General features: G+C 43.4%; 1 protein-coding gene and 1 long non-coding RNA gene across 3 annotated transcripts; one reads left to right on the forward strand and one right to left on the reverse strand.

Annotated features, from left to right (window-relative positions):
• Positions 1-350: 350 nt before the first annotated feature.
• ADAMTS9 (ADAM metallopeptidase with thrombospondin type 1 motif 9) lies at positions 351-199,740 on the reverse strand. The gene is made up of 40 exons (XM_049862795.1): positions 199,619-199,740; positions 198,631-199,025; positions 193,585-193,747; positions 163,553-163,842; positions 161,514-161,597; positions 161,299-161,414; positions 160,099-160,139; positions 159,878-159,983; positions 154,561-154,707; positions 152,801-152,942; positions 150,369-150,473; positions 143,672-143,817; positions 135,872-136,053; positions 135,645-135,781; positions 134,106-134,223; positions 133,761-133,856; positions 121,915-122,081; positions 121,695-121,824; positions 120,986-121,112; positions 114,536-114,746; positions 113,174-113,338; positions 111,380-111,544; positions 103,973-104,092; positions 101,171-101,275; positions 100,863-101,030; positions 98,604-98,873; positions 93,107-93,268; positions 90,174-90,350; positions 60,211-60,378; positions 52,903-53,076; positions 33,932-34,102; positions 29,548-29,742; positions 27,833-27,965; positions 27,526-27,620; positions 27,328-27,422; positions 27,103-27,236; positions 24,082-24,173; positions 17,756-17,860; positions 4,884-4,978; positions 351-1,944 (listed from the first exon to the last, which is right to left on the reverse strand). Exons 1-39 carry the CDS (start codon positions 199,731-199,733, stop codon positions 4,889-4,891), a joined length of 5,802 nt encoding a protein of 1,933 aa, XP_049718752.1. The 5' UTR covers positions 199,734-199,740; the 3' UTR covers positions 351-1,944; positions 4,884-4,888.
• LOC126064125 (uncharacterized) lies at positions 37,400-70,615 on the forward strand. 2 transcript variants are annotated; one of them, XR_007514448.1, is made up of 3 exons: positions 37,400-37,757; positions 67,250-67,434; positions 70,206-70,615. It is a non-coding gene; the product is annotated as an uncharacterized LOC126064125 (long non-coding RNA). The 2 variants fall into 2 exon arrangements; XR_007514449.1 differs by having other exon boundaries at positions 70,267-70,615.
• Positions 199,741-233,223: the final 33,483 nt, after the last annotated feature.

The raw sequence follows: 233,223 nt of genomic DNA on the forward strand, positions 1-233,223 counted from the left end.
CTTACTTCCAGGACACATCAGGCCACAGGGCAGAAAAAACACTGTCCATAAAATCAACAATTAAGCACAAGACTTCACTTACAAAACTTCCCTGTTTTGTTTGCTCATTTGTTTCCCATCACACAGACAAGAGGCTTATGTCTCCTATTCAGAAGAACCACTTCAACGGATGTGGGTGATGGAAAGCCAGGCCTTGGGGACGGTCCCCACGCCCTATCCACCTCTACGGCAACTGATGTCTACGAGATTAAGGACATTTCCATTTCCTCTCAAACTGGTAATTTTAAAAAACTAGAGACATTCTCATTCCACCTCAAATCAAGAGTCCAGAAACCATGTGAAATACAGGTGTTTTGATGTGGTCATGGTATTTATTCATAATATATTTCACAACGTATTAATATGGAAAATAACATTTACTCATACACTGTGTATCTTTTCCTGGAGCACTCTGGAGTTTATCTGTGGTTGGAGAATACTGCCAGGTTTTTCCTAATTCTTTGGTTTTTGGAAGTGGGCAGGGTTTCTCAAACCAAGCGTCTTCCACGGGCCACTGATGATGACTTCCCTTCAGTCAGGCTGGGAGGGCAGAGAGACACCACAGTTTTGGCACTTCCCTTGTGGAGAGAAGTAACAAAGAGTGCATTCATGGAAGATGAGAGCGATTTAGGCATCTTGTACTCCAAACGGCAATTACGACAGCAGCGGTGGACACGGGTGGGGTCTTAGGCTTGTAGCCAGAAGAGAAGTCACATCACAGGCCGTTGCAAAAATGCAAAAGGCAATTCTGATGACTGGGAACTGGTCTGAACTTCTCCAGGTGTGCTGTGCATCCTCTGTCTTGCTCCTGGTAAGCTGGGATGCCATTTTGGAGCATATGGGCAAACGGTGTGAGGACATCACTTTCCCAGTGTCACTCCGTAATGAAGCTGGTTGCAGGACCCTTAACTCACCCACAGGGAGACCAAGGCACCGTGGACTGGAGTGGAGTATTAGTAACAACAATAACCAAGTTCAACTCCCTTCCAAAAAAGGCATGTCCAAAAATAAGGGTAAACAGCTGGTCCTTTTTCATCCAAGTGATTCTGTCCATTGGGAATTGTCCTTCCATTCCTTGTTTTTATTAAAAGTGTTTACATTTCTAAGTCTGAAGATCACTTAAATACATACAATATTAGCACCAGGGCAGCGATTTTTCCCAGAGATCACATGAAACTAAATAGAGTCATAACATAGTTAATAGTGGGTGCAATCTGTGATATCACTAAATTACTTATCGGCTAATGATACTGTCCTAGAAATGACAAAAATACCCTTAAATGGCTCTCTTAGCACCTTGATGGCAGCTAGGTTGTTTTACAGAACAAATTACAATAAAAAAAAAAGTAACAATGAAACATTTACAGATAGAAAGTAAACAATAATGTACCGTGGTAACGAAGGATCACTTCTGTCGTATCACGACATATAACGTAGAGTACATAAAATGCAGGGGTCTGACTGCGAGGGGTAGAACGATGCGAAGGCAGTCACAAAAGAGTCATTTTACGTACAAAAATATTACATCACAATAAATAATTTCAAAACATAAATATTAAGCTTTACACCATTAGGATATTCCACATACACACACATATACAGTTGATATATGTGTGTGTGCATATGTATATATACACATATTTACACATATGAACATGCACACACACACACATACAGTTGATATATATGCGTTGTGTGTACATATGTATATATATGCGTATTTACACATATGAACATGCACACACACAGTTGATATATATGCGTTGTGTGTACACATGTATATATACGCATATTTACACATATGAGCACACACACACACACAAGCACACATGCACCCACATTTACGGTGGAGGTATTGCATTACTATCCTTCATCCATCCCATAATGGCTTCCTCTTCAGAGCACCTGAAATAAAAACAAACCAACCAGGAAATGTAAATCTTCTGCCTCAAATGCCTTAAGTCAAGAATAGATAGATCATACATTTTTACATATAAAACCAAACCCAGACCCACTGCCGTGGAGTCAACTCCGACTCATGGTGACCCCACAGGACAGAGTAGAACTGCCCCATAGAGTTTCCAAGGAGTGGCTAGTGGATTTGAACTGCCGAGCTTTTGATTAGCAGCCGTAGCTCTTAACTGCTACACCATCAGGGTTTCCTTTTACATACAGAATTTAGAAATAATATTTTATTATTTCGTCTAGACTGTAAGAGTAATGCTTGTTTGCTGAATGAAATTTGCAAATTTCAGGAGAGTACAAAGAATAAAAAAACACTAAATAAAAATTAATTATGGTGTATGTTTTGATGTGTATATTCTCAGCAACACAACAAAATAAAAAAAGTTGAGGGAAAAAAATCAGAAAACAACAGGTGTTGCCAAAGTTGTGGAGAAACTGGAAGCCTCATCCACTGCCAGTGGGAATGTAAAATGGTTCAGCCACTGTGGGAAACAGTTAGGTGGCTTCTCAAAAAACTGAATATAAAACTACCGTATGACTCAGCAATCCCAGCCCCAGGAGTACACCCAGAAGACGTGAAGGCAGAAACCTGCACACCAGTGTTCACGGCAGCCCTCTTCACACTAGGCAGAGGCAGAGACAACCAACGTGTCCATCCACAGGTGAGTGAATAAACCAAGCATGGTACAGACATGCCACATGGAAAGAGAAATGCAGTTCTGAGACATGCCACGACACGGACGAACTTTGCCAATATGGGAGTGGAGCAGGTCAGTGACAAAAGGACAAATACAAATACTGTTTGACCTCACTTGTATGAAATAACCAAAGATTATTAACAGTGTGGGAAGGAGGGGGGAAGGGAGTTTTGATGGGGGGGCAGTGAGTTTATGTTAACAGCAGTGGAGTATTTTAGAAAAGAATAGTGATAATGGTGGCAGAACATGAAAAACATAATCAGTGTTACTGAACTGTAAATGTGGAAGTTGTTGTATTGGCCAGGGTTCTGGTATGTATATTTTCACCACATACACACACACACACACAAAAAGATACATTGGGAAAAAAAAGTTAAAATAAAAATGTAAAAAAAAAAACAAAACCATCTGAGATAACTGTTCTCCAATTATTGGTATATTTCCGTCTGGTGACCGAGAGCCCTGGTTTTGGTGTAGGACACTCCTGGGTTCTGCCAAAGGAATTTACTGTCACCTTGGCTACCTAACTCTTCTGGGCCTCAGCTTCCTTATCTGTAAAACGAGGATGATAGAAGGCTCAACCTGTGGTTTTGTTGTGAAGAGTCAATGAAATCTGCCCATGAAGTGCTTAGCTTGGTGTCTGACATACAGTGTAAAAAAGGAAAAAAAAAAAAGCCCAGTTACCCTCCAGTCATCTCTGACTGATGGCAACCTATGTGTGTTAGAATAGAATTGTGTTCCATAGGGTTTTCAATGGCTGATTTTTCAGAAGCAGATCACCAGCCTTTCTTCTGAGGTGCCTCTGGTTGGACTCGAACCTGCAATCTTTGATTAGTGGCAAAGCCAGTTAACCGTTTGCACCACCCAGGGACTCTGACACAGTAAGGGCTCGGAAAATGCCATTACCATTATCATTACTGTAGTATTCCTGCCATTACTGTTATTGTTACTGTGATACTCCTGCCATCACTATTATCGTTACTACGACACTCCTGTCATCACTATACTCATTACTGCAATACTCCTGCCATCACTATTATCATTACTATGATATTCCTGCCATCACTATAATCATTACTACCATACTCCTGCCACCACTATTATCGTTACAACACTCCTGCCATCACTATTATCATTACTACGATACTCCTGCCACCACTATTATCGTTACTACGACACTCCTGCCATCACTATTGTCATTACTACGACGCTCCTGCCATCACTATTATCATTACTATGACACTCCTGCCATCACTATACTCATTACTGCAATACCCCTGCCATCACCATTATCATTACTGTGACACTCCTGCCATCACTATTATCATTACTAGGATACTCCTGCCACCACTATTACCATTAGTACGACACTCCTGCCATCACCATTATCATTACTACGACACTCCTGCCATCACTATTATCATTACTGTGATACCCGCCATCAGTATAATCATTACTACGACACTCCTGCCATCACCATTATCATTACTATGACACTCCTGCCATCACTATTATCATTACGACACTCCTGCCATCACTATTATCATTACTATGACACTCCTGCCATCACTATTATCATTACTACGACACTTCTGCCATCACTATTATCGTTACTGTGATACTCCTGCCATCACTATTATCGTTACTGTGATACTCCTGCCATCACTATTATTGTTACTGTGATACTCCTGCCATCACTATACTCATTACTGCAATACTCCTGCCATCACCGTTACCATCACTATGATACTCCTGCCATCACCATTATCATTACTGTGATACTCCTGCGATCACTATTACCGTTACTATGACACTCCTGGGCAGTATTTTTCCAAGGGTGCTCTCTGAGTCACCTGCCTCAGAACTCCCTGGGGGGTTGTTAAGAACATGGATCCCCGGGCCCACTACAGACCTAATGGAGTGGGTTCTCCAAGGGTGGAGCCCAGTGAGTGGTGCCGTTAGTCATCCCCAGTGCAGCAGGCCTAGGACCTCACCTCCACAGCCAGGGTGGAGACAGAGAACTTCAGTCCTGTGAGGATGGATGAGCGGGAGAGGAAAAGGCAGGACAGGACTGGGTCCCCTTCCAGATGCTTCACAGTCACCATGACTTGGGGCAGCTGACTCAGCCCCGCTAGCCTAATCATTAGGAGAGAGAAACAGACGGACAGAGGACTGACTCACCTGAGTTACAGAACCTGCACCTCCAGGCCAGTGCCAGAGGACGGGGTACATTTTCCGCAGTAACCACCGCATCTCCCTATGACTCGGGTACCGTCCTGCAAGGAGAAGCATGGTCTTAGTCCACCTGCTTGGCTAATGCTTTCAGGAATCTTTCTCACATGCACAAAAAGTACTTTGTGGAAAATATCTGAAACTATCAGGCATTATTGAACCAGTGGTGTCGGTACAATGGGCTCAAGCATAAAAAGGATTTCGAGGCTGCTGCGGGCCCAGGCAGTGTTCCTTCTGCTGTGTACAAGGTTGCCACGAGTCAGAACCAACTCAGCAGCACCTACAACAACAGTGTCAGCGATGAGCTTCATTTACTATCATGCACGTAACCGTCATCCGTTTTAGGACTTTTTTTAGAGTTAGAAACAGAAGCCCAACACCCTGAGTTGTCCTCTCCTAAGTCAGGATGGCTTAGCAGTGGGAAAGTTTTCCTGAGACTTTAGACCTCAGGGTTGAGATGGAAATTTTTATGAACAAGATCTGTTCTCAATCGCTATAATCGACCATTTAATGCCTTTGGATATTAGCTTTTGCTACTGACTTGATGTTTCTTAATGAATTCAACCTAAAATTAAAAAAACAAAAACAAAACTGCACTTACATACAAGTCATTTCAATGGCAACTGGCATTGTCTGAACCACAAGTGATGTTAAGCTGCTTTACACATTTCCCATATTGTCCAAAATCAAAACAAGAAGCTACATTGCCATTCCACACAAATTTACAGAAGGCATATTTTCCAAGTTTAACCATAGTTCCAGCAATGTTTTTTGGACTTTGATACAAGTGCACAGTAAATTTTCATATTTCAAAATCCATTTAACTGTACAGTTGAGGAGCTTCCATATTTCCTTTCACTGGAATTGATTAACCAGTAATGTAATGACATGCTAAAAGGAAAATATTAAAAGAAAAATCAAAAAAAAAATGTAAATGCCTATCAAATGATGAATATGGTCAGATAAAATTACATGGCTGTAGACTGGACTGATATTGGTGTTTGGCAGCACCCTCAAAAAAAAAAAAATTTTTTTTTTTTAATCTACCTATATTGTGGAGCCCTGGTGGTTAAGAGCTTGGCTGCTAACCAAAGGTCGGCAGTTTGAATCCACAAGCTGTTCCTTGGAAATCCCGTGGGATGGTTCTACTCCGTCTTATAGTGTTGCTAGGAGTCAGAACTGACTCCATGGCAATGGGTTTGGGTTTTTTTTTTAAATCTATCTGTATAGAAAGCCATTTTCAAAGATGAAATACATAAAATCTTATTTCAGATCAGCATTAACTCATAAATATTTGCAGTTTTAATAAAAAAAAAAGTTTTAATAAAGAGTACACTAATTAAGCAAAACGTTATCTTCCCCCAATATGACATTCTTCTCATCAATAGACCTGTATTACAAAATAATTGTACTCAATTATTATTATATTTTGAATCTCATCAATAAAAGTTTGTGCAAATCTGTTTTCTCTTGTCATTTAAGCACATATGTAATATCACTGATCCTGCCTCTGGCCTCAAAGCCTAAGACGTTCACTATCTGGCCCTTTCCAGAAAAGTCTGCACACTCTGTTCTAAAGCCCTGAGGTCTGTCCTGCCCGCCTCTCCAGGTTCATCCTGACCACTCTCTCACCCACCTCTGGCTGTCTTGGGTCATTCTGCTGACATGCCCCTTACAACAAGAGGCTTTGCACTTGTTGTTCCCTCTGACTGGAAGTCTCTTCCCTCTGCCTCTCTTGTGCACAGTACCACCAAATGTTTGCCCAGAAAATTCCCCAGAGCCCAGCTCAAAGGCCACTCTTCTGAGAAGCCTTCCTGACCGTGTTTCCTGGGCAAAGCATCCTGTACTTGAGTGATTACTTTTTAAATGTCTGACTTCATGCAGAAATGTAAGATTCAAGATGACAGGGCCAAAATTCTGTTAAAATTCTCCAGTAGGCTGCTAACCAAAACGTCAGCAGTTCGAATCCACCAGCTGCCCCTTGGAAATCCTACTGGGCAGTTCTATTCTATAGGGTTGCTATGAGTCAGAATCTACTCAACGGGAACAGGTTTGGGTTTTTGGTATTGGTTCTGGAGCTGAACCATGCCCCCACCAGCTGGATTTGGTGAACACATGGTCTTCTAGCCAGGAGCCTTCTCACTAGACTAAAGTATAGCGCTGGCGGCCTTAGGATGCCAACATCTGAGGAATGTCTTCTGTTTCATCAAAAATTTATGCTCCACTCAAACCCACTCCTGACCCAGCACAGGAGATATCCCGAGACAGACTACCCAGGCCTTGTGTTTGATCAGTTACTTTCAAGCAGATTCGGACTCATGGCGACCCCACGTGTGTCAGAGTAGAACTGTGTTCCACAGGGTTTTCAGTGGCTGGTTTTCCAGAAGTGGAATGCCAAGCCTTTCTTCTGAGGACTTGAACCTACAACCTTTGGGTTAGCAACTGAGCGCATTAACCCTCTGCACCACTCAGGGACTCCGGGGCTTGTATTACAGCTTTAAATAACCTTCTCAAGCCTCTGTTTCCTCATGTGACTGTAGAATGGGGATAAAAATAGTTTCCACTCATAGTTTTGCTGCAAATGAAGGTGCTTAGCATAGGATTTGGCCTAACCCTGGTGGCACAGTGGTTAAGAGCTACGGCTGCTAACCAAAAGGTCAGCAGTTCGAGTACACCAGATGCTCCTTAGAAACTCCATGGGCCAGTTCTACTCTGTCCTATAGGGTCGCTACGAGTCAAAATCGACTCAACGGCAACGGGTTTGGGCTTTTTTGGTGCTCGCTCGATAAACATTAGCCATTATTATTGTAGAGGCATCTTTTTTTTTTTTTTTTTAATGAGGGCCTCTCCATTATAGGCGAGGAACAGTCTGGGTAGTTACGAAGTTGCTGACACCGGCTTCACAAGGCTCTTGCTGTCTCATCAACTGGGGCTCTCTTAACTGGATTCTCACATAAAGGCTGAGCTAAAACTTACCATTTTCACTACAGGATACAAAACACGACTGTCATGGAAACAATGTCTATTTCAGAGAAAAAGGTACATTATCTAGCACTTTAGAAGTACCCACTCACGTTCAATGAGACGTTAATTGTAAATCATTTTTAGTTCTTTAAAGCAGGCCTTCTAAGAATCTTTTTTTCAGTGAGTATTTTGCTAACCTCGTTTGAGCTATTACATATAATTTAAACGAATGAATCTCTGTCCCATTAAGGATAGTTTATATTTCATATTTTTCACTAATTCTGATGTCTTTCTCAGTCAGTATGACTAAGAGAGTCTGACTCCTATGATTCGGGAAGGTCAGTACCTCTTCTGATTGAAATTATTTATGTTTCTTTGAAGTGAGCTGATGGTGGAAGGGAGCTGGCCTGCAGGGGGCTGGGGGGTGTGGAATTTTACTAAGAACATCTATACAGAGAGTAATAAATGGAGAAGTGATTTTAGGTTCTAAAATCCCAAGTGAAAATCATGTGTGGTAAAATGTACCCCTGAGTGTCCCTGAAATTGCCCGTAAAACGTAGTACCTGTATCTGTTTCTGAGTATAGCCCTGGAAGGTTATATATATATGAATAGATGCACCCTTGCTGTGTTGTTACTTGCTATCTACCTGTATCTGTTTCTGAGTATAGCCCTGGACGGTTATATATATATGAATAGATGCACCCTTGCTGTGTTGTTACTTGCTATCTACCTGTACCTGTTTCTGAGTATAGCCCTGGACAGTTATATATATATGAATAGGTGCATCCTTGCTGTGTTGTTACTTGCTATCTACCTGTACCTGTTTCTGAGTATAGCCCTGGACAGTTATATATATATGAATAGGTGCATCCTTGCTGTGTTGTTACTTGCTATCTACCTATACCTGTTTCTGAGTATAGCCCTGGACGGTTACATATATGTGAATAGGTGCATCCTTGCTGTGTTGTTACTTGCTATCTACCTGTATCTGTTTCTGAGTATAGCCCTGGACAGTTATATATATATGAATAGGTGCATCCTTGCTGTGTTGTTACTTGCTATCTACCTGTACCTGTTTCTGAGTATAGCCCTGGACGGTTATATATATATGAATAGGTGCATCCTTGCTGTGTTGTTACTTGCTATCTACCTGTACCTGTTTCTGAGTATAGCCCTGGACGGTTATATATATATGAATAGGTGCATCCTTGCTGTGTTGTTACTTGCTATCTACCTGTACCTGTTTCTGAGTATAGCCCTGGACGGTTATATATATATGAATAGGTGCATCCTTGCTGTGTTGTTACTTGCTATCTACCTGTACCTGTTTCTGAGTATAGCCCTGGACGGTTATATATATATGAATAGGTGCATCCTTGCTGTGTTGTTACTTGCTATCTACCTGTACCTGTTTCTGAGTATAGCCCTGGACGGTTATATATATGTGAATAGGTGCATCCTTGCTGTGTTGTTACTTGCTATCTACCTGTACCTGTTTCTGAGTATAGCCCTGGACGGTTATATATATATGAATAGGTGCATCCTTGCTGTGTTGTTACTTGCTATCTACCTGTACCTGTTTCTGAGTATAGCCCTGGACGGTTATATATATATGTGAATAGGTGCATCCTTGCTGTGTTGTTACTTGCTATCTACCTGTATCTGTTTCTGAGTATAGCCCTGGACGGTTATATATATGTGAATAGGTGCATCCTTGCTGTGTTGTTACTTGCTATCTACCTGTACCTGTTTCTGAGTATAGCCCTGGACGGTTATATATATGTGAATAGGTGCATCCTTGCTGTGTTGTTACTTGCTATCTACCTGTACCTGTTTCTGAGTATAGCCCTGGACGGTTATATATATATGAATAGGTGCATCCTTGCTGTGTTGTTACTTGCTGTCTACCTGTACCTGTTTCTGAGTATAGCCCTGGACGGTTATATATATATGAATAGGTGCATCCTTGCTGTGTTGTTACTTGCTATCGGGTCAGCTCAGATTCATGACAACCTTGGGTATAACAGAAGGAAACGCTGCCCGGTCCTGTGCCATCCTCACGACTGGTGGAAGGTTTGAGTCCACGGTTGTGATCACTGTGTCAGTCCATCTCATTGAGGGCTTCCCTCGTTTTCACCGACCCCCTGCTTTACCAAACAGGATCTCTTTTCCTAGCAGTTAGTCTTTCCTGAGGACATGTCCAAAGTAAGCGATGTGAAGTCTCGCCATCTCCGCTTCCAAGGAGCCTCGTGGTTGTGGTAAGGCTGACTGGCCGGCTCTTTCGGTAGTCCACGGTGTAGTCAACATTCCCTGCCAATGCCATAGTTTGAATGCATCCATTCTTCTCTGTTTCCTTTTTCATTATCCAACTTCCACAGGCATAAAACCAAAAAAACCAAACCCAGTGCCATCAAGTTGATTCCAACTCAAAGCGACCCTATAGGACAGAGTAGAACTGCCCCATAGGGTTTCTGAGGAGCGCTGGGCAGATTTGAACTGCCAACCCTCTGCTTAGCAGCCGTAGCACTTAACCACTACACCACCAGGGTTTCCTTCGCAGGCATAGGAGGAGATTAAAAAGACCACGGCTTTGGTCAGATGCATCCAATGTACGCATTCCAGTCCCAGCGGCTGTCGAGTTGACTCTGAGTCACGGCAGCCCCATGTGTCGGAGCAGGGCTGTGCTCCACGGGGTTCTCAATGGTGGATTTTTCAGAAGTAGATCAGCAGGCCTTTCTTCCAGGTCCCCTCTGGGTGGACTTGAACTTCCAACTTTTTGGTTAGCAGCTAAGCACATGAACTGTTTGCACCACCCAGGGACTCCCAATATACGTCTATAAACTGTTTTTTATTGTCGAGGCGATTCCGGCTCATGGCACCCCCATGTGTTACAGAGTAGAACTGCTCCACGGAGTTTTCTTCGTTGTAATCTTTATGGAAGTACAGCGCCAGGCTTTTCTTCTGCGGAGCTGCTGGGTGGATTTGAACTGCCAACCTTTAAGTTGAGCACAAACTGTGCCACCCAGGACCTTAACATATGCATAAACCTGTCTAATTTCTAGAAGAATGTACAGAATAAAGACCACACATACATAAATGTCATTTTGCAGGATTTTACTCTTCTAGTCTGAGGCGTGATTATCGAACTAGGTGGACAGTTAAAGTTTCCTAAGTTAACTGCAGGTCAGGAGGCGGCTCCTTGGTGGATAATGAGCATTGTCTGCACCTTCCCCTTGCCCCCCCGGGTATGTTTTTAGTTCAGGTTGCCTCCACTTCACTGGCTGTAAATGAACTGGAGGACAGGAACCAAGTCTCCTCTATGATAAGGCATCTTTCATTAATTTTTAATTTCAAAGCAATTCTTTGATTCACAGCATTTTCCCCAGCACAAGGGATGTTCGTTAGGCCCTAGGGCCTTTGGCCTTACAAAGACAGGCCCTTAATTCCTCCTGACTGCACAAAACCCCTAGGCGCCCAAGGAAGGCGAGAAGACCCGTCAGCCTGGTTCAGGCCCATTCAGAACCTCCTCCCAGGACTGACGGGCAGAGGGACAACTCTGAGAACGGGCTTGTGGGGCTGGGGAAGACTCTGAATGGGGCTGAAGGGCGTTTGCATATCCAGGGGCATATGTGAGTGGAGGGTACACTTTTTTCAACTTCTTCTCTCAGGTCTCACACCTGGGCCTCGTCTCCTTTTTGCCTGCCTCTCACAGAGAGGGCGAAGCAGAGTAGAAACTCATTAGTCCCTGCACCTGGCAGGTGTAGCCAAAGCATTTGCCTGGAAGTCCAGCCCTGGACCAAGGGAGTGTCCCCCACGACTTATCCCTGAGCTGGTCGGGTGGGGACCCATGTGGACAAGCTCCACACGATGCCATGTGGCCCAGGGCAGATGCAGGCCAGCCTCCGCTAAGCATAGTCTGCTGTCTTCCATTCGTCATTGCAAACAAGCTCGCTTTCTCGGTCACCTAGGCCAACTTCTGAAACCTATGGCAGGCCTCAGGGCTGTGAAAAGGTTGTAACATTAATAACCAGTTTCCAGTTGCCACCGAGCTGACTCTCACTCACGGCAACCCCACGTGTGTCAGAGTAGAACTGTGCTCCATAGGGTTTTCAATGGCTGATTTTTTGGAAATAGCCCACCAGGTATTTCTCCAAGGGTGCCTCTGAGTGGACATGAACCTCCAACCTTTCAGTTAGCAACTGAGTATGTTAACTCTTTGCAGCACCCAGGGACTCCAGGGATCATATTACAACTGCAACATTGATAACTGTGACGGTTAAGGTTGTGTGTCAAATTGGTTGGGCCATGATTCTCGGTAGTTTGGCAGTTATGTAATGATGTAGTTATCCTCCATTTTGTGATATAATGTAATCACCTCCATGACGTGATCTGATGTGATCAGCAATCAGTTGTAAGGAAGTTCCTTGGAGGTGTGGCCTGCATCCAATATAGAAGAATGTTCTGACAAAGCTCGCTGGCTTTTCCTGGCTCTGGATCCTGGATTGGACTTATCATCAAATGACCTCTGGTTCTTGGGACTTGAGCCAGCAACTTGCTGTATTGCCTACTCATCTTGGGACTCATCCACCTTTGCAGCCTGTGAGCCAGCGGCCTGCTGTGTCACCTGCTGATCTTGGGTTCGTCAGCCCCTGCTGCTACATGAGTCAGGAGAAGCTTCCAGTCTGATGCCGGACCGACGGGTTCGTCAGCCCCTGCTGCTACATGTGAGTCAGGAGAAGCCCCCAGTCTGATGCCGGACCGATGGACTTGGGACTTGCCAGCCTCTACAACTGTGTGAGCCATTTTCCTGAAATAATCTCTCTCTCTTTTTTTGTGTATATAAGCTTCACTGGTTTTATTTCTCTAGAGAACCCAGCCTAAGACATTAATACTCAGTATGCGTCTGCCATTTGCCATGCAAACAGCTTTATATCATCATCTCACATAAACTTCACAAGAACCCAGTGAGATAAGCCCCAACACAATCTCCATTTTACAGATGAGGAAACTGTGGCCCTGGCAGAGTTAAATAACTCCCAAGATGACAGAGCTAGTAAGTGGCAGACTCAGTCAGTCTGTACTCTGCAGTCACACAAGGGGGAAGACAGCATGCGACGACCCATCTACAAGCCAGAAGCTGAAAGAGATAAGGAAGGATCTTCCCCCAGGGCTTACAGAGAGAGAACACGCCCTGCCAGCACCATCAATTTGGAATTCCAGTCGCCAGAACTATGAGAAAACAAATTTCTGTTCTTTAAATAATTTTATTTAAATTACTTAATATTTTTAATCTTTAAATAATACTATTCTTCAAATAATACCACAAAACTAAGATACCTTTCAGGATTTTTACTTCATTCTCACTCTGCTGCCCAAATCCCCTGGTACTGGGAGAGCTGGGAGGGACAGAAAAATTCAATGCGTGTAAATTGTCCAATAAACAGTAGCTGTTTTAATTATGGAGCCCTGGTGGTATAGTGGTTAAGCATTTGGCTGTTAACCAAAAGGTCAGCAGTTTGAATCCACCAGGCTCTCCTTGGAAAAACTATGGGGCAGTTCTACTCTGTCCTATAGGGTCGTTATTAGTAGGAATTAACTTGATGGCAATGGAGGCTGTTTTTTGTTTTTTTTTTTTTGGTATTATAATTATGGTGAAGAGGTTAAGAGCTCAGGCTGCCAATCAAAAGGTTGGCAGTTGAAATTCACCAATCACTCCTTGAAAACCCTATGGGACAGTTCTACACTGTCTCCTAAGGTCGCTAAGAGTCAGAATCAACTTGACAGCAATGGGTTTGGTTTGGTTTTATTATAATTACGGAGTCCCTGTGTGGTGCCAATAGTTAAGTGCTCAACTACCAGCTGAAAGGTTGGCGGTTTGAACTCACCCAGAAGTGCCTCAGAGGACAGGCCCGGCAATTGGCTTCCAAAAGGTCGCAGCCTTGAAAACCCCATGGAGCAGTTCTACTCTGCGCACATGGGGCCGCCACGAGTTGGAATCGACTGTACGGCAACGGACAGCATTGTAATTACTGTAACAGTAATTTTTATTATTGTCGTAAATGACTGCACACCGGGGGCCAAGAGGGAACTCAGCGCCGAGACCTACTGCCATCAGTCTCGCAGGGTAGTGAGCCAGCACCCCTCTCCTCCACGTGGCACCGGATTCAGCCTTCCCTCGGAAGACTAGAGTTTTCCTTGGGAAAAAACATTGTATTGCCAAGCAGGTTTGGAAAATTGAAGCTTTCACTGTTTTCCCTCTGTCCCTCACAGCAGAAAAATGAAAAGAAGAAAAAAAAAAAAAAAAGAGGAACGATGACTTGAGGCCTGATCAAAGCACGGCTGTTTCGAAAGGAGAACACTGTAACTGACCGGCTCTGGGCGGCTCACAGGAGACTGGGTCTCACCCCCCAGGGCCAAGACGGTGGCAGGCGATGAGTGGAGAACATTGTGAAATTTTCCAAAGTGTGTTCCCCGTTATAAGGAGAAATTCAAAGGTAGAATTTTGAAAAGAAGGTTCTGTGGTTGGTTTAACTTAGGTCCACCAAACCGAACCACACCTACCACCGTCGAGTGGATTCTGATGCACAGCAACCGTACAGGGCGGAGCAGAGCTCCCCCACAGGGTTTCTTTATGGGAGCAGACTGTCACATCTTTCTCCTGAAGAGCCACTGGTGGTTTCGAACCGCCCACCTTTTAGTTGTCAGTCCATGCTTTAACCTAACCACTGCACCACCAGGGCTCCTTAAATTTAGGTCACTGGTTCTCAAAATGGAGTCCTAGTGGCACAGTGGTTTAAGCATTCAGCTGCTAACCAAAAGGTTGGCAGTTCAAATCCACCAGCTGCTCCTTAGAAACCCTATGGGGCAGTTCTACTCTGTCCTATAGGGTCGCTATGAGTCAGAATTGGCAACGGGTTTTTTTTTTTTTTTTTGGTTTGGTTCTCAAAATGTGGTTCCAGACCAGGGGGGTGAGCATCACCTGTGAAGTTGCTAGAAATGTAAACTTTCAGGCCACTCCCCCGACTGCCTGGTTTGACAAGCTCTCTAGGTGATGCTAATGCATGCTCCAGTTTGAGACCCACTGGTGTAGGGGGATGTGGGTTTAAATAAAGTCACACAGGCTTCTTTACTGTACAGTGTACCCCAGCTTGTCACAGGCTAACGTTTCCCATGACTCCTCAGGCAGGAAATAAAACATGCAATGTTTCCCAGGTGTGTTTGCAGAAGAGGCCTGTTTTCCTGGAGCATCTTCAGGGAGGCTGCCCTGTGGACCACCCTGTGGTCAGACACAGGAGCAAAGCTCCAGGCTGCTGTCAGCGGGAGACTGCTCAGTCCTGGCTCCGAGGTATTTCCTAAGATGCTCAGCACCCCTTGAGTTTAATTTTGAGCTTAGGCTCTCTGAGCTTTCATGGAACACTGGGATTGAAAAAATAATAATAACGACAGACAATTGTCAGCCAGCCGGCTCCAGCACAGGCCACATCCTCCTGGGAGGCAGACAGACCAGCCTGGCGGGGTAGTGACAATTCTCTCCACAAGGTGGTGCAGGCTCTCTGGATGAGAGCCGCAGTATTGACTCTGGCTGAACAAAGAGAATCGCAGCAACTTTTACAGTTTACCTAGACGGTTTGTCACCTAACCTGCCGTCCAGCCACATTTTGAACAGTTAGTTGTTTTGTTCCTCTGGGTTGCTGAAACATAACATAAGGGCCTGGAGGGACGGTAGGGCATTGTAACTCCCGGGGGCGGTCTCAAGTACATCTTCTAAAGCGCATGTGCTCTCTCAGCTGTCTTTACTCTCTTCTTGCAAGGAAAAATATTTAGTAATTTATGAGCAATCAATATAGTCATTTAATCAGATTTGAGGTTTGTTTTTAGATGCCTCTCGAGTTGTTTTTGACTCATGGTGACCCCACGTGACAGCGCACAACTGCCCCATAGGGTTTCCTTGGCTGTAGTCCTTACAGGAGCAGACTGCCAGGTCTTTCTCCCGCAGAGCTGCTGGGTGGATTCAAACTGCCGACCTTTTGTTAGCAGCCGAGTCTTTAACCATTTGCACCACCAGGGCTCCTTATATTTGACGTAGTTGATGGGTTTAGATGGAGAAAAGGGGGAGTGAGTTTTTTCTCAAATTTAACATTTCTGAATTTTTTTTTATTATGTCTCAAACATTTCATGTGACATGCTTATACTAAAAAAGTATTTGCTATTTATCTGAAATTCAAATTTAACTGGATGTCCTATATTTTTCATTGATAAATATGGCAACCCTATAAAAATATTTCCACCTAATCTCCTTTTTCCTCCCTTTATGGTTTGAATTGTGTCCCCCAAAATATGTGTTAGAATCTTAACTCCTAATAACCTGCGGCTGTGATCCCATTTGAGACTAGGGTTTCCTTTGTTATGTTACTGGGCCCTATCTGTGTAGGGTGTGCCCTAAATCTAATCACTTCTGAGGTACAAGGGGCAGCACAGCAGAGACACAGCAGTTGCAACAAAGGGCTAAAGTGCAGCAGCGACTGTGAGGACAGGGCAGGACAGGGTAGTGTTTTGTTCTGTTGTACATAGAGTTGCTGTGAGTTGGAACTGACTCTATGTCACCTAACAACAACAACAATAGGTGTACACAGAGGCAAGCAAGCAGAAACCAGGAAAGGGCAGGGCGTGGGGTGGAGGAGATAGCAGCCACATGAAGACGGTCAAGGAATCCAGGAACGCTGGGGCTCCAGAAGCTGAGACAAGGACATTCCCCCAGAGCTGAGAGAGCCTCCCCTACAGCCAGGGCTCTGAATTTGAACTGTAGCCCCCTAAACTGTGAGAAAATAAAGTTCTGTTCTTTAAAGCCACCCACCCACTTGCGGTATTTCTGTTACCACAGCACGAGGTAATGGAGACTCTCCCCCTACCCACATCTCTGAGGAGATCCCGTGGCAGGGGTCATGCTGAGGAGGGGCTGCGAAGGCAGTCAGTTCCCTCTTTGTCTACAAGTCCTGCCCCACATTCTCAGAACTTCTGTGAAAGGCTGTGAGGGGAATAGTTTCTGCCCTGGCTGCATATCAGATCACCTGAGGAGTTTTAAATTCCAACCAGTCCAAGTCCTACCCCTCTGATATTCTCATCAATTCCACTGGGTGAGGCCTGGGGACCGCATTTTAAAGTTCTCCAGGTGACTCTAACGTACAATACAGCCAGGTTGAGAAAGCACACACACCAGGGCTTCTCAAGCTGTACTATGCCTGTGAATCACCTGAGGACCTCGTTAAACTGCACATCCTGGCTGACAGCAGCTCTGGGGCCGCAGACCCTGCACTTCCAACAAACTCCCACGGGATGCCTATGGTCTGGGTGGACCACACTTTGACGAGCAAGACTTTAGAGCATGAAAAACTGATTATTGTAGAACCTGTATTTCTATAGCTCTCTGGAAATTTCACCTGATAAGTTGTTCCCTTTATTTCCAGCCCCATTTGTATTTCAGTTTTTCTGAAAACAGAAGACTTTATTTTCTCTAAGTTCATACAAGAAAATCGCATGCTGGCTAATTGCAAGGTGACTGAGCCATGGACTCAGACGTCTGTAGCTGGTTTTGGCTTCTGGGTTAGGCAGTTCTCCTAACTTCTGGGATGGCTCACATGTTCACATCCTGAGGAAGAATTCACCAGAAGTGGGGCACGTTTCGTGGGCCGGCTTTTCCCATGGCACTCACAGATACACACTTCAGCCTTTAATTTATTTCCTATGTTTCCTTCCTAACGCCTCGCAAAATGGTTTGAAGTGATGAAGATCCACACCAATTCCTTTTATACCATCACATAGTCACTAAAGCCCAATCCCAACCCAGCTGTGACCTTACCGGCGACTTCTTAATGTCGGAGACGGCATAGTTCCCTTGCGATATCCACCTGGCAGATTCCGTTAAAGACAGGCCGGTTCCGTAAAGGTTAATGCTAAAACGACCCTGGAATAAATGGTCAACGAAAAAGATTTTTAGTTCACGTGACATCCCAAGCAAAGAAAAGGCGAAGGAGTGAAAGAGACTTCAGAAAGGAGGATATTAATTATAACAATAGCCACTGATCATTGAGTCCCCCCCTTCCAGCCAGACTTTACATGGATCATCTCATTCATCCTGGCAAGAGGTCTACGATGGGGCACTCTTTACAGATGGGGAAACCAAGGCCCAGCGCAGGTGATTAACTTCAGACTCCAGCTCACAACTGCCTGACTTCAAAGTCACTGCTCCCAACCACGGCTGTTCCACCTCCCGAAAGCAGCAATCCTGACGCTGCTCACAATTATCAGATTCCTTCAGGAACAAAATGCCACAGTGTAATTTTTCTAACAAGATCTTGGTGCCAAAGCTTCCTGGCCTCCAGCTCCCCGCGGGGATCGTCAGCACACGGCTTACTAAGCACAGCAGGGTGGGACTTCAAAGGGGCGCTTTCTCCATACTGACCAGCAGAGGGCACGCTTGGCCTGCTCACGGCCGCCTTGGGACGGGGCAGCGTCTCCCAGGCCAATGGCAACAAGGTCTCCCAAAGGGCTCAAGAATTCCTTTCAAAGCCTGGCCTCTGGGGTTTAGATGGTCATTTCTGAGAGGGCCCAGCAGAGGGATCCTCTCTTTTTCTCCGTCTTTGTTTCTTTCACTCTGAAGTCGTTTCTTCTTGAAGCTTCCCAACCCCACACGCCCTGTTTATAGTGGGGGCACCTCTGACCCCTGAGCATCCTAACTATTTGAAGTGAGCTCTTTGGAAGTTAGGAAGGTTCTGTGTGACTGCGTCCTCTCTGGACCTTACAGTCTTTGGCAGGACAGACTTTTACAGCTTGAGGAGGAGCACGGTGAGGCAGAAGGCTGTGACTCCAACCCCACCACCCGCGATCTGATCCTGGGCAGCTTTTTTAGCCTCTCAGAACATCAGTTTGCCCCTCTGTAAAATGGAAGCTAATAAAAGCACCTCCCTCAGGGTACTGAGTGAGGATGAAACGAAATTACCATGTGAATTACCTAGCTATGGCTGGTACTTAGCAGATTCTCAGAAATGCTGATATCCGTCCTGTATTTTCTAATTGTAGAAGTCAGTTTTCTCTCTCCGATGTAACAGTAACCTTCTTGATGGTTTTGCTTTCTTGGGAAACCCTGGTAGCATAGTGGTTAAGAGCTACGGCTGCTAACCAAAAGGTCAGCAGTTCGAATCCAGCAGGCGCTCCTTGGAAACCGTATGGGGCAGTTCTACTCTGTCCTATAGGGTCGCTATGAGTCGGAATCAACTCAACGGCAACGGGTTTGGTTTTTTGGTTTTTGCTTTCTTGTATCAACTAGAGTTTATAACACGTGACTAGACACTCAGTAGGTTCCTAATAAGTATTCTATCCCACCTCCTCTTTTAGGGCTTCCAGATGCAGTGAGTGTAACTTGGGGGCTCCCCTTGTCAGTTCCAAAAGCATTTACTGACTGTGTTCATAAACCCTGAGACCCTTAGATTCCACATCTGCCGTCGAATCTGCAAAGTGGGAACACAGAGAATCCCTACTCAGAGAAGGAACAGGAGGAGGTAAGTCAGTGGTTCTCAGCAGGGGGTGATCTTGCCCCCCAGGTGACATTTGGCAATGTCCGGAAACGTTCTGGTTGTCACAACCTGGTGGGGGGGGTGCTACTGGCATCTAGTGGGAAGAGGCTGGGGAGGCTGCCAAACATCCTACAGCACACAGGGCAGTTCCCACAATGTCAGTGGAGACATGGCTGAGAAACCCCTGGCATGGAGGATGGATTTATGCCAGAATTTCACCTCCCGCCCCTGCTTACTTTTACTGTGACCTCAGGCAAGGTGCTTGGCCTTTCTGAGCCCACCAGCAGAACGGCTTCATAATATACCTAACCTGTGAACAGGAGGGCATTAGATAGACCCACAATGTTTCCAACTCACTACCTGTCAAAATATGCAATATTTTTATTATATTTTGAAAACTATTCTTGTGACAGTGCTGTACAGACGTAAGCGGTTGTTATGTTTAACGGCCTAAATACCCAGGTGTTTTGTGACTGGCCTGACCGAGTCCCCAAGGCTCAAAACCTCCTTGCTCGGCCTCCTCAGACACTGGGTTCTATATGCCCCATGACCCTACCTGGCCTTTTTCTTCTATCGTTCCTGCCTCGAGCTGGTCCACATACCCCGGCCCTCACTGCTGTGACCAACGAGCCCTCTCTTCTCACCATCATGCTTCCCCTTGACTGCCTGCCTCCTACACTTCAGGAGAAGTCAGGCTGGATTGTCCAGCACTGGGTTCTTAGAAGGTCCAGACCACTGACCTGACTTCTCTCCTGAGACGCCTTCTTGGCTCTGGGCGCCATGGCCTAAGCCAGCTCAGTAACCATGTCCAGCAGGGCTGCCCTCCCAGGGGTGGCTACACCTGAAGAGAACAGGGGTCTTCCTCCTTGCCCTCTTTCTCCCTTTTCAGTTCAGGGATCTGTGTTTTCAGCATGGGCTCTGCTGATCATGAGGCAGAGAAGTAAAGTCCTGGTGCCCTTTCTGGCTCTAGTCTGGGACATCATCGCCCCAAAAGGCCTCTCTGAGGTCTAAAGGGCAACAGAGTTCTATTTTCACAAGGAGGTACTGCCTCCTGTTGTTAATTCAAAACAGTAAAAGTAACTAAGACTACTGCATACAGTAGGTGCTCCAAAAAGGTTTACAAAAGATGCGCCTCAGACCAAAGAGGGATCTTGCTCTCTGGACAGAGTAAATGCTGCATAAATGTCCCCTGAAAACAGGACAGAAAGACATGCCTGCTGTCAGGGATTTGGTTTCTAACACTCTGAGACCAAGTCTACTCTTGGCTGAGCGCCAGCTGTGTGGGCTTGGGTAAGTTACCCGACCTGCCTGCATCTCAGTTCCTTCATCTGTCCTGGGGCACTCTCCTGGTGGGACTGTAAAGATGGGGCAGCCGTTTTTCATACTGTGGAATACAGTAGAGAGGTTCCTCAAAGAGTTAAAAGTACAATCACCACAGGACCTAGAAATTCCACTCCTGGGCATATATGCAAAAGAATTGAAAACAGGAACGCAGATACACTTGTACATTGCATATGGCAGCTTGGTTTACAACAGCCAAAAGGTGGAGACAACCCAAACGTCCATTTACAGATGAATGGACAAGCGAAATGTGCTCCGTACATACAATGGGATATTGCTCAGCCATAAAGAGAAACAAAGTCCTGATACATGCTACATGGACGAGCGGAATAAGTCAGACAAAAAGGATAAATATTGTATGATCTCACTTATATGGAATATCTATAATAGGCAAATGCATAAAGATCAAAGGTTTTAGTGTTTACTAAGGGTGGTGGGAAATGCTGGTGGTATAGTGGTCAAGAGCTGCAACGGCTAACCAGAAGTCTGGCAGTTCAAATCCACAGCTGCTCCTTGGAAACTCCATGGGGCAGTTCTACTCTGTCCTATAGGGTGAGTTGGAATCAACTCCACGGCGAAGGGTTTGGTTTTGGTTTGGACAGGTCGGGGGGAGGAGGAAGTGGGAAGTTATCTGTTAAGAACACTGAATTTCTTCTGTTAAGGGTGATGCCAAAAATTGAAAATGAACCGTAATTAATTTCACCGAATTGTACATAAAAATGGATGAAATAGCAAACGTTTTGTGACATATAATTCACCACGATGAAAAAATAAAGAGGGACAATCAATCTATGTCCTTGGAAACTGTGGGGATTAATGTGATACGGATTTAGAAAAGCTGAGCCTCGTGCCGAAAGCACCAAGTAAATGCTCAGTAAATGCAACTATTAATAACAACATCAATAATAATAACAACGTTGCATTTACTGCGATCAGGATAAAAAAAAAACACCGTGGCTATCTCTTGAGGTGAGGGGTGTCAGGGAACCCACACTTAGCAGTAAATAAATTCTACAAACACCAGAAACGGGTGAGGAGGAAGAGGAGGTCCTCACAGAAGGTGCCCTTCTGCTTAGATTTCTGTCCCCCCAAAGCAGTCCGCACAGTGGCACTCTCTACAACCTTTTCCTGGAAAACGGACCTTTCAGCAATACAGCTGGCGCTCAACAAATGTCTAAGGAATTGAATTCTAAAAGTACCTGATATGGTTTCAGGAATGGGCTGGGAAAAAAATACAAATCAGGCTCTCGCTGGCTTTGGGTTTCCTCTCTTAGCAATTCCTTCTGCGTCAGGATTTAGCAAATCAATCAGTTCATTTGTCTCTGAATTATTAAAATAAATGAATGCAAATTACCGCGCATTTACTTAAGCTTCGCATAGGATGCATGCATAGAAACGAGAAAATCCTGAGACAACTGAAAAAGGCAGGACAGGGCCAATCTATCAGCCATTAAAATGCAACCGACACCAATGGGGTGTTTGAAGTCATGGCGTGCTCTAAAGAAGGCACGCTTGAAAAGGTCTCCATCCCTGGGTGATGGAGGAAAGGCCCTTTTCCCATTATGTCCTCTGTTTATTTTCCTTCTCCCCCGAGAGCTTCCTTTTCACGTCTCCAAAATGTTTAGCAATGCCATCCTAAAGCTGGGGGCTGAGAAAACACTTCCCCAAAAGAAAATTCAGATGTGTTTGTCTTGGGCCACCTCTGGCTGGGGCTAAACCCACCCAGGGGGGACAGCGCCTGGGATTCCGCAAGCCTCACCTGTCCCAATCCCAGCACTTCTGAAGGCTCACAGGCCAGGTGGGAAATTTCACGGGTGCAGAGTTTAACGGTGGCTTTGTGGAGACCTCACAGAAACCCCAGACAAAAGCCAGGTTCTCATGTCCAGAATCATCTAACTCCTTCTGTTTTTTCCTGTCTTCTAATTGCGAAACCTCTCGCAAAGACTGGTGTCTGCTTTGCAAAGTTAGCCCTTCCCGGCTGCACTGAGCTTCTGTGGATGGTGGTGGGCTGAACCGGCAAAGGATAGTGGTGACGTTCTCCCAACACGATGATGGAAACCACATCACAGAATTTCACAGGTAGAAGTTGTTGACTGGCCAAGTGACTGTTATATGTATTTTTACCACAATAATAATAATAAAGAACCAAGAAAAAAATTAACTCATGCCGACAATTACAGCATGTTTTAAGAGGCAAGTCAAAACCGGCCCCACCTCTGAGGAGGCAAGAAAGTGTGGAATTGCAGAGTGGGCAGAAAGTTGGCTGTTGGGCTGCCCTGCTGCAGAGTGACCCAGCAGAAGGTGATACACGGGCAGCTGTTGCTTCGGACACTGAGCAGATTTTTAAAGACCTGAAGTAGGGCTAACAGCTTTAGTCCATCTCGTCTGCACAGCCTCTCCCATATGGCTCCATGCCTTGGTCCTAGGTGACTTCCAGAACCTATTATATCCTGGCTACTTGTTTACCTGGCTCTGTCCTCAGTAGGCTATACACTCCTCAAGGATTGGATGTTTGTGAGTCTCCAGGAATGAGGATGGTGCCCGGCAAAAACTGAGCACTCAAGGAATGTCAGCTGACTTGTTAAGACTATTCTAGAGGCATTTCTGGCTGCCATTAAGAGGTCAAGAGAAGCCCATGGAGGTCTTACAAATTTTGGATTCTCCTGGTCTGAGGTATACTTCTTAAAAAAAAAGAAAAAAGTCTCATGTTTGGAAAAATTTAGAAAACATAGGAAATGGAAAAATAAAATATACATAAAAATAAAACTTCCCAATCCATCTTATTGACATATTGGGGTTTTTCCTTCCAGGCCTTTCTGTACTTATACATTAAAATAAACAAAAAGCAAACCTGATGGGACCACACTGCACACACTTTTTGCATCTTCTTTTCTCTACTTAATCCCACGGGCAGTTTTCTATTCCGGGCAATATTCAGAATTTTCCGTGGCTGCTGGCGGTGTGTGGGGGTGGACCTGGGCTGGGTTTGGGCAGCTAATCGTGGGCATCTCTCTCCAGATCTTCATTCAGTGACGTCATGCGAACTTGAAGCTGGTCACGCGGTGAGTATTCACAGCATGGAAATCAGCGGATGCCATAAAGCAGGACGTTTTTGTTTTTTTTCAGAGAGCCAGCCGGTAGACATTTACCAGCACTCCACCGACAGCTCAATATTCACTGAGGGTGCCCTGCTCGGGAGGAGGTGGGAGGTGGATCCTCCATAAGGGGGAGGCTCTGGGGATACACTTGGGGGTACCTGGCCAGCTCATACCTGTGGGCACTTGACAGCACTGTAGCAGTCCCCAGCCGTGGCAAAAGGGACAGGGTGTCCCTCACTGGTCCTCGCAAACTGCAAGTCAGTGGCTGCAGAGTGGGGAAAGGGTAAAAAGGGGAAGAAGGTAAGAATGGGAGAGAGAGTGGGGAAGGGACAGAGGATATTAACAAGGGACAGAAAGAAGAATAATTGCGGAAAAAACAACGGGATGAGGAGAAAGAAACAATCCCAAGTATGATTAGTAGACAAATGGATCCAGATGCTCACTTGTCTCTTCCTCGTTGCATGTGTGCTTCCCAAAGCCTCATTCCTGCGTTTTATCAGCACTGACTGTCTCCGCAGAGTATGGAAGCCAAACAGGGGGTTTAAAAGACTTTGGAACAGATTCCCACACAAATAAATATGTGAAATCCCTCGCTTAAATGCAGGGTGATCGAATGGGCCGGGAACCTCCCGTAACGCGGCAGCAGAGGCTGAAGGACAGGGGGCACAAGCCAGAGAAGCATTTCCAGCTACTTAGGGCCTTTCCCCTGAGGTTCCATCTGTCCTTCCATGGCCGAGGCGCTATTATTACCAAAGTGTGGAGCAACTGGAACTCACATCTTGAAATTATTAATGGCAGTTTCTCAAGTTTGAGGCTAGCTTACAGCTTGTTAAAAAATGCAATAACAACAATACCACCCAGGGCTCTTGTTTTTAACCCTATTGCAGTTCCCGAGACCTCGATCAGGAGGAGTCAAATTGAGAATCCTGTGAAAGATGTCTGCTGGTAGGACTAGGGTCTGGAGTTTGGTTTTTACCTTTCTGCCTTGTCATTTATTGGGGTCGGGGGGGGGCGGGTGTGTGCTCTGTAATGTCAAAAGCAAGCAAGGAAAGATATGCTTCTGTGGGAGCACATTTACCCTGGCCAAATCCTAGTTACTCTTTAGAACCCTTCTCAAATATCACCTCCTCTAGGAAACCTTCCAAGGATTCTCCTTGTACAGTTTTTTTTTTTTTTAATTGCTTCTATCAGGCTTTGTCTTTAACCTCATCAGGGCTGTGATGACTCTTTGCTTGTCTGACTGGCAGGTCAGACTAGGAGCCCCTCGAGGGCAGGGGTCATGGGAAGTGGTCAAGGGGGACATTGTGTAGTTACTATTTATCTTCACATCCCCCATACCTGGGCATAATGTACACGTTTGTTCAGGAAAGTGGTAAATAATAAAAGGATAGCTAACTCATGCGGAGTGCCAACGGCAGTCCCAGGCTTTTGAAAAGCAGTTTTTAACCCCCTCTACCATAATGGTGACAGTGTTTGCTGAGGGGTCCAAGTGGCCAGATGCTGTTTCAGGTGCTTCCCCTTCAACAGCTCACTGACCATCCTAGTTCCTCAAAAGGGGTCCCTAGTGGCTCAAACAGGCCCTTGGTTACTAACTGAAAGGTTAGCAGTTCGAATCCACCCAGAGGACTCTTGGGAGAAAACTTGGCGATCTACTTCTGAAAGGTCACAGCCCTTGAAAATCTTAGAGAGCAGCTCTACTCTGACACACGTGGGGTCACCAGGATCCTGGGGAGCAGCTCTACTCTGACACACGTGCAGTCACCAGGATCCTGGGGAGCAGCTCTACTCTGACACACGTGGGGTCACCAGGATTCTAGGGAGCAGCTCTACTCTGACACACGTGGGGTCACCAGGATCCTGGGGAGCAGTTCTACTCTGACACACATGGGGTCACCAGGATCCTAGGGCGCAGCTCTACTCTGACACACTTGGGGTCACCAGGATCCTAGGGAGCAGCTCTACTCTGACACACGTGGGGTTACCAGGATCCTAGGGAGCAGCTCTATTCTGACACACGTGTGGTCACCAGGATCCTAGGGAGCAGCTCTACTCTGACACACGTGGGGTCACCAGGATTCTAGGGAGCAGCTCTACTCTGACACACGTGGGGTCACAAGGAGTCAGAACAGACTCAACCGTCTGGTCTGACGACCTCAAAAACAATCCACTGTTAGTATTGGGGCCCAGAGTTTGGTTTTACCTTTCCGCCTTGTCTTTCTGGAAAGTAGAAGGCCTTAATCTTCTGCAGAAAACCACACTTTGGGGGAAGGGAAATCAGAATCCCCCGATTCTGCAAGAAAGGGGCCCTTGCCTATTCAAGCAAGCAGAACCCCTGGGTCTTGCTGGGGTGTTTCTCTAAGTGGAGACACTGCAGACCCTCATCCTGAGACCTAATCAGTCTAGCTGAAGGCAATTAAAAATATCTTGGTACAAATCAAGTTTAATCTCCTCAGGAGGAAAGTCATGTGATATGATGGGTTCAGTGTTAATGAGGAAAAATTAATTATTCATTATCCTGTTTTTCCTCTCGTCAAGGGAACGCGTTCGGGTATTTCTGCCGTCTTTACCCATTCCTATGACTGATGGCCCTCACCAAAGCACAGTGCTGGCCAGAGTAGGAAATCGGCGCATGTGCAGGCTAGTTTGCAACAGGTAATTGTTCTTCCCCTGTAGATGGACAGCTGCGTCAGTTAGCTTTCTGCCTGTGTGTGACATACACTCTGCTGGTGGCAGCCGGCTGAGTGAATGCTGCCAAATGAATCTCTTAGCTGTGGGGTTTTCTATCTGCTGCTGCTGTTTCTTCTACCTTAAACCCCCCTGGTACTATGCTTCCTTTTCTATACTGATGCCTGGTCACTAATCCCTAATTCTTACTGACCTGGGGTCTCCCCTGAGATATCACGTTTTCCAGGACGCTGCCCTGGCTCTCCAGACCTCTGGAGTGCTTCCCTCCCCTCCACTCATTCACTCCACACGTAGGGCAGAGCACCTACCCTCGGTTGGGCCCTTTCCGGGTATGGAGATAGAGCGGGAGGAAGAGAACAAAAACTGCCCCGAAGCCTGTGATCAGTGGACTACCAGCTCGTCCACCTTCGTATCCTCAGCACTCGCCTCAGCCAGAGTGCGGCATGTGTTTGCTGACCAAATGGAGAGAAGGCTGAGTGTCCCCCCAGGGGACACCAAACCAAACTCACTGATTATCTGCATGGTGGCCAGGTCTACTCTGATCTTCTGGAAGGTGGAAAAGCCAGCTGCTGTGTAATCCTTCCGGCACTGGCAGTCATCTCGTCGGCTCCCGTTGTAAGGACATTCTGTTGGGTTGTGCAACCTAAATAGAGAGAGAAGGTTCTGGTAAGGATGGGAAGGTACTTCCAGAGATGGTCAGGCATCTGGACTCTTCTGCACCTGGGGTCTCATACCTGTGCCCATAAACCTCGGAGAAATTCTCGGAGTCGCCATGGACCAGTGTCACATATTCTTTGGGGCGGTCAGACTGCATCCCTGCACAGAATATCTGAAAGAGAGACCAGATGGCCCATGAAGAGTGTGTGCAGCAATGGGATGTGAGACCAACAACCATGCACAAAAAACGCTCTAGAATGGTGCCTAACGCCCACCTTCAGGAGCTTCCCTCTAATAATCAGGAGATATTCACCATCCTCGCTGGCACCTTGGAGTCTTCTCACCTCCTTGCAGTTCTGGGGTAACTCACCTAGAAAACACAACACAAAACGGAGTGTGATGCCCAGGACATGCACCATCGGCTTGTGACATGGGTTACACTGTGCACACTGAAGTTTTTCAGCAAAAGGGGTAATTTCTTTAAAAATTCCTATACTTCTAAAAACAGCAGGCAAACAACTAAACAAACAAACAAAACCCTCTGTTCTCCATGTTAAAGATGGCTTCAGCTGGCCAACTTACAGTTGTACACGTTGTGGCAGGTCTTTCTTTCTTCTGGCTTCAGGTCAGCGGGGCACAGCTGGCTGGGCTGGTCCTCATTGGTTAAGCACTGCACAGACCTGTGCATCACCCCAATGCCACAAGACACCGAGCACTGCAAGGCAAGCCAGGCGACCATGGGGTTAGCCAGCCTGTGGCTTGGGCTTCAAGTGGTGCAGAGCCCGAGCCTCCATTTCACATACGCGCTGTGATTTTGGACCTTATGCCGCCGAAAACAAATAGGTGACATTTACTGAGCACTTAGCATGTACCAGTCTCCGTGCTAGGCTTTACATATACATATTTAAACATACACAGAACCCTGGTAGCACAGTGGTTGACAGCTACAGCTGCTAACCAAAAGGCCAGCAGTTCGAATCCACCAGACGCTCCTTGGAAACCCTATGGGGCAGTTCTACTCTGTCCTATAGGGTCACTATGAGTCAGAATCAACTCAATGGCAACGGGTTTGGATTGACACAGTGGTTGCAATAATGGGCTCAAGCATAAGAATGATTGCGAAAATGGTGTAGGACTGGGCAGTGTTTCATTCTGTTGTACATACGGTTGCTCTGAGTTGGAACCGACTGGACCGCACCTAATGACAACATGCATGCATATATACACGTATAGTGCATGTAAGCTTCATAATAACTCTATGAGATAGCACCAACATTATCCCATTATCGCAGTTGAGATATTGGGGCTCAGGTGTTAAATAATTTGTTCAAGGCCATGATGGAGCCAGGATTCAAACCGGAACCCCTTTCAGCTGGTCATATGCTTTGTCTGATCCCTTCTCAGGACTGACAGCATTGTTAGTCCTGAGCCAGGGCTGAGGCAGTTTTCCAGGAAACACCCTGCCTTGTTGTGCCCTAAAGCAGTGGTGTGTTCCCGATACAGAAGGACTAGGACATACAGACTTCCCAGCAACCCTATAACGTGGTGGTATGTTCCCGATACAGAAGGACTAGGATGTACAGACTTCCCAGCAGCCCTAATGCGGTGGTGTGTTCCCGATACAGAAGGACTAGGATGTACAGACTTCCCAGCAGCCCTAATGTGGTGGTGTGTTCCCGATACAGAAGGGCTAGGACGTACAGACTTCTCAACAGCAGCAGCAGCAGCTAAGAATTCTGTAACTCTTGTTTGCCAGACAGAGTTCTCTGTACTTTTTATGCAGTAAAACCTGCAAAAGCCAGAACCTGTGCTCAGTGGAAACCTGTCAGGGAAGGAAAATGCCAATATTTCCACTAATAGGGAGCAATAGAAAAGTGGTCAGACCGCACCCTGTCAAAAGCAAAAAACTTGTGAGACCCAGATAAACAAGGCAGTCTAGCTGTTACAGGTCTCACTGTATTATTAACCCATTTAAGCTTTACAACCACGCATTTTGCTAACTGAGCCACAAAAGTTTTGCAGCTTATGCAAAGCCGTTTAGCTGGGAAGCGGCAGAGCCAGAATCCAGAGTCAGGCTGTGTGGCTTCAGGGTCCTTGCTCTGAGCACCAACCCACCCTGCCAGACAGGAAGAGACCCCTCCTTCTCCTCTCAGCCTATCTCAAAGAACTGGCTCCTGTTTCTCGCCCGAGTCTCTTGCAGAAGCAGAGTCACTGAAGACAGCAGGTCAGCAGGATGTGTTTGGATGCGGTTTGGGGTCCAGGGGCTTTCCCATTTGAGGCCTTGATGATCTACTTACGCTCCCCCAGTTGCCAACTCTCCAGGTAGCTGAGACAGGGCACTCCCTCAGGTAGCAGGGGTGGACGCTGGAGGGCTGCGTGCCTGGGCAGTTGACTGTGGCTTGGTAGCTGTACTCATAATTTTCCTTGCCGGTGTAAATCTCGCTGCACGAGACCAGCCTTTGTTTGTAGCCCTTTCCACAGGTCACTGAGCACTGAGGGGAGAGAAGTTGGGAGGAGAGATTCAAGAGGCCCCTGGGGTAGCCCACAATGGGCCCTGACCTCCACACTGAAAGCTGACCCCATGACAATGCTGCAGAAAGCTCTCACTTTATGAGTTTATTTATTCATTTCAAATGACAGGCCCTGAGCACACAGGGGACACGCAGCCCTATATGACACCTTCTGGGATCCAGTGCTTCCACTCTACCTTCTCGGCCCCCACAGGGGCTGGGGGTGCTGCAAGCCCCTTCTAGGGATTTCCAGGCTGGGAGAAGGGGGCACCCCAGCTGTCAGTGGTTCAGTTTGCAGCCACACCACAATCACATGAGTGGGTACAGCATGCTCTCCCGGCCCCGCAGTGACAAGTGGCCATGTGGGGAAGGCAAGGGGAGCCAGGAGCCAACCGCTGAGTCGGCATTTTCAGTGAGAAACCCAAACACGCAGCCAAGGGGACTCGGGACAGCTTTCCTTCCCTACTTGATGCTTTCTGCTTCCCGTCTGTTCTCCCTTCTTTCTTCTCTCTCCCAAGCTATGTATCTCGACAGAAACGTTACCTTCTTTACTATCTCTCTGTCTGGAGTCCCTGAGTGGTGCAAATGGTTCACACACTGGGCTGCTAACTGAAAGGTTGGAGATTCCAGTCCACCCAGAGGTGACTTGGAAGAAAGGCCTGGTGATCTACTTCCAAAAAATCAGCCATTTAAAACTCTTTGGAGCAGTTCTGCTCTGACACACACAGGTCACCATGAGCTGGAGTCGACTGGAGGGCAAGTGGTGGTAGTAGAGACCTCTACCCAGTGATGTCACGTAGTCGTTAACTCTTGGAATAATTAAACAGCATTCTCAATAACTCAGAGCAGAAGGAGAAGGGACAACAGCTTACTGTTGTTTCCTGTTCCTTCTGCAATGAGACACCTAAGGAGTTACTTATACGATTTTATATGTTCACCCTCCAGAGCTAAGTACTTTACATAATTTGTTTGTTTTAAAAAACTTAAAACTGTGCTTCCCCTCCCTCCCCTGATCCCGGCAACAGCTACAGTTTTGCTGTTTCCAGAATGTCATGGGGTTTGGCTGTGCAGCAGACACGTCAAGGGCAGGGGCTACTGTCTATGATACTGTAGTGGCGGCACATGGCTTATGCATTTCTGAAACCCACAGGGCTTAGGGCACATGGAGTGAACCCTGATGTAAACTGTGGACTTCATTAGTGACAGCGTGTCAATATTGGCTCATCATCTGTAGCAAACACAGCGCACTAATGCAGGTCACTAATACCCCAAGGACCTGTGAGGGCAGGGTACAGAATCTCTGCACTTGTGTACGATCTTTCTCTAAACCTAAAACTGCTCTAAAAAATAAAGCGTAGAAAGAAAAAATGAATTACAATTCATTTAGCTTTGATGATTTTTTAGGCAAAGGGCTGGCCAACATCTGCAAAGGTGTTACCTAAAATTAGGGTGGCTTATCGGACTCCCTGGAAACCCTGGTAGCATAATGGTTAAGTGCTATGGCTGCAAACCAAAGGGTCAGGAGTTCGAATCCACCAGGCTCTCCTTGGAAACTCTATGGAGCAGTTCTACTCTGTCCCATAGGATCGCTATCAGTCGGAATTGACTTGATGGCAACAAGTTTGGTTTTGGTTTTTATTGGAGTCCCTGAGTAATGAAAATGGTTAAGTGCTTGGTTGTTCACCAGAAGGTTGGGGCTTTGAATCCATCCGGGGATGCCTTAGAAGAAAGCCCTGATGATCTACAGCCATCAAAAACCCTACAGAGCACAGTTCTGCCCTGACACATATGGGGTTGCCATGAGTCGGAATTGACTTGAAAAGAGTGATTTGGTCTTGGTTTTATCAGTATTCTTGAGACCAAGGATTCCTTGGGGAGGGAGACCCGTGAAACAGGATGCAGCACGTGGTGGAGGCTTTTTCTGGCTTGAGAAGCCACAGCTCCCGTTACTTCTCAAGGGTGGTTAAGAACTGCTGCTTCCTATTTCCTGCTGTCTTCTGGGCTCTTGCCGTAGGTCACGTGGTTTTCCTCTCTCCTACCCTTTCAGGGAGAAGGCTCCCACTGGAGAGAACCTGGAGGCAGGAGGGAAGAGGCCCTGCCAAGGCAGGGAGGCCCTGAGCCTTCCCTTCCAGCTGGCAGGAGACCTGGGCATGTTCTGTGAATATTTCTTCCTTCTTTGGCTGCCATTGTTCAAATGTTCCGAAATCCACTTGACGGCAGGCCAGGGGAGCACAAGGCTAGCCAGGGGTGCTGCCTGCCTGGACAGACGGCCAATAAACGCTCTGTCTGTCCAAGCTGTGGGTATCCTGAAGGTGTCTAACCTGGGGCTTGCATATAATAACTTTGGTCTGTATGAAGTTAGCAAACGAGGCTGTACGTTTGAGAAGGCAAAAACTGGGACTGTCGCTCCTACAAAGTAGGAGTAAAAGCAGCCCAGTGATTGCTCATGTAGGGGGAGCAGTGGGGGAGAGGTGCTTTCTAATGAGACTGAGCCCCAAATATGGTCAGGCTGGTGTTCAGAGACCCAGAGCTCTGAAAAGAAGCTGCAAAGACCAGGCGCCCATTAGCAGCCTTGTGAAAACACTGACTGCCTCGGGTTTCCACAAACCATTTCAGACCAGAGCTTTGAAGCATGACTGGCTGAACCAGGAGTGAGGGACTACGTCACGGAGGACCTGGGGGGGTGAATTCACCGAACATCCTCTCTCACTCCCAGCCCCCTTGGGGTCTGAAGGGGTTGGAAACCCATAGTAAAGGCTATTTCGAATGCTTGTCCAGGTTCCGCATGTTCCTGGCTGGCCAGTAGTAATCCACATGGTGGACCATGTCTTCCCTCCAGCCTTTGAGGATCTATAGTACCACCCAGGGCATGTCAAGAACATGCATGGCTCTCAATCTTGGCACCACTGACATTCTGGGATGAATACTTTGTTGTGGGGGCTGTGCTGTGCACTGTAGGATGTTTAGCAACATCGCTGGTCTCCACCCACTAGATGCCAGTGGCACATCCTGCCCCAAGTTGTGACAACCAAAAACGTGTCCACACACTGCCAAAGCCCCTGGAGGGGCAAAACCCCTAGGGTAGAGTGGAGGGTAGGGAGATGCAGTTAGAGAAGAGTTGAGGGCCAGCTTTAGTGAGGAAATAATCCAGCGCCCAAGATACACATCACCTCAGTGCAAATATTCATCCCTTTAAAATGTGAGAATGCTGCCCTGCCACACTCTAATGTGACCCTGGTTATAGCAAGCCATCAGCTAGGAATCTCTGGCCCCTTTGCTACGAGCTCAGGTGCTTCCCTTACACACCTCTAGTTTTTTTTTTTGGGGGGGGGGCAAAAGGGCAACTTGTTTTGATGCTATAGGTCTTTTAATGTTGGGAAGATTATAACCCAGGAAGGTCTTTTAGTGTTTGGGAAGATTATGAAGTTTGGAAATAATATAATCATGGTATTATTACTATTGGTTTATTAATGATAAAAAGTGTGTAGGTAGGCGTTGTGTGCAAGAGGAGGTAAGGAAGAAAAAAAGGCACTTCAGAGTGTTTGGACCTTATAAAAAATCATTTTGCCCCTCTGGATCAGGGCTTGTAACTAGGCAATCCAGATCTGGTTCGTGTAAGTGTTTAGCTTGCCCACACAATATTTTAAACCAAAAAATTGAGCTCACATTTTGAAATCTGGAGATTTCACATAGAAGTCCAGACTTTTGGCTTCTCTTGAAGCATTGGATTTGCTAACACTGGGCCCTCGTTTCTGCATGGCCTCCCACGGTGTGGAGGAGAGCCTGCTCCCTTTACACAGCATGCACCTATTTGCCACAGTCCCCACCTCTCCCTGATGTCTCCCTGACCCTAACATATTTTCTTCTACTTAGCTTTCTTCAGGTACCTCCAGACATCCTGAGAATTTGCAGTTCCTGCACTAAATCCTTCTTGATCTTACCAACAGAGCATCAAAGTGAACCACAGAATGGAAGGTATGGATTGAAGGGAGCATAGAGTCCATCTCAGACTTTGCTCCCAATTTGCATACATGGGAACTCTGGCCCAGTAAGGCCCACAGCCACTCAGGGCAGAACTGGCAGGCAGCCGAGTCCCGCATCCTGCCTGCATCACCTGCTGGTCTCAGGCCGTGACTGACCTGATGGTGGTTGCGGGGTCCCCAGGACATACCTCCGACCATTCTCCTGTGATCCAGACGTACTCGCAGGGCTGTAAACTGCAGCTCTCGCGGTTGGCAGGCTGCTGGCTCACGTCACAGTGCTCACTGGCGACCTCGTCCTTGTCCTCCTGCACACATACCACCTTGCGGTACCTGGAGCCTTCGCCACAAGTTCTGGTGCACTGCTCGAGACAGACAAGGTGGGTTTTGACGAGGAAGGCTAAGGGATGACTATATGATACTGTATCACTGTTGTCACAGTGGATTCTCCTTGTTCCCAGTAGTTGTCCTAAAAGTCCCTGCAAACACTGAATCAGTGAGTACTGAACCAGCCTGCTCCACCTCAGCTGGGAACGTGCACGCTGCTCTGTACTTGTCTGCGAACGACCTCAAAAACGCCACAGGTATTGACTTTGGGGTTACAAATAAATTTTAGCAAGTAGGTAAATTCACAATATGAAATCTTTAAATAATGAGGATTGAAGAGTTTATCGTTGTACCAGGGACAGTGTTGTTAGGTAACTGGGATAAAAAGTGAGTTCTCCGATAATCTCTGCCCTCAGGGATCTCACGGGCCCAACGGGAATGCAGATAAGGAAACAAATGTGGCTGATCCTGCACTGGTTTGAGGTGATTTGCTCCTCCCTACCTCACCCTAAAAAAAACCTGTTGCTGTCGAGTCAATTCTGACTCACAGCGACCCTATATAGTGCTCGTAATTCATAGCTGTACCCCAGATCCATCTTTTGACTATTGTGAGTACTGCTGCTATGTACATGCATATACATGTTTGAACACTCGATTTCAGTATTTTTTACTTAGGAGTGGAATTGCTGGGTCATATGGTATGCCCCGTGTCTTTTGGAGAGCCACTTTGTTCTTTGAGGATACAGATAAACCCTTTATTACCTGCAAACTTAGCTCAAGATTTCTGCTGCTTGAAAGCAAACTTCAATATCTATGATGTAGTTATCTGTAATTTTTCTGGGGTACAAATATGAATTGCAGGTACTGTGAGGTGGGAATGGAGAAGCAAATCACTTCAAGTTAGTGCAAGAGGCTGGCTAAGCCCAGTTCCCTAGCTCAGTGTGGCCTTGGGGTTTCTGTTCCCCTGGAGTGTGCCGGGAACTGCTGTGAAATGATAACATTTTTGTTATCATCATAAAAAACAAAACCAAACAAATGATCTAGAGAGCCACTGAATGTTTAAAAAAAAAAAAACAAACCAAAAACCAGTTAATCTGGGATGTGTAGACATGTGCAGAAGAAATACTTAACTCCCTATAGAAGAGTAATTCCTTAGAAAACCTGAGGTTGGGTGGCTCAGAGAAGATCATGATTATTGAGCAGCCAAACCTGAATCACACCCTCCAATGTCTCTCTTGCTTTCACTAACCCACAGGGCTTCACTCAATAAGTAACAGTTTAGAGCAGAGTAACAATGATCCCTAGATACTTTATGCTTGTTAAGCTTTTCTCCCTTGGTCTTGACGAATGGTTAACTACTCTGTAAGATATTTTCCCAATGCTGTAAAAGGGATCTGGGAAGAGACAGAGTTCTGCCAATGGAGAAAAGGAAGTTGGGAAGCCTTACCTTGAATACAATTTTTAGAAAAATTAACCTGAGTAAATAAGTGACTTACCCAGAGCTTTGGAATTAGTCAACAGCAGCTCTGCAAATCACGTAGTAAGGATTTTCTCCTGGAGTCCTGAACCCTAACTAAGGCACAGGGGCTGTATGATCAGGAAAATCCAGCCCGTGCTATTGGGCTTATCAGCTTTCGGTATACTTTCCCACTGTCCTATGGTTAATGACTCTCTCATCTGCCCTGGAATACGATCCAGAATACTCTGACAAGCACCTGGAAAGTTCGACTAGATTCATTCTAATTTCCAAAAGTTTTTCTCAAATTTCATTTTTGGCTTTTAGAAAAAAGTCTACCAAGTACTTAAGTAATACCACCAACCAAACCAAACCTGTTGCCATCAAGTCGATTCCTCGATTATAACTCATGGCGACCCTACAGGACAGAGCAGAACTCTGCCCCATAAGATTTCCAAGGATCAGCTAGCGGATCTGAACTGCCAACACTTTGGTTAGCAGCTGAGCTCTTAACCACTGCAATGATGCAATGAGTAGAAACTGCCTTTCCTTGAAGACTGTAATCAAGTTGCTTAAAACTTTCAAATAAATCTTTGGTGAGATTCCCTAACCACAGGAGGAAGAAAATTCCTTCATATTCCTTCATCTTGTCATTTCTAGGGCCAGATTAACTCTATGGGGCATTGCTGGAGAGTGTGTGGACAGGAAAGTCTCAGAAACCAAAAGGGAAATTAGACAGCACAGTATTCTTTGTGCATTGTATTGAGTTCTAATATGATGAAAACAAACAAACAAAAACCCAAACCCACTACTACTGCTGAGTTGATTCTGACCCTATAGGACAGAGCAGAACTGCTCCGTAGGGTTTCCAAGATGCGGCTGGTGGATTCCAACTGCTGACCTTTTATTTTAGTTAGCAGTGGACTGCTTACCTATTACCCCTATAACGTGATAAGGAACTACAATTACAAGTCAATTCATCTAACACTGCTTTATATCAGGGTTTTGAATCAGTTCATCCCAGTTAGAACTTCTGCTGAGAATTTGCATGTCCACTTCAGATATACTGAATCAGAATCTACATTTTAACAAGATTCCCAGGTGACCTATAAGAAGGTTCCAACTGAAATGAACCAGTTCAAAGCCCTGCTTTAAATTAAAAAACAAACAAACAAAAACACACAACAGTCCTCAAATTATCAGTGGGTTCTATTCCCAAAACTCATTTTCTTAAAGTCAGGTATTTAGAGTTTGGATAATTTTGCCCCAAAGCAGTATTTGCAAAGGAAAAAGGAGGCAGAAATATAGAGATATTTCATAACTTTAAAGCCTTTCCTTCACTCAACACGTATTTACAGTGGGCCAAGTCCTGTGCAGGCTCTGGGGATCCAGCTGATGTCTTCTTATTTGCCTTCTCTCTCTATGACATCGGGGAGGCTGTTACTGCCAGCTTAGGGTCTCATGTCTCAGGTCATCTGCAAAACTGGTGACCACTGGGGTTTAACACCTGGGCCACCTTGTATGATTATGTGAGCAGACCTGGTTCATAACAGGCCTCTCTGTTACTGTTGGTTAGGTGCCATCAAGTCAGTTCTGATTCATAGTGACCCTATGTACAACAGAATGAAACACTGCCCTGTCCTGCACTGTGATGGTTAAGATTGTGGGCCAACTTGGCTGGGCTATGATTCTCAGTGTTTTGGCAGTTGTATAATGTTGTGATCACTTCTTTGTGAAATCTGATATGTGATCACCCCCATTATGGAATCTGCTGAGTGGTAGTGACGGGGGTGGGGCCTGTGGCAGCTCACCATCCCCTCAGCCTTCATCTCTCCGCCTTCTGCCACTTTCTTCCTTCCTGCTCGCCTGGCAAATGTTGTTGGCCTGTTCTGGATCCAGCAGCTGTTTCTTGTCTGACCTCTGGTTCTTGGGACTTGAGCTAGCAGCTTACCTGACCATCTTGGGATTCCCTGATCTTCACAGCCTGTGAGCAAGAGTCCTGCTCTCTGACCTGCCTATCTTGGGTTTGCCAGCTCCTGCGGCTACGTGACTCGGGAGAAACCTTGCGGTCTTGCCTGTCAACCTTGTGGATTCCTTGTCCGTCACAACCTGTGAGCAGGATCCCTACTCTCCAACCTACTCATCTTGGGTTCACCAGCTTCTGTGGCTCTGTGAATTGGGAAAGGACTGTATCCTGATCCAAGGACTTGGGATATTCCAACCCCTACAATTGCGTGAGCTATTTCCTTAATATAAATCTGTCTCTCTATATTTATATGCATTATTGGTTTTGCTTCTCTAGAGAACCCAGCCTAAGACATGCACCATCCTCACAACCATTGTCATGCTTTAGCCCATTGTTCTAGCCACTGTGTCAATCCATCTCATTGAAGATCCTTCTCTCTTTTGCTGACCCTCTACTTTACGAAGCATGATGTCCTTCTCCAGAGACTTGTTCCTCCTGATAACATGTCCAAAGTATGTGAGACAAAGTCTCTGAGGAGCATTCTGGCTGTACTTCTTCCAAGACAGATTTGTTCATTCCTCTGGCAGTCCATAGAATATTCAGTATTCTTTGCCAACACCATAATTCAAAGGCATTGATTCTTCTTTGGTCTTCCTTATTCATTGTCCAGCTGGACAGCTTCTCTAGGTGGTGCAAATAGTTAAATGCTCAGCTGGTAACCAAAAGCTTGGCGATTCGTGTCCATTCAGAGGTGCCTCCGAACAAAGGCCTGAAGATGTACTTCTGAAGAACCAGCCGCTGAGAACCCTGTGGAGTCTGGTTCTACTCTGACACATGTAGCGTTGCCATGAGCTGGAGTAGACTCGATGGCAGCTGTTATTTTTTTTCTGTTCATATTCAAAAAAAAAAATTGCTGTCGAGTTGAGTAGATTCCAACTCACAGCGACCCTATATGACCGAGTAGAACTGCCCCAAAGGGTTTCTAAGGAGCACCTGGTAGATTCGAACTGCTGACCTTTTGGTTAGCAGCTGTAGCCCTTAACCACTATACCACCAGGGTTTCCCTGTTCATATTAGAGAGGGTAATTGAGTTAGAAAACATCAGCGCCTTCTGCAAATGTGGCGGAAATGAGAGAAGGGGAAGAAGGGGTGGAAATTTCCAGAGTCCAAGCAGCTGAATGGGGTGCTTAGGTAGTGACAAGGGAGGTGGACAAGTGAAGGGGATGAGCAGTTAGGGAGAAGGGGAGAAGCCATTCTCAGGGGGGACTCAGCCTGGATTGATGCACAGAGGTGAGAAATGTCAGGGGTGGGAGACAAAGGTCTGGGATGTGGGGAGAAGGGAGTGAAGTCCCTGGGTGCTGCAAATGGTTAACGCACATGGTTGTTAACTGAAAGGTTGGAGGTTCAAATCCACACAGAAGCCCCTTGTTAGAAAGGCCTGGCGATCTATTCCAAAATATCAGTCCCTACTCTGGTACATACAGGGGTCGCCATGAGTTGGAACTGACTTGATGACAACCTTTTTTTTTTTTAGTCTGAGGTTATTAGAACATACAATTTGAGACAGGGATTTGTGAGAAGAGGGTGGGCAGAGGCCAGGTCATGAAGGGGCTTGTAAACCTCTCGCTCTGCTTAGGAGCAAATCCAACCCCTTGCCAAGGCCTACAGGACACAGCACAGCCCAGCTGCTCCTGCAGCTCCAACCACTTTTCACCCACTTGTTCCCTCGCTCACTCTGTCCTTACCATACTGCACTTCAGTTCACACACATGAGGGGCCTGTTCTCCCTCAGGGCCAATGCAAAGCCCTTCCTTCCACCTACGTCTTCCCTTGCTCTTCACTCCCTGACCGCCAAGAGAAGGTGGCACTGCCTGCCATTCAGCACCTTGTTTTTTCCTCGGCAGCACTTCTGACAGGTGGGATTTCAGGTGCACAAGGCATGCTGTTTGCTTGTTTTTCGTCTGTCTCCCCCACTAGACTCTGAACCCCACAAAGCAATTCCATTTTCTCTGTTGCATGCCAGCTGCCCCGTGCCTGGCACTCTGCAGGCACCTGATAAATATCTGTTAAATAAATAAATGAGGGAATGAATAATAAACAGTTAATATCCAGCCCTGTACACACATCAAAATCTGATCACTCTCTCTTGTAAACTTCAAGAAAATCTTTGTAACAAATGACCAAGGTCCTGCTCATGTTTAACTTTTCTGGGCTAAGAAAATGGACTTGGGAAACACCCTACAGCTGATCTCACCAAAGTCCTTAGACTCCAAATATGTACTAGAGCTGCCCAAGCCTGTCCTGGGCCAAAGAGAAATGGGGTCAGCAGTTCTGCAAAGGCTAGATGCAGCTGAGCACAGCTTGTCCATGGCATCATGACAAGAAAATAAACAGCTGTTCTTACAGGAAAAAGAGTTTGCTTGAATATGCTAAGAGACATTTTAGAATGTCTTTAAAGAGCTAAAGAAGAAAGGTCATGAATTTGCAGGTATTTCTCTTTTTCTTTTTCTCCCTCCCTCTCTCTTTCTTTTCCTCCTTTTCTCCCTATTTCCCACCTTCCATTCATCGATCCCTTTTGTCCCCCCATTCCTTCATAGATTCATTCATTCAACATGTGTCTTCTATGCTCTCTAGGTACCAAGCTAAATGCTGGGAAAACTCTGGTGAGCAAGACCCCTGACCTCAAATAGCTGATAAAATTTAAGAGGAAAAAACAAAAACAAAAGCTAACCCATTGCTGTCGAGTCGATTCCGACTCCTAGCGACCCTATAGGACAGAATAGAACTGCCTCATAGGGTTTTCCAAGGAGCGCCTGGTAGATTTGAACTGCCGACCTTTTGGTTAGCAGCCATAGCTCTCAACCACTATGCCACCAGGGTAAGAGGAAAACGGACAACACTTCCCGGTGTTAAGAGCTGGAGAGGAGTAATTTCAGATTATTATTAGAGCCGAAAAGAGGGGCACTGACTCAGTACTAGTGAGATGTGATCAGAAACGGTTTCTGGCAGGAAGTGACATCTTGGTTGTGCCCTAAAAGATAAGCAAGGGTCACTGAGATGAGGGAAGGAGCAGGGCAGCTACTTTGTGATGCAGAAGTACTAGAGAGGGAAGAGAATGCTCTAGGTAAAGAAAAACACTTGCAAGACCTGGGAGATGTATTCCTTACTACTAAGAGATGTCTAACCCATATACCAACGATTCAAATTTGCTCAAAAGAATCTTCACAGTTACAAATGAATTTATGTATCAGATTATAATATTATTAATACTATTAATAAGCAAATCCTTTATGATAGTAAATGTCAAAAGGATTAAAAGATCTTTTAAATTTATTTTCAAACAATCTCATGAACATTTTAATTCTAAAATGGGCAAAACTGAGCAATAAGAGGACAAATAACTCACTCAAGGTTGGCACGTGACATTAAAAGCCCACTGCTGTGATGTGCAGGCTAAATTGAATTGCTGGTCATTACCTCCACTCTCGATCAGGAGGCCACTGTAGCTTTGCTGGAAGCCTGAAATGTGCTAGGCAGTACACCGGCTCCTCACTCAACCTTACCTAAGCCTCACTATGACCCTTCAGCAACGTCCAGCACCGGATTCCCACTTTGCAAATGGGCTAACCAGAGCATAGAGATTTGAAGTCAGTGCTCAGAGCTGCAGAGTCAGCTCTAACCAACACTGAATGGAAGCTCTCTTAATTACAACGTGTTGCTTCCAGGGCATACACAGAATGAGATATGGATGCCTGGATAGAGCTCTTTGCCCTTCCCCAATTATTCTGCCCTACATCCACAAGTCCAGACCCTCCTTCACGGTATGATGAAGGCACTGGGGCCTCTTCCCCTTCAGCGCCAGCAGGCCTCACAATGAACAGAGGCAGCCCCCTGAGGCGGCCAGCATCATCAAGACTCGCTTAGTGACATGGCTTAAGGTCTGATGGTCAACCAACTGGATCAAGGAGGTGGGGCTGGAAAACCAGTAAAGAGAAAACCCTTTGATTCCAACTCCACAGGAAGAGGCATGACAAGCCAGCAAAAGGGAAATAAAATAATTGACTGTAGGGGTATGTTGACACGGGAGGCCATGGAACACGAAGGTTTAGGGCATGTGGTAAACAGATCAGGCTGCTGGCTTCAAATTCCAGCCTCATCACTTACTAAATGCACAGCCTTGGATGAATTCACCTAGCTAAGCCCCAAGTTTGCTCATCTTTAAGTGGCGATAAAATATAATTACCACATCTGTGAGTTAAGGAAATGGTTAAAACATGTACTCCATGTAAAAACACTCGACACAGTGCCTGGTCCATAAAAAAAAAAAAAAAAATTTTTTTTTTTTTGTTTGGTCCATAGCTTAATAAGTAATGTGCTCTGTTGCTCTGTGACTTTTAATGTCATCAGCACTAGGGTTACTGCACCGTTCAACTCTAGGGGCTGCTTTTCCCATTGTAGCCCTATGGGAATGGCACTCCCTGGAGCTGTGCAGTGTACAACCTGTGTAGCTGCACAAAACATCCCTGATGATCACGCTACTACAGCTATGGAGAACTATGTTATAGGGTAGAACTGCTCTGTAGGGTTTCCTTAACTGTAATCTTTATGGATGCAGACTGTCAGGGCTTTCTTCTGCAGCGCCACTGGGGGTAGGGGTTCAAATCACCAACCTTCAGGTTAATAGTTGAGCACAAACCATTTGTTTCACCCAGGGACACTGGGGGAACTGGAAGGAGACTGTATTTTCAACTGATCACCACTTACTGTTTAACTAGGGCACTTTGGATTGGGAAAGTAGGAGCAATTAATAACTATACCAGGACCACTGACATAAACCAGAACTGCCCCAGGGAAGCAGGACATGTGGTCACCATCTTCATGACTTGGTCTATTAAGGTGCCTGCCCAACTGCAATCAACATTCACTCTACAGCTTGTTGCTGTGGGAAATCCTGAGAGGGCCGCTAGCATGCCTTGTACATGGGGAACATAAAAACTTTTGATGGGGCCTCTCCCTTGTCCAGCTGCCCTGAGCCTCGATCTGCCAGTACAGCGTCATGCAACAGTCTCCCACATTGCTCTCTTCGCCCTCCACCCACCTTCTCCACACTCTCCATTTGGGCTCCGGCAAATGAGAAGAACATCTACAGGAGGACAACAATGGGAATCTGCTTCTCCATTGTTTAGAGTCTTCCAGTGTGAATGGTTAACCTCCAGCAAATTTCCTAAACATAGGGACAAGTCAGGCTATCTCCTTACGTCTTCTGCTCTGATACCGAGTTTGATAGAAGTATTTGAGGAAGGATTTAAAAAGGTTCATCTGCACAGCATACGCAAAGACATAAATTTCTACGCATATTTTGCACGATCAGAGAAGAGGAATTTCCTCAGTGCATGTGTGGCAAGGTTTTTCCATTCTTTGGAATTAAGCAATTGCAAATGGAGCTTGGCTTTTTGTGACTGGCTCTAACATTTTCAAAAGCTGGCTAAAGCGTGAGCTATGAGCTCAGATTCCTTTTTAAACACTCTCTTACTTTCCGCTCCTTGGAGCTGTTACACTGGGTTGAGTTCGGCATGAGATGGAGAGGGAGAGGGAGAAAGCAGGCAATGGAAGGTCTGAAACAAGAATTACAGAGAGAATCAAGAGGGAACAAGGGCTGAAGGAGAAAGAGGAGGATTCTCTTCCTCCTTCTATACCTGACACTGGCAATGCCTCCCAGCCACAAAAAAAAAAAAAAAAGGGGTAGCCAAACCCTGACTTTTCAGGCCTTCCAATTATAGCCACCTTCAGCTGTTCCTGGAGCTGGGGCACAGGGGTAGCCTGGATGGCTGAAATGCACATGGTATTTGCAAACCTCACCTTTGCCTGTGTTGCATTTTCAACCTCTTCCCCTACTAAGTATCCAATTAGAATTGCTGACCATGATGGAGGCCATAAAAACAACTCTCTTCCTCGCTAGCTCTATTTATATCAGGACAACTCTGCATAGTGATGATCAGACCTGTTCTACAGATGGCAAGCCCGGAGCAGTGAAGGATCCTTGTTCGAAGTCACATGGCTAATAAGGGGCAGTGCTGGGATAGGAACCTGGTCTGCAGAATTCTGAAGTCTTTGGGGGATCCCAATACCTTGAAGGGCTCAAGGGCAATTAGCTGGAAATCTAACTGTTTTATCCATTACCCCCTGCCACTGCCTAGTAGAAGTAAAATAACCAAAAGGACCAAGTAGCCAGAGGGGGAAAATTCCTAAAGAAAGAGATGACTGGAAAGAATGGACATACTCCACCAGGAGGGGGAGGGAGAGGGGAGAACAAGAGCCGAGAGCACAGTCCTAGGTCATAATGGTCTAAGAGAACCAATTTAGGATCAAGTCTTGCTTCTTCCACTTGCTAGGTATGTGACACTTGGTAAGTGCTAACAACTCTCAGAAACACAGTCTCCTGGGAGCTTCAGACTTCCAGCCACCATGGCGCCATAGACAAAAGCACCAGGCTGACCCTCTACAGCAAAGACCCCCAAAACTAAAACAGAGACAAACATCATTCCTGGAACCTGAAGCGTCAAATGAAGAGATAAAGAACTCAGCCAAGCACCGAATGGCATAAGAAACTGACAGAGGACAGAGAGGGAGCAGAGACACCTGTGGAGGGCCACCATCTTGGACTCCAGTCGGGGATCAACAGACAGGGGGCACGAGAAAGCAGCTTTGCCCAACTCCCAGCAGGAGACAGCACCCAGTAACCAGCCGTACACACTTTCCCACCCCCTATCCTCTGCCCGCTGCTCTACCTCTGAGCTTCCCGGCTGGCTGCAGTGGCTCCACCGGCCAGGGAGTGCGGCCCCTGTGCGGCTTGGATTCGCCCCACCCACGTCGGAGATCCGAGGACAGGGAGTGTGGGAAAGCAGCTTCATGAAGTTTCCAGCAGGGGGCAGAGCACCTGGTAACCAGCTACACAAGCTTTCCTAGCCCCTCACCCCCACCTCCTCTGCTTCCTGCCAGCCACAGTCTCTTGGCAGGGAGGCAACTGCTTTGGCCTCAGGCTGCTTAGATTCACCCTGCCCACACTGGCTGGGCCCCTGAGCTGGTGTTCGTTCTTTCTGTCTCTTTTGGTTTCTTCTATGCCTCCTACCACCTCCCCCTCCTTTCTCTGGAACACCTGGCTCTGTGTGCCATCTTTCTTTGATCTTGAAAGGCTGTGAAGCCATGCTGGACTGGGGAACCACTCCCCTGGCCTGTAACACCATGCTGGTGGGATAACTGCAGCTTCTTTTGCCTTGTTTTGTTCGTTTGTTTGTTTTGTTTCTTTTTTTTTTTTTTTTTTTTATTAGAGGTTGGGAGCTCCTTTTAGCCAGGCTGCACTGCATGGCTTAGGAGCTACTCTCCCAATCTGTGCAGCCAAGTAGATGGGATCCCTGGGGGCATTTCTTTTTTTTTTTTTTTTAATTTTCTCTCTCTTTTTCCTTTTCTGTCTTTTCCTCATTTCTCAGTTCTCATCTCTCTACACTTATCTTCTTTTCCTGTCTTCTGAATACCTGATGCTGTGTGACATCTATACCCCACTCTAGCCAGGCTATACCCTGCAGGCTGGGAGCCATTTCCCCAGTCTTAGCAGCCCCACCAGTGTGACTCCAGGACTCCTGGGGGCTTTTCTTTTCCAAATTTTTATCTAGTTATTTCTTTTCTTTCTTTTTCCCTTTTCTCCATTTCTTGCTTTCTGTTCTCTCCATACCAATGGCAAGATCCCTTAGCACTCTTTTTTCTTTCTTTCTTTGCTTGTTTGTTTTTAGCCCCTGTTTCTCTTTCTTATCTTTCCTCTTCCCTATACCCCTATTAGCTCCACACATCACAACCTCCTCCCTCTTTCCTGACTACCTGCACTGTGTGCTGAACATCACATGCCCGAGCAGCACAGACAGAGCCTACTGGAACCTGCCCTGCACTGATTCCTGGCCTGCCCTGTTGGCCATAGTACATGCCACAACCAACCCATCCCAGCCCCTCCCCTTCAGCTGGACCTGCCCTGCTGCACCATAACTGATTGATTGGCCCTGCCCACTGGACAAGGAGGTGAAAAGTATTGTGACTACAGACAAGCAAACGACAAAGAATGCACAGCCCGCCTGCTCAGACGTAACCAAATAAAACAAAAAAACAGGATGAAACAAACAAACCTACAATCAAGAAATGAAGAAAATAACTACTGAATGCCCCGAAGACAGCAGAAAATATCAAAACATAAAAAAACAGGACAGGATGGTTCCAGTAGGCATCCAAAATAAAACACTAGATGAGTTTCCAGTAGAAGAAAAGGCACTAGCGCTACCTGCCAGGGGATACAAATCTCTAATATTCAGAGCAATCCAAGAGTGGAAGCAAAAAGAAGACAAAAATGAGGAAAAAATAAACAAATTTCTGGAAAAGGCAGATAAATTCATGGAAAATACAGACCCCAAAATGGAACAATTCATGAAAGTAATACAGGAACAAAATGCCAAAATAAACTCACAACTAGAAATCATACAAAAAAAAAAAATTATAAATCCAAAATATAAACAACAAGATTTCAGAAATGGACAGTGTCATAGAAGGGCTGAGGAGCAGGTTTGAAACGATGGAAGACAGAATCAGCGAAATTGAAGACAAACACTTGGATACAACTCTGTTTGAGGAAAAATCAGAAAAAAGAATGAAGAAAAATGAAGAAACCCTTAGAATTATGTGGGATACAATTAAAAGCAAAAATTTTTGAGTGATTGGAGTTCTAGAACAGGGAGAGAAAACAGAAAACACAGAGAAGATCATTGAAGAACTGCTGACAGAAAACTTTCCTAATATCATGGATGATGAAAAGCTGACCATCCAAGAAGCTCAACGAACCCCATATAGGATAGATCCCAAAAGAAAAACACCAAGGCATATCCTAATCAAACTCACTAAAACCAAACACAAAGAAAAAATCCTGCGAGCAGCTCAAGAAAAACAAAAAGTCATATACAGAGGCGAAACAAGACTAAGCTCTGATTATTCAGCAGAAATCATGCAGGCAAGAGGCAACAGGATGACATATATAAAACCTTGAAAGAAAAAAAAAACTGCCAACCAAGAATAATATATCCTACAAAACTTTCATTCAAATATGATGGTGAAATTAGGACATTTCCAGATAAACAGAAATTAAGGGAATATGTAAAAACCAAGCCAGACTTACAGGAATTATTAAAGGGAGTCCTTCGGTCTGAGAACAAACAACATCAGACCACTGCCTGAATCTAGGATGCAAGATCATACCAGGCAGATACCAAAGTAGGAAATGAGCTCTCAAGGACTATCCAAAATGAAAAAAATTGCAACAGGGAACCAGAGAGGCTAACCTGTTAATGACAACAACGTCAGAACAATAAAAGAGGGAATAAACGGTATAGGTATAGAACTTTCTAATGGAGAGGAAGGCAAGGTGATGCGAAGTAATAATAGACTGGTTCAAACCGAGGAAGATAAAGGTAAATTTCAAGGAAACCACAAAGAAAGTTAACAAACCTACTCATCAAAATAAAAAAAATAATTTTTTTTTTAGAGAAGAAAAACTTAAAGTCTCAATAAAAGAAAATCTACAAAAATGAAAGAAATGAAAAAGAAATCCACAAACAATAGGAACTCAGGACAGAAGAGTAAGAGGAACCAAGAAAATGTTAGCACCACAAAAAATAGCACTACAAAATGACAGTAACGAACTCACACCTATCAATAATTACACTGAATGTAAATGGCCTAAATGCACCCATAAAGAGACATAGAGTGACAGAATGGATTAAAAAACAGGATCCATCAATATGCTCTCTACAATAGACACACCTTAGAAACAAAGACATAAGTATATTAAAAACCAAAGGATGGAAAAAAATATATCAAGCAAATAACTACCAAAAAAGAGCAGGAGTGGCAATACTAATCTCAGACAAGATAGACTTTAAAACAAAATCCACCATAAAAGACGAAGAAGAGCACTATATAATGATTAAAGGGACGATCCATCATGAAGACTTAACCATAATAAACATCTACACACCCAATGACAAGGCTCCAAAATACATAAAACAAACTCTAACATCACCGAAAACAGAAATTGACAGTTTCACAATAATAGTAGGAGACTTCAACACACCATTCTCAGTAAAAGACAGAACATCTAGAAAGAAACTCAAAGAAGATACAGAAAAGCTGAAGGGCACAATCAGCCAACTTGACCTCATAGACATATACAGAACACTCCACCCAACAGCTGCAAAGTACACATTCTTTTCCAAAGCACATGGAACGTTTTCCAGAATAGACACATCTTAGGCCACAGAGCAACCCTCAACAAAATCCAAAACACTGAGATAATACAAAGTATCTTCTCTGAACACAATGCCATCAAAGTAGAAATTAACAACAGGAAGAGCAAGGAAAAAAATCAATTACATGGAAACTGAATAACACCCTACTTACAAACCACCGAGTAATTGAAGAAATCAAAGATGGAATCGAAAAGTTCCTAGAATAAAATGAGAATGAAAACACATCATACCAAAACCTTTGGAACACAGCAAAGGCAGTCTTCAGAGGTCAATTTATAGCACTAGATGCACACATAAAGGGAAAAAAAATCAAAACAGTAGTTACAGAACTAGAACAAATAAAAAGAGAACAGCAAAAGAAGCCCACAGCCACCAGAAGAAAGTAAATAATAAAAATCAGAGGAGAATGAAATGAAATAGAGAATAGAAAAACAATAGAAAGGATCAACAAAACCAAAAGTTGGTTCTTTGAAAGGATCAACAAAATCGACAAACCACTGGCCAAACTGACAAAAGAAAAACAGGAGAGAATGCAAATAACCCAAATAAGAAGTGAAATGGGGGACATTACAACAGACCCAACTGAAACAAAAAGGATCATAATGGAGTATTATGAAAAGCTATACTCCAACAAATTTGAAAACCTAGAGGAAATGGACAAATTTCTAGAGACACACTACCTACCCAAACTAACACAAAATGATATTGAAAATCTGAATAGACCCATAACAAGAGAAGAGACTTAAAAGGTAGTAAAAAAAAAAAAAAAAAAAAAAAAGCTCCCAACCAAAAAAAGCCCTGGCCCAGATGGCTTCACTGAAGAATTCTACCACACGTTCAGAGAAAAGCCTACACCAGTACTATTCAAACTATTTCAGAATACAGAAAAGGAAGCAATACTTCTGAATTTTCTATGAAGCCAGCATAACCCTGATACCAAAACAAGGCAAAGACACCACAAAAAATGAAAATTACATACCAATATCTCTCATGACTATAGATGCAAAAATTCTCAACAAAATTCTAGCCAATAGAATTCAGCATCATCTCAAAAAAAAAAAAAATAATACACTATGACCAAGTAGGATTCGTATCAGGTATGCAAGGATGGTGCAACATTAGAAAATCAATCAACGTAATCCACCACATAAATAAAAGGAAAGAAAAGAATCACATGATCATTTCAATTGATGCAGAAAAGGCATTCCACAAAGTCCAACACCCATTCCTAATAAAAACTCTCAATAAAATAGGTATAGGAGGGAAATTTCTAAACATAATAAAGGGCATCTTTGCAAAACCAACGGCCAACATCACTCTCAATGAAGAGAGGCACAAAACATTCCCCTTGAGAACAGGAACAAGATAAGGATGTCCTTTATCGCCACTCCTATTTAACATTGTGTTGGAAGCCTTAGCTATGGCAATAAGACAAGAAACAGAAATAAAGGGCATCCAAATTGATAATGGAGAAGTTAAACTCTATTTGTGGATGATATGATACTATATTTAGAAAATCCAAAAGACTCCACCAGAAAACTACTGGAACTAATAAAATGATTCAGCAGAGTAGGAGGATACAAGATCAACATACAAAAATCAGTTGGATTCCTATCAGGAAAACGATACAATTTATAATAGCCCATGAAAAAATAAAATACTTCGGAATAAATCTAACCAGGGAGGTAAAGGACCTATACAAAGAAAACTACAAAACACTACTGCAAGAAACCAGAAGAGATCTACATAAATGGAAAAACATACCATGCTCATGGATAGGTAGACTCAGCATTGTGAAAATGACAATTCTACCTGAAGCGATTTACAAATACAATGCAATACCAATCCAAATACCAACAACATTCTTTAAAGAGATGGAAAAACTTATCATTAACTTTATATGGAAAGGGAAGAGGCCCTGGATAAGTAAAGCACCACTAAAGAAGAAGAATAAAGTAGGAGCACTTGCACTACCTGACCTTAGAACCTACTATTCAGCGATGGTAGTCAAAATAGCCTGGTACTGGTACGACAACAGATATGTTGACCAATGGAACAGAATTGAGAACCCAGATGTAAATCCATCCACCTACGGTCACCTGATCTTCAACAAGAGCCCGAAGTCCATCAAATGGGGGAAAAGACAGTCTTTTTAACAAATGGTACTGGCAAAACTGGATATCCAACTGCAAAAAAATGAAACAGGGCCCATACCTCACACCATATATAAAAACTAACTCGAAATGGATCAAAGACCTAAATATAAAGCCAAAAACTATGAAGTTCATAGAAGAAAAATAGGATCAATGCTAGGGGCCCTAATACACAGCATTAACAGGATACAAATCACAAGCAACAACATGCAAGCTCTAGAGGATAATAAGCTAGGGAACGGGGATCTAAAAATTAAACACTTATGCTCATCAAAAGACTTCACCAAAAGAGTCAAAAGAGAACATGCAGACTGGGAAAAAAATTTTGGCTATTACAATTCAGACAAAGGTCTAATCTCTAAAATCTACAAGAAAATTAAACACCTCTACAACAAAAAGACAAATAATCTAATTAAAAAATGGGCAAAGGATATGAACAGACACTTCATCAAAGAAGACATTTAAGTGGCCAACAGACACATGAGGAAGTGCTCACAATCTCTAGCCATCAGAGAAATGCAAATCAAAACCACAATGAGATACTATCTCACCCCGCCATTACTGTCACCGATCAATAAAACAGAAAACAACAAATGCTGGAGAGGATGTGGAGAGCTTGGAATTCTTATCTGAGGGTGGGAATGCAAAATGTCTTGGAAAATGACATGGTGCTTCCTTAGAAAGCTAGAAATAGAAATGCCATATGATCCAGCAATCCCACTCTTAGGAATATATCCTAGAGAAATAAGAGTCATCACGTGAATAGATATACGTACACCCCTGTTCATTGCAGCACTGTTCACAGAAGCAAAAAAATGGGAACAACCTAGCTAGATGCCCATCAACAGATGAATGGATAAACTGTGGTACATACACACAATGGAGTGTTACACAACGCTAAAGAACAAGAAGAATCTGTGAAGCATCTCCTAACATGGATGCATCTGGAGGACATTATGCTGAGTGAAATAAGTCAATCACAAAAGGACTGAGACCACTACTGTAAAAACTCATGACAGGGTTTACATACAAAAAAAAAATCTTTGATGATTGGGAGGGCGGGGTGGGGTGGGGATGGAAAAGCATTTAATAGACAATAGATAAGTGGAAACTTTGGTGAAGGGTAAGACTGTACACAACACTGGGGAAGCCAGCACAACCTGTACAAGGCAAGGTCATGGAAGCTCCATAGACACATCCAAACTCCCCGAGGGACCAAATTGCTGGACTGGGGGCTGTGGAGACCACGATCTCAGGGGTATCTAGCCCAATTGGCATAACATAGTTTATAAAGAAAACGTTCTACATTCTGTTTTGGTGAGTAGCATTTGGGGTCTTGAAAGCCTGTGAGAAGCCATCTAGGACAATTCACTAGTCTCATCCCTTTGGGAGCAAGGAAGAATGAAGAAAACTAGACACAAGGGAAAAATTAGTCTAAAGGACTAAAGGACCACATCTACCACGGCCTCCACCAGACTGAGTCCAGTACAACGAGATGGTGCCCGTCTACCGCCACTGACTGCTCTGACAGGGATCACAATAGAGGGTCCCGGACAGAGCTGGAGAAAAATGTAAAACAAAATTCTAGCTCAAAAAGAAAGACCAGACTTGCAGGCCTGACATAGACTGGGGAAACGCAGAGTATGGACCCCGGACACCGTTTCAGCTCAGTAATGAGGCCACTCCTGAGGTTCACCTTTCAGAGAAAGATTGAACAGGCCCAGGGAACAAAACAAGACTAAAGGGGCACAGCTGCCCTGGGGCGGGGACTGAAAAGTAGGAGGGAACAGGAAAGCCTGTAATAGGGAACCCAGGGTGGAGAAGGGAGAGTGCTGACATGCCATGGGGTTGTTAACCAATGTCATATAACAATGTGTGTACTAACTGTTTGATGAGAAACTAGTTTGTTCTGTAAACCTTCATCTAAAGTTCAATTAAAAAAAAAGAAAAGGAAAGAAAACAAAACAAAAAAAGAAACACTCTCCTTGCCTGAAAAACAGGGTCAACAATAATGCCCCCTTCACAAGGCAGCTGTAAAACTTAGTGAGGTGACAGAGTACTCAGCGGGGGGCCAGGTACAGCACAGCTGCTCCAAAATCGGTGCCCTCCCTCCTGCTCTGCAAGCCTTCCTGGGGTGGGGCTGCCGGGTATGTCGGGTGGGGGGAGATTCCCGTCTTATTATTCACATCTCTGCCCCTTCAACAGCATGCACCACCCATTTCACTCCAAGGTCTGTGGAAATGGCTCTGCTTTCCAATTCTCTTTCTCTTCCCCTTTCTACAATCTAATCTCTGTTCTGGAAACAAAGGTTACCTCCTACTAAGGTCTAACCTTCTTAGCCAGGCTTTTCCCCCAGGGACACTCAGTCTTTTGTTTTTCTTAACCAAACATTAACTTGAAGAGGGGGGAAAACAAGCCTGGTCTACTTCTGCATGGGCTGAGCAGTTCTTCAGATTACCTCGTTTTTTTTAATTTAAATGTTGGAAATTCTTTGCTGGGGTTTCACGTGAGTGCCTAGCCATCTTCCACCTGACAGCTGAAGTCATGGAAAGAGAAAAAACACAGAGTCTTACCTAACGTCTGCTTTGTGGCTGGACACACATGTTTAAAATTCTCCCTTCCATTTCTCCGTCTTGTGACAGTTATCTGTAGGCATTTGGCCCAAGGCCTATTAAAATTTTCTTGGAGGCAGCCGGGCTTGGAACATTCAAAAACACAGGTGCAGGAAGTATATGAAAATGAGGTGCTTTTCCACCCTTTCTGAGTACGCTCACCACCTGACAGCAAACCGTTGGGAAAGAGCCAGCACCGTCACCATGCTCGGTGGCGTCACGGCTTCCTAGGAGGACATGTGCGATGACCTGAGGGGGCGGGGGCAGCAAATGCCTGGCAGGGGCCTTGACCACTTCGTGCCTCTACTTACTTCTTGCCACTCCTCTGCCCTCCACACGTAGCGAGGGCACGGCAGGGCTTGGCAGGCGCGCTCCGACTCTGGTCTGGTGTAGGGGTTGCACTCGGGCTCTCTGGCTACTTTGTGAGTTCCGATCTGACAGCCCACATTCCTCTGTTGCACGCCTTGGCCGCAGGACACGGAGCACTAAGGAGACAGGGCATGTAAGTGGAGCCTTCGGTCATTTGGGGGCAGGTGAGGGTGGAGGGGGTGACAGAGGGGGTCTGCACTCCTAATCCGATAATTTTCATAGCCCCCCAACTACTTCTAATTCCCAGTGAAAGAGACCCAAGAGGATGTCTTAAATCTGGACCCTCACTGCTCATCAGTGCTGGGGAGTGAGGAAAGACTGGAGTTTGGGGGAACCGCAAAAGGCAACCAAACTCCTGGAGGACTGAACAGGGTGGAAAAAGTCATTGGGAAACATTTAGCACAGCCTAGAAATGTCACTGCCATGTGAAATGAAAACCCAAAATGATTTCTATCCGGGAGGATCTGAGGTTCTTGAAAACTGGAGATACAGTATTGCCCAAGGGGAATTTCTTGGCAGATTGAAACTGTAAGCCACTGAAGACTGTGGAGCCTTCTAACTAGAATTACTTCTGCAGTCTCTGCTTTTCCTTGGTCCTATTATTCCTGGAGTTGGGGGGATTATTTTTTTAACCATGGAGCACACTGAAGTATTCGTCTATTTACAACCTCAGATGGATATATGAAGAGTAAAAGCTGACGAAAAACAAAACAAAACCAAAATTTCCTAGGGATTGATGTTTTCAGCTCTTGAAAAATACTTCTAATCATGCTGAAACATTTTGTTGACCATCTTGCAGAACACCGTATTAAATCTGCAATTAACTTTCCTCCAAATTAATTTTTTAGTGGTTTCCTCTTTGCTGGGATTCATAATCTCATGAAGACCAAGGATTGTTGTCTTTATTAAGGTTTTGACTGTCAGAAACTGAAAGCAACATCTGACTGGAAAGACCAGCAGATTACTGCACTTAGCTATTAAAAATTATTACCAAATTTTTGTGAGAGCTCAGCCTCCATTAATTTGTCTGGTGCGGAGAAAACGAGCTGAACGTACGTTAAAGCCACACTCCTCAGAGGAAGTCTCAAAGAGCAGAATCATGCTCTTTTAACTTAGAAAGAAATTCTTGGTCAATTTTTTTTTTTTTAACCTGCAGCAGGCTTACTGTGAATTCACTGTCTGTTGAGGCTCGTGGGAATTTACTCTCAGGAAGCACCCAAACGCAATTCGGCTGAATATTCACTTCAGATTTCAAGAAAACAGGTGATACCATTTAGAAGGAAGCTCAGGAAATTCTATTGTTTCCAATGAGCCAGTGCCAGGGAGGAAACTCAAATATTCACAAAAAAGCTGGTTGAAGTGAAGAAAATATTTTGGATCATATTTTGGTTACTATTGTTTGGGTTTAAAGGTATTAATTGTATTGAATGAGTTTCTGACCCTCAAGAAACTAGACTTTTAAAGTCAATATGTCCAGGGTGTAACGGGAGAGGTCTCCTGAGTACGACTGAAGGCCGTGTCTGCAGAGAACAGCCACTGAATGCTCACGTTTGTCTGAGATCAGGAAGAGTGAACTGTGGCATACCCTACTGCGAGACTAACAGAAATGCCCCAACATCATCAGCAACAAACAACAACACGATAACCACCACCAAAAAGCCATTGGGCCATTTGAATTTGGGGTCTTAAATTTCAAAGGGTACACTTCTGGAACAAATGCACCCAAATAGAAATACAAATAAAGAATGACAGAGGTTTAGTAAACAAATTTGAGTTTGGCATAGGGTTAATATATATTCAAAATCTCATAATGCTTTAATAAGATAAAGAAAAACAGAAAAAAAAGTAACAGGCTTGTAGAGTTATAACACTGTTCAGGCTAGCAAGTCAACAAAACCTCTTTTTTGATGCTATTGTTACTGAGTAAATTATAAATGGTTTAAGGGAGGCAAGGTATTAAGAGCCATAAGCATTGGACATAAAGAAAATTACTTCCTGCAACGTTCAGTAATTTTCACAAGAATAATTAAGACATGGCAAGGCCCAACTACATAACGTGTCGTTCTGGCTTCTGATTTTCATACTATCAAAGCCAGCCCTGAAATAACGCCTTCGAAAGAGTCAACCTGACTTAAATACACAGCAAAGGACACGCCTTGCCTTTCTGAACAATGCATCCACGGAAATCTTTGTTTGAAATGAGGTGCGAGGTGCACTGAGTCAGCGTCAGTTTTCTTCCTCTGTCTTGAAGGAGGTGAGAATTTGCACATGGAGCCGGCCAGGCTTGCTTGGCAAATTCTGAGCGATTTGTGCAGACACCCCATGAATAAAGCCACATCATGCAGACCTCGGCCTGACCCTGGAGGTGGTGGTGGGGCTGTGCTGCCTTTAATGTTTCTCGTTCTGTCCAGAACACCTTCTGGTTAGTTTGCAGAAGGAAACATTTTGGCAGTGCCCCCCACGGCCACCGTCCTCACATGGCAGCCTGTTTGTACAGGTTGGGAAGCAGGTGTTTTTAGGTCTGAACCTCTGAGCTGAGAGCCAGCTCGTCTCCGGGCACTCCCTGCTGTGCCATGCTAGTGTGCAGGACTCACGAACTTAAAGGGAACGTGACGCCGATTTCCACAGATGCCTCTATGGGGCTTCTGCTGTTTGTGGAGTCATGGCACACACTTGAAAACTGGAAAGAATTTTACATAATTCCTTCCAGTATTACTCTGAAATTATGGTGGGGACGTTATTTTAAAGGAGGGACTAGCCTGACAATTTACTATAAAAACCAATTTTTATAAATAATAATACCAATAATAATACTAAGCACTTACTATATGCCAGGCTCTATGCCAAGGTTTCTCAACCAGACAGTTCTTTGTTGTGGGGCTGCCCTGTGCACTGTAGTACTTAGCAGCACCCCTGGACTCTACCTACTAGATGTCAGTAGCACCCCTCCTTAGGCTGTGACAACCAAAAATGTCTCCAAACTCAAAAAACCAAACCCATGGCCATCAAGTCAATACCGACTCATAACAACCCTACAGGACAGAGTAGAACTGCCCAATAGGGTTTCCAAGGAGCAGCTAGTGGATTAGAACTGCCAACCTTTTGGTTAGCAGCCTGAACTCTTAACCACTGTGTCACCAGGGCTCCAAAATGTCTCCAGACATTGCCAAATGTCCTAAGGGGAGCAAAATCGCTCCCCTCCAAAGCCCCATTGAGAACCACTGTTCTACGCTAAGTGTTTTACATAAAATATCTTTATACTTCCCAAGAAAACTTTTAGGCAGATACACTACATATAACTAAAGCAAAGAACAAAAATAATCATACCAACTCAAGAAAAAACGGTCAAGAAAAACTCTACCCTGGACAATGTATCATAACTACTGTAGATAAGAGCTTGGCTTCCAGTTCTAAATATGGTCCTAATATGCTGCAGTCTCTTATCCTATGTCAGCAGGAGTGTATTCAAACAATTCAACATCAGTGCTCCCAGTTCTAACACAAATAAACAAATGGAGAGTACGAATCAGTACCTGTTCTCGTCACTGACCACCTGCTCATTGTTCCTCAGTCCCTCAAAGGGCACAAGCTGCTCATATGTCGTGGCCTCCCCACTCAAGGCTTAAAGAACACTGCAGACTCGGACCCCACAACTATGCTCCATAATGACAGCAAAGAGCCCTAGCCGAAAATGACTGATAGATTCTCATTGCAATCTGCCAGCTTCCATCTGGGCATCAGTACTGAAAGTGTTTACAAAACTGATGATCTTATTTCATTGAATCTAAAACCTCACTGATTGTATTATTTTTTGTATCACTAAGAAAGAAAGCAGGGCTGCTGTTCAAACCAGGGCACCCCACTGGTTGCAAGGCCTGTCCTGACCACAGATATTAAAGTGCTCAGCGCTGATGAAGTGGTACCACCGTGTTATTCTAATACGGTCATCTATCCTGTTTCTTTCTGGTTGTCGCCAAAAAAAGCCTTTATGCAGGAATAGGGTAAGTTAAAGCCTTTCCTCTGGAACGCTTTATAACACGGGAATACAGAGCCTTCGCGTCTGTCCAACTGAATCAACAATTTGATGCTGATTTTTGCTTTAAAATTTCATGGAAACTCCCTAGTTCTTGATCAAAATCATCTAACCAAATTGAACGTGAGCTTTTGAAAAAGGTTTTTAAGATTTTAATGGGGATGTTTTCTAATAAAAAGCTAATTTAGTTCACAAATTCAAGATTTTCAAAAGATTTAGAAATGAAACATTCCACTTTAAACCTCAAAAAGCCAGTTTTGGGGCCAAGCCTATGAAGCTAAGTGTGGCAATAGCCATCTCCTATCTCAATATTCTATGTCTTAGTATCACCAGACACTCTGACGTGGTGAGAAATTGTGCTGATTACTCCGCCTAATTTGAAGACAAGATGACAAGAATACAGCTGCAGCAGAAAACAGAAGGACCAGATAGAAAATATCCTAAATATCGGTGCAAACGGACGACCATTCCTCTTGCTATTGCTGCCTTAGGGATGCTCCTGTTTACCAATGGGTCATTTATTGTTGTGCCATCGAGTAGAACTGCCCCATAGGGTTTCCAGGGAGCAACTGGTGGATTCTAACTGCTGACTTTTTTGGTTAGCAGCCTGACCTCTTAACCACTTCGCCACCAGGGCTCTGCAATGGGTCATTAGTAAGCCAGTATCCTTTGATCACACAGACGGCCTTCCCCATCAATCACTGCATCTGATTATTTTCAGGTATATTTTGTAAATTGTACAAATCAACACCTTCTCTCCCCGGCTTTTATAATCCATTACTGCCAATCAAAGCAGGGCGTTGTAAAGCTGGTGCAGACCGTTACATAACTGTGTTTACTTGCATTTTCTACTAAGGTGTCTTGTGTCTTCTAAGCAAGCATTTTGAACTGGTGCAGTCTTTTCCAAGGAGGCATTCTGGTAATCCTATTATCTTATGTTCATAAAAACCCCCTGGGTTTAAGCCCAGTCATCACAGCTTTGTAAGCAATTTTGAGCTTCCCATCAAGATCACAGGATTCTGGAGTAAAACTCACCCTGGGTTTACCAATAAAGCACCAAAGATTCTCTTAATAGTCTCTTTATTGAATAAATTGGCTTTTAAAATGAGCATCATTTACATGTTCTGAACTTAATATTCAGGGCAAGATGCAAATAGATAAGGAGAGGCTGAGGACCATAAAGAAAAGTAACAGAGCATGAAATTCCACAAGAAGACAAGGTAATTAGTGCGGTCTCTTAAATGATGCTAGCTGCAGGCTTTTAAATGAATCGAATAGCTGGCATAAAAAAGCTGGAAGTTAACAGATGACAGTGGTTACTTAGACAAGCCACTAAGAAGGATGACCAGTATGAAATGCAGCCCTGAAATCTGATCTCTATGGAAGCCAGAGGAGGAGTTAACTCTGGCTAGGCATAGATTCTTTGATTAAAAAATTATTGATGGTGCAAATGGTTAAGGAATCAACTGCTAATAAAAGGCTGGTGGTTCGAATCCCCCCAGCAGTGCCTCCGAAGAAAGACCTGGTGGTCTCCTTCCCAAAGGTCACAGCCTTGCCAACCCTGTGGAGTGCAGTTCGGCCCTGCACACACGGGGTCGCCGTGAGGTGGGAGGGGCTTGACAGCGATTTGGTACGATGAAGCCCTCGAGAGGGATGAAGGTTACTCTGCTGGGGTCTGACACAGGCCATGGTTTACATTTCCGTGAAGCAGAACATAGCACAGAAAGGGGCAGAAAGAGGGGTCAGTGATGGCAGCTCAGGAGACAACCCCAAAACTCACTGCCCTTGAGTCTGTTCTGACTTGTAGTGACTACACAGGACAGGGAAGAACTGTCCCATAAGGTTTCCAAAGCTGTAATCTTTACGCAAACAGAACGTCACATCTTTCTCCCGTGGAGCAGCTGGTAGGTTCAAACCACCAACTTTTCGGTTAGCAGATGAGCGCTTAACCACTGTGCCACCAGAGCTCAGGAGCATTTAAGAAAAATTCAGGTTTCTGGAGGAATTTTCCACTAGTCATGTTAAAATTAAGGGTTCTCGACTCTTTCTCGTGTTAATATAGCTGCGTCCACAGCTTCTCTGGCCCTTAGGAGTCAAGACGACTCAGGCTCTGAAAAAATCAATTCTAGAGGCTGCCAACCTCGAACCTAGTTTTCCTTGATCCTCAGGAGTAATTTCTGATTCTCCACTGCATAGGAGAACCAGAAATACAGTAAAACCTCATTGAACCAGATTCATGGGGAGAAGGATCGGCATTAAAATCAGCATATTTTAAAAGAAATTGAGCCATTTTTCTTTTAAGTAAGCACCTTCAACCAAGCTGAGAAATAGTACAAGTGCGGAATTACAAGAGCTATTTAAGGACCAGTTTAGAGTGACTTTAGTTCACGTGTCAGTTATTTATAGGGAAATAGAAGCCTCTAAAGGTCCTTCTTAAAGTTCACCCAAGAAGCTCACACACAATTCCCCACCAGATTACCAAAGTTTAGAATTAAAGGAGTCTAACTGAATGGCTTCTTGGGTACTTAACATCCCCCTTCCCCATCCACTACACACAACACACTTATCCAATCAAACAAAATCTTCCTCTTGAGGGTCTATTTGACTCAACACCCCTGAGTGAAGCGCTTGGCATTCATTATTGTATTAAATCCTCGTAAGAACAATATGAAGGAGATGTTATTATCCGAGGGTCAGGAAGATTAAAGAAGTCACCCAAGATCACTTAGCTAGAAATTGAAACAGAGAACCTCCCCTCCTACCCCTCACCTCTGTTATAACCAAGTAAATACTTAATATCAGAAGTCCTCTGTTCAAGGACCTCAAAGGTAAATTGAGACTCCGCTCCTGCTGGGTGACCACGTGCAACTTTAGTGTGATCTGAATTAGTGGTTTTCTAAGTGGTGAATAATTTTTAAAAAGTGCCACCAGGGAAGCATTGAGGGGCTGTTCTGTGCTACGAGTCTGACATCTGTGACCACCTGGAGTTAATCCTCATCACCAACCACCCTATAGTAGCGTGTTATGCAAAGCACCAAGGGTCGAAGCCTCTTGCCCAAGGCCACACAGCTCCAAGTCTCCTAAACATAAAGATCTTCCCTCCCTGTCCCCAGCTCCCTCTGAGAACCAAAACCGGGCAGAGAAACACAGGTCAGCACACGGAGCCAGCCATGCGGCAGAAGGCAAGGAAGCAGTCGTAGGGAGAAGCATCGCTCACCTGACTCCAGGCTCCAGCCTTCCATTTGGGGCATCTTCCTCCACGGCACTTTCTGTGCCCATTTGGCTTAGCAAGGTGTTTACAGTAATCACTTTCTAAATGGGTTCCATCTTTGGCCATGCAGTAAACATTTCGTTGTTTATGCCCTCGACCACAAGAGACAGAACACTGCAATATAAAGCAATGGCAGGTTGTTGTTTTGTTAAATCGCATCGTGAGATGTTAAGACCATGCCTAACAAAAGTCACTGTTCCCACTTTCTCAGCGCCATTTTGGATGACCTCGCAAAGCCCAACCGGGAAGGAAGGTGGCGTTGGGGAAAAATGTGCCTTACGTTACCGTAGCGCTCCTGGATGGTATTTGGGTCACTCAAGAGTGTGGGCAAGTTCTGATACTTAAGGCCAAAAATAAAGCCTATGAACCTGACATCACCACGGAATTCTGATTTAAAGAAGTCCTATTACAATGAAATGTCAAGGATTCCTTTTGCATATCTCCATGCAATCTCCAGTCAAGGAATTTCTTCAACAAAATGTGATTCACAGATTGGCAACAGGTCCATTTCCAGATTACAACTGTGTCCAATTTGCTAAATAAATGATTTAAGGAAATTTTTCAACCATTTTCCAGAAGATAAACACTCCTTTTTCCAGTCTATGGGGAAGAAGGTGAAAAAGGCATGTTAGAAACTGGAAGGTAAGCTAGCAGGTAAGCTTGTGCCAATTTCAGGAGGGAGGTGGTAGCTTCCAACTTTGATCTGCAGGTTCACTGAACTGTTTTAAATGTGACCTTGTCTGACCACATCTAAGAAACTTGACTTTGATTTCAGATTAGGTTTCTCAAAAAGATTTAGGAATCAAAGTGCCCATGGAGTCAGGACAAAAATTTCATATGACAGCTTGTAGAAGAGGCAAGAGGCTGGCCCAAATGAACACACTGAGACATTCAGCATTCATTGCCTCGTTAGCGGTTACAGGGGTCATTACCACTTGAATCAGAAGCCTGCTGGCTCAGGTTTTCAAGACACATTATTTCTCAATATAATGTTCTTGCTTTTCGGAGGGAAGTGAGTTTAAGAATGAAGAACAAAATGTGAAAATGCAATGAAAATAGGTTTCAAGTGTCATTTCCTTCTATTCAATATTTCTTATTTCCCTCACTAACTTTGTGATTTTGTTAACTTAAATTACTAAAGTGCCCTTTTATGCCTAATAGATAAATAGCACCATGTAAAACATGCAGCCTAATATTAATTTAACACTAGTACCAAGCATGCTCAAAGTCATACCATTCATAAAGGCATCAGCCATGTTTTTCTAGTAAACACAAACCATTATGAAACTTTCAATAGCAGCTGATAGAGAATTTTAAAATATGTGTATCAATAGCTTTGGCATTGACATTTTACTTTAAAAAGGTGAGAACATTACTGTTTTCATCTGAGCTCTCATTTTATGAGTATTATGATTTGGAGTAAGAGCCCTGGTGGTGCAGTGGTTAAGAGCTCAGCTGCTAACCAAAGGTCAACAGTTTAAGCCCACCAGCTGCTCCTTAGAAACCCTACGGGGCAGTTCTACTCTTATAGGGTTGCTATGAGTCGGAATCGACTCGATGGCAACAGGTTTGGGTTTTTTTGGCTTTTATGATTTGGAGTAGTCAGCCCAGAAATGTTAACAGAATATACAATGTGCAAGGAAGGAACCAATTTGATTATCTACACAAAAATAAAAATAACCATTGTCCAGCCTAAAGCATTTTGATGTATATAAAGACTTCAGAGTCTAGAAGGGTGCTAGAAAGACATTCCTGTTAACCTTCAGAGTAGTCTATGACGTGCTCTCAGGCACACAGGTGACCCCTACTATTGGTGATGGGTTTTAATACTTAAAAATGTTGCTTCACCAAGAAAATACCAGAAGGGCACAATTAGCATCTGGGTTGAGTTCATTTGTTTCTTCAACAAACTTTTACCGAGCACCTCCTATGTTCCAGGCTTTATGTGCAGAACTGTGAATACATTGAGGACAAAACCAACACAGTCCACGGCTCATGGGGCTCATAGACCAGTGAGGGAGACCAACAGCAATCAAGTGATGACAAAAACACATATATAGCGACAAATTGAGATGAGCTTTATGAAGGAAACAGGCTACAGAGGTTGGATCATGCAGGCTGAGGCTGGATCACACAGAGCTCACAGGCCATGAGGATACATTAAGATTTCATTCTGCACACGATACGAACCCACTGAAGAGTTTTTAGTCATGGAGACGAGGTCTGGTTTATGTTTCAATAATTCTACTTTGGCTTCTGAGTAGAGAATGGATGGAAACGCAGCATGAGTGGGAACAAGAAAACTGCTCAGGAAGCTATGGCATTCGTCCAGGCAAGAGCGGATGGTAGTTGGATTAGGGCAGAGAGTGTTGGGGTTGGGGAATTAGGAGGATTTAAGTGATGCATTTTTTTTGAGATTAAAACGGGATTACATTTCTAGGATGGATCAGCTGCAAGGTAGAAGGGAGAGGGCATTGTCAGGGACGACCCCCAGGTCTCCGTCTTGGGCAACTGGACAGGTAGTGAAGACATTTCCTGAGATGGGGAAAACTGGGAAAAACTGTGCCTGGAGTCAAGGATATGTTTATTTATAGAAAACAGGCTGGACTTAAAGGATATGGAGTCATGGGTGGTAACATCTGTTTGATTAGGGTGAAGAAACAGGCACAGTTGTCTTATAGCAATCATGGGTAAACCATGGTTAGCCAGGAACGTGGGTGAACATAAAACAAGGGTTTCCGGTCTGCCTTTGTGGTGATTGTTGTTAGTTGCTATTGAGTCGATTCGACTCAATGGCAGCCCTATGTGTGCAGAGTAGAAATGCTTAATAAGGTTTTTAAGGCTGTGTGCCCTTTTGGAAGCAGATTGCCAGGCCTGTCTTCTGAGGTACCGCTGGGTGGGTTTGAACCCCCAACCTTTCAGCTAGTAGTTGAGCACTTAATCCTTTGCACCTCTGAGAGACCTTCATTTCTGTCTTAGGAATGGTCATTTCAGTACACAAATAGTCCAAACGAGCTATCCCTTCATGTGGAGGGGGAAAAAAGAACTGATGGAAGTATTAATTTAATAATCTGCTGTGGGAATGGAAGAGACTCATAAGGTTTTCACTGGCCAGTTTTTTCAGAAGTAGACTGCCAAGTCCTTCTTCCTACTCTGTTTTAGCCCGGAAGCTCTGTTGAAACCTGTGCATTGTGGGTGACCCTGCTGGTATTTGAAATACCAGTGGTATAACTTCCAACATCACAGCAACAGGCAAGCCACCAAAGTAAGACAAACTGAGAGATGTGTGGGTAACATTGCAAAGAATGGGACTTCCAGAAAATTTAATCGTGCTCATGCAGAGCCTGTACATAAACTAAGAGGCAGCCGTTCGAACAGAACAAGGGGATATGGCAGGGTTTAATATCGGGAAACATGTGCGTCGGGATTGTATCCTTTCACCATACTTATTCTATCTGTATACTGAACAAATAATCTGAGAAGCTGGACTATATGAAGAAGAATGCAGCATCAGGACTGCAGGAAGACTCATTAACAACCTGTGTTATGCAGATGACATAACCTTGCTTGCTGAAAGTGAAGAGGACTTGAAGCACTTACTGATGAAGATCAAAGATCGCAGCCTTCAGTATGGATAACACCCCAACATAAAGAAAACAAAAATCCTCACAACTGGAGCAATAAGCAACATCATGCTAAATGGTGAAAATATTGACGTTGTCAAGGACTTCATTTTACTTGGGTCCACAATCAACACCCATGGAAGCAGCAGTCAAGAAATGAAACGACATATTGCGCTGGGCAAATTTGCTACAAAATACCTCTTTAAAGTGTTGAAAAGCAAAGGTGTCACTTTGAGGACTAAGGTGCGCCTGACCCAAGCAATGATATTTTCAACTGCCTCATATGCATGTGAAAGCTGGACGATGAATAAAGAAGACTGAAGAAGACTTGACGCCTTTGAATTACAGTGTTGGTGAAGAATATTGAATATACCGTGGACTGCCAGAAGAACAAACAAATCTGTCTTGGAAGAAGTATAGCCAGAATGCTCATTAGACACAAGGATGGCAAGACTTTATCTCACATACTTTGGACATGTTGTCAGGAGGGACCAGTCCCTGGAGAGGGACACCATGTTTGGTAAAGTATAGGGTCAGCGAAAGAGAGGAAGACGCTTGACGATATGGATTGACACAGTGGCTGCAACAATGGGCTCAAACATAGAAATGATTGTGAGAATGGTGCAGGATTGAGCAATGTTTCATTCTGCTGCACAAAGGGTCGCTATATGGAGTCAGAACCTACTCAACAGCACCTAACGACACTAGAAGAGACCACCTAAAAGTAGGCAGTGGTCTAGCAGAGGCAGAGTTAGAAGAGGTACAGCTTTCTCTCTTTACATTTGTAATGTCTTTTGAATAGTCGTTATGTTCCAGGTACTGCAGTTAGACTTTATGTACTTATCTCATTTAATAATCCCACTAACCAGACCGATAGGTACTATTATTGGAGACAGTTGGTGTTTTCCACACAATTGTTTCAAGACAATCAGTGACTCCAATATAAGCAGACATATGTCTGTCAAAAAAAATAATAGCACAATGAAAATAATTGAATTATTAACAACGTCACTGATAATTCATTTGAGGTGCCTCACTGGAGCAATTGGTATCCGTTGCTAGTGGAATGAAGATGGATAAATAATTTCTAAATATGATGCTTTAAAAGTCTTTCAATATTTGGATTGGCTGCATCGTGCCATTTCTATGTGTGTTTTGGGGAGCTTGAATGAAACTCACTTGGAAAAAAGAATACAATACTTCAGCGTGATTCACTGCATAGATTCTTTGCCTAAAATTGTTAAGATCTAAAAACAATTAGAAAATTCTTAAGATACCTAATCTAATAGCAAATGTCTTTCACTTAATGCTTTCTAACTTACCAATGAAGAAAGGCGGCTGCGTTTGGAGATTTCCATAACTTTGGTTTTGATTTCATAAAGCAGCTGTCATTTAATAATCAGATAAACACCTTGTATGTTCCACTCTCACATAGTCTGAGGAACGTTTCCATCTGATCCCTTCCAGCCCTCTCCTAGGCACTGACTTTTGCACTGATGTGCCTCACTGAGAAGCAACAGAGGCGTTTAGAGCATCCCCTGGTACATGTTATTTATTGGCCACATAACTGAGGCTTCTTGCTCTTGGGAACATTTAATTCCTTAAATTTGAAGTCAAAATAGCCTCTTGTTTGCCAATAAGACACTAACTTCTTTTCTCTCGGGAAACAATGCAACCTGTTTAAGAGAATGATTTTTTACACAAATTTGAGCAAGGCACCTGAAAAAAGTGATCTCTGCCTCGTTACTTAGAAAAACAAAGATCAGTATTCCAAATGCCTGGATTTTCAGGCTTTTGTTTATTGAGGCAGTTCAAAGGAGATGGCAGGATTTGGAGCTTTCTTCAAATGTTGCAGTTACATTTCCACTAACTAAGGTCTAAGTGTTTAAAATCCTTGCATTTCAACTCCTCTGGTGGAAATGAAACTCAAGATGTATGCAGTCTGTCCTTAACCTCAACCGAGGCCTTCCTTTCTTGAGTAGGTAGCTTCAGGTATGGTGCATATTTGGGACCAGAATGCTTTCTGTGACCTTAGGGATGCCTTGCATTGGTCTTTTCATTTATACTAAGGGGCATGTTATCTCGGTCACTGAGAAGTGATAGAACCCCAGTGTATCTGCCTGGATAAGAAGAGCTGAAGACTTAAGAAGAACAAAATCCTTCAGGTTGCCAAGGATGTTGAGGGCCTAGACATATGAATGAAGATGGAGTACTAGATAGAGTTGGTAAGGAGAGCCTGAGCAACCAAGAAGGAATAAGAAAGGGAGGGTGGAGGTCACGGTTATACACAGAATCTGGTCAGAAGGGTGGGTTGGAAGATGCTGGGACTTAGAGGAAGCCAGGGCTTTGAACTGGTTCTTTCTGGTTCAGTCATGGCTGAGTAAGTGAAGCTGGAACAGACCTGAATTTTTAGAATTTGAGCAAACAGGAATGGTAACTGGTAACTGGAATGGTAAAAATTATGGGTCGAAGCCCTGCTAGAAACTTAATCTTACTCTTAGAAAACAAGGGTAGCATACGTGGATTTTGCACAGAGTGAGAAACGGTGGTGCCCTGCTCAAAGATGGTGTCTAACAGCACCACTTTGAAAGTACGTAGCTCTCCACAGACCTGGCAATAATCCAATGTCACAGATCAGCTCCTGAAAGGGTCACATGTCTCTTCCAAGTCTCCCATTCCAGGGCTTCAATCTATAATTTTTCCTGTTCTGGTTACTGTTCTGGATCACCCAAATTGTAAAAATTTGAGTTTGTTCCAGTTTCATTTCATCGGCCGTGAAAGAACCAGTTTGAACTAGTTCGAAGCCCTGGAGGAAGCATTGAAGGGGTTGAGGTGTGACCCAGGACTACCTCAACTATGGTAGGTACATGATAAATAGGTGCTAATGGATCGTCCAGGAGGGCAGCCCTAGCAGAGCGTCTGGGCAAACCAGTTCTACACTTCTAGGTCATTCTCATCAAGTGATCCGGATACATGAGATTCTGTATACATGAAATGTATTATGGGGGGTGCTGATGAACTGGTGCATATTTCTAGCCACAGGATTGGTTGACTGCAGGTTAGAAGTAAGGAAGAACTGAAAGGCCTTATAAATGTCATATGTTAAAACCCACTACTAAGTCAAGCCAAGTCTCTCCTGGCTTGATAATCTCCTGGCTAACCACCACTCTGAGACAGGTGAGCAGAGTTCCCTCTTGGGACAGGAGACTCTACTAACTATTATTCAAGGCCTTTCTTTTGTGATTCTGTGAAATAAGAAAATAACATCTAGATTACGTCATTTAAAAAAATGTTCAGCTGGATTTTTTCATAACAACCACAAGCTCTTTTGATTCTATTCTCATTCTGACTTTATTTAACAGAACATAAAGTTAAACCTCATCTGGAGAGTATGTGATCAGAGAGAATACAATGCTTGTACCGGAGGCTCAGGACAGCCCATGCCAATCACAGCAAGGAATGAAACGAGTATTGCATGAGCGTCATACCACTGGGAAACACAAAAGGAAATCAGCCTCTAGACCTACGGTCCACCGAAAAAAGCCTGGTAAGTACAAGACTACAGCTTTAGGGATCAGAAGTGTCAAACAATGCTCAATGAGAGGCCTAGAAAACCACGTGGGCTTGACACATAAAGTAGATGGTAGCGGCAACTCACACAAGTTCTTTTACTGCCTTCTGCATGACAGGCAGTCAGCAAATATTTATGGAAATGAATGAACGTGTGAAAGCTATAGCCATCATAGAAGAGGTATACTAGAAACTAAATGACATCTTTTTCTAAAGGTCTGAAAGAAAAAACCACCTAGAATCTGACTCACACTGTTACTGCTGAACTAATTTTACACAAGTTATTCAGATTCAAAAAGACCATCCCAAGAGCACTCTCTGAGCGGAACTATTGAAAATACATCACACAGCAAGGAAGGAGTAGATACAGGCTTTAGACTATGAGTCCTTGTCCCTATCATAGATACCATTTGGTGGCAATTGTGCTGGGGAATTTGTGGCTAGTTTCTGGTGTTCTGCATGTTGCTTGGAATCACAGCAAACCAGTACCCCGGTGACTTCCATGCCCCTCACACAGAGCTAGCCTGATGGGCTAGCCAAGCAGGTATAGATCCTGCACCTCTGGCTTTGAGGGATTTCTGAAACCAATATGTACAAGAGGGAGTGTAATGGCTCCTTGTTCCAAAGTGCCAGTTAAGAAAAAAGTTCCAGGGGTGTCTGTGCACAGGGCCCACACAGGAAACGAAAGCTTGCCACAGGGACTACTTTCTTCATTTTGCTCTAAAATACAGCACTTCAAGGCACAGGTTTTGGAGACACACCTGGCCTAGAATCCTATCTCCGCCATCTCCCCATGGTGCCATTTGGGCTAAGTTATTTAACCTCTCTCAACTCAGATTTCTTCTCCGTAAAATAGGGATAATAGTAGTATCTACACTCAGTGGGGTTGTTGTTATGATTGAATGAGACAATGCAAATAAAGCTTTTAATATTTTGCTCAATATATGTTCACTATCCCGGCTACTACCACTTCTATCCTGTAGAGTCTTTTAGACTATCTCATAACATGCAGGAAAAAAAAAGATTTTTTTTTGATATATGTTAGCTAATGGAGTCTAAGATAAGTACTCGCTACTAATCGAGAGGTCAGCAGTTTGAACCCACCAGCTGCTCTGTGAGAGAAAAGACCTGGTGATCTGCTCTATAAAGATTACAGCCTAGGAAACCCTATGGGGCAGTTCTGATCTGTCACATGGAGTCACTATGAGTCAGAATCGACTCAACAGCAAACAACAACAACAATGGAGTCTTAGATGAACACTGCAACACAGGTGTTGCTGGGTGGAAGGGGGACTTCCTTTGGCAAAATCTCACCCATGAATGGGTGAAATGCTTTCCTCTCTAGAGAAAGGAGAAACCCACAGAGCAGACGTAAATGTTGACAATTTCTCCTGTCGTGCCCCTTGCACTCTTACAGACCATTTCTTGTATGTGGTCTCTTATAACCGAGGTAAGAAAAGGAAAGACACCACATCTGATGCCACACCTCTTCTCTACTCTGTTATGTCTTGCTCCTACTTATCATCTCAAGAACTACTTAAATTTCTCATTTGTTTTTTGTTACGTGATTTTTTTTTAATGTTCTGAGACCCAGAATCAGCACCAGGGGTAACTACCACCGAAGGCATATTCACTCACTCCTGAGCAGCTCGGCTGTAGGACTGGCAACCGCCCCGCACTGGCTGACGTGAGTGCGTTTAAGGGAGTTTTTTGGAGGGCTTCTCACAACACAAGAGTGGCTCTGGACAGGGGCATCAGAGAACCAGAATAAGTGAGGAGGAAGGGAGAGACGGCTTCGCCAGGAAACAAGGGCTGTGACTTGAGGGCGTAAAGCCAGTGCTGACAGCCCTGCCTGACCGCTGTTTGTGTCCAGGACCACCCTGGCACTTATTACCATGAGAAGAGGCTGAGAAGTATGAGATTGACAGGGAACACCATGTACGAAAGCGGATGTGGGAGTCATAGTCCTCCCGGTCGGATGGGGCATTAGGCCGTCTTCCCATTGCCAATGCCCCCCAACACCCCGAGCCTTTGCATTGCTACAAAGGTTTCAAACAGCAATGGGGAGAAAAGAAACTAAGATTCACATGTCAGCTTGTGGTGCACATTGAAGGCTGCCACCAACACTACGGCCACGTAGGTGGCCCAGCATATGCCCAGCAAGGGGGGTGGTGGAGGCAGGCAAATAGGGAGAGCTGCTTATGCCCTCCACCTTCCATTACCCCCCAAACTAGGGGGCACAGAGCTCCCCAGCTGCCCCGTCTCGCATTACAGGCAAAAAGTAAATTTTAGCATTAAACACAGCATAAAAAAAAAACTACCCGCTGCTGTCGAGTCGATTCCAATTCATAGCAATCCTAGAGGACAGAGTAGAACTGCCCCATAGAGCTTCCAAGGAGCAGCTGGTGGATTTGAACTGCCGAGCTTTTGGTTAGCAGCCTAGCTCTTAACCACTGTGCCAAATATAGCAGTATATGAAAGTAGCCACGCAAGCTGTGAACTAAAGATCAGGGTTCTTTTTGTTCTGCAGAAGTGTAAATACTAAAGATTTTCTCGCCATCAAGACAGAAGCCAGATACCAAAAAAATGTGCCAATGCAGCCTGGGGTAAATTCTATCATGGCACACCCAGGGGGGCCCCAGTCATCAAGGCATATTACATAACCAGGCCCAATTACCCTCACGCGCCCTCCAAATCCCCATTCCACGCACACTGCCCGTGTTTGCAGGACTCCTTTTCCCTTTCCAGGTGAGGCTGATATTCGTTTGTACCCTGACTCCAGCAGGACAATGATGTTGGCGTTTTTCAGGAAAGAGGCAAAGGTGGCACAAGGACCCACTCTGTGGCTGCCCTGGGATTATGCATGAAGGCAGTGTGGAAGACGGAAAGGGTAGTGGGTGAGATATTTGTTCCAGGACCCTTATCCTCAGTTGCTCCAAAGGTGAGTGAAGAGGTTTCTGAGTAAGTAACTGATGGGAAGGCTGTGGCTGGTGGGAGCAGGGACCAAAGCTTCTTGGCACTCTATAGGTAGACTGTGATCAAAGGCCTGCCTGGAGGTTCAAGGCCAGCTGGAGATGTCACTCTGCTAGAAGGTGACCGTGCTTTGGCAGACCCACTTGACATGACTTATGCTAATATCACAGGCAGTTGGGAACAGTCCTGGGAAGCATGAGCCACCCTCAGGAATTCTACAGTAAAAAAGCAATCCATGTAGGTTGTCTTTAGACTTCCACACTTCTAACCAAAGTTGGCAGTTTGAATCTACCCAGAGGAACCTTGGAAGAAAGGCCTGGTGATTTACCTCCAAAAGATTACAGCCACTGAATACCCTCTGGAGCACAACTGCACTCTGACACCCGTGAGGGGCCACGAGCCAGAGCTGACACACTGACTAACGTCTACCCCTTGAACTCTTTCCTCCTCTCAAAGAGCTAGTCTATTTGTCAACCTGTCACATAAAAGGCTTCAGGATGGAGTTCATTTAATTGCCTCATCTGGTCACGCTTTCTCTGCGTGCCTGGCCCTTCCTCTGCTTGGTGTGAAAGGAACATTTTTACAGGCCAGCATGTCAAATATCTAATCCTGAAAAATCACAACTTTTTTTGGAAGCAGTTTATATAATGAATTTGCTGTGGGGTGGATGATAACGCCACCCCAGAACCGAGGTACGCATACATATCTGAGGCTGTATCTCAACAGGGAGGGAAAAAGGTCATCTTGATAATTACTGAAATTAGATGCTCATCTTCCAGCTTTGCGTTGCTTTTCGGGGAGTTTAGACAGCCTCTCTCCACACACACTGTTCAAGCCCTCAGGGTCTCCTCCTCCTGCTCTACCTTCTGTAAAGAAATGGCTCAAAAGTACCACTACGAAAGAGCGAGAGGAGAAGAAATTCCAGCCCGCTAAAGCGTAAATGGCTCGTAACATGGAAGGCTTGGTGCACGAGTGGCTAAAGTTATGTTTGATGATTTTCTGTAAACTTAAATCATTCCTACACTATGTGGAGATTTATTCAAACAGAAATCCAGTGATTGAGATGAAGAGTGTGGCCGTTTCTGTGGGTCAGTCACATCTGGCTTGATCCCAGCACTACCTGGTCCTTGACGATCATCCACGTGCTGCTCAACCGCTCCAAGCCTCTCTTCCCAATTCCCTTCAGTTGAGAATTCCTCTCACCCCACGCCTCCATTCCAGGCACACTCCCCTCCTGGCTGTTTCCAAAGTACACCCGGAATATGCCTGCATCTGGGTCTGCCTGGAATACCTTCCCCTGAAATGCCCGCATGGCTCCCTTGTTTTTGTCCTACGTCTTTGCTCAAATGTCACCTTCTTATTAGAGACTTTCTGGCCTCCTTAAATTAGTTCCCGCCTCTTCTTTCCTGTCCCCCCTCCCTACTTTATATTTATTTATGACACTTATAGCCTTCTTATCGGAGCCCTGGTGGTGCAGTGTTTAAGAGCTCGGCTGCTAACCAAAAGGCCGGCAGTTTGAATCCACCAGCCGCTCCTTGGAAAACCTATGGGGCAGCTCTACTCTGTCCTGTAGCATCATGATGAGTTGGAATCAACTCAGCGGCAAAGGGTTTGGGTTTTTTTTTTTTTGGTATCGCTTTTTCATATAATACATATTTTACTCTTTTATTGCTTATCTCCCCGTCCCCACCCTGTGAGAATTTTTGTCAGTTTTGTTCACTACTGTATCCCCAGTGCCTAGAACAGAGTCTGGTTTACGGGAAACACTCAAATACTTATGGAATCCATGAACACATGAATGAATGGTATCTAACAGATCCTAGAGCCACTTATCTCACCGGATTACTTAAGGATTAAATGAACATTCTCCACAACGCTCAGTCCACTGTAAGGACTCTCCAGTCTCCTGTGTCCATTCAGTCTACAACTGGCTGAGCACTCTTTTGGCTTAATATTTAATTCATAGCAACAGAACTAAATACTACACAGGGGGCATCCAAGAGGAAGGCTACTTGAGAATGACATGAAAGGCAAAAAGACCACAAGGCAGCAGCTAGAAACTCAGAAAATGACACTGCCCTGCAGACGCCAGGCCAGCACTGAAGGTTCATAATTTTGGTTCTCCTCCCCAGGGTCTCTGCCTTAGAATGATACTTTGCCAGATGGAAAAATGTAGATACACAGAGTGAAAACAGGATACAAAAACAAAACAAACAAAAAAATGTAACAGACAAGAACGGGTTCCCTCTAGGCCAGATATTTTCTCTGTCCCTTCTGGCTGGAAACATCTAACAGTAAAAAGCTGAAGACACACTTCAGACCCAAATCAGTGCATCTCAGTTTAACCCCGATCTCCTTTTTCAAAACTGCTCTTTCATTTAGTGAAAGGCTTTCAAAGTACAGGGTAATCAGCCCCAAGATCTTGTAATCATAAAGCGAATGCTATAAAATTAAATCATTGGCATTAGAGCTCCTCTCTACAGTCCAGCCACTACCAGCCCCTCCATGAAGTGGGAGAGTTGTTACCTAAATGTTAGGATTAGGAGATGCCTAGAATGAAGTCCCTGGATGACACAAATGGCTAACATGCTAGGCTGCTAACCAGGAGGCTAGAAGTTCGAGTCTACCCATAGGAGCCTTGGAAGAAAGGCCTGGTGATCTACTTCGAAAAAGGCAATCACCGAAAACCCTATGGCGCACAATTCTACTCTGATACACATAGGGTAACCATGAGTTGGAGTCAATTCACGGCAACAGGTATATCATGAACTAGTTTTCTTAGTCCAGTGGGTCCTTCCCTTCCTTCCCATTGCCATCGAGTTGATTTTGACTCATTGCAACCCCATAGGACAGAGTAGAACTGCCCCATAGGGTTTCCAAGGAGCGCCTGGTGGATCCAAACTGCTGATCTCTTGGTTAGCAGCCATAGCTCTTGGCCACTGCACCACCAGGGTTTCCGTCCTTCCCTTAAAACCAAACCAAAAACCCAGTGGTGTGGAGTCGATTCCAACTCACAGTGACCCTACAGGACAGTAGAACTGCCCCATAGAGTTTTCAAGGAGCTCCTGGTGGATTCGAACTGCTGACCCTTTGGTTAGCAGCCCTAGCACTTAACCACTACGCCACCAGGTTTCCGTCCTTCCCTTAGGGGCTGTCATTCTTTGCTGCTGTAAATAACACAGGAGGAGAACCTCATCTCAGAGCCTCTGATCTGAGAATGCAGGCGACCAGCCCAATTTCTGACTTCCTTTGAAGGACATTCAGAACTAGGTGAAGTGAAAAGGGCCTATTCTAAAACGCAGATATTCAGCTTCTACTTGAGATAAAGTTAAACAAACAAAACCAGGAACCTGGCTGAAAACCCTTGGGACACACTCAGACCCCCAAAACTTAGCTTCGGTGACTTTTAAAAAGCAGAGGAGGGCCAAACCAATATCCACTCAGGCAAAGGCTTTTTTATTTTATGCATCACAAATCAAAACCAGTATTTCCAGTAGTTTTGAAAGCCCTACAGGAGAGGCAGTGGGAAAGTGTGGGTGTGGGCGTCAGTCAGGTCTGGATTCATGAATTAGTGACTGTGTCACGTCAGGAAGGAGTTGCTAGGGGGTACAGTTTACGTGATTGGCTGGTGACCAAAGGCTGGAGGTTTCTGAGTCCGCTCAGCGGCGTCTTGGAAGGAAAGCCTGGTGATCTACTCCTGAAAAATCTGCCGCTAACAGCCCCGTGGAGCACAGTCCCTCACCCCATAGAGTAGCTGCCGCTAACAGCCCCGTGGAGCACAGTCCTTCACCTCACAGAGTATCTGCCGCTAACCGCCCCGTGGAGCACAGTCCCTCACCTCATAGAGTATCTGCTAACAGCCCCGTGGAGCACAGTCCTTCACCTCATAGAGTAGCTGCTAACAGCCCCGTGGAGCACAGTCCCTCACCTCATAGAGTAGCTGCCGCTAACCGCCCCGTGGAGCACAGTCCTTCACCTCATAGAGTATCTGCCGCTAACCGCCCCGTGGAGCACAGTCCCTCACCTCATAGACTATCTGCTAACAGCCCCGTGGAGCACAGTCCCTCACCTCATAGAGTATCTGCTAACAGCCCCGTGGAGCACAGTCCCTCACCTCATAGAGTATCTGCTAACAGCCCCGTGGAGCACAGTCCCTCACCTCATAGAGTATCTGCTAACAGCCCCGTGGAGCACAGTCCCTCACCTCATAGACTATCTGCTAACAGCCCCGTGGAGCACAGTCCCTCACCTCATAGAGTATCTGCTAACAGCCCCGTGGAGCACAGTCCCTCACCTCATAGAGTATCTGCTAACAGCCCCGTGGAGCACAGTCCTTCACCTCATAGAGTAGCTGCTAACAGCCCCGTGGAGCACAGTCCCTCACCTCATAGAGTATCTGCTAACAGCCCCGTGGAGCACAGTCCTTCACCTCATAGAGTAGCTGCTAACAGCCCCGTGGAGCACAGTCCCTCACCTCATAGAGTATCTGCTAACAGCCCCGTGGAGCACAGTCCTTCACCTCATAGAGTAGCTGCTAACAGCCCCGTGGAGCACAGTCCCTCACCTCATAGAGTAGCTGCCGCTAACCGCCCCGTGGAGCACAGTCCCTCACCTCATAGACTAGCTGCCGCTAACCGCCCCGTGGAGCACAGTCCCTCACCTCATAGAGTAGCTGCCGCTAACCGCCCCGTGGAGCACAGTCCCTCACCTCATAGAGTAGCTGCTAACAGCCCCGTGGAGCACAGTCCTTCACCTCATAGAGTAGCTGCTAACAGCCCCGTGGAGCACAGTCCCTCACCTCATAGAGTAGCTGCCGCTAACCGCCCCGTGGAGCACAGTCCCTCACCTCATAGAGTAGCTGCCGCTAACCGCCCCGTGGAGCACAGTCCCTCACCTCATAGAGTAGCTGCCGCTAACAGCCCCGTGGAGCACAGTCCTTCACCTCATAGAGTAGCTGCTAACCGCCCCGTGGAGCACAGTCCTTCACCTCATAGAGTATCTGCCGCTAACCGCCCCGTGGAGCACAGTCCCTCACCTCATACAGTATCTGCTAACAGCCCCGTGGAGCACAGTCCCTCACCTCATAGAGTAGCTGCCGCTAACCGCCCCGTGGAGCACAGTCCCTCACCTCATAGAGTATCTGCTAACAGCCCCGTGGAGCACAGTCCCTCACCTCATAGAGTATCTGCTAACAGCCCCGTGGAGCACAGTCCCTCACCTCATAGAGTATCTGCTAACAGCCCCGTGGAGCACAGTCCCTCACCTCATAGAGTATCTGCTAACAGCCCCGTGGAGCACAGTCCCTCACCTCATAGACTATCTGCTAACAGCCCCGTGGAGCACAGTCCCTCACCTCATAGAGTATCTGCTAACAGCCCCGTGGAGCACAGTCCTTCACCTCATAGAGTAGCTGCTAACAGCCCCGTGGAGCACAGTCCCTCACCTCATAGAGTAGCTGCCGCTAACAGCTCTGTGGAGCACAGTCCTTCACCTCATAGAGTAGCTGCTAACAGCCCCGTGGAGCACAGTCCCTCACCTCATAGAGTATCTGCTAACAGCCCCGTGGAGCACAGTCCTTCACCTCATAGAGTAGCTGCTAACAGCCCCGTGGAGCACAGTCCCTCACCTCATAGAGTAGCTGCCGCTAACAGCTCTGTGGAGCACAGTCCTTCACCTCATAGAGTAGCTGCTAACAGCCCCGTGGAGCACAGTCCTTCACCTCATAGAGTATCTGCCGCTAACAGCCCCGTGGAGCACAGTCCTTCACCTCATAGAGTAGCTGCCGCTAACAGCCCCGTGGAGCACAGTCCTTCACCTCATAGAGTATCTGCCGCTAACAGCCCCGTGGAGCACAGTCCTTCACCTCATAGAGTAGCTGCCGCTAACAGCCCCGTGGAGCACAGTCCCTCACCTCATAGAGTAGCTGCTAACAGCCCCGTGGAGCACAGTCCCTCACCTCATAGAGTAGCTGCTAACAGCCCCGTGGAGCACAGTCCCTCACCTCATAGAGTAGCTGCCGCTAACCGCCCCGTGGAGCACAGTCCCTCAGCTCATAGAGTAGCTGCCGCTAACAGCCCCGTGGAGCACAGTCCTTCACCTCATAGAGTAGCTGCTAACAGCCCCGTGGAGCACAGTCCCTCACCTCATAGAGTATCTGCTAACAGCCCCGTGGAGCACAGTCCCTCAGCTCATAGAGTAGCTGCTAACAGCCCCGTGGAGCACAGTCCCTCACCTCATAGAGTAGCTGCCGCTAACCGCCCCGTGGAGCACAGTCCCTCACCTCATAGAGTAGCTGCTAACAGCCCCGTGGAGCACAGTCCTTCACCTCATAGAGTATCTGCCGCTAACAGCCCCGTGGAGCACAGTCCTTCACCTCATAGAGTAGCTGCCGCTAACAGCCCCGTGGAGCACAGTCCCTCACCTCATAGAGTAGCTGCTAACAGCCCCGTGGAGCACAGTCCCTCACCTCATAGAGTAGCTGCTAACAGCCCCGTGGAGCACAGTCCCTCACCTCATAGAGTAGCTGCCGCTAACCGCCCCGTGGAGCACAGTCCCTCAGCTCATAGAGTAGCTGCCGCTAACAGCCCCGTGGAGCACAGTCCTTCACCTCATAGAGTAGCTGCTAACAGCCCCGTGGAGCACAGTCCCTCACCTCATAGAGTATCTGCTAACAGCCCCGTGGAGCACAGTCCCTCAGCTCATAGAGTAGCTGCTAACAGCCCCGTGGAGCACAGTCCCTCACCTCATAGAGTAGCTGCCGCTAACCGCCCCGTGGAGCACAGTCCCTCACCTCATAGAGTAGCTGCTAACAGCCCCGTGGAGCACAGTCCTTCACCTCATAGAGTAGCTGCTAACAGCCCCGTGGAGCACAGTCCCTCACCTCATAGAGTAGCTGCCACTAACAGCCCCGTGGAGCACAGTCCCTCACCTCATAGAGTATCTGCCACTAACAGCCCCGTGGAGCACAGTCCTTCACCTCATAGAGTTGCTATGAGTTGGAGTCGACTTGACAGCAATGGTCGATATGATGCTGAGAAACTTGCTTACCCTCCCTGTGACTCAGTTTTACCTCCTGTGCAATGGAGATAATAAGATCCATTCTGCAAGGGTTATATGGCAGTTATCAGTGATGACTGACTGCAAAGCACCTGGCCAGGGTTTGGCACACAGCACATGCGTGGTAAATGGGCCTCCTTACTATTTCCCCACACCCATCCACATCTACGTGGCCAGTTACGGCTAGGCACTTCCTGTGCCACATCAGGAAATGTAGGGCTACCAGCTGGTCATCCGTTGGTGAGGGTGACGTGGAGAAACCCATTCAGAGAGGCTAGCTCTTCCACAGCGCCTGAGTCTCCGGTTTCTCCAGCTTATAGCCTCAAGTCACTGGTGAGATTACACAGTGAGACCTGAACTCCATGCAACTGCCTCGTTTTTCCGGGTTTCCCAAGTTTTCCACCTTTGATGGGTGCAGTCTTACCACTTTTCTATCACTCTGTGTCAGTGGAAAATATTTGAGTTTTCCTTCTCTGACAGGTTTCCACCATACACAGGTTCTGGTTTTCCCAGGTTTTACTGTAAGTCTAAACCAACATTCAATTGCTAACTTTAAAGGGCTTTTGACATAGTTAGTCCATTGGCAATTTACGGTTCAAATTATTTCTGGAAAGTGGCACCCACTTGCCTGATTGGACACCAAGAGCTCTCTCTTCACATTGGGTGCCAATGTGTACGCCTTCTTTATATAAAAATTTCTGTGGCCTCCCATCAAATAAAGTTTAAACATTGTGGAAAAATCCAGTATTTCATTAGATCTGAGGTCTCATCATAAAACTTCTGAGGCTGAAGAGAGTGTCTTGGATTCATATTGCTTGTCCTTTTGCTATCAACAGATTTCTTCTCCAGGCTCAAAGCTACAGCATCACTGCTAGTGCCTAGGGGTGTTGCTAGTGACCTTTTTCCAGGAGAAGGACTGAGACTGAGATGCACCATCTAAAATGTTCTCTGATCCTCTGATCCCAGAGTCTCCCCTGCCATTCCGAGTGCATATAAGTGTGCCTGTGGGGTGTGCATGTTGTGGTTGGTAAATATATTGCATATACCATATACCATCTGCCAAAACAGGGATATTTGCAAAGTGGAAACAGGGGGTTCTAGAGAGAGAAAACTTCAGAGGCCTTCTTCCCCAGAAGTTCACGGACTGCAAAGCCAAGATAAAGCCACACATCTGGAAAAGCTGATCACCAATATATAGCTTCCACTGATGGGTTAAAACAACAAATGGTGGTAAGTCACTGGTTGTGAAGACTTGGTGCTGTCTACAACATGAAGCCAGACTATTCATCTTCCCTGAGAGGAGGAAGGGACAATTTTAAACAGCCCCCAAGAATCTTCTCACTTATAACAAGGGGAGCTACCATCAAACCTATTTGGGAAATGCTACAGACTATACTGGCCTAACGTCCATAATATGGAGAGCTCTGTTGTAGAGAAGTCCATAATCTACTGGGGGTTATTTTGCACCCAGGGGACATTTGGTAAAGTCTAGAGACAGTTTTGGAAAGATAACCAATGAGAAGGAAATGATGAGATATCTTAGTAAGAGGCAAACAGCAATGCAGGAGTAGGTGAGCTGGCTGGGCAAGGCCTTTTTTAAGCTCAGAAAAAACAAACAGCATGCATTTTTGATGAAAGTCTTCAGTTTTCAAAGGAATCTGGGCTTTGACTGGGTAGCAATGAATAAAAAGAGGGAGTCTGCGTACAGCCAAATATTTACTGGAATTTACTGGCAAGACTTGCAGTAAAGTCTGGGTTTCCCTGGGGAAGAGGAAACCAAAATCACATGATTCTCAGAGGCCCTGCATCTTAGCTGCGTGGTGGGAGGGGTGGAGGAAGAAAGGGAGGAGACAGGAGAGGAGAAATCACGGGAAAAAGCCAACGGGAACCTAGGAAGGATGCTGTTTCCTGAGCGCTCTGGGCGAGCACCAGCTGACTGCATTACGAGGCTACAGGGCAAATCTGAGAATAAAAGCAGCTTCCTAAAATGTGTCAAAATTTTTTAAGTCCTGAGATAAATCCGGAGCTATTCTTTGCACCCTGGGTAGTAAAATACACACCCTGAACGTATTTTTGTTTCCTTAAATTTTTTATAATAAATTTTTTGAAAAAATTTCCAACTTATAGAGAAATGTCAAGAACATCACAAAGAACCCTTTATCTCCCTTATCCATACTCCCCAACTGTCAACAACAACCCGCCACATTTGCTCACCCCTTCTATCTATATGGAATCTCTGGCTGGCACAAATGGTTAACATGCTCGGCTGCTAACCCAAAGTTTGACAGTTTGAGTCCACCCAGGGGTGCCTCAGAAGAAAGGCCTGGCAATCTACTTCCAAAAAATCAGCCATTGAAAACTCTATGGGGCACAGTTCTACTCGGACCTACATGGGGTTGGCATGAGTCAGAATCAACTGGATAGTAACTGGTTGGTTGGTGGCTCTTTCTTCGTATGTACACACTGTTACTTTGTCTGTTCCTGAACCATTTGCAAACAATTGTAGATCTGATGTCTCATCGCCTCCAAAACTCTAGTTTGCTCAAATCGAGGACTGTCTCCTACATAAATACCACACAATTCTCCAAGTCAGGTAATCATTATTGGTATAATACCTCTACTCAATCCTATGCATTTCTTCTTAATGATTTCTTCTGTCAAAGGTGACTATTTATTTCTAGATTTCTAGGCGACACAATAAGGAGTTCAGCTCCTGAGTAGCTGGGCTCATTCACTCATTTATTAATTTACGATACACCACCAGGCCTGAACTGTGGGTCTTGTCACCCAGAAGAAAATTAAGGTGTGGAGCAATTAAACAATTGATTTGGGAAGTAGGTTTTTTTTTCTTTTTTGCTTGAAATGTGGTGGCTATGTCTACATTTTTTCCTCTGTCCAGATAAGAAAAAGGAAGCAGACCCATTCTGTTTTCCCTCTCCATGTCCTGTCATTCATCGCCTACATGGACCAGGTAGTACAGCAGACACTGAGAAAAAGTGAGGTGAGAAAAGGGAGAGAACTTAAGGGCAGACCTCCATAGGGTTGGCTGTCCCACCAACGAGGACGAGTAAGTCTCAGCCTTGCCAAAAGACGAGCACAATTCCTACAACTTAGTTTGAGCTCAAGAAATAGTCTGGAAGACATTTCAATGCATTTAATGTACTTCCTTTCAACCAAAGAATTATTAGTGTGGGATCACTTTTAATAAATTTTGATTTCATCATTTTTCAAAATTCACTTATAGTGCTACAGCATGTTACGTCCTATAACACATCCTATTGCCAGAAAACTCTGCAAGCTGCTGAGTAAAGCTGGCTCTGATAAAATGGGACTTATCGTCCTGATTATCTACACAACCACAGAGTAAAGAAAACTCTTAGATTTATTACCTCACGTTATTCCTTTCTCTTTGTATATATTAAAATGCCAGAAACGTCATCCAATGCGTCCTTAATAAATATGGGAAGTTCTTTTTTTTTTTTCCTCTCAGTATGTCCTAAAAGGCTCAAATTTTGCTCTTTATTTGGCTTAAAGTTAAGGGAAACAATTTTGTCATATTCATATCCCCCTTAGAGCTCTGAGAAATTATACAAATGCTCAATAATCTCAGAATGTTTCAAATAGTTATAACCCGCAAGAACAGAAAATATTGCCAACAGCCTTTTTCCACAGAGGTTGCATTTCACCATTTCACCAACTAAACGGTAATATGAGGGGATTTTATCTTCGTTAAAACCCAAAGCTTGGAAGTCAGGAAGTCCTGGGTTCAAATCCTGACTCAGCCACTTCCCAGCAATGTGACCTAGTATCAACTAGTTGACGTCTCAGATGGTACTTACTGACTTCATCAAATTGAGAGGACTGAATTAGATATTGTGGGTAAACTCTTAGCATAATTCCAGCACAGAGTAAATGCTCTAAAAAATAAGCCATCTCTATTAAAAAAAATCAAATTCATCCTATTTGTGGGAGGAAACATACTGCACAAAATCAACGTGGTGGGGGCAGCTCTTTTGTGGGTAACTAAAGCTGTTCATTCGTACACTCCTGAGTTGTTTCCGGAGAAAGTAATTTAGGAAGACTTATTTCCTATTTTAGTGCAACCGAGGAGTGTGAACATAATAAATTAATAAATGCTTCTAGACAATAGGCCACCTGAATGGTTGATAGTTTAATTCAGGATGTCACCCTAAAGAAAAAAAAAAATCTATCGGGATTTAGACAGACCACTGGAAAAGACAACTGACGGCATTATTAGTAATTAGCAGGCAATGTTGACACACGTATTTTGATTTCTGGGCTCTTCCATGTGTGAATGGATCCGTAAGGGTTTTCTCAACACTGCAGAGGCTAAATTTTGCAAAGATAAGTGGTGAGCATCCCCCTGATAGAGGAGATGTCCTCTCAACTCTGATTCTTCTGTGTCTTTGAAACAGGGCCTGCAAAACTAATCTGCTTGACCTCCGCCTGCTGGACTCAGAGAATGTGGACATCTGCTTTCCTGAAAATTTTCCTCCAAAGAGAAAGGATCTCGGAACTCAGTCGTCTATAAGGTGGCTGCCAGGGTCTTCCAGTTTGCCTTCTCCCCAAAAGCATCAGTCAAATCTTGCCCTGGCACCCCACCCGAGCACACAAACATACTTTCTCCTTAACTACATGCACTTGCCGCCCGATGAACTTGAACTCTGAGACGCCCAAGAGGGGAGTCTGTTTTAACAGCTGCTTTTACCTTGAGGGCCTGGAGTCACAACTTTCAAGACAGCTGGTTCTGACAGCCTCTCCTTTCACTGTCCTCTCCTGTTTTTTTCTAAAGCTCAGCTGTCAAGAAATACCCACTGAAGTTTTCCAAAATCACAGCACAGGGCAGAAGGAGGGCGAGAGATAGCTCATCATAAGATGCCAGGACACCCTACACGGACACCTTATATGCTTTTACACATTTATCGATTTCTTGGCTGGTTTATTATTAATTGCTGATGATGTCCTTTTCCTAATACTGCCCTCTCCAATATGGCAGCCACTGGCCACAGGTGGCTGTTCAAGTTTAGATTAATTAAAATGAAAAAATTAAAAAAATCATTTCCTAGGTGCAACTAGCCACATTTCAAGTGCACAGCAGCCACCTGTGGCCAGTGGCTTCCATATTGGAGAGCGAAGGCAGAGAGCATTTCCATCATTGGGGAAGGTTCTATTGAACTGTTTTGGCGAGGGCACAAGCACTTTCTAATAGGACGGGGATGTGTGTCTGGCTGGGTAGGAGGGTTAAGCCTGTGTATTGGTTATCTTCCACACGACTCCCTTGACACTCTCTTCTCAGTTGCCACTTTTCTCTTTCATAAATTTCTGGAAAGGGCAGTTGTGGTCATGAAAACTCTCCAAGGCAACGATCCCACTTTAGAGGAAGAAACAGCGACTACACCAAAAGCGGTAGTGGCAATCCACATATCCCAGGTCTTTTTATTGGAACCAGTTACGGAACAAAGGAGACAGATCCCACAGGCCACAACTTCCCACCTGTGTGGAGACTGAGGACCCTCCCCAGGAGGGAGAAGGCAGGAAACAGGGTCCTCCACTTCTCCTGGCTTCCAGACCACTGAACTCTGGGTTCTGGTGTAAAAGAAATTAGAAGCATATGCTACTGTCAGGGCCTTTTAAAGGTTCTGTACCACTGAAAATGGTTGGACAATTGCATATCTCAAAGGAAAGACGGGATCGCTAATTTATATTTATTGAGCAAACATTATCAGTGGCCATGAAGATAAATGCCCTAATACCAATTTCTATTTTTATGATAGTGATGTGGTGGTGGTGGCGGGTCACTTCCTTAATTAACCAAAAAACCAGAACCAAACCCATTGCTGTGGAGTCGATCCTGACTCATACTGACCTTATAAGACAGAGTAGAGCTGCCTCATAGGGTTTCCAGGGAGTGGCTTGTGGATTCGAACTGGTGACCTTTGGGTTAGCAGCCAAGCTTTTAACCACCGCGCCACCGGGGCTCCTACTTCTTTAATTACGTGTTTATTAGTTTCGTTAGTTTAACACCATATTTTCTACTTTTCCACTAGAATAAATTGTCTGACTTGTTCGTTGTTATGCTCGTAGAACCAGGACAGTACCTGGTCCACAGTAGATGCTTAAAAGGTATTTGATGGAAAATGAACAACAATTTTTTTTTAAGGAATGACCCAGACTGTTTTACCCCCCTTTCTCTCTCCTTAAAATAAACCTTTCTCAGCTGCCTTCGGTAATCTCCAGGATTCTCCCCCAGCCAATTAGGCCTGGGCTTTACCTCTGCCCTCCACATTCCAAAGTTCCCTTTCCTTTTGACTCCAGGACAACTCCTGACGTGAGTCAGGGACGGGACCTCCACTCCTCCTCACAGTCTAATAGCCCTCCCGTCCCTGTGCCCCACTTTGGGACATTTTAAAACCATAAAAATAAAAATCTGTCAAGCCACCATGAAATATTAACTGTCAGAACGCAGGAACGAAGGCTCTGACAGGCACAGGATCGCTGTAATTACTGCAGAATAAAAATAAGCTAGCTAATTTTGTTTCCGATGAACTAGACACAGGTGAGTGTGCCGTCTGTTCTGAACACTTTTGAGGCAAGAGGGATTTACAGAGTCTTATCTACTCTGAATTCAGGTAAATTTTGTAATTTCATATGTCATAATTTTTTTATCAAAAAATAATTATCGTATTTTTTATACCTCACAATGGTAGAGTCAAATAATGGCTTTTTTTTTTTTTTTTTTTTTAAGTCATTAGCAGTATGTTTAAGATGTGTCTTGGTTTGAGTAGTGGAGCTCTGGTGGCACAGTGGTTAAGCATTCAGTTGTTAACGAAAAGGTTGTCGGTTTGAATCCACCAGCTGCTCCTTGGAAACCCTATGGGGCAGTTCTACCCTGTCCTATATGGTTGCTATGAGTCGTTGGAATCAACTTGATTGGTATTTTTTTTAGTAAAACATATTTCCAAAAAAAAGTGCATATGTATTTCATATGATAATCCTTATGGCCAAAATCTTTATTTCCACTTAAAAGGGAGAAATTCTGTTTGCCATTCCCTAAACGTCAACTGATTCTGGGGATGGCGCAGGACTGGGCAGTGTTTCGTTCTGTTGTGCGTGGGGTCTCTGTGAGTCAGAAGCTGACTTGACAGCAGCCAACAATAACAATGACAAATGTGCTCATAACTATTGGTCTGAAGTAACTGGTAAACGGGAATTTACCGAAAGCAGTAATGCAAATTTGGACTGTCTGTTGCTGTTGTAATCAAATGGACAATGTTAAAATTAGCTAAATAATATTGAGGTTAGATGATGGAGTTTGTGTTTTAGGCACATCCTTTATTGTACAAAAACAGGAGGCTTAAAAAATTTAGAACATGGGCTGTTTCTGTCTATGAAAACAGCAGGATTAATATGGTCAGTACGAAGACATAGAGATCTTATCACTAAAGTTGATTGTCACAGAGTCGGATGGTTCCTAACAGACTCGCCCTCATGGGTAACAGAGAGTTAATGTGATGTGCATTGGCTTAGCTTGGCCAGGCACATGGCAAAGGTTCAAAAATGTTAGCTATTATTATCATCATTTGCTTTGAAGAAGTTATCTTATTTAGCTCCTTATTAAAAAAAAAAAAAACTCACATGTCAAAAAAACCAAATCGCTGCTGTTGAGTCAATTCAGACTCCTAACAACCCAACAGCGCAGAGGAGAACTGCCCCATAGGGTTTCCAAGGCTGTAATCTTTATGGAAGCAGATTGCCACATCTTTCTCCCATGGAGTGGCTGGCGGGTTCAACCTGCTGACTTTTTGGTTGGCAGCTAAGCGCTGCGCCACCGGGGCTCTTCCTAACTCACACAGGGACACCTTAATCCTGGTCCTTCCATCCTCAGCTACCATAATAAACTATAGTACAAAACCCAAGCTCAACAGAGGAATGCGGTACCCACAGGCCTACGGGGTCATTTGTATGATTTATGTATTTTTTTGAAAAGGGTAAGCTCCCCTGAAACATCCAACTTTATCATTACAGTATTTTTAAAAAATTTTCTTTAGTAACAAATGCTTTCTGAAACGTAGCACAATTGAACACATAACAAAATTGACGATATGTTGTAAGCCTCTGGCAGTTATCTAAACATGAACAATAAGGTCTAATAAAATAAACACATATTACATTAGCTTTTTCCTGTACGTATCCAGAGGCGTAGCAAGAGGGGGATACAGGGGGCATTTGCCCCCAGACCCAAGTACAACAGGGTGCCAGACAAGATTGGCCGGGCAGCGAATCACACCTCCCCCTTGTCCACGAGGTGGAGGGGTGCAAACTTAGAGATGGCCCCTGGGTGCTCGTTACCCTCGCTACCCCTCTATCTCCTGTCTGTTCACAGCCACATCTTCTAATCGCCCTTTTTGTCTCCTGGCTATGTTTTATCATTATCTACAAATTCAGTGAATGGAACATTCATATTTCATGGTTGATATTCAATGAATCAGGACAACAGTGTTAGAAAACAACAAAATGTTAAGCCTCATATATTTTTAGTTATAACACTAAGTATCATTTTCAATTCAGAAGTGATTTTAAAAATATCCCTTTAAAATATACATTTTGGACTACCCAGTTATACAAAGATTGCTACTTGGCTATTCAGATTTTTGGGGTAGGGGTGGGGGGTGGTACAGGGTGAAGGTTTACAAAATTAACGTGTATTTAAAAAAAAACCAAAAGAAACATATATGTGCATTTCTGATTCCAGCAGCCTACTTGCCTTTACAGTCTGCTGATAAACACTGATTTTTAAACACTGTATATAAAATTAAATAACATGAAAAAATAAATACGCTTTATTACATAAACAGAAAACTGTACTGCTCAAAATATTCCAATAGTACTAGGCTTGGCTGCTGACAATGCTGCTCAGGAAATACGGTAGCGATATTTACAGTCTTTATTTTTTTCTGGAGACAGACGCAGTTAGATGATAAAGTACTGATGTCACATGTTTTCTCTTTCTACCTACAGAAGCTGCAAGCTTGAACATGAAAATGAGGTAGACACAAATCCATAAGTTGGCCAGGCAGAAACAAAAGCAGAGTTCCTGGATGAGCCCATAAATTCTCATTACTCAGGTTGACAAGCATGATTCCAGAGCACCTAAATCGAGGCTCAGAGAAGACTGTCAGGTTTGTCATGAAAAACTCAAACAAGCCATTTCTCCTAAGGAGAATTCCAGCCTCGAAGCTGATTAGCAAGCAGATACACGGGGGTAACAGGCAAAGGAAGGCTGCAGACCATCTTGGATCTATGACATCACCCAGCAGAACGTTTTTCCTTAGTTACCTAGATGCATTAGCTCACCCTTCCCAATGTACCACTCTGGTCTGTACCTGACATGGGCTGCAGGTGTTGAATGAAAGGCACGTCGGTTTAAGAACCTTGTTTCAAAAGTAAATACCCCCTGAAGTCTTCTTAAAACCAGACAATAGTTGAGCTTAACTAGCAAAAAATGTCTGCCTTGAGCACTGTGCCCTTTTAAGAACTATTTATATGGGACCAAATTGACAACAGCAACTCTAAAGATTAGATAGGAACCTGGCTAGGCGGCAGTGAGTTTAAGTTAACGGGCGAGGAATAACTCGAAAAGGAGGCTGAGAATGGTTGCACGAGCTCGAAGAATGTAATCAATGTTGCTGAACTGTACATTTGCTGTGTATATTCTCAAGAACAACAACAAAATAAATAAAATGTTAAAAAAGTAAAACATTACCAAAAGGACACGTTAAAAAGAAGGCAGGAGAGGATGAACAGGAAGATGATTTTCACAATTTTCACAATCGTGATTCAAAATCTGCAATGACTTGAGCCAGAATTAAGGGTCTAGAACAGGGACTTGGACCCTAAGCTCACAGAAGCTTCACTTTAGAGACTCAGGAAGCCATATTTCACAGCTAGTTTGAGTTTCTTTTCCAGATACTGCTCTTCGGTAGCAGGTGTTGGACTAGGCTATCTGCATCTTGACCTTGGAGAAGGCCTGCTCGACACCCTAGCTGCTTCTGCAGGCTGTCTACAGAGTGGGAGTGCCTGGGAGGAAAAGCACTAAGTGCTACCCTTGGTCTCTTAATAAATCTATTTTGCTTTCTGTTGGCAGCAACATATTAGCACCTCACATACAATCCTTGTTGTTGTTGTTGTTCATTTCACTGTCGGTTAAAAGGACGAAGCACCACAGAAGTGATTTTATGGCTGTTAATTCACTGAGGTACGCTCACACTCAGACTTACCAGGAGGTTGTACTACAACCCACGGAAATCAACATAAAATTAAAGTCAAAATCCTACAATATATCTAGGATATGTAGATATTAAAAATGTATCTATTTAAATAAGATACTTTTGATTTAGATTTTTAAAAACATCAGAATTTAAAAACATTGCAGAAGTGGCCTTGCTCCTGCACTACAGAGGCATTTAAATCTAGACTCAAATAAGATCACTTTACAAAAGAAACATGTGTTTGCTTCATGTGGATTTTTAAATATTTTTGTTTCCTATGCGATTTTAGCAGAACACTCCAATTTTACTCTCTGGTGTTTCAGAAAACTGTGTGCCAGCCCCAAGAGGAACAATTAAATAAACTGAAAGTCTTCAGTTAAAATAAGAGGTGGGTCACATTTTTAAATTTAAGCATTTAACTGAAACTAACCCATTGCCCTGGAGTCAATTCTGACTCAGCAACCCTACAGGACAGAGTACAACTGCCCCGTAGGGTTTCCGAGGCTGTAATCTTTATGGAAGCAGACTGGCACATCTTTCTCCTGTGGTGCGGCTGGTGGGTTCGAACCGCTGACCTTTTGGTTAGTAGCCAAGCGTTCAACCACTGCACCACCAGGGCTCCTTTTAACTGAAACTACTCTTCTTAAGGTATCTGTGGGGAAGGCAGTGATCTTGTGTAACAAATCGGAGCTGTATTTAAAAGTGTCCTAGAAGAGAATGCTGCAGAGACATATATACCCACCCCCGAGTACTACATTTTATAATTCTTAAGACTATGTTTTCTCAAAGAACCCTTCCAGGAGAGAACAATATGGAATGATCAATGGAATTAGAGTCTGGAAAAGGGAAATATGGGTTTTCTTTTCTTCACCAAACTAAAGGAGTTTGCAATGACGAGCCTTGTCTCTGAGGCTTAAGAGGTGTGTCTTGGTCAAAATTAAAGAAATGCTACTTTTTAGAAGGCTTGTAGAGTTTTTGAAACTCATAACTCTGGTGTTGGGGGTGGTGTTGGCTGAGTGGACAGGGTGAAAATATAATGAGCTCAAGAGGGAAATTTTCATGAAAAATAATGTATAATAGGTGAGTCAGGGAATTTAGGAAAGTCAGAGGATATTCCTAACATTCTAAGGTTATTTCTGATCTTCAAAATGTTCTTTTTTTCTTGGGGTCGGGGAGCAGTTGCCAGTATTGCAGACAAAATATTCCTGGTGAATTATCCATCTGATTCAAAGTGGCATTTCTTAAGCTCTGGAATGAAATCCTTACAGCCCAGCTAAATAGTACCAGTTGAGATAATACTCTAAATTAGTCTAGATTTCTACTTAACACAAAGTACAGAGGTTGTACAGCCAGTGTTATCCCTGCAGAAACAATCTCAGACATGAAAGCCTTGACTCTTAGGAGCTACAACAACTATCAGCCATGTCCCATCGGTGAATATGCTCTGAAGTGGTTACAGCTTTCCCCCAGAAACATATTGACTAGAAAGGGTTTCTGGGTATGACAATGTAATGCTAAATTCGGGTTCAGTGCAATTAATATATTTACGTGAATGTTTATTCCTTTTACCTGCAATGGCTCTGGTGGCACCAAGCTTATGACACAACTTAGCCAAATACTGTTCTGACCCAGCCAGTCCTTGTGTTTGCCAAGAGCTACCCCAGGAGTTTTTACCCCAGGAGTTTGCATAGTACTTGCAGTGGCAAACCTGTCTTACAACATCAACTCCTAACGAAGCAGAGAGCAAAGGAAGCCAAGGACCAAGGTGAAAAATAATCTCCGAAGGACTTCCTGTCTTGGTAAAGAACAAAGAACATTTCAGACACCCTGAAGGGCACCAGGTCTGTGATTCCACCGTTGGCCATTTTCACACTCATTTCGACCTTTGTGATGATTGTGTTGAGAGCTGCACCCAAGTGGCACAGAGCCAAGTCCTAAAGTCCCTGACAGGAAAACCACTTTGGCCTCAATATGAGCAGGTATCTTCCCCCCAAAAGTCAAAACCACTACAGGTTAGAAAAGGAAGGAAGGTCTGCTATTGAGTTGTCTGCTGAAATCACTTTGAAGGTTAATAACTACACAAAGTTGTTATTTGTGTCTTAAATATATATACGTATAAGTTTCCCCTACCCCCAGCGTTCTAGGTAAGGAAGCTACTTCTTGGCACCAGGCCCTGTATGAGGTACACTTATTCTGAAAATCACTCTGGGCAAAATTATAAAAATTAATTCTGTTGTGCGTCAATATGGAGAAAACAATAGATGGTTTCCAGCACGGTTTCAGGGAGGCTCTTGTGAGAAGGATAACTATCTGTTGTAGAGGAGTGTCCCAGAATACCTTGGGATTGGTATGCTAGTTAGATGGTTAGGTCAGCAATGATTAACAGTTAGGGCCGTACCGAGCTCCAAGGGCCAGTGCTCCAGGCGGCATCTTGAGGACAAGCTTGTGTGTTACATTGCTCGCGATCTGGAGGTTTGTCAAGAATTTCACAGCTCAAATCTGGGAACTGTTCACCGCTGGGCCGCTGACAGACCACCAGTCTTGTTCGTATTCCTCCACCACACAGCTTAGTACACTAGAAGAAGGAAAATGGAGATGGCAATTATTTTGTCCGAGCAGTCAATGACAAATTTTCTTTTCCCATAAGAAAAATTTCCTAGCCAAACTCCATGATGGCACTGTGCAAGGTAAATCTTTGGTGGAAATCACCAAGCTAAATTATATATATAATTTAATGTATAAATTAAAACAACAACAATAAAAAACTAATGTGGTCAAACTGATTTGGGCTCACGGAGATTCCGAGTGAGCAGAGTAGAAATGTGCTCCCATATGGTTTTCATGGCTGTGACCTTTTTGCAGCAGAGTGATTTACCATCTGCGCCACCCAGGGAGTCCAAGGGAACATATACTACAGACACTCTCCAACTTTAATAGTGGGTACTGTTCATTGAGTGCTTCACTTCATCTATGCCAAGTGCTTTTATATGGATTATCTTATCAAGAGGAAGGTGTAATTATTGCCCCCATTTTAGACATATGCGGCAACTGAGGTTAAGAGAGATTAATTAACTTGATCAAGATCAATTAATAGTAAGTGGCTAGGATAAGATTAAGGAGCGCAGGTGGTGCGGTGGTTAAACTGCTCAGACACTCCATGGGAGAAAATGTGGCAGACCTGGCGATCTGCTTCCATAAAGATAACAGCCTTGGAAACCAGGGCAGCTGTACTTTGTCCTACAGGGTCGCTCTGAGTCAGAATCGACTTGATGGCAATGAATTTGGTTTTTGGTTTTAGGATAAGATAGTTGTTGTTTGGTGCCCTCAAGTTGATTTTTGGCTCGTAGTTAGCCCTGGTGGTCCAATGGTTAAGCACTCGGTTGCTAATCAAAAAGTTGGCAGTTCAAATTCACCCAGCAGCTCCGTGGGAGAAAGACCTAGTGATCTGCTTCTATAAAGATCACAGCCTAGGAACCATATGTACTCTGTCTTATAGGGTTGCTAGGAGTGGGAACTGACTTCTTAGTGCCTAACAATAAGGATAAGATTATAACCTTTATTTACTTATTTTGAGGTATACAAAACAAAACAAAAAACTACTGAGTACCAAATAAAGGATATAATGACTTAGCTGGTTTTATTTTCTGGCAACTTCTAAGAAGTGGTCGCCAAGCTTTGGCTATCTTTGGTTCCAATCCCCATAGACCTTTCTGACGCTAAAATCTTTTACACTATCTCCATGTCTTAGGACAACTGTGACTTTCCACTAGGATGAATAAACAACTTGGTGGGAACGCTGGATAAAAATTCTGACTCTTGACTAGACCCAAACTTCCAAAGCAGGAACAAGTTGTATTTTTTGGACGGCACCACAGTGCTCACATCCAGGAACAGTGAAATCTGGTTTCCCTGATATGTCAAGGCCAGGTCTCCCACAGAATTTGGAATGCTCTGGTCTGTACTGACGGCAAGCATCCCAGCAAATGTGAGTACTTTCCTGGCATGGGTCCAATTACAGAAGCTTAATCACGGCCCCACGGGACAGAATTTTTCAGAACAGTTTTGGAAAACCCACAATACATGAGTCTCAAAGCCTGACCAGTCCCCCTTCCTCCTCTTCAGCAGAGCCTTCCAAAATGACGCAACTGTTAACGTAAATGAACAGAATTCTCTGTTCTTACTGCCTATGACTACTAGGTTACGTGCATGAGATTGTGAAATTGAAGTGCAAATGCATGACTCTGGTCAGCCAAGAGTAAGAGCTGACGTGCCCATCAGTCTCCTCTGTCCTTTCCCCCTTGGCACTGGAGCCTCCAAGACGTTAATCCTCATGTTTTATTTTATAAATATTATAGCCAGGACAGACAGAGCAACTCAACACATTAAATATCTGCTCTCCCTGTGGATTCACGAGTAGAGAGAGGCATTCTTGGTTAATTAAACACAAAACAAAAAGCATCTAAGCCTGACCCATAACAAGGGCTCAAAGTGCATTTAATAACAATAGTAATATTAATGATAATGACCATTAACATCATTAACAATTACTACTACAATAGCTGTTGACATTGAAGGCTATGTGCTAGGCGTCTGACGCGCACTATGTCGTGTAATGCTCATGAATATTACTGGCATTGGCCTTGCTATTACCCCCATTTTCAGGGGAGGATATAGACGTTTGACAAAGTTACATTATTTGCCAAGGTCACAAAGTTGTAAGAGCCAGGGCTGGGAATGACCCAGTGCTGTCTGCTTCAAATACTGTATTGCCCTTGATCCCTCATAGCGGCATTTCTTGAAATGGTAACAGCTGAAAAATTTCATTATGTCAGAATGTACAGATAATTATTCTCTTCTGTGATTAAAATGCATCATCTTTGATAGGAAGAGTAATACCTTTTCTGGCTTCATCAGGGACTTGGAATATGGGGAGGCATTATGCCATTGGAACAAAGGTGTATCACAAACACCCCAAAACTATGATGAAGACAGCATGATTTACAGGGACTAATTTCACACATATTTTTAATCACTTCAAAAGCATCCATTTTTTAATCAGCAGACGTGAACAAACAACTTAAACCGGCACTTATCTGCATTCTTTCCTACTTTTGCTCTGCTACCTATTAACGCTGCATCTAATTGGTAATAAACACACTTTTGAAAGAGTCCAAAATTAAGACAGGTCTCCTAGTTAATCCCAAATCAAGAAGCTTTTACTAGAGCTATCTCTTCTTCCTTAAAATAAAATATAAGCAGCATTATGGTTTGGTCAGCAGACTTATTCTGTGCTGTTTCCAAAGGAAACACAAATGGACGGTCCATTCTTACCTCTCCCCAGTTGCCATAAGCCCATTGAGGACACGGGCCAGACTCACAGGCTCTCTGCTCGTCAGGTTTTATTCTTTCCACACAGTCGACTGCGGGGTAGCCGTTTTCATCTTGACACACGACAGCACGCCGCTGGGACCCACCAGCACAGGTACTGGAGCACTAAACACAATCAGTCAAGAGGTTAACCCCTTCTCCATCTCTAGCTGGCTGAAAGGTCAGAGACTAACGTGACAGAAACTGTAGCCAGGTTGTCCAAAGTGGACAAAAAACAATCCTGAGAACCTGAGAGCTTCCCTCCTCTGGGGTAGCTTTATGTATGGGTCTTATAAACACCTGGAGAGCAGAGATGTGGCTTCTCCTTCAGGCATGGACCTCAGTAGGAGCTCAACAAATGCCTACTGAGGGATGATGTCTTGTGATTTCCAAAGCAGTCAAATTTACCATCTTCCTCTCTGTCTGCACCTCTGAGAGATACTGAGGTACAGGCTGACACCACAGTTTATTTAGAAAGTATTTTCAAAATTCCAAGGGCTTACTGAGAATCATCATTGCCTTCCTTTTCATACATGAAAGGGGTCAAATTACATGCTTAATGAATTGCCAGTTGTCAAAATGAAGCTTCTTTATTAACGCATTCAATTACTCAAGGAAAGAATCATGGAACAGCATTTAGACATCCTTTCCTGGCAGGTCGTATTCCCTCCTCTCCCTTGTCCATAGCCTAGATGTCAAAAGCCATGGCAGCGGGATTTGTTTTATTCTATGGTATTTTTTTACTTGCCCGACGAACCCAATTCCATATAGAGGAACCTGTCCTCAGACGCACTTTCAGCCTGATGCTCCCTCTCACGGTGGTCACGGCTTTCTGTCTGCATTTCTGCTGGTTTCCCTCACGAGCTTCGCATAGCTGTCTTATTTATCGACATCTTGAGTGTTTTTTTCTTCACATAATTTCCTTATCTTTTTTAAACCCAATGTGTTTGCTAATATCCCTCACTCTGACCCTTAAACTGTAAAACCAGTTTGCATATAAAATAACCATCTAGCTCTCAAAGCAATGTAATTTCCACGAGTTATCAGGCCACAAAGCACATTTGCAGTCATGTTGTCAGTCCCAGGTTCCGAAGGCTGCTTAGTGCTTTCTATTTCATTCTATCTCATCCTAAAAAAAAAAAAAAAAGCCCCCGTAAAACCTGTTGCCATTGCAGCTGAATCGATTCCAACTCATAGTGGCCCTACAGGACAGAGTACAACTGCCCCCCCCGAGGGTTTCCAAAGAGGGGCTGGTGGATTCAAACTGCTGACCTTTCAGTTAGCAGCTGAGCAATTAACCACTGTGCCACCAGGGCTCTAGCTCAAACCAGTGTTATTCCAAAATATCCTCGAACACTGCTTCTTGCTGGTAAACTTCTTCCACTTTAAGATGTGAATGTATTTTGTTGCTTATTGCCTTGAACCTTTGTTCAACTTCCCTGGCTACACCCGTTGAATTATAAGTGATTGTAAAGTGGTCCCTAGTTGGTATCTGGAACACCTGGATGACGAAGATGGTTAATACAGTCAGCTAATAACTGAAAGGGTGAAGGTTCTACGTCACTCAGAGGCACCCTGGAAGACAGGCCTGGGGGTCTACTTCTGAAAAATCAGCTGTTGAAAACTCTGTGGAGCACACTTCTACCCTGATGGGGTCGCCATGAGTCAGAATCTACTCAGTGGCAACTAGTAGTGGCATTGGGTGTCTATACTATCATTTTGTATGAGGTTAAGTTTTTTAAAAGCAGAGGAGGATAATAGATTTATTAATTCAGTCTGAGAAACCATTTAGTCACTTTTCTATTTACAAAAATTCTTCCTCTATTTTCTGAAGGGTCCTGGTATATTTACTCTGACCCTGAGAAATACTTGTTTCTTACTTTTAAATATCTTAGTACATAATAAAAAACACAAAGAGCTGTGTTGTTTTACTTAGCTTTATTTGGGGACCAGAACTTAAAACGTTGGAAGGGCCTCAAATGTTGTAAAAAGATTCATAATGTATATTTTGGTCCTTGAATTTCCCTCTGAATATAATCTTGTATCATACCTTTATTATTCCACCTGTGAGTTTTGTTGCCCCAATTTAAAAAACAAAATAGTAAGCTTTATGAGGGAGGGCTCAATGTCTTATGTCTTCTCCCCTGTATCTCCCAGCATGGTGGTCACAGGGCTTACCGTCCGGCCCAATCACAGTTTTTGGAAGGAACGGCTCTATAGGCCACACGCTACCTTCCCTGGACTGTGGTTGACTGGAACAAGAGTGAACACCTGACCCAAGGCCAGCCAATCCACTGGCTGCCCAGTGACCAATCAGATGCTCTCCACTGAGACTCGGAACCAAGAGATGGATATTGTGCTCAGCTAGGGTCAAGCCAGCGAGCTGCACAGCCTTGAACTGCCTAAAGCCAGGGCCTGCCTGGGTCTTTGTACCCCACACACAGGTGAAATAGTATACATAATCTTTTTCCAGGTCTGCTCTTGGCGTTGTTTATTAATAGGGATTCTTAGTTCCATGCCCGTGTTGCAGAATTATACTCTGGACTTCTTTGGTTAGGAATTTCTTCTATTCTCTTTAGGTGACATTTTCCTTGGTAAATATTTCTCTGAACAGACTCTGCACCTATTAGCAAAATGTGAATGTGATTTGTTGTCCATGCTGGACAACAGGAGTGCAAATGGCCTTCAGATAAGTAGGGGCAATGAACAATCATTTTTCTTACCTGCCCCATAGGCCTTCCCATTCAATTGCCAGTATCAGCCTCAAGGAGCCATTCCTCACCAAAGGAAGCCATCTGGTCAGTCAAGATACTCTTTCCTACCCTGGTCAAGGGGTAGACAAGGGGCCAAGCTGGGCCAATCAGGCTTCTCTGGGAATTTGAGCCCTGAGCATAGTAATTCAAAGGTGGAACAAAATTGGAAGGAATTCATTAACACAGAAACTCTCTAAATAAATCATCCCTTAGCTACTGCTCCATCTGGATCAGGGGTTGGCAAACCACAGCCCAGGGGCCAAATCCAACCTGCGGCCTGTTTTTGTAAAAAAAAAAAGTTTTATTGGAACACAGTTGTGCCCGGTCGTTCATGTACAGTACTCTCTATGGCTGCTGGCCTGCTACCACGGCAGAGCTGTCTTTGTGACAGGTACACTACGGCCCACAAAGCCAAAACACTCACTATCTGGCCCTTTGCAGGAAAAAAATTGCTGACTCTTGATCTAGATGCCTGAAGATGCTCTGGCCCCTGTCCTTTCTGGGACTAAATGAGCAGTTTTTTTTTTTCTTTCAGTTTTTATTGTGCTTTAAGTGAAAGTTCATAAATCAAGTCAGTCTCTCATACAAAAACTTATATACACCTCTCTATACACTCCCAACTGCTCTCCCCCTAATGAGACAGCACACTCCCTCCCTCCACTCTCTCTTTTCACGTCCATTTGGCCAGCTTCTGACCCCCTCCGCTCTCACATCTCCCCTCCGGACAGGAGCTGCCCACATAGTCTCATGTGTCCACTTGATTCAAGAAGCTCACTCTTCACCAGTATCATTTTCCGTCCCATAGTCCAGTCCAATCCCTGTTTGAAGACTTGGCTTTGGGAATGGTTCCTGTCTTGGGCTAACAGAAGGTCTGGGGACCATGACCTCCAGGGTCCTTCTAGTCTCAGTCAGACCATTAAGTCTGGTCTTTTTATGAGAATTTGAGGTCTGCATCCCACTGCTCTCCTGCTCCCTCAGGGATTCTCTGTTGTGTTCCCTGTCAGGGCAGTCATCCGTTGTAGCTGGGCACCATCTAGTTCTTCTGGTCTCAGGCTGATGTAGTCTCTGGTTATGTGGTCCTTTCTGTCTCTTGGGCTCATAATTACCTTGTGTCTTTGGTGTGCCTCACTCTCCTTTGCTCCAGGTGGGTTGAGATCCATCGATGTATCTTAGATGGCCCCTTGCTAATGTTTAAGACCTCAGAAGCCACTCTCCAAAGTGGGATGCAGAATGTTTTCTTAAAAGCTAAATGAGAAGTTTTGTTTGTTTGCTTTGGTTTGATCTGAAGTCAGTTTCTTTTGTTTATAACCAGAGATCCTTAATTGGTACACACAGAAAAATTCATGCAGGGTTTAAGTTTATGCAGAAATCTACTGTAAAGTGGCCTTCTTCCTCTAGAGTCCACAGTTAACTTTAGATCCCCCTTTTCTAGTGTCTGTAATTCTTTGCTACCTTTTCTGCCACGGAGGCAGGAAGAACATGTACAGACATGCAGTGTGTGTACTGCACAAGCAGAAGAAGTAAGTGAGGGGGATGAGACGATGAAGGTCCTCACCACCCTGGCAGGTGTTCTGCATGGGACCAGCCCTTGCAGTGGGCGAGAATGCTTAGTGGTTACCAGTATTCACAGGGCAGTTAGTCTAATTTACTAAAACATAAACACGGTGGGAAACAGCCAGCTTCCTTCTAATGCTTTTTAGATCAGAAATAATTAAACACAGTACAAGAAGGAAGCAAATCGTCCACGGTTAAACAGAAGACACCTGAGCAATGAGAAAACAACCGCTGACTCCATGCCTACCCTGGTCCCTCACTACCTTACCCCTCCTGTAGTTCCATTAAAAGTTTCCAGTGTTGCACATTGTAATTATTTTTAGTAAAAAATTTAAAACATTAAAAGCATATTGATTGTCTTTGATGGTAAATATTTTTCAAGGCCTTATTAATTTGAAGGTAGTGGTGATGATAATAATAAAGGTAATTGCTGACACTGATTAAGTTCTGACTCTGTCAGGCAGAGCGCAAGCCCTTGACTTGCATCATCGCATTTAATTCTTACAATCACTAGGAAAGTAGGAGTTACTGTTATCCTTGTTTTACAGATGGGGAAACTGAGGCTCAAAGAGGTAAGAGGACCTGGGTAAGGCCCAAAAGATTCAAAGCATAAATACTGGGATCAAACCCAAGCACCCTCCCTCTGAGCCTGTGCTGATAACCTAAGCACCAATCTTACCTAGACTAGCATGCCCCCAAATCCAGGTCAATGATCTACTAATACAAACTACACGGCAGCCGTGCTGCTTGAGCCTGCAGGCAGCTGGAAAGTGGCAAGAAGGAAAACAACTTTCCTTAGCACTCTTTTTTCAGAAAACATTCCCCGTCCTCTTCATTTCCCTGTAGGTATGGGCTACCTGTCACTTTCGTGATAACTCTGAGTCACCTGATCATACATAACAGCAGTGACATCCCCACACCCCGAGGTCAAGGCCATTTACAGGTGCATCCTTACAGCATCCTGTGGCATCTTTTCAGGGGCTGCAATTAACCCATTATAATTCATCCAAAACAAACGAAAAGGTACAAAGTCAATCCCTTGTATGACAAAAGAAGAAATGATCCGAAGGCATTTCCAGCCTGTTTTCCCCCAAACTCTACCTCAAGTGAAAGAGAAGAAAGGACAGAAGGGAAAGACTTCGGTGAATACTCACTGCTCCCCAGGGACCGGTCCTCCACTGGTTCCCACCGAGCACGTGGATGCGGCTAGGGCTGGCACTCCTGGGGCGAAAGCCCTCATTTTGGAAAGGGTGCTGAGCTAGGCCACTGTCTGGGGTCCGCTGAGGGCACGGTGCCATGGAACAATCCTGGTCAGTTTTTGGGATGTAGTCTAGGTTACACTCACTCTGATCGATCATGTGGTCACTGTAGTTGACACACACCACTTGCCGGGTCACCCTGCCTTGCCCACAAGTCACGGAGCACTACAATGGATGTGCAGAAAGAAAAAGGGTTGGCGGTCATAAATTCATGAATGTGCACTTTCAGCAACTGGCCCACCATTTACCCAGATGCTCAGGTCACAAAAACCTTGGAGTCATCCCTGTTCCCTCTCATTTCTTCTCACCCCATATCCAATTCATTAAGGAGCCCTGTCAGCTCAGTATCCAACACAGATCCCAAATCCAGCCCCTTCTCAGTCTCCACTGTCACCACCTAGTCTGAGCCATCATCTTCTCTTGTCTACACTACTGCAATGGCCTTTCAGGAGGACTCCTCCTTACAATCTTGCCATCCTAGCCAGGTCTGTTGTCTATGTATCATGAAACATGGTACCTTTTAAACAAAAATCAGATTATGTCATTCCGTCTAATGAACTCTCAACTCACAAAGAATAATGTCCAAGGTCCTTACCTCAAACTACTAGACCTTTTATGATGTGGCCACTGGCTATGTTCTATCACTGTCTACTCACTGTGCTCCAGTCACACCGGCCTTCTGGGTATTTGTTGTGCCTGCCAGGAACACTCTCACCTCGGGGGTTTTTGACCTGCTGTACCACATAGACATCCACGTAGCTCCCCCCTTCACTTCATTCAGGTCGGACTCAATATCAGGCCTTTTCTGACCACCCAATTTAAAAGAGCATACCATCTTTTTCTGTGTATGCCATTATTTCTTTTTCTATGATTTCTTTCTTGTACTTATCAGTATCTTTTGCTATACTACACATGTATTTAGTTATTTGTTCATGGAATAGATCCTCTATTAGAATAATCTCTGAGAAGGCAGGGAATTTATTATTCATTGTTCACTGCTCTTTCTATGGTAGGATTTCACAAATATCTGGTGACTAGACAAGAATCAGATGGATGGATGGATGGATGTTTGAATGCTCAAGGCATGAGAAGAAGATTATCTACCATTTATTGAGCACTTATTTTTTTTACTAGGCATTTAACATATATAATCTCAAATAAACCTCAAGACAACCTTATAAGGTAGGTAATTCTTTTTGGTGTTCTTTTAATAGCAGAGGAAATTGAGTTTCAAGGTCATAAAACCAAAAACCCACTGCCGTCGAGTCGATCATGCAGCCAGAAAATGTCAGTGTCTGGATTTTTACACTTCTGTTTGACTCCACCTTTCAAATTTTATATATTTGCTATAATATTTACTGAGCTATTAATCTCCATTTTCCTTATGCTCTCTACTGACCCATTCCAAGCTTTGTATTTCCTGAACTCTGGGATTTTTGCAAGGCAGAAAGAGGAAGCTGCCTGAAGACAAAGGTTCTTCTACTTTGGTCAAAGCCCAGGTTATTTTAGAGGTGATGAAGACCATCTCAGAAGGCAGAGGGGGCTGGGAGAATGGTGTATAAGAGAAGGGATATTTGGCTAGAGGGGGAAGGAGACAAAAGCTGATGAGTGCTAGAGAGGAGGAGACCCAGGCATCAACTCTAGCAGAGCCTGAGGGGACAGGGAGACCTCATGGATGGTGCTTGGTGTGGACAGAAGCTGGACCCACAGCATTAGGAGAATATTCCTACTTCTCACTCTCTCTTCAGGGAAGCCAAGAACCACACAGCTTCAAGGGTTCATAGGAGCTTGGAAAATAAGGATGTAGGAGACACCAGACTCAAGGTAAGAGGCCTGTCCCTCACCATACCTCCACTTTTGGTACTCTAAAAAGCCTTCTATATTCTGATGTGGTACAAGACTGGGATTTCTAAACAGCCCAATAGGATGTGGGCTCCAGTAGCTTGTAAGTCGATTTACACTTTTCTTAACAATATGCCATTTCTTGCGTACCTAAGATTCATACCAGTTGCCCATATATGGAGCAGAATGATTTAAATTACTGTCTAAGCCCAACTCTAAAAATTACCCACTGATATCTGTGAACCCTCACTATTCATTCCCTTCAGGGTTTTCCCAAATTCCCTCCCAATTCCAAAGAATACGCTTGCTTACAGAGCTCCAGTCCAAGGCCTTCCACTGCCCACAGGGGGCCACAGAGCACTCCTCCTTTGCCAGAGGTCTAGGGAGAGCTGCACAGGCACTTTCATCAGCCACAGAGCCGTCCTCATCCCGGCAGCTGACGTATCTCATCCGGGTCCCTTTCCCACAAGTGGCTGAGCACTGGGCATTGGAGTAAAATAATGCACATAGATTATGTGAAATGGTCAAATACTGGCTAACAACCCAGTTTCTATAGTCACCTCAGAGACCATCTGCCTCCCCTTCCCTCCCAACTTCACTTCTTCCATTCTAGTTCTTACTGGAGTCCAAGACCCAAATCGCCACTGGGTTCTCGGTACACTGTGCATGTTTCGCCTTGCTTCTGGGGCAGCTGGGGGAGGATGACAAGATGGTAACTCACAGTCCTAGATGTGAGGGAAAGAAAGAAGCCAAAGTTACCTTCAAGCCAATGCACATTTCAGTGGTCATGGTGCATGGAATTAGAAGGGCTAAGAATTCTAAGAAAAGACCTCAGATGTCTGTGTGATTCTGGGCAAGTCATAAGACTTTTCTCACCCTCAATTTCTTCAACTTTAAAATTGGATATAACGTGAGATATTTTATGAGAGCCTTGATACAGGGCAGGTGTCTATTTACTGAATTTTGAAACTATTTTTATCTACTTGTTCATGTGGAAAGAGAAAAAAATACTGTAGAATGGCATGTAAGTCGGTAAGAAGAAGTCTATCATTTTAAAACTGTTAATTTTTTCTAAATCCTGAAGGCCAAATTTTATTTTCACATTTCAATTAGTTTTCTAGTCAGATTTTGCTAACCGTGAATTTGCTTTCTATGTTTACCTAAAGTTAACTCCTGAGACTCTGAAGGTCCAGTGTAGATATAAGAGGTGTACTCAATACGTCAATGTCTGGGATTTATGTAAGACCCTTGAATCTCCCAGAAAAAAATGCCCATAATGAATTGAGGTCATTCGTGTGTACATAATCTTCCCGTATTTACAGATGGGAAAGGAAAGTACAAACCTGCTCACCATCATCCCCGCCTCAGTGGTTGGCAAATATTCTTTGATTTAATACATGCTCATTGAATGCCTAAGATGTGCCAGGCACAAAGTGAAGTGCTGAGGGTTCAGAGCTGAATGTGACTGACAGGTCCTCACCTTATGGAATTTACAAACTGAACATGGAATTTGATTATGTGGCTACAGACCTTGCCTATTCCTCTGCCCATGGTCCAAAGAAAGCCACAGGGAACTTTTCACAAACTGAAGAAATTATCCCCATGCTGCAGCCAAGAGAACTGCCCCATAGTCAAATGGATATTGTGGGATAACTTAAAGAGAAATGTGTTTTGAATCTCTAAGGGAGTAACTAACTCCTCGCTCTATGGCTGTTTAGAACATAAAAAAAAACAAACTAGCTAACATTTCTCAGGCATTTGTCAAACTGGCTTAGAACATTTTGATAAAACAATAAAAGTAAAGATCACACAAGTCAAAATCGTTGTATGGTTAACTGATCAGCATTACCATGACATTACCACCATATCCATTCACTTTTTTGACACTCTTCACCCATGAACAACACATGTTGAAATGCAACAAACTGGGAGTGCTCAGAATGGACGCAGTACTTTGGGCACATGGGGCCTTAGAACATGAGTTCTGGGCACAGTCTGGGTTAAAATCCTGTCTTCAACAACTAGCAAAGCTGAAGGGCAAGCCCAGGTCTTCTCTTTAGACATTTACTTTACATGTACCATGCCAAACTTGCAGGCTCACACAGTGTGTTGTGCTGGTAAATGATTATCAACTGGCTCTCTTGAGAAAAAAGGAGTGTGTGTGTGTGTTTGTGGATGTGTGTGTACAATCGCACACACACCAAACACACAAACAAATACATACATATTATATATGTTTATTATAAATTTCACTGATATAAAGAATGCATAACACGCAATCCACAAATAACAATAAAATATATAATTCTTTATTGTAAATTCCATATAGCCAATTGATTCTCACAAAATACGCTGGTTGATTTTTGCTGAACTCTTGAATCCATGTCTAAACTATGGTTGTAACTGCTGAATGAGTGTGGTTCTGACATAAATGCTATTTGGTATTTTTGTTTATATTTAAGTGTAAAATGAAAGTGAAACAATAAAGACATGTCAAAACACTCATTCACCAATAATGTGAACAATTTCTTTGCTGAAGCAGATAATAGTTTTGAATACCAGAAGAATATTTCCTTGAGTTTTTTGTGCTATTCACAATATAACAGCTATAAACATGAGATTCTTCTAAGTTTAATCTGCATTATTAACATTTTCTCCATTATGTTCTTAGGTCTAGACAATCAACAAAACAATAAATTAGGTCTTGAATTGTAGCATCAGCTGTTTGCTCCCACCCTGGTCAATTTCAAGCTAAAAACTTGACGTCACTGAATGCAGATTTGGGAAGACACATTCGGTGACATTTTATTATGTAGTATTTTCACCAAATAGACGCAATAGGCATTAGCAGCCCTGAGAGCACAGTAACAGCAAAATGTAGTAAAATAGTGAGAAAGTAATGCATTTTGAGTATTTATCATCTCTGTTTTTAACGTAATTTATTAAATATAAAAAAAAGGTTTTTTTAATTTAATTAAAGCTTTATATTCTTAATTTTTAATAATGGCTATGTTTAACAATCAGCTCTCATAATTCCTGAAAATTTACCAATCGGCTCTTGCAAGTTGGTATAAGCCGGCTCTAACACACCACTGCTTAAACATATGACATTCTACTAAACCCCCAAGTTGAAATCATTAAAAAAAAACCCTGAGTTTGAGAAAACAAAACCAAAAAATCAACATTTGCCATCCAGTAAGTGTTAGAATCAAACCTACATATACTTCAAATAACCAGACAGAACAAAACTGATACATCAAAATATTAGATTCTAAATAAAACAAGTAAATCAGGACAATTGAGCTAATCAACTAGTTGCTCCACCTACATATCTGCCAATGGCAGGACTTCATTTCTGACAGAACCACCAACAACTCTTGGCATCGTACAGCCCAAACCCAACCCCTGGGTAAGGTACTCACCTGGCTATCAGTCGGTCTAGTTGCTGCATTGCAGTCATTGTCATCTACCACTGACATGTAAATGCCAATGACACATTTCACTGCTCTTAGCTGGTATCCCTGCCCACAGGTGACACTGCACTGCGAGAAGGAAATAAAACAAAAAGTAGACATAATTCAGCAAATCTTCTCTCCTCCTTACTTTTCCTATAACATTGTGCAACAGAAAATAATTTCCATCAAAGTGGGCCAGAGGGTTGGCACCTCCAGAAATGAGGTAGAAGCGGGCAATCCTGCTCTGTACAAATTACACGGATCAATGATCATGAAGACACCTGGAATGATTTCTGCCTCCCATTGGAATGATATTTGTAAGGGTTCAACAGCATGACAGTGGAGCCCTGGGAGGATGGCAGTGTAATCTCCTTCATTTTTGCAACTTTCGCATAATACCTAGCAGAGTGCCGTGGTTAAAATAGGTGCTTAATAGAGGTCTGTGACCTGATGTGACTTCTGGGAAATTATCTGGAGGGAATAATCAGACTTTGCATCAATAATTTTGTACAAGGACGCTCCTGGCAGTATTATTAAAAAGGATAAAATATTGGAAATTGCGTAAGTGCACAACAACCCAGAGTTAGTTAAATACATCTGACATACAGGCAGTAGAGAAAGCAACATAGCCACTAAGAGGCATGTTGTTAGATACACAGAACAGCTAAAAACAATAGGTAGAGGGAGTGATGTCACAGAAATGGCGGAGTAGGGAGTTCCAAGAATTAGTGCCCCCACTGAAGAAACCACTAAGTTGGCAAAAACTGACAGAATCAACTTTTTCATAGCTCTGAAATCTAATTAAAAAAACTTACAGCAATCAAAGGAATGCTTAGTGAATAGAAAGGCTGGTAAACGTCAGTATGAAAACGTTGTGTTTTTGCTTCATAGCATTCACTTATAATCCTGTTCTTGGATAGGAAGACATACTATTGTTAAGATGGCAATACTACCCAAAGTATAGTACAGGTTCAACATAATTCCTATTAAAATCCCAAAGATCTTTTTTGCAGAGATGGAAAGGTTGACCCTCATAGTCATATGGGACTGCAAGGGGCCCCAAACAGCCAAAACGATCTTGAAAAATAAGAACAAAGTTGGAGGACTCATACTTTCCAATTTAAAAACTAAGTATAAACCTACAGTAGTCAAAACAGTGCCATATTGTCATAAGGATAGACATACAGAACAATGTTACAGAATTGAGAGTCCAGAATAAACCCACACATCTACAGCTAATTGATTTTGACAAGGGTGCCAAGGCCATTTAATGAGTCAACAAGTGGTACTGGGACAACAGGATTTCCAATACAAAAGAATGAAGTTGAACTCCTACCTCAAGCCTTATATAAGAATTACATTAAAAATTGATCAGTAACCTAAACAAAAGGGCTAAAATTTTAAAACTCTTAGAAGAAAACAGTGCAAATCTTCATGACTTTGGATTCGGCAATGGATTTTTAGATATAAGACCAAAAGCATGAGCAACAAAAGAAAAAACAGGTAAGTTGGGCTTCATTAAAATGAAAAACTTTTGTGCAACAAAGGACATTATCGAGAAAGTGAAAAGATGACTAACACAATGCGAGAAAATATTTGCAAATTACAAATCTGATAAGGGTCTAGTCTCCAGAATATATAAAGAACTCTTACAATTCAACAATACAAAGGCAAAGAACCCAATTTAAAAACGGGCAAAGAACTTGAACAGACATTTCTCCAAAGAAGATATACAAATAGCCAACAAGCATATGAAGAGACACTCAACCTAATTAGTCATTGTTGTTGTTGTGTGCCTTCGAGTCAGTTCTGATTCACAGAGACTTTACAAGATGAAGTAGAACTGCCCCATAGGGCTTCCTAAGCTGTAAATCTTCACAGGAGCAGATCGCCAGGTCTTTTCTCCCGAGGAGCTGACTGGTGGGTTGGAACCACCAATCTTTCAGTTAGCAGCTCAGCATTTAACCATAGTGCCACCAAGGCTCCTTAGTCATTACCCAGCACCCAGTGCCGTCGAATTAGGGAAATTCAAATAAAAACTACAATGAGATACCACTTCACACCCACTAGGATGGCTATTATTGAAAACAAAAACAAGTGTTGATGAGACTGTGGAAAAATTGGAATGTTTGTGAATGGCTGGGGGGAATGTAAATGGTGCCGGTGCTGTGGAAAGAAGTCTGGTGGTTTCTCAAAAAAAGTAAAATTCAGAATTACAATATGACCCAGCAATCTCAATTGAAATTCCAACAACATTTTACTGAAATGGAAAAACTAATCAATGACTTTACATGGAAAGGAAAGAGGCCCCAAACAGCCAAAGCAATATCAAAGAGGAAGAACTACGTAGTAAGTCTTCATCTCTTGATTTCAAAACATACTATACAGCTACAGTAACCAAAACTGCCTGGAACTGGTTCAATGACAGACACATAGACCAGTGGAATACAGCTGAGAACCAAGAAATAAATCCACTCATATATGGGCAATGGGTTTTTGACAAGGAGTTAAAGTCTATTCAATGGTGAAGAAATAGTCTCTTTAAGAAGCAGTGCTAGAACAATGGGATATCCAACTTGCAGAAAAATGAAACAGGACCCATCCCTTGCACCACACACAAGAACTAACTTAAAATGGATCAAAGACTAAAGTTCTTGGAAGAAAACGTAAAGACAAAACTATGAGACCTAATTAAAAAAAAAAAAAGATTATCAAATACAACTATAAATGCACGAACAGCAGAAGACAAATTAAACTGGGACCTCATAAAATTAAACATTTATGCTCATCAAACAACTGTATCAAAAGAGTAAAAAGACAACCTACAGACCAGGAAAAAATCTTTGGGAATGACCTACGTGATAACAGTTTAATCTCTAAAATAGACAGAAAACTTCAAAAGCTCAAAAAAGTAAAAAGACAAACAACCCAATTAAAAAACGAGCAAAGGACATTAAGAGACACTTCTCCAAAGAGGACATTCAAGTGGCCAACAAACACATGAAAAGGCGTTCTCAATCACGAGCCATTAACGAGATGCAAATCAAAACTACAATGACATACCATCTCACCCTGGCTAAAATGGGACTGATAAAAAAACAAAAATCAGAAAACAACTGTCTTATGCTGGGTTCTCTAGAGAAGCAAAACGGTGAAGCATTCATAAAAAAAAAAATCAAACCTGTTGCCATCAAGTCAATTCCAACTCATAGCAACCTTACAGGACAGAGTAGAACTGTCCCATATGGTTTCCAAGGAGCAAGTGGTAGATTTGAACTGCCGACCTTCTGTTTAGCAGCCATGACTCTCAACCACTGTGCCACCTGGGCTCCAAAACATGCATGTGTATGTATATACATATATATAGAGAGGGAATCATCTCAAGGAAGTGGCTTATTGGCTTATGTGGCTGTAAAGGCTGGCAAGTCCCAAGTCTGTGGGTCAGGCATATACATATATATAAAATATATATATAAAATACATATATAAAATACATATATATATATATATATGATGCAAGCCACACTCCCGAGGGAAACTCCCCTTACAACTGATTGGTTGATCACATCAGATCACATCATGAATAATGACTACATCATTACATAACTGCCAAACCACTGAGAATCACGGCCCAGCCAAGCTGACACACAACTTAAACCATCACAACAACAAATGCTGGAGAGGATGTGGGTAGACTGGAATCATTATTCACTGCTGGTGAGACTGTAAAATGGTATAACCAGTATGGAAAGCTGTATGGCACTTCCTGAAAAAAACTAGAAATAGAACTACCTTCTGGTCCAGCAATCCCACTCCTAGGTATATATCCTAGAAATCTAATAGAAGAGACACAAACGGACATATGCACACCTACGTTCTCTGCTTCACTATTCACAGCAGCAAAAAGATGGAAAAACAACCTCAGTGGCCATGAATGGATGAATGGGTAAGAAAAATCTGGTGTATACATACAGTGGGATACTATGCAGCCATAAAGAGTAACGGTGAGTGTTCAAAACATCTTATAAATAGGTGAATCTGGAGGACATCATGATGAGTGAAATAAGTCAATCACAAAAAGACAAATATTACATGATCTTACTTTTATAAAAAGACAAGAGTAGGTATACATACAGAAACTGACTTTCATTGGTGATTACCAGGGATGGGGCGTAGGGGTAGAGGACACTCCAGAGAGTAGACACTTGTTATTTTTGGTGATGAAGAAGGTAACACTGAATGTGGGCAAAGGGTGCACAGCCTGACCAAGGTAAATGATGTCACTAAGAAGTACACAAGAAAAAAAGGTGTTTTTGGTAAATGCTTTATGACATACATAATTTTGCCACAGCAGCAACAAGAGCCAAAAAACATGTGTGTGGTTACATGTGTATGGAGGTAGGCGTGCACATTTATATTCAGCTCATGGGGGCACAGTTACGGACACTTCTCAGATACAACCACGTACCTCATGGGATTGGTTTTCTGAGTGTGAAGGCTTAGGACCACAGTCTCATGGGACACTTCAATCAACTGGCATAATATAGTTCATAAAGTTTATGTTCTACATTGTAGTTTGGCAAGTAGTGCCAGGGGTCTTAAAAGTGTGTGAGCAGCCATCTAAGATACAACGATTGGTCTCTACTCATGTGGAACAAAAGAGAAAACCGAAAACTAAGAAAATAAACTAGTCTAAGGAACCATGGCCTCATTTACCCTGAGACCAGAAGAGCTAGATGGTGCCCAGCTACCACTACCTACCATGCTAATCAAGGCCACAATAGATAGATCCTGATAGAATGGGAGAAAAATGTGGAACAGAACTCAAACTCTTAAAAAGTCCAGACTAACTGGACAGGTTGTAACTAAAGGACTCCCCGAGTCTACTGACCGGAGATACACGTTAAGCCTTGAACTAAAACTATCCCCTGAGACCACCCGTTAGCTATATAACAGACTGGCTCATAAAATAAAGAACATCATGTATGAGTACTGAGCTCCTTTAAAAAAATCATCTACGTGAGACCAAATGGTCAACAATTACTCTAAAGATGAGAATGTAAGGGGGCAGAGAAACCAGGTTACTAAAAATGGAACGACCAGAATGGAAATAATGAGAATGTTGACACATTGGGAAAATGTAACCAATGTCACTGAGCAATCTGTGCAGAAATTTTTAAATGGAACCTAATTTGCTGTGTAAACTTTCCCTGAAAACACAATAAAATATTAAAAAAAAAAGAATTACCATACGACCTAGCAATTCCGCTCCTAGGTATATACCCAAAAGATCTGAAAACAGGTACTCAAACAAGTACTTGCAGAGGAATATTCACAGCAGTGTTATTCATGACAGCCAGAAGGTACAACCCAAACGTCTATCAACACGTGAATGGATAAATAAATTGTTGTATATACACACAATGCAATATTATTCGGCCATCAAAAGGGAAGAAGTACTGCGACAACATGGATCAACTTCAAAAACATTACACTAAGTCAAAGAGTTAAATACAAAAGACCACCTATTGTATAATTCCACTCATATGACATATCCAGAATAGGTAAGTCCATACAGACAGAAAGCAGATTGGTGGTTGCCAGGGGCTGGGGGAGGGAAGAATGGGAGCAAACACTTAATGGATCTGGGGTTTTACTTTAGGGCAATGAAATGGTCTGGAACTAGGAGTGGTGGGTGCGCAGCATTAAAAAATGAAAGCACTAAATACCCTGAAGTTTTCACTTTAAAATGGTGCATTTTCTGTTATGTGAATTTCAAAAAAAAAAAAAATAGGTAGAGCACAGCCCCAATATTAGTTTTAAAAATATTGAAGGAAAATACATAAACACGCTAACACTAGTAATCTCTACAGCATGGTGTTGGGAATGTGTTTGTTTGTTTTCTAAATGACATTTTCCAAAATTCTCTAACAAACATGCATTATCCTTAAATAATATTTAAAAAAACCATTTGTGAAACAGTGGCAATGGTCGCATACCATGATGAATGTCATTAGTAACCTGGATTGTACATGTAAAAATTGTTGAATCTGCAGAAGTTTTGTTATGTACAGTTTTACCAAAATTGAAAAAATTTTTTTTTAATTGCTTCTTTGAATGGCATGTTTAATAAAAGGAAAAAGAAATCTTTGTTCATAAGAGGAGCTAGAACTGGTCTAGGGTACCCGTTGTCATCGAGTCGATTCCAACTCATAGCAACCCTACAGGACAGAGTAGAACTGCCCCACACGGTTTCCAAGGAGCGCCTGGTAGATTTGAACCGCTGACCTTTTGGTTAACCACTATGCTACCAGACATGGATAAAAAGAGGCTTATCGGTGCAAATAGATGTTATATTCCAAATCTCGTCAGTGACCCGGAGCTATGCTCTCTTCTTTTGATTAGCCCCTAAAAGCCAGGCAGGTGTGGGAGAAAAGGAGGCAGGACCTAGGTGTGTACTCAGTGACAGTACAGTACCCGCCATGCCAACCGGGGATGCTGTCCACCCTAGTGGGGAGGATTCAGAAGAGTGTCAGTATCAGCGGTGCAGACTGACGGTGCAGAAGTAAAGCCGCTCTCACTCACTGCGTGCACACTCGGAAACGAAGACACTGGCTAGCGCTCTAGGGTGGCTGTGGTTGGACAGGGTGGAGGGAGGCCATTCTTCAAGAGATTACATAAGTGACAGCAGACAGCTGCTCTGTTTCTCTGGGGAGTTTGAGGTGCTACTTAAATAGTACCCACAGTGCATCTGCTTCTAGGAAAGCTTAATACCAAGAGTCGTGGCTTCTCAAGTGCAAGCCCAAGGGAAACGTCCACTCTGTCCTTTAAGAATGGTTCAAGCTAAGACTGTGGGGCCAGCAGAATGGATGACTCTGCAGCCTTTCATCTAATAATTCTGCTAGAAGAGTCTGACATGTTGGACGTAGCCATGGAGGTGAGCTTTTGAAATGTGACAGTGGGAACTGAAACATCCCTTCCGCATCCCAGTCCAGGCTTTCCTGCCAAAAACTCTGGCATTGGATGACATTCTGCAGCCAACCCACAGAGGCATGCTAGAAGATAACATCAGCCAGACATGAAATCTGCTGTGAATTTGTTCAAATGCTCATGTGCTCAAGCTACAGCGTTAAGCCAAACAGCACAGACATGCATGTGGGACTGAAAATGGAATAATCAGCTCCAGGAGGGCAGGCGGCACCCCATGGCTGCACAGCTTCGCGTGACTGACTCGGCATTCCAGAGGTATAGCGCACACCACACGGCAGGGTGGTTGGATCCCAGGTTAAAGCCCCACCGCTGGAATGCCCCTCTCCAAGCTCTCTCCAGATAAGAAAGAAAGAATGTAGCTAAGAACCTTATCATTCAAAATACCTGTCCCCAGGGACCCGCCTGCCAGGACGCACATTCCGGCTGCTGACAGGTCTGCATGGAGGCAGGCTTGCTCTCGGGGTCACAGCTTCTATCGTTTAATCGATCGTCGCCAAACTGACACCAGACCTGGCGATGCTTGTTCCCTTTTCCGCAGGTGACTAAGCACTGTAATGAAAGGCACAGCCACTCAGGTCACTTCTGAACAAGGCGTGTGGCTCCTGGGGTTACTCCCTGATCAGCAGAGACAGGTATGCTCTTTTCCCACAGCACTTCCTGTCCCCTTTGCAACAAGGCTCACTCTTTCATTCAACCTGCTAAGGGATACTGCACAAGTCATGTGATCTCTCTGCCCTCAATTTTCTCATCTGTAAAATGGGGATAACAACAGAGCCTCCTGCAAAGGGTTGTGAAAACCAAATTGAAAGAAAATCTAAGTAAATCCTTAGTGTTCATTCAAAAATGTTAAATATAATCACCACTGTCATCCATGCTCACTGTAGAAATTTAAAAAAAACACAGAAAAACACAAAAGAGAAAATTACAATGATCCCAAACCTCACTATCCAGAGACAATTTTTATTAACATTTTGCTGCTTTCTTCCCAGTTTTTTATCTAAGGAACTTTGGAATATACTGAACCTACAGGCTGATCTTCCCACCCCGTTTTATGAAGCATTCTTGCAAAGGTTTATTGTTAATTTGTCTAGAAATCAAACACAGTTAATCACATGCAATGCTACTTGTCTAGCATTATAATATCCTTTGAAGATTCACATTTTATTTTATGTCAGAAATAATACTGTCCTCACACGGATGGGTTAAGGGCACGGATGCAGTAGCTGGAGCAGGCAAACATTTTTTCCTTCCCCACGTTTCTCACTTGGTCCATAAATAAGGGACTCTTGTTCCCAGGAGTCCCTAGCTGGTGGCAGTTAATATGCTGCTAATTGAAAGACTGGCAGTTTGAGTACACTCAGACATGCCTTGGAAGAAAGGCCTGGCAATCTATTTTCAAAAAATCAGCCACCGAAAGCCCCTTGAAGTAGAGTGCTGCTCTGACACACATGAGGTCACCGTGAGAAGGAATCGACTCCATGGCAACTGGCTTTGTTCCCCTTCTACATGTTCCCCTTGAAGGAATGTGGAGTGAGTCACTGCTAGGTAAGAACCGCACTGGGCTGTGTTAACAGGGAGTGCTAAATCTGTACCACCGAAGCCAGAAGGAAGCTCGGCTTCTTTCTCTTGCTCCTTTGGCTCCACCTGTACTGAACCACAGAGGGACAGACAGCCTGTGCCTTGTCAGGGAAGTGATGAGACACACACAGATCGGGAATGTTCAGCCTGGCCTTTTCTCTTTAGTCCAGGCTTCAACTAGCAACTGGGTGGATCAGTCAGATAGGCCACTCACTGGGGTCTAATTCCGTTGTTTCAAATACGAGGAAGTAGGAAACCTCATTTTAACTTTGGATCTAAGCCAGTGCAGCTTTACAATTAATAAAGCCGTGGTTTCCTTTCAGGGTGTGGCTAGGGCTCAAAGTGGAGGGAAGGTGAGGGACTGGAACTCCAAAATTACCAACAAAGCTACTGTAGTGGGTGACCAAGCCAGGTCCACTGTGCCTCTGAGGTCACCGGGGGCAGTTCCTGCCCAGGACTACAGCCATATGCAGGCGGGGGACTAGAGCTGCTGCTTCCTCAAGGAGCGTAGGAGAAAGGGACAGTAGGTTTAGCCTTGGCTAGGCCCAGAATTAGAGTATCGGAGATGGCCCAGGGGAAATGACGGCCCTCCCTGCTCACCTCTGACCAGTCTCCTGACTTCCACTGTGGGCAAGGGAATTCACTGCACCTCTGAATGGTGACTTTCTCCTGGTGAGTGCATTTGCTATCATCCAGAACATCATTCCGGCTGTTGACACAAATAGCCCTTCTCCTCTGGGTTCCACCATCACAGCTTTTAGAACACTGTAAGGACAGGATTTATGTAAAATTATTGCTGAGGATCCCGGCGATACTGGCTTGTCCCTTCCAGCCCTTTAGAAACAAACACATCAAAAAAAAAAAAAAAATAGCCTTGGCCAATTCTAGTTACTTTGGGAATGTCTGTCCATGATACTGAAGTCCTGGGTGGTGCAAAGGGTTAACGTGCTCAGCTGTTAAGTGGAAGGTTGGAGGTTGGAGTCTAACCAGAGGTACCTCAGAAGAAAGGCCTGGAAAGCAACCTCTAAAAAATCAATGATTAAAAACTCCATGGAGCACAGTTCTACTCTACAGGTGGGGTCGCCATGAGTTGGCAGCAACTTTATGGCGACTGGTGGCTCATGCTATCAATTTTTTTTTTAATAATTTTTATTGTGCTTTAAGTGAAAGTTTACAAATCAAGTCAGTCTCTCACACAAAAACCCATATACAGCTACATATTCCCAATTACTCTCCCCCCTAATGAGACCGCCCACTCTCTCCCTCCACTCTCTCTCTTCGTGTCCTTTTCGCCAGCTTCTAACCCCCTCCACCCTCTCATCTCCCCTCCAGGCAGGAGATGCCAACATAGTCTCAAGGGTCCACCTGATCCAAGAAGCTCACTCCTTACCAGCATCCCTCTCCAACCCTTTGTCCAGTCCAATCCATGTCTGAAGAGTTGGCTTCGGGAATGGTTCCCGTCCTGGGGCAACAGAAGGTCTGGGGGCCATGACCACTGGGGTCCCTCTAGTCTCAGTCAGACCATTAAATCTGGTCTTATGAGAATTTGGGGTCTGCATCCCACTGCTCTCCTGCTCCCTCAGGGGTCCTCTGTTGTGTTCCCTGTCAGGGCAGTCATCGGTTGTTCATGCTATCAATTTATTTAACAGGTTTATGTTAAGTCAACATTAGTCAACTAGCATAGGAAAACAAAGCTGGAAATGGCCTGTGGGGTATGGAAAAAGTGATTGGTTCAGAGGTGTTTCAGCACTCTCAATTTTCCACATGCCTTGCCCATACCAGACACAACAAATCATAATATTCTACAGAGCACAGATGGGGTCAGGCATTATAAATCAATCACAGCACTCTTTTCCAGACAGCCTAAACTGGGCTTCTTCACGCAGCTCTGTGAGGAGATGCTGTCAACTAGTGAGAGTTGGAATCCAAGATGGGGATTCTCTTTGCTTGAGAACGACTTACTTCAGTCCAAGCAGAATACCGCCAGCCACCCGTGTTACACTCTCCGGAGCATTTCTCCCGGTTGGTGGGTTTGGGCTGGCTGCTGCAGAAGCTGTCATCAACCTTCTCAGTCTTCCCATCTAGCCTGCTGTACTTGGCACAGAAGATGTCTAGCGTGCGGTAACCCAAGCCACACTGCGCACTGCATTCACTCCTGCGGCCAACGTGCCACCTGTGCATAAACAATGGGAGAAACCAACATTTGCTGAAATATACTTGACAATCTGTGTTTCACTGGTGGAAGAGTTGAGCTCTTTTCTTTCTAAACTCAAGTACCATGGAACCAAAAGCCACAGTCAGTTACTAAAATCCAATTTTAAACCAGAATTTATTCCATGTATTTCTTCATGGCTGCAAGTGTACATGAAAGTCACAGAGTGACAGACAGAGGTTCTGTCTTTGTGAAGACACTCTCCCGATATAGCCAATCTGAAATGCAAGCAACCAAAAAGAGAAAAAAAAGAAATTCAACAGAGCAAGAAAAAAAGCAATTTTATATTTAAAGGTTCATGCAGCCCAGTATTTCATTTCACAAGCGGATTCTTCAATGGAGAACCAGCATTGGAAACTCACCTGAGGAAATCTCCCTTACATTGGCCTGTGCTAGAAGGTACTAGATGGATATTCTGTGAAGGAATAAAGGATCGAGTAATTTGGATTCCGCTAACTGTGCATTTCAAGTGTGCTAAGGCCTGTGGACATTATTATCTGTGAGTAAAGGCTGTATGATCCCTGAAGACTTGGGCCACATTCTATACAACTAGATTATACCCTTGTAACATTTAAATGGACCAATGTTTGTCACCTTTGTATCCCCAGTGCCCTAATGAGCCTTTCGTGGTACAAAGTAGGTGCTCAGTATATGTTGCCAAATCAATTGGTTCTTTTAATGCCTCCAGGAACGTGGTCAGTGCTTACGTTAATAGCAATAATAAAATACTTGAACTGAATAGAATATTCTACATAAATGAGCTTGAAACATATTTTGCTGATTGGAGTGAGAAATTCAGAAAAGGATAATTTTTTTTTAATAATCTTCATTCGATTTCACTCTTGATTATTAATTCTCCACTGTCCAAGGCCAAGAATTCTCCCATCCACACCTGTGCAGGGCAGACAACTTCAGGAAAAAAGGAGGCGAACTGGCCACATGCTCATCTTGGAATTTCTCACTACTGCCCGAAAGTAGGTCAGAGATGACCATCTGGCAAATAAAGTGGGCTACTGACAGTTTCTGTTAGAATGACACAGTATTTTGGGGATTTTGTGCTAACATGGAACATGTTAAGCGAGAGCCTGTAAAACAATGGTTTATCTCATCCTGTCACAGTTTAATCAGGCAGACTCTCACTTCCCTGAGGAAGTGAGGCAAAAAGGTGGACCAATTCAACAGGGGCATCTGGAACTTTCATCTGCCCTTTGATTCTTGGCTACCTTGTCTTTGCCTTTGTCACCATTTCCTTGTGGAAAGGTTATTTTCCATCCTGGATATGGGAGGCAGGCGTCCTGTCCCCACACAAAAACACAGCAGCATCTCTGGCTGGAAAAGTGTAGTAGTGTCCCTGGAAGCCACACAATGCCTGGAATCTGGGCAGAGGACCTTGAAGAGTCTGGAGAAAGGTCACAGCGTTTCCTCAGAAAAGTTCCTGTCAGAGCGCTATCACCTTAAATGCGCTGAACCTCTGTTTGGGGTGATGGAAAAGTTCCGGAAATGGATAATGGTGATGGCTGCACAACACTGTGATGTAATTGATGTTACTGAATCGTATGCTTAAAAATGATTAATATGGCAAACGTTATATTATATATACTTTACCGCAATAACATTTTTAAAAAGTCATCACCTGGTTCATATTCTCTCTCTGGAACTTAGCGTTCATGCAAAGATGGCTCTTTCAGTGTTTCTGAGTTCATTCAGTTCATTTCATACAACAGATGTATTTTGCTACTATATTTCAGGAAAGCATATTCTAAAGTGTTTGAGAAAATACGTGTAAGTATGTCTGTGTGCGGGTGGGTGGGGCTTGTGCAATAATTTTGAGGACCACTGGATTAAACAAGTTTCTATGTCGCACAATTTCTCAGAGCCTTCAAAACGTTATTAGCATTACGAATCTCCACAGGGGAAGGAGATACTCTGCAAGACTTCTCCAATACCAGTTGGCCATGGATCACCCCCTGGAACCAGAGTTCCACAAACACTGGGTTAGAAACTACTTTAAACAATTCAAAAACTCTTTTGAGTTTCACCAGTCAGTAACAATCCTCTCTCCATTCTTTCAGTTTCACATGTGGCCATTTAGCAATGACTCATATAAATTACAATCACAGTGACTGTCAAGCTGACAAGGAGAATAACAGGACACCTTCTTTATATTTTCGTATAAATTACAATCACAGCGACTGTCAAGCTGACAAGGAGAACAACAGGACACCTTCTTAAGGCTCAGTTATGTCTTTGTATATTTTTCAATGACCAATTTCTCCAAAAATTGTAAAAGCCAGTAAGATAGGAGTTGGAATACTGGCATATAAACACCATCATCTATTTAATTTCAGGCATGAGTGTCTGCATGTCTGGTTATGAGGTTTTATAAGCTCATTCTCAACTCCTCTTTTCTCTTTTCACTTTCAATTCCTACCCCTGAGGTCTGTCACTTCTACCACACCCTAAGCCATGGTCACAATTCTTCTCCTTCTTGCCTTTAATCAGCCACGGGTGCTATTATCATCCCCCACTGTGCTCTGACTGCTGTCCCTGTTTGGACTCAGCAGAGTTCAAGTATTAAAAAAAAAAATAGGCCTCTTTCTCCAAACGGGAGGTTTAGAATAGCACCATTGATATACCTACTATATGAAATGAGAAGACTTAAGCCCTGGCTTTACCTAGGAATTGTGAAATGACTTTTAATAAAAATCAGAGGATGAGCCCTAGAATAGAGAAAGGTCTGGATGTGAATGTACGATGCTCTAGTAGTTATTAGCTAAGTGACCCCAGGGAGTCCTTTAACCTCACTAAGCCTCAGCATCCTCATCCGTGAAATGGGGGAATATAGAATCTATCTCGTGGGGCTATTAACGGAGGCAAGGCAAGTGCAGCACTGAACACATTGAAAGCACTCAAAAAAAAGTAGCTATTACTATTATGGTTACTGCCCTCGGTGTTTTATTTTCCAGTCAGGCTTCATACAGCACAACATAAACCATAATGCTTGAGGAGGTCTTCTGTGCAAACCTACATAAACGTCCTGTGGATTTGGGGCTGCCTGCGTTGGAGCCCTGGTGGCACAGTGGTTAAGAGCCTAGCTGCTAACCAAAAGGTTGGCAGTTCAAATCCACCAGCAGCTCCTTGGAAACCCTATGGGACAGTTCCACTCTGTCCCATAAAGTCGCTATGAGTTGGAATCAACTTGACAGCAATGGGTTTGGTTTGGTTTGGTTCAATGCATTGGAGCCCTGGTGGTGTGGTGGTTAAGAGTGTGGCTGCTAACCAAAATGTCAGCAGTTCAAATCCACCAGTTGCTCCCTGGAAACCCTATGAGGTAGTTCTACTCTGTCGTATAGTCTCACTATGAGTCGGAATTGACTCAATGGCAATGGATTTGGTTTTGGTTTTTCAGTACATTAGCTTTGTAAAGATCTCTGAATTTCTGCTTTACATCTCAAAGCTTTCTATATAGAAGAAACTCTGGAGACCATCAGATCAGCTGGTATCATCACAAACTAAATTGCAGCTCCTTTTAGAATCTGCCCAAAGTGAAAAATAATAGATTCTTTGAAGTAACAACTCCAACATGATCTATACCCTCCAGTTGGTCCTCCTTGGGAAAACTCTAAGTAGGGTTCTCAAAGAATCATTATTTTTTTTTTACAGTCACATTCTATTACTGGAAATGCTGTGTGCTAACTTGCCTTCTTTGCGATCATAACAGCATGCTGAGCGCTGCAGGCAGGAGTGCCACGATATTTGCATTTATCATTTGAGACTCCACCAACCCGTCTGATTTGTCCAGTGGATAAATGACAGCTAAGGGGGCCCAGGAAATCCTGGCGGCGTAGTGGTTAAGTGCTGCGGCTGCTAACCAAGAGGTGGGCAGTTCAAATCTGCCAGCTGCTCCTTGGAAACCCTATGGGGCAGTTCTACTCTGTCCTATAGGGTCGCTGTGAGTCCGAATTGACCCCGTGGCAGTGGGTTTTTTTGAAGGGGACCCAAGTCAGGTAGGGAACACGGGCAGGGTACAAAACTCCTGGCAACTACTCCTATCCATGAAGGAAGAAAAACTGCACAGAATAGGATCAATAGTATCAGCCTTCATGATTACTTGACTAAGAATAAAACAACCTTTCTCCTAAGGCACAGGCTCTGGGGTCAGATGGGCTGCACTGCCATTCCACCAATAAGTTCACCGACCTTGGACAATGTTCTGAACTTTCTCTAGGACAACACCTATGTTGCTGTATGGTTGTGATGATTAACTAGGAGTAATATATGTTAAAAAAGCTCTAAGTAAATGGTGCACTGTCTTATTATTACCTTCAGAGTAGTAGAGGATCCAGGGGTAATGGGATGGAAGGCTAGTCTAAAAATGTCACCTTTTCCAACTTACTGAGGTTGTACCTTAAGGAATCTACCCACCAATTCAAAGAGTTCCCCCCTAAACTTTAGTGATTAACTCAGTTAAGCAATTAGCTAACTAATTATTTTTCTGAAAAGAACTTTAACTAATTTAACTCCATTGGCTGAAGCAACTCCCTCTAACAAGGATTAATACTGCCTAGTGTAATATATATATATATATATTTTTTTAGTGTAATATAGGGTCGCTATGAGTCGGGATCGACTCGACAGCAGTGGGTTTGGTTTTTGGTTTAGTGTAAGCATCCCCTTTTAATATTCTTTTTATTTTATTTCATGAGGAATTCTGCCAATGCCTTTTGACGGGCCAATGAACGCAAATCAGTGGCACTGGGTAGTGAGGGGGGGAAAGTGCCTGGGCTTTAAGTCACAGCTTTTAGGTCAGAACTGCACCATGACTCCTCTTCCAGCTCCCACACGGACATTCCTAATTGATCACAGCACTCCTCTCTTCTCCCAGACCCTCTAGTGGGTCTTAAAATCTTCAGTCTAGCACTACAGGCATCCAATATGACTTGAAAGGATTTGACATGATCATGTGGAACCCACAAAATGCTTAAGTGCTCACTCTGCTGCTTATGAATGATGAGGCCCTAGCAAGTTCCTACACCACCCTACATGGATAATTTCTGTTCTGTAAAAGGAGGACAAAAAAAAAAAAAAAAAAGGAGGACAAAGCACTGACTTATCTACATTTAACTGACACAGATCGTGCAATGCAACCCCAAGCTACAAAGTCATGGTGAACCCCACAAGCGAATGGAAAAGTTTTAGAATTCTCTACCCCTCCACCATGCTGTCTCTCAGACTTCATACTTTTCTTAAATACAGAATTATTTGAATATCTAGACACCTGTATATAGATTTTCTTCTCGTTCCTTCCGTTACTGTAGTGTGTTACGGCTTTCACATGCATGAGAGCTCTTCCCCGGGGTGGATACATAACATGATGTGTACTTTGAGGGATGAGCTTTCCCCTTTCTGTTGACTTTCAAACCAAACTTCTGTGTAAGATGTGACCCACTCATCATGATAACACCTACCCAAGCAAGCTGTGAGGATCAAAGGAGAACTTCTTTGGCTAAATACTGTTCTATATTAGCTATTTTTCATTCTTAGGAGAAGAACAAGAAAACCACAGGTTCACTGAAACACAAGAAAGAGGACCAAAATCCCGTCCTCTGCTCCTCACAGGCACAGACCTGCCTTGAGAACCTCACAGTCTAGTGAGGACAACAAGGACCCCTGCTCCTCACAAACACAGACCTGTCCTGAGACCCTCACAGCCCAGTGAAGACAAGGACCCCTGTTCCTCATATGCAGAGACCTGCCCTGAGACCCTCACAGCCCAGTGAGGACAATGAGAACTCCTGTTCCTCACATGCAGAGACCTGCCCTGAGAACCTCACAGCCCAGTGAAGATGATGGGGATGCCTGCTCCTTACAGGCACAGACCTGCCCTGAGAACCTCACAGTCTAGTGAGGACAATGAGGACCCCTGCTCCTCACAGACACAGACCTGTCCTGAGACCCTCACAGCCCAGTGAAGACAAAAACCCCTGCTTTTTTTTTTTTTTTCTCACAGGCAGAGGCCTGCCCTGAGAACCTCACAGCCCAGTGAAGATGATGGGGACCCCTGCTTCTCACAGGCACAGACCCGCCCTGAGACCCTCACAGTCCAGTGAGGATAACGAGGACCCCTGCTCCTCACAGGCAGAGACCTGCCCTGAGACTCTCACAGCCCAGTGAAGACAATGAGGAAAGAGTGGCCCCACCTCAGTTCACATTCTGTGCCACAGGGCTCAGTAATAGGTCCTGGCTGGGGCAGGCGATCACATCTTTGGTCAGAAACTGTAAGCTGATCCAATTCCCTGGTGCAAACAAGTTTTCTTTCCCGCTCCCCTAAATAGGAAGGAAAAACAAAGTTATCCAAAGAAAATAACCTATCCCATAAACTATTTAAACCAGAGATCAGCAACTTTCTGTAAAGGGCCACAGAGTAAATATTTTTGGTTTTGCAGACCAAACAATCTGTCACAACTACTGAACGCTGCCTCTACAGGCCATCAGCAGCCAAAGACAGGGTAATAAACAAATGGCGTGATTCTGTTCCAATAAAGCTTTATTTACAGAAGCAGGAGGCCGCCTGGATTTCGCCCACTGGCTATAGTTCACAGATCCTTCATTTAGACAAAGGAGATAATAGGTACTACAACTAGATATATCCATATCTCAGGAAAAAGGAAAGTGGCAGAGTGATTGCACACAGCTTATCCTGTGTGTAAACCCCACAGGAGAAGGACATGTAGTATATCTGAAATCCCTTAAAAAGCTAAACTTGCGAGTCAAAAACGGTCAAACAGATTCAGAGAAAGGAGAATACAGAATGCGTGCAGACAGAAAAGTTTATAGATTGTGGAATTTGACTGCCTCTGAAGTAAATAAATAAAAGAAAACCCCAAAACTCAACTCCAAAGTAGATACCTTGGCAGGGTTTGCTGCACGCTTGCCAGGGCCCATGGCTATTCCAGTAGAACTGCTGAGGTTTGTCTTCAATTGGAATATTGAAAGTGTAGCGCACGTCAGGGTTATACAGCTTTCCCACTGAGAGCACCTGGAATGTGCAGACCAAGTGGAGAGTGTTTGCATGCCTGGTGATGCCCAGTGGAAGGACAGGGGCGTGGACTCGTGGCCAGGTCTTTACCTGAAGTAAAAGCTCCTGTTCAATGCGATCTGTGGAGTTGATTCTTTCCACCACGTTGTCAGAGCCGCTGTATTCTATGACAGCATTCCCAACGCGGATCTCCCTTTTGGACATTGTGACAACGAAGTCTCCGTTTAGCAAGAATTCTCCTTTACTGCTTGATAAAGCTGTAGAGGAGAAAGAGCATTCACTGATCTGCTGCCAATTACCAGCTGTTTGAAATATGAAATAACATCTCAACAGGCAGAGAGTTACAGTGCAAGGAACATGGATATCAGAGCCAGGTGGACGTGGGTTCAAAGCCCAGCTTGGCCACTTGCCAGCTGTGCGGCCTTGGGAAATCAATTTCACATTCAGTCTCCATTTCTTTATCTCTAAAATGGCAATAAAAACACCTACCCCTCATGGTGCCTGGAAAAATTAAGTGAAATAACATGGGATGAAACTGATGTTGTTATGTGCTGTCGAGTCAATTCTGACTCATAGTGACCCTATAGGACAGAGTAGAACTGCCCCATAAGGTTTCCAAGGAGCACCTGGTGGATTCGAACTGCTGACCTTTTGGCTAGCAGCCTAGCTCTTAACCACTATGCCACCAGGGCTCCTTGGAGTGAAATAGGGGTCCTAATGATCCCGGAGCTTTTTACACAAGCAAAGTCTCATAACTTGAAAGTATGTACTAATGAACTGACTGCTTATAAAGGTGCTTACCACACAAACATCCTTCTCAACTTATATTAGAATTAGCTGAACCTATTGACTCTTTGTTTGCTCTCTTTCTTTGACGTATGTAGAAAACTGAAAATGCATGCCTAACGTAATGCTCAAATGTCACCTTTTCAATGGATCCACTATGGTCCCAGCTTCCAAGATGGCCCCAACGATCCTTGCCTCCCAGTATCCACACCATTGTGTGGTTGGCCTGCTCCCATACTAAGTAGGGCTGACCTATATAATCACCAGGATATGCAGCAATGATGGTGTATGACTTCCAAGGCCAGGTCAAACGCATCGTGTCTCTGCCTTGTTCTCCCCTGAATCACTGATGTTGGGAAAAGTCAGGTGACATGCTGTGAGGGTGCCCAAGCAGCCCCACAGAGAGGCACTTGGGGAAGAACTGAGGCCCCCAGCAATGCGGGATTGAGGCCTTCTGCCAAGAGCCTTTGAGGGAGTCATCTTGGAAGTAGATCCTACAGCCCCAGTGGAGCCTTCAGATGAGACCATAAACCCAGCTGACATCTTGATTGCAATCTCATGAGAGACTTCAAGCCAGAACCACCTAGCTATGCTGCTCCCAAATTCCTGACCCACACAAACTGACAGCATATATTTGTTGTTTCAAGCCACTATATCTTGAGAGAATTTAAAACACAATAAATGAAGGCTAATAAACCCACTCTGACCATTCTTTTAAAATTTGTTACTACCTTCCATTGCCAGTACAGACTCCATCCCTTCCTTCCCCAGCTTAATTTTTCTCCATAGTAATTTGTTTATGCTCTGACCTCCCAAACAAGAATGTAAGCCCCATAAGGGTAAGAATTTTGGGGTGGTTTTATTCACATTATATCCCAACATCTGGAAGAACATATTGTAAATGCTCAATAAATATTTTTTTGAAAGTATAAAGGAAACCTTGCAAAGATGAAAGAAATAGCGAAGTAGAAAAAGTGATGCTGGAGAACTGCTTGAATTAAGCACCAGAATATTGGTCGACTGAGGATCCGACAGACCAGTTGCTATCAAGTCAACTCCAACTCGTGGTGCCCCCATGTGTGTCATGGTAGAACTGTGCTCCAGAGGGTTATCAATGGCTGAGTTTCCAGAAGTAGATTGCCAGGACTTCCTCCCAAGGTGCCTCTGGGTGGACCCAAACCTCCAGCCTATTGGTTAGCAGCCAAACTCATTAACCATTTGCACCAACTAGGAACCCTTTAGACACACTTAGACCAGTTAAAAAACAATGAAAAGGAAAGAAAATTGACCAGGAGGATGAGACAACAGCTACTTTGGAAAGAATCATGTATTTATCAAAGGGCCAAGAGAGCCTCCTGGGAAAGGTGAGGAAGCCCCAGAAAGCTTTTACACAAAATGGACTCCTTTCAGATTTTACTGCTGAATTCCAACCCGAAGCGAAGAATGTACTTACTACTCTGCTATCACGTGACTTGACTGGAAAAACAATACAAAAATATTTAACAATTGCTTTATTCTCCATTCCAAAAGCCTGGGCATGATTGAAATTAAAACCTAAATTTTGTTGAATGTAAGATAAGTTTTTCTTTCTTTTTTGATTAATTTCTCAAGATAAAACCCCAGTTATACCTTTTCCCCCTAGAATTTACTACAAAATTTCTGTTTGATCTTAAGTACCACTTTTTCCCCCAGTACCACAGCTTCTTGAATAATGAGTCTGCTGAGCATTGTGCCTGGCCTGGAACAGGTACTCAATAAACCAGAACCATTTCACATTTGGGCCCCGAACACAATGCTGGAGAACGGTTCTCTTACCCTTTGTAATTTGTGCAAGATAGTAAACCTTGGCAGCGAGGGATTCCTTCAAAAGCACAGGCCATGTATTCAGGTGAATAAAGGAACAAGGAAATTTAACTCAAATAGGTTCCACCCCTGGTGTCAATGTCAATCAATCGGTAAACTCTGTCCCAGAAGCTGTGTCAAGCAGGACTCGTTGGCAGCGTCCTGTCTCAGCAGGAAGGAGCATTGTGAGGTAGTAGCAACGCCTGTCATGGCCGTGGAATCTTACCTATCTGCCAGGGAGATTCTAGCCTGTCCTTCAGCATGCAGACCAGAAACAGTGTGTATGCAGAAGAGGTTTAGAGGACTTAGGTAAAACAGGTATTGTATCCTAATGTGGGGATTAAAGAGGGCTGAGATGAAGCTCTGAGTATTCTTTGTGGTTCTGTAGCAACTGTGTCCTTGTTTTCTTGGACATGCTCCCTGAGTGGACACTATACTGATGCAGGGCTGCTCTTTCCAAATCAAACGAAACCTGTTGCCTTCAAGTCAATTCCGACTCATAGTGACCCTATAGGACAGAGTAAAACTGCTCCATAGGGCTTCCAAGGAGCAGCTGGTGGATTCAAACTGCCAATCTTTTGGTTAGCAGCTGAGCTCTTAACCACTGCGCCACCAGGGCTCTGCTCTTCCCAGCATCAGGAGTTAACTGCATTCCTGATCCAGTACTTCACTTGCCAGAATTCCCACTTTGTCAGGCCCATCTTGCCCTGATGGAAGAATAAAATGCCTTTATTTGAGATGGTTGAAAAGGGTGTGGTATCGTAGAGAGAAAGTCAGCGTTAGTGTTTAAAAACATAACACATCCTCTGACCTCCTGGCTCAAAATCCTTTGAAAATCTCTGCTACGTACAGAATACAGCTCAAACTCCTTAGCACAACCTCCCAATAACCTTACAAATCTTAGCCTGACCTATCTTTCCAGCCTCACCAATAAACTCCCACCAATAAGCCTAAATCTCCAGTCATCCGTATGCCCAGGTCAGCCATGCATTGTTCTACATGGAGGCTGTAAAACAAAGTGGTTAAGGGTATAGGGTCTGAGGCCAGACAATAAGGGTTCCAATTTTGACTCCCCACTTTTTGTTTGTGTGACCTTGGGTAGATTACTTAACCTCTCTAAGCCTCAGTTTCTTCATCGTATAATGAGTTTCCTCATAGGATTGTGACGAGAATTACCTAAGAGAGTGCTATACAGGCTTTAGTTCCTGGCAGATCATATTACACCCTATGAGGTGGAGTCTACTACTGATGCCTCATTTATGAATGAGAAAACTTTAGGGATGATTAATTTCCAAAGGCCATGTGCCTTTTATCCCAGAAGTCTATCTCCAGAGACTAGTACCTTCTAAATTTTTCCACGAAGGAAGTCAACAAATGTTTGTTAAATGAGTGAAATAAACTCACACATTCTTTCTCCTCATATACAAATAAATCCACCTCTGTGGAGTCAATTCCGGCTCATAGGGACCCTATAGGACAGGGTAGTACTCCCTCATAGGGTCTCCAAGGCTGCAACCTTTATGGAAACAGACTGTCACAACTTTCTCCTGTGGAGCGGCTGGTGGGTTTGAACCACTGACCTTCTGGATAGCAGCCGAGCATCTAACCACTGCACTACCAGGAATAAATCAAGACCGAATGTGTTTAGGTTACAGATTTTTAGAAATTTAAATAAGTTAAGTTTGTTTTGCAAGACTGAGTGAGCCCCTTTGCATGGACGGATTACCTAATATGCAAGGCACACGCAGGCAGGCCTACTTACTAATCTGCAGCACACGATTTCATAAACCCCTGTGAAACCCACGTGCACCTGTGCAGTACAGACTAGTAAGTAAACACAAATAAGCTCATGCAGAGTATGCTTGAGTAAGTAACCTTACTTACTGGTTAATCTGCCCCTGCCCCTTTAGTAAAGCACCCATTTAAAAATTTACTTTTACAAGCCCAATGAAGACCCAAGGCCATCGTAGGTGCTCGATCAATGATGTTGAATGATCGAGTGACTGAGCCTGACATTCGTGACACGGAGAACAGAGTGCTTCCAGCTAGCAACTGCTTCCCAGTCAGTATAAACCTCTGACCACATCGTCTCCCCTGAAGCTCCTGCAGCATGAGACCCACTAGCCAAGCAAGGCGCAGGACTTTCAGTGGGTCATTGACTGGAGGTGAGGTTGTTTCGTGGCACCTTGGGCCTCCTGAGGTGCTCCCTGACGAGGGTCACTTACAGGGTGACAGCAGGATGTGCTGTCAACGAGGTCACCCAGTTCTTTCAAGGGAAATCTCATGCTAGTAACCCAGCTGACATTTCACCTACAGAGGGGAAATGAGATGTCACAATGCCAGTTCTGTAAATGAGGCAGTAATCCATTTTCACTGGTATTCAGAGAGCAATCACCTATTCTAGGCTCATCCTAGGGCTCCTTTCTGATGTCTCCTTGTTTCCTCTTGTGCGTACGCTACCTTGGGCATTTCGCCCGTCACTGCCGCTCCTTACCCCAGTAGATGGTGAGCAGGAAATGAGATAGGAGCTCAGATGATCTAAGCTGCTCTTATGATTTGCTCTGATAAACGCTTTGGCCCCAGACATCTTTGAAGTCATCAGCTGAAATGAAGTTCCTGCTTTATCTTGAACTGAATCAATTCCTGTCTTCCCACTGCCACAATTAATCAAGGGCTGAGTATACTGGAGACATATTAGTATCACAGAAATGACTAATTTTTCTTCTGAAGAAGTAGGAGCATGGTGGTACTGGGTGCAACTTGGCTTTAGCCCAATAGAAGGAAGGGCTCTATGTGGAGGGACAGTCTTTGACAGGGAGGTTTCTGCTTCGGTTCCTTATGAAATAGTTTCCTGAAAACAACAATCTGCTACCCAAGCTCCCACTCATGTGATCAGGGGAGCTAATTTCATGGGTTAGTGTCTCTCCCATTTTACTCTTCAGAGCTGGGTTGCTACAAAGGCCCTCTCTCATGGACATTGCTCTCTCACCAAAGCACACAGAAGGAGTATGGCTTGACTGACCTATTAAAAAAATACGAGGGCTAAGGATGAAGACTACTTAGCAACCTACAGCTATGAATGGACCCAGGCAAGATTGAACTGTGGGTTTTAAAACTTTCTTAGTGCATTTGTTGATTTTCCTTCAAGCCAAGGGTAAGCATTTACACACCCTAGACTCAATGACAACATCAAATTCTTCCTAAATTGTTAAGCTACTACTGTAAGGTTCAAAACTCTGAGGTTTCGACTTTCATACTTGGTGAACTGTGGCTCGAGCTCCATGCATGCACACTTGCCAGTTGATTCCAGGAGACTTCCTTAAGCCAACAGGTGATTTTTTCATTATATCTCGTTAGAGAGCCACAGCTGGTACAGACCGCCTGTCCCAGATGATAATTCTTCTTTAATTTTGGCTCTTTCTTTGAAAGGAGGTTAAGAAGCCTTTAAGAGGAATAAAAGGTTATCAGGAGGCCCTCCCTGAATTCAGGCTCCTGACATGGATTGATTAAATTGAACTGCATGGAGATCGTTTTTCCAGGAAGTAGAAGAATGGACAAGAATCCTTCCCTCTTTGGAGAAGAAAGAAGCAGATCAACACAGGTTTCAGCTCTCTGGAAATTAATTTATAAAGGAGGTTTCATGCAATGCTGCTTGATTTAATTAGGAAGTAGTCAGGGCACAACAGTCACACACTCAAATGTATAACCAAGCCAAGGAAGAAAAATGCTTGGCCCATTTTGCATGGTGGTAGAGTGAGAAATACAGGATTCCCAAAAGAATAATTTGAAAAGAGTCCCTGTGAACTCCGTTAATTGATTTATAGCCACCACTATTGGACATTTAGGGTTAGAAAAAGCCAATGTGGCCATTGAGTTATTAATCCAAGTAAGACTTTGTGGTCCTCGAAAGAGGTGATGATTGTGTCTATTCCAAGGTAACAGTACCCCCTATTACGTGCATAGTAAGTACTCAGTAAAGACAACACATGCAATGGCTTCCCAACAGTTCAGCACTCATTTACGTAGCACCTGCTATGTGTAGGCTTTATGCTAGGAACTGAAGATGTAAAGACCGTAAAACACTAGTGTTCCTACGGATACGTAAGAAACAAGTCTTCTCATCTCAGCTGATGGCAACTCAATCCTTTTAGTTGCTTGGGTCAAAACCCTGGAGTCACCCTTGATACCTCTCTTTCTCACACACACTATATTCAATCCACCAACAAAACCTGATGGCTCAAAGAGGCCCCGAGTAGCGAAAGCAATATTGAAGAAGAAGATCAAAGAAGGAAGTCTCACACTTCCTGATCTCAAAACTTACTGTACAGACATGGTAATCAAAACAGCCTGGTACTGGTTCAATGACACATAGGCCTATGGAACAGAACTGAGAACCCAGAAGTAAATCCATCCATGGGCAGCTGATTTTTGACAAAGGGTCAAAGTCCATTCAACAGGGGAGAAACAGACTCTTTAACAAATGGTGCTGGCAAAACTGAATATTCATACGCCAAAAAATGAAGCAGGATCCATACTTCACACCATGTATGAAAACTAACTCAAAATGGATCAAAGACCTAAATGTTAAAGTTAAAACTATGAAGTTTCTGGAAGATAACATAGGGTCAAAACTAGGTGGCCTAATTTTCGGCATAAACAGTCTCTCAAACAAAACTAAAACTGCATGAATAACAGAAGATAAATTAGACAACTGAGACTTCCTAAAAATTAAATACTCGTGCTTATTGAAAGACCTCACAAAGAGATTAAAAAGATAACCTACAGACTGGGAAAAAATCCTTGGCAACGACACATCTGATAAGGGTGTAATGTCTAAAATATATAGAAAATGTCAACAACTCAACAACAAAAAGATAAACAATACAATCAAAAAATGGGCAAAGGACATGAACTGACACTTTACCACAGAGGACACTCAGACAGCCAACAAATACATGAAAAGATGCTCGTGATTATTAGCCATTCCAAAACCAAAAACCAAACCCAGTGCCGTGGAGTCGATTCTAACTCATAGTGACCCTGTAGGGCAAAGTAGAACTGCCCCACAGAGTTTCCAAGGTGCGCCTGGCGGATTCTAACTGCCAACTCTTTGGTTCGCAGCCATAGCACTTAACCACTACGCCACCAGGGTTTCCGAAGGGTGTATTGGCCATTAGAGAGATGCAAATCAAAACTACGATGAAATACCATCTCACTCTTGCAAAAATTGCACTGAATAAAAAAAAAAAAAAAACAGGAAACAACAAATGCTGGTGAGGCTGTGGAGGATTGGAACTCTTATACATTGCTGGTGGGATTGTAAAATGGTACAACCATTATGGAAAACACTATGGTGCTTTCTCAAAAAGCTGGAATACCTTATGATTCAGCAGTCCCACTCCTACGTACATATATCCTAGAGACAAAAGAGCAGTGACAAGAATAGACATATGCACACCCATGTTCAATGCAGCATTATACACAAGAGCAAAAAGATGGAAAAAACCTAAGTGCCCATCAACAGAAGAATGGATAAACAAACTGTGGTACGTGCATACAATGAAATACTCAGCAACTGTAAAGAATAATGAGGAATCTGTGAAACCTCTTCTAACATGGATGAACCTGGAGGACATTATGCTGAGTGAAATATGTCAATCACAAAAGGACAAATATTGTACAATCTCACTTTCATAAAAAGTCAAGAATAGGTCTACACACTAAAAGTTACGTTCTTTGGTTACCAGGGATGGGAGAGGGAGAGAGGAGGAATCCCTTTGTAGACAGTAGACACTTGTTATTTTTGGTTATGGGAAGGGCAACACCCTATATGGGTGAAGTCTGCACAACTTGACCAAGGTAAATGAAGACACTAAGAAATACACAACAATAAGGGAAAATGTCAATAAATGCTATAACATATAATTTGCAACAACAATATTAACAACCAAAAAAAATGCATGTGCTTACATAGGTAGACACGTATGCATGTATGTATATAGGAAGGGACACGTGAGTAACTGGGTACGCATGTACAGGTGTATCTGTGGGCATATGTGTATACATGTTTATGTATACACATAAGGGGCACAGTTATAGATACTTCCTAGACATAACCAAACGCCTTGTTTGAAGGCTTGGGACCATAGTCTCATGGGGCAACTCAGTCAACTGGCATAACATAGCTCATGATGATAATGTTCTACATCCTAGTTTGGTGAGTAGTGCCTAGGGTCTTAAAAGCTTGTAAGTGGCCATCTAAGATACAACTATTGGTCTCGACTTCTCTGGGAACAAAAGGAAATGATGGAAAACAAAGACTCAAAGAAGAAACTAGTCCATAGGACTAATAGCCCACATGAACCACAGCCTCTCCTAACCTGAGATCAGAAGAACTAGATGGTGACCAGCTACCACTACTGACCATTCTGACCAGAGACACAATAGAAGGTTCTGGATAGGAAGGGAGAAAAATGTAGAACAAAACTCAAATTCCTAAAAAAGGCCAGATTTATTGGCATGACAGAGGCTAGAGGAACCCTCGAGATTATGGCCTTAAGATACACTTCGAGCTTGGAACTGAAGCCACTTCCAGGGCTCACCTTTCATCTAAACAATAGATTGGCTTACAAAATAAACAATACCACCTGTGAACACTGTGCGCCCTTAAGTAATGAAGTATATGAGACCAAACGGTCAACAAAGATGAGAAGTTAAGAAGGCGAGGGGAAGCTAGATTAATGGAAACAGAACAAACAGAACAGAAATGATGAGAATGCTGACACATTGTGGAAAATGTAACCAATGTCATGGAATAATTTGTATAAAAATTGTTAAATGAGAACCTATTTTGCTATGTAAACTTTCGTCTAAAACACGATATTAAAAAAACAGAAACAACGAACCTGACGGCTCTGCCTTGACATATCCAGAGTCTCACCACATACCGCCACCTCCATAGTGCCTACTTTCCCGCCAAGCCACCAGCATCTCTCTCGGGTTACTCCGATAACCTTCTACCCAGTCTCCCTGCTTCTACCCTGCCTCTCTCCCCCTACCACCTACTTTCAACATAACAGCCAGCGTGATCTTTTTAAAATATAAACACGATAGATAATGTGCATCATATCTATCATTCCCCAGCTCAAAACCTCTAGTAGTTACCCATTTCTCTGAGTAAAAGCCAAATTTCTTGGTTATAGGTCCCAGTGATGGTTAATTTTATGTGTCAACCTGGCTAGGCTATATGCCCAGTTGTTGGGTCAAGCATGAGTCTAGATGCTGTTATGAAGTGGTTACATGTGATCGAATCAGCTGGTAGATCACCCTTCGTAATGTGGTGGGCCTCATCCAGTCAGCTGAAAGCCTTTGCAGCAGAACAGACACAGAGGCACTCACAGGGAGAAGCAACCATGTGAGGAACTAAGGAATGCCAAGAAACGCCCAGGGCTACTGTCAAGGAAGACCCTTCCCAAAAGCTGGGGCTGATTGGAACTTCTAGTCTCCAAAACTCTGAGACAATAAATTTCTGTTCTTTAAATCCACCTACTTGTGGTGCTTTGTAATGGCGGCCCTAGGACACTAAGACCAGCCCTATATGCCCTAGTCCTCTCACCTTGCTCTCCTCACCTCCACGATGCTCTCCTGTGCTCACCTGGCTCCTGCCATACCACCCTCCCTTCCATTCATCAAGCTATCTAGACAAGCCTCTACTCCAAGAACTTTGCAATGGCTGTTCCCTCTGCTGGAATGCTTTTCCCCCAGACGACCTGTTCTCTCTTGGTGCAGCTCAGACATCTCAGCTCCACTGTCCCCACCCCAGCCCCAACCTCCCAGTGTTCGATATGTCGCTGTAGTTTTTCTTACAGCACTTACCATTTTCTAACAGTGTATAATCTGCTTATTTACTAAGTTATTGTTTATTGTCAATCTCCTCCCACTAAAAGGTAAGCTCTAACAGGACAGGCATTTATTTGCTTATTTATTTTGGGGTCTGTTTTGTTCACTGTGCCTGGAATGGAGCCAGCCTGGCATACATAAACTAAGTGAATGAATGATATGCTGCAGAGTCACGCATAAATATTAACTTGGTCAGTATGTCTGGCTAAAGGAGCGCTATGCACCTGCATGGGACCTCCTGCAGACATTCCCACACACCAGTGCAAGTTCTACTTCAGTTCAACAAATACTCAGGAAGTCCAGATGTTTAGGACAAGCCTCCGGAGGCTGCGTTCAGATGCATAAAGCAGAGTCCCGGCCTGGACGTCATACGAGAGAAAGTATGTCCCTTTCTCTGTAAAACTGGCTGCCAGCAGGACTGCCCCCAACTGCAGTTTCATGGTTAGGAGGAGTCTAGTTGAGTGAGATGCTCAGGCTTCGGCTGAATCTGTTTCAGGTACTCCGCTCTCCCCACGCCCTTCTTTAAGTCATGGCTGGGCAGCTTTCATAATCACTTACGGCAGCTCACAAAATAATAAACTGAAGTGATGGGGGACCAGCTGAGCAAACTGCTGAAAATCAGCACAGGGTCATTGGTGTGTCGTGTTTAGGGGACACAGAATGATCTGCGTTAATCTCGTGCCTGAGCTCAATGACAGAAGGATTAAGAATCTATCAAGTAGCACACTGGGCTATTCCAGGAACCATGTGAGAAAAATATGGATTGTCACAGAATCTTTTAGAATGGCCAGCCTTAAGGAAAAACTGAGTATCTCCAGCAGTGGTCTGCTACTGGTCAGAGCTGATGACATAAAAATTCAGTCAAGTAACACCTTTGACCAAGCAGCTGCAAGTCACTTACCCACGGGACGTGTTTTTTGAGACTCAATAAAAAAAAAAAAAAATAGAAGCATTATTTTTGTACAGGGTAAGTCCTTTCAAAATTCAAAATCTGATTTGGGGCCTTTCTGTTTTCTAAGATCCAGAGTTGCTGTTGCTGTTAGTTGCCATCAAGCTGGCTCTGACTCACGGCAACCTTACATAGAACAAAACGAAACCTCGCCTGGTCCTGGGCCACCTTTATGATCATTGATATGTTTGAGTCCATTGTTGTGGCTGTTGTGTGGATCCATCTCACTGAGGGTTTGCTATCCCCTTGATATAGCCGAATATAACCACAGAGTATAAATCAGAACTCTGAGAATGTGTGTGGGAGGGAGGAATAAAATAATGAATTCGTGAGATCGTCTCCTTGCACGAAAACACGTGTCATGTGAAAGCGCTCCGTGTAGAACAGGAGGAGGAGTGGAATCTGCCAGCTGCCCCAGAGACCCAGAATTCCTGCCAAGTGCAGAGGGTATCCCCCTCACCTAGGTAGTTGTCATCCTCTGCCTTCCCTGAGAAGCTGTGCTGCCGAACATCGATGCTAGTAGCACCAGCTGGAATTCGGACCACAGTGTTGTAACCTGAAAAGGACAGAGGAAAAATTCAGTACTCCACAGGGTGGTTCACGTTCTCTAAGCGCGGAATAAAAGGTGGGCAACAAAGGAGGATGACATAATTCTCGCTGAAAGGCGCCTTATAGTCAGATGGCTAACACATCACAGCAAAACTGATTTTATGGTTGATGTTAATACTTTCACATTTCACAAGTGTTAACTACGTTTAAACCGGGAGCATGTCCCTTCTCACGGCTCTTAGGGGCAGATTCTTACCGTAATGCACTGTATTAAATGTTCCCGCCACTGTTTTACAGGAAGAATTATCGCCACCACAAACCCCACACTTATCTCTTCGGGCTTTGGAATTTAAAATATGATCGCATCCAGCTTGCTTTAAAAAGAAAACATTTGAAATAAATGGTAAGTATTATGGAAATTATAAAATGGCAAATAATACCTTTCTTTGAATGAAATGCATTCAAAATCAAAGAATATTAAGCGCCCTTCGATGTGCAAAAGTTGAGAACTCAGGCTGTCCACACCCTTGCTATTTAAAAGGTGTTCCTTGGACCATCTGCCACAGCCATCGCAAGGCTGTTGGGAATGCAGAATTTTGGGCCCCACTCAGATCTACTGAATCAGAGTTGGCATTTTAACAAGATCCCCGAGTGATTCATCTACAGATTAAAGTTTTCAAAGCATCGCCCTACAGTAAGTAGAGTAAATGAGATCACTCAGTGATACCAAGAAAGAAAGGGGTGTGGTGAGGGCAGTGTCCGATCAACAAGCTCACACCCTGTTGAAGGGAGCAGACACTGTCCACTCCAGGCTATGGCTGCCATGTGAAAACAGGAGCCTGGTGTCCACATCTTCCAATACTTCAGAAGAAGCTGGAAAATTCAGTTTCACATGACATCCCCCAATGTTTAAATACTGGCTATGAATGCAGGCTGAAGGCCGAGTTGAGGCCTCAGCCTCCAAGCGGCCTCTTGAATTCTCTCATGTGTTAACAAAATGCTCCGTGTAGACAGAGCTCTGAGAAGAACGCCAGCAGTGACCAGAAGACCAGAGTTCACACTAGCATCCACTTGATTCCTTTGTGTTAGCTGGTCTTGGAGGAGAAACGCCATGGACTGACAAGGAGGAAATCGGTGCCATAGTTGAGTATCCGGAAGTGGGAGAAGCTCTTAAAGGCTCTTCCAATCAAATCCTACCGAGTAGTAACTCCAATTTGCCTTTGGACTACAGCTGGGGAACTGCATCCCATCTCAGAGCCTGGCAGTGGTGGGAATGGTCGAAAACAGTGAACCAGTACCAAACCCTGGAGAAATCATGGCTCTGATGCTTCACGGCCTGTCAGAGGTTTCTTGGTTTCCCTCCCAAGAATAATTAGCAAGCAGCTGTCAGGTAGAAGCCCTCGTACTTAAAAACCACAGTGAGCGAGGACAGCTTCTTCTTCCTCATGACATCTTTCTGGAGCAGAGCTATTCAATCTACAACACTTGGGTTTAACCTTAAGCATGGGGGTTACAGTAAAGGAGTGTGTGTGTAAATTATTATAATAAAGATTCGAGGGAAGGTTTTGCGTAGACCCCCAGAGGCTGAGAATGTCAAGAAAAATCTAAGGCAGTGGTTCTCAACCTTTGGCGTACGTAGAATCCAGGGCTGCTGTCGCTGGTCAAGACCACGCTTTGAGAACGGTTGCCCTGGAGATGCCGCACAGATATTAGCAGCTGGATTCTCTCGAGGACATCACAAACCATAGCTTGTCAGCGACACAACACAGAGAAGAAAATGCTATCTGGGACTTACCCGGCACAGGCCTTGGACACATATATCGTTCGTGTCCTGGCCACAAGGAGTTCCATCTACCACTCTGTCTCGGAGCTGATAGTAGGCTGTGCTCCCGGCCACCCGGCAGAACAACTTGCACCGGTCCTTCATCAGAACTAGAGAGTGGAGACACGATGCAATGTGACTCTTGGGCCTGGGCTCAGTCCCCGCCTGCCACCGCGGGCACCTTCCCCCCAGGTACTTACTTCCACTGTACTTGGGGACCCAGCGCACACTGGGCAGCAGCCCATTGATGTTAAAATGCTTCCCATCAAACTGAGCACACTGCTCATCTCGGAAGTCACGGTTCTGCTTGAGACATGGCTCTGTGTTGCAGGACTTGAATTTCATTCTGCGCCCTACACAGTATTTTCCACCATTATTTGGCCTGAGAAAATAAAAAGAATGCACACTCTATTATAAACTGTCTCACTATTGCTCCCTCTTCTGTGAATTCCTGTCCTGTAAGGAAGCAAACTGTGGTGGCAGACTACAGGGGAAAGGACCAGGCCTCTGGAATCTGGATTTGCATTCTGTCTTTAACAACATTACTCATATGACCTTGGTCAAGTTACTCAACCTCTGTTGAACCTCAGTCTCTACATCTGTAAAATGGGCTGTAGCTACCTTGTGAGGCTGATGGGAGGATAAAATGAGAGCAGGCAATTTAAAGGATGAAGTACACAGTCTGGCATCTACTAGGCTGTCCTCTTTCTCCTGGAGCATTCATTGTCCTCCAATTTTAAAAGGCAGAAGGCAAAAGGCGCCAACAAGTGTTTGGAGGGTTCCCTCTCTGCCTCCTGGACCTTGCTACACTCATGGGAGACTATCCTAAAACCACGCATTTCCACCTCCACTCCCTCTGTCCCTTCCGCCCTTTCTCCCAACAACCATCGTTTTTTGTTTGTTTTGTTCTACAAATCAAACAGGACGGTGGATACGGAGGGAATGTGCTCCCATCTGACTTAAGGAGAGAGTGGCATGCTGGTTTCACTAGCTTTAGTGTGACTAAGAGCATGGTGTACGCCTTGCAAAGCATCGCGGTGCAGATTTCATCTCAGTGTGCAACCCTGTGAATGCGTTTTCCAGATGTGACCCAGAGAGGAAACTATATAACACATCTACCAGCAGCCAGCGACTTGCCAGAATCCATCATGGAAACCGGAAGATCACAGAATCATAGGAAGTCAGGGCTCACCCACCCAGGACTAGAACAGCTCAGACTTCATAGCTACCCTAGAACACCCCTGAAACTAAAAGGAAGTTTTCCATCTTTCTCTTCAGAACGAATTGTTCAGGGTATCCTGACCATAAGAAATGTTTTGTTTTGTTTGTTAAACAGGACTTTTGAGAAATGGGAGATATATATGTGCTCATAATAAAGAACTAGAGGCAGGCTAGTAGCACAGATAAGGCTCTAGGGTCAGATCTGAGTTCCAATCTCGGCCAATCCTTGCTGTGTGACCTTAGACGAGGTTCTTAATCTCTCTGAGCTTCATTTTCCCTTTCTCTAAAAATGAGTATACACAGTAGGTATCCGAAATTGTTAGCTACTGTGATATTATGCCAGCAGTACTAATCCAATTCAGCAGTTTGTTTTGGAGACCAACTTTGAGCTATGTGGTTTTCACTGTGAGGCAGGACTGAAGGCTCCTTAGAGTGCCCAGGTCTGAGAAAGGGGAAGCCTGGTTGGCCTCGTGTAAGCTACCTGCCTTTTCTGAGCTCCATCCTTCACATTTAAAACAGAGATGATACTATCTGCCTCAAAGGCTAGATAGCAGCATCATGATAAACGGAGAAAAGATTGAAGTTGTCAAGGATTTCATTTTACTTGGATCCACAATCAACACCCATGGAAGCAGCAGTCAAGAAATCAAAAGATGCATTGCATTGGGCAAATCTGCTGCAAAAGACCTCTTGAAAGAAGTGTTGAAAAGCAAAGAAGTCACCTTGAGGACTAAGGTGCTCTGACACAAGCCATGGTGTTTTCAATCGCCTCATATGCATGCGAAAGCTGGACAGTGAATAAGGAAGACTGAAGAATAATTGACGCCTTTGAATTGTTTTTTTGAATTGTGGTGTTGGTGAAGAATATTCAATACACCATGGACTGCCAAAAGAATGAACACGTCTGTCTTGGAAGAAGTACAACTAGAATGGTCCTTAGAAGCAAGGATGGTGAGACTGCATCTCACATATTTTGGACGTGTTATCAGAAGGGATCAATCCCTGCATGGGGTCGCTAGGAGTGGGAACCGACTCAAAGGCACTAACAACAACAACAACACCTCGAAGGCTTGTTACAATCTGACAAGCTTAGCAAGGAGTCTGATAAATGCTTACTGTTATTTATCATGAAGAAGACTGCATCCAGGGATGCAAGGCGGCAGATAGCCCAGCAGTATCTACACCTGGCTGTCTGTGTCCCGTCAAACAGAAGGAAGCCAACACGCTTCAGATCCGCAGTGTCTACACCTGACTGTCTGTGTCCTGTCAAACACTAGGAAGCCCATATGCTTCAGATCTACACTGTGTGCTCCGCTTGCCAAACTTCTTTGGTATCTTGCCTAAGGGTAGGTCTGATGAGGTACTTTTATGTCAAGCAACAGGAGGTTCAGAGAAGTTAAGTAATTTGCCTGAGGTCACACACATAATAAAAGAGCTGAGCTGGGACAGGAATTCAAGCTTCCCAGTGTGCTCTTTCTGCCACATCATCCTGCTGCTGTAGTCCAGGGTCTTTTATCTTTTTTGGTACCATTTAGAGATGCAGCCTCGGTCTCAGGACTGAGAGACCCCAGCCCCGTGCATAAAATATCACCGGTTACACATGAGTAATATAAAATATCACCGGTTACACATGAGTAATACACCAGGCTCCAGTGAGACCAGTTCTAAATGAGCTACAAGGAAGGCCCCCTCCAATTTTTTCTCAGGCCAAAATTATCTTTATGGGATCTTTTTAAATGTCTCGACTGACTATGGTGGATGGATCATTTATTTATTTCCTGAAAGTAACTCACATCTCTTTCCTTTTGAAAATAAAATTTTAAAGAAGTTGATTTTCTTCTTTTGGTTCCCTTATATAACTAGTCTTAAATGACTCCTGAAATTTATCCAGCGCAGCAGTTGTCTGGGCTGCGAACAATTATTACTTGTAGGTGATTTCCTTCGGGGGGTAACAGTTTCCACCTTTGCTTGTTTTAACCACTACAAAATGGCAAACAGCATCTTGTGATTTATCTCTTATAATCAACATTTTTTGTAAACAACATATATAAACATTACATGGGAGAAGCAATATTGTTAGGGGTTATAGACATGGACTCAGGAACCACAGGGTTCGCATCTACCCTTGCCTCTTATTGACGGTGCAATTTTAGGCAAGCTGTTTAATCTCCCTAAGCCTCAGTCTCCTCATCTTTAAAGGTGGGTAAAGGTTAACTAGGCTGATGCACTTTAAGCACTTAGAACGATATCTAGCACATAGTACATACTCAATAAATGCTTAATTATTACAGGGGTCAGCAGACTACAGTCTGTGGGCCAAGTATTGCCAGCTGCCTGTTTTTTTGTATGACCTGTGAGCTAGGAATACTTTTTACATTTTAAAATAATTTTTTAAAAAATCAGAAGAATATTTCATGATGTGTGAATATTACACAAAATCCAGATTTCAGTGTCCACAAATAAGGCTTATTGGAAGCAGCCGTGTTCACTGGCTCACGCGCTGTGTCTAACTGCATCTACCCTGCAATGGCAGAGCTGGACAGTTGTGACAGAGGCCGTGTGATCCACAAACCTGAAACATCACAGACAAACCTGGCTGCTTTTTACATGCAGACAGACTATAATTCCTTACTTAACTACGGATATGACTTTCTTAAATGGAACCTTGCCCTTCTGAAATATATGGCTTTTCTTATTTCCTAGACAACGTGGTTTACGATTTGCATATACTGTCCGATAGGAAAGGCTTTAGCCATCTGAGTTCGCCTTTCAGCATGGAAAAATTCATTTATAATTTAATAGTTCAGCTGGATAGGAGCATTTTTCCCATGTAGATAAAGACTAGAAATGAGAGGAAACACAGCTTTAAAAAATAATATTAACCACAGTTTCCAGCTACTAAGATCCTTTGAAAAGGGTGCATGTTCAATAGGGAGTTGCTGGATCAGTTACCATGGCAGTGACTACTCAGCGGCCATGTGTGAGCTTTCTTTCAAGCACACATTACATGAGCTCTCCCGTTAATGCATACACAGGAAATCTGAGGGGATGCGTGGTCAAAGGTTGTCACAGGTGCATTCTGCCCTGGAGGAAAGCTCGACTCTGGTCTGCAAATGGGTTAGAACAGAAGTCACAGTTTCTGTGTTTACTTAGAATGACTTAGGACAAGCAGATACAGGTTTAGCACCCAGGAGGAGTTTCTAAGGATGCACCAGGCACCCCCAGGAGGCAGTGTGCTTCCTGTGTGTGGTCTGATGTCTGGGCGGGGGCTGCTGAAAGGCTGTTCAAGGATGGGATGGTGCAGGGAGCTTGGATAGTTGATCATTAACGGTCCTTCCAAGCCAGGTAGTGTGTGGTCCTGGGTATCTTTATTCTTTCATTACCTAGTGGCTCTCCCACAGCAACCGACTCTCGAGATTTCGAAACAAGTTATTCCAAACTCAATGTCTCAAAAAAACCTTGTGGCAGTTCTTCACAGCCAAGTGAGGGGTTAGTTTTCCTAGATGAAAACGCATGTCTTTAAAAATTATTTTTTATATAAGATTTCATAAGCAGTTGCTATGGTGAAAGGAAAGCATGCTTAGTCTTTTCTAAAAGAACTGGTATGACTTTTAATTTTGATGGATTGTAACAGTTATATAAACCATTTTGTTTTGCCTGCAAGGAAGCTCAGAACCGAATTCAGGCCACAGAGTCAGAATTGTAGGATGTGCCAAAGGGCCTGATAATGGATCCTCTAGCTCCAACACTTGGTCTTGTTTCTGTACTCAGGTGTGTTGCTGGCTGTCCCAATGTAAAATTTTACCCTATTACATGTTTCTTACAGGCCATATAGTTAATGTATTGTCTAATCAAGGACGCTTTGAGAGTGAAAGAGAAGTTATTAATAATTTCTCTAGAATCAGGAGTCCCTGCGTGGTGCAAACAGCATGCTCGGCTGCTAAATGAAAGGTTGAAGGTTTGAGTCCAACCAGAGGCACCTCAGAAGAAAGGCCTGGTGATCTGCTTCTGAAAAATCGGTCACTGAAGACCCTGTGGAGCTCAGTTCTATACTGACACACACGGGATCTCCGTGACTTGGAGCTGACTAGACAGCAACCTGTCCACTGGTTTTCTCTAGAACCACAGCAACAAACCAGGACAGTCCTGGCAGACCAGGATATATGCTCACCTTAACCGTAGGGCACGTCAATCTTTTATGGATCAAATCTGGGATTAAAATGATAAATAAAACATTCAAAGGGAAAAAAATTAAGACCCCCATTCTCAGGATGACAAACGTGTAGCACCACACACCAGTTGAGACAAAAATGTTTTTGACTAAAATTAGAAAGGATATGGTTTCTGCAGCTTGCTAATTAAGTGCAGCATGGCCCCACGTGTATGGCTTTTCTGGCTTTTATGCCTTCAGGAAAAACAACAATAACAACTAAAAATATAGCACAAAGTGTCTGGATGTTAAATAAACACATTTTTTTGAATGGAAAGAATACTGTGAAAAAATACAACAACCCAGTGACCTTATAGAGATACCTTGGACTCTGAAAATGGAGCTGCATACTATATTCTACGGGCTCATCAAACTGAGAAAAGGCATCTTGCCCGTGATGGGGGACTGCTCCCCTCAAACCCCTGGAGAATCATGCTGGCAAACACTTCCTCGTCCTACGTGATAAACCGTCTGCTGTGTGAATTCCTCTGAACACACTTTTAAACTGGATTTTGGGCCTGATTTTCTCTTTCCTGAGTCTCTCTTTTCAAACGTACTTCTCTGGCCCCATTGTAACCTCAGTGCTCAGAGGCAGTCTCCTTTCCCAAGAAACAGGGACATCCTAAAGTGCACGTGACCTGGAGGAGTTTTAATGAAATGATGGCAGTGCTGATACCCAACAAGGTGGATGGTTTTATTTGAAAGCTTCTCATAGGAAACAGCAAGGACAAAGACCTCTAACTGAGGTCTTTAAGGATCAGTTCTTTAACTTCTGCACTTGAGGGTCTCAGCTTCACTTTGAAGCTCAAGATTCTTTTCTGCTGAGATCTTTACACAAGGTGATTTCCTTTGTCTGGCCCGATCCAATTACGGAGTAATTTATCTATCTCCACTTTCTTCCACATTACTTCTAGAATTGCTCTAAGACCAAAACAAACAAACAAAAAAGGCAAACACACCTTTTGGATACAATAGTCTTGAGTCAAAATTTTTTTTTTTTTTTATAAAGTGCCTGCCGTTTGCAGCATCCACTCTCATGACAGCCCTTGCTATCATTTTATAATAATAACTCTGCTTATGTAGACATCAAATAGTTCTAATTTTTTAAAAAGTCATCATACTTACTATTAGATTAAAATATTTGATTTTAAAGTGTCAGCAATACAAATAGCTGGGATATATGGTTGAATTAAAAAAGCAAGGTGCAGAAGAACATACATGTGAGATAGATAGTACAAGCCTTATATTAGAGAGCGTGATGACTATTTAATATAATACGTATTACATCTATAATCTTAAAAAAAGTCTGAGATTATATACAACCAATTGTTCTTTAGTCGTTATTTCTTGGAGAGTAGGCAAAGGCTAAGAATAACGATAACAGAAACTTCTCATGTCATATACTTCTGTGTTTGAATTTTTTTTAAGCATGTACTATACTTATACCATTAAAAAACTAAGAGAAAACATAAGCTATGCAGAAAATCTAATGTTTATTAATTTAAATCCATTGCTACTGTTACGCAGAGCAGAGTCTAGTTCTTCAAGCTTTCCAGCTGTCTTCTATAGAGACTAATATTAAGAGGATATGAAATAAAGGTTGAATTGCAAACAAAAGTAAAATACATTGACTATCACCTGTGACTTGTGCTAGAAAGTATCTATTTAGACCAGGGCTCGCAAATTGGTCGCCTGTGGCTACGTTCTTTTTGGTTCACACAATTCAGATTTTTCTTATGAAAGTTTAGGTTTATCAACGGTAGGCCCTTGTAACAATCAGCTAGCTCCGAGTGGCTCCCTGCCTTTGGTCTCTACCACTCCCTGCTATATTGCACTAGTCCACTTCACTATCCTGCCTGTTTGCAGCAGCCGTAGCTCTTAGCCACTACACTACCAGCGTTCCCACCACAGGGTCTGGTATCCCTAATCTCAGCTGTTAAAAATAAATGAGTACTACTGGGTTCTTAAAAATAGTTGGTGCTTCAAACATCTAAACACTTCCCCTGTTCTATGAAGACTTCTTGGGCGCTCTAGCCTATAAAGATCCTATGATACTTCTGAGAACATTTAAAACTATTACTTACTTTTACTTATGTGTTGTTTTCCATGGCTTTAAAATTCATACATCTTAGATCTACACAGGATTGTATGTCATTGCTCATAGTGAAAGCTGTAATTCTTTATCTACTTATAAACAGTCCCCTGCCCAACAAACATGTGATAAATGCCGGAAAAAAAATCCATGGACTTTATTTGGACATGGGGTCCTCGTTAGGCCGCTAGGGAGCACCAGGGTCACATAGAACTATCCTGGGGGCCAGGAGAATCCCAATCTGTAAACCATGCTCCCTGCAGACAAAACTTTCAGTAACAAAGGATCGTGGGAGAAAAGCGGTAATCCACAGGGATGGTCCTGGGATAAGGAGTTTGGACGCCTTTACGCTAGATGGCCCCTCAAGCCCGCTCACTGTCTAACTGGCACAGTGCTCATCTGCTTCCTGCTAAATGACCCCTTAGGGGTTGTCACTCCTGCTGTCCCAGTGTCACAGCGAGGAGTTCTAGGACTTACTCAGGTCTGTTGCACTCTCGAACAGACGTTTTGATGCCCCCTCCACATGTTCTTGAGCAGGTTCCAAAGTGACTCCAGCTTCCCCAGGATCCGTCAGTCACAGGGACCTCCATTTCTTTGGGAACACAAAATCCAAACTTGCAGTGCTGTATTTAATAAGGGAACAGTGAGGGACAGCTTGGTGCCGCAAATTCATCATCTACATGAGTAATGGAAATTCTGAGGATTTTAATCTCCCACTTATTGATTTTAGGCTGTGTTCTAATACGAATGGCTTGGATAAACTGGCCAATGACGGACTGACTCCAGACTGGCGGGGTAACTCCAGTGTCCAGCTTCGGACTGCTTGATTAGTTTCCTGGGCAAACAAAGAGTGGCAACGGGCAAGCTAGTTGTGGACATGACCCAAACGAGTTATTACTGGATTTGCACAGCGAATCACCATTAACAAGGGCTAGAGATGTTATAAGCCCAGTAAAACAGAAGGCTTTATTGCTCCCAAAGTATTTGAAAACCCAGTTTTAATTAAATAGAAGAGAAAAAGAAAGCTAGTTACATGACTCGTGTAAACTCACTCCAAGAAATCACACAGGATGAGACTGCAGTAAGATGGACATTACAGGGAGCCCTAAACTTTATGGCTCTTTTGTCGCTGATGGTTTCAGGTTCACCAGCTAGAGCAGGAAGAAGCCCATGATGTTTAAAAACTAAACCAAAACAAAACTCCTCAGCAGGACAAGGGAGCGGAGAAGCCCATTCCAGTCCTCTCCATTGTTGGGGCATGAGGCCCTGACACAAAGCTGAGGTCACAGAGCCGTGGACAAAGGAAGAGTGGAGCCAGTGGCTGCAGGAGGGGACGCCCGCGGCACGCTCAGATCTCCGAAGAGGAGCTGGTGGCTGCTGCGGGATTTATCCGCAGGAGGATACAGCCGCCAGGGAAGAGGCAGAGGGATGCTGGGAAGGATGGGGCAAGTCAGGGCAGGGCACTCGGCCAGGGTGGAGCAGTTTAGGGGAAGGTGGAAAAATAAGAGGCAGGTGAAAGTCTCCCTGGGACCAGAGGGCCCCACGAGAGGCTTGGTGAGCAATTATTTAAAGGGTACAGTTAACCTTTCCCTGTTCTGCTGGGCCCTCTCCCTTGTAATTATCCCCTTGCAGTATCTGAGGACACGTCAGTTTCCCTGGGCTGTCTGGCTGAGGCTTAAAAGATTCTGCATCTGAACCCTGGGCAACTTGGTCCCAGGAAATTTGGGCAGAGGCTGGGTGACCACAAACCTCCTTAAAAATCATCTTACATTTTCTTTCACAGTGGTCTAGAACATTTCAATATGGTCCCAAATCCACTGCCAGCGAGTCAATTCTGACTTCTAGCAGCCCCATAGGGTTTCCAGGGCTGTCAGTCTCTATGGAAGCAAACTGCCACATCTTTCTGCTTGGAATATATGCACATAAAAATAAATACACAGAAAGGCAGCTTGCTAGAGTAGTCGAGACCACCACTATCCAATAGAAGGGTAACTTAAGCCACGTAGGTAGTTTAAAATTCTCTAGTAGCCACATTTAAAAGTAAAAAGAAAAGTAAATTTTAATAATATGTTTTATTTAGCCCAATATATCTAAAATATGATTTTAACATGCAATTGATATACAAAGTTATTAATGAGATTTTTTTACTCTTGTTTTTCATGCTAAGTCTTTAAACCCTGGTGTGCATTCTGCAACTCCTGAGCATCTCAGTTCAGACAGACTTCTCAGGTGCTCACTAGCCACATGTGACTAGTGCCTACCAGGCTAGACAGTGCAGGTCTGGAGGAAACAAAGCTTTGCAGTCTAGCAGGTCTGGGCTTGAATCATGGCTCTTCCACATGTTAGCTCTATGACCTTGGGTGAGCCACCGAACTCTGTTTCCACAGCTGTAAAATGGGAAGCTACCTGTCAACACTGTCTTGAGCATAACATGAGAAAATGTATCTAAAGTCAGAATCAACTCCACAGCATTAGTTCTTTCGTCTATTTGTTCATTTTATCTAAAGCATATGGTATATAGCTTAGCACATAGGGGACTCCACTTAAATAGCAATTACACTGATAACGGCAGAGATTTGTTTAGCACTGGCTGTACGTCAGGCACTGTTGTGAGCCTGTTTCATGTATTAACTTCCTTCAACCTCACAGCCACACTACGAAGTAGGTGCTATTGCTATTCCATTTCTACAGAAGAGAAAGCGGAGGCACGGGGGCTAAGGACATAAGTAAGAGCTGAGATGGGAACACAGGCCCTCTGACTTGAGTGCATGCTCTCAGCACTACACATGCTGCCTCCCAATTGTCAGAGAAGGGGGACAATCTTTGACATCCAGACAAAGACAGAAATTGAAAACAAAAGAGAGATTAATGAGATGGTTAGGTGAGACTCTAGGTTGTCCACCCAATATCCATTCTCTCCATCCTTGGTAACAGAATCTATATTTTCCCAGCTTCCCCTATAGATAAGGGTAGTCAAAGAGATAGCAGCAGAATTCACTTGACAGGGTTTTTAGGATGGCTCTTTTGCCCCTTTGTTCCTTGCCCTTTGGTTTCACCCTGCCCAGAACTCAAACTTGATGGCTGGAGCTCCAGCAGCCATTTTATGCCCTTGAGGAGAAAGGTCATTTGCAGAAGACAGTGAAAATGAAAGAAAACAGTAGCCTGAATCTTTGATAACTTTGTGGAGCTTCCGTAACAGTCCTGACCTACCTGCCTGTAGGCTAGTTTTTTTGTGTCTGAAAAAGACTCAATTAGCTTACACTGCTATTAATTAAATCTCGCCTAAACAAAATTCCTAATTAACATACAGTTGAAGTCATAGCTGATGCCTAAATTCAGCCCTCAAATCTTGCTTTTAGATACACATTTTATAAATTCTAAAAGTAAGGGGAAATTACCTACAGCTATTCATGGATTTTAACAATGAGAATTTGCCTGGAGATGCCTTTTTTTTTTTTTTCTCTTGACACTTCAGACTTCAGTCTCTTGATCTCTCTATTCTTTAGACTTTACCTCCACACATGAGCAAACTCCAAAGAGAACATAATTCTCATTAAGTATGACCATAAACCTCAGAACAAAACAAGGACATGGGTTTGTCGAAGTACTACAATTCAGCACTGCACTGAAATGTCCTTATAGGGTTCTATTTTTTTTTTTTTCTTTAGAAAACTACTACCTGGTAGTCTTTATTAAAACCTGGTATGCAAATTTAACATTTCTTACTGTGTGACCACTGATGGGAGTCCAACAGAAGGAAGGGCCTCAAAGAAACAAGGAAAGTGCCTGAGGTGAGAGAGGCAGGAACTGGAGCTGTTTGGCAGATACCAGCCAAGATGATCTCCTTTACCAGGTAAATTGACAAACAATAATTACACCCTGGAATAGCTGTTACATCATAACAAAGCATTGAGTAGATGGTGAAGCCAGAGCCAAAGTATAATCAGCCTTTCCTAAAAGTGTCCAAAGCCATTTAAGTGATATTTTACATAAATGCATCTTTTTCAAGAGGTTGGAAGGGGACCTGGAGGTCAATTTTGCCCCAAGGAGGCTTAAAATAAATGTGTTTCAAACTTAGATTCACATACAGGGTTAAAATGAAACGTTAATGGACTTAACAAGAGAAAGGAGAAAATAAAGAGACATTAGTGAGTCATTCATCAAAATAGCATTGTGTCAGCAGCCCAAGATAGATTACTGCTGAGGGAGCAGGGCAGAAAAGGAAAAAATAAATAAATAAAAAATAACAGGGGGCAAAGGGAGTTGGAATTTTCTGGCATACAGAGACAAGGCATATGGGTTTACTGCCAAGTCTATCAAACCAAAACAAAAAAACACAAAGAATTTCTATGCCAACATAGCTACCATCGTTGGCATTTGTAAAATGCATAAATACTCTTCAGATTGTGAGGATGGGGCAGGACCGGGCAATGTTTCATTCTGTTTTACAGAGGGTCGTTATGAGTTGGAGCCAACTGGACGGCACCTGACAACAATGCAAATCTTCAGAGGAATAAACATCTATACCACCATCTTTCATAAGAGATGCTAGACTTGGCAATTTTTCTAAAACACAACTAAAAATGTCCCTATCATTTTCTCTGCATAGCTGCTTCTCTGTAACTGTTTTGAGCCTGGCCTTTGGAACGCCTTTAAGTGTCCTGCCTTGCTGAACACAAACATATGTGGAAAGAGTCTTTTGAAGGTGCTCTTAAAGTTCCCTAACCCAAGGAAGGTATGAGACTACCCTGCCATCCCTCATCTTCTGCTGCAAAAACAGAAAACTGAAAAAAGACACAAGGTCTATGTTCCAGAATTGGTTGGGAAGCCATAACAAGTAAATGTGAGTCTCTTCGTGGATCCTTGTAGTTTTATTACAGACTATTCTACAATGTCGCCGTGTAAATGTAAATGTTGCCATGTTATCCAATCATACAGCAGACCTCAGTCCCGTGGGAAGCCTGGTAATACGATGTAGATACTAACAGATTCTAGTTTGGCATCATGTTTATGATAATAATTAAATTAAAAAATATATTTTGCAAATATATTTTCTTCCATTTTATTACTCACGTCTATTGTGTATATATGGAGCCCAGGTGATGCGTGGTTAACAGCTTGGCTGATAACCAAAAGGTCAGCAGTTCAAATCCACCAGCTGCTCCTTGGAAACCCTATGGGGGCAGTTCCATTCTGTCCTATAGAGTCACTATGAGTTGGAATTGATTTGATAGCAACAGATTTGGTTTTTGTGTGTGTGTGTGTGTGTGTGTGTGTGTGTGTGTGTATTGTCTATATAATTCACTTCATCATATTATTGACAGTTGTTATAGTTTTTCTGGCAATAATATGTGTCAAAGATAGACACAGTGGGTGGGTACATAGGCTTGATGAAAACCACAACATAACATCAGTGCTTTTGCTGAATTCAAACAGATCCAATTTAAGTAACACCGTTGGGTGGCTCTAACCCAGGCTGTCAAATAGGTGTTCTGTCAATTATCACCTCTCATCAATTGATGGCAGCTGTTGGGGTCACTCTGTTTAGGACTCCGAGGCCAAATCCCAATTTTGTAAGAGTGAGTGTCATACTCATTATCAATGAATGCCATGGAAACCCAAGAGACATATTCCCACTCACTCCTATGATCCTCTGGGCACCAATATGCTAAGTTAAATGTCCCACAGAACTACAAAATCCACTCTTTGGCCAGGGAAATACACATATGTAAAATTCTATTTTAAGCCAATGAAAACTCCAGAAGCTGTACCATCTATGTCTATATAGCGTTTCTGTTAGGTTGTCACTGGGAATGCTGATTCCCAATTGTTGAGGTCCTAGCCACCGAGAAGTTAGATCATGAGCTAAGTCATCAATTTAAGTCAGGTACAAAATTGTCTTCATTATAATCTTTTATTTGGCATTGGACTCCCTGTTTCTCAAATAACTTTACTACCCCCTAGCTCGTGTTCATTGTAACTCTCTAAGCACCCTGAGAGATGGGTGAAGAACCCACCGGTCCTCCTGCCTGTTGACTAGAAACTCAAGGCGCTCAGTGAGCTCGAGCTGCGTCCACTCCACCAGAATCTGCGGCCCCTTCAGGTAAAACAGTGGAGGCAGCTGGAAAGGGGGGAGTAGTTGGGTTATGGGGTGGCTCTGGCCTAGTGGTCTGAGTGGTTTTCAGGCATGTCCTTCAGTTTTCTTGGTTCCCTCATCTATAAAATCAGGGAAGGAAGAGCTAAGCTCTGCTACCTCTAAGGTCCCCTTCCACTGAAATGTCCTGGAATTATCGATTCTATAAGGTAAAGTGGAGGAAAAGGAAATGAGGGAGAACAAAATATTAAAAGTGAGTAAAGTGGACAATGGGAAGAGGAGAGAAGAAGGAAAAACATACGTAATGATGAGAAAGACTGAGAAATATAGTCCAGGGATTATATCATTGGTAAGTGACAGGACACTATTTTGCATACGGAAAAAAAAATCGGGATTTATATCTAAAACTTTTTGCAACCAAAAACTTGGGGTGATTATGATGATGATATCACTAAAATGCTACCATTTTTTGCTTTAGATGGACACCAGGTGCTGAGGATTGAGTTTATCACATGCTCATCACGTGGGGGGCTGTTATCATTGGTTCACGCAAGTAACAGATTTTGTTTAGTTATTACCAAGTAAGTGGGAACCATTGTGACCAGCTCATTAGAATTCAGACCTGGGTATATCCCAGGTGACATCACAGCTCCTTAAAGGGAAGAAGACAGGCTCGTAAATCCCCTATCCTAGCAGTGAGCACAGTAAGTAGGCTGCATTTCTGTATTGCCTTAATTCTAAGGTGTTCCATAAGCTTAATTACAGCATTCCAAAAGAGAGAGAAGAAGAAGCACAAACCCATATTAAACTTACCCATAACTTCAAAAGCACATTGGGGTCTCCAAAATGTTAAAGTAAGAAAAAAAGAAAAAAAAAAAGCATGTCTTAAAAGGAACGTGATAACGAGAGTTATACGTCAGGTATCAGCACTAAGCTGTAAGGTGCCACAATTTTCGACAGTGAGCCCACCCCCTCCTTAAAAAAGTAATATGCATGCTAACATGTACTGCATTATATTATAAACAATGGTGACTGATCATGCAGCCAAAATTTCGCACATTTCTGCAGGGTGTTACTTGCCTTTCCTGGCTCACACTCCGTCCCATCAGCCCAGGGTGTGTGCTGGGTCTGGCAGCCTTTGTGTGCTCCATCCACGTTACTGCACCAGAGTCGTCTACACTGCATCTGCTTAGGTCAGTGGAATGACAGGTAAGCAGCAATGTGATTAAAAAGACAGAACACGGCAAAGATGGCTTCCTACCTGATGCTTTGCCAATGATAACAGTGTAGGTTGGAAAGGGAATTTTCCTTTTTTTTATATGATAATTGATCAAATATTCCAAGGGACATAGAGAGCAGACCATGAGATACATCTTTAGGCCTGAGTGAAGTTTTTTCTGCTGAGGGGAAACTACCATGTATTAGAAACCTATGTGATATCATCAGGTCCTCAGCAATACCTGCCCATACTTCAGATGAGAAAGATGAGGCTCGCAGGCACCAAGGAGCTCAATATCACACTAGAACACTGAAAGCTGTATTTGAGTTCAAGTCTGGCTTGACCCTCAAAGTACTGTTTGTTTTTTCTGACTGAAAAAAAAAAAAAAGACCTATTGCCATTGAGTTGACTTCAACTCACAGTGACTCTACAGGACAGAGTAGAACTGCCTACAAGGTTTCCACGGTTGTATTCTTTATGGAAGCAGACTGCCACATCTTTCTCCTGTGGAGTACCTGGTGGGTAAAACCACCAAACTTTCAGTTAGCAGCCGAGCACTTAACCACTGCACCACCAAGGCTCCTTTTTTCTGACTAAGCCACCAGCCACATAATGTGATATTATAATCATATTATCACTCCTTTCTAGGACTTTGTTTAGAGCTTGTCAGAAGAAGGAAGGGATAAAATATTGTGACATAGACATATTTTAGCATACGTAAATTACAAAAAAATAACATAATACCCACCACCCAGGTCAAGAAAACTTTACAGGCACGGCTGAAGGCGTCTGGTTGCACATCCTACATCCTACCCACTCCCTTCTCCCCAGAGATGACCACTGTCCTGAGTGGTGGTCATCATTTCATCATTCGCCTTGCTTTCACCACAAAGGCATACAAACCTACCAATAACACACAGGACTGTGATGTATGGGGCCCTGCTGGTGCGGTGGGGTAAGCTTTCTGCTGCTAACCAAAAGGTCAGCAGTTTGAATCCACCAGCTGCTCCTTGAAAACCCTCTGGGGCAGTTCTACTCTGTCCTATAGGATCACTATGAGTCAGAATCAACTTGACAGCAACAGGTTTTTTTTTTTTTTTGGTTTTGTATTGTACTGTATGTATTTAAGCTTTATTTAAATAGTATTATGTGGCTGTCCTTCACAACTTGTATTTTTTCCCTCTGAACACTATGTTTTTAAGATTTATACAAGTTGATAAATTTAGCTCTGTTTCAGGATATACTTTTTAAAGATAATTTTTTAAAATTCTTGATTATTAAAGTAATTATGTTTGTTATAAAAAATTAAGAAGGTACTAAAAAATTTATTATTTTTTTAAAAGGAAAAAGAGAAACCACCCATTCTTTTCTGAAATCTTATTTTCCCCTTTTACAGTTGAGAACATGCTCTACAATCCTTTATCCTCTTATTTTGACTTAAAATTATACCAGAAGCTCCTATGTGTACATCGTGTTCCACAGTTGAATCATATTCCACCGGATGGAGATATAATTTGCTTAATTACTTCACTGTAGGTGCTTGGGTGACTTCTAATTTTTGCTATCATGAGTAACACTGCAATAAATATCATGATGGATACATTTGTATATTATTTCCATGGAATCACTGCACTTCCCAATTCACCATGCTGTCTCCAAGGCATCTCCCAGCAAAATGACTGACCGGCTGACTGACCGACCACACAAAAATCCAGGGGATGGGATGGGACAATCACAGAAGCGCAGCTCTGCTCACGTGCAACCTGATAACCACCGGATCTTACGGCCGTTATAAACACCCAAGACTCATACATTAAATATCACACACTTATTCCCAGCTGAGCTACCCCAAAAATGATTTCAAGTCCCAGAGGGTCATAAGACATAGACTACAAGTGAAACAGAGAAACAGATTTGTTTCATGAGTTATCTTTCCTGAATCTAGAGGAGTCCCTTTAATACAGGTCACCAGGACAGATCACAGGGAATGAGATAAGGCAAGCAGAGAAGTGGGTTGAGCTCCACCATTATCAGCTCCATGCTCTCAGAGTCTCACTTTCTCACTTGTAAAATGACAACAATGAATGGGATCTCCCTTTTGGGTGTCATGACAGGGAAACGGGAAGGAAGCACAGGCAAAGCACCATTTAACACCGAGCAGTGTCACCGTCATCATTAGTATCAGCATCGACAGTCAATAGCTCACTCCCAACTTCTCCTCCATGTAAAACTATGAATGAAAAAAAAAATCCAGAACCAACTTCTGAGGGCAGAAACAGCCCCAACCACTTACCATATATGGGCACACCTGAAAACCTGGTCCAAAAATCAATTCACATTGTTTGTTCACGTTGTAAAGAAGGCCCGGCAGTTGGGAAGGCAAAGGGTAGGGTCTGGATTCAGGTTCATTAAGCAAACACTCGCCATAACCAGTGCTACAGAGGGCAGAAAAACAAAGAGGGTCAGAGAAGTAGAGGAGACCATGCCTGTCAAGGGCCCCAGACGAATGTGAAAACCATGCCACCATTTGAGTATTAGAGGACAGTACTTTTTTACATTTGTTTTATTCTTATCATCCAATATTAAGTTTGAAAACAGAAATTATATTTCGGTATAAACTTGTTTGTAGAACCACATGTTATGCACACAATGTGCATCAAAAAAACAAAAAACAAAAACCCAAACCCGTTGCAGTTGAGTTGATTCTGATTCATAGCAACCCCATAGGACAGAGTAGAACTGCCCCATAGGGTTGCCAGGGAGCAGCTGGTGGATCTGAACTGCCGACTTTTAGGTTGGCAACCACTGCACCACCAGGGTTCCATATCATGCACACACACACACACAAAACCCATTGTTGTCGAGTCAATTCCAACTTGTAGCAACCCTACAGGACAGGGTAGAATTGCCCTATAGGGTTTCTAAGAAGCGGTTGGTGGATTCAAACTGCCAACCTTTTGGTTAGCAGCTGACATTTTAGTTAGCTCTTAACCACTGTGCCACCAGGGCTTCTGTCTACCATGCATAGCTGAAGAAAATACATACCCGTTATAGCATTCATCACAGGTGGAGGCAAATACGTGTTTAATTTGACTATCTTCCCCACTACACTGTAAGCCTCTTAGGGGCAAAGGAACTTTTTCCTCCAAGCATGGGGCCTTGTCCCTAAGCAACAGGTGTTTAGTTTGCTGACTGGATGAGTAAGTGAACGAATCAGTGACTCATAGAAAGAAAACACCTTACACCATCTGGTTAAGAAGAAAAACAGCAACCTTCCAGTTCTTCCACTTTTCTGCAAACACCTCTACTGGAAATTCAGACTTGGTGACATCTGATTATAAAGCCCCCTCTTCCCTGTGCTTGCAGAAATACACTCCCCAGTGACCTTGGGAAAATCACTTAACCTTTTGTACTTCTAGGAGAGAAGGGCAATAAATCTGTGACACAGGGACGTCGTATAATACAATCGGATCTTTGAGTAGCCTGGCAGTATGCTTAAAAAACAAAACAAGAAGAAGAAAAGAGAAGAGAGGGAGCAAGAGAGAAACTATCCTCAATTTGACGACAGCATGGCGGCCTGCTGCAACGTTCATCTACCCACATGGCCCTCCACTCGTTTCTAAGTCAAAATGGCGGCCTGCTGCAACGTTCGTCTACCCACATAGCCCTCCACTCGTTTCCAAGTTAAAATGACTAAGTTGGAATCCCGTAAATATTTGTGGCTGTCATCATGGAATCACACGCATGGTCCCTCCCCCAAGACATGAACAAACTTCAAAGCTTTACCAAAAGTAAAACAAAATTTACATGTTCCATTTAAAACCCCAACCTTTTTTTTGAGCTCTATTATCGTGGGTTATTATCTTCTAAACTCTGGCCAGGATAGACTTTTGCAGGGATGTCAGAGAGTATTTTTTTTCCCTCCACCAAGGAATGTCAACAAAAATAACAACTCAAAAGGAATGCTTGTCTCTACATTTTCTTTTCCACAATTAGGTCACTATATGTAGGCCAGAAGGAGAAATCCATGGCAAAAGAAAGCTCAAGTCTTACTCTAAAAACTCAGTGATATATTTCCGACTACATTTTGACCACATCCAGGGATTGGTGTAGAAGTTCAGTGTTGGAGCCATGACGTGCTGAGGACTTTTCACTCCTTCTTCTTTGCACTTATTGTTGTCATCGTGAGGCATGTTAAACCTAAGGCAACAAGACAATGATGACAATGTCAGTAAATACTGAGGGACCATGCGGTTAAGTTATAACGGCTTCAAGAATGCATTTGTCTGGGAGAAAAAAAATTAACTGGCTACTGTATTGTGGGTAGGAAGCTAAATCATGGGGAACAGAACAAAACTTAATAGACAGTTCAAGATGGGGCATGGAGTAGAACATAATTCACACCTAATTTAATACAAAGTGCCTTTAATGTATTAAAAAACAAGGTATGGGTTGGGCTATTATTGGGTTTAAACGTACTTTTTGGACTTGCAGAGGCTCCGAATGTGTTGTAGTTGATACTAAAATATAGTACTTGGAATTCCTAATAAGCTGTGAAAGGCCAAGTTATAGAGTCAAAAATTTGACAGGTTGTGGTAATATGAATATAAGGGTCATTCAGGGGTCAAAAAGTGAAGCCAAAGGCTTTCTAATACGATAATCACTGTGGGTCTTGGCATTTGCCCCTTTTTGGATCAGGTTGACAAATAATATACTCATGTAGGTATATCATTATAAAGACATGCAAAGTTCTTTAATAAAACCCATGAAAAAAAGCTACAAGCATGGAAACCAGAGGCATGCCAATTCAACTGGCTTCACTCAGAGGACGGCAAGTAGTTTCACGCTTCATGCCAACGTCAATTGATTGATACTGGCTTCCTGAAAAGTCAGGCACAAACGGACTCTTAAACTAATCCAGGTTCCGCCTGAGAGAAGGCTGTGATGGATTGCCAATGTCCTCTTGGGCCTGGGAGGGAACAGGGCTGCAGCTTTAACGCATACTTGCCATTCTTGGCTTGGCCAGAGGAAGTGGAAAAAGAAATGATAGGAAGTATTTCTCAATCCAGAAACATCAGTTCTCTGACCCACATGCCGTTCTCAGCTCAGCTAATGACCCACTGGCTGACAAGTTCAGAGGGGCTGTCCTCTTTGTCCTCAATCACAGAACTGATGCATGTGATTAATTTAGCATTTAGGGAGGAATTCCCTTCACTAGCTCAGCTCAAATACTGAAATAAGTGAGTCAGGCAGAAATGTGTAGACTCGTTTCAAATAAAAGTAAGAGCTAGACTGAAAGCCTGTGAAGTCTATTCCATTAACTTCTCTTGTGTTTTGTTTTCTTATTCTTTAAAAAATTTAGACCCTTCAATTACTGCCAGTAGAGATTAAAAAACTCCATCTGTCTTGTTTGAATTTAGTATTAGTTCTTAATGATTAAGAGTCTGTTTTCTTAAAAGAAAGACTGCCCAAGATTCCAGTTCCTGGCTGCCGAGTCTGTTTAATACCTACAACAAACTCAGCTCGCGCAAAACACTCAAATCTCAGTTTCCCCAAGGTTCAAAGAACTGATATTTATCCCCCACTCCAACCATGACTTGATAAAATCAAGTTTATTGCACCATGTAAACAGAATATTTTCATTCAAATCCAAGCATACGTTGCTCTTAGCAGGGGCTAGATAATAATAAATATTTATTGAGCACTTACTAAACAATAATAGCCAAGATTTTTGTATCGTTCACAATGCACCAGGAAGTGTGCTAAATGCTTTAGATGCTTCATTTCATTTAATCACCTATTTGACCTAATGGATAGTGCTATTAATAACCGCATTTTACAGATGTGGACACTGAGCATTAAAACAAACCAAACCCATCGTCATCAAGTACATCCCGACTCATAGTGACTCTACAGGACAGAGTAGAGCTGCCCATAAGGTTCCAAAGGTTGTAATCTCTACGGAAGCAGACTGCCACATCTTTCTCCCATGGAGTAGCCAGTGGTTTGAACTGCCAACCTTTTGGTTAACAGCCAACACTTAACCGCTGTGCCACAATGCCTCCTAACTGAGTGTTACCTCCCCCAAAACAAACAAAAGAACAAACAACAACAACAACAACAAAACCCACTGCCATTGACTCATAGTGACCCTATAGGACAGAGCAGAACTACCCCTTGGGGTTTCCAAGGAGTGACTGGTGGATTGGAACTGCCAACCTTTTGGAGGTTTAAATGTTTGATCAAGGTCACACAGTTAATAAGGTTAGGGGGAGCTGGGACTTGAATCTATTTCAGTCTGATTACAAAACTTCAATGCTTACTATGCTAATCCCTTGCCATTAGACAAGATACGCAAGCTTTGTCAAGAATGCTGAATAAGGATTTCTGTATTTTGTAGAGACTCAGTTACCTCCCAGATTCTTCCTAACTCTTAGAATCTGTGTCTGGGAAGCTGGAAAAAGAAGGTAGAAGCTGTTTATGAAGCAACCAATTATGCTCAATAAACACAACAAAATCAGTTGCTTTTCCCCCCAACAGCTCCTGCACTTCACATTACCATAAAGTCATGATTGTAACAACTTAACGTGTAATTTTTAAATTAAAAAAATTTTTAATTTGATTTTTAAAGCTCATTAGAAAATCTGCTATAAAGTATGTAGCAAATTAATACTTTCACTTCCCTTAACATATGAGACAATGCCCCAAAGCAAAAACGACTCATTAATGGGTTAAGAATATACTTTTCGTTTAACTGATCAACTCACATCATTCACCTATGATTTCATTTTCTACCTCTTGACACATTTGAGATGGGGGGATAAGTATTCTCCCCACTCTACAGGTAGGGGAACAAAGTTCGAGTTGTCAGGAGGTTGACATGCCCTCGTCAGGAGAACGTGGAATAATAATTCAACCCGGAGCCAGACACCTGCCTCCCAGCCCAACCCCTATCTTGGAGCCTTTTGATATGATGATAAAGGTTCACATGCATAAAACTTCGGACAAATTATTTAGTATCTCTAAGTCAAACACAGGGAAACAATAATATCTACATTGTGGGGATCTTATCAGGATTAGAAGGGATAACGTAAATAAAAGCCCCTGCGACAATGCCAACTGTACAGTTTTTTGGGGGAGGGTTGTATCTGTGAATCATCACCACTCTGCAGCTGAATTTATTCGGGTTTTGTGGCTCAAAGTTGTCACTTTCCTTGGAACGCCAACTTTATAAATCAGCTGGCTAGAGGAGAAGTTTATAAGCTCCCGTGGGAAAGGAATTAACAGGAAATTAATTACATTTCTTTAAGTAGTGCACTTTTCCTAGCCACACATCGGGGGAAGCGTTAATCTGGTAATCACACAAACTCTCTGCCGTTTAAGTATACTCCTCTCTGTGGCTTTTCTCATTCTGTTCCCTAAGACACGAAAAGCTGCCCTGTTGAAATCCCACTCTATCCTTTACGGTCAAATATCATCTCCTATTCAAAATTCTGAAGGAATTTACTAGATTTTATGCAAAACAAACATACAAAAATTTCCAATAAGCTCTGTTAACACAAGTTTGGAAACATTGTGTTGAAGAAAACAAGCAGTTTACTTAATGCAGGACTTTTTAAAGACTATATTACTGAGTCTTTTGACTCTAAGCAAGTCTAGACTACGAAATTTTTCTTGAAATTATTTGACTACAAAACTCCATTTTCACAGGTTATTTTCACGAAAGAAGCCCTATATAGCACAACGATTAAGCGCTCAGCTGCTAACTGAAAGGTTGGCAGTTCAAAAACACACAGCAGCTCCGCAGGAGAAAGACCTGGCCATCTGCTCCCATAAAGATTCTTGCTGTGTGTAGAGTTGACACCAACTCATAGCGACCCTGTAGGGCAGAGTAGAACTGCCCCATAGGGTTTCCTAGGCTGTAATCTTTATAGGAGCAGATCACCGGATCTTTTCCCCTACAGAGCAGCTGGTGGGTTTGAAGCACAGACCTTTCAGTTAGCAGCTGAGTACTTAACCACTGTACCACCGGGGCCCCTTCCAAAAAAAGATTACAGCCTAGAGAACCCTATGGGGCAGTTCTACTCTGTAACATGGGGTCACTGTGAGTCAAAATCAACTCAATGGCACCCAACGGTAACAACAACAACATTGTCATGGAATTAGTGCCAGGTTCCTCGCGCTTTGAGAAATGCTAGTCAGACAGTGGTTTCAAGCTGAGTTCCAAGGAGTTCCTGATTTCCACAAAGCTGCCCCAGAAACCAAAAGTCTGGAGAGGACGCTGATTACACAGAGCTGTGGGCTGCTTCAACTGCTTGACTGGAAGCTGTGCCTCGTTTCTGTTCTAAGTACTAGGCATCTGCACAATATTTCCTTGGGGGAAAATAAAAGAACTGTACTCTCGAAAGGCACTAGTCTCGAAATATACCTGTTACATGATGAGCTGAGTTGGAAACATCTGTATCTCTGCATCTCACTTTATGCCAAACAGAGTGCACTGCACATAAGGCACCTTCAAGAAATATCCGCTGAATGAAAAAGTTTGCTTAACAGATGTCAGCTCTAAACAGAGTTAACCCAAGACGCTCAGATGGATACGCAAATATATTAAAGCTGTCCTTTGAGTAATTTATTTTAAAAAGATACACGTATTTTAATCATTGTAGAACGAAAATAATGCAGATAAAAAATCAGAATAATTTCTAGTAAATTCACATCCTCCCATCCCATGGTCTGTCTCTGAAGACAGAAGTGAAAAGCCAGTTCTACAGTGACCAGACACTTGGTGACCATATCAGGAAATGATGCGGCTACTCTGTAAATCACTCGAAGTCGTTCTCGTGAATGAATTTCTTCTCCGTTCATTCTGTTCCCTGAAAGAGGGATAACAGCGTCCCCAGATGCTAAATGTGTGAACGGTAACCTTGTATACCTAGAATCAGGAATGACCTGGATTTGTGAAAATCTTGAAGGCCAGGGCAATGTTGGGGGACACTCCTCCAGAGCAAAGATGTTGTTAAGTCAAGAAAGCTCTCCAAGCTAACACATGTTCTGCTTCACTGGAAGGGGTGGGAATGCCCCATCCCTCCAGTATGCAGGAGAAAAGGAGAAAGTGACGCCTTGCATAGAAAACTTGAGCAGCTAAACCAAAGCCCCATGTGAGCTACGGCTAAAGAGGCTGCTCTGCACATAATCGATCATCTGAAGTCCAAGTACTGGCCCCACTCAGTTCATAGCTCTTCCACCCTACAAACTCTATCGTGAGTCAGGAAGTGCTGCGCAGCCTCTAAATTCACGTTCGTGCTCAGTGATGCGAAGGAACAAGTCTGGGTCACTCTGAAATAAGTGAAAACACTGAAAGGAAACGTACACATGTCCCAGCTCGTGGGCTATGGTAAAAGCTGTACTCAGTCCACTGTCTTCACTAATAGAACAGCTTCTGTAGGGATCACAGATGGTTCCCAGTTCAGCAAGACCTATTAGAAGAAAAACACAAACAAACAAGGATTTACTTTAAAGAGCAATTGTGGCTTGGAATGAAAACATGTAGTAAACGGTTTTGGCCACAGAGGATGTGCGCGGCGGACTCACCTAAGGTGTCACATTTGTCCTGAGCTCGGCAGATGTCCTGTCTGAAAGCAAAACACACTTAGGGCCTCGAAGACACCACAGAGGAAATGCCAACACAGGTAAGTAAAGCTTCCAGGCATTCACAATAGCACACAATTTAGGGAGGGAGATACAAAAAGCAAACTAACAAGACCAGGCTTTTTCAACTCAAAAAAAGTTTGAGAACTAAAAGCTACATTAGCCTTCTTCTGCTGCAGGGGTAGCACAGGGCAGCAGGTGGGGGATCTTTATTCAGAAACCTCTCCATCAGGACTTTTCCTAAGACCTTTGAGGAAGGGGCTCCACTTTCTCAAAGACCCTGAGAATATTCCTGAGCAGGCCCTATAGGTCTTTCATGGGAGCTCCATTTAAGAGCAGCTGTTAGTGACCATTTCAGACATGGCCCACTGGACCTACAACAAGGCCAGCATGCCCTTGTTGACCCGCACTGTGTTTTAAACCTTTTTAGCTAGTTGCAGCTACGTAAAAATTGGGATATCTCACATTAAAAAAAAAACCCCATATTTATGGCTCCTTGCAAAATCTCAAAAGCTGGCAACATTGGACTCATATCCTATATGGCAACAACCAGTAAACGTGAACAGCAGCTGCTCGCTTCATAAAACCCCAAACCAAATCCGTTACTGTGGCGTCACCTCTGACTCACGGCGACCCTCTAGGACAGAGCAGAACTGCCCCGCAGGGCTCCCAAGGCTGTAATCGTTATGGAAGCAGCCTGCCACGTCTTTCTCCTGTGGAGCGGCTGATAGTTCTAACCACTGACCTTTTGGTTAGCAGCCGAGCGCTTAACCACTGTGCCACCAGGGGTCCTGCTCCTTTTATAAGGGGCATGGATTTTCAGGGCTGCATAACACATTTATTACCTACCTGGCACCTATAAATTTGTGGTTCTCAACCAGGGGTGACTCTGCCCCCTCCCTCCGGGGGGAAGGCATTTGAAAACATTGTTGATTGTCACAACTGAGAGGGTGGGTGCTGCTGGTTTATAGAGGGTAGAGGCCAGGATGCATCGCCCTCACCACACAGGGTTATCCAGCCCAAAATGTCAATATTGGCTAGGTTGAGAAACTCTGCTCTAGGGGCTGGGTCCCAGGAATATATGGCCTTATCCCATCAATGTGACCAGAAACAAAGCGATTTGTGAGTAAGAAATCCACACACCTGGTTATGAGAACAGCAGTATCATGCTGGATTCCACCAGGATAGTTCTTCAAATGCTGCCACTGGCAGAAGTTTCTTAACGTTGTCTGGGCATTAAAAGATATGGAAGGTCCTTCCTAAATACAGAAAAGAATAAGGTTGGCGGGTTATAGCAACACTAACTAGGCATGCCGTTTCGGATACAGTTAGAAGAAAGAAGAAAAAAACTTTATTACCTGTTCATTATGAATCACAACTAAGTTCACAATAACAATATTAATTAAATTTCCAATACTGGGGTCTTTATAGATAGAGGCTACCTGCAACCGAGATAAATTTTTCAAAGTTAATTGTGAATGCCGTGCAAGCAAAAAGCAACTCACTTCTCATGCTGAGCTCTGTCCTTTTTCACATTTCATGAACATACGCATTTGGTAGTTGTGAATTTTCATTCATTCAACAAACACTTATTAAGGTCTCTTTGTAAAATTCATAGATGACAGTTTTTAGATAACAATGAATTCAAACAAGCTTAAATTCCGAGGTATTTTCCTCTGAAATTGCACTGTCGAGCGACTTAACAGTTCTCTATGCCAAAACACAAGATATTAATTTTCAACCACTTTCCTCCCACTTCAAAGCCCAAATCACCAATTTATAAATTTTCACACTGACCACACGGTTGCTAACACTGCTGCTCTTTATGTTGAGCACTTATTTGTATTCTCAGCAACCTGGTACCCTGGGTTTTTATAAGTTTTTTTTGTTTGTTTGTTTTGGCATTATTATCATGAATCATGAGACCTACCATTTACTGAACGCTTATTGTGGGCTAGAGCCCTATGCTGAAACCTGCGCACACATTCACACTTATCCCCTCGGCAAATCTCTGGTCTAGGTCCTGTGATAATCTGAGGAAACTAAGGCTAGAGAAATTAAGTAACTTCTCCAAAGCTACACAGCTGCTGATGTACAGAGGCAGGACTCAGCCGAGGTCAGTTTGACCCAAAATCCATGTTTATAATCAAAATTCTTGTTCATAATATATTTATTCCTAATTCGGATCTGAATTATGAAGTGGAAACAGGGCTGGATCCACCGAGGCTCGAATGAGCGAGGGTTGATTTGGGGCTATCTCCACTATTTCCAGGAAAGAGCAATGTATGAATGAGTATATGAGAATATGCCATTTGTACTTGAAAACAAAAATATTGCAGATGTATACATATTTGTCTGAGAAGTACACAGTTGCATTGTCCAGTACATTAGTCATTTGCCACTTGTGGCTACTGGCCACTTGAAATGTAGCTAGTCTGAAAAAAGATATGCTGTGTCAAACACACTGGATGTCAAAGACCTAATATGAAAAAAAGCAAGAAACTAAACTATCTTATTAATAATTTTTATATTGACTACATGTAGAAAGGATACTATTTTGGATACAAAAGAAAATACATTATTAAAATAATTTTACCTCTTCCTTTTTACTTTTTTTCATGTGGCTACTAGAAAATTTCGAATTACATATGGCTTGCATTATATTTCTATTGGGCAGTGCTGGTTATACACACGCAAAAAACTAATAGCTGCTGCCTTTGGGAAGGAGCCTGGGCCCCGGGTAGGGAAGGGCACTTCTTTTTCTTCATATGTTCTTTGATTTTTTTTTAATCATGCAAATTTATTGCATTTTCAATTCAAAATGAGAACACAAAAATAGACTGAGAGACTCCTAGGCTTCACCTGGGAAGGGGCTGGCAGCATGCACCTGCATTTCAACAAGCTCCGTAGGTGACTCTGATTCATGACCAGCACCCACGAGTGTGACTCAAGACCCACCAGTCCTTGCTGTGAGTACCTCATACGTCAGACAGAAAGCACTGGTTTTGGAACCCGGACAAGGTAAAGGAAAGTCACATGCTGTGTCTAAGCCACTTAGAGCTTGATGTGATTGTGGACAAGTGACCTGGCTCCTTTGATGCTCAGCTTTCTTACCTATAAAACGGGGGTGATGATCCTACCTAGCAGTGTTCCAGGAGGGTTGGAAATTACACCTTTAAAGTAAGAAGCACATTGCCTAACACAGAATAAGCACTCAATATCGACACTGTCATTGTCATTATAAAATGACAACTGATGAATAACCTTACATTCTGCTCAGTCACTCGCCTCAATCGGCTGACATGCCAGCCCTGAACGATCCTCCAAAACACTGGATGGAAACTCTAAAAGGGGCATTTAGAAACCTCATAAATCACCTTTTTTTGAGTGTACTTACAATTGACATTAAAGTTAAAATATAATGTTGAAGGTTTGCTCCATGGTACGCAACCATTCTATTGTCTGCCACCACCATCACTTCGACAAACCGCGGGTAGGATAAAAAACGCTTTGTCCTTCTGTGGGTCCTCCTTTCCCCTGTACCGTCTGTCTTGTTGCCGTAGACAGAAAAAGCCTTTGCTGCCGAGTTGCTTTCTGACACTGCCACATCGTCTGCCAGCTTGCTCCTTCCACCCCATCTTCTCGTACTGGTTTTCCTCTTGTCTTTACTGTGGCTGCTGCTGTGCTCTGTAACAAACCAATGGTGCATATTACATGTCAGGCCACATGTATTTCATATTAAGAATTTAATTTGACACACCTTAAAACGATGCCTTTGTAGTCAAATTAACCATAAAATCAAGACTTACAACTGTGGGCACTGCAGGTGGAACTTGACCTTCACTCTCACCTAAGTGACCAAGGAATTCAAATCAGCTTCCCCTCACCTAAGTGACCAAGGACTTCAAATCAGCTTCCCCTCAGCTAAGTGACTATAGACTTCAAATCAGCTTCCCCTCACCAAAGTGACCAAGGACTTCAAATCAGCTTCCCCTCAGCTAAGTGACCAAGGACTTCAAATCAGCTTCCCTTCAGCTAAGTGACTATAGACTTCAAATGAGCTTCCCCTCAGCTAAGTGACCAAGGACTTCAAATCAGCTTCCCCTCAGCTAAGTGACCAAGGACCTCAAATCAGCTTCCCCTCAGCTAAGTGACCAAGGACCTCAAATCAGCTTCCCCTCAGCTAAGTGACTATAGACTTCAAATCAGCTTCCCCTCACCTAAGTGACCAAGGACTTCAAATCAGCTTCCCCTCACCTAAGTGACTATAGACTTCAAATCAGCTTCCCCTCACCTGAGTGACCAAGGACTTCAAATCAGCTTCCTCTCAGCTAAGTGACCAAGGACTTCAAATCAGCTTCCCCTCACCTAAGTGACCAAGGACTTCAAATCAGCTTCCACTCACCTGAGTGACCAAGGACTTCAAATCAGCTTTCCCTCACCTAAGTGACCAAGGACTTCAAATCAGCTTCCCCGCAGCTAAGCGACTATAGACTTCAAATCAGCTTCCCCTCACCTGAGTGACCAAGGACTTCAAATCAGCTTCCCCTCACCTGAGTGACCAAGGACTTCAAATCAGCTTCCACTCACCTAAGTGACCAAGGACTTCAAATCAGCTTCCCCTCACCTAAGTGACCAAGGACTTCAAATCAGCTTCCCCTCAGCTAAGTGACTATAGACTTCAAATCAGCTTCCCCTCACCTGAGTGACCAAGGACTTCAAATCAGCTTCCCCGCAGCTAAGTGACTATAGACTTCAAATCAGCTTCCCCTCACCTGAGTGACCAAGGACTTCAAATCAGCTTCCCCTCACCTAAGTGACCAAGGACTTCAAATCAGCTTCCCCTCAGCTAAGTGACCAAGGACTTCAAATCAGCTTCCCCTTACCTAAGTGACCAAGGACTTCAAATCAGCTTCCCCTCAGCTAAATGACCAAGGACCTCAAATCAGCTTCCCCTCAGCTAAGTGACTATAGACTTCAAATCAGCTTCCCCTCACCTAAGTGACCAAGGACTTCAAATCAGCTTCCCCTCACCTAAGTGACCAAGGACTTCAAATCAGCTTCCCCTCACCTAAGTGACCAAGGACCTCAAATCAGCTTCCCCTCACCTAAGTGACTATAGGCTTCAAATCAGCTTCCCCTCAGCTAAGTGACTATAGACTTCAAATCAGCTTCCCCTCACCTAAGTGACCAAGGACGTCAAATCAGCTTCCCCTCAGCTAAGTGACTATAGACTTCAAATCAGCTTCCCCTCACCTGAGTGACCAAGGACTTCAAATCAGCTTCCCCTCACCTAAGTAACCAAGGACTTCAAATCAGCTTCCCCTCACCTGAGTGACCAAGGACTTCAAATCAGCTTCCCCTCACCTGAGTGACCAAGGACTTCAAATCAGCTTTCCCTCACCTAAGTGACCAAGGACCTCTAATCAGCTTCCCCTCAGCTAAGTGACTAAGGACTTCAAATCAGCTTCCCCTCACCTAAGTGACTATAGACTTCAAATCAGCTTCCCCTCACCTAAGTGACCAAGGACTTCAAATCAGCTTCCCCTCACCTAAGTGACCAAGGACCTCAAATCAGCTTCCCCTCAGCTAAGTGACTAAGGACTTCAAATCAGCTTCCCCTCAGCTAAGTGACTAAGGACTTCAAATCAGCTTCCCCTCACCTAAGTGACTATAGACTTCAAATCAGCTTCCCCTCACCTAAGTGACCAAGGACTTCAAATCAGCTTCCCCTCACCTAAGTGACCAAGGACCTCAAATCAGCTTCCCCTCAGCTAAGTGACTAAGGACTTCAAATCAGCTTCCCCTCAGCTAAGTGACTAAGGACTTCAAATCAGCTTCCCCTCACCTAAGTGACCAAGGACTTCAAATCAGCTTCCCCTCACCTAAGTGACCAAGGACCTCAAATCAGCTTCCCCTCAGCTAAGTGACTAAGGACTTCAAATCAGCTTCCCCTCAGCTAAGGGACTACAGACTTCAAATTAGCTTCCCCGGGAAGCTTCCATAAATGCTCACTCTTAAGGTATTAGAAAATCAGGCCTGGACTTAGGGAAAGGATAGTACAGGATTCTTTTCATTTGGTAACAAAAGCCTTGCTGTGAATTAACTGGTTCCCACCCTCATTGTTCTCTGCTGTGGATATAGTCAGGGCCAACAACACAACTACCGCACCGTAAAGAGTGGAGATGGAGATGTTTTATACCCTCCACTTCTGATACCCAGTGAGGTACAGCACGAAGAGGTCTGAGAGGCGGAGGCTAACAGGGGACACGAAGGAACTTCAGGCATTTGTTACCTTATTCCATCATTGTTATATCTGAAAGATAAGAATAGGATCACCGCTCTTCAGTGCCTCTGAATGTCTAATTAATTTATTTCAGGGCTCAGAGAGTACGGCGAGGTAGCTGGGAAAGGGATTTACAATCCCTGATTAAAAAAAACCCAACCCATTGCTGCCGAGTCGATTTCAACTCACAGTGACCCTGTAGGGCACAGTAGAACTGCTCCGTAGAGTTTCCAAGGAGCCCCTGGCAGATTCGAACCGCTGACCTTTTGGTTAGCAGCTGCAGCACTTAACCACTACGCCACCAGAGTTTCCAGTGCCAGATTAGCACCATTCATTTCACTCCTGCCTAGGCCCCTTGGGTTCTGCACAGCCTGCTGCTCAAAGTGTGGGGCACGGACTAGGAGCAATGACAACACTGGAAGCTTGTTATCATGGAGGCTCACACATCCCAGCTCAGGCCTGATGAATAGAGGCTGCGTTGAGATGCTGATTCATATTCACATTAAAGTTTGGAGATGCACTAGTCTGGAATTTAAGGAGCCCTGGTGGTTTTTTTTGGTGGTGGCTGGCAACCAAAAGGTCAGCCGTTCCAACCCACCAGCAGCTCCTCAGGAGAAAGATGCGGCAGTCTGCTTCTTTAGAGATTTACAGTCTTGAAAACCCTGTGGGGCAGTTCTACTCTGTCCTAGAGTTGCTATGAGTTGGAATCGACTCAAAGGCAGTGGGGTTTTGTTTTGATTTGGTGGCTCAAACAGTTAAGAGCTCAGCTGTTAACCAGAAGGTCAGCGGTTTGAAACCAGCCAACGGCTCCGTGGGACAAAGACCTGGTGATCTGCTTCCACAAAGATTACAGCCTAGAAAACCCCATCCGGTGGTTTTACTTTGTCACATGGGGTCGTTACGAGTCGGAATCGACTGGACGGTACTCGACAACAACAGTCTGGAATTTGGCTTGAAGTTTGTATTGCTGGTAAAAATACCCAATTTCCATAGAATTGACCACACAGAGTAAGCATAAAAGTGCCTGCTAAATATGCTTTTAGTAAGAACACAATTTAATCAGTTGTCTTGCTTATCAGCTCATAAATGTACTTTAAAGCTTTAACCCAACCAGCTTGTAGTCTAAAGTTGGCAGTGGAATTGTACAACGAAGAAGTATGCTAACCTAGGCCATAAGGAATAAATTTATTACGCCAACACCAAAATATATAAAGTTAAAGTGTAAGTCGTTTCCTGTGTGAAGATTCCAAACGTTGGGCCATCACAGCCACTTGCTAAAACAATCACTTTAGGCCGGGATACGTATTTTGCCTGGCTGAGTGGTCTGTCAACTGTTAAAATAGTGAAATCAGTCCAAACTATCAAACAAATTGTATGTAGTCCAGCTATAGATAACATGACTGGTCCAAGCACAGTACACGGTAGGATGTTGCATTAGTGTTCTTCTAGGCTCTCTTTTAAGCACATTCACATATGTGTGTCTATGACTTACGGGCAACTGGGCAGTTCAGTCAATTTTCTAATCATCAAATGATTATAGAATACTCAACAAGCACCTACAATGTACCATGCATTGAGTAGGCTCTTTTATGTATGTTTTCTTACGTATTTCTCTCAGACCAAGAAAGTTACCTCCGTTTTACAGATGAGAAAAATAAGTCTCAAAGAGGTCGAGTAACTTGTCCAAAGTCACGAAGCAGGAAGTGGGTATATGCGCAATCACCGCTACCCAATGGATTCGATCAACACCCTGAACAATGTTCTTTCTACTAAGCAAGGCTTCTCAGGAGCTGGGGATTGCAGTGGCCTTATGTTTTGGTTGATAGTTTCAAAACTGAATCTGAATTGGGAAAAAGATAGTACCTGGTGGGTATTTTCAAGAAGGGTCTTGCTTTTCACAACAGATGTATGTAAGCCAAATTGTTGAAACGTGAATCTTTCTTTTAATGCATTAAGAAAACACGCCACTTAGTTTGTGAAGTGTAAATAATCTTCATTTAATGTCTTCTGTAAATATTTTGATTTAATTTATTGAGTTTACTTAGAGACAAATATGCTGCAGTAAAAAAAAAAAAAAAAAAAGCCACCAGAGAAAATGCTGTATAGCATTCTTCTTTTGGCCACTAAGGGGGAAAACTGTGTCCTCAGCACCATCAGGGAGGACTGGGCATGGGAAAACAGGAGGAAAAATCAAGGCACTAACTGGAAACCAGACACACTTATTTAAATAACAAAGTTGAAGAAAGTAAAGCACTCATTACAAAAACTCCAGTTTCTAACGGAGAACAACCCATGAAATTTTAATATATATATCTGGAAGATATTTCAATCACAAGTAATCTGTGTATCGAAGATATAATTCAGCACACTTTATGCAGCATGAAAATGCTGGAACTAAATTCTTCTTTGGGATAGAAAGCAACATCCCCTAGTATGTTATGCCTCCTAGTCTTTCACCCATCTGACCTTCTCTCCTAATGAGTTAGAATCGTATTTATCAACCTAATTAGCCCAATTAACTTCTAATGCATTAACCATTTTAGCAAGCAACTTGGAATTTAAATTAAAAATAGTATGAGATTTATAGATGTAATTATTCATAATGACTATAAATGCATGAAGAGTTTTACTTGGAGAATCGGAAAAAAAGACAGACATTGTAAGTTACACACTGATTCAACTCGCTTGTCTCTGAACAGGAGCTGTTTGGACAGAGGATGATTTCCATCACGGGAACACCGTTAAGATAAAAAGAAAGGCTTCCCCGTTTCTCTGTGGTGACCTCTTAGCAAATGGAATCAAGGCTAGAGTTCTGGGAATTTGCAATGTCACTTTACTAATAGTTTTATCGGAATAGACTACACAATGAAATTTCACTCTCAAGAAAAGCTGAGTACAAATAGTCTGTGCATTCTTGCTCTTTATTTTCACACATAGTTCTACCTTTCTTATTTTTTGATAAACGTTTCATTGAGATAATTTGCATGCCATAAAATTCACCCTTCTAAGATGTACAATTCAGTGGTTTTTAGTGCATTCATGGAGTTGTGCAGCCATCACCGTTATTTGACTTTACAATATTTTCATCACCCCAGGAAGAAACACTGTACGCACTGGCAGTCAGTCCCTGACAACCACTCATCTACTTTCTGTCTATGTGGATTTGTCTATGCTGGCATTTTATAATAAATGGTATGTTGCAATGTATGGGTTTTTTGTATCTGGCTTCTTTCACTTAATACAATGTTTTCAGGATCCATCCATGTTGTAATTGTATCGTAACTTCATTCTTTTTATTGCTAAATAATATCCTACTGTATGGATACAGCACATTTGGTTTATCTACTCATCAACTGATGGACATTTGGGTGGTTTCAACTTTTTAGCTATTGTACATATGCTGCTATGAACATTTGGGTACAAATTTTTATATGTACATATGTTTTCATTTCTCTTGGGTATATGCTTAGAAGTAGACATGCTAGGTTATATGGTAACTTTGGAGTCCCTGGGTGGTGCAAACGGTTAACAAGCTCAGCAGCAAACCGAAAAGTTGGAGGTTCAAGTCCACCAAAGGTGCCTCAGAAGAAAAGCCTGAGGATCTACTTCTGAAAAGTGAGCCACTGAAAACCCTATGGAGACAGTTCTACTCTGACACACATGGGGTCGCCACGACTCGGGGTCAACCTGACCTCAACTGGAAATGGAAACTCTGTGTTCAGCATTTTGAGGAACTGCCAAATGGCTTTCCAAAGTGGCTGCATCATTTTCTTGCCTCCTCTTAAAGTTCAGAGATGACCTCAGAAACAGTGAATTGTTTCTTCATGGTTCTTCCTTAAAAGACTAATCCCCCTTACTTGACTAAATAGCTTATGAGCAACCTGGCCCAGTTCGTATCTTAAAATAGCATGTCGATACCTCCAAGAATCAAAGACATGTTTGCATTCAGAGAGAAGGACAACATTTTGCAATCTGAATCCTCGCAGTGCGTGCAAACAAATGTAGGTATGTTAAAAAGCTCTAGCTAGCACCTGTGTGCCTCCTAATGCCACAGTATAGGCACCAGAGTCATAACATTTTATTCCAAGAACACTGAGTCAGTGTTAGCTTTTAAGACTGTTTTGGCCTTGATGGCTACAAAGAGGAGGCGGTGATGCTGATAACCACCACAGACAGCCTGTCTGCTAAGGACTCATGCTCTGATGGGGTAAGGCCTGATGCCAGACCTATTTGATCTTGAGCAAGCAACTGACTGCAGCTCACCCTCAGCCTTCCACTTAAAAAGACCAAGTAAGAATCGTACCTGTGTCAGAGTTGTTTTGAGGAATAATTGGAGACCATATGTTTAAAGTGCCAGCACGTGCCTAGTGCGTAAGGAAGAACCAATAAATACTGTTATTAATATTATTATTTTCACTATTTTTTTTTTACCAGTGGCAAAGTCATAAAAAGTGAGCTACAACTGAACGAGACTATTTCAGGGAGTGCCTCTACTTGTTCTTAAAAATGGTTTTTTGGCTTATAATAACTATTTCAAAGACATAAGCTGATTATATCAGTAAACAGGGCAAATCCCCATGAAATGTGCCTGATTTCATTTCTGACACCTAACCTTATGTTTTTTTTTTTTTAACCTTATGATGTTCTGAAAATGGTAGTAATGACAAAGCTGGAAGTGCTGAGGTCTCGGTTTTAATCTGCCACTTACGACTCAAAAGGTCTTTTCAGGGTCACCTCTCTGGGCCTCAGTTTCCTGACCTGTTAAGTAGGCACAGAAATACCTGCTTTGCTTTTGAGGCTGCTGTGAGAATCAAATCAGAGCATATGCAGAAAATTCCTTTTGAGTTATAAATTGAATTTAAAAACCACTTCTTGCATACCTGTTTCGTGCTTGGTACTAGGCTAAGTTGAAATAAACAACAACAACAAAACAAAAATAAGACTTTGGCCCAACCCTGAAAAAAAAAAAAAAGTATTGCAAAAATTTAAGATGGTATCATTATTTAGAAACTCCACAGTCAAAAACTGTTAATATTTGCTTATTTGTTGGTAAAAATCATTTAGATGTGTTTCATTTCACGTTGCAATATAATAAAATGCATATTGCATTACTAAATAACTGGAAGTATTTTAAAACATAACATCCAGGTCTTGTCATCAAATGGTTATTCATGTAAGAGTTTCACATCACCTGGGGTTGGGTGGCGCGAGGAGATTCGAATGTTAACATTAACAGTTGGGAAGTTAATTATTGCTTTCCACTTTCCTAAGGTTTATCAAAGTTTAACTGGATTTCCCTAAGGCACTGAACCACCTTGTGACCTTCTGGTCTAACTGGGCCAGGGAATCGCAGTGAAAGACCAAAGGGAAGAGTCAAGAGCTGGTTTGCTCTAAGGCTACCCTAGCTGTTTCCTGTTTCAAAGCCTCAGATTCCTCATTTGCAGAATGAGGCTGCTGCTAACAGAGCACACCTTCAAGCTGACTGTGAAGATTTAAAGAGATACTATTCACAAAGTACCCTCGGCACAGTGCCTGGCACATCAAATACTTAGCATAATAATAAGTTTTAGTTGTTGTTTTACTCCAAAGCAAAAAATCAAACCCACTGCTGTTGATTCTATCACACAGACACCATAGGGTTTCCAAGGCTGTAAATCTTTACAGAAGCAAACTGCCACATCTTGCTCCCATGGAGCCGCTGGTAGTTTTGAACCACCGACCTTTGGTTAGCAATCACTTTACCAACTGCGCCACCAGGGCCCTGTTGTTTCACTAGCAGTACACAAAACTTCCCCCCTTTATTAGTTAGCGCACTGGCATTAGAGTGTCCCAAACAAAGCAAACGTGTTTTAGAAGGCATCTTTCCCTCTCTTACTTTGTTTGTTTATAGAAAATACATTTCCTTTCATCCCAGCTCCTTCCTGTTCAGCTCCCCACCACAGACAACTGTCTAGAGTTTAAGGGGTAACCTTTTGTTTGTATGTGCTTTTGTCAAAAGTGTCTTGGTTTTATATGAGTGCATTTTTTTTTTTTTTTTTTTATAATAACTTTTATTAAGCTTCAAGTGAACGTTTACAAATCCAATCAGTCTGTCACATATAAGTTTACATACATCTCACTCCCTACTCCCACTTACTCTCCCCGTCTTGAGTCAGCCCTTTCAGTCTCTCCTTTCTTGACAATTTTGCCGGCTTCCCTCTCTCTCTATCCTCCCATCCCCCCTCCAGACAAGAGTTGCCAACACAATCTCAAGTGTACACCTGATATAATTAGCTCACTCTTCATCAGCGTCTCTCTCCCACCCGCTGACCAGTCCCTTTCATGTCTGATGAGTTGTCTTCAGGGATGGTTCCTGTCCTGTGTCAAGAGAAGGTCTGGAGAGCATGACCGCCGGGATTCCTCCAGTCTCAGTCAGACCATTAAGTTTGGTCTTCTTATGAGAATTTGGGGTCTGCATCTCACTGCTCTCCTGCTCCCTCAGGGGTCCTCTGCTGAGCTCCCTGTCAGGGCAGTCATCGATTGTGGCCGGGCACCAACTAGTTCTTCTGGTCTCAGGATGATGTAGGTCTCTGGTTCATGTGGCCCTTTCTGTCTCTTGGGCTCTTAGTTGTCATGTGGGCTTGGTGTTCTTCATTTTCCTTTGCTCCAGGTGGGTTGAGACCAATTGCTGCATCTTAGATGGCTGCTTGTTAGCATTTAAGACCCCAGACGCCACATTTCAAAGTGGGATGCAGAATGATTTCATAATAGAATTATTTTGCCAATTGACTTAGAAGTCCCCGCAAACCATGTTCCCCAGACCCCCGCGCTTGCTCCGCTGAGCTTTGAAGCATTCATTTTATCCCGGAAACTTCTTTGCTTTTGGTCCAGTCCAATTGAGCTGACCTTCCATGTATTGAGTGTTGTCTTTCCCTTCACCTAAAGCAGTTCTTATCTACTGATTAATCAATAAAAAAACCCTCTCCCACCCTCCCTCCCTCCCCCCCTCGTAACCACAAAAGTATGTGTTCTTCTCAGGTTTACTATTTCTCAAGATCTTATAATAGTGGTCTTATACAGTATTTGTCCTTTTGCCTCTGACTCATTTCGCTCAGCATAATGCCTTCCAGGTTCCTCCATGTTATGAAATGTTTCAGAGATTCGTCACTGTTCTTTATCGATGCGTAGTATTCCATTGTGTGAATATACCACAATTTATTTACCCATTCATCCGTTGATGGACACCTTGGTTGCTTCCAACTTTTTGCTATTGTAAACAGAGCTGCAATAAACATGGGTGTGCATATATCTGTTTGTATGAAGGCTCTTGTATCTCTAGGGTATATTCCGAGGAGTGGGATTTCTGGGTTGTATGGTAGTTCTATTTCTAACTGTTTAAGATAACGCCAGATAGATTTCCAAAGTGGTTGTACCATTTTACATTCCCACCAGCAGTGTATGAGAGTTCCAATCTCTCCGCAGCCTCTCCAACATTTATTATTTTGTGTTTTTTGGATTAATGCCAGCCTTGCTGGTGTGAGATGGAATCTCATCGTAGTTTTAATTTGCATTTCTCTAATGGCTAATGATCGAGAGCATTTTCTCATGTATCTGTTGGCTGCCTGAATATCTTCTTTAGAGAAATGTGTGTTCATATCCTTTGCCCACTTCTTGATTGGGTTGTTTGTCTTTTTGTGGTTGAGTTTTGACAGAATCATGTAGATTTTAGAGATCAGGCGCTGGTCGGAGATGTCATAGCTGAAAATTCTTTCCCAATCTGTAGGTGGTCTTTTTACTCTTTTGGTGAAGTCTTTAGATGAGCATAGGTGTTTGATTTTTAGGAGCTCCCAGTTATCGGGTTTCTCTTCATCATTTTTGGTAATGTTTTGTATTCTGTTTATACCTTGTATTAGGGCTCCTAGGGTTGTCCCAATTTTTTCTTCCATGATCTTTATCGTTTTAGTCTTTATGTTTAGGTCTTTGATCCACTTGGAGTTAGTTTTTGTGCATGGTGTGAGGTATGGGTCCTGTTTCATTTTTTTGCAAATGGATATCCAGTTATGCCAGCACCATTTGTTAAAAAGGCTGTCTTTTCCCCAGTTAATTGACACTGGTCCTTTGTCAAATATCAGCTGCTCATACGTGGATGGATCTATGTCTGGGTTCTCAATTCTGTTCCATTGGTCTATGTGTCTGTTGTTGTACCAATACCAGGCTGTTTTGACTACTGATGAGTGCATTTTTAATTATGTAGATAGTATTGGGTTAAACTTCTCATTCTGTTTCTTTTTTTTTTTTTTTTTTAACGCTAATATTACTGAGTACCTATTACAGGCAGTGCTGAATGCCCAGGGAGCCCCGTGTGGATCTCATGGGGTTCTCACTATCCTTTGAGGTAAGTACCGTTATTATCCCCACTTTACAGATGAGGAAACTGAGGCACTGAGAGGTTCCGTAGCCTGTCAAAGACCCACAGCTAGTCAGCAGAAAAATCTAGAATGAACTCTAGCCGTACACCCAAGATCCATTTTATTTTCCTTTTCCACACTAAAGAGAGAACCTGAGCAAACACTCTACTTAATCACAGAATAAGGGAGATAAAGCCTTTCTCTCTTTCCTAATATGGCTTAACCTTGACCCCGAGATACCATGTCCACTGGGAGGGTCTTCTTTCTGCCAGGAACAAAAGACCTGCTAAATAGAATAAGTACCATCACCACCGGGGAGAGGCCTGGGGAGCTGACGTATACCAGGAAATCCACCCCCGCCTTCCCCACTGAACAACACAGGGTATTCTGGTCTCTCTCAACCTGGCAAGAAGTCAAAATAATGCAAGACAGATGGACGTATGTATGATGGAAGGAACTGCTACAGGACAGTGGTTCTCAAAGTGTCACCTGGACCAGCAGCATCTGGGAACTTGCTGGAAAAGCAGACAATCAGGTCCCAAACCAGACCTAGTGAACCAGCAACTCCTAGAGATGTGGTCCTGGAAATCTGCATTCTGACAAGCCGTATAGGAGATTCTGATGCACTAAACTTTGAGAACCGCTGTCCTAGCTTACGGCTTAGTATTCAATAGCTATTTTCTCTATATCGCTCCTTCCAGCTTCTTAAATATCCAACGATCACTTCAACATATACAGAATTTATTACAGAGGAACATATCAAGCGGATAATTGCAACGGGACATTCTAAATGAGGAAAGGCAGTGCAGCCTAATGGCTTAGGGTCAAACCTTGAGTCAGCCTTCACAGCTGTGGGCACATTACTTAACTATAAAACCAGTTACTGTCCAGGTGATTCAGACTCATGGAGACCCCACGTGTGTCAGAGTAGAACTGTGTGCTCCATAGGGTTTTCAATGGTTGTTTTTTTGGAAGTAGGCCACCAGGCCTTTCGTCCGAGGCATCTCTGGGTAGACCTGAGTCTCCAACCTTTGGGTTAGCAGCCAAGCGTGTTAGCCATTTGTACTACCCAGGATCTCCTACTTAACTATAAAAAAACCCCAAACCCACTGCCCTCCAATCAATCCCAACCCATAGCGACCTTATAGGACAGAGCAGAACTGCCCCATAGGGTTTCCAAGGAGAAGCTGGTAGATTTGAATGGCCCACCTTTATAGTTAGCAGCCATAGCTCACCGTAGCTCTTAACCACTACGCCACCAGGGTTCCTAATAGGAACCTCGATTTCTTCACCGCTGAAGAGGAGATAAGAACGTTGACCTCACAGAGGTGCAGTGGAGAGTAGGTGAACTTGTGTGGGGGGTGATGTGTGCAGCTCTGCTGGACACAGAGTAGGAAATAGTGGCCATTATTACTACTGGACTGGGTGATTTCTTAAAAAAAAAAAAGGTAACCCTCTTTTACACATTCATTCATTCATTTTTAATGCATGTTCTCATTGAGCACCTACAGTGAGTGAGGCACTGAGACCCTTCAGGATTAGAAGCCCTCCTCAGACAAACCAACCTGCAGAACGTCCCCCAGTTACACCGGTCCACAGGGTTCAGGCAGTGCCTGGCGCATCATGCACACTTGGTGAGTAACTGTGAGAGGGAGGCTCACAGGAGACAGGTCCAGCCCTGCTCCCGTGGAACTTCCAATCTAGGCAACTAGCACATGCCCAGTGACAGTAAGAAGACATAGTCTGAAATGTAATTTGATGCAAATAAATCCAACAAACACATTCACCTTTCAACTGGCTCCAGTAGCCGATAACATAAACCCGAAAAAACCCAAATCCGCAGCCATCAAGTTGATTCTGATCTTAGTGGCCCTAGAGGACAGAGTAGAATTGCCTCCATAGGGTTTCCAAGGAGCGGCTGGTGGCTATGAACTGCCAACCTTTTGGTTAGCAGCCATAGCACTTAACTACCTCACCACCAGGGCTCCACCTCTTAGCTGGCTCCGTAGCTGATTACACACAGGGAGCAAAAAGTGGAGCTGACCCGCAGAGCCCTGCCCCCTCTGCTCTAGTCAGACCTAACATGTGCACCAATGGGGAACACTGGGAGAGTTGCTTTATAAAGCCTTCAGACAGGGGCTCAGCAGGATGAGACAAACAGTCTCCTGGGCTCAGAGGAAAATGGACCAACAAGCACAATGTGGCCAAAACAAGACAAAACAAAAAAACCCAAAACAACCATAAAACCAGTGAACGTTCCAATGATAAAGAACAATGTGTTTCCAGAACCTGAGTGGAAAAGGGGCTTCAGGAAGTTGCTCTGCATGTATGAAACTCTAGTGGGTGACTGACAGCTCATCAAGGTTTAATTATTTTTTACAAGGGTCCTCAATTTGCTAGCTTTAAACACAGCTGTGAATCCCTGTCTATTTACTAGGATTATGTACCAAAACCCATTTCTCTCAACAAACTGTGAACACTGCAAAAAAAAGCAGCAAAAATAGTAAAGAGTCCAGTGTCAAGTACGGTAAACCAGTCGCCATTGAGGTGACTCACGCTCATGGTGACCCAAGTGTGTCAGAGCAGACTATGCACCATAGGGTTTTCAATAGCTAATATTTGGGAAGCAGATCACCAGGCCTTTCTTCCAAGGCACCTCTGGGGGACCCAGACCACCAATCTTTTGGTTACCAGCCGAGTGCATTAACTGTTGCACCACCTGGGGGCTCCCAGGCACTGGTGCACAAGCAATAATAACAGTAAATGAACGCAAAGTGCAGTGGTTAAAGAGATTTTTTGCTGTTAAGACTCCTTTTTGGCTGACCTGAACCTTTATGAGCAATGTTCCCGTAAGAGTGGTTTGGGGAACATTAGTCCCAAAAGATATTACCAACAACAAATCAAGCAGGTTTGCAAAACACTTCACACAGTATCCACATCTGGGACTTTCTCAAGGCACATTAACATTTTAAAAGCTCTAAGAAGTTTACAGTAGAGTCCAATTTACATTTGTTTAACCATGCAGTTGCCAAATTTTTGTTTTTTGTTTTGCAAGCTTAGGCAGGCCAGCTTAGGAAGCCTGGTGGTGCAGTAGTTAAAGCGCTCAGCTGCTAACCAAAAGGTCAGAGGTTCAAAGGCAGCAGCCACTCCACAGGAGAAAGATGTGGCAGCCTGCTTCCATAAAGATTTACAGCCTTGGAAACCCCATGGCGTAGTTCTACTCTGTCCAATAGGGTCACTATGAGTCAGAATCAACTCGATGGCAATGATTTTGGGGGGGGGGCGCAGTTTAAGGGTCAGGTGATGGGGCCCGAAAGATCCCTGGAAACGTGACAAGATGGAGAGGAGGATGTTGGTGGGCTTTCCTTCAGGAAGAGAAGGACTTGCCATTGGGGGGAAAAACAAACAACACTTGGGAAGCTTCTTGGCATTCAATAGATGGCGGCAGGTGTGGGCATTTCTGATGGTCCACACGCTATGGACTGAATTGTGTCCTCCAAAAGATATGTTGAAATTCTAGTGAAGGAGACCTTGTTTGGATGTAGGATCTTTGAAGATGTTATCAGTCAACGTGAGGTCATGTGGAGTAGGGTGCATCCAACCCAGTATGAGTGGTGTCCTCATAAAAGAGAAGTGACAGGGAGACCCCAGACATGTGGATGGAGTTCCGCTGCAGCTGGGAGTCAGGGACCGCCTGGGACTACCGAAAGCTGAGAGAGACAAGAAAGAACATTCCCCCAGAGTCTTGGGAGACAGTCCTTCTGCCCCCTTCCCTCGCCATCGCACTGCCCCTTCGACTGAATACAACAACTGCATTGATGCCAATTTTAATACAAACAAAACAAAACAAAACAAAACAAAACAACTCGTTGCCCACAAGTTGATTCTGACTCATAGGGACCCTACAGGACAGAGTAGAACTGCCCCATAGGGTTTCCAAGGAGTGGATGGTGGATTTGAACTGCCGACCTTTATGGTTAGCAGCTGAGCAAGTACCCACTGTACCACCACGGCTCCTTTCTAGCGGTGGTTAGCATCACTAGGAGAGGGAGGGGACCAGCACTGTCTGAGGGGTCTGGAGTGAACTGGCTCCCAGCACCTGCTCTCCGAGATTTCACTGCAGCTGGTGGGTGGCCCTGCACTGGGTCTGCTATCACTCCCCTATCAGAGGCTAAGAAGCCGTTGGGCTGGAGCACTTACAAAGGCCTAGAGGGAAGTCTGAGAGAGCATATCTCCCACATTCCTTTGATACACAGGTCTCCCAGTTTATAGGCGTCTGAGGACAGGCTTATATACACTGCCTGCCATGGAAACCTGTCCTCACCCCGGTGTCCATGTTCCAGTGACCACCGAGCAAGTGGTCTCAGGAGTGTGCTATACTCAGATCACAGGTGGATGTCTCTGACGACCCTCCTGAACCACAGGCCACCTTCCCTCAGCATCATGAGCTCAAGGTAAAAAAAAAAAAATTTTTTTTTTTGAGCTCAGGGTACTTGCCTGTAAATCGCAGTTTGCTGCTGTAGATTCTATGGACTGAATTGAGTCCTCCAAAAAGATATGCTGAAGTCCTAACCCTACACCTGTGACTGTAACCCTGTTTGGAAATAGGGGTTTTCTTTTATTATGAGGCCATACTAGAGTAGGGTGGATCCTAATCCCAATCCTTTCTGGGTGGTGTCTTATAAAAACTGAAAGGCATGGGGAGCGTCATACACACAGGGGGAGATGGACACCAGGTGAGCCAAGACACATTCCAAGCTGTAGAAGCTGCAAGAGGCAAGGCTCTTCTCTTAGAGTCCACAGACAGCCTAGCCCTGCTGATGCCTGAATTTGACTTTTAGCCTTCGGAACTGTGAGACAATAAATTTATTTAAAGCCACCTGCTTGCTGTGTTCTGTTAGGCAGTCCTTGGAGATTAAGACATCTACTGTGTCAACTCAGTGCCCTATACAAATAAAAGCCTAATATCTCTCCCTACAGGTCTGAGACAAAGTCCTGAATGACCACGAGTTTATTCTGAATTATCCTTACACTTAAATCCAGTGGTACTCCTCAAACCCCACTTGGGTCTCACTTTTGAATATCCCCCTCCAGTCACCATCCACAGGCAGCTTTGCTTGTGTTACGGCCTGAAAGGCAGGCAGGACTGGAAAGTAAGAGACCTGTGTTTGTATCCCGATTCTGCCATTCTTCTGAGCACTAAGATTACGAGTCACTTTGAAGTCCTGACCCTTGATCCTCATATCCATAAAGAGAAGGACTGGAACAGACGTTCTCTCTAAAGTCCCTTCCAGTATGAAAAATGTACAGGCTCTTATGTTTTATAGGATACAAAGGAAAAACAATTGCAAGATGAAGTCACAGGATTCAGAAGGGGCAGAAGCCAGCAGGGTCTCCTCTCTGAGCACTGGCACTCTCAGTGAGGGTGTCCATGAAGCAACCAGACAGCAGCGGGGTGTGCCGGGCAGATGCAGAGACCGCATAACTGCAGGTGGGGAGGCCAACACAAAAGAACTGTACTTCAGCATGCTGACAGAAGTACAGGGATGCATCTCCAGAAGGCACTGGCAAATCTATTTTAAACCTGCTAAAGAGACTTTTTTTTTTTTTTTTTAAAGAGACACCTGCATTTCCACCCCACTCTCGTTCTAATTTCACACGATAAATGATGACTGATGAAAAGGGAAACGTTTTGCCAACACTTGCACATCATTTGACTTTGCTCCTTCTCAAACTCCACTGCCCGCCCGCCAGCATGAGCACAAATCGCACCCTACTTCTTACGATACTGAGAACACTTTGCAGTCATTAATGATTTGCAGTCGCACAGGATGTCCATGCAAAAGTCTGCAAGCAGACTTTGTTGTTCGGTGCTATCAGGTCAATTTCAACTCATATCGACCCCATGTGACAGAGTAGAACTGCCCCACAGGGTTTTCTAGGCTGTAATCTTTATGGAAACTGATTGCCAGGTCTTTTCTCCCACAAAGCTGCTGGATGGGTTCGAACCACTAACCTTTCAGTTAGCATCTGAGTGCTTAACTGTTGCACCACCACGGCTCCTTAACAGACTTTGGTTACGTATAAGTGGCTTCAATAATGACTCATGAAGACTCATAAAGAACCCAACACCGGTGGATACAGGTTTCAGATTTTAAACCTCAATCGTATGATTTTTAAAAAGGCACTTTACTAAGAGAGTGGGCTTAGTCCCTCACGTAAAGAGAGAAATTCAACAATGCCTTACTTCAAAAAGACAGCACACTCAAGCGAAGGGTCTGACCCGCCCTCAGATTAACCTCATATACCTCTTGCCTCCATCAGCCTTAACACCTGACCCCAGTCCCTCTGCTGTTTCTTCTGTCCCTTCTTTAGAAAAATGTGCATCTTAACTAGCTTCAGGTATTTACTGGCAGACAAGCAAATCAGCAAGTATCCAGGTCACCCTTCTTCCACAGAGAGGGTTTCTGAAGCAAAGCGATATGAAGGGGGAAGGGATAGGACAGTTTCTTGTTTTATTTTATGGTGGCAGAATATACATGTATAACATAAACATTGCCATTTTAACCATTTTTTAGTGTAAAATCCAGTGGCATTAATTATAGTCACAGTGCTGTTCAACCATCACCAATAATTATTTCCTGAACTTTTTCATCACCCCAAACAGAAAGTCTGTACCCCTAAGCAATACCATCCCCCCATTCTCCCCCGGCCTCAGCCCCGTGGTAACCACAGCCATCTGCTGGTGCAAGGGGACAGCCTCGAAAGCCTTCTGGAGCAGTTCTGCTCTGCACAGGGGCTCACCATGAGTTGGGATCGGCTCAGTGGCAGCTAACAACAACAACGATGGTGACTCTACCACAGACTTTTTGAGGAACTGCCAACAGTTTGACAGGAAAGTACTTTATACATAAATGAGCCCTAATCTCAGCTCTAAACCTAACTTGCCACTTCACAACCTCAACTGCAAACTGGCTTTTCTAGGCTTCAAAGCTCTGGTGAGCGAAAGCTTGAATGGTGGAAACGGTAGTCCAAATCCATTCTGCAAACTGAGGCTCCGTCCACTGGCAGGAGAAAAACCAAGGGCCATCAAGGTGCTTCAGACAAAGGGTTAAAAAAATAACCTAACCACACTGCCTTTTGTGTTCAGCTAAATTACTCTGATACTAAACCAAACCATACCACTGCCTTCAAGTCGATTCTGACTCATAGCGACCTTATAGGGCAGAGTAGAACTGCGCCATAGGGTTTCCAAGGCTGTAATCTTTACAGAGGCAGACTGACACATCTTTCCCCAGCAGAGTGCCTAGTGGGTTTGAACCGCCAACCTTTCATTTAGCAGCTGAGTGCTTAACCACTGCACCACCAGAGCTCTATAAACTACTCTGATAAGAGGTTCAATTCCCTCTTGACTTTGTCCTTGGTACCTTTTCTGGGCTTGCGGACTGGCCCTGTTCTTTCAGGAGCTGGTTCAAATCACTGCAGCCTGACCTTATGAAAATAAAGACCAATAGAAGAGTAAAAAAGTGGAAGGGAAAAAAGGTCACGTAGATCAAAACTAAAACCGGAACAAAAACCGCGATTTTAACGACGACGATGACGACAAAATGAAAAGTTACTTAAGAGACAAAGTCAACTGCAATGTGTGGACCTCGTTTAGGTCCTGATCCAAACAAATGGAATGCAAAAAGGCGTTTCGAGGGTGGTTAGGGAAATTTTAACGTAGGTACTAATTATATCACACAGAGGAATTATTGTTAATTTTGTTCCTAATGATAAATGATATTACCGTTAGGTAAAAAATGTCCTTATTTTTCAGAAATGGGTACTGAAGTAGTTATAGATGAAGTGCCATGATAATTTGGGGTTGCTTTAAAATATTCCAGCAAAAGGGTAACCCGGAAGTCAACACGGAGAAACGTCAGTTACTGCTAACTGTAGATAACGTGTTCTTGGTGGCTTATTTTACGGTTGATCCTACTTTTACGCGTGTTTGACAATGTTCATAAAAAAATGTTTTTTGAAAAAGCAAGATGAAATGTAAAACAAAATAAGAATGAATTTACCAAATACACAATATTTTTAATATTAAAAAAAAGAATGAATGAAAGAAGAAATCGTTCCCTTCTCGGAAGTTTACTACTCTTTTTAATATTATTTTTAATATTAAAAAAAGAATGAATGAAAGAAGAAATCTTTCCCTTCTCAGAAGTTTACTACCCTTTAATGATCTTATGAAAGTATTGCATCGTTAACACCAATGTTAAAGAGAAAAAATGAGATGTAGTACTTTTATTTAAGTGTCACAAGGAAGATAAAGCTGAGGAAATAAAAATTCAACTGCTTAAAACTATCATTTTCTACTACTTCACAAAGGATCTTAGAGGGCATTGCTTATATTGATTGTTGATTAGATATAAAGTTATTGAAGAATTTAAACGATATGAAGACTGATTAAGATGAGGGACAAAAGGGGTAAATGAGAGAAAACTGTGCCCAAAAGATAAAGCACAAATGGCAGAAACAACATCTTTAAAAATTCACAATCCGTTTTGGGTAGGGGGACCAACTCTCTACCTGTGGACAAGTCCCTTCTCCTCTCTGAGGTCAGTTCACTCATTTGTAAATTGGAAATAATCAGAGCAGCTTTCTTCCAGCAAGCCTTTGAAGAATTAAATGAAATAATCACAGAAAGTGCTTCTGTATCACCCAGCAACGTGGTACAGACTCCTTAAACGTTGCCGGTTCTTATTTCCACAAAAAAAAAAATTTTTTTTTTTTTTTTAAAAGGCTGACGGTAAAGGGTCTGAGGATAAAAAAAAGTCTGTGGTAAAAGCGGAGGCAGGCTGGCTCCTGAAATGAGTCACTACGTAATTAGCCAACAGCCCCTGATCACTGAGCCAGAGCAACAGAGAAGTCAGGGAAGCTCTGTCAAGCTGTCCCAGAACTGTTTACTTACAGCCTCCCTCAGAGTTCTGCTCTGTCTCTCACTCCATTTGGGCCCAAACGGCAGGGCAGCTAATCTAATCAGCCCATCTATGCTAAATTATTAATGGGATCCCCGAGGTTAATGTGTAACAAGTGTAGCCCCCACAGGGGCCTGCTGGAGACACAAGGCCTTCATTTAAAAAGGGTCATGGTGGGAATTTCCGGCACCAGGCTGCCTTCCTCAAATCAAATCAAATTCAAGGCAGGCATTTAAAAAATCCTGCCAGCAAAAGCAATGCCTATATGAATGGAAAAGAATCAACAAAGGGACAGACCAAGATATCTCCTAAACTAACCCAAAACCTACTGCCCTCAAGTCAATTCCGACTCATAGCGACCCTATAGGACAGAGTAGAACTGCCCCACAGAGTTTCCAAACAGCACCTGGCGGATTCGAACTGCTGATCTCTTGGCTAGCAGCCGCAGTACTTAACCACTACGGCACCAGTTTCCTCCTCTAAACTAGACAAGTACAAAGGGGTTGTGGCAAAAGGTATGTACACGAGCTTTGTGAACCTGGACAAGCCGACTTTGTGAACCTTTCGGTGCCTCAGTCTTCCCATCTGTAAAACGGAGGTTGAGGCAAGAATTAAAACATATAATCCAGGGAAAGCCCTTGGAACAATGTTAGCCATTATTAGTATCATTTAGGAACTGGAAATTAGATGGAAATCAAAGAAGATGCTCTGAAAACTTAAGTAAAAAGGCTTTTCTAGATGGGTTTTTAATGCCGTTTAGCCCACAGCTAACACACTGGGGTCAGATCTGGGTTCAAGTCTCAGATGCCCTTCCTATTAGCTGTGTGATTTTGGACAAGTTGCTCCACACCTCTGAGCTGCAATTTTCTCCACTATAAAACAGAGATAATAGTATTTACTCCACAATGTTGATCACAGCTCACGCACAATGATGTCTGTAAAGCACTCTGCACCGTGAAGTCTGCATGTACTAAGGACCCGACAGATGAAGGCTTCATTATCACCTAGTATCTTCCAGCCTTTGTCCTCACAGCCTTGACAGCCCACCCATCAAATGATGCTAGATCCCAGTGGGCTGATGACAGAGGCCCCAGTGCCTTATGGAGAGTAACTGTGGTAATCCCTGGGTCAGCCCAACAGCGGGCTTCAGACATGAGGCAATTTAGCTGGCTGAGAAGGAGCCTGGCTTTGACCAGCTACGGGTTCCCAAAGAAGCAGCCACAAAGGAGGACTTTTATCTGTTATGGAGACTGTCTTATCTCAAAAAATGGATTTCAGGAGGCTATAAAAGACCTGTCAGTCTCCAGTCCTAAGGGAACAACAGATCCAGTGAGCACTTGGATGTTGGCCCCCGGGGTGAACGTGCCACGGGGACAAAATAACCACATGTCCTACCCCGTTTTTTCACCTGCATTTTCTGACTATAAAACTATTACAGAGTTACGGCAAAAAAAATTTACTACAAGCATTTAAAATAAAGAGGTAATGATTGCCTATAATCCTATCAACTGAAAATAATCAGTTAATATTTTCAGGCATATTGATTCAGATTTTTTCCTTACACACAAATGCACACCAAAACAAATCACGTTTTGTTACCGTTTTTAAATAAATGAGATCGTACCGTACATACCAGCTCATCATCTGCTTTGTTCATTTAATATCTATTTCCACACTAGTCAACACAGAGCTGTCATTCTTTTTAATGGCTGCATAGGAACCCACTGTCTGCACGCCCCATTCTTTACTTACTTACCTCTCCTCCTACTAGAGCCCTGGTGGTGTAATGGTTAAGAGCTATGGCTGCTAACCAAAAAGGCTGGCAGTTCAAATCTACTAGCCGCTCCTTGGAAACCCTTTGGGGCAGTTCTACTCTGTCTGATGCAAGTCGGAATTGACTTGATGGCAGTGGGTTTTTATCCAGCCCTGGTGGCATAGTGGTTAAGAGCTATGTCTGCTAACCAAAAGGTCAGCAGTTCGAATCCACCAGGCACTCCTTGGAAGCCCTATGGGGCAGTTCTACTCTGTCCTATAGGGTCGCTATGAGTCGGAATCGACTCCATGGCAACGGTGGTTTTTATCCTCCTACCGAGGGGAGCTTGGGTTGTTTCCAGGTGTTGCCGTAACGAGCAGGGCTGCACCAGGTGCTCCTGCGTACACACCTTTGCACGACTGTCCAATTACTTTCTTAGAATGGCACTGGTAGGTCAATGAGGATATAATTCTTAAACACCTTAAGAGACAGACAACTGCTGGATTTGCTGAGGATGAGGGAGGAACTTTAGTAACAGAGAAAATCACTGTCTTTCGGTCACAGGCAAACAAAACAGCCCTCTGCTAGCCTTCTCACCTGTGTTTCTCTCACTAACCTACCAGGAAGCACTTCTGCCTCACTGATAAGAAGAGCTAAATCCTCTTGTACAAAAGTCAGAGTCAAAAAGAGAGTGTCTGTCAGACCAAACCTGGGGCTTCATCTGGAAATGCGATGTGAGGGATCAGCAGGGAATGGATTATAAAAGCAACAAACTCTTCAGAATGGCTCCCGTGAGCCCACCATTTGGGCCACCTGGTGTGGGGCAGGTGGGCAGGTAGTCAGCTAAACCATCTTTACTGAGGCCCCTCCTCGAAGGACCCTCACTTGGGTATGCCATAGGAAAAAGATGCTCCCACCCCCTCCTGAACCGTGAGGAACTTGCAAACAGGATGAAAAACACAATAAATCCAAATGTATGTAGTCATAACCAATGACAGCAAAACAGAGACAATCCAGGAAGCGCAGCTGCCAGGCCAAGAGAAATTCGTGAGAAAATAAAATTTTAAAAGGTTGCGTTGGGTGCAGAGGAAAGCTAAGTGGGCGGAAAGGACTCCCAGCCCGGACACCAGCTGGTGCGGTGACCTTGGGCAAGTCCAGTAAATCCTGGATGACCTAGTTGCCAAGCAGCTCTAAGACAAAAAGCTTTGTGACCTCAGGCAAGCCAACTTTGCGGACCTCTGTGCCTCAGCTTTCCCATCTGCAAAATGGAGGCTGAGGTGAGGATTAAAACATAAGGGTCCACATAAAGCCCTTAGAACAGTGTCTGTCATATGGTACCTGCTCAGCCAAAGTCAGCCATTATTAGTATCATTTAGTGACTGGAAATTAGATGGAAATCAAAGAAGATGCTCTGAAAACTTAAGTAAATAGGATTTTCAAGATGATACCTTTTATTTGTGTTTAAGGTTTAAGGAACATTATTAGCTTTGGGCTTTGATGTTTTTACTCTTCTTTCCTTCGTTACAGTGTTTTATTTTCTATTTTAATGGTCTTACTATTTTTTAGAAATATACCGTCCAGCAATTGTCTACCATCTGCTAGACACTGTGCTCGGGCCTTTCACTATTTCATATCTACTTAGTCCTGCCGGCAACCTTTGAAAGTATATGCTATTTTTACTCCAGGCTCTAAAATGTGCTTGAGGTCATACAATGAACTGGAATAAGGAGGGCTCCTGCTTTTATCCTCATGGCACAGAGCAACTGCTGAATAAATATTTGATGATTGAATGAGTAAATGCACACAAGATGAATAAATGAAGCCTTAGACCCCTTTCTAAACCCATAAAGTTTTCATTACATTAGACTCCTTCTGCACATGTATTTTTAATATAAATTATCCCAGACTCTTTTTTGAAAATTAGTCAGATACACGTCAAGAATCAGAAATGAGCAAGAGTTATTCTATCTCTTTTTTTATGCAGCAGTATGCGGTGCCCTGTCCTTGACAAACTCCCATAATCTAGCAACTAGATTACACCTGCATGTGACAAGGGTTACCACCTGTCCAAGTAGGACTTCCAGGGGCCCACTCCAGTGATTAGGCTTGTCTGAGTCTCAGGGGTTGGTGTTGAATATATAGGGTACCACTCCTGGAAGTAAGTAAGTTAACATCCAGACACTTCAGCTTCTTCTTCTGTATAGAATTAAGTGATGAACTAGAGCTGACTGCTAAGGTTTCCTCCAACTACAATATTCTATCACACTACAAAAAGAGGACACAGAAAGGATTGATGTAGAAAGCCAGGCCCAGGACAATGCAAATGGCTAGAGAAGAATGTTCACCAATTACTGCAGCCTGAAATTGATCAAACATGCAATCAAGATGCATTGATATTACTGGTGACTGGAATGCAAAACATGGAAACAAAGAAGAAGGAAGAGTAGTTGGAAAATACAGCCTTGGTGATAGAAACAACACTGAAGACCGCATGGCAGAATTTTTCAAGACCAGTCACCGTATTCATTGGAAATACCTTTTTGCAACAACGTAAATGGTGACTATACCTGTGGACCTCACCAGATGGAATACACAGGAATCAACCGGACTACATTTGTGGAAAGAGACAATGGAGAAGTTCAATGTCATCAGTCAGAACAAGGCCAGGGGCCAAATTCGAAACAGACCATCAATTGCTCATATGCAAGTTCAAGTTGAAGCTGATGAAAATTAAAACAAATCCATGACAGCCAAACTACAACCTTGAGTATAACTCGCCTGACTTTAGAAGCCATCTCAAGAACAGATTTGACACATTGAACACTCAAGAACAGATTTGACACATTGAACACTAACGACCGAAGACCAGACAAGTTGTGGGATGACATCAAGATCATCATACATGAAAAAAGAAAAGTGTTATTAAAAAGGCAGGAAAGAAAGAAAAGACAAAATAGATGTCAGTAGAGACACTGAAACTCACCGTTGAACGTAGAGTAGCTAAAACAAGCAGAAGAAATGATGAAGTAAAAGAGCTCAACAGAAGATTTCAAAGGGAGGCTCAAGAAGACAAAGTAAAGTATTATAAAGAAATGTGCAAAGACCTGGAGCTAGAAAACCAAAAGGGAAGAACATGTTTGGCATTTCTCAAGCTGAAAGAACTGAAGAAAAAATTCAAGCCTTGAGTTGCAACAGTGAAGGATGCTATGGGCAAAATATTTAACAATGCAAGAAGCATCAAAAGAATTTGGAAGGAACACACAGAGACACCGTACCAAAAAGAATCAGTTGACGTTCAGCCATTTCAGGAGGTAGCATATGATCAAGAACCAATGGTATTGAAGGAAGAAGACCAAGCTGAAGGCACTGGAGAAAAACAAGACTCCAGAAATTGATGGACTAGCAATTGAGATGTTTCAACAAATGGATGCAACACTGGAAGTGCTCACTCATCTATGCCAAGAAATTTGGAAGACAGCTATCCAGCCAATTGACCAGAAAAGATCCATATACCTGCCCATTTCAAAGAAAGGTAATCCAACAGAATTTGGAAATTATCAAACAATATCATTAATATCACAGGCAAGAAAAATTATGCTGAAGATAATTCAAAAACAGTTGTAGTAGTACATTGACAGAGAATTGCCAAATACAAGCTGAATTCGGAAGAAGAACACGGAACAGGGATATCATTGTAGATGTCAGATGGATCTTGGCTGAAAGAAGAGAATACCATAAAGATGTTTATCTGTGTTTTACTGACTATGCAAAGGCATTTGACTGTGTGAATCATAACAAATTATGGACAACATTTCAAAGAACGGGAGTTCCAGAACACTTTGCTGCACTCATGCAGAACCTGTACGTGGACCAAGAAATAGCTGTGGAACAGAACGAGGGGATACTGTGTGGTTTAAAATCAGGAAAGGTGGGCATCAGGGTTATATCCTTTCACCATACTCATTCAGTCTGTATGCTGAGCAAATAATCCGAGAAGCAGGACCATATGAAGAAGAGTGCAGCATCAGGATTGGAGGAAGACTCATTAACAGCTTGTGATATGTGGATGATACAAATTTATTTGCTATAAGTGAAGAAGATTTGAAGCACTTACTGATGAAGAACAAAGACTAAAGCCTTTGCTATGCATTATGCCCCAACATAAAGAAAACAAAAATCCTCACAACTGGACCAATAAGCAATATCGTGATAAATGGAGGAAACATTGAAGTTGTCAAGGATTTCATTTTACTTGGATCCACAGTCAATGCCCATGGATGCAGCAGTCAAGAAATCAAGAGGTGTATTGCATTGGGCAAATCTGCTACAAAAGACCTCTTTAAAGTGTTCAAAAGCAAAGATGTCACTTTGAGGACTAAGGTGTGCCTGACCCGTGCCATGGTATTTCAATCACCTCATATGCATGGGAAAGCTGAACAATGAATAAGGAAGACTGAAGAAGAATTGATACCTTTGAATTATGGTGTTGGCGAAGAATATTAAATATATCATGAACTGCCAGAAGAACAAAATCTTTCTTGGAAGAAGTACAGCCAAAATGCCCCTTAGAAGGGAGGACAGTAAGGCTGTCTTAAACATACTTTGGACATGTTATCAGGAGGGACCAGCCCATGGAGAAGGACATCGTGCTTGGCAAAGTAGAGGGTCAGCAAAAAAGAGAAAGACCCTCAATGATATGGAATGACACAGTGGCTGCAAAAATGGGCTCAAACAAGACAACAATTGTGAGGATGGCACAGGCTGGGCAGTGTTTTGTTCTGTTGTACATAGAATCGCTATGCATTGGAAGTGATTCGATGACACTTAACAACAGCAACAGTGATGAACAGTGCCGGTTGCCTTAAATCCAGCCGTACCAGTTACTCTCAAACTTAGCGGAACATCCGAATCACTAGGAGCACCTGTTAAATCACTGCTAGCTTCATCCTATTTCCAGGGGATGGTTTTTTTGTTTGTTTTGTTTTTAAGAATCTGCATTTGTATGAGGTTCCCAGGGTACATCTAAGACTCACTCTTGGCTAACAACCATTCTTCTGGGGGGAAAATCACTGAAGCGGAATGGCATGATATTGGCAGACAGCCCTTTCCATCTCTGGCAAAAGGGACTACTCCCACCCCCACCTATGTTCACTCCCTATGCAAAGGCTACCTGGTTGTGAAGGTTTCCACGACCTGATGGTCCGTCCCTCTAATAGCTGCTGGAGAATTGTGCCATATTCCAAAGTTTTTTCCCACTGTTCTGAGCCTCCTGCATTTGAATTCAAAGAAGGGGTGCAGAAGCAGCTGGAAGAGAGAAACCAGAGGGGCACAGTCCAGCAGCAAGCTTCAGAAGAGCCAGTCAGCACTGCTGGGCTCCTGACTAATCACACGGGGTGAAGGAAGGGCATGTCACAGTGGTCCCTGGCAAGCAAGAACCAGAAGGAAACTAAAACCTGGCCCTGGTGATTTGGAAGGTGATACTTAAAGACCCCCAATATCAATAATGGCTAGAGTCAAATTAGCTTTTTTTTTTGAAAACTTAAGTCTTCTTTCACTATCTTCAACCCTTACCTCTTTAATATTCCCGGTTGCCTGTATTTTAACAGGACTTGGCCATACTTGTCCTCAAACGCAAAAATCATACGTCCAAAGACTTGAGGGTTTAATTTTAAAAGATGAGCCTTGAGAACTTTTTGAATGACAGTATTAAGTAAGATCTCTCTGTCTCTTTCTGAGTCATACACATACATTTCACACGTGCACAGAGAAAAAAGGCCGTGGAATAAGACAGACAAACATGGGTCAGAGTCATGGACTAGCTGTGAGATCTTGGGCAAGTTACTTCATCTCTGCAAGCCTTAGCTTCTTTGTCATGTACAAGGGAGCTAAGCATGGTACCCACCTCATAGGTTTGTGAGTTTAAATGAAGAAGTATAGGTAACATTCTTTGCACGATGCCAGCACAGAGCAAGACTATAATAGTTTCTGAAATGTTGGCTTGGAGACACTTCAGGGCTGAAGAATGTCACAAAGCCCTACTGTTCAACTAACTAATCAATGAAAATATTATCTGAGTATCTTTTAAACATATGTTAATAAGGTGAAAGGAGTCGAATCACATATTTCCTTTCTATCACTATGTATATGTTTATACGCATGCATAAAATATGCTATTTGGGAAGTCGAGAAGTAAAGGTTAATGTTCCCACTAACATGGTAAAACAGATGTGATAAAATGTCTTGTCCATTAAACTTGGTGGTGGCTAGCAGTCTTTATACTATGGAATCTGCTGGTACTCTTGTTCCTGAGTACACTCCCTCCTGAAGACAAACCACCCTCTGGCTTTTTAGAGAGTCTAACTGACAAGCTATTTCAGTTATGTTCCATCTAGTCCTGGTGGTAGGAACCCAGTGCCGGAATAGATAAAGCCAAAATACCTAAGATGTTACACTCTTAAACTTGGCTACACCCAGGCTATAAGCAGCCAGTGTTTATTTTATTAAAAGATTCACATTAGAAATAATAATTCCAAGAGGGAATACGGCATTTACTCCATCCCAGTGGAACAACCTGATATAGATAGAAGATGAAAGAAACCATCATTTGGGAAGCATTTTAGGACACCTCTTGTTGGTCTTGAAATTCGACCTTGTTTGGAGATACCAGAAACATCGAGAAGCAATTTAAATTGGGGAAGCAATTTAAAAATATATATGTATATGGAGAAGGATAAAGTTTTAGAAACTAGAAGTCCAAGAATATTTTTAAAAGTCAGTATTTTAACAAACATCCTAAGAGATAGGACCAAATCAAATGGCAGTTTCCAATGATAAGGTATCACCGGTTGGAAAGAACCATGTTTCAAGACAGTGAAAGGTTTTGACAAGACTGCAGACCTAGAAACACAGACAGGCATGACCTTTCCAAGGTACCTGGAATGACATTTCCTCAACAAAGGCCAAACATGTTCTCCTAAAGCCTCAGAGAATCTGGTCAGGATGGACAAAAATCTAGTGGTGAACATGTAAGAATTTGACTGAAAATCTACAGTACAACCTCCAGGTCCGTTCCTACATTTACTGAGGCCACAGAACATTAGCTAAACCCATACTTATTAAAAATGTGTATTGAAATTGATAGGAAAATTTCCAACAAATTCATAGAAGTTTTTGTTTGAGTTTCACTTGCAAGGCTTTTTTGTCATCCTACATGGTTAAAAAAAAAAAAATCCAAAACAAATAGAAGACACCAAAACACTAAGAGAAAGCGAGCAACTAGTGCCTGCAGATCCTGGTATAACATCCTGGAGATTTCACTCAAGCTTAATCAGGAGTGGATTATCCAACAGGAAAGGTTCGCACAGTGCTCACCTGCTTACCAGTTCACTGTAGTGAACAATTTCACATTTTTTCATCACGTCAAAGATTCTGCGTCTAGGTGTGGCTGCTATCTGTCTCTCTCCCAACCCCACAGCACCTTCCTACGGAATCAAAGCCTCTCTTCAAATTTACAGTCCCTGACAGGGGTGGGACCCAGCAAGCAAGGTAAGCACAGGCTTATTTGTGCTTACTTACTAATCTGTAGTGAACAATTTCACATGGGTTTCACCACATCAAAGATGTGAACATTGTTTATGACCGATGATCTGGTAGGCACTGTAATTGACCTTTCCTATTGGATAATCTGCCCCTGAACTTGACCCAAAAAATCAGCAGCTTCAACAGAAGAGGCAGCTCTGCCCGTGGTGTGCTTCAACACACCCGTTGCCGTTTTACGGTATGCTTGGTCACTGCTTTTTGAGTTCGAATTCTAGCTCTGCCCCTTATTAGCTGTGTGACCTTGGATCAACGACTGAGCCTCTCTTCAGCTTCTGCATCTGTGCAATGGAGGCATGTATACCTACCTCACACGAAGATGAAATAAAGTACAACGTATACACTATTACTGTGCAGACTGTGAAAGACCTACATCTTTGTAGTAGGACAAACAACCCATCTCACAGAGCTGGGGTCTCTGCTTAAGCGAGAAGCAAATACCTGAGGTGTCACATGCATGCCTTCCTGTTGTGGGCTCTCTCTGGGGGGTGCTGCGCCTATAAATAATGTGGGGCTTGTTTTGTTCCTCTTCATCCTCTTGTTCATCAATGGACAGTAGTGGTTCAATAAAATAATCCCCATCATGAGACCGGAATGTGCCCAGCTGCAAATGAAGAGAGATGAGAGGTTGATTTACTACAGCTCAGCAATTGGAAGGGAAGAAGCCATGGGACCTGACCAAGTAGAGACAGTGCCGTTGCACCCAACCCCTTTCTCAGGAGGGCTGCTTAAACTGAAAATGCTGCCGACAGGATGGGGAAAAGCAGCTTATGTTTAATTCTCTGCCTTATGATGACCTTATCGTTGATGTCACTCTACTGGATTGTACCTGCTTTCAAATCCATCTCTAAGAAATACTGCCTTGGTGCTCAAATTCTAACAATGTTAATTCCTATAGGCTATTGAAAGAGCGTGTTTCTGTGTGTCAGGACACCCTGGAAACTCTGGGACCAGCATGAGCTCTAGAGGGAAGAGCTGGCCCCTACCTGTCTTCTCTCTGATTCAAACTCAGGCAGCATAAGCTGAACACTACACAGTCACCATGGTGCCACCTCCAACACTAGCACACTGTCATCTCATCACCCTTCCCTTTGCAGTAGAGAAGTGGTGCTCTACATGGCTGTGAAAGCAGGTTGTCCGAGCATCCAGTCCTAGCACCGCCCCGAGCGTCCAGTCCTAGCACCGCGGCTTGCCCACCCACCTTGAGCTAGCTCTTTAGCCACTCTGAGCCTCAACTTCCTCGTATACCAACTGGGGAGAAAAACACTGTAAAGGGTTATTGTGTGGATTAAATGAGACAACGCATATAAAGTGCTTAGCAAAGTGCCTGGCACGTTGCTGAGTGGCTGAGTCTAACAGGCTAATTAATCAACAACTAATTAGTGATGGTGTGAGGAGAGCAAGGTGTAGGAGCTGTCCCATGCCAGCTTCTGCCTGGCCTCTAAGTACCGGGGTATAACTTGGGAAGTTACTCTTTCTCCTTCCCTCCCCATATCTCCACAAGCTTTGCAAATGATAATCGATGCCTCAAGGCTGAACCACCCAAACCAAACATTACAAGAACAGAGAAAAAGTCTCCATGGCATGTTGGGTGGACAATGTTTAAGGGTAAAAATAAGTTCTTCTCTCTTCTCTATTGCACCTTTCCCCAGAGTGGGAAAAAAATCAGAGACCTTCTCCCTGCCTCTGAGCACAAGGATAATGACTGTCCTGGAGTCAGCATCATACAGGAGCTTCTTAGAAATTCAAATAGTGGCGTATCGCCCCAAATCTTCTAGTTGCTATTGAGTCTATTTCAACTCATAGCGACCCCATGTGTGTCAAAGTAGAACTGTGCTCCACAGAATTTTTGTTGGCTGATTTTTCAGAAGTAGATTGCTAGATCTTTCTTCCCAGGTGCTTCTGGGTGAACTCTAATTTCCAACCTGTCAGTTAGCAGCTGAGCATGTTAGCCCCTTGACCATTTATTTGCACCTACTAAATCAAGAACCCAAATCTCCGGGGTAGCGCTCTTAGGGGTATTCTTAGGCATGATAAAGTTTGAGAAGCGCTTGGCTAAGACTTTGGTTTGCTAATGTCAAAATGGCCTGGGAAGTTTCTAAAAAATATTCAGATTTGGGGATACCACCCCCCATACCCAGAGATTCAGAAATTCCAGGGGGTAGAGTTTGGACTTGTGTTTTGAAAACTCTCCTCACGTGATTCATGAGCCACAGGTTTAAGGAAAGGGTAGCTCTGGCGTAGTCATGCTAAGAGGCCGAGTAACTGGTTACCAGGGAAAAGGGATTTAACAAACTCGTTCTCACTGGGGACCTCTGCCTATTTATTTTCAGTATACATCTCTGTGTTTTCTGTAGGAAGCATGCTGCAATGTGTGAAACCTACACAGACAGACCACAAATGCTGGGAAAGGTCTGTGAGCTCATCTGTGCGCACCTTTTCCTGGGAAATGGGGAAAGTGAGGCCCCAAAGAAGGAAGTGACTTGTGCAGAAAGAGCTGAATGGAGCCAGTGCTAAGTCTAGAGCTCAAGTATCCTGATTTAGTCCAGTGCCTTTTAAAAAAGGTCCATGGAGTTCTCTTTTGGAGCACAGCCCTGGCCTGTGGTTAAGAGCATGGGTCAGAAAGACTGGGCTGGAATCCCAACTCTGCCACTTACTTACTACCTTGCACAAGTCTCAAACTCTCACGGCCTACGTGTCCTCATCTGTAAAATGGGGATCACAAAGTGCTCGCCTCCCTGGGTTATTGTGAGGACTTGAATGATAAATCATGTGTAAAGTACTTTCTACAGCGTCAGGCACAGCATAAAAACTCAACAAATGGAATCAACGTGATACCAAAATTAATTCTGTTTTAGATTCACAAAACAGTTGCTGCCCCCAAATTATCTTTCCTTGGTTGAGGGGACCATTTATTCAAAGGTATGCACTATTCAACCACAATATGCAAGGCTACTATGTGGGAAAGAAATGAATTGATGCTAACAGGGAATTCAGGGAAAAGGGGCCTGAAACAGATGGCCTGGAATACAGGATTTGTGCTGCAAAGACTGAGACCAGAATGGGCCTGTGTGAGTGGAGTGAGAGGGTGCATTGTAAATGGTCTTAGGTGCCAGAGGAAGGAGTTTATGTTTGTTCATGCAGCAACTGGGAGCTGCATTAAGGGGTGAATAGGGTCTGATGCTAACAGTGTGGCACGGACTGGGGAGAAAAGACGCCAGATGGGAAAGTTTCCTAACATCAGTCCTATGAGAGATGCAGAAGTAAAGAAGGCTGGATTTAGGGTAGTGATGTTAGGGAGAGGTGATGAATACATTTGAGATGGAATTGCCCAACCTGATAAATAACTGGTGGTCGTGGGGTTGGTGGTGGGGGAGGGGGTTGGCACTCCGAAGAGGGAAAGGTTTCCTGCTACAGAAATGGTAAGGGGAAGTCTTGGGAGGAAAGATCAATTCCAGAAGGAAGACAAAGGGACAGGAGTTTTGGAGCTGGATTCATGGCTGAGGATACAAACAGCCAGCGAACGTATCTTTAATATGTATGCCAGACCTTTCCACCCCGCAAGCCCCCGCCCCCGCCCCCGCCCCATGAGGCAGATCGCACATTAAACGCACGATAGATCCAGTTATTACTGTCCAGGCAGTTGCTGATGAAGCCCTGCCCTCCGCTGCCACCAGACCACGTGCGCGTTACCACCTAAAAATCGCCAATAGAAATTAAGTCCTGAGCAGCAAAATATTTATACAACTGCTGGGGCCACTGATTCCGCGGGCTGTGGAGGCGGGGAGGGAGGAGGAGTAAAGATTGTTTACAAACTTGACGTACATACACAGCTCTATCCGCAAGGTCCCGGAATTGGGGGTTACTCTTTTGGGATCCGGGGCTCCCTAATGGACGAGTTTAGGTACCGCACTTCAGCCCAACCGGCCATAACCTTCCAAAGAACCGAAGGAATTCCTGCGTTCTTGCCCTAGGTCTCGGGCAGCGATGACTCACCGCGGCACCCCCCGCTCCGCCAAACTGGAGTCTCCGCCCACCCCGAAACAATCTCAACGCCGCGCTAAGGCGCGGTGGCTGCCGGCGCTTCACTGGAGGCTAAAAGGACTTAACCCCTTCCCCGTAACTCAGCAAGCAAGACCTCCCCTCGGCCAGCCTTCAGGCTAGCCTGGCTCCCCAGCCGACCCCTCCGTGGCACAGCCGAGATGGATGCGGCATCCAGACGAGAAACTCTAGACCCACGACTGGCAGCGCACACAGCTGAGCGCCCTGGGTAAGTATCCGAACCACCACTTGGAAATGATGACGGGAGGCTTTGTGGGTGCTCAGAGGAAGGTAGACGCGCCACTCGGGAGCAGAGTCTAAGACCCCATTGCGCGTACTACGCGGTGAGTTGGAGGAGCCTGACCCTGTAAACTTTCTGCGTCATGTGCGCGTTGCTGAAACGCACGTCGCTTGGGAAAGTCAAGGACCACCCTCGCACGGGCCAGCACCTTACAAACGGGTGCTCGAATATCATGGGGAGAGGGAACGGATGCCCTGTAAGACCTACTGGTGGGCAAGAGGCAGGGGAGCAAGCAGGAGGCCAGGGTACCAACTGGGATCCCCTGCTTAGTAAGTGTTCAGCAGCGCAGGGAGGTGGCCGCCCCGCCCTGTCGCCTCCTTTGCTGGGGAAATGTGCCCCGCAGGCTCCCCCTCCCGGCTCTCTGGAACCGCATGGGTGGTAGAAACCCCAGGAAAACCGATCACGTCCGGGCAGCCTCCCCCCATTCCTGCTTCTCTGGGTCGCCCCGCCAGCAGGGTGCAGAGTCGGACTGCGCCGCACCCAGCCCCAGCTTCCACCTTAATGGAATCTGTCCGGGGCAGGCTCCGCCCTCTCCCCGCCCCTAGAGCCCTCGGCCCGCCCTTCCGTTCCCGGACGGGACCCGCTGTCAATCCTGTTCAGCCTCAGGGCTTCTGGCGGGTGAAAAAAGGCCCCGAGAGAACGCGGGGACTCTAGAGTACGCACCGCCCTCCACAGCACACACGAGGTGCTCCCCGTACCCCAGGCTGGGGATACTCAACCCACACTCCTGACTCAAGACGCCAATAAGGAGTCAGGTCCACCCTGCGCTCAACTGCTCCGCTTCCGGGCGGCAGAGTTTGCTGCAACGAACGACAACTCTTGCAACTTTCTCAGAGTTAGGAAACCGACTTCCAGGCCGCCTCGCAGCGTTGGGCAACTGGCAGCTGAGCCGAGTTGGCAGAACCCCCTGGGGGCTGATGCGTGCGCTCCTTGCTAGTGTAAGCGCACGCACAGAGCTAACCACTCAAACCCTAGGACGCAAACCGGTTTCGCGCTGGTATTTAACGCCGGAGTGGAGCCTTGGTGCAGCGAGGGTCACCAGCCTAGTGAGCAATTAAGTCTTCAAGGAGTGGATGCTTCTGAAGGGCGAGGAGGCGGAGGAAAGGGGAGAGGAGGGGCCGGAGAGGGGGCGCGCGCCCACTTACCATTCCCGAGCAGAGGCTGATGACCGCTGTGTGCTCGGACTTGGTATTGACATGGCCTTTGTAGAAACAGTGCTTGAGTTCTGCTTCCTCCTCGGAATAAAACTTGGTCTGGTTCACCCCGGGCGTCCCGAGGAGGGTGACAGTGAACAGTGGAGCGATAAATCCGGCATGGGCGGTGAGATTAAATAGAAACTGCTGGCCGAAGGCTGAGAGGCGGTAATGCGCCTGGGAGGAGGTAGAGGAGGAAGAGGAGGAGGCGAAGGCAGGCCAGGGGTCAGAGGCAGAGTTAACGCTCCGTCGCCTTCTTTTGAAGTTCGTGGGAAAGGGCTCTCCGAGAGCGTTCACTCGAATGGGAGACGCGATTTCATATTCGCTCAGGGTCTCTAATAATTTCGCTGCAGACAGAAGCATAGGTACGTATGAACCAATACAGTTTTCCGCAAATTTTGATTTAAATTGAAAGTGTGGAGGGGTTGCCCTGATTTACTGTTCAGCATTTTCTGCCCGTTCAAGTCAAGCCCCTTTAGCCTCTTTCGATGGAAAAATATTTACTGAGCATCTCCTATGTTCCTGCAACAACAGGAACTGTGCTAGGCGCTAAGGATAGCCTTTCGGAGTCAGGCAATGGACAACTCAGAATGCGTAAGACAATTTCAGGGCCTGATAAATACTCAGAATAAAATAAAACATGCCCCTATCTTGGTGCCTTCAGGTTACTATGTAACTTTGGTTTGGGGCATGGGGGTGGGGAAGAGAAAGAACAGGCTAAAGCCGAGGGGGGAGGGAGTGACTGAGTTCGTTCCAGTGTCTCTCCCTAGCAATTGGCTGGGAATGACCCGAAGAAGAGAGAGGCTGCAAAGCGGGAGATAATTCTTTCGAGGAAAAGGAGAAGGGGGGGGGGCTTCGCTGCGGGGCGCCCCCGCCCGGGCAAGGAGGGCGGGGGTTGGCGTCGGCGGCGGTGGGGTCCCGGGGGCCGGAGCCTTGTTACCTTGCCTCGGGTGCAGCCTGTCCTTGCGCACGGCCGCCTCGGCGTCTGGGCTTCGCATCTCGGCCAGGTCTCGCACCAGGAGCGTTAGCAGTGTGGCCCAAGATACAAACTGCATGGTGCTCCCCACCCCTCCCCCCGTGCCCCCACCCCCTCCCTCCTGTCCTCCTTGGCTGCGGCAACAGCGCCGGCTAAGCGAGGCAGCGGCCGCGGAGAGCACGCTGAGCCCAGCGCCCACCGCCAACTTTTGACTTTAGGAGTCGCCGAGGTCTCGCCGCGAGGGTCCCGATTGCGCTCGGCTGAGCAACGCCGCCGCCTGCCGTGAGCTGAGCCGCTCGGGCCGCAGGAGGAGCCGCAGAAGCAGGAGGAGGAGGAGGACTGGGGCTCGGCTGCTCGTCCGCATAATGTCCAGCGAGCCCGCTTGGAGAAGGCGCGGACCGTGCGCTCCGAGGCGCGCTGGGCGCCCTGTGCTGGCAGGGATAGCGGAGCCGCTTCTTGAATGGGGGGCTGGGGGGGGGGGCCGCGGGTACTCCGCCGCTCAAATACCGCGGGTGCACGCCTCTAGGAGGAGGAGAGGGGAGGAGAAAGAGAGGCGAGCGGGGACCGCCTCCTTCCAGACCGTGTCCCCTCCTCGGCCAGCGGGTGCGGGACTCGCAGCTGGAGGCCCGGCCGGCTGCAAGAGGCCGAGGTCAGGGCGCCGGGAGTGCCGGTGGCGGTCCCGCTGCCGCGCGGAGGTGGGCTTTTCCGAGACGCCCTGACCGACGAGGAAGAGCAGAGGAAGTTGTGTCCCTTTCTGGCGCGCGCAGTCTCTTTTCTGTCGTCTCTTTCTCCATTTCGGGTTTCTCTTTTCTCTCCCTTCTCTTGGTCTTTCTGTGCCTCGCTGTCTCTGATTCTCCCGGCCTCTCTGGCTTCTCCTCCCACTGGGCCCCTCTCAGTCTCCCATATTTCTTCCTCTCCTTTTCGCGTTCTCACCTTCTTTCTCTCCTCTTTTCTGGGTCCCCATCTCTTTCCACCAGCCCTCTTCCTGTTCTCTTTTCCTCCCTTCATACATTTCTGTCCTGCTCCTTTTTTGATTTCTTAAACAAACGAAAGTGGCCCCGGGCAAGAGTGCCTTCTTTTCCTACAGTTTCTCACCCGGGACAAGATTTGGCACCTGAGCCCCGATCTTAATTCTAATTGCCCCAAGTCAAGAGTTTTAGAGGTGGGGTTCTCAGTCCCGCGGTTCCGGCTGTATTTCAAACCTACGGCCCCCCTCCTAAAAGTTTCGCCAAGCTTTTAGCTGTGCTTCGCCCCAGCCCCTACCCCATCCCGAGAGGGTCCGTCCATAGCTTTCTGCAAGTCCCGGGTCCAAAAAAGGTTAAGACCCGCTCTCGGCAACGAGAGGGGGCGGGGATATAGGTGCCCCCTGACTTCCCGGGGGTTTAGCTATTGCAGGCGGTGGGGTGGGGGTGGGGGGGGGAATGGAGTGTGAAGGGGGCGTCCTGGACCCTGAGGGCAAGCACCAGTCCCGGGAGGGATTTCTCAATCACTTCCGGTTGCGTTTAGCCTAGGACAGGCTTGGATCGGCTCAAAGCAGACACTTGTGAACTACGGTACCTCCGCCTTGGGATGCAAATTTGAAAGTCAGAAGCGATGCCAGAGAGGGCAGATGTGAGTGTGTGTGTGTGTGTTAGCGAGTGTGTGCGTGCGTGTATGAGCGAGCGTGTGCGTGTGTGAGAGCGAGTGTGTGCGTGTGTGCATCAGCGAGTGTGTGATTCAACAGAAGGGAAATGGCAGTTTTCGGTAAAAGAAGTGATTAATAAATGTATATTTACCCAAGCGTCCCGGAATTTTCTGTTACTTTTTAGGTAGCACTCAGGGTTGACAATACCAAAGACTGCCAAGACCAGCAACCAAACAACGATATGCGGACAGTGCTCATTTTTCTGGAAACAACACATGTAAAGGGAGAAAGTGACTTGAGAAGAGTGAATTATCGTAAAGAGGTTATTAACCCGAATGGATTGGCGTTGCTGTTGTCTAGCCGTACTACTGGAATTTCATACTGGGTTTATACAATATAACGCCCATGGGGGGGGGGGGACCAAACCCGTTGCCATCTAGTCCATTCCTACTCATAGCGACCCTAAGGATGGTAAAATATTGACGTTTAAACCTTTTTCTGAAACCTTAAAGGTAATTCACAAAATTACATTTCTTCTAATACACAATCTTTCTTTTCATTATAAAATAAAATTCCTCACAAGTCACAGTGTCTGGGGGTTGCTGAGGCTTTAGCAAGGAATGAAGAAATATCAGGAAAATCAGTATGTTAACTGATTCCTATGGAAAATATTGTATAATGTGTCCATTGAAAAATCACCAAAAATATAGCACTGCTCAATATTTTCTGTTAAGCAGTTTTCCTCCCTTTCTACTCAAATTCCACCTGATAAAGACAAGCTAACAGTATAAAAATTACTAAAAGTAGGGACGGAAGCCTCCTTTGAGTTCTCTAACTCCTTGTTTTTTTCCTAAGGACCCGGCCTTAAAGGATGAACTTCCTTAACTATTCTCTAAAATTGCCCCTGATACCACCCAGGCATCTCCAGAAGAGCCCACAGCAGACAAGATAATACGTTTCTCTTGCTGACCTCCTGAGGTCCCCAAGAGCCTGGGTTTTGGAGCTTCCCTCCTCTGTAAGTCCTTTCTCCAGTGTACTAGCTCACCTCTGAAGTTTACATCTGTAAACAAGTCCCAGTGAAGCTCAGGGAGATATGTTCTAAAACAAGAGAAGTGAAAAGAGCAGTTGAACAAACTAAACAGTTTAGGTCAGATCCTTTGTCTGAATAATAATAACAATCATGAACTTCTATTCAGTACTTACCATGTGCCAATGGAAGCCCTGGTGGCATAGTGGTTAAGTACTACAGCCGCTAACCGAAATGTCGTCAGTTCAAATCTACCAGGTGCTCCTTGGGAACTCTATGGGGCAGTTCTACTCTGTCCTATAGGGTCGCTATGAGTCAGAATCAACTCGATGGCAATGGGGTTACCATGTGCCAGGCCATATGCTGACATACAGGATTTCATTCTTACAAGAGGCAGGCAGCATTAAGAATTTCATTTTCTGGGTAAGGATACTGAGCTGTAAGGAGGGGAAATATGTGATCAGGGTCTCCGAGCTAGTAAGTGAGAGATGGGATGCACATCCTGTTCTGGCAGCTTAGTCCAAATTCGTAACTGTTATCATATGTAATGAATAAAAGATGGCTGTGAAGTGCTGCCAGGTGTTAGGGAGTTTGGCCTGAGGAGAGGGAATAGGGTTATCCAGCAAATTGCCGTAACCGTCTTTTCTGTGCAGAGGTTTTCTTTAGCTCTCAAACTTTTTTCTAATACAGAGTATTTCATGATAATGCTCTTAGCGATTTCACTGATATTTAACAGCTTTTTCCCCAATGCCTAGAACAGGTCTGGCACATAGAAATATTTACTGAATGAGTTAATAATTACACCCCTTCTAGTGGGGTTGCCCAGAAATACCTCGAAAGAAAGGCCTGGTGATCTCCTTCTGAACCCCGTGGGGTGCAGTTCTACTTTGAAACACTTGGGGTCTCCGTGAGTTGGAATCGACTCGAGGGCATCTTTTACTGGTATTTTGGTTCAACTATGCTGAGATGGGTTCTTTATGTATTTATACACACACATGATTTGAAGATTTGTTCTATAAATAGATGCATAGAATTTCCTGGGTCCAGGAGAGAAAAGTAGATTTTGTAATAAACTGGCCCGCTCACACAAGTTTGCACTCAAAGAAGCAGAGCTATCTCCAGTCACCTGGAGTTAACGGAGTTAATGTCTTCTCTCGAGCTCTGCTGGAATTGAACGTTATTGTAGGTTATGTGGGAGTCTTCTTTGGCTGGTTCTGATTCCAGAGAGGTGATGACTACATCGGTCACTAGGGAGAGAGAATCTGGTAAGTGGAAACAAGATAGATGACATCACAAGGACTTTGGTTGCTGAACGCTGGTGGAAAGGGCAGGAAGGAGACTTGAAGTGAAGCTATCTATTTCACAGAAGGGGAAAGCCCACACCCGGGTGATACAGAGGGACCAGGAACCAGAATTAAAGCGAATAGTTCCCTGAGTGGTAACCAGTGGGTGATTTCTGGAATACTGCGTGGTGCTGGGGGAGAAAGATGTGGCGGTCTGCTTCCCTAAAGATTCACAGCCTTGCAAACCCTCTGGGGCAGCTCTGCTCTGCCCTATAGGGCTACTATGAATCGGCACGGACTTGATGGCAGTGGATTTGGTTTGGCTTTGGGTAGCACCAAGTGCTGGTGAGGGAGGCACCCACAAGGACACTCATGGTGGCCAGGCTCTGTGACCTCGGGCAGATTGGACCTCTCGGTTCCAGTTTTCTATTTGCAGAACGGGGTGGGGGCAGGGAGAAACTGCGTCTTAGTTTGTGCCTCATGGATAAATGTGCTTAGTGCATCTTTCTGAAGCCTTCCAAGTACTGACTTCAAGCAAAACATAATGCAGAGAAAGTAACACACCATTAGTAATAACAGCACTAGACTCTGTTCAGTGAGTTCTGACTTTGTGCTAGTCATTTAACCCTCCGAGCAGTGTCATCATCTGGGTTTTACTCTCCCCATTTTACATACAGTGACATTAAGACACAGCAAAGGTCAGTGACTTGCCCAGAGTCGTAGCACTTAACCACTACGCCACCAGGGTTTCCACTGGGTTTCTAGCTCCAATCAAAAGACTCTTAAACGGAAACCAAACTAGATACTAATACAATGTGTGCAGATGGAATTTCATCATCTTCACATCTTACATTGATTTCGACAAAGAAATTGCCACAGAAATGGATGATATAAACCTGTTAGAAATTGTGGACTCACAATCTAAAGATGACAATGATGAAGGTGATGAAGACTTACCATTGGGGATGCAGGTGTTCAGCTCTGTAAAGGCTTTGATGGAATTTGGAAAAGCTAAAGGAGACCAAGAGTTTTTTGATAAGACTATGGACTTATGGACTTAGAAATTTGTTTCAATAATTTCATCAAAAAACCAAAACAAACTAAACAGCTGATGTTAAATGTTTTTATTAAAGAGTGAATTTTACCTGTATCTGTGTTTGAATAGTATATGCACATATCTGTCCATAATTTTAATAAACATGTAACTCATAAAAAATGTCATTATCTTTTGAAAGTACACATTATTCATTGACAGTTGTTACAGACATGCTACTGTAGAATACGGTAAGGCAGCAGGACCCGCGAGGCCTCTTGCCTCTGACCTTCTTCTATCCTAGTTCAATTCATGATTTTTCTTGTTACTGCTGTTGTTTGATGTCCTTTGTTAGATTTAAGCTACGTAAGATCAAGGACCAAATCCATCCCCCACACCATTGTATCCCCAGTGGCACATTTGAAAAAAAAATTGCTGTCGAGTCGATTTCGACTCACGGAGACCCTAAGAGCAGAACAGAACTACCTCAGAGGATTTCCAAGGAGTGGCTGGTGAATTTAAACGGCCTACCTTTTGGTTAGCAGCCACACACTTAACCACTTGCGCCACCAGGGCTCCCAGTGGCACATAGTAGGCGCTTAATAATATTTCTTAAATGGATGAGTTAACTATTGCCACAAATGTAGTTCTAGTTTCCAGAGCCATTTTTTTTATTATTATTTATAAAAGTCATTGTTTTATGTGCACACACACAGAAACCCCAGAAATCATTGAGGCTATCCCTGTTTCTTGTGGTATCATTACTTATGGGGAGGCGAATCATGTTTTAATCAAAATCTTATCCTGATTCCTTTCCTCTAGAGTCAGAAATTTCTAAGGCTAGGACCTCTCCAGTGGCTACTTCAGAATTAGAGTAACGAGGCACCCAGGGACAAACCTTTAACTGCTCAGCGCAGCTAGTAAGAGTTAGAATAATACTTTGGGCAGTTTTTCCTGTCTTTTCCATATCCTTAATATGGAGTAATAGTAGTCACCTGCCTTGTACAGATGTTGTGTAGACGGATTAATCCATGAAATGTTGGCTTTGTGCCTTGCATAGAGTAAGTAATCTCTAAATGTTCCAATCAGTGGCCTCATTGTAACCTTGGTAGCTGGGGAGGGTGGGTCCTGATTCTATTTGACAGTAAAGGGCACTAACAGACCAGCTGCTCCTTTCCGGTAAATAAAATCTCCAAAGGAAAAGATGCGGTCTTGACAGAATTAACCTCCCTCCACCCAACACCAATTTATGAGACTTTCTCCCATTGAGGGAAAAAAGCCATGTGCATGCTTATATTTCTTTGACCACGTATTTTTTCATACTCTTCCTTGCTGTTGGCACCCTTTTCTTCTTTATTTTTTAATTAAAAAAATTTTTTTAACAGCTTTACTCCCTCTTTCTTAAAGTCTACTTAAGTTAGCAGTTTAGACAATCTACAGAATGGGAGAAAAATTTGGGAAGAATATCCAGAATATATCAAGAACTACAATTTAACAGGAAGAAGAAAAAGACAACCTAATCAAAAAATGGGCAAAGGACTTTTCACCAAAGAGGATATATGAGTGACCAACAAGCACGTAAAAAGATGCTCAATGCTTTAGCCTTTAAACACTGCGTCACCAGGGCTCCCGTCACCCATTAGGGAGATACAAATCAAAAAGTACATTCACTCCCACTAGAATGGCTAAGATTTAAAAAAATGGAAAATAACAAGTGTTGGCAAGGATGTTGAGAAATCGACCCAAGTGTCCATCAACAGATGAGTGGATAAATGTCGTATATACTTACAATGAATTATTACTATATTTTTATGCAAATAACATGCACATTATGCCAGAATTGTGTTACTTAATTTCATCACTTCTATGTGTTATATGTCTGGGCACGTTATTTATGTGGTCTGCCATGAAGAGAAATGAAGTCCTGACACATACAACAATATGGAGGAAGCTTGAAAACATGTGAACAAAGTTAATCACTCATAAAAGGGCAAATATTGTATGATTTCACTTATATGAAATACCTAAAATAGACAAAAGTATAGAGATTAGAGAGGTTACCATGGGCATAAGGGGTAGGATAAGTGGGGTGTCTTAGTTATCCAGTGCGGCTTTAACAGAAATACCACAAGTGGATGGCTTTAACAAAGAGAAATTCATTTTCTCACAGTAAAGTAGGCTAGAAGTTCAAATTCAGGGCATCAGCTCCGAGGAAGAGATTCTCTGTCAGCCTTCTCACTAGTGTTCCCCCCGGAATAGGAGCTTCTTCACACAGGGACTCCAAGTCCAAAGGACGCGCTCTGCTCCTGGTGCTGCTTTCCTGGTGCTATGAGGTCCTCCACTCTCCGCTTGCTTCCATTTCCTTTTATCTCTTGAGAGATAAAAGGTGGTGCAGGCCACACCCCAGGGAAACTCCTTTTACCTTGGATCAGGGAGGTGACCTGAGTAAGGGTGGTGTTACAATCCCACCCTAATCCTGTTTAGCATAAAATTACAATCACAAAATGGGGGACAACCACACAATACTGGGAATCATGGCCCACCCAAGTTGACGTATTTTTGGGAGGACACAATTCAATCCATGACATTCCACCCTTTGGCCCCCCAAAAATCACATCACTGTAACATGCAAAACGTATTCACCCAGTCATATCATAGCAAAAGTCTTAACTCCAAGTCCAAAATCCAGAAATTCCTCTTTATCTGTGAAATCTAGAATACAAGTTATCTGCTTCCAAGGGTACAATGGCGGAACAGGCACAAGCTAGACATTTCCATTATAAATGACAAAAACTGAAGGGAAAGAAGGCTTAACAGGCACTAAGCAAGCCAGCAGAAGACATTGCATTAGCCCTCAAGGCTTTGAAACTAATCTGTTCTCTGAGACAATTTACTCAATAGCCCTGCCCTCCGGACTCTAGGTATTGGCCACACTCTCCAGATTGAGTGGATGATCCTCGGCCCTGGGCTTCACCTCCAACTTCCAGGCCCACTGGGACAGCAACTCTGCTCTCTCAGCTTTAGGTGCCATTCTCCTAGTCCATCTCAGTGGTGACTCCACCCTTAGGAACACAAAAAGGCCATGGCTCCACCATTTGAAACCCCAGAGGTCATGGCCATACCTTCTGAAACTGAGGCAGTTTGGCGTCTTGTGATCTTTGTCTCTTTATCTTCTGCTTCCTGGTGTCTTGGCCTCTTGGCTCTTTGGGCCTCAAACCCACATCTGCCCTGCTGGGGTAAGTGCTCCAAAGCTCTGTAGCTCCACTGATAAATGCCCACAGGCACTCCACTCCGCCAGGAAGCCTCCTGCATGCAGGCACTCAGCTCTCTCACTCCATGGGTCAGCAAGCCCAGCTCAACCGATAAGTGCCCGGAGGCACCCCACTCCACCGGGAAGCTTCCTGTGCACGTGCGCTCAGCCCTCTCGCTCCGTGGTCAGCAAGCCCAGCTCAACCGATAACTGCCCGGAGGCACCCCACTCCACCAGAAGTGTCCTGTGCACGTGCACTCAGCTCTCTCGCTCCGTGGTCAGCTCCAGCGCCGTGTCGCGCTGGTCTCCTGGTTCTGCTGCTGTTGCTTCTTTGCCACTTCAGATTCTCTGCTGCACTGGTCCTCTGTCTCTGTCGCATCTCCATCCATTCACAGTTTCAAAACCACTTCCACATTTTAGGTATCTGTTAGAGCAGCACCCCACTCTTGGTGCCAAATTCTTAGATATCCAGTGCCCTTTTAACAGAAATACCACAAGTGGATAGCTTTAACAAAGAGAAATTTATTTCCTCAGAGTAAAGTAGGCTAAAAGTCAAAATTCAGGGCATCAGCTCCAGGGAAGAGATTCTCTGTCGGCCTTCACATCAATGCTCCCCCAGAATAGGAGCTTCTTCATGCAGGGACCCCAAGTCCAAAGGACGTGCTCTGTTCCCGGTGCTTCTTTCTTGGTGGGATGGGGTCCCCAACTGTCTGCTTGCTTCCCTTTCATTTCTTGAAAATCATGGCCTAACCAAGTTGATACATATTTTTGGGAGGGCACAATTCCACCTGCGATAGGGGGAGTCATTATTTAGGCAGCACTGCGTTGTTGATTATGGGATGGAAATTTTGGCCGTGGATACTGGTGATGGCTACACGATATGATTGATGTGATTGACTTTGCTTAATTGGCAAATGTTGTGTTCTTTATATTTTTACAACAACAAAAAATGTAAGAAAAAAAAGTCCCATATTGCATTGGGCCTTTTTTTTTTTTTTCTGGCAGAATTTCTGAAGTAGCCAAAACAGAATTTTCCCTCTGAGCTAAAGAAAGAAAACAACAACCGTTATTACCTGGCACACAATTTTTACATATGCAAGAAAGTAATTTCATGTGCAAAGTGATGCTTAATAAGTTGTCTCTCCTAGTGGCATTTATTAAAATAATGGTTAAACTTTAGTAATTGCTTACTACTTTCAGGTGCAATGGTCAATACCATACAAGTCCTCCTGACAACCCAATGAAACAGATAAATGGCATTAGATAACCCCAATTTACAGATGCAGAAACTAAGCCAGAGAGAATAAGTAACTTGCTCCAGGTTGCACAGCTAGTAGGTAGCCGAGTAGGTATTCAAAACCAGGCTGTCTGAAACCAGCTACCACCACACTACATTAAACCTCTACATTATACTGAATCAGACAGCAGGCCGAGTGGGGTGAGGTGGAGGACGCCTTCTCAGCACTCCCCAGCTGCTCATTTACCTAACTGCAAGACAGGCCCTTCAGAACGCTGGCCTTCGTCAGTGGCCTGGTTGCTACAACTGTTCTTATAAGCTCCTGTTGCCCTCAGTTCAGCCCAGGGTCTTCATGCCTGCAGGCTGCACTTTGTTTCTTGCTATAAAAACAGTAGCTGGCTAAGAGGCTGACTTCCTAGTGGTGAAAGTGGTACAGGGTTTGAATTCTCATGGTGAGCTAGTTTAGGGGACCACTACCAAGAATTTTCAGAATTTCCTAGCTAGTGGAGCAGGGCAGCGGCTGATGGCAGGGAGGAATGCCTTTGTTTTCCAAATTTGTGTGCATAAATTTTAAATGTGCAAAAATGTAGATGCATCGCACGTACCAGCTTGACCTGGTAATGAGATTATGTGATGTTAAATCAGTGCCAGTCATAAATGGTGTATTCACCATGCACCCACTTTTGTATTAATTCGCACCAATAACACAAAGTAGGCTGCTTCCTGAAATGTAAGCCTAGCAATTAGTGCCTTGTCAAGTCCCTGTCATATGTTGGCAAAATAATTGGTTTTGCAGTTTTTTTCACTCGAAAACAGGTCTGACGAAACCTACCAGTGGCATTCATGGTGAGCAAAACTGCAGTAGACTTCAGCTACTGTTGGCCTCTCTGTGAAAGAGGTACGGTTATAAAGAGCAAGGGTAAGGGTTCGGAGGTTCAATTTTCTTCCCGGTTCTCTCACAACAATAGCTTATACAGATTTAAATTCACACACATAACTTTTTTCTTATCAGCACTTCTTGGAGTTCTGATTCAGCTCATTGATTCTGAACAGAAATCTGGACCTCAACTGAACTTATTTTATATTTGCTTTATGGTACCTTTTCCAACAAGACGGAAGTTGAGGTAAAGAAATGACTCCCTGAACAGTGACTGTTCCTAGTGTCCAGGAATGCAAGCATGTTAAAAACAGAAAACAAGAAAATTCGAGACCGTCTCATCCCCACTAACTCAAGCTGCTGTGCTTGTTTGGTTTTATCACTGACCAGCTGAAAAGGCAAGAGAACTGTCAAGAGACAGTAAATGCAATGAAAAATTACCTGACCATCACCGTGGAGTCAATTCCGACTCATAGTGACCCTACAGGACAGAATAGAGCTGCCCCATAGGGTTTCCAAGGAGGAACTGGTGGATTCAAACTGCCAAAATTTTGGTTAGCAGCTGAGCTCTTAACCGTCATGCCACCATTAGACAATCATTAAAAAGGAACGCAGAAGAGCCGAGTGTTAATGATACATCTCCAGGATGTATTATTAAGGAAGCAACTCACACAGTTGTTTGTCTAATTGGGTCCTATTATGGTAGAAACAAAATAAAAGCACTATAACAAAATCCTAGCCTGTGCTGAAATATGATATGTATAGAAAAAAGTCTAGAAAAATGGGTATACATCAAACCATGAATGGTGGCTACCACTGAGACTGGGAATTATGTCTGTGATGCCAATTTCCATATTGTTGGATTATTTTCACAAAGAATATATTACTTTTTTAATGAAAAAACATTCTTTTAAAATAAAGAGGCAAAGTGTAAAGAAACTATGATGGTGCCATCACCCCCAGGGAAAGATCTTCTCACCACTTATGCATGAGGCTGGCTTTTTCTGTGACATTCAATATATGTTTCATGATTTGAAGATAGAACTATATATTTTGGGTATATGAGAAAGAAAACTAGGAAGAGGTTTATGATAAGCTGTTAGGCCTTTGAGGAAAGCTGGTGACTTAGAAATGTGAGCTTTTGATATGTGATAACCATGGATTTAAAATATGTATGGAGGGTAATGGCTAAGTAAAAGAAGGGGGGAAAAAAAAAGAAACTTCTCAACCCCTGAGTGTGTAAACAGGGAAGACACTTGTTCATTCATTTAATAAATACTTATCAGTCACCTATTACTAATACCACCCACTTTGTGGATAGCAGAGGTGTTCACAGTTCAGTGGAGAAGACAGGTACAATCTAAGGAAACAGTCTGTGTACAGGTACATAATTACAAATTGTAAATTGTTAGGTGAACAGAGGAGGCCTCCTGAGGAGTGATAGGTGAACTGAAGCTTAGAAAATAAGAAGGAGAAGAAAAATATTCCTGACGAGAGAGAACAGCAGGACAAGGTCTGAGAGAGGAAAGAAGGTAGATTGTTTCAGAACCCGAAGAAGGGCCTTGTTGTAAGAGTTATGAACAAGGAGGAGCCGAAGGGGCGAGGCAGGAGCCAGGTAACACAGGGCCTTGGAGATGAGGAGTTTGCATTTTTTTCTGAGTGTAAGGGGATGCCACAGAAAAACTTTAGGCAAGGGGATGGCAAGATACGCTTTGCTTTTAAGAGATCATTCTGGCTGCTGTGTAGAGAATGGAGTCAGAGAGGCCATCGTATTGTCCAGAAGAGAAATGAAAGTGGCTTGAACTAGTGTGATATTGGTGGAGGTGGCAAGAGTTGGGCACATCCAAATACCTGTAAAGGTGGAATTAACAGGACTGGTGCCCTGCTGGTGCAGTGGTTAAGGGCTCGGCTGCTAATCAAGAGGTCCGCAGTTCAAATCCACCAGCCACTCCTTGTAAACCCTATGGGCAATTCTACTCTGTCCTATGAGTCAAAATCGATCAGAAGGCAACAGGTATGGTGAAGGATGGGAGAGATGACATGTCAAGAATGAGTCCCAAAATTATTATGCAAATAGCAACCAGATAGAGAACATAAAAGAATAAAACCGCTTATATAATAGCACAAAATCACTGGGAATAAGAATAACAGGAAACATGCAAGACCTAAATGAATACAATTTTAAATCACTAATGAAGACTTCAAAGGAGGTGTGAATAAAGGGAAAGATACCATATTCTTAGGATCACTGAATATCACAAAGGTGCCCATGTTCCCTAAGATAGGTTATAAAATTACTGGAATTTCAATAGAAATACCAATAGTTTGTTTTTGTTATTATTATTATTTTTTTTTTGAATGAGACAAGCTGATCCAAGCTTTCATTTGGAAAAATAAACAAGAATTTCCAGGAAGATTTTGAGAAAGAAGAGCAATGTGGAGAATCTAGTATTAATACCAAATAATTAAAATAGAATATGAAACCTCAATAAATAAATACTGTCATATTGGATTGCTAATGGACAGAAAATCCAACCTAAGTGACTAGAAAATCAAGAAACAGGTCAAAATGCGAGGATTTCATTCTGATAGAGATGGTTTCTCAAACTATTTGGGAAAACATGGACAAGTCAATAAATGGTGATCAAATGACTTGGTATAGCTATCAGGTAAAAAAAATAATAATAAAAAAACTTGAATCCATATTTAATCGATGATTAATACATATCAAAGGGATCAAGATTCAAATGTAAAAAGGCTTTAAAAAGATCCAGAAGGAAACAGGAAAGAATAATTACTTTATATCTTTGACATAAGGAAGACCTTCTTAATTATGGCTCAAAATCCACAAGTGATAAAAGAAAAACACTGAAATATTTAATGTAATTACAAAACAAAACCAAATTCTGCACGACAAAAACCCCACAATCAGGGTCAAAAGTCAAACGACAAACTGAGAAAAAACGTTTTCAGTCAGAATACTAAGGTAGACCTCCCTACAAGCCAGAAGAAAAAGCAGCAATGGGTATCAATTGATAGTTCATGAGGAGAGGAATATAAATGGCTCAAACTTGTGAAAAAATACTCCATTTCACTCATTAAAAAAAAAAAAAACAAAAAAAACCTACTGCTGTCGAGTCAGTTCCGACTTATAGTGACCCTATACGACAGGGTAGAACTGCCCCACAGAGTTTCCAACGAGTGCCTGGTGGATTCAAACTGCCGACTTCTTGGTTAGCAGCCATAGCACTCAACCACTACGCCACCAGGGTGTCCATTTTACTCATAATAACTTAAAACTACTAATACCAATTTTTCATTTATCAAATAGGCAAAAATCCAAAATTGGGTAAACAGTCAATTGCTGAGTCTTTGGGTACCTCTTGTACACTGCTGTCGAATGTGAAAATTGTATCACCCTTAAGAAAGGCAATTTGACAACATGTATAAAAACTGCAAATTCATATACCCTTTGACCTAGGAATTCTACTTAGTACACAACAGGTATGTTCACATATGTAGAAAAAGTTTAGTGTGACACTTCCAACACTGAAGAAAATCACAATGAAAACAGAGATTAAACACAGATACAGGCATACAATGAAATACAACACATCTATAAAAAAGAATGGTACTACCTTTTGTTAAAAAAATGGCGATTATATGTTTTTATTTGCTTATATATCATCAAGAGTGTCTAAAAGGATGTGAAAGAAGCTGAGTCAAGTGGTTACCTGGAGGAAGACTGGAGACTGGGTGGGAGGGAGACTTCCTATTGTTTACCTTTTTATACTTTCTGGATTTTCACCATCCGGATGTATTACCTATTCAAAATATTAAAAAAAAAAAAATGAATTTCAACTTTCTAGCTCCAGCTGTTTGGAGGACATTGGTGCCATTTACTGGGATGCGGAAGGCTGAGAAAAAAAAAGTTTGGTGATGTGAAAGTTGGGTGGGGGTTATAGGCTTCTTTCAAGCTTGCTTTCGAGATGCCCAAGAGACACTGTGGTGGGATGTCAGACAGCTGGTGTTCAGGAGAGGAGTCTGGGTTGCAGAGAGAAAAAAAAAAAAAAAGAAGTCTTCTCCATGTTTGCAGATTAAGGGGCATGCCTGAGACCACCCAAAGCAGTGGTCCTCAAACTTCGGTGTCCTTCAGAATCATCTGGAGGGTATGCTATAAGAGATTGCAGGGCTCCCCTCCCAGAATTTGATTCGGTATGTCTAGGGTAAACCAAAGCAGTTGCCATCCAGTTGATTCTGACTTATAGCGACCCCATGTGTGTCAGAGTAGAACTGTGCTCCACAGCATTTCCAATGGCTGATTTTTCAGAAGTAAATGGCCAGACTTTTCTTCTGAGGCACCTCTGGGTGGACTCGAACCTCCAACCTTTCCATTTAGGGCCCAAGAATTTGCATTTCTAATAACTCCCAGGGAATGTGGATGCTGTTGGGACAGGGGGATTACTTTGAGAACCACTGACTTAGGACAATGATTCAAATTCCAGCCTCATGTTAGTTATCATGAGGGAGCCTTGAGAAAAACAAAACAAAACATTATCTGGGCCCTGCCCCACTGCAGACTAGCTAAGTCAGAATTCCTGGAGAGTGGGGCCTGGGCACCGATGATTTTTAAAAGCTCCCAATGGATTCTGATGTGCAACTAGGAATGAGAACTCAGGACCAAGGGGAAGACTCTGGATAAACAAGGGAAATCCGAGAACAGAGAGCTTAGAATATTTGCCTTTTAAATGACTGGCTAGGAAGACCCAACTAAGAGGCTGAGAAGTGAAAACATAAAAGGAAAACCAGGAGACATACACTTGTGTTGTGGAAGGCAAGCTCTGTGCTAGGTTCTGGTGATATAGATACAAATAACCCTACACAGCCTGCAAAGAGCTTTCTCAGATATAAAACCAAAAACCAAACCCGTTGCCATCAAGTCAATTCCAACTCACAGAGACCCTATAGACCAGAACAGAACTCCCCCACAGGGTTTCCAAGGAGCGGGTGGTGGATTTGAACTGCCAGCGTTTTTGGTTAGCAGCCGTAGCTCTTAACCACTGCACCACCAGAGCTCCCCTCAGCTTTAAAGGCCAAGGTATTCTTTTAAAAAAGTGGTGACAATCTGTGACCCAGCCATTCTGCTTCTCGATGTCTGTCCCAGAGACACATATACAAGGAGGAATGTCAGGGAAGTTCACTCAACATTGCTTGTCACAGTGAAAACCTGGAAACCATCTTCATGGGCTCAGAGGAAGAATAGCTACACTATATAAAATAGTGCATTCACATGGTGGAATACTATGTAGCATATTATGTAGCATTTCAAAGGAATGAACCAAGCATACAGCAACTGGTAAGATCTCAAAAAATATTGTCTAAAAAAAGGAAGTTGCAGTACAATATATGTATCATTTATGTGAAAAGCAGCTATACATGTAGTTGTGTAAAGCAACTATACACATAGTTGTTAGCTGCCATCAAGTTGGCCCCTGACTCATGGCAACCCCATGCACAATGGAACAAAATATGGAACAGAATGCTGCCTGGCCCTGTACCACCACCATGACTGGTTTTGGACCTGACTCCTGTGATCCATAGAGTTTTTATTGGTCAGTTTTTGGAAGCAGATCACCAGGCCTTTGTTCCTAGTCTGTCTTAGTCTGGAGGCTCTGCCGAAACCTGCTCAGCAGCATAGCAACATGCAAACTACCACTCACAGATAGGTGGTGGCTAGACATGAGGTGCAATGGCCAGGAATCCAAGCCAGGTCTCCCTCATAGAAGGTGAGACCTCTACCACTGAACCACCAGTGTCCCCTAACTCACATTACACATGTTTATACGTGTATAACAATATAAAAAGAAGTCAGGAAGGATGCACTCAGATTCATATCTGGGGAAAGGGAGCGAGGACACGTCTAAGTATGACGGGTAAAACAACTTTGATTTCCTTATGATGCTCTCAGAGGTTTAAATTCTTCAGATAACTGTTCATATCTATTACTTCAACATTGTACTACTTTAAATCTTTAAAGTCAGTTACAAATGTTCATAACTTCTCTCAAATCTAAGGCTAATATATGCAGGCACTAGAATTTTTGGCTTTGTGTCAGCCCCCTGCCTTGTTCAGAGCTTGACCCCTTGCTGCAACCAGCTACCGGTACCTATACCAATCACCCCTGCCCCTGTAAGACTGTAGGACAGAACCTGTACCATACACGTGATGACTAACTACCTGGACACCTAAGCTGAATCTATACAAGAAAAGTGAATGGACTCATAAGGTGATATACCTGATAACAGCTCTAGCCACCTGGTGACAGGGCGTTAGTGCTTCAAAGGTAAAAATAATCAAGCTATCTCACTCAAGCAACCTATTTGGGCATATCAAAACAAAACAAAGCAAAAAGCTGGGATATAGTAAGCAAACATAAAATAAACTAATACAATAACTTATAGAAGGCTCAGAAAGAAGAGTCAATATCAAATCACATAAAGAAGCAGACCATAATCTCTTCATCAAGCTCTCAGAACAAAGAATTGAGGGATCTTCTGGATGAAGGTGCCTTCCTGGAATTACTGGATGCAGAATACAAAAGACTAATATACAGATGGCACTCTTCAAGACATCAGGAATGAGATCAGGCAATACGCAGAATAAGCCAAGGAACACATAGATGAAGCAGCTGAAGAAATTAAAAAGGTTACTCAAGAACATAATGAAAAATTTAATAAGCTGAAGAATGCTTAGAGAGACAGCAATCAGAAATTCAGAAGATTAATAATAAATTTATAGAATCAGACAACTCGATAAAAGTTGGAGGAGCAGAATTGTGCAAGTGGAAGGCAGAACTGGTGAAACTGAAGATAAAGCACTTGGCACCAATATGTTTGAAGAAAAATCAGATAAAAGAATTAAAAAAAAAAAAAAACCCTAAGAATAATGTGGGACTCTATCAAGAGAAATAACCTACAAGTGATTGAAGTTCCAGAACAGGGAAGGATAACAGAAAATACAGAGAGAATTGTTGAAGATTGGTTGGCAGAAAACTTACCTAATATCATGAAAGGTGAGAAGATATCTATCCAAGATGCTCATCGAACTCCACATAAGATAGATCTTAAAAGAAAGTCACCAAGACATATTCTAATCAACCTTGCCAAAACCAAAGATAAAGAGAAAATTCTAAGAGCACCTAGGGATAAACAAAAAGTCACCCACAAAAAGAATCAATAAGAATAAGCTCAGACTACTCGGCAGAAATATGCAGGCAAGAAGGCAGTGGGATTATTTATGTAAAGCAATGAAGGAAAAAAATTGCCAGCCAAGAATCATATATACAGCAAAATTGTCTCTCAAATATGAAGGTGAAATTAGGACATTTCCAGGCAAAAGGAAGTTTAGGGAATCCGTAAAAACCAAACCAAAACTACAAGAAATATTAAAGGGAGTTCTGTGGTTAGAAAATCAATAATATCAGATATCAACCCAAGGCTAGAACACTGGACAGAGCAATCAGAAGTCAACCCAGATAGGAAAATGACAAAAATAAATCAAGATTAAAAAATGGTCAAAACAGGGAAACAGCGATGTCATTATGTAAAAGAAGACAACATTAAAACAATAAAGAAGGACTAAGAAATGTATCATAGATCTTTCATATGAAGAGGAAGACAAGGCTATATAAAGCAATAAAAGTTAGGTTTAGATTTAGAAAAATAGGGGTAAATGTTTAGGTAACCACAAAGGAGACTAACAATCCTACTCATCAAAATAAATAAAAGAAAAAAATGGAGACTCAGCAGAAACAAAATCAGCCACAAAGAATAAGAGGAAAAGAATATGTAAAGATAAGCAACTCAGCACAAAAAATTAAATGGGAAAGAGAAACTGTCAACAACACACACACAAAAGACATCAAAATGACAGCACTAAACTCATACCTATCCATAATTAGGCTGTATGTAAATGGACTAAATGCACCAATAAAGAGACAGAGAGCAGCAGAATGGATAAAAAACCATGATCCATCTATATGCTGTCTACAAGAGACACACCTTAGGCTTAAAGACACAAACAAATTAAAACTCAAAGGATGGAAAAAAATATATCAAGCAAACAACAATCAAAAAAGAGCAGGAGTGGCCATATTAATTTCTGACAAAATAGACTTTAAACTTAAATCCACCACAAAGGATAAGGAAGACACTATATAATGATTAAAGGGACAATATTCCAGAGGATATAACCATATTAAATATTTAAGCACCCAATCACAGGGCTGCAAGATACATAAAACAAACTCTAACAGCACTGAAAAGTGAGAGAGAAAGCTCCACAATAATAGTAGGAGACTTCAACACACCACTTTCGGTGAAGGACAGGACATCCAGAAAGAAGCTCAATAAAGACACGGAAGATCTAAATGCCACAATCAACCAACTTGACCTCATAGACATATACAGAACACTCCACCCAACAGCAATCGAGCATACTTTCTTTTCTAGTGCACATGGAACATTCTCTAGAATAGACTACATATTAGATCATAAAGCAAGCATTAGCAGAATCCAAAAACATCAAAATATTGCAAAGCATCTTTCCTGACCATAAAGCCATAAAAGTAGAAATCAATAACAGAAAAAGCAGGGAAAAGAAATCAAACACTTGGAAACTGAACAATACCCTGCTCGAAAATGACTGGGTTATAGAGGACATTAAGGATGGAATTAAGAAATTCATAGAATCCAATGAGAATGAAAACGCTTCCTATCAGACCTTTGAGACACAGTGAAAGCGGTGCTCAGAGGTCAATTTATATCAATAAATGCACACATCCAAAAAGAAGAAATGGCCAAAATCAAAGAATTATCCTTACAACTTGAACAAATAGAAAGAGAGCAACAAAAGAAACCCTCAGGCACCAGAAGAAAGCAAATAATAAAAATTAGAGCAGAATTAAATGAACTAGAGAACAGAAAAACGATTGAAAGAGTTAACAAGGCCAAAAGCTGGTTATTTGAAAAAATTAACAAAATTGATAAACCTTTGGCCAAACTGACAAAAGAAAAACAGGAGAGGGAACAAATAACCCGAATAAGAAATGACATCGGCGATATCACAACAGATCCAACTGAAATTAAAAGAATCATATCAGATTACTATGCAAAATTGTACTCTAACAAATTTCTAAAAACCTAGAAGAAATGGATGAATTCCTAGAAACACACTACCTACCTAAACTAACACAGAGGTAGAACAACTAAAAAAATAAACCCATAACAACAACAAAAATAACAAAAGAAGAGATTAAAAAGGGAATTAAAAAACTCCCAACAAATAAAAGCCCTGGCCCAGATGGCTTCACTGCAGAGTTCTACCAAACATTCAGAGAAGAGTTAACACCATTACTACTAAAGGTACTTCAGGGCATCAAAGAGGACGGAATACTCCCAAACTCATTCTATGAAGCCATCATATCCCTGACACCAAAACCAGGTAAAGACACCACAAAAAAAACAAAACTACAGACCTATATCCCTCATGAACTTAGATGCAAAAATCCTCAACAAAATTCTAGCCAACAGAATTCAACAACATATCAAAAAAAAAATAATTCACCATGACCAAGTGGGATTCATACCAGGTTTTCTATGAAGGGATGATTCAACATTAGAAAAACAATTAATGTAATCCACCACATAAATAAAACAAAAGACAAGAACCACATGATCTTATCAATTGATGCAGAAAAGGCATTTGACAAAGTTCAACACCCATTCATAATAAAAACTCTCAGCAAAATAGGAATAGAATGGAAATGCCTCAATATAATAAAGGGCATTTATACAAAGCCAACAGCCAACATCATCCTAAATGAAGAGAGTCTGAAAGCATTCCGCTTGAGATGGGGAACCAGACAAGAATGCCCTTTATCACCACTCTTATACAACATTGTGCTGGCAGTCCTAGCCAGAGCAATCGGGCTAGATAAGGAAATAAAGGGCATCCAGGTCTGTAAGGAAGAAGTAAAAGTATCCGTATTTGCAGAAGACATGATCTTATACACAGAAAACCCTATGGAATCCTCAAGAAAACTATTGAAGCTAATAGAAGAGTTCAGCAGAGTATCAGGATACAAGATAAACATACAAAAATCAGTTGGATTCCTCTACACCAACAAAAAGAACATCAAAGAGGAAATCACCAAATCAATACCACTTACAGTAGCCCCCAAGAAGATAAAATACCTAGGAATAAATCTTATCAGAGATGTGAAATACCTATACAAAGAAAACTACAAGACAGTACTGCCAGAAACCAAAAGAGACCTACATAAGTAGAAAAACATACCTTGCTCATGGACAGGAATACTTAACATTATAAAAATGTTTACTCTACCAAAGACGATCTATAGATACAATGCAATTCCAATTCAAATTCTAACGACATTTTTTAATGAGATGGAGAAACAAATCACTAACTTCATATGGAACGAAAAGAGGCCCTGGATAAGTAAAGCATTACTGAAAAAAAAGAACAAAGTGGGAGGCCTCACTCTACCTGATTTTAGAACCTATTATACCGCCACAGCAGTCAAAACAGCCTGGTACTGGTACAACAGATACATAGGCCAGTGAAACAGAATTGAGAATCCAGACGTAAATCCATCCACCTATGAGCAGCTGATATCTGACAAAGGCCCAAAGTCAGTTAAATGAGGAAAAAACAGTCTCTTTAACAGATGGTGCTGGCATAACTGGATATCCATCTGCAAAAAAAAAAAAAAAAAGAAACAAGACCCATACCTCATACTGTGCACAAAAACTAACTCAAAATGGATCAAATACCTAAATATAAAATCTAAAGCGATAAAGATCATGGAAGAAAAAATAGGGACAATGTTAGGAGCCCTAATACATGACACAAACAGTATACAAAACATTACTAATAATGCAGAAGGGAGACTAGATAACTGGGAGCTCCTAAAAATCAAACACCTATGCTCTTCCAAAGACTTCACCAAAAGAGTAAAAAGATTACCTACAGACTGGGAAAAAGTTTTTAGCTATGACATTTCCGATCAGCATCTGATCTCTAAAATCTACATGATACTGCAAAAATTCAACTACAAAAAGACAAATAACCCAATTAAAAAAATGGGCAAAGCATATGAACAGACACTTCACTAAAGAAGACATTCAGGTAGCTAACAGATATATGAGGAAATGCTCACGATCATTAGCCATTAGAGAAACGCAAATTAAAACTGCAATGAGATTTCATCTCACTCCAACAAGGCTGGCATTAATCCAAAAAGCACAAAATAATAAATGTCGGAGAGGTTGTGGAGAGACTGGAACACTTCTACACTGCTGGTGGGAATGTCAAATGGTACAACCACTTTGGAAATCAATTTGGTGCTTCCTGAAAAAACTAGAAATAGAACTACCGTAGGATCTAGCAGTCCCACTCCTTGGAATATATCCTAGAGAAATAAGAGCGTTTACACGAGCAGGTATATACACACCCATGTTTATTGCAGCACTGTTTACAAAAGGAAAAAGATGGAAGCAACCAAGGTGCCCATCAATGGATAAATGGATAAATAAATCATGGTATATTCACTGAATGGAATACTATGCATTGATAAAGAACAATGATGAATCCGTGAAACATTTCATAACATGGAGGAATCTGGAAGGCATTATGTTCAGTGAAATTAGTCAGTTGCAAAAGGACAAATATTGTATGAGACCACTATTATAAGAACTCGAGAAATAGTTTAAACAGAGAAGAAACTATTCTTTGATGGTTATGAGCATGGGGAGGGAGGGAGGGAGGGAGAGGTTTTTCACTATTTAGATAGTAAACCAAAAAACCAAACCCACTGCTGTCGAGTCGATTCCGACTCATAGCAACCCTATAGGACAGAGTAGAACTGCCCCGTAGAGTTTCCAAAGAGCGCCTGGCGGATTCAAACTGCAGACCTTTTGGTTAGCAGCCGTAGCACTTAACCACTACATCACCAGGGCTTCCCATTTAGATAGTAGATAAGAACTATTTTAGGTGAAGGGAAGGACAACACACAATACAGGAGAGGTCAGCACAACTGAACTAAACCAAAAGCAAAGAAGTTTCCTGAATAAACTGAACGCTTCAAAGGCCAGCATAGCAGGGGCAGGTTTTGGGGACCATGGTTTCAGGGGATATCTAAGTCAATTAGCATAAAATCTATTAAGAAAAAATTCTTAATAGATCTCACTTTGGAGGGTGGTGTCTGGGGTCTTAAACGCTAGCAAGCGGCCATCTAAGATGCATCAATTGGTCTCAACCCACCTAGAGCAAGGAAGAACGAAGAACAGCAAAGATACAAGGTAATTATCAGCCCAAGAGACAGAAAGGATCACACAAACTAGAGACTACATCAGCCTGAGACCAAAAGAACTAGATGGTGCCCAGCTGCAAGCAATGACTGCCCTGACAGGGAACACAACAGAGAACCCCTGAAGGAGCAGGAGGGCAGTGGGATGCAGACCTCAAATTATCGTAAAAAGACCAGACTTAATGGCCTGACTGAGACTAGAAGGACCCCAGAGGTCCTGGTCCCCAGACCTTCGGTTAGCCCAAGACGGGAACCATTCCCAAAGCCAACTGATCAGACAGGGTTTGGACTGGACTATGGGATAGAAAATGGTACTGGTGTTGAGTGAGTTTCTTGGATCAAGTAGACACATGAGACTACGTGGGCAGCTCCTGTCTGGAGGGGAGATGAGAGGGCAGAGGGTCAGAAGCTGGCCGAATGGGCACGAAGAGAGTGGAGGGAAGGAGTGTGCTGTCTCATTCGGGGGAGACCAACTAGGAGTATATAGCAAGGTGTATATAAATTTTTGTACAAGAGACTGACTTGATTTGTAAACTTTCACTTAAAAGCACAATGAAAATTAAAAAAAATTAATTAATGGTGAAGGATAATGGTTACTTTTGGGGAGTTATTTAGAATGCACAATGGGGCTTCTCTGTTTACTTTGAAAATTCATTAAGGGATACAGTGATGATTTGTGCACTTTGCTGTCTACATGTTATTTTTTTAAGGTTTATCTAAAAGAAATAAAATCTAACTTTTCCAGAAAAAAAAAAAATCACTGCTAAAAAAAGGCATGGAACTGAGGTTGATTTTGACATTTTTAATCCTTTATGTTATAGGCGACCTCATCTATTTTTGTCTTTATGTTGTAGACAATCTCATCTCTGGAAAATTATTTTCTATCTCTAAACATAGCTTCATTCTGTATTTCTGAAGAGAAAATGTGTAACATCGCTTCCAGGGCTTAAAAGCTTAGCTCTCCCTATTCTAAGCCATTGGCCCTTCCTTATCGGAGTGTAGCTGCTGGTGAAGTAGCTGTCGTAGGATTGGAAGCAGCTCTGCTTTCAGGGTCTTAGCACCCGTTCTTTTTTCTGCCCCTAATCTTCTGAAATTTCTAAACACTTAAACATAGAATGGAGACTGCTGAAAGAAAACCAGAAACTTCAGGATGTGCAATTTGGGATAAATGTGACATTTCCCACCATTTAATAGCCATCAGGCTCATTAAGTTTTCTAAATTTTTTTTCATTTCCCTCTTATCTTCATTATATTTTTAGAATAAGAATATTAACAAAAACATTTTTTAAAAATCCCAAACCTTGTGGCACAAATTTAACTTGTGGGGATTTATCTTCCATGTATAATATTCATGTAGGAAGTCATGTATTTGGAAGGTAATGAAGCATTACATTATTGTAAAGGCAAAAGGTTAAAGGCAACCTAAATGCCTATCAAAAAATAACTGAAAAAATATAAACATTCATACAACAGAAAATTATGCAACCATTAAAAAAATAATGAGAAAGCTGTCTATGTGCTGATATGTGACTTGTGTAAGATACACAGATACATGAAAAATACAAGGTACACAACAGTGTAAGTGCTACTACTTATGTGTGTATGTGTATATATATATATATATAAAATTTCTGGAAGGACACCCAAGAAACCACATATACACTTACTTTTATTGGTGAAACCATTAGTATTGGTGTCCCAGAAAAGTATGGTGTACATGGGCAAGAAAGAGACATTCCTGTATATATACCATTTGGTTCCTCTTTTTAAATAAAATTTTCATTTTATTTTTTGTTGTTGAGAATATACATAGCAAAATACACACCAATTCGGCAGGTTCTACACGTACAATTCAATGACATTAATTACATTCTTCAAGTTGTGCAACCATTATCACCCTCATTTTCTGAGTTGTTCCTCCACCATTAACATAAACTCACTGTCCACCAAGGTTCCTCTCTGACCTTTTGAGTTGCTGTTATCAATCTGATCCCATATAGATAGATTTTAAAAGAGCATAATGCTCACGGCAGACATTCTTTACTAGTTAAGCTAAACTATTGTTTGGTTTTAAGACATTAGGGGATATTTTTGGTTTAAGATTTAAAGATTATCTCAGGGCAGTAGTTTCAGGGCTTCATCCAGCCTCCATGGCTCCAGAAAGTGTGGATTCCATGAGAATTTGAGATTCTGTTCTGCATTTTCCTGCTTTTGACCAGGATTCTTCTATAGAATCTTCGATCAAAATGTTCAGTAATGATTGCTGGGCACTGTCCAGTTCTTCTGGCGTCAGACCAGGGAGGCAGCTGTTCATGGAGGCAATTAGGTTCCTTAATATATACCCCATAGTATGTATTGCCGAATGGAAAATAAGTAAAATTTAAAACCATATAAAATAATTCTTCTGGTGACGGTTATTAAAGAAAACCCCCATTTTGCTGAGGATATGGATCAATGGCATAATCTCTTACATTGCTGGTGGAATGAAAAATTAGGCTAACCTAACGAGAAGGGGATTTGTCAAAGGCTTCCAGATTTTCCTTTTGACTAGGCAATTCAAACTCTAGGAATTTATCTCTAGGAATGTAATTGCCTGAAGGAATGGCTACAGTCAGCAAACTGATGGGCTGGGTTACAGAAATATTGGGGCAAATCTATCCAGATGTATGAAATAAGTTTAGGCTACGTAGGGATGGGACAGCCATATGTTAAAATGCTTTTTGAGAAAAATATATAATGACAGAAAGTTTTTCATAAAATATTGTTGTTGTTAGGTGCTGTCAGGTCAGTTCCAACTCACAACGACCATATGTACAATAGAACGAAACGCTGCCTGGTCCTGCACCATCCTCATAGTTGTTATGCTTCAGTCCATTGTTGCAGCCAGTGTGTCAATCCATCTCCTTGAGGGTCTTCCTCTTCTTCTCTGACCCTGTACTTTACCAAGCGTGATGTCCTTCTCCAGGGACTGATCCTTCCTGACAACATGTCCAAAGTATGTGAGATGCAGTCTTGCCATCCTTGCTTCTAAGGAGCATTCTGGCTGTACTTCTTCCAAGACAGATTCATTGATTCTTTTGGCAGTCCATGGTATATTCAGTATTCTTCCCCAACACCATAATTCAAAGGCATCAGCTCTTCTTCTGTCTTCCTTATTCATTGTCCAGCTTTCGCATGCATATGAGGTAACTGAAAATACAATGGCTTGGGTCAGGTGCACCTTAGTCTTCAAGGTGACATCTTTGCTTTAAAGAGGTCTTTTGCAGCAGATCTGCACAGTGCAATGCCCAATGCAATGCATCTTTTCATTTCTTGACAGCTGCTTCCATGGGCATTGATTATGAATCCAAGAGATCCATATTTATGCCTATTCCAAAGAAAGGTGATCCAATTGAACACAGAAATTATTGGACAATATCATTAATATATAAAATTATCAAGTGAGAAATCATTATGCTACTATGATTAACAGAAACTCAGATCCCCCTAAGCAATGAATGACTCCCCCGTCTGGTAACCACTAATAAACTTTGGTCTCTACAAACCAAAAAAAACTCAAACACATTGCTGTTGAGCCAATTCCGACTCATAATGACCCTATAGGAGAGAGTAGTAATGTCCCATAGGGTTTCCAAGGAGTGGCTGGTGGATTCAAACTGCCAACACTTTGGTTAGCAGCCGAGTTCTTAACCACCGTGCCGCCATGGCTCCACTTTGCCTATTTCATATAAGTGGGCTCATACAATATTTGTCCTCTGTTACTGACTCATTTTACTCAGCATAATGTGAATAGATTTTTAATTGGTGAAAATTTCTAATAAAAGAATTAATGAAAATAATTTTTAAAGGCACTACGATTACACCCTACTGAAACAACCTACGCATGGGCCAATTATTCAGTTGCCTCAAACACATGCCTGCATTCAACTGAGGTTAATGAAACAGCAGAATTAAGCCTGGTGAGAAAGACAAGAGCCCAGTGTCACTTTATTTCCAAAGTTAATTGACAAGAGGTGCATTTTCATGGGGTACCATCTTTTCATAAGGAACGTATTTACCACTTTTATTCTGAAAAGTATTTCTATCACCCTAAAAAGGCCATTATAATTCTTTTAGGAGACACGTAAATATTTTGCCCAAAGCAAAAAGAATCTAACGATATGTATGCATATATGTGTATACTATTAAATGGCGATATAATGCTTTTAAAAACAGCTTCTAATAAAATTATTCCCACAGTACTATCTTTTCTTTTTTACTTTTATTGTGTATATTTGCATAACAATTATTTTCTATTATGCTAATTGCCCACTGAATTTTATCTTGGATATATTTTTGTGTTTCTACACATTATCATTTTGAAGGCTGCGTAATATTCTGTCTTACTCATAACAATTCCTGGATTGCTGGCAAATTATTTAAGGTTCTTTTGGTAGCAGAAACCAACTAAATCTGATGAAAAACTGAGCAACCAGTCACCCGGCAGGCCAGGAACCAGGTGGCTCTCAGGATCACAAGAGTCTGTGAACTTTGCCTCCCCACTTCCAGTTTCCTTGTCTTTCAATTCTAACTCTTATGTGACAACATCTTACGGGCTCAGTGTGGATCACTGGTGATGCACGCGGGGGATGCTGTGCTGTGATGCCCAGTTCACCCTTCAGGACTGAGGCACACATGCCCCCTCATGCCGGCAGTGTTAGGACTTGCTTTGGGCTGGAGATAGCTTCTTTGCCCCAAAGCATGTCTCCTTCCCAAATGCAGCCCACATCCAGTGACAGGCTGGTGTGAGACAGCTCTGACGGGCAGGGTAGTTTCAGCTCCCGAGCACCTCTTGGGAGTGGCCGGAACCTGCTGTGGCTGCATCACGGTTTTCATGGCTCCCCCTGCCCAGTCGTGCTCCCTCACTCTCCCACAGGTATGGATCCTGAGCATGCTTTCTGCTCATCAGTATCTGCCTCAGGTCTGTTTCCCAGGAACCCAGCCCATAACAACCCTTAATCCAGCCAGCACCGGCCCAGGTATTAGGACAACGCCATGTTATCTAGGACCGACACCTGAGGGCTTTGGAGCTGGTTCAGAAGTGGAAGGATGGTCAGTGGCCTACCTCTGTAGAATGCCAAGGTTCTTCCAGGTGATGCTGGAATGAACACCTTCTACTTTGTATTATTTCATTTGGAAAAACTCTGAAGAGTTGAATTATTATGGCTGTTATTGCATTTTCATGCTATTTTCCAGAAGAATTTTGCCAATTAACAAAACCACCAACAATGAGTTGAGTGGATGCGCTCAGAGTTTCGATATGCCTTTAACTGAAAGGGGATGGAGAGGTAATCGAGTGTGCCAGGTAATCTTCCAGGTGATTTAAATAAATCCTATGTTGTCTCCTAGTATCAGTTTTCTCCTTTATCTCTAGTAAGAAGCAAATAAAAAAACCCAAAAGCATTTTGGGAGCCATTGCTGCTGCAAAGGAGCCCTGCATTTCCTAACTCCTCCTATGGTTAGATGTGGTTACATATTAGACATGTGATCAATTTGGGCCCATGGGGATGTGAGCAGTCAATGTGGACAACTTCCATTGTGCCTTTATGAGGAAGGGGCATGCCCTCCACTTCCCCTTTCCTCTTTCTCCTGGCTGCAATGAAATCGTGGTGGTAAGCCACCCTGGACAAATCAAGATAAGAACACAATGGAGATGGCAGAGCCACAAGATAGAAGAAGCCTAGGTCCGTGACAGTGTGGAGCCATCATACCAGCCCCAGACTTCTTGTGCCTTGTTTGTTATGTGAGAGAGCAATAAAAATCTTTCTTGTTTAAATTATTGACAATTTACCCACTGTGGGGTTAAATGAAGGAGCCCTGGTGGCACAGTGGTTAAGTGCATGGCTGCTAACTGAAAGGTCAGTGGTTCAAACCCCCCAGCTGCTCCACTGTAGAAAGTTAATCTTTCGTAAACATCACAGCCTTGGAAACTTATGGGGCAGTTCTACTCTGTCCTATAGGGTTGTCATGAGTTGGAATTGACTCTAGGGCAATGGCTTTGGTTTTGAGGGTTAAATGACAGCTGGACCAATATACTAATGCTCAATATCCTTCTTCTCACTCATTTCTCACTAACCTTTGGTTATGGTTCTTTGTGTCATTTTAGACACCAAGAATTGGGAGATGGAAAGTAGCATGTGTGAGCAAGGATGCAGAGACACTGGAACACTGCACATTGCTGACAAGAATATAAAATGGTGCAGCTGCTGTGGAAATAGTTCCTTACAGTTAAAAATAAAATTTTCATATGACACAGAATTCTACTCCTAGGTATATACCCAAGAGAATTGAAAACAGGTACTCAAACAAATACTTGTATGCCAATGTTTACAGTAGTAGGGTTCACAATAGCCAAAGGATGAAAACAACCCAAATGTCCATGGACTGATGAATTGATAAACAAAATGTGGTACATACAATAGAGTATTATTCAGTCATAAAAAAGAATGAAGTACTGATCCATGGTACAACATGGTTGAACCATGGAAACATGCTAAGTGAAAGAAACCATATACGGATTGCATGATTCCGTTTATGTGAAATACCTGGAAAAAGTAAATCCATAGAGATATAAAGCAGATTAGTGGTTGCCAGGCCTGGGGGAAAGGAGTGACTGCCTTATGGATACGGGGCTTCCTTTCAGGGTGAGGAAAAAGTTTTGGGCCAAGATAGAAGTTATCGTCGCATGACACTGTGAATGTACTAAATGCCACCGAATTGCATACTTTAAAATGATTAAGTTTATGTTACGTAAATATTACGTCAATTAAAAAAAAAAGAAAGAAATGGAGGATCATAAATATCAAGGGTTTCACCCCTGGGTCACACAGCAGGAAGTTCAGATTTAACCTGAGTGTCTCTGATTGGAAAGCCCCTGTTATCTCATTATCTTTTTTTCTGAATAATTCAGTCTTTTGTATATAACTGATTTCCAAACTTCTCTTTGCTGACCATGTGGTAAAAATTTTATACACATTATAAATCACAGAAATCACACAGTTAAAGATATAGAAATAAACACAGTTCCTTTTATCTCCATAGTTGTCTTTCCACCATTTCTGACTCAAATTTTTTCTGACCCCTAAACATAACAGGCGTGAAAGTATTTTCAGGTGCTCTCATTTTTTTTTGCTTTTTTAGTGCAAAGTCAATTTGATTTAATGAAATTCACAAATGAGTAGTATTTCAGTCTTATACATATGTATGTAAGACTTTGAGAACAAAAACAAATGAGACTCAGTCTCTGTCTTCAAAGTTCTGACAGTCCTATGGCAATGAAAAATAATTTTAATCCAAGATACATGATAAGAAATAACATGAGAGAAAAATATGGGGTATTAGGAGATTTCGATATAAAAAAGTCACCCCTCTTTTGAGGCCAGAAAAACATTAGGAAATTGGTGACAATTGAAATGAATCTATAATTAGAGTTTTGTATAATCCAGATTTTTTTTGTTTTGTTTCTAATGACAGAAGTCCGACTCAAACTAGTATAAGCAAAATAGAAAAATATGTTGGCTTGGATAACTGAAAAGTCCAGTGATAACCTGTTTCACGCACCGCTGGATCCAGGACCTCAACAGACCACAGAAGAATTGATGCATTTGAATTGTGATGTTGGTGAAGAATATTGAATATACTGCCAGAAGAATGAACAAATCAGTCTTGGAGGAAGTACAGCCAGAATGCTCCTTAGAAGCAATATGGCGAGACTTCATCTTGCTGACTTTGGACATGTCATCAGGAGGGACCAATTACTGGAGGAAGACATCACTCTTGGTTACAGAGAGGGCCGGCAAAAAAGAGGGAGACTCTCAATGAGATGGATTGATATGGTGGCTGCAACAGTGCGTTCAAACATGGCAATGATTGTGAGGATGGCATAGGACTGGCAATGTTTCATTCTATTGTACATAAGGTTGCTATGAGTCGGAGCTGATTCCAGGGCACCTAGCAACAGCACTGATGTCTTTCCATCTTTTGGCTGTTTCACTCCATACGGTTTTGTTTTCAGATCAACTTATTCCTTGTTGAGGTAAGGCTGGACACCAGCTCTCTCAGGCTCAGCCCATTACCATCTCAATCACTCCAGCAGAAAGGGAGCATCTCTTTCCTGATAACTCCACAAAATACACAGATGGAGCTCTGGTTGACCAGGTCTGGCTCACATGTCCACTTTTGGAGTCAAAGATAGGTTCTTTCCCACTGAACACATGCACTGAGCTTGGGCAGGGGTCCCATTCCCCAAAGAAAAAAAGAGTTCTATAAACTGAAAAAGAAGAGAAATGGATGCTGAGTAGTCACAGACCACAGATGTCCCTTATAGCTTTGACGGGTAGAGGTGAAAAATGAGGAGGAGTTGTGGGTAGAAGCGACCGCCTGAATAAAGGCATGCAGGCAAGGTAATGTAGGAAGTTCTGTTTGCTAAGAGAATTGGAAAACAGAGGAAAATAAAGTAAGAAATGTCAAAAGACATGCCTGTCAAGATAAGGTATTTATGCCAAATTTTAAAGGCAACAGAGAGCCAAAGAGGTGTCCAAAAAAGTCATCACATATAACAAATACATCATCAGGTATAGTTGAAAATCAGTTAGTTTTCTGCATTTTCTTCAAGGGTCTGGTATGTGGCTGTATGCTTTGTTTATGAGGCATTTATTTTCAATTGATGTATATAAGCTTGCTTGACCTACCACTGGGAAAGGCTTTATTACATTTGTTGAACGCATCTGTCTCCCTCAGCTTATTAAATTTCCTCTTGCCTGTAACTTTAGGGCTTGGCTAAACTCAAAAATACATATTATTATGGGCAATCCCAGGTGGAGGACTAGGGAGCTCTCAGAGATAAATAAGAAGAATGCAACCGACCGTGAATCCTTAGACCTGATGGGCAATTTACAATCTCACTACTTAAAGGCACTCATTTATTCTTCACTTAAAGTTGTTCTCTCAACCTTAGCACAGACTTTGGAAAAAGAAATGTGTTTTGTTATAACAATGATTAAAAAGTCCATTTGGGGGAAATAACTTGCTGATGAAGATTGATTTCTCTCTGCCTTCCCCTTCTATTTTCTGTCTTCTCTAAAAACGGTAGTGAGAAAATGGGCCACAAATTTCCCAGTGGAGGGTCAACCAGGGTTGACCGGAACTTGCTTTTAATGGCCTCCTTTCATTTTAGGGTTACATGAGAATGGGCTTTGAAGACAGTAAGGGGAATACTTGAATTCATTATCATCTCAGTAACCACCAGGTCCAGGAAGCTGGGGTTACTCAGCCACCGGTTTTATGGCATGTAGTATGGCAAGGCCTTGGACTCTGGAGCAACACAGTCCTGGGTTTTTGTTACTTAACATGCCTGAGCCTTATAGCTTCATCTGTACAATGGGGTAATAAAAGTATCTACCTATATAATAAGGAGTCCTGATGGCACGGTGGTTAAAGCACTTGGCTGCTAACCAAAAAGGTTGGCAGTTTAAACCCACCAGCAGCTCTGTAGCTGTGGCAATTTGATTCCAAAAAGATTACAACCTCCAGAACCCTATGAGGCAGTTCTACTCTGTCCTGTAGGGTCACTTTGAGTCGGAATCGACCTGATCGCATACAACAATAACAACAGGGCTTTGGTGAGCATTAAATGAGATAAAAATGAATATAAAGCAGTGGGTGCAGTGTCACAACGTGACCAAGCAGTCCCAGTTTGCCTTTGACTTTCCAGTTTTTGCACTGAAAGTCCGTCATCCTGGGAACACATCAGTTCCAGGCAAATTGGGATGGTTAGTTACCTAAGTAAGGAACTCAGAAAGCTCTTTCAGAAAATACTGCTGTTGTTGTTAGGTACTATCCAGTCTGTTCTGACCCATAGCAACCCTACGTACAACAAAATTAAACACTGTCTGATCCTGTGCCATCCTCATAATCATTATGTTTGAGCCCATTGTTGCAGCCACTGTCTAAGTCCATCTCATTGAAGGTCTTCCTTTTTTTCAATGACCCTCTACTTTACCAAGAATGATGTCCTTCTCAAGGGATTCGGCCCTCCTGATAATATGTCCAAAGTGCATGAGAAAAAGTCTCACCTTCCTTGCTTCTAAGGAGCATTCTGGTTGTACTTCTTACAAGGCAGACTTGTTCATTCTTCTGGCAGTCCATGTTATTTATTTTTATAATTTTTTATTGTGCTTTAAGTGAAAGTTTACAAATCAAGTCAGTCTCTCACACAAAAACCCATATACACCTTGCTACACACTCCCAATTACTCTCCCCCTAATGAGACAGCCCACTCTCTTCCTCCACTCTCTCTTTTCATGTCCATTTTTCCAGCTTCTAACCCCCTCCACCCTCTCATCTCCCCTCCAGGCAAGAGATGCCAACGTAGTCTCAAGTGTCCACCTGATGCAAGAAGCTCACTGCTCACCAGCATCCCTCTCCAACCCATTGTCCAGTCCAATCCATGTCTGCAGAGTTGGCTTCGGGAATGGTTCCTGTCCTGGGCCAAGAGAAGGTCTGGGGGCCATGACCACCAGGGTCCTTCCAGTCTCAGTCAGACCATTAATTCTGGTCTTATGAGAATTTGGGGTCTGCATCCCACTGCTCTCCTGCTCCCTCAGGGATCCTCTATTGTGTTCCCTGTCAGGGCAGTCATCTGTCCACGTTATGTTTAATATTCTTCGCCAACACCATAATTCAAGGGCATCAGTTCTTCTTTGGGCTTCCTTTCCTTTTTCATCGTCCAGCTTTCCCATGCATATGAAAACAAACAAACAAAATAAAACAAAAAACAAAACAAAAAACCCACTGCCATCGAGTTGGCTTCT

The sequence above is a fragment of the Elephas maximus genome, chromosome 20 (assembly GCF_024166365.1).
Source record: "Elephas maximus indicus isolate mEleMax1 chromosome 20, mEleMax1 primary haplotype, whole genome shotgun sequence".
Classification (NCBI taxonomy): Eukaryota; Metazoa; Chordata; class Mammalia; order Proboscidea; family Elephantidae; genus Elephas; species Elephas maximus.

Excerpts from the sequence above, each read along its gene's own strand:
- ADAMTS9 (XM_049862795.1), bottom strand. The coding sequence starts at position 199,733 with ATGCAGTTTGTATCTTGGGCCACACTGCTAACGCTCCTGGTGCGAGAC. Across the intron at positions 60,379-90,173 it reads GCACTGGCCCTTGGAGCTCG|TGTTCTGTCTCTTGTGGTCG; the intron begins GTACGGCCCTAA and ends TTTATATTGCAG. Across the intron at positions 53,077-60,210 it reads AGGCTGGAGCCTGGAGTCAG|TGCTCCGTGTCCTGCGGCCA; the intron begins GTGAGCGATGCT and ends CTGTCTCCTTAG.